This window comes from Apium graveolens, chromosome 6 (genome assembly GCF_009905375.1).
Source record: "Apium graveolens cultivar Ventura chromosome 6, ASM990537v1, whole genome shotgun sequence".
Lineage (NCBI taxonomy): Eukaryota > Viridiplantae > Streptophyta > Magnoliopsida > Apiales > Apiaceae > Apium > Apium graveolens.
Genome location: NC_133652.1, coordinates 1,571,307 through 1,859,664, shown reverse-complemented (window position 1 = coordinate 1,859,664; position 288,358 = coordinate 1,571,307). Strand labels below are relative to the sequence as shown.

Genomic DNA, 288,358 nt, shown 5'->3' with positions numbered 1-288,358 from the left:
AGTCAGGCGGTTTCTATCAAGACCTTGGAAAATCAAATCGGTCAATTAGCCAATGCAGTGCTCAATCGTCAACCTGGCACTCTTCCCAGTGACACGGAAGTACTAGGCAGGAAGGAAGCTAAAGAGCAAGTCAAGGCTATTACCTTAAGGTCTGGAAAAGTAGCTGATGCTGAAAAGGCAAAAGAAGTCGAAGCTGAAGTTAGAGATGAAGAATCTAAGCAAAGGGAGAAAGCGGCGGAACCAAGGAAGACTACTGTTGAACACACTCTGCCTGAGGCTAATACAGGGGAGAAACAACTCTATCCTCCACCACCTTTTCCTAAGAGATTGCAGCAACAAAAGCTGGATAGACAGTTCGGGAAGTTTCTGGAGGTGTTCAAGAAACTTCACATCAATATACCTTTCGCTGAGGCTCTGGAACAAATGCCTAGTTATGCGAAGTTTATGAAGACTATTCTTTCAAGGAAGGTGAAACTGGATGACCTTGAAACCGTTGCTCTCACGGAAGAATGCAGCGCGGTTCTGCAACAAAAGTTACCACCAAAATTGAAAGATCCAGGAAGCTTCACCATTCCTTGCACCATTGGCAATCTAACTTTTGACAAGTGCCTTTGTGATTTGGGAGCAAGCATTAATCTGATGCCGTTGTCGATCTTTAAAAAGCTGGATCTGCCTGATCCAAAACCCACATACATGTCGCTACAATTGGCGGACCGTTCCATTACTTACCCAAGGGGCATAGTTGAGGATGTGCTCGTCAAGGTGGATAAGCTCTTCTTTCCTGCTGATTTTGTTATTCTGGATTTTGAGGAAGATAAGAAGATTCACATAATCTTGGGGAGGCCTTTCTTGGCTACTGGCCGTACCTTGATAGATGTGCAAAAAGGGGAACTTACTATGCGGGTTCAAGATCAGGATGTGACCTTCAACGTATTCAAGGCAATGAAATTCCCTACAGAAGATGAGGAGTGTTTAAAAGTGGATGTGATTGATTCCGCAGTTACTTCGGAACTCGATCACATGCTAATGTCTGATGCATTGGAAAAGGCCTTAGTGGGGGAATTTGACAGTGATGATGAAGATAGCAACGAGCAATTACAATATCTGAACGCTTCTCCCTGGAAGCGAAAGCTGGATATACCATTTGAATCTCTTGGTACTTCTGACCTCAAGAACGCTGAAGGGAAGCTCAAACCATCAATAGAGGAAGCGCCTACCTTAGAGCTCAAACCATTACCTGAACACTTGAGGTATGCCTTTTTAGGTGATTCATCTACGTTACCTGTTATTATTTCAGCTGACCTTTCAGGTAGTGAGGAAGACAAGCTCTTAAGGATTTTGAGAGAATTCAAATCGGCTATAGGATGGACCATAGCAGACATCAAGGGGATAAGTCCTTCATATTGTATGCATAAAATTCTGTTAGAGGAAGGTAGTAAGCCAACTGTGGAACAGCAGCGAAGACTGAACCCGATCATGAAGGAGGTGGTGAAGAAAGAAATTCTGAAATGGTTAGATGCATGCATCATTTATCCTATTTCTGACAGCTCGTGGGTGAGCCCCGTGCAATGTGTACCTAAGAAAGGAGGTATCACTGTGGTCGCAAATAAAAAGAATGAGCTCATCCCTACTCGAACAGTTACAGGATGGAGAGTATGCATGGATTATAGAAAATTGAACTAAGCCACAAGGAAGGATCACTTCCCTCTCCCATTCATTGATCAAATGCTTGACAGATTGGCGGGACATGAGTATTTTTGTCTTCTGGATGGGTATTCCGGGTATAATCAGATTTGTATTGCACCAGAGGATCAGGAAAAGACTACCTTCACTTGTCCATTTGGCACATTTGCTTTTCGAAGAGTTTCGTTTGGGTTATGTGGCGCCCCGGCCACCTTTCAGAGATGTATGATGGCTATATTCTCTGACATGATTGGAAATAACGTCGAAGTGTTCATGGATGACTTCTCCGTCTTTGGACACTCATATGATGAATGTTTGAATAATCTGCGCGCCGTACTCAAAAGATGCGTGGAAACTAATTTGGTGCTTAATTGGGAGAAATGTCATTTTATGGTGCGTGAAGGCATTATCCTTGGGCATAAGGTCTCTAGCAAAGGTCTGGAGGTGGACAAGGCCAAGGTGGGAGTCATTGAAAATCTTCCCCCACCTAATTCGGTGAAAGGAATCCGTAGTTTTCTCGGTCATGCGGGTTTTTATCGGCGATTCATCAAGGACTTTTCAAAGATATCTAAGCCGTTGTGCAATTTACTTGAGAAAGATGTGCCTTTCAAATTTGATGATGAATGTTTGGCAGCATTCGAGACTCTCAAGGAGAGTTTGATCACGGCACCAGTTATTACAGCACCAGATTGGACAGAACCGTTTGAGATGATGTGTGATGCGAGTGACTATGCGGTAGGTGCAGTTCTGGGACAGCGCAAGACAAATCTCTTCCATGTAGTCTACTATGCGAGTAAGACTTTAAATGGGGCCCAATTGAACTACACCACTACTGAGAAGGAGCTTTTGGCTATAGTCTTTGGCTTTGAGAAATTTTGATCTAATCTGCTTGGTACGAAAGTAACAGTATTCACTGATCATGCAGCTATTCGCTATCTGGTTTCTAAGAAGGATTCGAAGCCGAGACTCATTCGTTGGGTGCTTTTACTTCAGGAATTTGAGTTAGAGATCAAAGATAGAAAAGGTACCGAGAATCAAGTAGCTGACCATCTCTCTAGGTTGGAGAATCCCGATTCTACTTCACAAGATAGGACGTTAATCAATGAATCTTTTCCGGATGAGTAGTTATTTGCAATTCAGGAGGAAGAACCATGGTTTGCAGATATTGTAAACTATCTTGTCAGCAATATAATGCCTCCTAATTTGACATCCGCGCAAAAGAAGAAGTTTCTGCATGAGGTGAAGTGGTATATGTGGGATGAACCATATTTGTTTAGACAGGGAGCTGACCAGATCATCAGGAGATGTATCCCGTTCTGTGAGACGGAGGGGATATTACGAGACTGCCATTCCACGGTTTATGGTGGACACTATGGAGGTGAGAAGACGGCAGCTCGTATTCTGCAAGCAGGTTTTTTCTGGCCCACCTTGTTCAAGGATGCTCATCAGTTTGTTTTAAGGTGTGATCGTTGCCAAAGAGTGGGAAATTTGTCAAGGAAGGATGAGATGCCATTAAATGTGATGCTTGAAGTCGAGGTCTTTGATGTATGGGGAATCGATTTCATGGGGCCTTTTATCTCATCTTGCAATAATCAGTACATCTTGCTGGCAGTCGATTATATCTCAAAATGGGTCGAAGTTAAAGCTTTACCGACAAATGATGCAAAGGCGGTGCTAAATTTTCTTCATAAGCAAATTTTCACAAGGTTTGGAACACCTCGGGTAATCATAAGTGATGAAGGATCGCATTTTTGCAACCGTAAGTTCACTTCTATGATGCAGCGTTATAATGTGAATCATCGAGTAGCTACTGCCTATCACCCGCAAACAAATGGTCAAGCGGAAGTGTCTAACAGAGAGATAAAGCGCATTCTAGAAAAGGTTATTTGTCCGTCAAGGAAGGATTGGTCTTTAAAGCTCGATGAAGTTGTTTGGGCTTACAGAACAGCATACAAAACTCCACTTGGGATGTCACCGTTTCAGTTGGTGTACGGTAAGGGATGTCATCTACCGGCGGAGCTTGAGCATAAGGCCTACTGGGCATTGAAGAAATTGAACCTGGATTTAGATGCAGCTGGTAAGAAAAGAATGCTTCAGCTTAATGAACTTGATGAATTTCGACTTCAAGCGTACGAGAATAACAAAATGTATAAGGAAAAGGTGAAGAGGTGGCACGATAGGAAGCTACATCCTAAGTTATTTGTGCCAGGGCAACAAGTTCTGTTATTCAACTCTCGGCTCCGACTTTTTCCTGGGAAGTTGAAATCAAGGTGGTCTGGACCTTTTATTGTCAAAACTGTGTTTCCACACGGAGCGGTGGAAATTTTTGAGAATGATTCGGACCAAGCATTCAAGGTTAACGGTCAGCGGTTGAAGCACTACTATGGGGACATGGCAAACCGAGAGGTGATTAGTGCCATTTTGTTGACTACGTGAGAAAGGTACGGAACGTCAAGCTAATGACGAAAAAGAAGCGCTGCGTGGGAGGCAACCCATGAATTGTTGTTACAGGAACCCTTAGAAGTTAATAACCTATCCAAAAACACAAAAAAATCAGAAAACAGGGGCTGAAATTTTTTTTTTCCAGAGACCCTCTGCGCGCCCGCGCAGCTATGCTGAGCGGCCGCGCAGCTTTCTGCGCGCCCGCGCAGGGGTCGAGTTCCAGAAAATTTTTTACAGTTCAGAAAAAAAAAAAAACAAAAACACAAAAACCCATTACAGCCCATAAACCCACGAATTCTTTTCCCATTTCCCCATGATTTTATCCCTCAACCCCACTCCTAATCTAATTTAACCTACTCCACACCCTATATATACATACACCTATCCTACATATCTCCCACAACTTCCTACACTTAAACCCTCTCATAAACATCAAAAAATCAGTTCTTACACACTTTTATTCACAAATCAATGGCACCCAAGAGAGCACGCACTATTGACAGCAGCAGCACAGTTCCTACTGCTGATTCATCAAGGGGTACTGCTGCAAGGCCTCGGTTAACTGACAGAGCCGCGGAGGAGGAGTACACTAGGCTGTTGGGGAAGCCGATTCTGAAGGAGAGGGGGGTTTTACCATCAGGGAGGGATGGTGAGTTGTTGCCCATGATTGCAGAGAAGGGGTGGATAGCTTTTTGTGAGTCACCCGAAGCAGTACCGATGAGTGTTGTTCGCGAGTTCTACGCGAACGCGAATGCTGAAAAGAATGGGTTTTCTGTAGTTCGTGGGCTGACGGTTGATTATCATCCTGTGGCGATTCGCCGTGTGATTGGACAGCGAGAGAGGAAGCCCGAGGAGGAGAACTGGAATGAAAAGACTGCTGAGGATTTTGACTTGGATTTGATTTGTGCGACTCTCTGTCGACCGGGCACAGTTTGGAACCGCAGTCCAGCCAATAATGAGTATCGTCACTTTCCGGCGATCGCCATGAACAGGTATGCCCGTGCATGGAATGTATTTATATGTGCTAATATTTTGCCTTCTTCACATGCACACGAGGTCACAGTTGAGAGAGCACAGCTGTTGTGGGGAGTTCTGAATGAGGAATACTATGTGGACCTTGGTGAGTTTATCTACCAAGGAATTCTGAAGTTTTTGAGGGGAGCAAAGCATATGAACATCCCTTATGCATCCACGGTTACAAAGCTATGCCGTGCAGTAGGAGTGAACTGGCCGGCTCATGAGCAGTTGCAGTTGCCAGCAACTCCTATAGATTCTGGCACTCTGAATGGGATGCAGGAGTGGACCGGTGGTGAGCCTGAGGAGCATGGGCTGGGTTATCATCTTCCAGGAGGGCGTCCAGCACGAGGTGCTACTATGGCCAGGCCAGGGCGTGGTGAGGCTAGTTCTTCGAGAGCTCAGGAGGGTGCTGGGATGGGTGATGCCCAGTATAAGAGGCTTTCACGGCGGATGGATGCCATGTATGAGACGCAGAGCAGGTTTGCTCAGGAGCTCACCCTTGCGTTAGGGACTGCTTTTCGAGGCCTTGAAGCTGATATCCAGTGGCCAGTTTTTGGTGAGGACTCTGCATATCCGCCGCCTGATACTCCACCCACTGAGGGTGAAGATGATGATGACTCCGAGTAGGTATACCCTGTGTTCCTTTCTACTACCTTCACTGGGGACAGTGAAGATTTTAAGTTTGGGGGTGGTAGTTAAGGAATATTTTGTGTGTGTCATATAGTTGCATATTCATGATAGTTAGTTCATATAGTTGCATAATTTTTGCCATATAGTTTTTTTTATATATAGCTTTATTTGTTTGTCATATCATATAGCTCATGCATATACCATGATCCCTTTTGCAATGATTTATCGACTGAATTGTGATATTGAGGCGAGTGTAGTGATAGCATTAAAGTGATATTAAGCTGTGTAGGTTGATATGCATGCTAGAAGCACTTGTATTGTCACTAAGTCTTAGAGAATGCTTAAGGACTAGATTGTTGTTATGATCTGATTATTTTCGAGGATAATCTATTTATTATGCTTAGAATTTGATAATAGGTTCTTAGTGGTAAAGGCATGAAAAAGAAAAAAAAATGGAGTAAAAATGGAATTTGTTGCTAGTTGTGGCTAGGCGTCAAATGGCTAGTAGCCGGCTCACATGTTATGCGAGTAGTCTAGGGTTGAGCAAGATGGAGCGAAACGCACTTGCTCAGAGAAAAAAAAAATTGCGTAATTGATCAAGAGTGGGCTATTTGGTATTCGAGTTATTAAGTTCTTAGGGGACTTTGTGCCTAGTGACCTAAGGCTTTTAGAGTCTGGGATCCGCTAACCTAACGCTCGTTACATGGATACCATTGTATAAGTCTTTTGTGGACCTCACTCATTGCACGGTCAAATAAGCATTTGAGTTGTAAATAAAAAGCACGATTCCGTAGTAAGCTCCAGAGTTCTTGTAGTTTTGTATATCACTTTGTGCCTAGAATTTTTATTCTTTGTATAATCGTAGGATTGCCTTGAGGATAGTCTAGTCATAGTAATTGGTCTAGTTCCAAAGCATATCTGTTAAGCATTTGCACACACCACGTTTCTGGCGGTATGTCCGTTTGCATGAGTTTCTTGATCTTTAGTGTCTAACTGCATTCGTTGAGACGTGACAATTTGGTTGGTTAATTGTAGTAAGGGGGATCGTTGTATTTTCATATAGATTGCATTCATGCATATTTTTATTTGTTTTTGAGTCTGTGACGCTTGAGGACAAGCATCGATTTAAGTTTGGGGGTGTGATAAGTGGCATTTTATACCACTTAGAACGTCTTAAAATGACTTAAATTGGTGTCTTGAAATCAAGTATTTTGTGTATTTGATGCGTTTTTCTAGTGTTTATGCATTTCAGGGTATTAGTTGCATTTCGGAGGAGGAATCATCAAGAATAAGCCTTGGCATGTGTTCACCATTACGAGAGGAAAAGAACGGGCAGATTACAGCGAAGAAACGGAGCAAACATGGAATTTTTCCAGAAGGGTCCTGCGCGCCCGCGCAGCAGCCTTGCGCGCCCGCGCAGAAATGCTGAGCGGCCGCGCAGGGTCGGGGAAAAAGATATATTATTTTAGACTTCTACTTCTGTTTGGCTTCCAACTTCTATGTAATCTGAGTTTTATGGGACTATTATATAAGTAGATTTGAGACGTTTTTCACAGAGTATTAAGAGGAGATTATGTTTTAGATTGTGTTTTGCAAGAAGCGAAGGAGATAAGGAAGAAGACCGAATTAGCACACAGCAACGAAGAGGAAGCATATATTCTTGTGATTCTTGTTTCGTTGTAACGTTGGATGCTAGTTTTCTTGCTTTGACTTATTTACTCTTGTGACGTACTCTGTTTTAATATAATTAGTTTAGTTATTATTTTCTTGTGTTTGTTATCATGATTTCATATGAACCCATGATGGCGATAAGTTCTATTATGGGCTAATCGTGATCATGGGGTTGCAACGGATTTATTATGGAATTCTTTAGTTAATTGTTTAATACTTTAGTATGTGATGATTGCATGATATCTAGTATTGGTTGTGCGTATTCGTCTTATGTGCGTCGCGAACATATAAGATAGGGTGTTAATCTCTTGTGAAGCGACGGTGGATCTTGAGATTTAGAACTTGCCATGCTAGCATAGGTTCATGTACATTGTGCATGATTAGTGGGTAACTCTAACAGTTTTATTTGCCTTATGTAATCAAAAGGAATAACTTGTGCTTAAATCGTTGTGTTGTCAATTTCTGTAGACATATAGGAACTCAACATATTTGATGACTATTCAACTTCTATCTTAATTGTGGATGTTTGGTAGAATGGTATTAGTACAATGAAAGTTGGCTTTTATCAGTTTTGTGTTATTCGATTAATATCATCACTGTCACATGCTAAAGGTAATAACTATGGCTATAGAAGGAAGTAATAATGAAGTTGTGATCTCATGAGTGTTTTATTATTGATAAATTGAAGTGTTAGTTAAGTGGTTAATTAAGTAGTTAATTATAGTTAATATTTAATCAACAATTTTAAGTGTTATTATCTTAACATTGAGAAGTAATCATACATTGGTGAGTGAGTTTAATTAGACAATAACTTAGTCTGAGTCTCTGAGGGAACGAACTAGAAAGTATTCTATATTACTTGCGAACGCGTATACTTGCGTGAATATTAGTGCGTGATTTCGCCCTAACAATCTTCAACCACTTTGAGCCTATTCTTTAACTGTTCTAAGGTCATGTGTCCTATATTCACCTTACTGAAATCTTTGGATGTGCTTGCTTCTTCTTTGACAAAGTTCTTGGAAGTTGAACCAAACTTTTTGTTGAGTTTCTTTAGATTTTCACTTTTAGAAACATCTGCCTGTTTTAATTGAGGAACCTTCAACGGATGCTCCTTTTCTTCCTTCAACGGATAACTTTCATCATCCGTTGATTCCACATCCGTTGACAGCCCATCAATTAATTCCAGTTTCTTTTTGTTTTTATCCCAGGCAGTCTCACAGAATGATTCAATTCCTTGAACCTTGGAAATTTGAGCACTAACATCCCTAGATGTCTTCCAGGCTTTAATCACCTCTTGCTCTCTCTCTAATTGATTGGAAAGTATTTCTACTTTCTTAACAGATTCAGCTAGTTCATTTTCAACAGATATACAATGAAGCTTAGTTTTCTCTAGGTCAATCAACTTATCTTCTAACACAGCATTTCTATTACTTAAAAACAGATTGTTCTCTTTAATCCTACTATTTTCTTTAGCAAGAGATTTAAGAGACACACACAAATGATACAATTCAGTAGACATGTCATTAAAAGCATCATTGCACTCTTCTTTAGTAAGCTGTGTTAAATCAGTAGTGATTACCTGGTTGCTTGATGAACTAACTTCATTTTCCTCAGAATCAGCCATGAGAGCCAAGTTGACATATTCCACATCTTCATCCTCTTCTTCTCCATCAGCTGCCCATTCTTTTTCTTGAGTAATGAAAGCCCTCTCCTTTTGCTTGAGCAGATCAAAATATTTCTTTTTGTAATCTACTTGGTCAAATTTCTTCTTTTCAGAAGTTGGCTTTCTGCACTCACTTGCAAAGTGTCCACTTATACCACAATTGAAACACTTGAACTTGGATTTGTCCACCATGTTCTTATGAGGTTTAGTGACTCTAGTGTTTTTCCTAAATTTCATCTTTGCAAATCTCCTGGACAGAAATGCAAGATGCTCATCAATACCATCAGAGTCATCTTGGCTGGAGTTGTCTTCATTCTCAGCAACTTGCTCCTTACCCTTGCTTGATTCTGATTTGCTTGTGCCATCTTTGGAGTTTGATGTAGATCTCACAGTTTCTTGTCTGCATTCTTTCTCATTTTCAGCTACCAAGGCAACTGAACCTCCTTTCTTTCTTCCCTTCTCCAATACCTCATCCTGTTCCAGCTCTAGTTCATAAGTCTTCAAGATTCCATATAATCTTTCAAGAGTGAAGTCCTTATAATCTTGAGAGTTTCTCAAGGAGACAGTCATGGGTTTCCATTACTTTGGCAAGGATCTTAAAAATTTAAGATTTGAATCCTTCACCTGGTACACTCTACCATACAGCTTCAGTCCATTCAACAGCTTTTGGAATCTATTGAATGTGTCATTTAAAGATTCATTTTCTTCAAAATGAAAATACTCATACTGTTGAATGAGAAGCTGCATTTTGTTTTCTTTTACTTGTTCTGTACCTTCACACAGTAGCTGAACTGTGTCCCAAACCTCTTTGGCAGTTGTGCAATTTATCACATTATCAAACATATCCTTGTCAAGACCATTAAACAAAATGTTCATAGCCTTCTTATCCTTGTGGACTTCTTCTGTGTCTTCCATTGTCCATTTTGCTCTAGGTTTTGGAATGGATTGACCAACAGCAATTGTGGCCGTAGCAACTGTGGCTACTTTGTGGGGAATGTGAGGACCATTCTCAATGCAGTTTACATAACCTTCATCTTGGGAGAGTAGATGAAGGTGCATTTTCACCTTCCAATGGTGATAACTGTCTTTGTCAAGAACTGGGATTTTTACTCCAATATCCTTCTTACTCATCTTTATTAGTTTCCAAGATCTTTAAACTCTTTGTGTGTCAAGAGCTTGCTCTGATACCAATTGTTATTTCTAGAGGACTAACAATGAGATTTACAGAAGGGGGGGTTGAATGTAAATCTCAAAACTTTTTCAAGTTTTGAGCAGTTTTAAAGGCTTTGTGTTCAAGATAAACAAGTGTATGAATTGCTTTAAGCTAATACAGACAGATATATATTCAAGCACTAATGTAAAGAACACAACAGACCTTAAAAACTTTTCTAGTGGATTTGTTGTTCCACCAGAGATGGTATTTCAGAAAATCTGTGATTCTAGATGTTGATCACAGCTGCATCCTAGTACAAACTAGATAATTTTTCTCTCAAGATTTTTCTAAACAGCACTGGAAAAATTCTTATCTAATTACTAGCTGCTACTTGGTTTATATATCACCAAGTGTACAAGTGAAGACAAATATAAAAATACAATAATAAAATAAGTTCTCCACTTGTTTCTTCTCCATATCACTCAAGTACTTTGTTGACTATTGCCTCTTTGTACTAGAGTAGAACGGCTGCTTTTTCTGATGTTCCTGAAATTAGGCTTCCACATTTCAGTTATCTCTGACAACCCATGTGCCTCTGTCTGCTGTTACAACTACCACTTATTAACTGCTATTTAACAGAACATCCGTTGAAGCCTTCATCCGTTGATGGCTTTATCCGTTGATGTGTTAGCAGTTGAAGCTCTATCCGTTGAAGCTTTGTTTCTCATCCGTTGAAGGTCTTTAAGATATCCGTTGATACCACTTCATTTATACAAAATTACAAGGCATGAAATATTTACAATTGGCCTTCCTATTTGCATATCTTCTAGTAGTCAACATGACTTATATTTTCTCTCAACTTCTAAGAATTATATTTTAAATACAGAGACTGAAATGTGCTACAACACTAGACTTATTTCTAAGTAAAGCTGCACCATCAATGGATAGCCAAAGTGGTCTTATCCGTTGAGGCTGCAAACACTAAACTTCTACTTAAGTGTTTTGTTAAACATATCATCAAACTAATGCACATATATTCCTAACAAATCAGATATCTTTTCTTCCAAGTATTCCATTCTTCACGGAACTCCTTCTTCATGCATATCTCTTCTTATGTTTATCTTGATCTTCTTTCCTTTAATCAGCTACTGTCCTTATCTGATCGTCCTTCAGCACTTAAGTTCTGATATCTAACTTCTGATGATTATCTCCTGATAATATAAGTACTAATATCCTTAAGTCCTGACTTCCAGTATAAGTACTGATCAACGGTTAAGTACTGATTCGTCCTGTTAAGTAAGATCTGAAATCTAAACATAAATTATATTAGCCATGACATTATCAAATATATCTAACATATACTACACAAGAATTCAAGCCACCTCTCCAGTTGATTAATTCTGTAGAAGCATTACATCCAACTTATGCGGGGGCAATAACTCACCCAAAAGAAAGTTCTAGCAAAACTATTTTGGGAAACATCCCAAAATCTCAGCAGCTGTTAATACAAACGGAAGAAGATACCTGTTAGATATATTTGATAATGTCATGGCTAATATAATTTATGTTTAGATTTCAGATCTTACTTAACAGGACAAATCAGTACTTAACTGTTGATCAGTACTTATACTGGAAGTCAGGACTTAAGGATATCAGTACTTATATTATCAGGAGATAATCATCAGAAGTTAGATATCAGAACTTAAGTGCTGAAGGACGATCAGATAAGGACAGTAGCTGATTAAAGGAAAGAAGATCAAGATAAACATAAGAAGAGATATGCATGAAGAAGGAGTTCCGTGAAGAATGAAATACTTGGAAGAAAAGATATCTGATTGATATGTTTTAGGAAGCAGAATTATATTTCATATCAATTAGCGATTATCTTGTAACTGTGTAGTATATAAACACAGACATAGGGTTTACACTATAAGTGTTAATATATTCGAGAAGATTATTCATTGTAACCCTAGCAGCTCTCGTGATATTTGTTCATCACTGAGAGGTAACAGTTCCATACTGTAACAGAGTTTATTGTTTCAATAAAGTTTGTTTTCTGTTACTTAATATATTAAAGTTCGATTTGATTATATTATACACTGTATTCACCCCCCTCTACAGTGTGTGTGACCTAACAAGTGGTATCAGAGCTAATCTGTTAACACACATACAGTTAAAGATCCAAACACAATCATGTCTGACACAGAAACTCCAACTAAGCCTACCAAAACTGAAGAACCTCCAAAGACACAAGTTCAAAGTCGGTATGAGACTATCAGAGTTCCCATACTGAGACCATCTGAATATCCCATATGGAAGGTAAGGATGACCATGTTCCTGGAAGCAACAGATCCAGAATACCTTGATAGAATCAAGTAAGGGCCTCACAAACCAACCAAGCTCGCTGTTGCAGTTGCAGGTGAAGCAGCAAAGACCGTACCAAAGGAGAAGAGTGATTATACTGCTGAAGATATAGCATCAATTGCTAAGGATGCTAAGGTACGACACTTACTGCATAGTGCCATTGATAATGTAATGTCAAACAGGGTAATCAACTGTAAGACTGCTAAGGAGATATGGGATGCTCTGGAAACAAGGTGTCGGGGAACTGACACAATTACGAAGAACCAGAAGACAATACTCACTCAAGAGTATGAACATTTTGACTCAAAGACTAATGAGTCATTGAATGATTTATATGATAGATTTTTCAAACTTTTGAATGATTTGTCATTGGTTGATAAAGAGTATGATCTTGAAGATTCAAACCTTAAATTCCTGTTAGCTCTTCCTGAATGCTAGGATTTGAAGGCAACGACAATAAGAGACAACTACAATCTTGATGAAACAACTCTTGATGAAATCTATGGAATGCTCAAGACTCATGAACTTGAGATGGAACAAAGAAGCAAGAGGAAAGGAGGAAAGTCAAGGACAGTTGCTCTTAAGGCTGAAGAAGAATCCCCCAAAGCAGCTTCCTCAAGGAAAGACAAGGGTAAAGCTCTTTTCATAAAGTCTGAAACTGAGTCATCAAGTTCTGAAAGTGATGATGACTCAGATTCTGAAAGCTTGCCTGAGACTGATGCTGATGAGGAGATGATGAAGCTGTGTGCTCTTATGGTGAAAGGAATCACAAAGATTGTATACAGGAAGTTCAGGAAGGGAAAGAAGTTTTCCAGGAAAAGCATAAGTTCTGATAAGAAGAATTTCAGAAGATCTGAAGGCAGAGGAGGAAAGTCTGACAGAGAAGATTATACCAATATTAAATGCTATAATTGTGGTGAGAAAGGCCACATATCTCCTGATTGCAAGAAGGCAAAGGGTGACAAAGGCAAGGCTCTTGTCACAAAGCAGAAAAGCTGGACAGACACCTCAGACTCTGAAAGTGAGGAGAACTATGCATTGATGGCAAATGTTGATAAAGAAAGTGCTGAGAGCAGTTCTGAAGCTGCTGAAACAAAGGTACCTCAGACTACTTATGCTTTTCATACTGATGATATTAATGAGTTGAGAAGATATCTTAAAACCATGTTTGTTAGTTATAGAGATCAAACTTTAACTTGTGAAAGATTAACTTATGAAAATCTTGCTTTTAAGAAAAGAAATAATTTCTTAGAAAAAGAGTTAGTCATGTTCCATCAAACTCAGAAGGATAGAGATGATGCTTTTTATGTTAGGGATGAAGTGCTAAAAATGAATGAATCTCTAAAAACTGAGTTAGAAAAGGAAAGAGAGATTATCAGGACTTGGACTAACTCTGGAAAAACAACTCAAAATTTGCTAAGTAGTGGAAACTGGAAAGAGGGCTTAGGTTATGGAGAAGATAAGAATGATAAAGGAACTGAAGAAATTAAGTCTGTTGTTAAACAAAAGCCAAAGTTAAAACCTGTTAAGTTTGTAACTGTAAAGTCTGAAAATGAGAAATCAGAAGTTAAAGAGGAATTAACTTCTGACAAACTAAAACAGGAAAAAACAGCTGAAGTGAACATAGGCTTAATGACAAAGAAGCAGCTTAAGCATAAGCTGAAAGATGTTAAGAATGCAAACAAGGTAAAATCACCTAGGAAAAATAGGAATGGAAAGGAAGGTGTGAATAAAAGCAATGATTATAAACCTGTTCCTGATGCTCCTAGGAAAACATGTCATAACTGTGGAAGTTCTAACCATCTGGCTTCTTTTTACAAGAAGAATAAGAATATTATCTCCTTACCTTCAAAATCAGGAGTTAAGAGTCAGTCTGTTAGATACAAACCACAAAATCCTTGTTTTCATTGTGGTAGTTTATGGCATTCCATTTATACTTGTAAGGAATATCATAGTTTGTACTATGATTATTATCAAATAAAACCTTCTTTGAAGAAAGTTTCCATTGTTCCTTCTAGTGTAAATTCTGATTCAAAGTCTGATAGTGTAAGTTCTGATAAGAAAAATGTTAACATAAACTCTGATGCTAAATCCGCTGCAAATGTTAACAAACTTAATAAGGCCAAAGGATCCAAGCAAGTCTGGGTCCTTAAAACTAATAATTACTGGTCTTTGTGATTGCAGGGCAACAGGAAAAATATTCTAGTTCTGGACAGTGGATGTTCAGGACATATGACTGGAAATAAGGCCCTGCTATCAGATTTTGTGGAGAAAGCTGGCCCAAGTGTTTCTTATGGAGATGACAACATTGGAAAAACATTGGGATATGGCAATATCAATCTTCGAAATGTCATAATTAAAGAAGTAGCTCTGGTCTCAGGACTTAAACACAATCTGCTGAGTATAAGTCAAATCTGTGACAGAGGTTATCATGTTGATTTCTTTGAAGAACACTGTGAAATTGTGAGTAAATCTAAAGGCAAAGTTGTTCTGAAAGGATACAGGCGTGGTAACATTTATGAAACTAAGCTTTCAACAAGTACTGATGGTTCTGCAATTTTTCTGATGAGTAGAGCATCAATTGAAGAAAGCTGGAATTGGAACAAGAAACTCTCTCATTTAAATTTCAACAATATAAATGAACTGGTCAAGAAAAATCTGGTGAGAGGACTACCAAAATCAGTATTTGCTCCTGATGGCCTTTGTGATTCCTGTCAGAAAGCCAAACAAAGAAAATCTTCTTTTAAGAGCAAGACTGAATCATCAATTCTTGATCCTTATCATCTAATACATGTTGATCTATTTGGTCCAGTGAATGTCATGTCTATTACAAAGAAGAAATATGCGTTGGTCATAGTGGATGAATTCACCAGATACACATGGGTGTATTTCTTGCACACAAAAAGTGAAACTGCATCTATCTTGATTGATCATGTCAAACATCTGGATAAATTGGTCAAAGATTCTGTGAAAATTTTAAGGAGTGATAATGGCACTGAGTTCAAGAATTTGATAATGGAAGAGTTCTGCAAAAACCATGGAATAAAGCAGGAATTTTCTGCTCCTGGAACTCCACAGCAAAATGGAGTTGTTGAAAGGAAGAATAGAACTCTCATTGAAGCTGCACGTACAATGCTTGAAGAAGCAAAGCTTCCAACCTATTTCTGGGCTGAAGCTGTGCAGACTGCTTGTTTTACTCAAAATGCAACACTTATTAACAAGCATGGAAAAACACCATATGAGATGGTGAAGAAAAAGAAGCCAAATCTGAAATACTTTCATGTATTTGGATGCAAGTGTTTTGTTCTCAAGACTCATCCTGAACAGCTATCCAAGTTTGATCTAAAAGCTGATGAAGGAATCTTTGTTGGATATCCACTTTCCACAAAAGCCTTCATAGTCTATAATTTGAGAACAAAAGTGGTCATAGAATCGATCAATGTCTCTTTTGATGACAAGAAGATTACTGGTCTTAAAGATTTCATTGACCATGATCAGCTGAGATTTGAAAATGAAGACTCAAATTCTGATACTGAAAATCCTGATAGTCTAAGTCCTGATACTGTAAACTCTGTTGGATTAAACTCTGATGTTATTGAAACTGTGGTGACTACGTCAAAGGAAGATGCACCTATGCAGGGGGAGCATACTCAAGATCTTACCACATCTCAAGAAACATCAGAACGTACATCTGGCTCTTCAAGTTCTGATTCGTCAAGTTCTGATAAGCCAAGTTCTTCCAGTGCTGAAAATCTAAATTCTGAAGAATCCAACTCAGAGAGCATAGTTTCAGGGGGAGCATCAGAAAATGAAATTGAAGACAACATGGATCATGGGGGAGCATCTAGTTCTAGAGAAAACCTTCGATCTGCAAGGAAGTGGACAAAATCACATACACCTGATTTGATAATTGGAAATCCTGATGCAGGTGTCAGAACTAGAACAGGTACTTCAAATGAATGTCTTTACAATTCTTTTCTCTCTCAGACTGAGCCAAAGAAAGTGGAAGAAGCTCTTCAAGATGCTGATTGAGTGCAAGCAATGCAGGAAGAGTTGAATGAATTTGAAAGAAACAAAGTCTGGACCCTAGTGCCAAGACCAAAGAATAGATCTGTTGTTGGTACAAAGTGGGTATTCAGAAACAAAACTGACAGTGATGGCATAATTACAAGGAATAAGGCAAGGCTGGTTGCAAAAGGATATTCTCAACAGGAGGGAATTGATTATGATGAAACATTTGCACCAGTTGCTAGGTTAGAAGCCATAAGGATATTTTTGGCTTATGCTGCTCACAAAAAGTTTACTGTCTTTCAAATGGATGTGAAAAGTGCTTTTCTCAATGGAGAATTGGAGGAGGAGGTATATGTTGAACAACCTCCAGGCTTTGTAGATTCCAAACATCCAGATTATATCTACAGGCTTGATAAAGCACTTTATGGACTTAAGCAAGCTCCTAGGGCATGGTATGAGACTTTAGCTCAGTTTCTTCTGGAAAGTGGATTCAACAGAGGAACAATAGACAAAACATTGTTCTACCTCAACCATGGAAATGACTTACTTCTGGTCCAGATTTATGTTGATGATATCATTTTTGGGTCTACAAATGATAGACTTTGCAAGAAGTTTGCCAAACTAATGCAGTTAAAATATCAGATGAGTATGATGGGGGAACTTAGCTATTTTCTGGGCCTTCAAGTTAAGCAGAATGAAGAAGGCACTTTTATTTGTCAAACTAAGTACACCAGAAACTTGCTGAAGAAATTTGGAATGCAAGATTGTTCAAGTGCATCCACTCCCATGGCCACTGCAACAAAACTGGATAAGGATACTGGTAAATCAGTAGATATTGCTGATTACAGAGGTATGATTGGCTCTCTACTCTATCTAACTGCTAGTAGACCTGATATCATGTATGCTACCTGTCTTTGTGCAAGATTCCAAGCAGATCCAAGAGAACCTCACTTAACAGCTGTGAAAAGAATTTTTAAGTATCTTAAAGGAACAGCTGATCTGGGATTGTGGTATCCAAGAGAATCAGATTTTAAACTAATAGGTTACTCAGATGCAAATTTTGCAGGTTGCAAAATTGACAGGAAAAGCACAAGTGGAAGCTGCCAATTCCTTGGAGCCAGATTGGTTTCTTGGTTCAGCAAGAAACAAAAGTCAATTTCCACATCAACTGCAGAAGCAGAGTATATTGCTGCAGGAAGCTGTTGTGCACAAATTCTTTGGATGAAGAATTAGTTACTGGATTATGGGTTAACATATTTCAAAATCCCTATTTACTGTGATAATCAAAGTGCTATTGCTATGACAGGTAATCCAGTTCAACACTCTATGACAAAGCACATCAGCATCAGGTACCACTTCATAAGGGAACATGTGGATGAAGTTACAGTGGAATTGCACTTTGTTCCAACAGATCAACAACTAGCAGATATCTTCACAAAACCACTGTGTGAAGCCACTTTTACAAGATTGGTAAATGAACTTGGAATGATTTCAGGTTCTTTCTCTAAATCTGCTTAGTCTTGTTCTGTATTATCAGACTTTATGATCAGTATTTATAGAATTTAATCTCTTTGTGTATTCTGTGATTAATTGATAAATGTTTTTAAGTACTGACTGTTGTCTGATATATGTTTCTAAACTCTGATAAGTGATATGTCTGTCTAAGTAACCACTCAATCCTATGAGGATAATTGTGTTAGATACTGACCTAGTAGTCTTCAATAGACAAATGATCCCATGTACGAAGTAATTATTTCTGTGGAAATTTTATGACACAAGCAAATTCTGATAATTGAGCTTAGTTGAGTTTACTTTGTTTATCTTATTACTAAGTCACAAATTAGAATAATGCTACTCATCTGTTAAGTTCTGATACTAGTAAAACTGCTGAATGTACTAAGTGCTGATCAACCTCACTTATAAAAAGAAAAATCAAAAGGATCAAAGAATAAAATCAGGTACTCCTTTGAGATCTAGAGTAAAAATGTGGAAGGGAAGACCCAAGTGCATTGCTGGTATTAAGTAAATATGCATTAGAAAAGCAAAATATTTTCTTGGTGACTTTTCACACTATATGATTACTGGAGAAATACTCTGATAATAGCATAAATTCTGATAAGCAATCGTGACTCACTTACACTGAGGAGCCACTGTAAAATAGAATTTAAAAAGATGCATAAAATTAGCACAAATCAGTTGAGGTGGACTCAAGCATGAACTCATTCATCAGTAGGTTTCAGGATAATGACAGCTCTTTAGCAAAATTTTAGTTATGCCTTATTTCTAAGATGTACTGAAGTGAATCAGACTTTACTCTTTGTCTGCTATTTAGCTTGATGCACACACTAATCACTCCATCTGAATGATGAAAATTACTGTGGTGGTCTATGTTGTTTTAGATAAACAGTCATTGTGTCACCTTGCACTAATTCTGAGGACAAGTTCTGGTTGCATATTCTGAAGATTAAGTTGTGAAGAGTATAACTTAGAACTTGTATGAGGATTTACTCAGATAAGCATTTTTTTTTTGAGTTAAGAAATTATCTTCTGATGACTGTTAAGTTCTGAAATAAGTCTAAGTTCTGTTATTACAGTCCAAATTCTTTACTTGACTTATCTGTGGATAAAATTTGATAACAGTCTCGGTTTAAACTAGAATATGTTGAAGTGGAAGATTAATAGTCACTATGGTTAGGGTTAATGGTATTCGTACTTGATCAGTCTACTTTTACTTGTTTCTTGTGCGCATTAAACCATGTTTTCTCCTTCCAATGAATGTTATTCTTTTTCCAAGTCTGGGGAAACGAGGTAGAATTAATTCTACCTGTCAGCATTAAATACTTTTACGTCTCCTGGCATTCTCTTGCCTATATAAGCAGCCACTTCACATCAGCCTTCCCATCAAATTCTTTCTCACAAACTTACCTTCATACTTTTTCTTTCAAAAACACAATGGTCAGATACAACATGTTTTTGAACTACCAAAACTTCAATATGGAGGTAAGCTGTGCTGACTGGCAGCAGGAATGGCACGTCACGGCCATTCCTGAGGAGATATGGGACTCTGTCCCACATGAGGTACTGACCCACCTCCTGTTCTTCTATATGGACTACCATCGCCATCTGGAGCGATTGGAGGAGGAAAGGCTGGAAGCTCTCCGCCAGCAAGAGCGTATCATCCGACTCGCCATTCTGTTTGTCGAGAGTAGGAAGAAGAAATGATTTAATCTCGTCTTCTTCCTGTTTTTCTTCATCATCAGCCTTGCCCTGCTTCTTGAGCTAGGACTAAGGCTGTTGATGTTAGGTTTAGTAGCTTAGGGAAATCTTGTATAAGTACTGATGTAATTTCCATTTCATGAATGTATTCTCTTGATATATTAATAAAATTTGTTTTTATTTCAAGATTTTGTCTCTAAGTTATTTTGTAATGCATTGATAAATCCTGATAATTATTCATATTCTGATGACCATATAAATTCTGTTTTAATTTAAGTTCTGATTTTCCTTTATCAGTACTTACTCATATAATTTATCTTGGTCACTTTCACTTAATTTCTTTTCAGAATATTAATGTTGCAGTGAAAATTAATTAAATCAGTGGGAACGGTTTCAATTTTGAATTAAAACTGTTTCACCTTGATTAATGGAATATCTGGGTAAGTAGAACGGTTTTTCCTTGAAAACAGGCAAGTGGGCAAGTAATGATTACTGTTTTCTCGCGCCCAGTAACTATCCGTTATTACTGCATGTCTGACAGGTGTCCAACGATAACATTTTTTTTCAGAATATAAGTACGACAGAGAGAGGATTTCTTTAATCTTTTATTTCCTTCATATTTTTTTTTCTCTCTACTTGCTTTTACTCTCACTTTCTCTCATCTTCTCACGTTGGTTTTTCAAACAGACATTTTATCAAACACCTAACATGCACTTTTGAATGTCAATTTTTCACATGGCACCTAAGGATTTAATCATTGATGGAGTTAAGTTTGTTCCAAACAACTATGCTGCAATTTTTGATCATGCTGAAGCTCCATCTGAATTGCATTTTGTGCAAGATCTTCTTGCATACAGTGAGATTGGGTATGCATTAACCCAGCCTTCAGTCTTTTCGAGCCAACAAGTTCTGACGTTTTGGCGGACTGGGCACTTTGATGATGGTGGTAAACATGGCACTCCTAGTATTGTTTTCGAAGTGGGTGATTCTTCTTATGCAGTCACTCCTGGTACAATACGCAAGGCTCTACATCTTCCCGAAGGTTGTATTTTTTCAATTCCAGAAGAATCAGCTCTTCAGGAGTTAATGGCAAATTTGGGGTATGAACGGAGTTTGGCAAAACTTGGGCAGTTGAAACGGGCTCATATCATAAGAGAATGGAGCTTCTTCTTCGACTGCATCACCAAAGCTTTTGGAAACAAATGTTCAAATTTTGATGCTATCCCAATTCTGAGTCAGCACATCGGGTATGCTATTATCAATCAAACTCATTTTGATTTCGCAACTGGTATAATTGGTTTTATTGGGGATAGGATGACAGAGGATAGGAATGTTGTCTATTTTGCTAGATTCTGTCAACTTATTTATACTTTTTGTACTGATGAACCTCAATTAGTCAGTTCCTCAACCCCACCTTTTAAAGTTGCAAAATGCTACTTTAATGACCTGGTAAATGCTGACACTAAGAAATCAGTGGTTAGACCATTACAGATTCCTCAGTCTGTAAAATAGATCCTAGTAAATGTTGATCCTGATACTTATAGATCTGTTTACTCTGATGTCCAACCAACAACAAACACCCAAAAACCATCATCCTCAGCACCTACCACTCATTCTACTCAACCTACCCTCAGGACATATCTCAAATCGTATCTCTCCACTTCACAGACTGATCAACCCTCATCCTCAGCACCTACTGTGAAGCCTTCATCCTCCAAGCCAAAGAGGACAAAGACTGTTCCTCAAACACCTCAAAAGAGAAGGAGGGTTACCTTGAGAGATGAATCTGATACTGAGGACCAGGTTCTTTCTTCAGAACCTGTTGTAAGTGAAGCTGAGAAAAAGACTTCTCAGAAGGATTATGGAATTGGGGGATCTAGGCTTCTCAAAAGGCTTAGAAGAATGACAGTTCCTGAAACTCCCAAGGAATCCAAATCAACAAAGAGATACAAGAAACAGAGGGCAAAAAGGCCAGTTTCAGATGATGAAGAGGAAGCAGCTAAGGAAGGGGATCAGGAATCTCTGATCTCACAAGACAAGGAATTTGCTCCAGTCACTTCTTCTCCATCAACTCCATCTAAGGAAGCTGTTTCTGAAAAGGCTACCACACCATCTGTGTCTCCTGTTGATCCAGGCACAAGTGCTGATATTGATGTTCAAAACTTGGTTGTGCCTGAAGTAATTCTCTTAGAAGCTCCAACTATAACTAATCCTTCTACAACACCTATTACTGATGCTGTTCAAACTCCAGAGTTATCAACAACACCTTCTCTGCATCATGATGCTGATGATCAGACTTTAGGTGAGCATCAAGATTTGGCTGTTGATCAGAACTTAGAACCAGATCAGCAATTCGAGGATACTGAAACCTCCATTGCTACTCACACTGTTGTCTTATCAGAAGATACTGATTCTTTAAGTTCTGATGCTGCAAATGCTGGAGATACTGGTGCTGCTGCTCCAACTGCAGATGCTGATGCAGCAGGTCCTTCAGGACATGCTCCTCAACAGACTATTCTAAAGTCTGAACTGGTTAAGAAGTTTGTTACCAGAGAAGCACCAGTACCTTGGAGTGAAACTCCTGCAGGACAGGAGTGGACTAAGGAATGGAACTCAGTTTCATGTGTTCCAACTGAAAAGCATCTTGCTGAGCACTTGACTAAAGCTGATGAAATGTTAAATTCTGATGATTTCAAAACCCAGCTTAGAGTCACTGCATTGAGTACTAAACATCTACAAGGTCTTCACTCAACTACTCATGCAGAGCTACACAAGATTCAGGAAGAATTTATCAAACAGGAACAAGTTTGGAAAATTGATAAGAAAAAGTTCTTCCAACATACCATTGACAGGATTGCTTATATTGAGAAGACTCAAGATAATCAACAAGCTCAGATTGATGATATTCTGACAAATCAAGCTTCTCAGCAGTCACAACTTAATGAAATCCAATCTTCAGTGGAATTGCTTGTCTCTCTTCTATTACCTGCTGATGCCAAAAAGGGGGAGAAAGTAATTAAGTCCAAATGCAAGACTGACAAGACACCAAAAGGTAAGGATGATGGAAAAGATGATCGAGGAAGCTCTGGAATGGGTAGAGGTCATAGTCAAGGTAGATGATTCACATCAAGACAAGCTAGTCACATGACAAGTTCTGATACTGGGAAAAGAATAAGTTCTGCTACTGGTAAAAGGATAAGTTCTGATGAACTTTTAGATCTTGATGAGGAAATGTCAAGACAGTTATTTCTTCAGGAAAATCCAGGATTGGACTTGGAGAGTTTAATGAAAGAAGAAGCCAGGCTTAAATCAGAGAAAGTCACATCTAAATCTGAAGCTTCTGGTAAAAAGCCACTTCCAAAACTCAAAGGCATTGTGATCAAAGAAAGGAAACATATTGAAGCAACATTGGCTAGATCACAACCGCAGATAGATCCAAGATCCAAGGGTAAAGAAAAAGTTGGTGAACCTATCAAGGTTTATGTGCCGCCTGGGGATGAAGAAATTACTGATGAAAAGGATAATCTTGCTCTGACTTCAAGAAAAGTTCTTAAAACAACCTCTGACATAGCTCAAGTTGTTCAGAGTCAAGAAATTATAAGTTCTAATATTCAGAAGAAGCAAGTAACCTCTGACATAGCTCAAGTTAACTTGATATCAGAAGATAGACCAAAGACACTCCTACCAGGATTCACTAAAGCAAAACAGACTCAACCTTTGAAGACTACTGCAAGTGGTTTTGAAGCAAGAGTAGTTACTGGAAAGGAAGCAAGAGATAAAACTGGATTGGGAAGTGCTGATGAAAGGAGAATACATAACACTGCCAATGATCCAACTTCCTTGAGTGAACCAGGTATTGGAGCAACTCCTGAGAGATTGAATCAACTGGAATCTGTACAAATGGTTTACCATACCTACTTGAAAGAATACATCATGTTGTATTTCATGACAGATGGTAGGATTTATCATATAAGACAAAATGCCATTCCATTGAAGTATTTTGAAGAATTGGAGCATGTACTTTTCTTACTTCAAGTGGATGACAGAATAACAGGAACTGCTGCAAACTATTTAAAAGAACAGATTCAGAGACAGAAAAGGCTTTATTCTGTTAAGTCTGACAGCACATACGTTCCAAAGTACAGAGATCACAATGGTGATATAGTGAAATGAAGCCCAACACTGCTAAGATTATAACTACCTTTCTGGGGTACAGGGCTGTTGAATTCAATCTTGAGTCTGATAAAACTTATTTGATCAGACTAGATCAGGATATAAGAAAAGCAAAGATCAATGATCTCAGAGCTGCAATCTTTCAAATTGGTGAAGATACTGCAGAGCTTAAAGATGCCAAAAGGAGAATGATTGATGAACTCAGATATGCTGAGAAATGTTTGTTGAAGAACTATCTCAGAACAACTCCTGACATCAGAGAGATCAGATGATGAAGCCAAGTCGAAGATCTACAACTGCTTAAATTCTGATATTTGTACAGACTGAAGTTGTTATCAGAAGTTGAATATTGGTAAAGCTTTAAGGACTGTAAGTTATAGTTATCTAGTCTAATTCTCATGCATTTGTAAATTATGTTTTTGACATTATCAAATATCTGTTAAACTTGTATATTATGCTAATTTACAAGTTGGGGGAGATTGTTAGATATATTTGATAATGTCATGGCTAATATAATTTATGTTTAGATTTCATATCTTACTTAACAGGACAAATCAATACTTAACTGTTGATCAGTACTTATACTGGAAGTCAGGACTTAAGGATATCAGTACTTATATTATCAGGAGATAATCATCAGAAGTTAGATATCAGAACTTAAGTGCTGAAGGACGATCAGATAAGGACAGTAGCTGATTAAAGGAAAGAAGATCAAGATAAACATAAGAAGAGATATGCATAAAGAAGGAGTTCCGTGAAGAATGGAATACTTGGAAGAAAAGATATCTGATTGATATATTTTAGGAAGCAGAATTATATTCCATATCAATTAGCGATTATCTTGTAACTGTGTAGTATATAAACACAGACATAGGGTTTACACTATAAGTGTTAATATATTCGAGAAGATTATTCATTGTAACCCTAGCAGCTCTCGTGACATTTGTTCATCACTGAGAGGTAACAGTTCCATACTGTAACAGAGTTTATTGTTTCAATAAAGTTTGTTTTCTGTTACTTAATATATTAAAGTTCAATTTGATTGTATTATACACTGTATTCACCCCCCTCTACAGTGTGTGTGACCTAACAATACCATTTGAGTCTTATTTTTCAGGATTTAATTATCTTTATCAATATGGAAGAATAGCCACTGAAAAGGAATTCGTTAGTGAACATTTCTTCACCACAAACAAGAAGAATGTTAGCTACTTCAATTTCTATCCCAATGCTGATCCAGACATGGTCTATGAAGCATACCAATATGGACTATTAGCACAAGTTTATCCTGCTAATAACCTTTTGGAAATTTCTAGGTTCCCCAAGGAATTTAGAAAAGCAGTCAAGACATTTAAAAACAATTGTGTTAAAGGAAAAGAGATCGACCTCTTCATCAAAACCACTAGTACCATTATGTGCTGGGAAAATGAAGAAGAATACGATTGTCCACCCAATCAACCTTTACATTATATTCAGGTTGGCCCTGCCAAGGAAAAGATCTATTCTCCAAGCCAAGCAATGGAACCTACACTGGAGAAGAATGATTTAAGAGCACTGGCTGAAAATAAGTTATTGATTTTAATCAATAAGTTATTTAGTGTTCAAAAGGAAGATAAGCTAAAAGTCAATTTAGCTACAACACATGCCTTAATGACCTCTTATTCCCATAAAGGATTAAGTGAAGATGACTACAATAAAGTGGTCGCTTTCAGAAGGCAATTATTACATAAAGATGCTGTTGGATCGCATCAAGAAATCTTCTGCAAGAAAAAGCTAAAGGAAATAAGCAAATTCGGCATCCATCTCGAATGTCAAATCTGCGATGTCACCACTCCAGACAAAGAATCTGGAAAAAGAATAATGGAGGACCCCTCCACTTCAGCAGAAGACAAAGGACTTTTGCCTAAAGCACGAATACTGCTAAAAGCAAAACCAGGACAGCGTTTTTAAAAATTATCTTTTTGAAAAAGATAAGGAATCTACTTTATGAAAAGCAGATGAAAAGCAGAAGGCATCTAATTTATGAAAAGCAGAAGGCATCTACTTTACGAAAAGCAGAAGGCATCTACTTTATGAAAAGAAGAAGACATCTACTTTATGAAAAGAAGAAGGCATCTACTTTATGGAAAGCAGATAACATCTACTTTATGAATTATTAGAAGGCGACTAGTCTTGTAATAGAACGTTTCCTGACTCTATAAAAGGAGAGCTAAGCCTTAGGAAAGATTATCTTGCAATCTACAATGAAAACTCTTTCTTAATTCCAGAGAGTACTAGTAATGTATTGCGAGTAGTAACCCCAACGAGGTTTTAAGCTATGTATTATGTAAGGATTTGAGAAAATAAATAATATTTGCCTATTTTGACAATACTTATGGAATGTTCCGCGTTTTGGTATCAGAGCCTTGTTGTTTATTTAATTCTTTAGTATCAAGGTTTGATTATATCCTGGAGGGAGTAAGTCATAAGTGAAGTACCGTTTAGGCAGGTGGCCGTTGAGGGAAGCAGGTGCATCCTTGGAGTAATCAATATCAGGATAATTACAAAATTGAATAAATTCTCGGATCATATCTTACAAAGACTCAGGTATGAAAAAATTAGGTATTATATTATTGAACCTTACTGCAAATGCAAATGCTTAGAACTCTGTATTTTTAATAAGTGTTAAATCTTTTTAAATCTTCTCATTCTATGAGTAGCAATAATCATCCGTGGTTAGTAAACATATCTGGTAGTGCCATGATTTCCATGAATAACTATCAATACTTAGAACACCTTTTACAGGTTTCTAGAAAGATTGTCAGTGAAAAAGACAATAGAAACATTAGATCTCTTATCTAGGATCTTGAAGAATTTAAAACTGAACAAGTTCAATTCTATAATAGATATTCTATGCAAATAGAAACAGAGATATCTTCTCTTAAAATAATTCTCAGTTATGATCTTATTAAGAATCCATAAATGAGTTTGTTAACAGAAAAACATCCTGAGGAAACTCAAGATGAAAACAATTTGGAAATCGAGTTTTCAGAAAATGAAAAAGGTTTTCAAGCAAGCTTTTTGATAAAGCATGAAATTCTTTCTAATATCAAAAGAAGCAGACTCGATTTAAGAAAAGAAAAAATATTTAACATTCCTATGTTAAATTGTTTTAAAAGAAAAAACAATATCTTTTATTATATCTCTACCAAAGAAATGCATGTAGATATAAAAGATACTACAGGTTTAGTTTATCTGCCTTTAATCACTAGGGAAGAGATAAGCAAAAATTTGTTGAAAATAGACTCTAAGATAAGATCTACTATCAGCGTAGTTCACTTAGGTGCTATAAAATTTTTGCTTAAAGCAGAATTTCAAGAAGGAATAGATTCTCCTATTAAAATGGCTTTAATAGATAACAGAATTAATGATAGAAGAGATTGTATTTTAGGTGCTGCTAGAGGTAATTTAGCATACCAAAAATTTATGTTTACTGTCTATCCTAAATTTGGTTTTAGTTTAGAAACTAAAAATCTTGATCAGATATTATCTTTCGTGCATGACTTTGAGAGACATAATCTGATGAATGCAGAAGATAAAGTGTTTAGCTTAACTTATGCTGTTGCTTATGCTTTAACCAATAGTCATCATAGCATTGAATATAAGAAAAATGAATATATCGAATTGGACGATGTCTTCTCAGAAATAGGATCTGTAGAAGAAAAGCAATTTTCAGATATCAGTCCTTTAGATAATTCTTGGGCAATTGATATTGCAAAGAATAAGCCAATTCTTGGACAAAAACCTAGAATGAGTTTTAGAGGAAGAACCTTAGAGGTTGGTGAATCCTCTAATACCTCTAATAAAGAATTACTTCATAGCATGTCCCGAAGAGTTGATGACTTATGTCAGAAACTGGATCATCTATAGTCGTTCTAAATACTAATATGCATCCGCATATTTATAAAAAAGGAAAAATTCTAGAGTTTAAGAAATTAAATGAAGGAATAGACCTTGAACCAAGGAAGTACGTCTTCAGTGGTGTTGTAGGAAGTAATAGCCTTAACACTATTGTGTCTTCAACGAATAATCTTAACCAGATTACAGGAAGATGTTTACTAGGAATCTACAACTTACTGTCCTACTTCAGACTAAGCAAATATCCCAGTGAAAAATTTTCAAAATCACCTAGTATCTTCAACAGATATTCTACTTCTTTAAGAGGGGGGAGTAATGTGGAAATAGAAATTCTGAGAGACATAAAAAAGCTCTTAGTAAAACATAACGCTAATATTGAAAAATTAGAAGTTCAGTTGTCACAACTTAGAAACACTAAGTGTGATAATGAAGTTATTGACTGCAAGTTCAATGAAATCATAGAATACCTTAAGAAAATCTTAGGATGAGCATTAAGGAATTACTAGAGGATTTCGATAAAAATATTAAGCCACAAATAGGAGAAATCCTTAGGTTGCTTAAAATTCAGCATGATAACCATGTTACAGATAACCATGAGGCAGCAACAGCAAAGATCATTACTGAATTGAAATCAACAATTCAAGAATGTCCTTGCAACCATGAAATCCTTGAAGCCCTCAAAGAAAGACAGCATAAAGGAAAAGAAATCATCACAACATATGAAGATCCAGAGCACAAATCAAGGATCTGGAAATATAGTTACCCCAACTATAGTGTCGGGAACGAAGAGCTAGGAACTGGAAAAAATCCTGGCAGTCTGACGTGGCCATTCGGTGTTGATAAGAAATCAACATGAATTACATAAAAATAGTAGAAAAATTCTCCTGGGATAACATAGAAGAAGAAGAATTACAGGTTAACGATGACAACTATAAAGTCCTCAAATAAGCAATCGGGTTAATGGAGTTAGAGGATGAATCTAAAGCCAACCAAGAAATAGAAGACAGTAATGAATTAAAATCTTTATTTGGTTTTAATGATTACAACATTCTTAACACAATTGAAAGTTTCAGTTCTGAAGAACAGGAAGACCTTCGAGAAACAGAAGTTGATAGTTCTGAAGATGAGGAAATAGAAAACCTCAGGATGAACACTCATCAAACTTCAGCACCTCCTTCAGCATCTTCTTCACCAAAAAGAGAATCAGGAGAAACATCAGGTACAAAGAAAACTGAAGGAAGCAGAAAAAGGAAAGGTAATTTCTATCCTTTTAATAATTCTGAGGCTAAAGGAAATTCTAATATTTTTGGTAATAATATATTAAATATTGACGGAAAGCCAAACAGAAAAGTGCTCATAGACACTTGGGCAAAATAAATTAGTCTTATTATTCAGACTAACAAAGACGCTTATGATGATCAAAACACAGTTTTATTATTGATCGAACATAAGACTCTAGGTTTCATTAATAATTTTATTAAAAACACCACTTGGGAACCAGTCATGAGTCCCGTTACAGCCTTTGAAAATGTATTAGATGGCATATATACAATGTTCTTAGGAATTAATCAAGCTTCTGATAAACTGCAAGAGTTATTAAGAATAAAAGAAAAGGCAAGAAATAGGATCACTAATATGCAGCTTTGCGATATATGTTTCCTAGATCAATTTTTCTGTGATCATGAAAAATATCTATACCAATTAGATGACCAAGCGGAATATGTGAAGTATGTAAAATACTATCTCCTCAAAATTCCACTGGTTGGATTAAAAGCTTTAGAAAGATTTAATCTAGAAGCTACTGGTCCAGCAGAGTATAGTTTAGCCTATGCTCAAAGAATTGTTAAAGAGGAAATCTCAAAAATTTGCGATTTAACAAAGAAACAAAAGCAGTTGAAATCTTTTAGTAAACAGTGTTGTGAAAAGATTGTCGAATAACCATTTGAGTATGGATGTATGAAAACTTCTTACAAGAAGCACTACAGGAAGAAGTCTTATAAAAATAAGACTACTTACAAGTTTATCAAGAAGAAGAAGCCTTATAAACCAGGTAAGTATTTCAAGAAAAAATCGTCCAAGAAATTTTCTAATAAAAAGAAAAAGTTTTGCCCAAAAGGCAAGAAAAATTGCAGGTGTTGGATCTGTAACGAAGAAGGACATTATGCAAATGAATGCCCTAATAGAAAGAAGAATGACGGCAAGGTCCAAATGCTAGAACAAGTTTATTCGTTAGGATATATTCCTATTGAAGACCCTTATGAAGATACTCAAGAAGTATATTCAATTGAAGAATTGGACCCTGGACCAATAGAATCAGATTCTAATGAATCAACTTCCTCAGAATCCGACTGAAAAAGAAGAGGTGATGACCAACATCACTAATCCAAACTCTATTTATATCTCAGTTAAGTTAAAATTTACAGGATATAAACAGATTGAATTACATTGTTATGTTGATACAGGCTCCAGCCTTTGCATAGCAAGTAAACATGTTATTCCACCAGAAGATTGGATTAACGCAGAAAGACCTATACAAGCAAAAATTGCTAATGGGAGCACCATTACAATCAGCAAGGTATGTAAAGACCTTAATATACTGATAGCAGGTGAAATATTTCATATTCCTACTGTTTACCAACAGGAAGCTGGAATAGATTTTTTAATTGGTAATAATTTTTGCCAATTATATGAACCATTCACTCAGTATACAAAAATGATTATACTAACCCTTTCAGGTCAAGAGGTATATATCAGAAAAATAACAACAGCTCGTAAAGTTGGAGTTCCAGGTTTCCTAGAAATAATGAAAAAGAATTCTAAAACCAAAAAACCTAATGCTATTAATATCAGCACTAATAAAATTTTTCTTTTACAGAGGGGGAAGGATGTTATTAGAAGATTCAAAGAATTAAATGATTGTAAAAATTTAATTCTTGATATAGAAAAAAAGACTATAATCGAAGGATTATTAGACTCTGTCTGCTCAGAAAATCCACTGGATCCTACAAAGACCAAGAAATGGATGAAAGCAACAATCAGGCTCAGAGATCCTAAAACTGTAATCAAGGTTCGACCTATGAAGTATAGCCCACAAGATCGTAAAGAATTTGGCATACAAATTCAAGAGCTTCTGGATATGAAGATCATCATACCCAGTAAATCACCTCATATGTCTCCGGCATTTCTTGTAGAAAATGAAGCTGAGAAGAGAAGAGGGAAGAAAAGAATGGTAGTCAACTATAAAGCAATCAATGAGGCTACAATAGGAGACAGCCATAACCTACCAAATAAGGATGAACTTCTCACCCTTATCCGAGGTAAGAAAATGTTTAGCTCATTAGACTGTAAATCTGGTTTTTGGCAGGTATTGCTAGATGAAGAATCACAGTTATTGACAGCATTTACATGTCCCCAAGGACATTATCAATGGATCGTGCTGCCATTCGGTCTTAAGCAGGCTCCTTCTATTTTTCAAAGACACATGCAAGATGCATTCGGGTCATTTGAATCATTTTGCTGCGTTTATGTTGATGATATCCTTATCTTTAGTGATAATGAACAGGATCATTTAAGGCATTTAGCAGTAGTTCTAAAGAGATGTCAACATCTTGGCATAATTTTATTCAAGAAGAAAGCACAACTTTTTAAAACAAAGATTAATTTCTTAGGGTTAGAAATTGATCAAGGAACGCACTGTCCTCAAGCTCATATTCTGGAACATATTAATAAATTTCTGAACAAACTTGAAGACAAAAAACAATTGCAAAGGTTTTTAGGTATATTAACTTATGCATCTGATTATATTCCAAAACTTGCAGCCATTCGTGCACCTTTGCAGGTTAAGCTCAAGAAAGATATTCCTTGGGAATGGAAAGATTCAGATACTGATTACATTTGTAAGGTAAAAAAGAATCTGAAGGGTTTTCCAAAACTCTATCATCCAGAGCCGAATAACAAGCTTATCATTGAGACAGACGCTTCAGGCGAATACTGGGGAGGAGTTCTCAAAGCAGTTAATTCTGATAAAGAATTAATATGCAGATACGCTTCAGGAAGCTTTAAAGATGCCGAGAAAAATTATCATTCAAATGAAAAAGAATATCTGGCAGTCATTAGAGTCATTAACAAATTTTCTATTTATCTAACTCCGGTCAAATTCTTGGTAAGGACTGATAATAGAAACTTCACTTATTTTCTTCGTATTAAGTTACAGGGAGATAATAAGCAAGGAAGATTAGTAAGATGGCAGCAATGGTTATCTCACTACAGTTTTGATGTAGAGCACATCGAAGGAGTTAAAAACTGCTTAACAGACTTTTTAACAAGAGAATTTCAGAAAGATCAGGTAAACACATTATTATAACGATGTTATGTTTTATACTGTTTTACACTATTTTTCAGGAATCCAAAGCCACTTTTCAGGCTATAAATACAGAGGATTTCAGGGTAAAGAAAGCACCAACAAATCTTTATTCCAAACCTTGAATACATATAAGGCTTCTTTGCCTACATATATCTCTTTCTTTGAGATTACCATAAGCCTGTAGCTATGGACAAACTAGCAATGCAAGAAGCTATTGTTATGAAGAAAATTCAGCTATTACAAGATGAACTTCTTATAATTCGTGCTGAAATGGAATTTTGTAAGAAGGTTTCAACCTTCTGAACAACAAAAGGTTATTTCAGAACCTTCTTCAGTAATGAACAAATCTGAAACTAGCCCGGAGCAAACGGCTACCGGTAAAGGCTCAACAAATCCGTTGACACCTGTGGATTTGGTAAAAATCCAGACTGAGGTTTATACCTCACAACAAATGGTTACTTCATCACCATCTTCAGAATGAACAAAGATGAGTCTATTCCTGAGCAAATGGCTCCAGGTAAAGAAATAACAAATCCGTTAAAGGCTGTTGCTTTGCCAGAAAGCAAGACTGAGGTTCAAACCTCCATAACGTTAGAAAAAACCTCTAATTTAAATTTGAGGCCTAACGGGGGAATTCAAACCCCTACAAAGACTGAAGGTCATACTTCAGCTGTCCCGAACGGATACAAAGGCCCTAAAACCTATTATGTGGTGTTTAATGGTCCTAATACAGGAATATACACTACATGGGAGATAGCTGAGAAAGCTGTAAAAGGATTCTCAGGCATTAAACATAAGAAGTACAAATCCTTTGCTGAAGCAAAAGTTGCAGCAAATATTTATACTACACAAGAATTCAAGCCACCTCTCCAGTTGATTAATTCTGTAGAAGCATTACATTCAACTTATGCGGGGGCAATAACTCACCCAAAAGAAAGTTCTAGCAAAACTATTTTGGGAAACATCCCAAAATCTCAGCAGCTGTTAATACAAACGGAAGAAGATACCATTGAGTCTTATTTTTCAGGATTTAATTATCTTTATCAATATGGAAGAATAGCCACTGAAAAGGAATTCGTTAGTGAACATTTCTTCACCACAGACAAGAAGAATGTTAGCTACTTCAATTTCTATCCCAATGCTGATCCAGACATGGTCTATGAAGCATACCAATATGGACTATTAGAACAAGTTTATCCTGCTAATAACCTTTTGGAAATTTCTAGGTTCCCCAGGGAATTTAGAAAAGCAGTCAAGACATTTAAAAATAATTGTCTTAAAGGAAAAGAGATCGACCTCTTCATCAAAACCACTAGTACCATTATGTGCTGGGAAAATGAAGAAGAATACGATTGTCCACCCAATTAACCTTTACATTATATTCAGGTTGGTCCTGCCAAGGAAAAGATCTATTCTCCAAGCCAAGTAATGGAACCTACACTGGAGAAGAATGATTTAAGAGCACTGGCTGAAAATAAGTTATTGATTTTAATCAATAAGTTATTTAGTATTCAAAAGGAAGATGAGCTAAAAGTCAATTTAGCTACAACACATGCCTTAATGACCTCTTATTCCCATAAAGGATTAAGTGAAGATGACTACAATAAAGTGGTCGCTTTCAGAAGGCAATTATTATATAAAGATGCTGTTGGATCGCATCAAGAAATCTTCTGCAAGAAAAAGCTAAAAGAAATAAGCAAATTCGGCATCCATCTCGAATGTCAAATCTGCGGTGTCACCACTCCAGACAAAGAATCTGGAAAAAGAATAATGGAGGACCCCTCCACTTCAGCAGAAGACAAAGGACTTTTGCCTAAAGCAGGAATACCGCTCAAAGCAAAACCAGGACAACATTTTTAAAGATTATCTTTTTTGAAAAAGATAAGGAATCTACTTTATGAAAAGCAGATGAAAAGCAGAAGGCATCTACTTTATGAAAAGCAGAAGGCATCTACTTTATGAAAAGCAGAAGGCATCTACTTTATGAAAAGCAGAAGGCATCTACTTTATGAAAAGCAGAAGATATCTACTTTATGGAAAGCAGATATCATCTACTTTATCAATTATTAGAAGATGACTAGTCTTGTAATAGAACACTTCCTGACTCTATAAAAGGAGAGCTAAGCCTTAGGAAAGATCATCTTGTAATCTACAATGAAAACTCTTTCTTAATTCCAGAGAGTACTAGTAATGTATTGCGAGTAGTAACCCCAACGGGGTTTTAAGCTATGTATTATATAAGGGTTTGAGAAAATAAATAATATTCGCCTATTTTGACAATACTTCACGGAACACTCCATAAGTATTGTCAAAATAGGCAAATATTATTTATTTTCTCAAACCCTTACATAATACATAGCTTAAAACCCCGTTGGGGTTACTACTCGCAATACATTACTAGTACTCTCTGGAATTAATAAAGAGTTTTCATTATAGATTACAAGATGATCTTTCCTAAGGCTTAGCTCTCCTTTTATAGAGTCAGGAAGCGTTCTATTACAAGACTAGTCGTCTTCTAATAATTCATAAAGTAGATGCTATCTGCTTTCCATAAAGTAGATGCCTTCTGCTTTTCATAAAGTAGATGCCTTCTGCTTTTCATAAAGTAGATGCCTTCTGCTTTTCATAAAGTAGATGCATTCTGCTTTTCATAAAGTAGATGCCTTCAGCTTTTCATAAAGTAGATGTCTTCTGCTTTTCATCTGCTTTTCATAAAGTAGATTCCTTATCTTTTTCAAAAAAGATAATCTTTAAAAACGCTGTCCTGGTTTTCCTTTGAGCAGTATTCCTGCTTTAGGCAAAAGTCCTTTGTCTTCTGCTGAAGTGGAGGGGTCCTCCATTATTCTTTTTCCAGATTCTTTGTCTGGAGTGGTGACACCGCAGATTTGACATTCGAGATGGATGCTGAATTTGCTTATTTCCTTTAGCTTTTTCTTGCAGAAGATTTTTTGATGTGATCCAACAATATCTTTATGTAATAATTGCCTTCTGAAAGCGACCACTTTATTGTAGTCATCTTCACTTAATCCTTTATGGGAATAAGAGGTCATTAAGGCATGTGTTGTAGCTAAATTGACTTTTAGCTTATCTTCCTTTTGAACACTAAATAACTTATTGATTAAAATCAATAACTTATTTTTAGCCAGTGCTCTTAAATCATTCTTTTCCAGTGTAGGTTCCATTGCTTGGCTTGGAGAATAGATCTTTTCCTTGGCAGGACCAACCTGAATATAATGTAAAGGTTGATTGGGTGGACAATCGTATTCTTCTTCATTTTCCCAGCACATAATGGTACTAGTGGTTTTGATGAAGAGGTCGATCTCTTTTCCTTTAAGACAATTGTTTTTAAATGTCTTGACTGCTTTTCTAAATTCCTTGGGGAACCTAGAAATTTCCAAAAGGTTATTAGTAGGATAAACTTGTGCTAATAGTCCATATTGGTATGCTTCATAGACCATGTCTGGATCAACATTGGGATAGAAATTGAAGTAGCTAACATTCTTCTTGTCTGTGGTGAAGAAATGTTCACTAACGAATTCCTTTTCAGTGGCTATTCTTCCATATTGATAAAGATAATTAAATCCTGAAAAATAAGACTCAATGGTATCTTCTTCCATTTGTATTAACAACTACTGAGATTTGGGATGTTTCCCAAAATAGTTTTGCTAGAACTTTCTTTTGGGTGAGTTATTGCCCCCGCATAAGTTGGATGTAATGCTTCTACAGAATTAATCAACTGGAGAGGTGGCTTGAATTCTTGTGTAGTATAAATATTTGCTGCAACTTTTGCTTCAGCAAAGGATTTGTACTTCTTATGTTTGATGCCTGAGAATCCTTTTACAGCTTTCTCAGCTATCTCCCATGTAGTGTATATTCCTGCATTAGGACCATTAAGCACCGCATAATAGGTTTTAGGGCCTTTGTATCCGTTCGGGACAGCTGAAGTATGACCTTCAGTCTTTGTAGGGATTTGAATTCCCCCGTTAGGCCTCAAATTTAAATTAGAGGTTTTTTCTAATGTTATGGAGGTTTGAACCTCAGTCTTGCTTTCTGGCAAATCAACAGCCTTTAACGGATTTGTTATTTCTTTATATGGAGCCGTTTGCTCAGGAATAGACTCATCTTTGTTCATTTCTGAAGATTGTGATGAAGTAAACATTTGTTGTGAGGTATAAACCTCAGTCTGGATTTTTACCAAATCCACAGGTGTCAACGGATTTGTTGAGCCTTTACCGGTAGCCGTTTGCTCCGGGCTAGTTTCAGATTTGTTCATTACTGAAGAAGGTTCTGAAATAACCTTTTGTTGTTCAGAAGGTTGAAACCTTCTTACAAATTCCATTTCAGCACGAATTATAAGAAGTTCATCTTGTAACAACTGAATTTTCTTCATAACAATAGCTTCTTGCATTGCTAGTTTGTCCATAGCTACAGGCTTATGGTAATCTCAAAGAAGAAGATGTATGTAGGCAAAGAAGCCTTATATGTATTCAAGGTTTGGAATAAAGATTTGTTGGTGCTTTCTTTACCCTGAAATCCTCTGTATTTATAGCCTGAAAAGTGGCTTTGGATTCCTGAAAAACAGTGTAAAACAGTATAAAGCATCACATCATTATAATAATGTGTTTACCTGATCTTTCTGAAATTCTCTTGTTAAAAAGTCTGTTAAACAGTTTTTAACTCCTTCAATGTGCTCTACATCAAAACTGTAGCGAGATAACCATTGCTGCCATCTTACTAATCTTTCTTGCTTATTATCTCCCTGTAACTTAATACAAAGAAAATAAGTGAAGTTTCTATTATCAGTCCTTACTAAGAATTTGACCAGAGTTAGATAAATAGAAAATTTGTTAATGACTCTAATGACTGCCAGATATTCTTTTTCATTTGAATGATAATTTTTCTCGGCATCTTTAAAGCTTCCTGAAGCGTATCTGCATATTAATTCTTTATCAGAATTAACTGCTTTGAGAACTCCTCCCCAGTATTTGCCTGAAGCGTCTGTCTCAATGATAAGCTTGTCATCCGACTCTGGATAATAGAGTTTTGGAAAACCCTTCAGATTCTTGGTGGAACCTTCATAGGTCGAACCTTGATTACAATTTTAGGATCTCTGAGCTTGATTGCTGCTTTCATCCATTTCTTGGTATTTGTTGGATCTAGTGGATTTTCTGAGCAGACAGAGTCTAATAATCCTTCGATTATAGTCTTCTTTTCTATATCAAGAATTAAATTTTTACAATCATTTAATTCTTTGAATCTTCTAATAACATTCTTCCCCCTCTGTAAAAGAAAAATTTTATTAGTGCTGATATTAATAGCATCAGGTTTTTTGGTTTTAGAATTCTTTTTCATTGATTCTAGGAAACCTGGAACTCCAACTTTATGAGCTGTTGTTATTTTTCTGATATATACTTCTTGACCTGAAAGGGTTAGTATAATCATTTTTGTATACTGAGTGAATGGTTCATATAATTGGCAGAAATTATTACCAATTAAAAAATCTATTCCAGCTTCCTGTTGGTAAACAGTAGGAATATGAAATATTTCACCTGCTATCAGTATATTAAAGTCTTTACATACCTTGCTGATTGTAATGGTGCTCCCATTAGCAATTTTTGCTTGTATAGGTCTTTCTGTGTTAATCCAATGTTCTGGTGGTATAACATGTTTACTTGCTATGCAAAGGCTGGAGCCTGTATCAACATAACAATGTAATTCAATCTGTTTATATCCTGTAAATTTTAACTTACATGAGATATAAATAGAGTTTGGATTAGTGATGTTGGTCATCACTTCTTCTTCTTCAGTCGGATTCTGAGGAAGTTGATTCATTAGAATCTGATTCTATTGGTCCAGGGTCCAATTCTTCAATTGAATATACATCTTGAGTATCTTCATAAGGGTCTTCAATAGGAATATATCCTAAAGAATAAACTTGTTCTAGCATTTGGACCTTGCTGTCCTTCTTCTTTCTATTAGGGCATTTATTTGCATAATGTCCTTCTTCGTTACAGATCCAACACCTGCAATTTTTCTTGCTTTTTGGGCAAAACTTTTTCTTGTCATTAGAAAATCTCTTGGACGATTTTTTCTTGAAATACTTACATGGTTTATAAGGCTTCTTCTTCTTGATAAACTTGTAAGTAGTCTTATGTTTATAAGACTTCTTCATGTAGTGCTTCTTGTAAGAAGCTTTCCTACATCCATACTCAAATGGTTTTTCGACAATCTTTTCACAACACTTTTTGCTATAAGATTTCAACTGCTTTTGTTTCTTTGTTAAATCACAAATTTTTGAGATTCCTCTTTAACAATTCTTTGAGCATAGGCTAAACTATACTCTGCTGGACCAGTGGCTTCTAGATTAAATCTTTCTAAAGCTTTTAATCCTACCAGTGGAATTTTGAGAAGATAGTATTTTACATACTTCACATATTCCGCTTGGTCATCTAATTGGTATAGATATTTTTCATAATCACAGAAAAATTGATCTAGGAAACATATTTCGCAAAGCTGCATATTAGTGATCCTAGTTCTTGCCTTTTCTTTTATTCTTAATAACTCCTGCAGTTTATCAGAAGCTTGATTAATTCCTAAGAACATTGTATAGATGCCATCTAATACATTTTCAAAGGCTGTAACGGGACTCATGACAGGTTCCCAAGTGGTGTTTTTAATAAAATTATTAATGACACCTAGAGTCTTATGTTCGATCAATAATAAAACTGTATTTTGATCATCATAAGCGTCTTTGTTAGTCTGAATAATAAGACTAATTTCTTTTGCCCAAGTGTCTATGAGCTCTTTTTTAGTTTGGCTTTCCGTCAATATTTAAGATATTATTACCAAAAATATTAGAATTTCCTTTAGCCTCAGAATTATTTAAAGGATAGAAATTACTTTTTCTTTTTCTGCTTCCTTCAGTTTTCTTTGTACCTGATATTTCTCCTGATTCTCTTTTTGGTGAAGAAGATGCTGAAGGAGGTGCTGAAGTTTGATGAGTGTTCATCCTGAGGTTTTCTATTTCCTCATCTTCAGAACTATCAACTTATGTTTCTTGAAGGTCTTCCTGTTCTTCAGAACTGAAACTTTCAATTGTGTTAAGAATGTTGTAATCATTAAAACCAAATAAAGATTTTAATTCATTACTGTCTTCTATTTCTTGGTTGGCTTTAGATTCATCCTCTAACTCCATTAACCTGATTGCTTGTTCGAGGACTTTATAGTTGTCTTCGTTAACCTGTAATTCTTCTTCTTCTATGTTATCCTAGAAGAATTTTTCTACTATTTTTATGTAATTCATGTTGATTTCTTATCAACACCGAATGGCCACGTCAGACTGCCAGGATTTTTTCCAGTTCCTAGCTCTTCGTTCCCGATACTATAGTTGGGGTAACTATATTTCCAGATCCTTGATTTGTGCTCTGGATCTTCATTTGTTGTGATGATTTCTTTTCCTTTATGCTGTCTTTCTTTAAGGGCTTCAAGGATTTCATGGTTGCAAGGACATTCTTGAATTGTTGATTTCAATTCAGTAATGATCTTTGCTGCTGCTGCCTCAATGTTATCTGTAACATGGTTAGCATGCTGAATTTTAAGCAACCTAAGGATTACTCCTATTTGTGGCTTAATATTTTTATCGAAATCCTCTAGTAATTCCTTAATGCTCATCCTAAGATTTTCTTAAGGTATTCTATGATTTCATTGAACTTGCAGTCAATAACTTCATTATCACACTTAGTGTTTCTAAGCTGTGACAACTGAACTTCTAATTTTTCAATATTAGCGTTCTGTTTTACTAAGAGCTTTTTTATGTCTCTCAGAATTTCTATTTCCACATTACTCCCCCCTCTTAAAGAAGTAGAATATATGTTGAGGATACTAGGTGATTTTGAAAATTTTTCACTGGGCTCTTTACTTAGTCCGAAGTAGGACAGTAAGTTGTAGATTCCTAGTAAACATCTTCTTGTAATCTGGTTAAGATTATTCGTTGAAGACACAATAGTGTTAAGGCTATTACTTCCTACAACACAACTGAAGACGTACTTCCTTGGTTCAAGGTCTATTCCTTCATTTAATTTTTTAAACTCTAGAATTTTTCCTTTTTTATAAATATACGAATGCATATTAGTATTTAGAACGACTATAGATGATCCAGTTTCTGACATAAGTCATCAACTCTTCGGGACATGCTATGAAGTAATTCTTTATTAGAGGTATTAGAGGATTCACCAACCTCTAAGGTTCTTCCTCTAAAACTCATTCTAGGTTTTTGTCCAAGAATTGGCTTATTCCTTGCAATATCAATTGCCCAAGAATTATCTAAAGGACTGATATCTGAAAATTGCTTTTCTTCTACAGATCCTATTTCTGAGAATACATCGTCCAATTCGATATATTCATTTTTCTTATAGTCAATGCTATGATGACTATTGGTTAAAGCATAAGCAACAACATAAGTTAAGCTAAATACTTTATCACCTGCATTCATCAGATTATGTCTCTCAAAGTCATGCACGAAAGATAATATTTGATCAAGATTTTTAGTTTCTAAACTAAAACCAAATTTAGGATAGACAGTAAACATGAATTTTTGGTATGCTAAATTACCTCTAGCAGCACCTAAAATACAATCTCTTCTATTATTGATTCTGTTATCTATTAAAGCCATTTTAATAGGAGAATCTATTCCTTCTTGAAATTCTGCTTTAAGCAAAATTTGTATAGCACCTAAGTGAACTACGCTGATAGTAGATCTTATCTTAGAGTCTATTTTCAACAAATTTTTGCTTATCTCTTCCCTAGTGATTAAAGGCAGATAAACTAAACATGTAGTATTTTTTATATCTACATGTATTTCTTTGGTAGAGATATAATAAAAGATATTGTTTTTTCTTTTAAAACAATTTAACATAGGAATGTTAAATATTTTTTCTTTTCTTAAATCGAGTCTACTTCTTTTGATTTTAGAAAGAATTTCTTGCTTTATCAAAAAGCTTGCTTGAAAACCTTTTTCATTTTCTGAAAACTCGATTTCCAAATTGTTTTCATCTTGAGTTTCCTCAGGATGTTTTTCTGTTAACAAACTCATTTATGGATTCTTAATAAGATCATAACTGAGAATTCTTTTAAGAGAAGATATCTCTGTTTCTATTTGCATAGAATATCTATTATAGAATTGAACTTGTTCAGTTTTAAATTCTTCAAGATCCCAGATAAGAGATCTAATGTTTCTATTGTCTTTTTCACTGACAATCTTTCTAGAAACCTGTAAAAGGTGTTCTAAGTATTGATAGTTATTCATGGAAATCATGGCACTACCAGATATGTTTACTAACCACGGATGATTATTGCTACTCATAGAATGAGAAGATTTAAAAAGATTTAACACTTATTAAAAATACAGAGTTCTAAGCATTTGTATTTGCAGTAAGGTTCAATAATATAATACCTAATTTTGACATACCCGAGTCTTTGTAAGATATGATCCGAGAATTTATTCAATTCTGTAATTATCCTGATATTGATTACTCCAAGGATGCACCTGCTTCCCTCAACGGCCACCTGCCTAAATGGTACTTCGCTTATGACTTACTCCCTCTAGGATATAATCAAACCTTGATACTAAAGAATTAAATAAACAACAAGGCTCTGATACCAAAACGCGGAACACTCCATAAGTATTGTCAAAATAGGCAAATATTATTTATTTTCTCAAACCCTTACATAATACTTAGCTTAAAACCCCGTTGGGGTTACTACTCGCAATACATTACTAGTACTCTCTGGAATTAAGAAAGAGTTTTCCTTGTAGATTCCCAGATGATCTTTCCTAAGGCTTAGCTCTCCTTTTATAGAGTCAGGAAGCGTTCTATTACAAGACTAGTCGTCTTCTAATAATTCATAAAGTAGATGCTATCTGCTTTCCATAAAGTAGATGCCTTCTGCTTTTCATAAAGTAGATGCCTTCTACTTTTCATAAAGTAGATGCCTTATGCTTTTCATAAAGTAGATGCCTTCTGCTTTTCATAAAGTATATGTCTTCTGCTTTTCATCTGCTTTTCATAAAGGAGATTCCTGGTATCAGCAAGTCGAACTATCTTGCTCTCAGGACCAGCAGGCTGGTCTCATAAATTTTTATGTGTTGTCGTACACTAGAATATTCTCACCAGGCTACCTATTTCTGATTTTGTAGATTTGCAAAGCACACATGGAACCTTGCTCCAACAAGTCGAACTATCTTGCTCTCAGGACCAACAGGTTGGTCTCATAAATTTTTATGGATGATATAACTGCATCTCAAGCTGACTTTGAATCTATGCTGGAATGAAGGAGCAAGTTCAGCAAGTGACACAATCGTAGTTGTTTATCGTGCAAAGTAGCTAATTGTTTTAAATTATTGATTATGAAGCGGAAAACAAAAGTGTTTTTCCTTTAAGCCACCCTCTTCGCCATCCTTCAGAAAAACTTGACTCATTTGGTAATCATTTAAACTCTCATGATTCGTGTAAACTCTGCCAATGGTGGGCTTTTGTAGAATATAACATACATTACTATTGTAGGAGACGGACTTGCGACTGAGGATTCAACAATTTTTGTCATGGATAGAAGAGAGGGCAGCGGAAAAGAGGGCAGCGGAAAAGAGGGCAGCGAAAGAGAGGGAAGTGGAATAGAGGGCAGCGGAAGAGTGGGCAGCCAAGTTGGAGGCACAGTGGGAGATACAAGAACTGAGGGATATTGAGGCAGAGCAGAAGAGGGCTATTAGTGTCAGTCTATTTTAACATCATCCATGATATAGTACAATACTGGTTTTGATAAGTGTTATCTAATGAATATGCCTTAAAATACATCAAAACAAAAAAAATAAGTAGAAACCGAGATGAATATAGATTCTTAAACTTGTTACAATTGTTCATAGAGCAATCATAGAGCAATTTTTCCAAGGTAAAATACATAGAGAAACTTGTAAAAATATCATTTACTTTCCCTCTCCTTTCTTACTTGTAAAAATATCTATTGCAGTATGAAGTAACGTGGTCCGCTCCTCCTTGTGCTTTTCAGGAAGAGCTATCTTACTTTCATTGTTTTTTTCATAATCCGTGCATTAGAACTCCGAGTTCATGTGATATATAAAATGAACTATTTTTAACCCAGTTTTTTTTCTTTGCTTAAGATTTTTAACATATACTCCCTCTGTTTTTTTTATAAGTCGCTTGACTTTTGTGCACGTATGTTTAGGTACTTTGACCGGATAGTTAAAATTATTATTTTTAAACCACGATAGCAAATCAAGTTAGAACTAACCATGGTTTAAATAGATTAATATGAAAAAAGTAATTCTATTTATAACTTACATCATGTGAAAGATTAAGAAAGATATTATCCAGAACGTCCTTAAAATTTGCTATATGATTATGAGAAATTCTCTCCACCTGATTAACAATCGGGGGCATGAAAGGAACCTGTAACTGGTTTACATTCAAATTGATGGAAAGATTCGGGATCTGTAATATGAAAAAGCTCTGTTAAATATTAAGTTTTGTCAAATTCGTAGTTAATAAAGCTACTACTGAATGTTTAGAAAAGGATGCTAAGCATCATTCTGTTACTTATACTGCTCTGGTCAAGGCTAGAGCACATATTCAACACAAGGCTTCAATTAATCATGCTTTAGTCTTATAAATAGTACTGTAACAAATCATTTCATAACTTCTGGAATACATTTCTTTATATCTTCATTTTCTGTTATGAATATAATACATTTCTTTGTCTATAATTCTAAGAGTAGTCAACAAAAATAATAGTTCAACTGATACGTTTCCAAATTATAAAAGAAACAAAATTTAAAACTTACCAATATTACCCAAGCATTTCCCTCGAGAACCTTCTTTTCAGTTGTTTCCTTTTTCCACTCGGCAATAAAACCAGAAACAACGTTCCTTGGGGTTGCACTGATACGGGGATATTTGGGATTTCTGTCCATGGTCAGTGTCATTGGCCTATGAAACGTGACTGTGGTCCGGATCTTCTTGACCTTCTTAAATGTAGTTGTGCCAGATTTCACAGCCTTGGCTGTTTTCAGTGCCTGAGACTTTGCATCAGACTTCTTAGCAACATCCACACTAGCCGGGTAGATCTTTATCTATTTGGCGTGCATTGTATGAGGCTTCTCTAATAAAAATAAGAGAATAATCTTCAAAGCATGGTTCAACAGTTAATTAAGGTATTTTGTTGGTTGGATTGTTTATTTTGATTGTTAGCCAGTTCTAAAACTGTTCTGAATACAGTCAACAAACCGAGCTCTCTCATGTAAATTGTATAGAACTATGAGAACCAATATTAAATAAGCAATACTCAGAAAAACTAATGAACATATTATCTCATACCACAACACTAGTGATCTTAAAAATTTCCTACTCATTCGCATTGCATTTCCTCTCGAGTCAAGTGGGGAAAACTCTCTATGGAACGTTTTATCACCCAGTTAGATTTAGATGCTTAAAAACATTAGTAACGTAAGCAGTACCGCACAACAAAAGGAATAAACAAAATCTTCTGTATGAAAGCTATGGGTTTGTTATAAGCAGAACATATTTTTCGGACTTCCATTATTGTTTGTATAGAATTATGAGAACCAAAATTAAATAAGCAATACTCAAAAAAGCTAATGAACAGATTATCTCATACCACAACACTATTGATCTTAAAAATTTCCTACTCATTCGCATTGCATGTTTGTTATAAGCAGAACATATTTTCCGGACTTCCATTATTGTGCAAAGTGCAGTTTGTCTCGAACCAATAAATTTTTTTTTTGCTAAATGAACCAATAAATTTAAAGTCTTGTAATGTATTTATGAACCGTTAAAAACCGAACCAAGTTTTTTAAAACTGAAACCAAAACCAACGGTTCAATTGCGGTTGTGATTTTCAATTTTTAAAATCGAAGACATGCGATTTCGGGGCAAAACCGCCCCTAGGGATGGCAACGGGTCGGATTCAGATCGGGTATTGTAAAATTCAAATCCAAATCCAAATATTTTCGGGTTATCCAAATCCAAATCCGTCGGGTTTCGGATCGGTTCGGGTATTTTTCGGGTATCCAAAATTACGAATAATATAATCAAATTTAATATTATTTATACATGCAAATACCATTAATTACATTTATATACTACCTAAAATTAAAAAATATTAACTAATAAGTAGTCAAACATATTATATTGCATATGTTGACATGGAGAGTGAAATCTAATATATGTTATTAATATAATATTTAGGATTCCATCACAAATATTTATTTTTTTGTAAATATATAAAAAGTACATCTAAAATAATAAAAGTTGAGATTGAAATAAAGAGTTAAAATTCACACAATCTTGACATTAATCTACTACTACTCAAATAATACAATAAAAAAATGTAAATTATATGTCTTACATCTAAAATATATATAATATATTATTATTTATATGTCGGGTTTCGGGTTTGGATCAGGTTTGGATTGAGTTTCGGATTTCGGATCGGGTATCGGTTCGGTATCGTTGAAATCCAAATCCAAATCCAAATCCAAAATTTCGGATATGGTATATCCAAAATTTCGGGTTTCGGATCTGGTATCCGTCGAATCGGATTAATTTGCCATCCCTAACCGCCCCGAACCGAACCATGCTCTCCCCTGTCTCAGCTAGTAGTTGAGAGGCGCTTCTAATTTCTCACCGGTCAATTAATTTCCTGCACCTTCCCAAAAACCACCAATTACTTTCTCAACCTTCCCAAAACCCTCTTAAATTCTTGCACCTTCCCCGTTAAAACACCAATCTAAAATGGGATTAGATCTTACTGCACGAAATCAATTTGTTAAATTACTTCCGATTTCATCCGAAGGTATGTTCTTGTTTTTTGATTATGTAAATTATGAATTAGGAATTGTTTAAAGATTCTGAACTAGGTATGTGCATAATTATTATGGCTATGCAGAATTTATTCAGAATTTGGGATTTTGAATTTGAATTGATGAATTCGAATTGATGCATCTTTAATTTGAATTGCTTGTGACTGATATATTATGTATTTTGTTAATCTATATATCATGTAGATCTTAAAAAGGGAAAGCGTGAAGAAAGTGATTGTGAGGGTGTTCTAGATAGTCATTGGGAGTGTGTTGGAGATAATTTTAAATTTTTTATTGATCAAAATGTTAGCAATTAATATTTGTTCTCTTTTCGACATATACCCTATAATCAATTCTTTAAAATTGTTTCTAAGTGTATTTTCTTTTTTCTAGATGAACTATGGTGCTTCTACTTCCGCATCAGCTCGTGTTATATTCAATTTCTGTTGGACAGACGATCGGTTGGAAAAGCTAGTAGAATCTTACCATATGTATTTGACGGGCAACAATTGTTGTAACGCCCTCCAGACCCGGGGTATAAGTCTGGGGGTTACGAGCTAATCACCAAACCTGTACAAGCTTATTAATAAATAACAAAGAAATGAAATTAAACCCCTTTAACACTAACCAGGACCTTTTAGGTTGAAGTATGAAAATAAGAACCACTAACTACTTTTATTACAACCCAACATTTAAAATCTCACAACTCTTTTTATTACAGACCATTGTCTAATTTATTTTTAAACTAAGTCCAGCTTTTATTCAAACACACATACTATCTATCAACACTCCACCTGCTCGGGCAACTCAAAGCTTTCTTCCTGAATTGGGATCAACACCTTGGGTATGAGAGGATCCCGAGGCTTGACCCGCTTCTTTACCACTCGTGTTCTGATGGGTTTCATATTCCTTCTTAACTGAAAATAATAAAGTGAATAACAACAAAAAGGGGTGAGCCAAAATTGCTCAACAAGTCCACAAAATATAAACAGTGTTAAAGCATTATAATTGAATCCGTAACCCAGGTATATCTGCAAAGATATAACCTCATAAGAATCGAAAGAAGGCCTTTACTGGCGAATACAATTGAACTAAACTTGACTCAAATTCGCAGCTATACCCTGCTGATCAGCCAGGATACAGTGCAAATATATATCTCACTATATAGATCCCGTCGGGCACCCAGGCACTACGACCCGTTTCAAGGATCCGGTTATGTCCCGATCCTTAGGATTAAGTAGACTTAATTTCAAAAGTAGTATTATCCAGTCCCTGGAATAGCAACCGGAACAAATCGGTATGCTTTGATATATTCTAATCACCAGAATATATCAATAATTGTGAGTAACAATTGGAATATGAATAATGAATTCAAATGAAAAGAATAATTCAAGAATCTAACTGAAATATGAATAAAGAAATTAAAGGAATACAAGCGTAATAAGAATTTGAAATGAATATTACTATTCTGAAATTAGAATAGGGGAGAAACTTGCCTTCTGCGCGACTTACTGCAATCAAATCACTTTTGTCTATCCCTTACTTGACATGCCTTACTGGCTTAGCTTCTGTTAGCAAAATAGACTAATTAAGTCATCTTGTACTTCAATTTCCATCTTGAATTGACTTCATTTCGTTCCTATTATCTACCCATGCGCTTATAACTGACTCTTATATTACATATAAGCAAGTAAGACTCGATTAACCACATAATACACATAAGCACATAAGCACATAATCATTTTTATAGTTAAAATAATTTTTAGAATCAAAATCGACTCGGTGATTGCTCCGTTGATCACCTTCAGCTTCATTTCCCATTTTTCCGGAATTTTTCGGACTCGTTCCGGCGCGTATTTCGATTGATAATCAAGCAATCAATAAATTCAACTAATTTTGAGAAGAAATTAGGTCTTCATATTATTTTTAATAATAAGAATTCATTTTTCTGAGTAAAATGGCTTTCGTTTCACTCGAATCGGACTAACGGTTGAATTATTATCAATTAAACACTGATAATTCAATTTATTATTTAATATAAATAATTATTATAACCTTTTAAATAATAAAATAATTTTTAAATAATTATTTAAGAAAAATCAAAGTCAAAAATAATTTTTTTATAATTTTTGGAGTTAAAACGAAGAAGTTATGATTTATTGAAAATTATGTGATTAATTATCGAAATAATTAATCACTTTTTTTTAATATTTCATAAATAAATAACTAATAACGAATTAATAAATAATTATTTAATAATTTAAAATAATTAATCCCAAATTATTAGGATTAATCACAATTTATTACAAATATCTACAACTTCTCGTTATTTATTCGATTAGATCGATTATTTATAAATAAATAATCGATATCATTAACTGGTACGATAATTACTGAATAATTGAGTCATTATTCGGACCATATTTCAACGCAACGATCCACTACTCGTATTTCTACGAGTTATTCGCGTTTCTCGCATAATTATCGAAACATTACTGTTATTGTTACACGTATACGCTTTAATTAATTATCTGTATTTAATTATTCATTACGAATAATTATTACGATATTATACGAATAATTATCTATCGTCTGAATATTAATAATCGAACTTATCGTTCAATTACTCGTATAACTACGAGTTATTCGATTTATTCCCTTATTTATCGAATCGTTCCCTGTAATATTCGATAAATTTAATCCTTAATCCTTAATTATTAACTATTAATAAATAAATAGATAAATAATTAAATAAATAATTAAATACTTACTTAAATCACTAAATTCGAATTTATAAATTACGAAAATAATTTAGGAATTATTAATACTATTTTACAGAATTTAAAAACTAATTTTTAATTGATTTTCAGAATTAATAAATCTAATTTCTGTTTTTATAAAATATAATTAAATAATAAAAATTCAGAAACAGAAATCAGAAAAGGGGTTAGGGTTTTATTGGATTGAAACCGGGTTGTTTTTCGGGTTAACAACCGGGTCAGGGATGGCTAACCGGGTCGGGAAGAACACGACCGGTTTCTGGAAAATCTCCAGTTTCCGGCGGTTCCTCGCCGGACTCCGGCGAGCTTAAATCACGAGCTTAACGTGATGTTTCTGCTCCGTTTTCAACGCGAATCTCTTCCAGAACCTTCCTGTAGTTCAGCCCTAGCCTCGATGATCCTCAACACCGCCTACACCATCTTCTCCGGCGAAAAACGTTCAAAATCCGGCGACCTTCAACCCAAGTCCGGCGAGCTTGATTTCCAGGCAATACCAGCACCGTTCGAATCGTTGTTTGATGGGTTTTTGTTCAGAATTTCACGAGGAATACAACTAAACTAATATCATAATCTAATAACCCCTACAACTAGTTCTCTGATCAAATCAAACACAAGTCCGGCCAAAACTCAAAATCACGATTCCGTACATGAAAATTTACGATTAATATATTAAAATAAAGCTATTAACTTCTACAATCAAACCACCATAACCAAAACAATATCAGATTACTCAAAATCACAAAAAATCGAATCAAAAATTCGGCTAAACCCATGAACTCGAACCATACCCTCCTGGGGTTATACCAATCAATTGAATACTCAAAATCATTCCTAAACTCAAGACAAAGCTATACAAATCATCAAAACAATCAAACGATTCCTGAATAAAAAACGCCCAAATCACACATAAACCCTAAAAAATTGAATTGAAAATCGAAGCAATAAAACTCAAAATTGATAACAGAATTAGAAAGTAGAGATCAAGAGCTTTGCAACGACTACTTACATGTCTGATTTGGAGGTCGGAATCACGATGAAATCGTTGGTTGAATCTCAAGAACACCAAACCCTAATTTCTGGAATTTGGGGATTTTGCTGAATTTTCTGATTTTAATTAATTAAATTAATAATAATTAGGGTATTTAGAGCTGAAAAATTAATACTCCTAAATAAAATTAAGGGGCTAATTATACATTTAATAAAAAAATTTGGCCCTAATTTTCATAATTTTTGGGTATTAAAATTTAATTTATAAATATTTTATATATACAATATATATGCCAAAAATTCCCAAAAATTGTGAATAATTCAAAAATACAAAGAAATGGTATAAATAAAAGTCCTATAATTTTATTAAAATAAAAATGTGATTTTTGTGGGGTTTTTAACACCCCATGGGGCCCAGAAAAGTCATTTTTCGTAAAATGAGAAAATTTATAAAATATCTAGATGTTCAGAATATTGCGATTGTAAAAGCCGTTTGATGAAAAATAAGGCCCATTATTTTATTTAAAATACTGGCTTTAAAATCATTGTTTAGGTTGCAAAACGTTTGAAATGAAACCTTTGAATATGATATAAAACATCTGAAAAATACCTTAAAAATACAGAAATGATACGGAATATACGTAACACATAGCAATTAGGGTTTAACAAGTAATCACACATAACTGACATATTAATACATATTTTATTACAAATATGATATAATACAACGTAAATTTCCCGGTCGTTACATTCTCCCCCCCTTAACAGGATTCTGTCCTCAGAATCTTCTATGAAAACAAATGAGGGTATTTCTCTAACATTTCACTCTCAAGTTCCCAGGTTGATTCTTCAACCATAGGATTTCTCCACAACACTCGCACTAAATGTACAGACTTATTTCTCAACACTTTCTCTTGCCGATCTAAAATTCTTACCGGCTGCTCTACAAAAGACAAATCAGGTTGAATATCTATCGGTTCATACTCTATTACATGCCTAGAATCAGGATTATATTGCTTAAGCATTGACACGTGAAACACATTGTGAATATGTTGCATATGAGGCGGTAAAGCTAATTCGTATGCAAGCTTTCCTACTCTCTTCAAAATTTCAAATGGTCCGACATATCGTGTCTTCAATTTACCCTTATTGCTAAATCTGGTCAATCCTTTCCATGGCGATATTTTAAGTAATACATGTTCTCCTTCCTGATAGTCCATATCCTTCCTTGCTTGGTCTGCGTATTTGCGTTGCCTGTTTTGCGCTGCATCGAGTCGTTTCCGAATAAGTTCAATCTTTTCCTTTGTCTGCTGAATTAATTCTGGACCCAAAATTTTTCGTCTCCAACTTCATCCCAGTGTACTGGTGATCTGTATTTTCTCCCATATAGTGCTTCATACGGTGGCATTCCAATGCTGGCGTGATAGCTGTTATTGTAAGAAAATTCCACTAGGGGTAGATGTTCATCCCAACTGCCTTCAAAATCGATCGCACAAACTCGTAGCACGTCTTCAATCGTTTGAATAGTTCTTTCACTTTGCCCATCGGTTTGCGGATGATACGCAGTACTCATGTTTAATTTCGTTCCAAGGCATTCTTGAAATTGTCTCCAAAATCTTGAGTTGAAACGAGGATCTCGATCAGACACGATAGATATTGGGACTCCATGTCGCATCACAATTTCCTTAAGATACATGTGCACTAATTTGTCGAGCGAAAATCTTTCATTAATCGGTAGAAAATGTGCCGACTTCGTAAGTCTGTCAATGATTACCCATATGGCATCATGATTTGCCTTAGTCTTTGGTAGTCCTACCACAAAATCCATCGCTAGATGTTCCCATTTCCATTCTAGAATGTCTAACGGTTGCAATAACCCACTCGGATGTTGATGTTCCGCTTTAACTCGCTGGCATGTGTAGCATTTACTCACCCATTCTGCTATTTCCTTTTTCATGTTCGGCCACCAGAAGTTTTCTTTTAGATCGCGATACATTTTTGTACTTCCTGGATGAATGGAATACTTCGAATTGTGCGCATCTCGCATTATTTCTTCTTTTAATTCTACCACATTAGGGATCCAGATTCTCGACGCAAAGCGTAAAATTCCTTCACTATCTTTCTGAGTTGTGATCTCTTCTCCCGTCAGGTCGTCATCTTGACTCATTACTTCATCTTGACAACGGCGAATCTTTTCTAGCAACTCTGGTTGGAAGGTCATAGTGTAGATAGCTTCTATAGAATCATTGAGAATATGAATTTCAATTTCCAATTTGTCGAATTCCTTGGCCAATTCTTCGCATGAAGTTAACCAATTCAATCTTTCTTTCCTGCTCAACGCATCCGCTACAACATTTGCTTTTCCTGGATGATAATTGATTGTAACATCGTAATCCTTTATCAATTCCAGCCATAGACGTTGTCGCATGTTCAGTTCCTTTTGCGTAAAGATATACTTCAGACTTTTATGATCCGTGTAGATTTCGCATCTTTCACCGTAGAGATAATGTCTCCAAAGTTTCAATGCAAATACAATCGCTGCCAATTCCAAACCATGCGTAGGATATTTCTGTTCATGAGGTTTAAGTTGTCTCGAAGCATATGCGATGACGTTACCGTATTGCATCAATACACATCCTAGCCCGTGATACGAAGCGTCGCTGAAAATAACGAAATTCCCTTGCTCGTCTGGCAATACCAGTACTGGTGCGATCACCAACCGATTCTTCAACTCTTGAAAACTTTCTTCACATTTATCATTCCATCCAAACTTTTCACTTTTTTGAGTTAACTTGGTCAGCGGCGTTGCTATTTTTGAAAAATCTTTGACAAACCTTCGATAATATCCTGCCAATCCCAAGAAACTTCGAACTTCTGCGGGTGTCTTCGGTCTTTCCCAATTCAACACGGCTTCAATCTTTGCTGGATCGACTTGGATGCCTTCTCTACTGATGATATGCCCTAGAAATTGTACTTCCCTTATCCAGAATTCACATTTTGAGAATTTTGCATATAATTGCTCTTTCCTCAGAATTTCCAAAGCTACTCTCAAGTGTTCTGCATGCTCTTCTTCTGTCTTGGAGTAAATCAAAATGTCATCAATGAATATAATCACGAATTGGTCCAAATATTTCTTGAATATCATGTTCATCAAATCCATGAATGCAGCTGGCGCGTTTGTCAGACCGAATGCCATTACAAGAAACTCATAATGTCCATATCTCGTACAAAACGCAGTCTTAGAAATATCTTCAGCTTTAATCTTCAATTGATGATAGCCTGATCGCAAATCTATCTTTGAAAACCATGCAGCTCCTTTTAGCTGGTCGAACAAATCGTCAATTCTCGGTAAAGGATACTTGTTCTTAATAGTGAGTTTATTCAACTCCCGATAGTCGATGCATAATCGCATGCTGTCGTCCTTCTTCTTCACAAATAACACTAGTGCACCCCATGGGGATACACTAGGTCGTATGATGCCTCGGTCTAGAAGATCTTGCAGTTGCGTTGATAATTCTTTCATCTCGACTGGAGCCATTCGATACGGAGCTTTCAAAACTGGTTCTGTGCATGGTGCTAGATCAATCGTGAATTCGATTTCTCGATCTGGCGGTAACCCTGGAAGCTCGTCTGGAAAGACGTCCGGAAACTCACATACAACTGGGATGTCTTCTATTCTAGGACTTCCTTTTTCAGTATCTAACACGTAAGCTATGTACGCCTCACATCCTTGTCGAAGCAATCGTTTGGTCTGCATCACGGTGAGAAATTTCTTTCGCTGTTTTTCGCCTTTGAATATTACCGTTGCATTTTCCGCAGTTCGCAATTTAACTTTCTTATTCGCACAATCTATTTGAGCCTTATGATACGCTAACCAATCCATTCCCAAAATCACATCAAATTCTCCTAGCTTAAAAGGAATTAAGTTTACAGAGAAATGATGTCCAGCTATTTCTACATCACACGCAGGACATACTCGATCTACTGGAACTTGGTCGTCATTCGCTAATTTTATGATTAACGTCTCGCCCAACCATTCAATTTTGCAATGTAACTTATCAAGAAATTCTTCAAAAATAAATGAACGGGTAGCTCCAAAATCAATTAATACTTTGGAATCTACGGAGTTTACCAAAAGCGTACCTGCAATCACACTTGGACTCTGCACTGCTTCTTTCATGGTCATGTTAAAAGTCCTTGCTTTGGGTTGATTCGGCGGTGGTGGCGGAGGTAATGCCAATACTTTTGGAATACTGGCTGCCATTGCTGGTCCTTTACAATTCCTAGCGATATGCCCTTTCTTTCCGCATTGATAGCAAGTGATTTCTGCTGTTTTTCCTGTTGGACATTCGTTAGAGTAGTGCCCTTTCTGCTTGCATTTAAAACATGTCACATCTGCTTTAATACATACGCCGGTATGCTTGCGTCCACAAGTTTTGCAATATGGCACTGGAACCTTAACAATTCCCTGTTGTTTGGAGGTTTGGAAACGATTACCTGCTTTTTGTGTACCCTGTCCTATCCTTTTGAAATTCAAATTTGCCCGGGCTTGAAATCCCGGCTTCCTGCTGAAACGGTCTTGGAAACTTCCCTGTCCTCTGTCTCGTTGAGACCTTTCACTTTCCCCTTCGATGATCAAAGCTTTCTGGACTACAGCAGTATATGTCGTTAATTCAAAGACTGCAACCTGTCCACGTATCCATGGTCGTAATCCCTCTTGAAATCTCTGCACTCATTTCTCTTCAGTGTCAACTTGTTCTGGAACAAACCTAGCCAATTCATTAAATTTGGCTTTATATTCTGTTACAGACATACTTCCCTGCTTCAGCTCTAAAAACTTTATCTGCATCTGATTCTTCACATTGCGAGGAAAATGCTTTTCTAAAAATAACTCTTTAAACCTATCCCAAGCAATAACATCTTTACCCTCTAATGCCTTTTTAGATTCCCACCAATAATTTGCCTCTCCCTTCAACAAGTAACTAGCAAAATCAGTCTTCTGGTCCTCACTTATCTTCACTAGTGCAAATGCTTTCTCTATTTCTTTTAACCAGGTGGTGGCCTTAATAGGATCAGTAGACCCATCAAATTCTGGAGGTTTAACCGACTGAAACTGCTTAAAAGTAACAACAGGTAATATTGGTGGTAATTGAGGCTCAGGACGAGGTGGCTGTTGTAACATTTGTTGTTGTATCTGCTGTTGCTGATGCTGTATCTGCTGCTGCATCATTACCATCTGTTGTTGCATCAGATGGAACATTTGGTTCATGGTCTCATTAGTCTGACCTTCGGAATTGTTGTTCGAGGTTTCAGCCCTAGTCTTTCTTTTTGGTGCCATCTTCTTCTGATAATAAAACAGGTGATATTTATTTGACAATTTAATAAACAATCGACCGTATGTAGTGGAAAACAATTTATCCTGTATTAATAACATGGTTTATTTAAAGAAAACAGTTACTGAATGTAAAAACTGGAAATGTAAACAGTTAAATAAAATGTTTATTCTTTTCTTTTCTGTTTCGTTTTTTTTTTCTGTAAAATAATAAAATGAAAGTAAATGCTGTAAATTGTAAAGACTGAAATTTAAATAAAAGAAACTTGAAAAGTTCAGCTTATATATATGACACCAGCCTCAGGTGTAAATGCTTGATACAAAAAGTCTCGCTCTGCTGGTCATCACTACGGCTACAAGTCACACTATCGCTACAAGTTAAACTACTACTACAAGTTAAACTACTGATACACACATACACACTACTCACTAGGTTATACTATGCTGTCTCTATATACACATGTACTCTGGAGTCACCGTCTCAACTGTCCCTGTCTCAGAACCCAGGCGGAATACGCCTAAGCTCCTCTCTAAGTGCCTGGACCAAAGTCTGTGCCAAGCGAAATATTCGATAGAACTCTGCAAAAGAAGGAGGTCTGTCATGGGTCAACTCATCAAGCTCTCAAGTAGCACTCATCAACACTGACTATAATCGCTGTCTCATGTAATAATCCGGCTGTAGGGCCGCTAACGGTCCTCTGTCCCTCTGATCAAACAGATGCATAATCTCTCGACACTGTGCTCGCCAATACTCCATATCGTCCCTCATAACTCTATACTCATGGTATGGTACCATATGCGGCTGAGCAATCTGACCTACTGACTCCTGTGAAGGAACCCTCAGAATACCTGCACCCTGCTGTGGTAAACCTAACTGTAGATCCACATCATGCTCTCCCATCCCCTCGACTGGAATCATCTGAACTATATCTGGCTCTGGGGCATGCACTGGTATAGGAGGTAATAAAGGTGGTGGTGGTAACTCCTGCTCAATACCCGGTATAAACTGATGCTCAATAGGTAAAGGAACCATCGGCTCGAAGAACTCAAATGGATCAAACATCTCTATGGGGTCATGAACTATCCCCTGAACTGGTGGTACCGGCTCCTGTGGAAATGGTGGTGGAGGTGGTATAGGAGGAAACATATACTCAGATACTGGAGGTATAACTGGTGCTGTTGGCCCAGTGACTGTCCTCTCGGAAGATGCAGAATAACCAGAAGATGCCATCTGATAATATACCAAAGAAAAGAAAAGGTCACTAAACAATCCTAAGATTTATATTTCCCTATTCTAATTTGACCTAAATCCTAATACTATTCTTCCTAATTTGACTATCCCTATCTTATGTGATCTCCCTATCCTATCTTAGTCCTAATGTTCTTGTTTTCAAGGACCAAACCTACAGCTCTGATGCCAAACTGTAACGCCCTCCAGACCCGGGGTATAAGTCCGGGGTTACGAGCTAATCACCAAACATGTACAAGCTTATTAATAAATAACAAAGAAATGAAATTAAACCCCTTTAACACTAATCAAGACCTTTTAGGTTGAAGTATGAAAACAAGAACCACTAACTACTTTTATTACAACCCAACATTTAAAATCTCACAACTCTCTTTATTACAGACCATTGTCTAATTTATTTTTAAACTAAGTTCAGCTTTTATTCAAACACACATACTATCTATCAACACTCCACCTGCTCAGGCAACTCAAAGCTTTCTTCCTGAATTGGGATCAACACCTTGGGTATGAGAGGATCCCGAGGCTTGACCCGCTTCTTTACCACTCGTGTCCTGATGGGTTTCATATTCCTTCTTAACTGAAAACAATAAAGTGAATAACAACAAAAATGGGTGAGCCAAAATTGCTCAACAAGTCCACAAAATATAAACAGTGTTAAAGCATTATAATTGAATCCATAACCCAGGTATATCTGCAAAGATATAACCTCATAAGAATCGAAAGAAGGCCTTTACTGGCGAATACAATTGAACTAAACTGGACTCAAATTCGCAGCTATACCCTGCTGATCAGCCAGGATACAGTGCAGATCTATATCTCACTATATAGATCCCGTCGGGCACCCAGGCACTACGACCCATTTCAAGGATCCGGTTATGTCCCAGTCCTAGGATTAAGTAGACTTAATCCCAAAAGTAGTATTATCCAGTCCCTGGAATAGCAACCGGAACAAATCGGTATGTTTTGATATATTCTAATCACCAGAATATATCAATAATTATGAGTAACAATTGGAATATGAATAATGAATTCAAATGAAAAGAATAATTCAAGAATCTAACTGAAATATGAATAAAGAAATTAAAGGAATACAAGCGTAATAAGAATTTGAAATGAATATTACTATTCTGAAATTAGAATAGGGGAGAAACTTGCCTTCTGCGCGACTTACTGCAATCAAATCACTTTTGTCTATCCCTTACTTGACCTACCTTGCTGGCTTAGCTTCTGTTAGTAAAATAGACTGATTAAGTCATCTTGTACTTCAATTTGCATCTTGAATTGGCTTCATTTCGTTCTTATTATATACCCATGCGCTTATAACTGACTCTTATATTACATATAAGCAAGTAAGACTCGATTAACCAAATAATACACATAAGCACATAATCATTTTTATAGTTTGTTAGATATATTTGATAATGTCATGGCTAATATGTTTTATGTTTAGATTTCAGATCTTATTTGAACAGAACAAATCAGTACTTAACTGATCAGTACTTATACTGGACGTCAGAACTTAAGGGATATCAGTACTTATGTTATCAGGAGATAAGCATCAGGAGATAGATATCAGAACTTAAGTGCTGAAGGACGATCAGATAAGGACAGTAGCTGATTAAAGTTAAGAAGATCAAGATAAACATAAGAAGAGATATGCATGAAGAAGGAATTCCGTAAAGAATGGAATACTTGGAAGGAAAGATATCTGATTGATATATATTAGGAAGCAGAATTATATTCCATATCAATTAGCGATTATCTTGTAACTGTGTAATATATAAACACAGACATAGGGTTTACACTATAAGTGTTATCATTATCGAGAATATTATTTACTGTAACCCTAGCAGCTCTCGTGATATTTTGTTCATCACTGAAAGATAACAGTTCTAGATTGTAACAGAGTTTATTGTTTCAATAAAGTTTGTTTTCTGTTACATAAGTTCTTGAAGTTTGATTTGATTGTAATAAACACTGTATTCACCCCCTCTACAGTGAAAGTGTGACCTAACAAGTGGTATCAGAGCCTTCTGTTAACACACATACAGTTAAAGATCCAAACACAATCATGTCTGACACAGAAACTCCAACTAAGCCTACCAAAACTGAGGAATCATCAAAGACATCAACTCAGAGTCGATATGAGACTATCAGAGTTCCCATATTGAGACCATCTGAATATCCCATATGGAAGGTAAGGATGACCATGTTTCTGGAAGCAACAGATCCAGAATACCTTGATAGAATCAAGGAAGGGCCTCACAAACCTACCAAGCTCGCTGTTGTAGTTGCAGGTGAAGCAGCAAAGACCGTACCAAAGGAAAAGAGTGATTACACTGCTGAAGATATAGCATCTATTGCTAAGGATGCCAAGGTACGACACTTATTGCATAGTGCCATTGATAATGTAATGTCAAACAGGGTAATCAACTGCAAGACTGCTAAGGAGATATGGGATGCACTGGAGACAAGGTGTCAAGGAACTGAAATAGTTAAGAAGAACAGGAAGACAATACTCACTCAAGAGTATGAACACTTTGACTCTAGGACTAATGAGTCATTGACTGATGTATATGATAGATTTGTCAAACTCTTGAATGACTTGTCATTGGTTAATAAGGAGTATGATCTTGAAGATACAAACCTTAAATTCCTGTTAGCTCTTCCTGAATGTTGGGATTTGAAGGCAACAACAATAAGAGACAACTACAATCTTGATGAAACAACTCTTGATGAAATCTATGGAATGCTCAAGACTCATGAACTTGAGATGGAACAAAGAAGCAAGAGGAAAGGAGGAAAGTCAAGGACAGTTGCTCTCAAGGCTGAAGAGGAATCCCCCAAACCACCTTCCTCAAAGAAAGACAAGGGTAAAGCTCTTATCATAAAGTCTGATACTGAGTCATCAGGTTCTGAGAGTGATGATGACTCAAATTCTGAAAGCTTGCCTGAAACTGATGCTGATGAGGAGATGATGAAGCTGTGTGCTCTTATGGTGAAAGGAATCACAAAGATTGCATACAGGAAGTTCAGGAAGGGAAAGAAGTTTTCCAGGAAAGGCATAAGTTCTGATAAGAAGAATTTCAGAAGATCTGAAGGAAGAGGAGGAAAGTCTGACAGAGGAGATTACGCTAATGTTAAATGTTATAATTGTGGTGAAAAAGGCCACATATCTCCTGATTGCAAGAAGACCAAGAGTGACAAAGGCAAAGCTCTTGTCACAAAGCAGAAAAGCTGGACAGACATCTCAGACTCTGAAAGTGAGGAGAACTATGCATTGATGGCAAATGCTGATAAATCAAGTTCTGAGAGCAGTTCTGAAGCTGCTGAAACAAAGGGCAACAGGAAAAATATTTTAGTTCTGGACAGTGGATGTTCAGGACATATGACTGGAAATAAGGCCCTGCTATCAGACTTTATGGAGAAAGCTAGCCCAAGTGTTTCTTATGGAGATGGCAACATTGGAAAAACTTTGGGATATGGCAATATCAATCTTGGGAATGTCATCATTAAAGATGTAGCTCTGGTCTCAGGACTTAAACACAACTTACTGAGTATAAGTCAAATCTGTGACAGAGGTTATCATGTTGATTTCTTTGCAGAACATTGTGAAATAGTTAGTAAATCTAAAGAAAAAATTGTTCTGAAGGGATTCAGGCGTGGTAACATTTATGAAGCTAAGCTTTCAACAAGTTCTGATGGTTCTGCAATCTGTTTAGTGAGTAGAGCCTCAACTGAAGAAAGCTGGAATTGGCACAAGAAACTCTCTCATTTAAACTTCAACAAGATAAATGAACTGATCAAGAAAGATCTTGTGAGAGGACTGCCAAAATCAGTGTTTGTTTCTGATGGTCTTTGTGACTCATGTCAGAAGGCTAAACAAAGAAAATCTTCGTTCAAGAGCAAGACTGAATCATCAATTCTTGAGCCTTATTATCTACTTCATGTTGATCTATTTGGTCCAGTGAATGTCATGTCTATTGCAAAGAAGAAATATGTGTTGGTCATAGTAGACGAGTTCACCAGATACACATGGGTGTATTTCTTGCACACAAAAAGTGAAACTGCATCTATCCTGATTGATCATGTCAAACATCTGGATAAATTGATCAAAGATTCTGTGAAAATTTTGAGGAGTGATAATGGCACTGAATTCAAGAATCTGATAATGGAAGAGTTCTGCAAAAATCATGGAATAAAGCAGGAATTTTCTGCTCCTGGAACTCCACAGCAAAATGGAGTTGTTGAAAGGAAGAATAGAACTCTCATTGAAGCTGCACGAACAATGCTTAAAGAAGCAAAGCTTCCAACCTATTTCTGGGCTGAAGCTGTGCAGACTGCTTGTTTTACTCAAAATGCAACACTCATTAACAAGCATGGAAAAACACCATATGAGATGGTGAAAAACAAGAAGCCAAATCTCAAATACTTTCATGTATTTGGATGTAAGTGTTTTGTTCTCAAGACTCATCCTGAACAGCTATCCAAGTTTGATCTAAAAGCTGATGAAGGAATCTTTGTTGGATATCCACTTTCTACAAAAGCCTTCAGAGTCTATAATTTGAGAACAAAAGTGATCATGGAATCTATCAATGTCTCTTTTGATGACAAGAAGATCACTGGACTTGAAGATTGCATTGATCATGATCAGCTGAGATTTGAAAATGAAGATTCATATTCTGATACCTCAAGTCCTGACAGTCTAAGTCCTGATACTGTAAATTCTGATGGATTAAACTCTGATGTTATTGAAACTGTGGTGACTACGTCAAAGGAAGATGCACCAATGCAGGGGGAGCATACTCAAGATATTATCACATCTCAAGAAGCATCAGAACATACATCTGGCTCTTCAAATTCTGATTCGTCAAGTTCTGATAAGCCAAATACTGACAGTACTGAAAATCTAAATACTGAAGGATCCAACTCAGAGAGCATAGTTTCAGGGGGATCATCAGAAAATGAAACCGAAGACAGCATGAATCATGGGGGAGCATCCAGTTCTAGAGAAAATCTTCCATCTGCAAGGAAGTGGACAAAATCACATACACCTGATTTGATAATTGGAAATCCTGAGGCAGGTGTCAGAACTAGAACAGGTACTTCGAATGAATGTCTTTACAATTCTTTTCTCTCTCAGACTGAGCCAAAGAAAGTGGAAGAAGCTCTTCAAGATGCTGATTGGGTGCAAGCAATGCAGGAAGAGTTGAATGAATTTGAAAGAAATAAAGTCTGGACCTTAGTGCCAAGACCTAAGAATAGATCGGTTGTTGGTACAAAGTGGGTATTCAGAAACAAAACTGACAGTGATGGCATAATTGTAAGGAACAAGGCAAGGCTGGTTGCAAAATGATATTCTCAACAGGAGGGAATTGACTATGATGAAACATTTGCACCAGTTGCTAGGTTAGAAGCCATAAGGATATTCATGGCTTATGCTGCTCACAAAAAGTTTACTGTCTTTCAAATGGATGTGAAAAGTGCTTTTCTCAATGGAGAATTGGAAGAGGAAGTATATGTTGAACAACCTCCAGGCTTTGTAGATTCCAAAACATCCAGATTATGTCTACAGGCTTGATAAAGCACTTTATGGCCTTATGCAAGCTCCTAGAGCATGGTATGAGACTTTAGCTCAGTTTCTTCTGGAAAGTGGATTCAACAGAGGAACTATTGACAAAACACTATTCTATCTCAACCATGGCAAGGACTTACTTTTGATCCAGATTTATGTTGATGATATTATTTTTGGGTCTCCAAATGACAAACTTTGCAAAAAGTTTGCCAAACTAATGCAGTCAAGATATCAGATGAGTATGATGGGAGAACTTAGTTATTTTCTGGGCCTTCAAGTCAAGCAGAGTGAAGAAGGAACTTTTATTTGTCAATCTAAGTACACCAGAAACTTGCTGAAGAAATTTGGAATGCAAGACTGTTCAAGTGCATCCACTCTCATGGCCACTGCAACAAAACTGGATAAGGATACTGGTAATTCAGTAGATATTACTGATTACAGAGGTATGATTGGCTCCCTTCTCTATCTAACTGCTAGTAGACCAGATATCATGTTTGCTACCTGTCTTTGTGCAAGATTTCAAGCAGATCCAAGAGAACCTCACTTAACAGCTGTAAAAAGAATCTTTAAGTATCTTAAAGGAACAGCTGATCTAGGATTATGGTATCCTAGAGAATCAGATTTTAAATTAATGGGTTACTCAGATACAGATTTTGCAGGTTGCAAAATTGACAGGAAAAGCACAAGTGGTAGCTGCCAATTTCTTGGAGGCAGGTTGGTTTCTTGGTATAGCAAGAAACAAAAGTCAATTTCCACATCAACTGCAGAAGCAGAGTATATTGCTGCAGGAAGCTGCTGTGCACAGATTCTTTGGATGAAGAATCAGTTACTGGATTATGGGTTAACATATTTCAAAATCCCTATTTACTGTGATAATCAAAGTGCTATTGCTATGACAGGTAATCCAGTTCAACACTCTATGACAAAGCACATCAGCATCAGGTACCATTTCATCAGGGAACATGTGGATGAAGGTACAGTGGAATTGCATTTTGTTCCCACAGATCAACAAGTAGCAGATATCTTCACAAAACCACTGTGTGAAGCTACCTTTACAAAATTGGTAAATGAACTTGGAATGATTTCAGGTTCTTTCTCTAAATCTGCTTAAACTTGTTCTATGTTATCAGACTTTATGATCAGTATTTACAGAATTAATCTCTTTGTATATTCTGTGCATTAATTGATAAATGTTTTTAAGTACTGACTGTTGTCTGATACATATCTCTTAACTCTAATAAGTGATATATCTGTTTAAGTAATCATTCTATCCCATGAGGATAATTGTGCTAGATACTGACCTACTAGTCTTCAATAAACAAATGATCCCATGAAAGAAGTAATTATTTCTATGGAAATCTTATGACACAAGCAAATTCTGATACTTGAGCTTAGTTTAGTTTACTTTATTCATCTTATTACTAAGTCCCAAATTAGAATAATGCTACTCATCTGTTTAAGTTCTGATTCTAGTAAAACTGCTGAATGTACTAAGTGCTGATAAACCTCACTTATCAAAAGAAGAAGAACAAGAATCAAAGAATAATATCAGGTACTCCTTTGAGATCTAGAGTAAAAATGTGAATGGGACGACCCAAGTGCATAGCTGGTATTAAGTAAATATGCATTAGAAAAGCAAAATATTTTTCTTGGTGACTGTTCACACTCTATGATTACTGGAGAAATACTCTGATAATAGCATAAATTCTGATAAGCAGTCGTGACTCACTTACACTGAGAAGCCACTGTAAAAGAGAATTTCAAAGATGCATAAAATTAGCACAAAAACAGTTGAGGTGGACTCATGCATGAACTCATTTATCAGTAGGTTTCAGGATAATGACAGCTCTTTAGCAAAATTTTAATTATGACTTATTTCTAAGATGTACTGAAGTAGATCAGACTTTACTCTTTATTAGTTATTTAGCTTAATGCACACACAAATCACTCCATATGAATGATGAAATTTTTGTGGTGGTCTATGTTCTTTTAGACAAACAGTCACTGTGTCCCTTTGCACAAATTCTGAGGACACGTTCTAGTTATATGGTCTGATGATTAAGTCCTGAAGACTATAACTCAGAACTTGTATGAAAACTTACTAAGATAGATATTCCTTGTTCGAGTTAAGACATTATGTTCTGATGACTGTTAAGTTCTGGTATAGGTCTAAGTTCTGATTTTTCAGTCTAACCCTTTACTTGACTTATCTGTGAGTAAAATTTGGTAAAAGTCTCAGATTAATTTCGAAATGTTGAAGTGGAAGATTAATAGTCTATGGTTAAAACATAATGGCACTCGTCCTTGAACAGTTCACTCTTGTTACATGTGCACATTCCTTTTCCAATGACTATTATTCTTTTTCAAATCTAGGGAGACGAGGTAGACTTAACTCTATCTGTCAGCATTAAATATCTTCGCGTCTCCTGGCATTCTCTTGCCTATATAATCAGCCACTTCACTTTAGCCCTTTCATCAATTTTTCTCACAATCGTAACTTCATATTCTTTTTCAAAAGCATCATGGTTCGATACAACATGTTTTTGAATTACCAAAATTTTCATATGGAGCTTAGCTGCGCCGACTGGCAGCAGGAGTGGCATGTAACTGCCATTCCTGAAGAGATATGGGGCTCTGTCCCACAGGCGGTGCTGAACCAACTTCTGTTCTTCGAGATGGACTACCAGCTTCATCTTGATCGATTGGAGGCGGAACGGCGGGAAGCTATCCGTCAGCAAGAGCGAATCATTCGACTCGCTATCTTGTTTGTCGAAGATAGGAAGAGGAAGATGACTTAATCTCGTCTTCTTCCTGTTCTTCTTCATCCTCAGCGTTGTCAGGCTTCTTAGCTAGGACTAAGGCTGTTGATGTTAGATTTAGAAGCTTAGGACAAGAATGTAAAAGTTCTGATGTAATTTCAATTTCATCAATGTATTATTTTGATATATTAATGGAATTTGTTTTAAGTCTTATGATCTTGTCTCTGAGAAATTTTGATACGCATTGATAAATCCTGTTAAATATTCTGATGATCGTATAAATTGTGTCTGATTTTAAGTTCTGATAATGTTTTATCAGTACTTACTTAACTGATTGATTTTACTCATTCTCACACACAGTTTTTTTTTCTCTCGGAATATTAATATTGCAGAGTAAAATATTTGAATTAGTGGGCACAGTTTCAATTTTAAATTAAAACTGATTCACCTTGATTAATGGAATCTAGGTAAGTGGAACGGTTTGTTTTTCCTTGAAAAACTACAAGTGGGTGGTAATTATTCCTTATTTACCGTGCCCATTACTTTTTGCTTTCTCTATGTAAAACAGGTGTCAAGGTATTTCCCACTACTTTTAAATGCATGTCTGCCATGTGTCCTTAACGGTTACCTTTTTGTGTATAAGTAAAAGAGAGCAAAGATTGTCAAATCTTTTATTTACCATTATATTTTATCTCTCTCTTTACTTTTAAACTCTCTCATCTCCTGACGATTTTCTTTTCAGAGGCATTTTCTCAAACACATTACAGGTTACCATTTTCTTATCAAAACATAATGGCACCCAAGGACATTCTCTTTGATGGAGCAAAGTTTGTTCCTAATAACTTCTCTGCGATACTACACACTACAGAGGCACCCTCTGAATTTCATTTTATTCAAGACTTTCTCATAAGTTCTGATATTGGGTTTGCTCTAACTGAGCCTACATCAATTTCTGGGGTTCAAGTACTGGAGTTTTGGAGGAGTGGAGTATATGACAATGGTGGTGTTCACGGGTCCCCAAGTTTAATATTTTCATCAGGGGAAAATGAGTATGTTGTGACTCTGTCTACGGTTAGACAGGCATTACAGCTACCTGAGGACTGTGTTTATTCTACTGTTGATGATTCAGTTCTTCAAAATATGATGGTTAGTCTGGGATATGAAGGAACATTGACCAAGCTTGGACAGTTGAAGAGATCCTTCATACGAGGGAATGGAGTTTCTTCTTTGATTGCATTACCAAAGCTTTCGCCAACAAATGTACAAATTTTGATGCAATTCCCATATTCAGCCAACAAATCGGGTATGCACTTCTAAATCACACTGATTTTGATTATGCACGTGCAGTTTTGGGTTCTATTGGGGATAGGATGACAGAAGATCGCAATACTGTATATTTTGCAAGATTTTGTCAGCTTATTTATAATTTTTGTTATAATTCCCCCCAAAATTTTGGTGATCTCATTCCATCTTTTAGAATAGCTAAGAGAGCTTTTACTGATTTATTATCTTCTGATAATAAAAAGGCTGTGTTAAGACCCCTCTTCATACCTTTATCTGTCAAACAAGCCTTAATCACCTATGATCCTAACAAGTACACTGCACTTTATCCTGATGTTCAAACATCAGAACCTGGTTCATCAGCACCTACCATCTCTACTCAGCCACCTCAAACCTCTCAACCATCTCTCAGAACATATCTCAAGTCCTATGTGAAACCTACATCTTCCAAGCCAAAGAGAACAAAGACTGTTTCTCACACACCTCAGAAGAAGAGGAGGATCACCTTGAGAGATGACTCAGATTCTGAGGAACCGATTCTTTCTTCAGAACCTGTGGTCACTGCAGCTGAGAAAAAGATTTCTCAGAAGGATTCTGAACTTGGAGGATCTAAGCTTCTCAAGAGGCTTAGAAAAATGACAATTCCTGACACTTCCAAGGACTCTAAATTACCAAGGACATACAAGAAACAGAGGGCAAAAAGGCCAGTTTCAGATGATGATGAGGAAGCAGCTAAGGAAGGGGATCAGGAATCTCTGATCTCACAAGAAAAAGAATTTGCTCCAGTTACTTCTTCTCCATCCACTCCATCTCAGGAAACTGTATCTGACAAGGCTAATTTCCCATCTGTGTCTCTTGGTCATCAAGGCACAAGTGCTGATAATGTTGATCAACACTTAGTTGTGCCTGGAGTAATTTTATTAGAAGCTCCAACAGCAACAAATCTTTTGCCAACAACTGTTACTGATGCTATTAAAACTCCGGAATTATCTAAGTCACCTTCTCTGAATCTAGACACTGATGATCAGACTTTAGGTGAGCATCAGGATTTGGCTGTTGATCAGAACTTAGCATCAGATCGGCAATTAGAGGATGCTGACACCTCCATTGCTACTCACACTGCTATTATATCAGATGATGCTGATTCTATAAGTTCTGATGCTGCACATGCTGGAGATACTGGTGATGCTGCTCCAACTGCAAATACTGATGCAGCAGGTCCTTCAGGACACATTCCTCTTTCAAAGTCTGAACTAGTACAGAAGTATGTTACAGAGGAACCACCAGTGCCTTGGAGTGAAACTCCTGCAGGACAGGAGTGGACTAAGGAATGGAACTCAGTCTCATGTATTCCATCTGCGTTACATCTTACTGAGCACTTTACTAAAGCTGATGAAATGTTAAATTCTGATGATTTCAAAGCTCAGCTTCGTGTCACTGCATTGAATACTAAAAATCTACAAGGTCTTCATTCAACTACTCATGCCGAAATACACAAAATTCAGGAGAACTTTACCAAACAAGAACAAGTTTGGAAACTTGATAAGAAAAAGTTCTTTCAACCATCTATGGACAGGATTGCTTATATTGAGAAGACTCAAGATCGCCAACAAGCACAGATTGATAAAATTCTGCAAAATCAAGCTTCTCAGCAATCACAACTGACAGAAATCCAATCTTCAGTGGAATTGCTTATCTCTCTTCTACTTCCTGCTGATGCCAAAAAGGGGGAGAAAGTGATTAAGTCCAAATGCAAGGATGACAAGACACTGCAAGGAAAGGATGATGAAAAAGATGACCAAGGAAACTCTGGAATGGGTGGAGGTCATAGTCAAAGTAAAAGATTCTCATCAAGAAATGCTGAAATTGCAAGTCACAGGATAAGTTCTGATACTGGGAAGAGATTAAGTTCTGATACTGGTAAAAGAATAAATTCTGATGAACTTCTAGATCTTGATGAAGAAATGTCAAGACAGTTATTTCTTCAAGAAAATCCAGGAATGGACTTGGGAAGTTTAAAGGAAGAAGAAGCTAGACTTAAATCAGAGAAAGTCACATCTAAATCCGAAGCTTCTGGTAAAAAGTTACTTCCAAAACTGAAAGGTATTGTGATTAAAGAAAAGGCACAAACTGAAGCAACATTTGCTAAATCACAACCAAAGATAGATCCAAGGGTAAAGAAAAGGTTGGTGAACCTGTTAAAGTCTATGTACCTCCTGAAGATGAAGAAATTACTGATGACAAAGATAATCTTGCTCTGACTTCAAGAAAAGTTCTTAAAACAACCTCTGACACAACTCAAGTTGTTCAGAGTCAAGAAATTAAAAGTTCTGATATTCAAAAGAAGCAAGTAACCTCTGACACAGCTCAAGTTAACTTGATATCAGAAGGAAGATCAAATACACTCCTACCAGGATTCACTAAAGCAAAATAAACTCAACCTTTGAAGACTACTGCAAGTCGCTTTGAAGCTAGAGTAGTTACTGGAAAGGAAGCAAGAGATAAAACTGGATTGGGAAGTGCTGATGAAAGAAGAGTACACAACACTACCAATGATCCAACTTCCTTGTGTGAACCAGGAATTGGAGCAACTCCTGAAAGATTGAATCAATTGGAATCTGTACAAATGGTTTACCATACCTACTTGAAGGAACACATCTTGTTGTATTTCATGACAGATGGTAGGGTTTATCATATAAGACAAAATGCCATTCCATTGAAGTATTTTGAAGAATTGGAGCATGTATTATTCTTACTTCAAGTGGATGACAGATTGACAGGGACTGCTGCAAATTATTTGAAAGAACAGATTCAGAGACAGAAAAGACTTTATTCTGTTAAGTCTAACAGCATATATGTTCCAAAGTACAGAAATCACAATGGTGATATTGTTGATATGAAGCCTAATACTGCACAGATCAGAACATATCTTGGTATTAAGGGGCTTGAATTCAATCTAGAGTCTAACAAAGCTTATGTCATAAGACTAGATCGGGAGTTGAGAAGAGCAAAGATTAATGATCTCAGAGCTGCAATATTTCAAACTGGTGAAGATACTGCAGAGCTTAAAGATGTCAAACGGAGAATGATTGATGAACTCAGATATGCTGAGAAATGTTTGTTGAAGAATTATCTCAGAACAACTCCTGACATCAGAGAGATCAGAAAATGATGAAGCCAAGTCAAAGATCTACAACTACTTAAATTCTGATGTGTATACAGACTAAAGTTGTTATCAGAAGTTGAATTGGTAAAAGCTTTAAGGACTGTAAGTTGTAGTTATCTTGTCTATTTCTCATGCATTTGTACTTAATGTTTTTGACATCATCAAATATCTGTTAAACTTGTATATTTTGCTAATTTACAAGTTGGGGGAGATTGTTAGATATATTTGATAATGTCATGGCTAATATGTTTTATGTTTAGATTTCAGATCTTATTTGAACAGAACAAATCAGTACTTAACTGATCAGTACTTATACTGGACGTCAGAACTTAAGGGATATCAGTACTTATGTTATCAGGAGATAAGCATCAGGAGATAGATATCAGAACTTAAGTGCTGAAGGACGATCAGATAAGGACAGTAGCTGATTAAAGTTAAGAAGATCAAGATAAACATAAGAAGAGATATGCATGAAGAAGGAATTCCGTAAAGAATGGAATACTTGGAAGGAAAGATATCTGATTGATATATATTAGGAAGCAGAATTATATTCCATATCAATTAGCGATTATCTTGTAACTGTGTAATATATAAACACAGACATAGGGTTTACACTATAAGTGTTATCATTATCGAAAATATTATTTACTGTAACCCTAGCAGCTCTCGTGATATTTTGTTCATCACTGAGAGATAACAGTTCTAGATTGTAACAGAGTTTATTGTTTCAATAAAGTTTGTTTTCTGTTACATAAGTTCTTGAAGTTTGATTTGATTGTAATAAACATTGTATTCACCCCCTCTACAGTGAAAGTGTGACCTAACATAGTTAAAATAATTTTTAGAATCAAAATCGACTCGCTGATTGCTCCGTTGATCACCTTCAGCTTCATTTCCCATTTTTCCAGAATTTTTCGGACTCGTTCCGGCGCGTATTTCGATTGATAATCAAGCAATCAATAAAGTCAACTAATTTCGAGAAGAAATTAGGTCTTCATATTATTTTTAATAAAAAGAAATCATTTTTCTGAGTAAAATGGCTTTCGTTTCACTCGAATCGGACTAACGGTTGAATTATTATCAATTAAACACTGATAATTCAATTTATTATTTAATATAAATAATTATTATAACCTTTTAAATCCTAAAATAATTTTTAAATAATTATTTAAGAAAAATCAAAGTCAAAAATAAATTTTTATAATTTTTGGAGTTAAAAAGAAGAAGTTATGATTTATTGAAAATTATGTGATTAATTATCGAAATAATTAATCACTTTTTTTTAATATTTCATAAATAAATAACTAATAACGAATTAATAAATAATTATTTAATAATTTAAAATAATTAATTCCAAATTATTAGGATTAATCACAATTTATTACAAATATCTACAACTTCTCGTTATTTATTCGATTAGATCGATTATTTATAAATAAATAATCGATATCATTAACTGGTACGATAATTACTGAATAATTGAGTCATTATTCGAACTATATTTCAACGCAACGATCCACTACTCGTATTTCTACGAGTTATTCGCGTTTCTCGCATAATTATCGAAACATTACTGTTATTGTTACACGTATACGCTTTAATTAATTATCTGTATTTAATTATTCATTACGAATAATTATTACGATATTATACGAATAATTATCTATCGTCTGAATATTAATAATCGAACTTATCGTTCAATTACTCGTATAACTACGAGTTATTCGATTTATTCCCTTATTTATCGAATCGTTCCCTGTAATATTCGATAAATTTAATCCTTAATCCTTAATTATTAACTATTAATAAATAAATAGATAAATGATTAAATAAATAATTAAATACTTACTTAAATCACTAAATTTGAATTTATAAATTACGAAAATAATTTAGGAATTATTAATACAATTTTACATAATTTAAAAACTAATTTTTAATTGATTTTCAGAATTAATAAATCTAATTTCTGTTTTTATAAAATATAATTAAATAATAAAAATTCAGAAACAGAAATCAGAAAAGGGGTTAGGGTTTTATTGGATTGAAACTGGGTTGTTTTCCGAGTTAACAACCGGGTCAGGGATGGCTAACCGGGTCGGGAAGAACACGACCGGTTTCTGGAAAATCTCCAGTTTCCGGCGGTTCCTCGCCGGACTCCGGCGAGCTTAAATCACGAGCTTAACGTGATGTTTCTGCTCCGTTTTCAACGCGAATCTCTTCCAGAACCTTCCTGTAGTTCAGCCCTAGCCTCGATGATCCTCAACACCGCCTACACCATCTTCTCCGGCGAAAAACGTTCAAAATCCGGCGACCTTCAACCCAAGTCCGGCGAGCTTGATTTCCAGGCAATACCAGCACCGTTCGAATCGTTGTTTGATGGGTTTTTGTTCAGAATTTCACGAGGAATACAACTAAACTAATATCATAATCTAATAACCCCTACAACTAGTTCTCCGATCAAATCAAACACAAGTCCGGCCAAAACTCAAAATCACGATTCCGTACATGAAAAATTACGATTAATATATCAAAATAAAGCTATTAACTTCTACAATCAAACCCCCATAACCAAAACAATCTCAGATTACTCAAAATCACAGAAAATCGAATCAAAAATTCGGCTAAACCCATGAACTCGAACCATACCCTCCTGGGGTTATACCAATCAATTGAATACTCAAAATCTTTCCTAAACTCAAGACAAAGCTATACAAATCATCAAAACAATCAAACGATTCCTGAATCAAAAACGCCCAAATCACACATAAACCCTAAAAAATCGAATTGAAAATCGAAGTAATAAAACTCAAAATTGATAACAGAATTAGAAAGTAGAGATCAAGAGCTTTGCAACGACTACTTACATGTCTGATTTGGAGGTCGGAATCACGATGAAATCGTCGGTTGAATCTCAAGAACACCAAACCCTAATTTCTGGAATTTGGGGATTTTGCTGAATTTTCTGATTTTAATTAATTAAATTAATAATAATTAGGGTATTTAGAGCTGAAAAATTAATACTCCTAAATAAAATTAAGGGGCTAATTATACATTTAATAAAAATATGTGGCCCTAATTTTCATAATTTTTGGGTATTAAAATTTAATTTATAAATATTTTATATATACAATATATATGCCAAAAATTCCCAAAAATTGTGATTAATTCAAAAATACAAAGAAATGGTATAAATAAAAGTCCTATAATTTTATAAAAATAAAAATGTGATTTTTGTGGGGTTTTTAACACCCAATGGGGCCCAGAAAAGTCATTTTTCATAAAACGAGAAAATTTATAAAATATCTAGATGTTCAGAATATTGCGATTGTAAAAGCCGTTTGATGAAAAATAAGGCCCATTATTTTATTTAAAATACTGGCTTTAAAATCATTGTTTGGGTTGCAAAACGTTTGAAATGAAACCTTTGAATACGATATAAAACATCTGAAAAATACCTTAAAAAAACAGAAATGATACGGAATACACGTAACACATAGCAATTAGGGTTTAACAAGTAATCACACATAACTGACATATTAATACATATTTTATTACAAATATGATATAATACAACGTAAATTTCCCGGTCGTTACAATTGTGACCCGACACGTAATTCTAGTACTCACAAGCGCTATATGACAAGATTGAAAAATTCCACTAAGGTGAAACACATCGATGACATTGGCCATGAAATGGAAGTCGGTGATTATATTATTTCAAAAAAATTGGATGAATTTGCAGCCATTATTAAATCTAAATTTGAGGTAACATGTTCTGTTAGTTTTCATGTCAAATTAAGTTGCTATTTAATGGTTTTCTGAGTATGAAATTTATTTATATTAATTTCATCATTTCCAGGGAAATTTTTGTGCGGAATATTATGAGTTAAAGCAAATTCTTGGTAAAGAAATGTTCAAGAAACTTAAGAAACTGGTTCAGCGTGAAAGATTTGATGATTATCTTCCACTGGATCAACCATCCAGACGTGTTGCACCTCCAACTGATGATGTACTGGTTAGTAACCTGTTGAAAGTTTGTGTGTGTGTGTATTCTGTATACCGCCCTCTAAATTTTATTGTGTAATTGCTTTTTGGTTTATTTGTAGGATTATTCGTGAAAGGATAAATTTTACTGGACAGACAACAAGCTGCAGCTTCTGGTAACCAGTTTGCACTCATATATGAATAAGATAAAATCTGAACGGCGCCAGCAATGTACTCTTTCTGGTGATCGAAGAGCTTGCTTGACATTCATAAAAAAGTTCATGGATAAGATCGATTCTAAGCAGTTGAGTAAGAAGTTTGACTTAATTTTTGATGATGAAAAAAGCGGGGTAAGTTGTTTTCTTAGTTTTCCTAGTTATCTTTGTGTGAGCTCAACGAATATTAATGGTAATGATACAAATACAGGGACAACGTCGTTCACATTTGAGGATGAGACTTGGTGATAAGTGCACCATATTTGATCAATTGTTAAAAACTAATTATCTTGTGTACAAGGAAGCTGGGACTTCTTCAAGTCGTATTATTCCATCAAGTCATAGTATTTCGTCCGTTGGCAAGACAAGCTTTTCTATGCTAGAGCAAGCAGATCAACTCAAAGATCGAGAAGCCAAACAATTGATTGAAGAGTTATCGAAACTCAATTTGAGCAACACAGACCTTGCAGATGCCATCGATTTGCTCTATAACGATAGTAATAAAAAGAGATATTTTATGGCAGCGCCTACCGATGAACTAAAAAATTGTTGGTGCAGCGGTAGTTGATCAGGCGCGAATAATTGTCATTGCTGCAATGTTTATGAAGACATGTAAGTCACACATGATCGATCATACTTCCTTTCCAGTAATCAGAAACAAAAATATCAACTTTCAGTTGGTTGTCTGTCCAGATTTTATGTTACAATTGGGTGCTGGTAATTGTTACCCTAATATCTCTAGCATGTAACTTTGTATTGTTTGGGGTATCTAAGCCTGATGACTTCCATAAAGTGTATCCGGATCCGATTGCTGACCTGGTTGTAGGAGGGCTTTCGACAGCTCGTGGTGAAAAATGGACAAGACATAGAAAAATAATCACGATTCCAAGATTGCTCGGGTAGGAATTTATATTCTACTTGACATGTTGCTGTTGTACTAAATGTCTTCTTGCATTGTGTATTCTGACTATCTTTATAATTTGTGTAGGAAAGGATGAGACTTGAAGCAGTACAAGAAACCCAGCCAATGCCTTGAGTTTCTTGTACATTACATTGATTCACAGAATCAAATTACAGTTCACAGAGACAAACTCAAGGCATTGGCTGGGTTTCTTGTACTGCTTCAAGTCTCATCCTTTCCTACACAAATTATAAAGATAGTCGGAATACACAATGCAAGAAGACATTTAGTACAACAGCAGCATGTCAAGTAGAATATAAATTCCTACCCGAGCAATCTTGGAATCGTGATTATTTTTCTATGTCTTGTCCATTTTTCACCACGAGCTGTCGAAAGCCCTCCTACAACCAGGTCAGCAATCGGATCCGGATACACTTTATGGAAGTCATCAGGCTTAGATACCCCAAACAATACAAAGTTACATGCTAGAGATATTAGGGTAACAATTACCAGCACCCAATTGCAATATAAAATCTGGACAGACAGCCAACTGAAAGTTGATATTTTTGTTTCTGATTACTGGAAAGGAAGTATGATCGATCATGTGTGACTTACATGTCTTCATAAACGTTGCAGCAATGACAATTATTCGCGCCCGATCAACCACCGCTGCACCAACAATTTTTTTAGTTCATCGGTAGGCGCTGTTAAAAAATATCTCTTTTTATTACTATCGTTATAGAGCAAATCGATGGCATCTGCAAGGTCTGTGTTGCTCAAATTGAGTTTCGACAACTCTTCAATCAATTGTTTGGCTTCTCGATCTTTGAGTTGATCTGCTTGCTCTAGCATAGAAAAGCTTCTCTTGCCAACGGACGAAATACTGTGACTTGACGGAATAATACGACTTGAAGAAGTCCCAGCTTCCTTGTACACAAGATAATTAGTTTTTAACAATTGATCAAATATGGTGCACTTATCACCAAGTCTCATCCTCAAATGTGAACGACGTTGTCCCTTTATTTGTATCATTACCATTAATATTCGTTGAGCTCACACAAAGATAACTAGGAAAACTAAGAAAACAACTTACCCCGCTTTTTTCATCATCAAAAATTAAGTCAAGCTTCTTACTCAACTGCTTAGAATCGATCTTATCCATGAACTTTTTTATGAATGTCAAGCAAGCTCTTCGATCACCAAAAAGAGTACCTTGCTGGCGCCGTTCAGATTCTATCTTATTCATATATGAGTGCAAACTGGTTACCAGAAGCTGCAGCCTGTTGTCTGTCCAGTAAAATTTATCCTTTCACGAATAATCCTACAAAGAAACCAAAAAGCAATTACACAATAAAATTTAGAGGGCGGTATACAAAATACACACACACACAAACTTTCAACAGGTTACTAACCAATACATCATCAGTTGGAGGTGCAACACGTCTGGATGGTTGATCCAGTGGAAGATAATCATCAAATCTTTCACGCTGAACCAGTTTCTTAAGTTTCTTGAACATTTCTTTACCAAGAATTTGCTTTAACTCATAATATTTCGCACAAAAATTTCCCTGGAAATGATGAAATTAATACAAATAAATTTCATATTCAGAAAACCATTAAATAGCAACTTAATTTGACATGAAAACTAACAGAACATGTTACCTCAAATTTAGATTTAATAATGGCTGCAAATTCATCCAATTTTTTTGAAATAATATAATCATCGACTTCCATTTCATGGCCAATGTCATCGATGTGTTTCACCTTAGTAGAATTTTTCAATCTTGTCATACAGCGCTTGTGAGTACTAGAATCACGTACTGGGTCACAATTGTTGCCCGTCAAATACATATGGTAAGATTCTACTAGCTTTTCCAACCGATCGTCTGTCCAACAGAAATTGAATATAACACGAGCTGATGCGGAAGTAGAAGCACCATAGTTCATCTAGAAAAAAGAAAATACACTTAGAAACAATTTTAAAGAATTGATTATAGGGTATATGTCGAAAAGAGAACAAATGTTAATTGCTAACCTTTTGATCAATAAAAAATTTAAAATTATCTCCAACACACTCCCAATGACTATCTAGAACACCCTCACAATCACTTTCTTCACGCTTTCCCTTTTTAAGATCTACATGATATATAGATTAACAAAATACATAATATATCAGTCACAAGCTATTCAAATTAAAGATGCATCAATTCGAATTCATCAATTCGAATTCAAAATCCCAAATTCCGAATAAATTCTGCACATACCTAGTTCAGAATCTTTAAACAATTCCTAATTCATAATTTACATAATCAAAAAACAAGAACATACCTTCGGATGAAATCGGAAGTAATTTAACAAATTGATTTCGTGCAGTAAGATCTAATCCCATTTTAGATTGGTGTTTTAACGGGGAAGGTGGAAGAATTTAAGAGGGTTTTGGGAAGGTTGAGAAATTAATTGGTGGTTTTTGGGAAGGTGCAGGAAATTAATTGACCGGTGAGAAATAAGAAGCGCCTCTCAACTACTAGCTGAGAGAGGGGATAGCACGGTTCGGTTCGGGGCGGTTAGAGACGGCAAATTAATCCGATTCGACGGATACCCGATCTGAAATCCGAAATTTGGATATACCGTATCCGAAATTTTGGATTTGGATTTGGATTTGGATTTGGATTTCAACGATACCGAACCGATACCCGATCCGAAATCCGAAACTCAATCCAAACTCGATCCAAACCCGAAACCCGACATATAAATAATATATTATATATATTTTAGATGTAAGACATATAATTTACATATTTTTATTGTATTATTTGAGTAGTAGTAGATTAATGTCAAGATTGTGTGAATTTTAACTATTTATTTCAATCTCAACTTTTATTATTTTAGATGTACTTTTTATATATTTACAAAAAAAAATATTTGTGATGGAATCCTAAATATTATATTAATAACATATCTTAGATTTCACTCTCCATGTCAACATATGCAATATAATGTGTTTGACTACTTATTAGTTAATATTTTTTAATTTTAGGTATTATATAAATGTAATTAATGGTATTTGCATGTATAAATAATATTAAATTTGATTATATTATTCGTAATTTTGGATACCCGAAAAATATCCGAACCGATCCGAAACCCGACAGGTTTGGATTTGGATAACCCGAAAATATTTGGATTTGGATTTGGATTTTACAATACCCGATCCGAATCCGACCCGTTGTCATCCCTAGGGGCGGTTTTTGCCCCGAAATCGCATGTCTTCGATTTTAAAAATTGAAAATCACAACCGCAATTGAACCGTTGGTTTTGGTTTCGGTTTTAAAAAACTTGGTTCGGTTTTTAACGGTTCATAAATACATTACAAGACTTTAAATTTATTGGTTCATTTAGCAAAAAAAAAATTATTGGTTCGAGACAAACTGCACTTTGCACAATAATGGAAGTCCGGAAAATATGTTCTGCTTATAACAAACATGCAATGCGAATGAGTAGGAAATTTTTAAGATCACTAGTGTTGTGGTATGAGATAATCTGTTCATTAGCTTTTTTTAGTATTGCTTATTTAATTTTGGTTCTCATAATTCTATACAAACAATAATGGAAGTCCGAAAAATATGTTCTGCTTATAACAAACCCATAGCTTTCATACAAAAGATTTTGTTTATTCCTTGTGTTGTGCGGTACTGCTTACGTTACTAATGTTTTTAAGCATCTAAATCTAACTGGGTGATAAAACGTTTCATATAGAGTTTTCCCCACTTAACTCGAGAGGAAATGCAATGCGAATGAGTAGGAAATTTTTAAGATCACTAGTGTTGTGGTATGAGATAATTTGTTCATTAGCTTTTTTTAGTATTGCTTATTTAATTTTGGTTCTCATAGTTCTATACAATTTACATGAGAGAGCTCGGTTTGTTGATTGTATTCAGAACAGTTTTAGAACTGGCTAACAATCAAAATAAACAATCCAACCAACAAAATACCTTAATTAACTGTTGAACCATGCTTTGAAGATTATTCTCTTATTTTTATTAGAGAAGCCTCATACAATGCACGCCAAATAGATAAAGATCTACCCGGCTAGTGTGAATGTTGCTAAGAAGTCTGATGCAAAGTCTCAGGCACTGAAAACAGCCAAGGCTGTGAAATCTGGCACAACTACATTTAAGAAGGTCAAGAAGATCCGGACCACAGTCACGTTTCATAGGTCAATGACACTGACCATGGACAGAAATCCCAAATATCCCCGTATCAGTGCAACCCCAAGGAATGCTGTTTCTGGTTTTATTGCCGAGTGGAAAAAGGAAACAACTAAAAAGAAGGTTCTCGAGGGAAATGCTTGGGTAATATTGGTAAGTTTTAAATTTTGTTTCTTTTGTAATTTGAAAACATATCAGTTGAACTATCATTTCTGTTGACTACTCTTAGAATTATAGACAAAGAAATGTATTATATTCATAACAGAAAATGAAAATAGAAAGAAATGTATTCCAGAAGTTATGAAATGATTTGTTACAGTACTATTTATAAGACTAAAGCATGATTAATTGAAGCCTTGTGTTGAATATGTGCTCCAGCCTTGACCATAGCAGTACAAGTAACAGAATGATGCTTAACATCCTTTTCTAAACATTCAGTAGTAGCTTTATTAACTACGAATTTGACAAAACTTAATATTTGACAGAGCTTTTTCATATTACGGATCCCGAAGCTCCGGGAGCAGCTTTCCATCAATTTGAATGTAAACCAGTTACAGGTTCCTTTCATGCCCCCGATTGTTAATCAGGTAGAGAGAATTTCTCATAATCATAGAGCAAATTTTAAGGACGTTCTGGATAATATCTTTCTTAATCTTTCACATGATGTAAGTTATAAATAGAATTACTTTTTTTTCATATTAATCTATTTAAACCATGGTTAGTTCTAACTTGATTTGCTATCGTGGTTTAAAAATAATAATTTTAACTATCCGGTCAAAGTACCTAAACATACGTGCACAAAAGTCAAGCGACTTATAAAAAAACAGAGGGAGTATATGTTAAAAATCTCATCATGAGGCCTAAGAGAAATTACTCAAGATTCTCAGACAAAAATCCTATGGATATGGTGTATAAGACACCTAGGCCAGATGAGAAGAAGTTGTTGGCTAGGTCAATTACCTTTTACAAAGATCCAGCTGATTCAGCACTCAAAAGAAGATTAGCTAAGATTTACAGAAATGGTAAAGAAATTTGTGTGGTGGCTGGACACCCCATTTTTATGGAAGCTAAGAAGGAAGAGAAAGAAAGAATCAGGCAAGAGAAGAAGCAAGCTGCTCTGGATGCTAAGAAGCTCAAATAGAAGAAGAAGCAAGCTGCTATCTTGGCCAAGCTTCAAGCAGTAAAAACCACAACAGAAATTTCTGCACAACCATCTGTAATTGCTGAACCTCAAGATCAAAAAGTGCAAGATGAACCACAACGGAAAAAGAAGATTCAGATACAAGCTACCCTCCAAAAGAAAATTGGACTTCAGTGATGAGGAAATGGAAGACTACACTCCCAAAAACACTACAACTTCAACTCAGACATCAAAACCCTCAGTGGTATTTGAAGCATTCAAGGTGGTGGATCCAACTAGGAACATACATGGTGAACCCATAATTCTTAAGGATGAGCCAGTAGACTGGGATAGTTTACCAATTTCTGAGGTAAACTTTCCAATACTCAATAAGCCAAAGGAAACAAAGACAAGAGCAATCAAGAAAGTGAAGCCTGTGTCTCTAAGATCCAAGACCCTAACCAAATCTCAACCCACAGTCAACAAGAGAGATCTCATGTACATCTGTGATATTAAGGAGTTTTCAGACTTGAATCTCTACTTGAATGAACTGTAAGAAGTAAGAGGAATTGATGCTTACAGACATCTTCCTGAAAGACTGGTATTTAAATACAAGGGAGGGAGAGAGATGACATGACCACTTCACAAGATTCTTCTAGAAAGCCAGTATGTGCTGATAAAGGTCTACTCATCCTTCAAAAGAACTTTGAATACAATATGACTGTAAGGAGAATGGTTCTAAAGAGGATTGAGGAGCTAAGGAGTATTAGAGCCAAAGATGCACTTCCAAAAATTTTGTCAATTCCCTTCATAGGAAAGAGAGTGCATTTGAGGCCCTATTGGCTGATGGAATTCATGGATGACAAAGGAGTTAGAAGATTTTTCAGATTGGAGGACCAATTGAGTATCTCTAGCAATGAGACTTTATTGGAAATGCAAGAAATGCTAGATCTCTCAGAAGCTGATGAACTTGAATTCCATAGACAACTCCAAAGTCAGATAGAAGAAAACAACATAAGGCTTAGGAAGAAATCCAGACAATCAAGAAAATAAATTTATCTGCTCAGGCCAGAGGAGCACCTTGATAATGATTGTGAGCAACTTCTTTGTATACTTTGCATTGTTCAATTTTCAGTAAATATTGTAGCACCTATCAGTTTTATCTACTATTTTTAATCTATATTTTTAGGATGTTTTGTTATCATCAAGTTTCTCTTAATTTATGGCTACAATTCTAGTAGACATAAATTGGGGGAGATTGTTAGGAATATGTTGTGAACTTGATAATAAATTAAACAAAACATCTTAGTAGATTTAACTTAGTGAATTTTTATAGCACTCGATGGATGATCAATTATAGTCCCGACGGATGATCCAGTACAGTCCCGACGGATGATGATTTGACATCCATCGGGTGAGTAGCTTATGTAATAATAAGTTTTGTAGCATATTTTTGCAGACATCTTTTTGTAGATTCTGTAGTAGCATATGAGTCATGTTGACTACTAGTAGATATGCAGGATAGGTTGATTAATTGTAAATATAAGAGGTCTCGTAATTTTGTATAAGTGAAATGGAGTCAAGTGTCAAGTAGCTACTCGACGGATGATCAACAAAGCTACCCTACAGATGAAGAGCATGTACCCGACGGATGATCAATTCAAATATATGTTGACAGTGACAACACAGTCACATACGTTGGGTGTTTGTAAAAAGAATGTGGCAGCCTGTTTAGCAGGAAATCGAGAACAAAGAAGCATTACCATTTTCATGCAAGGAATGAAGATTTTCAAAGATGCTGGATTAGAGTAATGAAGCAGCATGGTGTTAGACTTGATAGGTTTTGTTTTATTATCCTGTCTTATTACCATGTAAACTTGGTAATATATAAACCAAGTGTAGCAAGTAGAACAAATAACTAAGAAAACACATTTCAGGGGAGAAATAGAAAAAATTGTACTTGTCAAGAATTTCTCCATTGTTTGTTTGTTCACTTGTAAAAGCAGCTGTGAGCTATTCAAGCTTCACAGGGTTCTCTCGATATATATATATATATATATATATATATATATATATATATATATATATATATATATATATATATATATATATATATATATATGGTGGATACATTCAAATCCACCAGAAAATTTTAAAGACTTGTGTTTTTCTTACTTGTGCTTTGATTTATATAATTCTTTCATTTCGCACTTTGCAAATCAAAAACTTATATATTATTGAGTTAGAACAGTTTTAAAAATCTCAAAAAGAAGCCAGAATTACATTCAACCCCCTCTTCTGTAATTCTTGTTTTATTGTTAGGGAATAACAGAGAGTGACCTTGAAATGTTGAAGATCACAGTCCTTGGAGAATGCCCATGAAGGAAGGCCAGATCTAGAACTGGTGCCTGCTTCTCCCCCTAAGTTCATGAGCGCCTCATTTTCACTATCATCTCCAAAGAAATCAGCAGATTCCCCAGTCCCATAATCAACATCATCATCAGCTCTAGGTGGCATAGTTGTGATGACATCCTTAACTCTTTGCATTGACTGGGTGGTGTGCACCAAGTTCAGCATCCTTTCTGCATTTTCATTGCCCTGTCCAGCCAAAATTTGATATACTGGAACAGGATGAGTAAATGTCTCAGCATCCAAAGAGATGGAACTTATAACAGCTTGATTATGCTGAGATAGTTTCTCTATGTCTGCATCATTGGCATTCAGTGACTCACTAGCAATGATGTCCAACCTTATCACTCTTGTACCTGCATTTCTCTCAATTTCTCTCTCTTTTTGCATAAAGGGCTCCCCTTGGCTCCCCACCTTCACACCCTCACCTTCACCATCTAAGGTCCTCTCACTCACTTTTTCCCGTCCTGAAGAAATGGACTGCATTTGTTCACTCTTATTCTCTCCTTTTTCCTGGGAACAACCCAGCCTCTCACTTAGTTCACTCCTTTCCCTCAGTCCTAAGAGTGATTGCACTACCACTAAGTCTTCTGCACTTGTAAGAATTGAAGAAGTTTGAAGTTGTGCAGAGACACCCGACAGATGATGAATATCCATCGGGGTAGTATTATGGCTAACCGACGGATGACTGCTGTTAGGCTTATCCGTCGGGATACAATCACTACTCAACGGATGATGAATATCCATCGAGATAGAAGAAATGAATGAGTTTGGAGTAGAGACTATTGTAGACTCTGTGCAGATTGATGAAAATTTTGGCACAGATGTCTCAATAGATTCCGAAAGAAATGGCAAGTGAGCCAACAAATCATCTAAAAGATGATGCTCACTTGTTTGGATTTTTGGCTTCTCCACAAGAGTTAAAGATGGAGAATTTGGAAGTGATGTATTGATCATGTCAATATCCAGTGAGTGTGTGGACGAATTTGGTGTTTCAGGTCTTCAATTGTCAAGGATTTTGGATGTGACTCCACATTTATTGGAGTCACATCAATCTAACTTTGAGATGGTGCAGTGACTGGGTCTTTAGCTCCAGTTTGCACTGTGTGTGTTCCCTGTGCATCCCCAAGGTTTATTGATCTTTTATTTCTAGCATAAGTTTGTGGTGAACTTGTGTCCGTAGCCCTCTTGACATGTGCTCCTGGTTGGGAGCTTGTTTCAATAGCAACAAAAACTGTGGTGTGGCTAGGTTTGGGTTACACTCTTCTCACCAGCCTTATCCTTAGGGTTTCTTTGACTTTCACCCTGTCCCTCACCTTTCTCACCCATCTTCACACTCCCCTCTTTGGTTTTAGTGGATTTTGTAACTGGTTTCTTTTGAAAGAAACCAGAGGGGAATTTCTTAGACTTGGATTTTGAAATTTATGGTTTAGCAGCTTGGGTAGGCATCTGTTTGGTCATTGACGCAGATGCCATTGCTACATTTGAAGGCAAAGAAATGTGTGAGGTTGGAAGAGTGGAGACAGTAGAAATTACCTCACTTACCTGAGGTTCCTCCATTACTGGAAAATAGAAGAGGGGCACCTCTTTGTGGTGACCTGCTCTATTAAGATCTGCAATTATTCTTTTTTCTTGAACCCAACAATTCAGCTTGTTGGTTGGGTTCTCAATCACAATGTTCTCAATGAGATAGTTAGCAAGCATCATGAAAAATCTAGCATAATAGACACTTTTACATCTCTTATTAAGCTCTCCTAACTTATAACCTAACTCAAACAAGACCAAGTCACTGAAATTCAAGTAATTATCAGTAACTAACATGTAAAGCATGTTAAACATGGAAATGTTAATAGAGTCAAAGTTACTAATTTTACCAAAAAACACTTTAGTTACCACATCACACAGATAACTGCACTCTTTCCTAAGACCCAACATTCTAATTTCACTTAATTTAGAGGTAGTGAGTGCATAGCCCATGGAATTTAGTATATTAACTATATCAGTGTCTGTGTGTGGAGAAGTAACAGTATTATCAGGGATTTTAAAGCATACTTTGACAATATCACTATTTATGCAAAACTGCTTACCTTTAAGAGTAAAAGTGATGGTCTTATCAGTTGAGTTGTATACTGCAGTTGTCCATATCTCCTCTATAACCTCATAGTAGATAGTGGGAGATTCCAACATAGCATAGTTGAGTTTACAGCCTTTCACAAAATCCATCATTTTGTGGTAATTTCCAGACTGTTGAATCTCCTTGTTCACTAGAGCTGTGAAGTTGTTCTTTTCATAGATGAACCCAGTTTGAGACATGATTTTGACGACTGGTGTCATTGTTAGAGATTGAAATTTGCAGAGAGAGTGATTGCTTTTGAGGAATAAAGAAGTTAGAGCAATTGAATATTGAGAATGATAAAATAGTAGAATATAAATGAATTCTGCTTTTATACTATCTCATAAATAAACTGTCAAAAATAATAAAGTAAAATAAAGTGACCAATTAAAATTACCCAAAATAGCCGTTTAAAAATAAATAAACTGTAAAAATTATGTCACTTATCCGTCGTGTCATGCTTACAAACTGTAAGTATACTCGATGGATAATGTTCAGAGTTTTAACGGCTAAGATTGAGACAATTCGACGGATGAGGTTAAATCAGTTATCCGTCGAGTTATAAAATAATCCAGAAAAGTAATTGATTTTTATTAACAAATAATATTTCGACGGATGATCACACTCGATGGATAATGATCACACTCGATGGATAATGAGCATCCGTCGGGATGTAAATTTTGACTTAGCCAAAATTTCATCCAAAGCTGAAAAATCAATTAATTTTCTAGCTGCATTAAAACTTGCAAAAATATCTAAAATAATTCAAGAATTTTTAAGCATACCTAACTCACTTACCAACCTAGAAAAGGTGAATTCATCAAGTGGCTTGGTAAATATATCTGCAAGCTGCTTTTCACTTGGAACAAAATGAAGTTCCACAGTACCATTCATTAAATGCTCCCTAATGAAGTGGTACTTGATGTCTATGTGCTTTGTTCTTGAATGTTGCACTGGATTTTCAGTGATGGCAATTGCACTTGTGTTATCACAAAAAGTGGAAATTTTATCCACTTGTAGACCATAATCCAACAATTGGTTTTTCATTCACAAAATATGTGCACAGCAACTACCAGCAATAATATACTCAACTTCAACTGTAGAAGTAGAAACTGAATTTTGTTTTTTACTGAACCAGGACACAAGCTTGTTTCCTAGAAATTGACAGGTTCCTGTTGTACTTTTTCTGTCTATTTTATAACCTGCGTAATCTGCATCTGAATAACCAGTTAGATCAAAACCAGAATCTCTAGGGTACCAAATGCCAAGTTTTGGTGTTCTCTTGAGATATTTGAAAATTCTCTTAATAGCTACTAAGTGAGATTCTCTAGGATCGGCCTGAAATCTAGCACAAAGACAAGTAGCAAACATTACATATGGCCTACTAGCTGTTAAGTACACAAATGAGCCAACCATGCCCCTATAACTTGAATTTGGGGGTGAGCATCAGTTGATTTGGGCGGTTTGGAGGGTCCAAACCGAACCAAACCAAAATTAGCAGTTTCCCTAAAATCCAATCTGAAACCAAACCGTTATGTGAAAAAACCAAACCAAACCAATCCGTTTATAACGGTTCAGTTCGGTTTGGTTTCGGTTTAAACCGTTTTTCCTGTAAAACAAAATTAAAAATAAAATTAAACTTGAATTTGTAAATAAGAATCGAAATTTTGTATCATATTATAGAATTATATTTTCTATTCTAATCATATTCAAAAATAATATATAAATATAATGATTTTAAAAAATAAAAAGGCAAGAAGACGAAAAAGATGTGACCAATTCTTATGCTTTTATTGAATAAAAATAAAAATAGTTGAAACATAACCCATTACATAAATATTTATATCTTAGAATAAACTATATTATGATTAGTTCTTTTATATATTTTAGTTTACACATATGTTGTACATTATAATTTTATTATTAATTGCACTTTACAAATATATTTATATTAATGTTTTAATTTAAATATTTGGTTCGGTTCGGTTATATCGGTCGGTTTGGAGGTAAAAATCGAAACCAAACCGAAAAAATTCGGTTTTTAAAATGCCAATCCGTAACCGAACCAAACCGTTAGTAAACCGTAAAATTCGGTTTGGTCGGTTTGGATTGGGCGGTTTAGGTCGGTTTGGATAATTTATGCTCAGGCCTTCTTGAAATATCCACAGATTTTCCAGTAGTGTTTAATTCAAGCTTAGTTGCAGTGGCCATGGGAGTTTTTGCAGATGTGCAATCCATTAGATCAAACTTCTTTAAAAGATCATGAATGTATTTGGTTTGACTAATGAATATTCCATTACTCATTTGCTTAACTTATAAACCAAGAAAGTAAGTTAGTTCTCCCATCATGCTCATTTCATACTTACTTTGCATCAATTTGGCAAACTTTTTGCAAACTTTTTCATCTGTAGAGCCAAATATAATATCATCTACATAAATTTGAACAAGTATACTAGAGCCATTAACATTTCTAAAGAATAAAGTTTTATCAACAGTACCTCTTGTGAAGTGATTTTCCAAAAGAAACTTTGATAAAGTGTCATACCAGGCTCTAGGTGCTTGCTTCAGTCCATAAAGTGCTTTCAAAAGATAGTAGACATATTCTGGAAAATTTGGATCTTCAAAACTAGGAGGTTGACTAACATAGACTTCCTCCTCCAGATCTCCATTTAGAAAAGCACTTTTGACATCCATTTGATAGACCTTGAAATTGGCATGGGCTGCATAGGCTAAGAAAATTCTGATGGCTTCAAGTCTTGCAACAGGAGCAAAAGTTTCATCAATGTCTATTCCTTCTTGTTGACAATAGCCCTTAACAACCAATCTAGCTTTGTTGACCACTATGCCATTTTCATCCATCTTGTTTCTGAATACTCACTTGGTGTCAATTGGATTCTTTCCTTTAGGTTTGGGTACCAGCTTCCATACCTTGTTCCTTTCAAATTGGTTTATCTCCTCCTGCATAGCTAAAATCCAATCAGGATCCAACAAAGCTTCTTCTACCTTCTTTGGTTCTTCCTTAGATAGGAAGCTGCTATATAGACATTCTTCTTGAGTTGCTCTTCTTGTTTAAACTCTAGAAGATGCATCACAAATGATGAGCTGAAAAGGTGATCTTTAGTCCATTTTCTTTGTTGAGGTAGATTAGCTCTAGATGAAGAGGCCTCATTGTTGTCTTGATGTGTGACTGAGTTTTGATTATTAGAAACTCCCCCTGAGTTTGTGAATCTTTGATTTGAGAAAGGGGAACTTTCTGTAAGTGATCTATTCTGACTTTCAGCTTCTCTTAATGACCCGGCGGATGATGAACTTTGTGTCCCGACGGATGAAGTTGACTGTCTCCCGACGGATAAGGCAGATTGTCTCCCGACGGATGAAGCATTTTGCAACTCGACAGATGTTGAATTATGTACTTCATTAGTTGTAAACTTTTCTGCATTATCCTTATTCATTATTTCTTGATTACTTTCATCATCATTGTCATCACTAACCATCTCCACATTATCAAACTTGAGGCTTTCATGGAAATCTCCATCTTGAAGTCCTTCAATATTTTTATCATCAAACACAACATGTATTGATTCCATAACAATGTTGGTTCTTAGATTGTAGACCCTATATGCCTTTCCCACAGCATATCCAACAAAAATTCCTTCATCTGCTTTAGCATCAAACTTCCCATATTGATCAGTTTGATTCCTCAAGATATAACATTTGCAGCCAAAGACATGAAGAAAATTTAGAGTTAGTTTCTTGTTCTTGAATAATTGGTAGGGTGTCATACACTTTGCTTGATTAACCAAATAAATATTCTGAGTGTAGCAAGCAGTATTCACAGCTTCAGCCCAAAAATATGTTGGTAACTTTGATTCTTCAAGCATAGTCCTTGCAGCTTCAATAAGAGACATGTTCTTCCTTTCCACTACTCCATTTTGTTGTGGAGTTCTTGCTGCAGAAAACTCATGCATAATCCCATTCTCTTCATAAAATGATCTCATCACAAAATTCTTGAACTCAGTTCCATTGTCACTCCTGATTCTTCTTACTTTAAAATCAGGATGATTGTTGACCTGCCTTATGTGATTGATGATGATTTCAATAGCTTCATCTTTAGACTTTAGGAAATATGTCCAAGAGAAGTTTGAGAAATCATCCACAATTACTAGGCAAAATATTTTCCTTGAGATGGACAACATATTGACTGGTCCAAATAAATCCATGTGTAATAATTGCAAAGGTTCTTCAATTGTTGAATCAAGCTTCTTTCTGAATGATGCTTTGATCTACTTTCCCTTTTGGCAGACATCACACAATCCATCTTTAGAAAACTCCACTTGAGGAATGCCTCTAACCAGTTCTTTCTCGACAAGCTCATTCATGGTCTTGAAGTTTAGATGGGATAACTTCTTGTGCCATAGCCAACTTTCATCTTGACTTGCTTTATTGAGAAGACAAGTGACGGATTCTGTATTAGGTGAGTTGAAGTTAGCTAAATACACATTTCCTTTCCTCACTCCAGTGAGAATCACTTTGTTGCTTCTTTTGTTTGTCACAACACAGACTTCTGAATTAAACTTCTGAATTAAAAGTTACTGAATTGCCTTTATCACAAAGTTGGTTGATACTCAACAAATTGTGCTTGAGACCATCCCACAATATGTCTTTTGAAATCAAGCCATATCCCACAGTATAACCCTTGCTGTATTTTGAAATCAAGCCATATCCCACAGTATAACCCTTGTTGTCATCTCCAAAATTAATACTTGGGCCAGCTCTTTCCTTGAACTCTGTGAGCAGGGTAGAATCTCCAGTCATGTTCCTTGAACAACCATTATCCATGTACGAAAGATTCTTTCTGTTTCCCTGCACACATCAAAACCAAATCAAGTTGATTTTGGTACTCAAGTTTCCTTGGGTCCTGCCTTGTTAGCCTTCTTCTTTGGTTTCTTAGGTTTAATTTAATTTGATTTGGGAATTTCTGATTCATCCTTAGTCATTTGAGTTTGACCTATTGAAACCAGTCATTAAAACAGAATTATCATGCACATTTTGATTAATAGGAAAATACATGTTGTTTGCAAACATGTTATTCCAGTAAGGCATGCTAAATGATATTTGTGGCATACTAAATGCAGCATAATAAGGATTAGGTGCAAATGGCATATTAGCAAATTGTGCATTCATATTCTGAGCAGACATAGCATTCATAGGCGTAGAAGGCATGACATTCATGTTGGGAAAAGAAGAGGGTACAAATATAAGAGTGGGTATGGCAAGTTTGCAATTAACAGACAAATAATTAACACTACCATACATAACACAGATTTTTCTTGAAGCATACTTATCAGGTGTGTAATTGTTATGTTTGTTAATCTCTACTTTCCCATTTCTATTGTTTTTCCTTTTAGTTTCTGTTTTAACCTCAATCTTTTCTAATCTGTCATTCAATTGCTTGATGGACAGATGACCAACATTCACTTTCTTCTCCTTCTTCACTTGACTAGATTCTCCTGAAACAAAGTTTTTGGAAACTGATCCATATTTTTCATTCAACTTGGCAAGCTTGGCTTTGCTCATAGGTTTGCTCACAGCCGACGGATGTGGCTCTTTGTCACTCGACGGATAATCCTTTTCATTATCCGACGGATGATACTCATCATCCATCGAGTCCACATATGTTAGCAATCCTTCAACCAAATTGGATTCCAGCTTCTCCTTACTCTTTTTCCAGGTTGCATCACAAAAGGACTCAATACCTTGAACTTTAGTGATTTGAGCATGGACATCTCTGGATGATTTTTATGCTTTAATCACTTCATGTTCTCGTTCAAGCTGCTTCTTTAAAATCTCTTCTTTCTTCAAGGACTCAGTTAATTCATCCTTAGCAATCTTACATTCAATTCTCAATTTTTCAAATTCAATAAACTGAGACTCTAGCACATTTTTCCTCTCACTTAAAAACAAATTATTTTATTTTATTTTAGCATTTTCCTTAGCGAGGGACTTAAGTGTAATACGCAAGTGATATAATTCTGTAGACATGTCATTCATTGCATCATTACACTCAGCTTTATATAAATATGCTAGGTTAGTGGTGATTACCTGATTACTTGAAGAACTTATTTTTGTTTCATCAGACTTGGCCATCAGGGCTAGATTGACATAGCTCACATCTTCATCTTCATCCAATCCATCAGCTGCCCAGTCATTTTCTTGTGTAATGAAAGCCCTTTCCTTTTCTTTTAACAAGTACAACTTTTTCTATTTCTCCCTTGAAATGTGTTTGATTAGTTATTTGTTCTACTAGCTACACTTGGTTTATATATCACCAAGTTTACATGGTAATAAGACATGATAATAAAACAAAACCTATCAAGTCTAACTCCATGCTACTTCATTACTCTAATCCAGCATCTTTGAAAATCTTCATACCTTGCATGGAAATGGTAATGCTTCTTTGTTCTCAATTTCCTGCTAAATAGGCTGCAACATTCCTTTTACAAACACCCAACGCATGTGACTGTGTTGTTAGTGTCAACAGATATTTGAATTTGATCATCCACCGGGTACATGCTTGTCATCCGTCGGGTAGCTTTGTTGATCATCCGTCGGGTAGCTTTGTTGATCATTTGTCGAGTAGCTATTTGTCACTTGACTCCATTTCACTTATACATAATTACAAGACATCTTATATTTACAATTAATCAGCCTATTCTGTATATCTGCTAGTAATCAACATGACTCATATGCTCCTACCGGATCTATACAAAGTTGTTTACAAAAATGTGCTACAATACTTATTATTACATAAGCTACTCACTCGATGGATATCAAATCATCATCCGTCGGGACTATATTGAAGCATCCGTCGAGTGCTACAAAATTCACTAAGTTAAATCTACTAAGGTATTTTGTTTAATTTATCATCAAGTTCACAACATATTCCCAACATTAGAGAACTCCAGAATGACTTATAGAGAACTCAGGAAAGCTACTAGAGAACTCAGAGATATCGACAAGCCAAATTGAAGACATGAAGATTGAAGATATCAACAATTCATTATTTCACTAGAAAACTCAGAGTTATCGACAAGTCAACATTCATTAGAGAACTATGAGTTATCGATAAGTCAAATTCTACTAGAGAACTCAGAGATATCGATAAGTCAAAATTCACTAGAGAACCCTGAGACATCGACAAGTCAAATCTGACTAGAGAACTCTGAGTTATCAACAAGTCACTAGAGAACTCAGAGATATCGATAAGTCAAAATTCACTAGAGAACTCTGAGACATCGACAAGTCAAATCTGACTGGAGAACTCTGAGTTATCAACAAGTCAACAAGTCACTAGAGAACTCAGAGATATCGATAAATCAAAGTGAAGATATGAAGACTAGAGATCTCGACAAGCCAAATTCTCCTATAGAGAACTCAGAGACCTCTACAAGTCAAATTAACTATAGAGCACTAGAGATCTCGATAAGCCATTATACTTATCGAGATGTCAAGTTCTCTATAGACCAAACTGGAGATCTCGAGGTAAAATCTCAAAGTACAAAATTGCAGACCAGTTCAATATCCAAGATTTACAATCAACAAACAATCCAAACAACTGGATTGACAAGTCTACAAAAAGCAGCTTGAAGGATGCGCAAGATCAATGGTGAAGATTAACTGACAAAGGAAGATCAAAGTAAGCACATGATACTAAGATATGTTAAGCCAGAAATAGAAGATACACTTTTCTTAAAATGGAAATGACAAGTGACAGTTTACTAAAGCTAATAGCATGTCTTATTGTACACTGTGTAAACCAACAGTTAACTAAATTATAAAGTTAACACTGGTCCTTAAGTTAGAGGTAAAAATTTAGAAAAAGAATCTTGTAACACTCTCAAGAAGAAGTTAAGCTCTTTATTAACAAAGATCCTAGAAATTTTGTAGCAAAATATTCTTAATTTTAATATAAAATTAAGTGAGTTTTGAAAGATCTGTGTTCTTCATTATTGCATGTTCAATTTCTACAGTAACACATTTTCACTACAAGGTTCAACTTATTTTGTTCAACCATAAAAAGTTAAAGTAAAGCATTAAAACAGAAAAACACATTCACCCCCCCCCTCTGTATGTTATTCATTTCCTAACACAGTATGAATACCATACTCACAACAACATTTTGTCTCCCCCTTTTTAATTTCTTTGTCTGCTCTCGGACCTTTTCCTGTGTTTTTTTTCATTTATTTATTTGGGCTTAATAAAACCATAGCCCACATAAGTGGACCATGCCCAACAAAGTTCAATATCTCTCTCTGTTTCTTTTATATTATTAGTTAAATTAGCTAAATTTTAGTGATTCTCGTAAGTATAATTAGTAATTTATCGCTGGAATATAGCACATATGGTATTTATACTGATCGTTGAACGATGTACAAAAATACAGTGAAGTCAAATTTAAAGAAAAAACTCGTTGAATGACAGAAAAATATTAATTTAATAATGGAGGGAATTAGGTGTGTTGTGTATAACAGACTGCATGTAAGAGTTTTGTGCGGGGTTGTGTATTTAAAATTCATGTTGGGCTGTGCTTATTTCTAGTTTTTATTTTAAGGGTGTTTCTATATGAACAACCCATGTATATAATATGTAGAGAGAGGTGGATGGGGACGAATGACCCACAATATTACAATAGAATATTAAAGAATTATACAGAGCTTTAGGAGAATTGGCGGTGCTTAGGAAAGTTAAGATGAGAGAGTGGTCTTCTCCTCCATCATATCACTGCCATGTTTGTTTTGTTGTGCGATTGGAAGTGATAATAGTTACAATGGCCAACTTATGGATGTGTATACAGTGTATTTGTATTTCAAACAGATAACTCTAATAATATTTGCTCTCGAACCTTTTCTTTTTTTTCATTTATTTATTTAGGCTTAATAAAACTGTTATTCCCAGTGGACTAACAATGAGATTTACAGAAGAGGGGTTGAATGTAAATCTCAAAACGTTTTCAAGTTTTGAGTAGTTTCTAAGGCTAAGTGTTTTTTAGAACAAGTGTGTGAATTGCTTGAAGCTAATACAGACAGATATATATTCAAACACAAATGTAAAGAATACAAAGAACTTAAAAACTTTTCTGGTGGATTTGTTGTTCCACCAGAGATGTGTTATTTCAGAAAATCTGTGATTCAAAGAATTAAATCACAGCTGCTTCCTAGTACAAACTAGATGATTTTCTCTCTGGATATTTCTAAACAGCTCAGGAAAATTCTTATCTAATTACTAGCTGCTACTTGGTTTATATATCACCAAGTTTATAAGTGAAGACAAGACTGTAAAATACAATTAAAAAGATTCTTCACGTGTTTCTTCTTCATTTCTCTATCCAATGCAATCTGGGATAATCTGTGAATCTTTGAATACTTCCTTGTTTGCATCAGAATGGAAATGCTGCATTTTCTTAATTCCTCCTAGAGGCTTCCACATTCCAGTTTGTCTCTGTCAACCCACGTGCCTCTGTCAGCTTGTGAATTGTCACTATCAACTGCTAATGAACCAAGCATCCGTTGAAGCTTTCATCCGTTGATGCCTTATCCGTTGAGGCTTTATCCGTTGAAGCTTTATCCATTGATGCATTATCAGTTGAAGTCTTTATCCGTTGGAGCACTTATCCGTTAATGTATATTATCTGTTGAAGCATTAGAGACATCCGTTGAAGCTTTGTTTCTTATCCGTTGAAGGTCTTCAATATCCGTAGATACTTCTTCACTTATACAAAATTACAAGGCATGAAATATTTATAATTAGCCCTCCTATTTGCATATCCATTAGTAGTCAACATGACTAATAATTTCCTACAACATCTAAGAATTACAACTTGAATCCAGAGAATGAAATGTGCTACAATACTAAACTTATTGCTAAGTAAAGCTACTCCTTCAACGAATAGCCAAGATGGTCTTATCCGTTGAGGCTACAAACACTAGATTTCTACTTAAGTATTTTGTTTAACTTATCATCAAACTAATACACATATTCCTAACAATCTCCCCCTATTTATGTTTACTAGAACTGTAGGCATAAATTTGGGTTTAGCTTGATGATAACAAAACACTTGACAAATATATAAACTGTAATAAAGCAGAAATTCAAAAGTGCTAAAAAAATGTGTATGCTGAGATGGAATTGAAGAATTACATTGTTTCCAAGGGTGCTCCTTTAGCCTGAGCAGATTAGTTTCTTTTCCTTTGATTCCTTGTTTTCTTTCCTAGCCTCCTGTCATTCTCCTCTATTTAAAGTTGAAGTTGTCTGTAGAATTCAGCTTCATCTTCTTCATTGATGTCTAACTTAGATTGCATATCCTTGAGAGTTTCATTACTGGCAATCTTGAGCTGATCTTCAATTCTGAAAAATCTTCTGACTCCTTTGTTGTCTCTGAACTCCATCAACCAATGAGGTGATTTGTGAATTGTAATTCCTCTTTCTTGAATGAGTAATGTTCTAGGCAAAGCCTTGGGCTCCCTCCAAGCTTTCCTTATGTTGGCAATCTTGTTGAGAATCTCAGTCTTGGCAGTCCTGGTAAAGCCAGAATCCCTTTGTATGGCTGAGTAGTCTCTAATCAAGGTAGAGTAGCCTTCATTCAGAATTCTGTAAAGAGGCCAGGTTCTTTCCCCATCTCCTTTGTATTTGAACACTAGTCTTTCTGGTAGCTGTCTGTAGGCAGCTATTCCCCTTACTTCCTCCAGCTCATCCAGATAGAGTTCAATGTCTGAAAATTCTTTTATGTCACAGATGTGAACATAATCATCCTTAGAGGCTTGAGGCTTTGGCTTAGGCTTCTGTGTGAATTTGATTGAGGCTTTAGAGGGTATTGATTTGATTCTTCTTTTCTGCTTCTTTGATGGTGGAGAAGAGGTTAGGAAGGTGGGCAATTTGATGGTGTCCCAATCAATTGGTTCCTCCTTGGGAATGATTGTTTCACCATGAATGTTCATGAAGAGGTCAGGCACAATGGGTTCAGGAATAAAGGGTAGTGGTTTGGATATTGATTGGGTTTCTTCAGTTTCATCTACCATCTTTCTCTTTGCATTGACCTTCTTTCTGTTCCCTTTTTGCCATTCTTCTCTTCCCTTACTTCTTTCCTCCATATCAGTATCAACCATGTCCCCCATAGCTTCATCTTCACTTTTGTCTTCAATTTCTTTCTGTTCTTCAGCCTGACTTGACTTTAGCTATTTTTCAAGCTTTGCTTGTGCTCTTTTGTCAGCCTTTAGCTATTTGGCTTCTTCCTTCAACCTTCTGGTTTCTTCCCTCTTGGCTATTGAGAATTTGGGATGTCCTTGCATCACACATATGCTCTTTCCCTCTCTGAAGATAATAGCTATGTTCCTCCTTACAGCCACATCCATGGTCTCTTTGAGTTTTGAGATACTTCTACCCAAAAGCTTGTCTTCATCAGCCTTTGGAAGAGGAAAATCCACTTCTTTCAGAGGATTCTTTGTAGAGTCCTTATTGGATCTGTTGTTGGGCTTGAGAACCATAGGTTTCAGATCCTTGGAAGAAGTCTCTCCAACCTTATTCCTCCCTACTGGCTTGAGCTCCATAATAATTGATTCCACTTTTGTGCTATGCTTCACAGATTGTGATTGAGAAGTTGTAGAACCAAATATTTGTTGCATCTTTTCATCAATCTTCTTCCTTTGCTCTTTGACTTGTAATTCAGCTGCTGCTATCTGGATTAGATCAATTCCATCAAGCTTTCCTTTGATTGGAATAATTGGAGAAGTGGTGATGACAGGAACTAGCACTTTAGAAATTTGAACTGTTGTTGATGGCTCTCCTTCCCCTTCCTCTTTATTCTCCCCCTTTTTGTTATCATCAAGGGTAAGGGGCAAGCCTTGTGCATTTGCCAGCTGCATGAGTAGATTTTTTTGAGTTTGTTGATTCTGAAGAATGGTGACCATAGAGTCTTCAATGATCTGAACTCTGGTTTCCAATCTGGCCAGTCTCTTGTCAGCATCAGATTCTTTCCTCAGTCTCCCCAACAAATCTTGCATGGTACCATAAGGTATGACTGAATCCAACTTCTCAGCATTGTAGGATTTTAGATCAACAATATCCTGCTTGAGCTCATCCACACTTAGATTCCGTTTGAAATGCTGCAACTGCAAGAGATGCAGAGATTCCAGATGAGCTTGAAGAATTGCCTTGATACCAGCATCTGTAGTCTCCTGAAGGGCCTTTTAAATTGTCATGACTTGTCTGACTAAAGTGACACCAAACTCTCCTGGTTTTGATGCTTTTGCCCATGCCCATTCAGGAAGATCTGGAATAGAACTTGGGCCTGCTACTCCCCCTAAGTTCATACTCTCATCCAAAGAATCAGAGTCATCATCATTAGAATTTACTCCAAATTCTTCAGATGGCTCACCAGCTTGAGAAGGCAGCTTGTTAACAGCAGCTTTGTCTCTGAGAAGAGATTCTGAAGTGTGTACAATGTTTAATGTCTGTCCAGCCTCCACATTGCCCTGAGCAGCCAATAATTGATAGGCTGAAACAGGATGAGTAAAAGTGTCAGCATCCAAGGAAATGTTATCAATTTCAACTTTGTAATGTTGCTGAAATTGTCTTTCCTTTTCTGCATCATCCACTTTCATTGACTCACTAGCAATGACTGGATCCACCCTTATAGCTTCTGTACCTGCCTTTCTCTCTTTTTCTCTATTTTCTTGCATCAGGGGCTCCCCCTGGCTCACACACCCTCACACCCTCACCCTCACCTTCTAAGGTGGCACTCCCCTTACTCACTTTTGCCATGCTGGAAGAAATAACATGCATATGGTGACTCTCAACCTCTCCTTTTGCCTGGGAGCAACCCAGCCTCTCACTCAAAAGATCACTCCCTTCCCTCAAACCTAAAAGTGATTGTACAGTAGCCATGTCCTCTACAGTTGGAATTGTTTCTGTTATGTGTGTAGAGACCATCAACGGATAGGGAGTATCCGTTGAAGTGGAAACTGATGGTATCAACGGATAACTGCTGTTAAGCTTATCCGTTGAAGAACAACCACTTGTCAACGGATGAGAGATATCCGTTGAAGAAGGAAAAGATGTAGATATAGAAAGTGACATAATTGTTGAATCTGTGTGAATTGATTTTAAGTGAGGTAACACAGATTCTTCAACTACATCTGAAAGAATTGGCTGATGATCCAACAAATCATCTAAAAGATGATGATCATCAGGTTTTGAGTGGGGCTCCTCCCTGAGTTTTAATGAGGGAGAATCAGGAATTGATGTGAATATCATATCTACATCCAGAGAGGGTGATGGAGAGTTTGATGATTGGTGTGTTTCTATTATGAGAGAATGGGGCTGTGACTCCACATTTGCTGGAATCGCATCAAGCTGAATTTGTGAAGGCACAGATACAGGTGGATGTATCTGTGCTGTGTGTGCCCCTTGTGTGGAAACTAGGGTCTTGGCCTTCTTCTTCCTTGAAAAGGCTTTAATTGGTGAATGTGTGGCTTCAGTGTCCCTCCCTCTTTTGGTCTGTGTCCCTGGTTGGGGACTATTTTCAATAGTTGCACCCTTTTGGGAGGATGCAACTAGGGATGTGTTAGACTCCTTTTGAACCACCACAGTCTTTTGAGAGACTGTGGCTTGGCTGGCTTGGGTACCACTCACCTCTCCCACCTTATCCTGGGGGGTTTCTTGATGTTCACCCCTCCCCTCACCACTCACACCCTGTTCACTCCCTTCAGGGTTTATGGTAGTTGTTACAACTGTTGTCTTTTGAGAAACAACAGAGGTAGTTTTCTTTGACTTGAGTTTTGAAACTTTAGTTTTGGTGGCTTTGGTAGGAACCTGTTTGGGCAAAGACACAGATCCCATTGCCACACTTGAAGGCAAAGAAACAATGGGGTTGGAGATAGTAGGAGTTATAGAAGTGTTTACCCCACTTACCTGTGGTGTATTCATGATTGGCAAATATACCAATGGCACCTGTCTGTTGAGGTTCTTTCTCAAAAGGTCTGCAAGGACCCTTTTCTCTTGTGCCCAGCATTTGAGTTTATTATTCTCATTTGATATAACCAATCCTTCAGCAACATGGTTAGCCAATAACATAAAAAATCTAGCATAGCAGATGTTATGTGGTCTATTAGCTTTGTTACCTAATCTGGAACCTAATTCTAGCATGACACAGTTACTAAAATTAAAGTACCTATCAGAAACTAGCATATAAAGCATATTAACAAGAGATGAAGTTATGGCATCAAAATTGCTAATCTTCCCAGAGAAAACCTTAATAAAGGCATCTCCAAGAAAACTCCATTCTTTCCTAAGGCCTTTCCTTCTAATGCTACCTAAACTAGCAGAATCAAAAGCATAGCGTATGGAATCTAACATGGCAGATACATCTTTATCAGTGTGTGGTGTTATGGCATTATTCTCAGGCAACTTAAAGCATGACTGTATATCATCACAGTTAATGCAATAATCCTTACCTTTGAGAGAGAAGGCAATAGTCATATCTGTGGAGTTGAACTCTGCAGTTGTCCAAATCTCCTCAATCACTTCACAGTAGATGGTTGGGGCTTCCAGCATTGCATAGCTCAGTTTGCAGTTTTTGATGAAGTCCATCATCTTGTGATAATCAGAATGGGCTTCATTCTTTTCAACCAAGGCTACGAAATTATTCTTTTCATAAACAAATCCTGTTTGAGACATAATTTTGACTATTAGTGCCATTGTTGTGAGTAAAGGTTGCAGAGAAAAACTTGAGAATTTTGGGAGAGAAGGAGAATAAGAATTGCAAGAAAGCGTAAAGTGAAAATAAGAGTTCAATTGGGCTTTTATACTTTCTTGAATTAAAACGAAAAATAAAATGATTAAATGATACTTTTAAATAAATTACAGCCGTTTAAGAGGAAAGAAAACTGTAGAAATTCTGAAAACTGCCTTTAACACAAATACATACAACAGTGTATATCTGTATCAACGGTTGGGTAAAAGAATCAACGGCTGTGACTCACTTATAGTAACTGATGTGACACTTCAACGGATAAGGTAAATAGTTATCTGTTGATGATCAACACCAATTTAATCCGTTGAAGGATAAAATTACCATAAATGTATTTGTCTTTCAACGGATAATGAACATCCGTTGATAGAACAATTTTGGCTTTCAACGGATAGGGAATATCCGTTGATAGGACAAGTTTTACTTAAAGCCAACTTTGTTCTTGCAGCAAATTCATTTCAGGCTTCAAGACGGATTATATAGACAACATAAATTATGAATAATTAAGCATACCTAGCTCACTTACTAATCTTGTGAATGTTGATTCATCAAGTGGCTTGGTAAATATGTCTGCAATCTGCTTTTCACTTGGAACAAAATGAAGTTCCACTGTACCTTTCATCACATGTTCCCTAATGAAATGGTACTTGATGTCAATGTGCTTGGTTCTTGAGTGCTGCACTGGATTTTCAGTAATGGCAATGGCACTTGTATTGTCACAGAATATTGGAATTTTGTCAACAGTCAAACCATAGTCAAATAGTTGATTCCTCATCCATAGTATCTGTGCACAGCAACTACCAGCAGCAATGTACTCAGCTTCAGCTGTTGATGTAGAAACATAATTTTGCTTCTTGCTGAACCATGACACAAGCTTGTTCCCTAGAAATTGACAGGTGCCAGTTGTGCTTTTCCTGTCTATTTTACAGCCTGCATAATCTGCATCTGAGTAGCCAATTAGATCAAAACCAGACTCTCTAGGGTACCAAATTCCTAGATTTGGAGTCCCTTTGAGATATCTGAAGATTCTTTTAATAGCCACTAAGTGAGATTCTTTAGGGTCAGCTTGAAATATAGCACAAAGACATGTAGAAAACATTATATCAGGTCTACTAGCAGTTAAATATAAAAGTGAGCCAACCATGCCTCTATAACTTGAAATATCCACAGACTTTTCAGCCTTGTTTAATTCAAGCTTGGTGGCAGTGGCCATGGGAGTTTTTGCAGATGAACAGTCCATTAAGTCAAACTTCTTTAAAAGATCATAAATATATTTAGTTTGACTAATGAAAATTCCATCACTAACTTGTTTAACTTGTAAACCAAGAAAATAAGTTAGCTCTCCCATCATGCTCATTTCATATTTACTTTGCATTAACTTAGCAAACTTTTTACAAAGCTTATCATCTGTAGATCCAAATATAATATCATCTACATAAATTTGAACAAGTATTTTAGAGCCATTAACATTTCTAAAGAAGAGAGTTTTGTCAACAGTACCTCTTGTGAAATGATTATCTAGAAGGAATTTTGACAAAGTCTCATACCAGGCTCTAGGTGCTTGCTTTAGTCCATAGAGTGCTTTCAACAGATAATACACATAGTCTGGAAAGTTTGGATCTTCAAATCCTGGAGGTTGGCTTACATAAACTTCCTCCTCCAATTCCCCATTTAGAAATGCACTGTTGACATCCATTTGATAGACTTTGAAATTGGCATGAGATGCATAGGCTAGAAAGATTCGGATGGCCTCAAGTTTGGCAACTGGAGCAAATGTTTCATCAAAATCTATTCCTTCTTGTTAAGAATAGCCTTTAGCAACCAATCTGGCTTTATTCCTTATGACAATGCCATTTTCATCCATCTTGTTTCTGAATACCCATTTTGTGTCAATAGAACTCTTGTTCTTTGGCTTGGGTACCAGCTTTCATACTTTGTTCCTTTCAAATTGGTTTAGCTCCTCTTGCATTGCTAAAATCCAATCCGGATCCAATAGAGCTTCTTCCACTCTCTTAGGTTCCTCCTGTGATAAAAAGCTACTATACAAACATTCATCTTGAGTAGCCCTTCTAGTTTGCACTTTAGATGTAGCATCACCAATGATCAGTTCAAAAGGGTGATTCTTGGTCCATTTTCTTTGAGGTGGTAGATTAGCTCTAGATGAGGTTGCCTCAGTATTGTCATGATGTGAGATAGAATGTTGATTGGTTGAAACTCCCCCTGAGTTGCTGATCCTTTGAAAGGAATTGGGAGCTCTATCAACTGATGAAGTGAATTGATTATTCGTTGACAGACTGTGATCAACGGATGCTTCATTATGAACTTCAACGGATGATGCACTTTGTCTTTCAACGGATGCTGCATTGCTTCTTTCAACGGAAGCTGAATTATGACTTTCAACGGATGCAGCATTCTGTGCACTATCCAAAGGCAGATTTTGAATTCTTCTTGAGATGCCTTCTTCATCATTCTCATCTTCACTATCATTACAATATATCTCAATGTTGTCAAATTTGAGTCCTTCATGATGTCCCTCATCTGTTAGTCCATCAATCTTTTTATCATCAAACACAACATGCACAGATTCCATGACAATGTTGGTTCTTAGATTGTAGACCCTATAAGATTTTCCAGCAGAATAACCAACAAATATTCCTTCATCAGCCTTTGCATCAAACTTCCCTTTGTGATCAGATTGATTCCTTAAGATGTAACATTTGCAACCAAAGACATGCAGAAAGTTTAAAGTTGGTTTTCTTCTCTTGAATAATTGATAGGGAGTCATGCCTTTTGCCTGATTGATTAGAGAAATATTATGAGTGTAACATGCACAGTTAACAGCCTCAGCCCAAAAGTAAGTTGGGAGTTTTGACTCTTCAAGCATTGTCCTTGCAGCCTCAATTAGTGATATGTTCTTCCTTTCCACCACACCATTTTGTTGTAGAGTCCTTGGAGCTGAGAACTCATGCATGATCCCATTTTCTTCACAGAACAACTTCATGGTTGAATTCTTGAACTCAATTCCATTGTCACTCCTAATATTCCTTACTTTGAAATCAGGATGATTGTTGACTTGCTTGATATGATTGATAATGATTTCACTAGCTTCATCCTTTGGTCCAAGAAAATAGACCCATGAAAACTTAGAGAAATCATCAACAATCACTAGGCAATATCTTTTCCTTGAAATTGACAATACATTGACTGGTCCAAAAAGATCCATGTGTAGCAGTTGCAGTGGTTCATCAATTTCAGATTCAAGCTTCTTACTGGATGATACTTTCTTTTGCTTTCCTTTCTGACAAGCATCACACAGTCCATCCCTTGTGAATTCCACTAGAGGCATTCCTCTAACCAAGTCCTTTTTGACTAGATCATTCATTGTCTTGAAATTCAAATGGGACAGCTTCTTGTGCCATAGCCAACTTTCAACTGCACTTGCTTTGCTGAAAAGACAAGTAATGGATTTTGCATCTGTAGAGTTGAAGTCAGCTAAGTACACATTCCCTTTTCTAACTCCAGTTAGAACCACTTTATTGTCCTTTTTACTTGTGACAATACATGCTTCAGAATTGAAGTAAACAGTATTCCCTCTGTCACATAGTTGACTGATGCTCAATAAGTTGTGTTTGAGACCATCAACCAATGCAACTTCATCAATGATGACATTTCCTTTTGAAATCAAGCCATATCCCATAGTGAATCCTTTGTTGTCATCTCCAAAGTTTATGCTAGGGCCAGCTCTCTCCTTAAACTCTGTGAGCAGGGTGAAATCTCCTGTCATGTGTCTTGAACAGCCACTGTCCAAGTACCATAGATTCCTTCTTTGTCCCTGCACACAACAAAATCAATCAAGTTGATTTTGGTACCCAAGTTTCCTTGGGTCCAGCCTTGTTAGTCTTTTTCCTAGACTTCATTCCTCCTGCATCTTTTGACTTAGGTAACTTTGGGTCAACCTTGATCTCAGATGTGGTTGGTTGAAGTGTAGGGTTAGTCACAGAATCATTTAGCACATTTGATTGATAAGGCATAGATTGTGCAAACATGTTATTCCACATAGGCATATTGTATGGCATGCGAGGCATACTAAATGCAGTAAAATAAGGATTATTAATATATGGCATGTTTACAAAATGTGCATGAGGATTCTGATGAGACATAACAGGCATAGCATGCAGATGTGACATAGACATGTTAGGCATGGAGGGATTTGAAGGCATGGGAGCATTTTTAACAGATTTGCAATTATCAGATAGGTGATTAACACTTTTACAATGCACACAGCTTTTTCTAGGAGCATACCTATCAGGTGTGTAATTGTTATGTTTGTTAATCCCTACCTTCCCATTTCTTTTAGATTTTCTTTTAATTTCCTTCTTATCCTCAACCAACTTAAGCCTATTTTTCAGCTGATCCAAAGTCATGTGTCCTATATTCACCTTACTGGCATCTTTGGATGTGCTAGCTCCTTCTTTGACAAAGTTCTTGAGAGTAGAATCATTCTTCTTATTAAGGTTTTTATTTTTAAAATTACTTGCCTGTTTTAATTGATGAGCCTTCAACGGATGCTCCTTTTCTTCCTTCAACGGATAACTTTCATCATCCGTTGATTCCACATCCGTTGACAATCCATCAATTAATTCTAACTCCTTTTTGTTTTTCTTCCAAGCATCCTCACAAAATGATTCAATTCCCTGAACCTTGGCAATTTGAACACTAACATCCCTAGATGTTTTCCAGGCCTTGATTACCTCTTGCTCACTTTCTAACTGTTTAGAAAGAATTTCTACTTTCTTAACAGCTTCTTCTAGTTCACTCTCAACAGTCAAGCATTTAAGTTTAATCTTTTCAAGCTCAATTACCTGATTCTCTAACACAGCATTCCTATCACTTAAAAACACATTATTCTCTTTGATCCTAGTGTTTTCTTTGGCTAGTGATTTAAGGGAAACTCGCAAATGATATAATTCATTGGACATATCATTTATGGCTTCATTGCATTCATGTTTAGAAAGCTGAGAGAGATCAGTAGTAATTACCTGGTTGCTTGATGAACTAGTTTCATTTTCATCAGAATTAGCCATCAGGGCTAGGTTGACATATTCCACATCATCATCTTCATTGACCCCATCTGCTGCCCAATCATCTTGAGTGAGAAAAGCTCTTTCCTTTTGTTTGAGCAAATCAAAATATTTCTTTTTGTAATCAACTTGCTCAAATTTCTTTTTATCAGAAGTTGGCTTCCTACACTCACTTGCAAAGTGTCCACTAATGCCACAGTTGTAACATTTGAACTTTGATTTGTCCACCATGTGTTTGTTTGGCTTAGTGAATTTTGTATTTTTCCTGAACTTCATCTTTGCAAACCTCCTGGACAGAAAGGCCAGATGTTCATCAATATCATCAGATTCATCCTGACTGGAATTGTCTTCATCCTCAGCAACTTGCTCTTTACCCTTGCTTGATTCTGATTTGCTTATGCCAATTTTGAGACTTGGCATTGTCTTTTCCTCATTCCTGGCTTCAACTTTTTCACTGTCAGCTACAAGCGCAACTAATCCTCCTTTTCTCTTTCCCTTTTCCAACAGCTCATCTTGCTCCATCTCAAGTTCATAAGTCTTCAAAATTCCATATAATCTTTCAAGTATGAAGTCCTTATAATCTTGAGAATTTCTTAGAGAAACAGTCATAGGCTTCCATTCCTTTGGTAGAGACCTTAGAAATTTTAAATTGGAGTCCTTGACTTGGTACACTCTCCCATACAGCTTTAATCCATTCAATAGTTTCTGAAATCTGTTGAAGGTATCATTCAATGATTCTCCTTCTTCAAAGTGAAAATATTCATACTGTTGAATGAGAAGCTGCATTTTGTTTTCTCTAACTTGCTCAGTGCCTTCACAGATAAGCTGCACAGTATCCCAAATTTCCTTAGCAGTTTGGTTGTTGATGACATTGTCAAACATATCTTGATCCAGGCCATTAAACAGAATGTTCATGGCTTTCTTGTCCTTGTGGACCTCTTCAATATCTTCAACAGTCCATTCTGCCTTTGGCTTGGGAATAGACTGTCCAACAGCAACTGTAGCAATAGCAGCTGTGGCCACCTTATGTGGGATGTGAGGACCATTTTCAATGCAGTTGATGTAGCTTTCATCTTGAGAGAGAAGATGTAAATGCGTCTTCACTTTCCAGTGATGATAATTATCTCTTTCCAGGATTGGAATCTTTACACCAATATCCTTCTTACTCATGATGTTAGCAGAATAGATCTTTAAACTCTTTGAATGTTAAGAGCTTGCTCTGATACCAATTGTTATTCCCAGTGGACTAACAATGAGATTTACAGAAGGGGGGTTGAATGTAAATCTCAAAACTTTTTCAAGTTTTGAGCAGTTTCTAAGGCTAAGTGTTTTTGAGAACAAATGTGTGAATTGCTTGAAGCTAATACAGACAGATATATATTCAAACACAAATGTAAAGAACACAAAGAACTTAAAAACTTTTCTGGTGGATTTGTTGTTCCACCAGAGATGTGTTATTTCAGAAAATCTGTGATTCAAAGAATTAAATCACAACTGCTTCCTAGTACAAACTAGATGATTTTCTCTCTGGATATTTCTAAACAGCTCAGGAAAATTCTTATCTAATTACTAGCTGCTACTTGGTTTATATATCACCAAGTTTACAAGTGAAGACAAGACTGTAAAATACAAATAAAAAGATTCTTCACATGTTTCTTCTTCATTTCTCTATCCAATGTAATCTGGGATAATCTGTGAATCTTTGAATACTTCCTTGTTTGCATCAGAATGGAAATGCTGCATTTTCTTGATTCCTCCTAGAGGCTTCCACATTCCAGTTTGTCTCTGTCAACCCACGTGCCTCTGTCAGCTTGTGAATTGTCACTATCAACTGCTAATGAACTAAGCATCCGTTGAAGCTTTCATCCATTGATGCCTTATCCGTTGAGGCTTTATCCGTTGAAGCTTTATCCGTTGATGCATTATCAGTTGAAGTCTTTATCCGTTGAAGCACTTATCCGTTGATGGATATTATCCGTTGAAGCATTAGAGACATCCGTTGAAGCTTTGTTTCTTATCCGTTGAATGTTTTCAATATCCGTTGATACTTCTTCACTTATACAAAATTACAAGGCATGAAATATTTACAATTAGCCCTCCTATTTGCATATCCATTAGTAGTCAACATGACTGATAATTTCCTACAACATCTAAGAATTACAACTTGAATCCAGAGAATGAAATGTGCTACAATACTAAACTTATTGCTAAGTAAAGCTACTCCTTCAACGGATAGCCAAGATGGTCTTATCCGTTGAGGCTACAAACACTAGATTTCTACTTAAGTGTTTTGTTTAACTTATCATCAAACTAATACACATATTCCTAACAAAAACCATAGCCCACATAAGTGGACCATGCCCAACAAAGTTCAATATCTCTCTCTGTTCCCTTTATATTATTAGTTAAATTAGCTAAATATTAGTGATTCTCGTAAGTATAATTAGTGATTTATCGCTGGAATATAGCACATATGGTATTTATACTGATCGTTGAATGATGTACAAAAATACAATGAAGTCAAATTTTAAAAAAAAAATCATTGAATGACAGAAAAAAATTAATTTTAAAATAGAGGGAATTATGTGTGTTGTGTATAACAGACTGCATGTAAGAGTTATGTGTGGGGTTGTGTATTTAAAATTCATGTTGGGCTGTGCTTTTTTCTAGTTTTTATTTTAAGGGTGTTTCTATTTGAACAACCCTTGTATATAATATGTAGAGAGAGGTGGATGGGGACGAATGACCCACAACATTATAACATAATATTAAAGAATTATACAGAGCTTTAGGAGAATGGGTGGTGCTTAGGAAAGTTAAGATGAGAGAGTGGTCTTCTCCTCCATTATATCACTGCCATGTTTGTTTTGTTGTGCGATTGGAAGTGATAATAGGTACAATGACCAACTTATGGATGCGTATACAGTGTACTTGTATTTCAAACAGATAACTCTAATGATATTTGCTCTCGGACCTTTTCCTGTATTTTTTTTTCATTTATTTATTTGGGCTTAATAAAACCATAGCCCACATAAGTGGACCATGCCCAACAAAGTTCAATATCTCTCTCTGTTTCTTTTATATTATTAGTTAAATTAGCTAAATTTTATTGATTCTCGTAAGTATAATTAGTGATTTATCGCTGGAATATAGCACATATGGTATTTATACTGATCGTTGAATGATGTACAAAAATACAGTGAAGTCAAATCTAAAAAAAACTCTTATAATGACAGAAAAAATTAATTTTAAAATGGAGGGAATTATGTGTGTTGTGTATAAGAGACTACATGTAAGAGTTATGTAAGGGGTTTTGTATTTAAAATTCATGTTGGGTTGTGTTTGTTTCTAGTTTTTATTTTAAGGGTGTTTCTTTTTTAATAGCCCTATATATAATATGTAGAGAGAGGTGGATGGGGACGAATGACCCACAACATTACAGTAGAATATTAAAGAATTATACAGAGTTTTAGGAGAATTGGCGGTGCTTAGGAAAGTTAAGATGAGAAAGTGGTCTTCTCCTCCATCATATCACCGCCATGTTTGTTTTGTTGTGCGATTGGAAGTGATAATAGGTACAATGGCCAACTTATGGATGCATGTACAGTGTATTTGTATTTCAAACAGATTACTCTAATGATAATTGCAGATTGGATATTTAAATTTAATATATTATCCAATACCCCTATCGAGGATGTATATTTTTGGTAAATACTCACTTGTAAAAAATGTAACTGAATTACTTCTTTGTGAGTTGCGTATTCCATCGGCGACATATGTTAAGACACGAAATTAGCTGTTTTTGTTAATTTTGTTTAAAAATTATTAAAACTGACATACAACATATCTGTAGACATATGTAGATAACGAATTTGAATACGAGATGAGCAGAGGCAGAGCCACGTAGAGACCTTTGGGTGCCTATGCCTCCGTGTGTTTCAAAAAAGTATAAATAATTTTACATAATGCTCGCATATTTGATAATATTAATCTATATAATATTACTTTATGTGCCCCCGAAACGTTAAAAATTTGAGAAGTGCATCATTGCCAAGTGCCCAATTGCCTGCCTCTGCCACCGGATCAGATGAGCCAAATGCGGAACACAATAGGTGTGTACATTAAATATAGGGCAGGTTTGTGTATGGACTTATAAGTTAGTTATAACTTATAAGCCCGTAAGTACTTATCTCGGACTGTTTGTCGATCCAATTTATAAGTCGAATTTACAACTTATAAGTTGAATGTTAGTAATGATGTACTTTTTTTCAATTTATTTTGATTTTTCACTTTTTATTAATTTTAGTTTTTAAATATATGTTTTTAAATGTTAAGTTAATTTAAAAGTCATGAATTAAGATAATAATATTTAAAATTATTTATTTTAATTCATTTAAGTTAAAAAAAATTCTGATTTATAAGTAATTAACCAAACACTTACATAACTTATAAGTATTCATTTACTTATCATTTTTAAGTCACTTATTAATTTTAAGTCATAAGTTAGTTATTTTAAGATTTGTCAAACGGGCACATAAATATTGAAATGCACAAAATTGAGAGATTGAAATGGAACCATGTAGATATCTCATGTTTACACAGTTGCTAAATGTGTCGGTTTTTAATCAATAGGAGTAAATATGAGTAAATTACAAAAGAAGACCTTCCATTTTCTCATCAGTTAAGAACTAAAAGACCAAACCTTTCCTCTGCATCCTGCATCCTGAACCTTTGATTTTCTCTTTGATCATGAATAAAAAACACATAAAATCACCGAAAGATAGAGAAATTAGGATAGAAAAATAAGAGCCTTGGGGTACTACGCGCGTTAGACACTCGTGATCCTCCTTTATATAGATTGATCTGATAATTAATATTTTTTTGTAAAATTTAGATCATGTTATTTGTTGAGATTGTTGTATAATTTTATAGCTCTAAATTTGATTTTGGTGTATGTTAAGTAATCAATCAAGTCTTAAATTTTAAGATAACAGGGAAATATCTCAATTAATATCATATTAAATAACCGATCATTCTAAAAGTCTTTGATGCCAGATTAATGTCTTAGGAGGCCTTATACTCTTCAACGATATGAAGACATATATTGAGTTGGACATTAACCAACCACATTTTGGGGTTTAGTTGAAAACTTGTACAACTTTAATGCACAAATTTTCATAAATTTGACTTGTTTTTATCGGTGGAATTGGTGTGAATGCGGGAGTGTCTATTAAGATTAAACTAATTTCACCAATTAAAACAAGTAAAACTCATGCATTTCACCGATTAAGACAAGTAAAACTTATGCGGGTTTGTGCTTAGCATTCAGGTGCATACTATAGAAAAACCGAAAAATGAAACTTAATCTCTAGAGTAATTTAAAGTCTTGCGGGGCACGAGCAAACATCCCCGAGGAAATATTCCAGTAACTTCAGTGATTAGATCATGGACAGGACAAACTCCAAGGTATAATTAAAATAGCAATTGATCGTTATGATTGTTTAAAAAACTACCCTATTATGTATCAATTGAAAAAAGATCTTAAATTTCACTATTTGGAGAAAAATGGTCCCGGATATCATTTTAGGAAAATATGATCGTAAATGTCATTTCAAAACTTGATATCATTTGTCGTTTATAAACATAAACTAAAAACGTAAGTGTGTATTTCGTTTTCAAATTTTTAACTTTTGAAAAGTCAAAACGCAACCTGAGAACAAGTTTCTACCATCATAAACTTAGTTTCAACTTCCATTTTTCCTTCTTTTTAAATTTTTTTAAAATCAAAACGTAACTCCAAATTATATTTTTAACAATATTTGCCTAAACGCTACCTAGTTTGCGTTTTTGTTATTTTTTATCAACTTTTTACCCAAAATGCTAGATAATCTTGTATTTTTAAGTTTAAAACGCTATTTTACGAGGTGTTTTGTTCGTATTTTGTTCATATATATAAATATTTTAATATTTTTAAAATCTAAATTGGGAATTGGTAAACCCTAAAATATTAAAAAGTGGGCCATAATTTAATATTTTTTTTAACATTTTAGGGTTCAACAGTCCCTTTTAGGTTTTAGAAATATTAAAAAAAATAATAAAATATACACCGATTTAGGATTTAGGGGTTAATCTAGGGTTTTAGGGTTTAGGCCCTAAACCCCAGGAACCAAACTGTAATTATTAATTGTTTTTAATATTTTAGAGTTCACCAATTTTTAATTTGAGTTTTAAAAATATTTAAATATTTATATATATTAATAAAATACGAACAAAACACCACTTACAATAAAATTTTGAGCTTGAAAAAATAATATTATCTAATATTTGGGGTAAAAAAATTAAAAAAAATTAAAACAAGAAGTTCAAAAAACGCTGCCTATCAAAACACTACTTCCAATGCCGTTTTTTTTATCGTAGGGAACCCGTAACCGCTACTCTTCGGGTGCGCACTAGGTAAATACGTGGGTAAATCCAACGGGCTCACACAATAGCTCGCAAACCACGTGAATCAAGGTAAACCGCATTTAAGCGACAGACTCTGACTCAATATGCATAATTATAAATTCTCCTCTCGTGCGATTCGAACCGATGATAATAGTTATCCCCTCATTAATCAATTGAGGCAATTCTTGCGGGCCCAATGCCATTTTGTCTCAATTAAAAAGTAAAAAAAACACAGAAACGGAGCACAAATCTTCGTTTTCCACATATTTTCTAAACGTTGTCCGACACTCCACTTTGGAGTGACACTTGAGGTCATTTTTTCTCAAAAGTGATATTGAGAATCATTCTCCACCAAATAGTGACATTTGGGCCAACACCCGTAACATTTGCTCATGTAAATTTAAAGTAGAAATAACACGAGAAACATAAAAACAAAAGAAAAAGGATCGGCTACCAGCTCTACGGAGATTAGCAGATTACAATTATAGTCTTGTCATAAAAGCCTGGTAAAAAGATAAAATATAAGACCAGCCAGAGAATTCCAAGTAAAAGAACTGATAATTGTCCATTGTACCTACTTTGACACTGACATAGCATGCGAATACTACATGGCAAAAATATACTCCCTCCGTCTCTCCCAACTGTTATCGTTTCTGGGAGAGTATCCGGCACGCATTTTAAAATGAAGAGAAAGTATAGTTCGTTAACTTTTTTTAAAAATCTTATTTTTCTGCATTCTATTTTTATTCAGAAAAAAATTTTTTTAAAAAAGTTATATAACTATACTTTATATTCATCTTAAAATACGTGCCGGACACTCTCCCAGAAACGATAACAATTGTAAGTGACGGAGGGAGTACTTACTTTATAGGAGAGTTTATACATTCACAGAATCACAGTTTTCGATTTGAATAGTAAGGTTAAGAAAAATATTTGTGCCTCGTATTTCTCTCATATAGTGGCGCGATGTTTTACGATACTAATAGCTTAAAATTATGCTGAAAATTGATAATGAAAAATATTAAAAAAGCCAAGGGAAATTATGTTGTTTCTGTTTTCTCCGCAAATCAACTTCTCCGGCAGTTACCAAACACAATTCTTTGGCTAGATAAGTTTGGGAAACTGCATTTCTGAAAAAAACGGTTCCAAAAAGGGCCTTTATAAATTGGATAAGGGAGTCTAAAATAAGTTATGTACATTTTATTCTAAATATAACTGTAAAAAATGTGCATAGAAAAAGAGCATTCTAAATACTCATCCCCTAGTATAAACAACAATCAACCAAACATATTTAAGATATTTAAGCGATGCACTATAAGGTTAAAAAGCTTGCACATCTGAATTGCACTTAAAAACTATTCATTAAAGTGAAGAATTTAACTCACAAGTACATCTGGGCTTGAGCACAATGAATTCTTTTTCTACAATGACCTTCATCCGTTCGAGACAGAAGAGCAGCTATACTTGGCACATGAACAGAAGATATACGACTAGTTCACAACCAATCTCCACCATCTTACAATGAAAATCATTCACCATAAGCTTTTCCCAACCTAAGATACTAACTCTATAGTCTATAGGTATTCCCAACCTAAGATACTAACTCTAAAGTCTGAAGCACTTAGTACACATGAGCCATCCTCAGGAAAATCTTGACAAATACGGATTACAGCCGATCATGCAATAGGGCCTACTCCTGTCCATCCAAACATAGTTTACATAAATAAGTGAAATATGTGCAAGGATGAAAACATCCAAAAGTTCTTAGGGAGCGAGTATGTCAATAAATATATAATGGAAGTAAGGGTTCAATTATTATATCAAATTAAAAGGGGAACTGTAAACAACAAATTAAAGGATACTTGTGCATCCTCCTAGAGACTACATGATAGTAATCTGTAATCCAACTTAACTTGCATTATTCGATTATCTTTTCTATGCACAACCAATGATACTAAGATGCAACAATGACTGAATAAAACATGATTTAAGAAATAACATTAGTGCATAAAAGACAAGGTAAGTAGGGTTATATGGCAATACTTAGTTGGTGTGATAACAAAATACAACAGATTCTGAACAACACAAGTCATTTTGTTGTTCACCCTATTTTCAGGTCTTTAATCCTGTGTCATAATACAAAATATATTTACGCTATTTACTTCAAAACCAATCATGAGCATGTTAAATTTTATACATGTCTAAATATAATAAATTTAATGGAAACATATATACATGTTTATATAAATACGATGCATCGATTCTAAATTTGCATCTCTCTTTAGAAATTAGAACTGATGCTTCATATACTAGTTACATGTATAAATTTAACAAACATTATTGCACAACTTAAAGAAGGAATATAAATTTGTACCTTATCATAATCTGTAACATGAAAATCTACTTCCGGGTCTCCATATATCTGAGTAGGATCTAAATTTAGTAACCGAGCTAATTCCTCTACCATCCTGCACAAGGCGAGAACAAATAAGTAACCATACAAAAAAAGGTAAAAGGTTATATTATGCTAGCTTTCAAAAGTGTTAAGAAGAAAGGCCACTCTTGCGTTTTACTGAATCTGAAACGGCCAACAAAAGAGCAAGCTAATATTAAAAAGAAAAAAGGTTGTAGAACATTCGAAGCTGATAATATAAAAAGTCATACTGAAACTACTCTAATAAGCATGCAAAACAATAGCTGCAATAATTTCACAAAGATAAATGTATAAAATAGATACTAAAGTGAACCCTCAAATAAACAAATATTCTAAAGGAATGCTAATGAGGTGCAGAATTATACTCGCACTTCAGAGCCCTATCATTAAGCATCGAACAACAATATATCATTGTCGAAATCAAACTGACAAGAAATCACATGCCGGGAATGTGACCGGAACAGAACTGAGAGCAGAACAATAGCACAACTTTGAGCGCATGCAGCATTCTAGACCTGGTTAACTATATGGCACATAAAAGTGGAACACTAAAACGCTGACAGGAGCATTTAAAAAAAATTGTTGTTTCAGTATATGAAATTTATCTGAGAAGATGCAATATCATGATTCTTTATAAAGAGACAAACATAGAAAACTGTTCAAGAACAAGTATGTGGATGTGAGCTTGTTTTTCCTTGTGTGCAGGGGTATGCGCAATGCGTGTGAAAATGACACAATGGAAAAACTGGTTAAGAGGTCAATATTAATACAATTTATCTCAGATTAGATGGTAAGGATTAATACCACAAAAATGGCGAACTACAATAAATGAAGCCGAAATAAAGATTTAACAAAATGGAATTCATATGAAAAAGACTGATTACTTTATCACAAAAAAAAAACAAAAGTAGTTTCAAAGATCCATTACCAAACCAAAAATATCATTTTCAAAAATACTACATATATTCAAGATCATTGAGCTAAAAGTAGTAAGTAAGTAAATAAAGAGACGCAGCCACATGAAAGCTAAACTTAATTTTTCTGCGCAGTGCGCGGACGGTTTCACACAAAGAATGAGCACATGGATTGAAATAAATAAATAAATATAGTACATTATATATATTTATACAGGAAAGGTCTTGCAAGCATACCAATAGTTTCACATTAAAGTCCACCTAATTAAGAATTACATGCTTACACTATTTGCATTATAATTCCTACACACATGTCATATTTTCTTTTCTTATTTAAATTAACTCACACGTCCCCTTTTGCCTTCAACAAAACTTGAACCCTTGACCACCCGGAAAGGGAGTGAGCTAGATACCACTAAGGAAATGAATCTAAAATATGCATGGCAAATAGCATTAATGCATCTCAATAAAGCCTATGTAAAATGGCAACTTATCGCAATACATAAGGTTTAAACATAGCATGCCACTTGCTGAAGAAAAAAATATCACGCTATAACTCATCTTTACTGTGTATCTCTGAATTGTTAGTACTATTTGATTCACATTTGATGCGTCTAAAGAATGTATACCGTATTTTCCCCTTCATTTTAGCTTTTCATATAGTGTTATCACTTAAGAAACAAGGCATGATTCACCTTCAAGACGAATGTGGTACAAAAGCCACCTCAACAAGATCTGATATCTTAGGGCAGTAGCGCTTACATTTATGCAATCTTTGGGAAGTCCATTTACAACTTCATAAAGTACAAGTCAAACAAGTTTACTAAATTACTATATCATGTTCACAAGTTTATTTAATATTTTTATATATTCTATACTACTGTACTAAAAAAATTACAGAGGTCCATTAAAATTTTACGACATCATCACAAGTTTAATACATCGAGTCAATGACATAAAAATCAAACATGAAAATCTTCTTGTCAGCAATTGTGATGAAAAAAATGTTATCCAAGAAGTCACCATACATCTTTTCATATTCGACCATGAAAGCTCCGGCCAATGGCTGAGCCAGGAGGTAAACCTCCTACGGGCACCATATATACATATATTATATATATATATATACACCGATTGAATCCGTTTTTTTTTTCTAATTTCGGATATCCAAAATAAATTTGATCCAACATAGAAACCCAGTTAATTTGGATATAGATATTTACTTTTGATTCTTTTTTATGTTAAATTTTAAAAACAATCCATATACATCATCAACTATTACAATATGATTTCCTTTAAAAATATTATGATACATCACACATTGAATAAAGTCTAAGACTGACATAAAAAAAAGTGTGTGTTGTGTCTTGTATGTGACTATTGTCTCTCTGAATTCTTCCTACCAGTCAAGCACATGCTTAACATTTTTAAAATTTATATTAAGATCCGTTAGGTTTTATCCCAGTCAGCTTCTGTTAGAAAAAAATCACCAAAACAAATACTGATGAAAAAAGAGACCAGCCTTGGGGATTTGGGGGCAAGGAGAGAATGTTGCATACCATTGTTGCAAAAAGCCGGGATTTCATATAACCATTCAAATAAAAACAAATTCATTGAGGCATGTGCGTGCCACCCCCACCATGTGCTCCAGCCTCCAAGTCTTTAAGTAAGTCTTCTCACCCGCTTATTTTTTCAAAGAATAAAAATAACCGGGCGAGAAGATGAAGAGCTATATTTATATTATTAAACTGAATCCTAGTAAGATACACAATAATTTATTATAATAAAAACATACTCTGGACCTACCCCTCTCTCCCTTACTACCCTTGGTTGTCAAATTTACAAAGTTTATCAATGATAAGGAAGACAAAGCAAATAGGTATTCATAGAAAAAATATATACATATAAAGCACTTGTTCTTATTTAAAAACGTAATATTATAGATAAATTGTTGAAAAAAGCAAAATAAATTAAAAGAACAATTTTTTTTTGACTCAATAAATTAAAAGAACTATAGGATAAAGTAAACAAAGATAACACTTTATAGTGAAAGAAAGGGTCAAAATTATGGAGAAGCATCATATGAAATTCTAATGATAATGCATGAATATAAACAGATGCTATAACGAGTGTGTACATATTTTGAGAGTTTGCATCAAATTTCAGGAGAAATAAATTAAAAACTTATTTAAAATATATCATTAAAAAAATGTTCATTTTGTTGCGTTTATAAATGTTGGAAACATGTAATGAAATATTAAATGCTCTAAACGACACCTAGATTCTGTTTTGGAAAAAATAGCCTTCAAGAAAAAAAAAGTCCAAAGGGTTGTTAATAGACTCTCGTTGGAATAATTTATAATGACAAAGATTATCCACTGTAGGATGTGTAACCCACTTAAGTTCAACCTCTTTAATGGTATGTATACATTTTCTTGGAAAAAAGCTTTACCATTTTAAATTTATTTAATTTCCATAGTAAATAACATCCAACAAAATTTGTTTCATATTAGTCTCTCTGCCGGATGGATGAAATCTGTTTTCCTAATATTTCACGGTTAAATCCTTCAATAGGCGTGTTCCAAGTATATGTAACGAGAACCCAATACTATGGGTAATGTCAATTTTGTTAATTGACCAGATATTATAACATTAGTAATTTCAGGTTTACATAGTAAGATAATACGTCTAATTCATATAGCTATTCTAGTTAAAGCGTTGCTTGAAGGGGGAGTAGTAGTCAATCTGAATGTTTTAGTTCAGAGTAAAAGATGATAAGAGAAGGGTCAAAAAAGATATACGGATGAAAGTGATGATTTGATATGGGAACCTAGATCTCCCCTTGACCATATATAGTTCTGACTTCTGAGGCAAAAAAATTAAATTTTATCAAAATTTTGTAACTTATAATCACCAATACAAATTCAATTCCGAGTATGATCAAAAGAATCGGATTAATATTGGCATAACAAAATCTCTAGAAGCCAACGGGCAGATATATTGTTAAAACATCGAATAATGACTATATATCCGGTGGACAAAACACCGAGCTGACTCTAGCAAAAAGCAAAAACATGCAAGTAGCAATCAATCCAACACTTCCAAGTAGTTTCATGAAGTAAACATCTACTATATGATGTATTGAGTATACTAGGTAGATTTGAAGATAAATGTATAAAACAGCATAAAGACTAGACATTTAAGAAATCATCAGAACATTTGTTAAGACTAGCGGTAAGTAACACTAACCTCTATTTAGACATAGGCACTAATGGGCAAAAGTAGTCGGTCAAAATTGTGTCATGTTCAATGATCACAATCCCTTAAAACTTTAATATTGGCTCACATAACATATGTTAACTTTCTCCAAATAACATGAGTTTCAAAAATTGTGACATTACCTATATTAAGAACTATTTTGGTATTGCTTCATTGGGCAAAACACAAGAATACAAATATAATAATGATTACCGGAGGCAATCCTACTTAATGTGCTAGCTAATTGTAATGTCTTTATGATACATTTATATCATTTGTTAGTGAACTATTTTCATCATTTACCTGCAAGAAATTACAAACGGGTTAAATATCAAAGTGATCACTCATGTGAAGGTCATATATCACTTAAGTCATCAATCTCAACAGGGTATCATTTGAATTACTAAAGTCATGATAAACATCAAACAGATACCTCTAAATATGTGCTCGAGAATTAAAAATTATTTTTATGAACTTCAACACATTTTTCTTGAATGCTAATGCAACCAAAAGAAAAGTTATGGATTATAGTATTTATGATAATTTATCTAGATTTGATTAAGTCTATATTCTAATTATTTTTTATTTAAATCAAATAAAATAGCTATAAATTTAAAAATAAATAGTAGATAAATTTTTAAAAATCTAAATATATTATCTAAAATACTAGAATACATAACTTTTCATTTGGTTGCCGTAGCATTCAAGATAAATGTATAGAATGGCATAAAACTAATTTTTAATTCTCGAGTACATATTTAGAGTTACATGTTTGATATTTATAATGACTTCCGCGATTTAAATAATACCACGTTGGGATCAGTGACTAAAGTGATATATGGTCGTCACTTCCGTGACCACTTCGCTACTTAATCCGATTACAAACCTATGAATCCTTACTAGAAGTCAACTTTTTTAATGTTCCACCAAATAAAAAACAAAGTTATTCCTGAGGTGAAGACTTAAAAATCTAAAATTTAACACGCACAAACACTTACTTACACACAGACACACACACATATATATATATTACATCTTCCACACAGGAATGAAGCATTTATAAAAGACTTAGCCACTCCGTAGTAGCCCAATCAATCATGTGTAGTGACAAATTGTTATTCAGCTCCCAAAATAAGTATCTTAAGGTATGAGATCCAAATAGATTGCAAATGACAAAAGTACTGTCAACAGGATTAATTGAAATTTCCAAATTTGGAAAAATACATGATTTATAAGAATAAGGGGCACAGTCAGAGAAAACTAAGGCAAAATGTAATTTCGGGTATAACTAATTTAATTATGCTTAGAAGACCTAGAAGATTAACAGGCTAACCTAGTAGTCTCTGCATCCTTCACAGGATCCAAGTTATCATAAAATGTGTCTTCTTTGACATTGCAACTTTCATCTTGTGTGCCCAATAGGTCTGCTGTATTAGAGCTGGAACCACTAGAATTTGCAGAATCCGTTGCATTTATATCCTAGAAAAATGTCAATGTTCATCTTTATTAGGTACTTATAATTTAGCTCAAAACTAAACAGTATGTTACTGAAAGAGGTGCAATAAAAAACCAACAATATCACAATGGATATCAGGTGGCTGACCTCATCATTTTTTTCAATGACTTTCTTTGAAGTAGAGGCTTTAGTAGAAGCAGCAGCACTACTGGAAGAGGTTTCCTTTTGCTCCTGCTTTTTATGTTTATCTTTTTCCTTTGTAGTTTTGACCCCTTTGGTATCTGCCAAAGTAATGGAACTCATTAATTCTGGAGTTTGCATAATGAAAAGCAAAAGCACCTTAGCATCTTTTAAATTACAATGTGCAACCGTAGGCTCTGATGCAATTATAAGCATCATTTTCCAAACAACCATCCAGACTTAACAGAGTACCAAAAGCATCACAAGAAGATACCATAAGATAATTACACCATATATAAATTCCATTACTTTTTACTAAACATGCTTGTCTATTGTGATGTGTGTGCCCAGGTAGCACACAAAGAGCTTCAGATATATTATTTAAGCCAGTAAAAAAGGTTTGCATGCTAGAAATGAAGGGGTGAAGAAAGGAAGGTACCTCCATCTCCATTAACAAATGATACGAGATCATCGACTTCACGAGTATCCTTATCTTGACTAGGGTTTACTCCAGCCAAGAAGTCCTATCATTATAGTAAAGTAATCAACAGTCAAATTTTTAAAAGAACTATGGAATTTTGAATAAATCTCAGTTAATCTTTATCAGATGAAACGTTCAAAGTTCACCTTCAGTTGCTCTACATTCTTCACTAATGACTCTCTCCTGTTAGAGTAGAACTTCTTACGTAGCCTCGTTCGTGTTTCATATTTAGGGCACTCTCGTAAGTTCGACTTTTCGGCCTGCGCAATTGCTTAATCAACATTAGATTAACAAAAGAAAGAAAACACAATATGTTTCACAACTTGATATTAGACAATAAGAATGCTGGTTACAAGAAGAAAACCTTTGAAAGATCCTCAGTTAAATATGGGTTCAGCATACGGCATATCTCTTCAGTAGGTTTATTACAAATCTTTTCGGCCAGTGCATTTTTGGTGTCCTTAGACAGTTTTCCCAGTTGCAGGTGGCTTGAAAGTTTAAGCAACTCCAACAGAATTCTTGCATCCCTTTGGAGGAAGTTTTCATTAAAATTCTTGTGTGCCTATTCAAAAAGAAAACAACTCTAAAATTTAAATTTTTGATGTCCCTCATGCTATTGCAGAGGAAATTCTGCCACAATATATACCAAAGGAATCAATTCTTTTGTATTCACTTGCTTACATAGTTACTGGTCATTGCTTTGAATTCAAAGAGTCACCTGAAACCTTAAATTCTGCACATTTTTCAACCTTTTAAAGATGAACTTTTCATATCCCCCTTCTAATTTTATTTGCTGATGTAAGGAACTAGATTTTTTGTGTTGCATTTTTCATTTTAGTCGTCTTACAGTTGGGAGAAGTACAAAAGATTTTACAGCAGTCTTAGTCAAGAAAAGAAATGGCATACCATTACCAATCATAAATTTCAAGCAATTATATCTAACCTGGAGGGAGTGGCGTCCTGCATGAAATCTGCAGTAATCAATCACTAAACTCAAAGTAGTAGGTTTAATTTTTTCAGGTAGTGTTATAGGATTGTTCTTCGAATATCGAGCTCCTGATTCCATTTCATGACGAATTCTGGGGCATGCTAGTGCAACCTCACATTCCACTTCTTGTACAGAACCGTCAGCAGTTTGAATCCATGCACAGGATTCCATAGTCTAGAATCCACAATAAAATATCATAAGAATAAAACCATATGAATTTAGGGTACAGAGTACAAACTCTATGGCAGCGAAGACAGATTATGTATGCTGCATGAGATCTCATTTGCAACACAAATACTTCAGGAATGTTAGGTACCCCATGGAGCCACATTATATTTTTTAATCAAAAAGTTTCTATTTTAGTAAACATTAAAAAAAAATAGGCAATCACTACACAGTATTATAGTTTTGTAAATTATTTGTATCTATTAGCAACACAAGCAAAACAAATCACTTATTTTGTGTTCTTTTTAACTTAAGAACATATGTGCACGATTTTGTAATTATAAAAAACCAGTCTCAGCTTTTCATTAGAACAAAGAAGTTATAGAAAACTTTTTCTGTTGTACCCCTGATTTTAAATTAAATAAGTAAAATTCAGGGTAATTGATTTGAAAGATTTTCAAAATCACTATTTAACCCTTATAAAAACGAGATTAAATTCTTAAAGTGAGCAATAAATCAAAACCAAAAACAGCCCTGAACTGAGAATATTAAGTAAAAAAATAAAACTCTTTTTTTTTGCTAAATAAAATAAAACTCTTTTACTATTAAGTATTAAGCTTTAAGATTGCCAGTTGTCACTACACGTTGAAAAACATTCAATCACGTAACAACATAGACGGAGGGAGAAATGATACAAAACAGAAGTCACTGATATCAAAGAAAGTCATTCTGTTAATTTCTCAGTAAATTATATAAAGAGGGGAAATACTAAGATAACATATTAAATTGGACAAAATAAGATATTAAATCGGACAAAATAAGAATGCACAGGGATCATAAAACAACACTACCACGGGTTTCTTCACTTCTCTTTCAGCTTTAGACATGGTATTGGCAACAAGGTTGTCTAATAGATTTTGTTCTCTTCACTTTACTATTTAGATGTGACCTGTGTTACAAGAAGATTTAAGTGAGCAAATAAATTTAGATATATGAACAAAAAGTTGTACTGGAGATTGACATAGAGATTACTAAATGAGACAGATAATAGTTGCATTGGTTTTAACTATCTTGAAGCATATGAATAGCAAGAAATTTGATAGACTTGAAAAATGCATATAGACATCATAATCTTTAATGAATTTGACTTTTAAATGCATGTCAAGATAAAAGTTTCATCACTTACAGTGGAAGTTTCAAAATTAAACTCTTAACATGATTGCATAGTAGTAGGTAGTAGGTAGAGAGGAATAAGGCATTTAAGAAAGGTAACAGATGCAGTGAACAAAATTTTCTATTTTATTAGTACTCTCGACACACTTTAAACTATATACTTATATTATAAAATACAACTTTGGTATAAACAATTATAATCTATAACTAAAATTGACAAAACGTTAATGGACTAAATCTTTAGCAGATTGCATTTACCTCAGTGGAGCTACTACCAGTACTACCTCAGTTTCAATTTAAGCTATGTTTAACTTTTTACACATGCATATTCAGGTGTAAAAAAATAAGATTTACAATAAAAATTAATGTCATATATGAGTATTACCTTTTACATCTTATTCTTAACACCTTAAAATAAAATACGTGCAAAAAAGTCAAATGTAAATTAAATTGAAAAAGGGGGAGAAATGTAAGCTACTACTATGAGAACAGAATATATACTATACACACGGGGTCCACAACTGACAGGTATTTTCCACAAGGCTTAGCCTAGCGCATAACCTCTCCTGGCAATCAGAGGCTGAGGATACAAACTTCATAGGAGGCATGTGTGTGTGAGTAATTAAAATTCTGGAATTGAAATTGACTAAGAAAAATATTGCACTTTCACAAAATAGCAAGTTAAATAAGGAAAAAAGAAAGAATTAAACTTGAAGAGCTAAGAAAAAGTTGCGACAAAAAGGACCAATGTTTTAACACACTAATTTGTATATTAATCTTAAGTAATAGAAACAAGAAGCATCAAACACTATATAAGACATAAGAAAAGTGAATGAACATCAAAAGCTAACCTTATTTCAGAACATCAAAACCAACATGATATCTCAATTATCAACATATATTATACACAAATATGCATTCCCTGTGCAATCCAAGTAAACTAATACCAATAAATTTTAAGAATGCATATAAAACATGCAAATCAACCATAAAAACTAGGCGTTTTTATAAGACCTGAGATAAATGACTGGGATATGTATGTGTGGTGAAACCTCTTCCAAAAATACTCTTTTTTCTCTCTCAAATCAAACTACCTTTCTTTATATCAGAATATCAATGGCTGTCTGTATACTAAGAACAAAATTATAGTCACACTATTGCTGCTCATTACAAGCAGCTTGTAAGTGCGTAATTTATTTATTTTATATCTAAAATGCAAAAGAATACATTAATGTCTCCAAGAAACGGGTCCCACCATTTAAAGACACGGGTCCTACCAATTAAAGACACGGGTCCTACCAATTAAACAAGTCCAAGAGTTATGAGATACGTGAAACAGAGGTAGCTTTAGCTGGAAAAAAACTCGGGAAATGTTATTTAAAATGAATAAAAGCGAGGGCCCTCAACTTTCTATTGGAAGTATTATATGATGATGAAACTTTTCTGAAGAGTGGGTCTTATTAGTGCGACGTTTGCCGCCATAAGGAACATTCCTCGTGAATGTATATTGTCCCACTCAGACATTTAACATTTTCAAATAGTAAGAAGCGGTTTCAGAAAGCAACATGTTCAAAAAGCGCATAAACTATGCAAGGCAAAGAACACGTTATTAAAGGTGGGCCAAAATTTGTTTTATAATTTTGTGTATTATTAATTAACAAAAAGTATGAACTAAGAAAAATTAATATATATGCAATCTTAGATAACCCAAATTGCATATTGTCATACACAATATTTCTTTTTCAAAACTTATAAACAAATTTGTAAATAAATCAAAAATACAGTCTGATTTTAAATAAATTAATAATTAGATTTGTAAATAAACTAATAATACATAGTCTGATTTAATTTATCGGTACCAATAAATTAACATAAAAATATGATTAAAACAAAGAAAAAATATATATGAAGAGAACAAAGAGACGAGATCTTTGTTGATATAAAAACAATGATTATAAATTTGGAAGCACAAGGAATAGTTGGCAACGAGTGGGGGAAATTGCGTTAGTATGATCTTCTTTTTCTCCCTAAAACAAATCTACATAATAATTTATTTAAACATATGTACAAATATACATATATACAATATATTTACACAATATCATTAAAACCGAAACATTTAAATTTGTCATTTTGGTTTACGGTCGGTCATTCTATTCAATATAATAACTAAACAAATAACATTATTTAATCAATAAGAACTAACTAGCCAATTAACTTATCTAACTAAAAAAGCATTGCCTTTTTACATCTTTTCAATATAAAACCTCCAAAACACCAATTACACCCGCATCAATTGCAATCTTCGTGAAACACACCGAAAAGCATCAATTTCACCCACATCAATTGCAATCATTAATAACTAAAATTTTTAAGAAAAAAACATGTGCATTCGCAGGTTATAAGCGAGTATATACATAAAAATGGAACATCACCTTGTCGTTGTTACTTGTATAGCCGTCTATTTTATGTAAACTTTATTATAATTTGTCGCTCATCATAAAAAGTTACTAAGTGCTTAAATCAAAGGAAGTGATCTATATTTTCCATCCTTAAGAATGTACCTTAATATCATAAGTTCTAGACGAATAGGACCCACTTGTCATAATTGTTCTTTTGTCTTCCGTTACTTTCCATTTAACTGTAAGCCTTCATTAATTTTCATGCTTTGTGTTAGATACATTAGCTATGAGTTGAACATCGATGAATGAATATATCTGAGACCAAGAATTTCGTCACTTATTAAGGCGAAATTAACTTATTTCTATTATGGGGGGACCGTTAAAAAATATTATTTTCATCGAGGTTTTTCATTTATCATATTTTAATTTATCAATATTCTACCGTATCTGACTGGACTTCATCTCTATATAACATTTTACGTCACCTTTTAAATTTTTGGCTTTTTAACCTTTTAGCAGACCTACCTCAAATTTACGCATTCAGTAATTTTCTCTCATAATAAACATTATTTTTAACAAAGTAAAAATCTAATAAAACCGGCCTCTTTATGATATACTTGTAACCTTTCAGTTTTTAAATTTATATGGGCCTAACTTTAATTAAAACAAATAGTAAGTTTATCCCATCATCATGGGCAATATTTCTTGTAAAGTTGTACTCCCTCCGTCCCGGTAGGTTCTTAACATTTGAAATGAAAAGTTCGACACGTATTTTAAGGCTCTTATCTAGTATAGTCCAATAACTAATTTTTAAGATTTTCTTTTTTCTGAATAAAAATTTGAACATTGAATTTTTATTCAAACAAAAAAAGTTTTAAAATAATTTATGTAACTAGAGTAAATAAGAGCCTTAAAATGCGTGTCGAACACTCTATTTTAAATGTTAAGAATTCATTGGGACGGAGCCACGGAGGGAGTAATTACAAATCTTGAGAATAGGATTCCCCGGTTACACAATTGTATTTCTAAAAGTTACTAGGACATATGTCTAACTTTATTATCTTAAAGATAAAAGCATATGTATATTAAAAAAATTGAGAAACTTAAAAAAATGCATATTCGTTTAGACATCATAATCAATAATACATATGACTTTTAAATGCGTCAAGAAAAAAGTTTCATCATTTTCAATGGAAATTTCAGAATTAAATTCCTTACATGATTGCATAGTGATGCTAAACAAATAATTAGATATTAGTTTGTATTTATTTTATATTATTAGTTAGAAATAGATTTAATTGTTATTAAAAATACAGTTTTATATATATAAGTATTAGTATATTACGGTAAAGAATAACAAAAAGATTTATTTTCTCCATTAGGAAGATTTTACTTGGTGTTTAAGTTTCAGGAGTTTATATAAAAAATTGTAATCTTATATATTGAATAGAGATAAATATTATAATTTGAATATGCGGATTTTTGTGTATTTTTATTGATTCTCTGCGGAGATAAGCCATTTATCCCTTGTTTAACCCTTTACCCAATCAAGTAGTATCAGAGAGTGTCCGTGTATCAGAGCCTTTGTTCCTCCACCCAAACACCAACCGCACCACTAACCAACTACCATATCCAACCATTCCATTACCAAAATTAACCTACAAACGCATGAAAAATCACTGCCCAGCCATCTTGTCTTTCAGGAATTTAATCAAACACATCACGGAAGCCATCATAAACTGTCCTAGCAACTGCCAGCCACAAGAAACTGCTCCCAGAAGCCACCAGAAGTTGCTCCAGTAGCCACCAGAAGAGCAGAAACAAAACCCTAGAACTTGCAAAACAATAATAAATTTTCCAGAACCTATAAATCGGGTGTTTTTTTGATAATAATTCATGTTGACGAAGTAAACAACATTCTTGATACGTATATTGAGAATAACAATTCAAAATTAAGAAATTTGGAAGTTACATTTGAAGGTTTGAGTTTGCAAATGCAAGATGTGCAAGCAACACTCGAATTAATTATAGGTAAACTTGGTCTGCAACATAATTCTCCACCATAAAGACCTCCATCTCCTCCTCAAAATCAACCTAATGGTGAAAAGAACGTGAAACTTTATGTTGATGGAGAAAAAGTACCAATACCGCCAAATTACCCAACATTATGACCTATTACCCAACAACATTATGAGGATATTGCGCCTAAAATTGAAGTTGTGAGCAAGAAAACAAACATCATCATAGTGGAGCACTTTGATTTTGTAGGCATCAACAACATATTCAACAACATATTGAGCACGACTACCACAAAAAACTCTTATTCTTCGCGTCTTGTTCCCTGCGATCTTGCTATGGAGTTAGAATTGGATGTCTTCAAGTGCTATGACAAGTCATCCCTTTGTTCGTTGAATCTCAAGTATTCTAAAACTCGTGGACAAGTAATTTTCAACGGCGAGGAGAATGAAGCGGAACAAAAAACTAGAATACTAGTTTGTATGCATTTAATATTGTTAGTTAGAAATAGATTTAATTGTTATTTAAAATATAGTTATGTCATATATATATATAAGTAGAAATATTCTAGATTATGATTCAGAATAAAAAAGGATTTGCTTCCTTTATTAGGAGGATCTTACTTGGTGATTAAGTTATAGAAGTTTATATAAACAATTGTAATCTTATTTATTGAATAGAGTTGAATATTATGATTTGAATCTGCGGAATTTTGTGTGTTTTAGTTAATCCTCTGCGGAGATAGGCCATATATTCCCTTGTCCCACCCTTGTCACGCATCACATGTTAAGATGCAAGGCATTTAAAAAATGTAGCACATGCAATGAATAAATTTACAATTTTATAATTACTCTCCATACACTAACATACACGGTGTCCACAGTTATTTTCTACAAGGCTTAGCCTAGCGCATAACCTATCCTCTTGGAGGTTGAGGATCTAAACTTTATCAGAGGTATATGTGTGTGGGTACTTAAATTATAGAATTGACATTGACTAAGAAATTTTTTTGCTACTATACGAACTTCATTGTGCACTTTCAAAAGACAGCAAGTTTAAAAACGAAAAGAGTAAGAATAAATTTGAAGAGCTGGGAAAAAATTGCAACAAAAAGGACCATTTTTTTACTCACTACTTTGTATATTAATCTTAAGTAGTTGAAACTAGAACCATCAAACATCATATTAGACATAAGAAAGAGCGAATGCACAACAAAAGCTAACCTTACTTCAAATAAAACATCAACACGCAACATTATATCTCAACTATCAACCTATCTTCTATACAAATATGCATTCCATGTGCAACCCAAGTAAACTAATACCAGTAAATTTTAAGAAGACATATAGAACATGCAAATCAACCATATAAATTAGGTTTTTTATTAATCCTGAGATAAATAATTGGAATATGTATTTTTGGAACCTCTTCCAATAAACTCTTGTTTCTCTCTCTTTGATTAAACTACCTTTCTTCATATAAGAATATTAATTAATGTGTAGTGTGTATATACAAAAGTACAAAAGTATAATCACACTATTGCTGCTTGTATATAAACTTATTACATTCTGAGAAAGAGTATATAACTGCATAATTTATCTATTTTTTTATATCAAAAATTGCAATAAAAATAAAATAAAAGAGTTTTCAAGTAATGGTTCCTACCAATTAAACAAGTCTAAGAGTTATGAGATATGTCAAACAGAGGTAGATTTGGCCGGGAATAATTATTTAAAATGATTAAAAAATAAGGGCCTCAACTATTTTATTGGAAGTATGACGATATTTGTCGCACTCAGACATGTTAACTTTTTTCAAAGAGTAAAAAGCGGTTCCAAAATGTGACACATTCGAAAAGCGCAGAAACTATGAAAGGCAAAAGCTGACGTTGCTAAAAGAGGGTCAAAATTAGATCTATAATTTTTGTATTATTAACAATGAATTATGAATATGAACCAAGAAAACTTAATATATATGCAATTTTAGTTAACCTAAATTACCTAGTGACGTACACAGTATTTCTCTTTAAAATTTATAAACGAATTTGTAAATCAACCAAAAATACATAGTCTGATTTTAATTAAATTGACAATCAAATCTGTGAATAAACCAAAATAACAGAGGTTTTAATTTACCTGTGCCAATTAATTTACCTGGAAAGTGGAAACTATGATTAAAACATGCAAACAAAAATGTTTATGAAGAAAAACAAAGGCATGAAATCTTGTTGATATAAAAACAATGATTACAAATTTTTGAAGCACAAGGACTAGTTAGTAGTGGTGGGAATTGTTTTAGTATGCTCTTGCTTTTCTCCCTAAAACAAATCTACATAATAATTTATTTAAACTTATGTAAAAATAAACAGATTTATAATATTTCTATACTATATTATTTTCGGATTATATGAGAAACTAAGAATATATCTTAATGACATATGATTGCTGATGAGTCATAACTGCTGTTGATATTTAACAATATTATAGCCGAAATTTTATAATTTTGTTGGTTTGATTTTTGATCGATCATTCTATTCAATAAAATAACTAAATAAATAAAAATATTTTAATCAATAACAACAAACCAGCCAACTAACTTTTCTAACTAAAAACAATACTTCTTAAATATTTTTAATGTAAAACCTCCAAAAAAACACCAATTACACCCGCAGGCAGCATCAAATCAATCAATAATGAAATATATATAAAAAAAATCGTGAAAACACAAAAAAACATCAGTTGAAATCATGAATGACTAAAAGATTTTAGAAAAAACCCCAGTATAAGCTACCAAGGTCTACACTGAATCACAACCTGTATAGAACGAAGGAAATACACTTACAGCTTTAATGAGTCATGCCCCCATCAATTTGCCATCCCACCAATTCTGTGACATCGAGACTACATACACGCGCAGGAACGGATATACCAATATTTGCCGATAAGATTTCCAAGTGATGGGCTGATGGCATGCAAAACTGAGAATGAAGCATGCATTACACCATCTATGGGGCTATGGTTTTCAATTGCAAACTACAGCAATGGAGCATCCATGAGACCGTCCATTTGAGCATTGGTTTCCAATTGCAAACTACACCAACGAAGATGAAGATGCCAGTTCCGGAAAAGAATTTAACAGAGCATGAGAGCATGATATCACTTAGTACAGGGAGGGGTAGGTGGACCATTATAGATAGCCAGATAGGTCAGTTTCTTTGTTGAACATGCATCTCGCCTTCATTGTAACAAAAAAACAAAAGAATATTTAATATAAATAATAATCTTAGTACCATCATATACATAGAAAAACAAAAGTAAGAACTAAAAACGATGACAATGAAAATGCACTATAAAGTATCAACCAGAAAACTAAACTTGCATGCCAACAGATATATCACAAGGATATTTCGGTTCAGGTCATTTTGAATTGACTGCTAGATAGATTACTGACAATCTGAAAACGTAGATACTAGTATAAAACATTGATCTTATTTATCACTAATTCTTGGTACTAGCTTATACCCTTCGCCATGCACTGGTAACTCGTAGTATTCTTTCTTATTAATTTTTATATTCTAATATTTGTTTATAATCTGCATCTGTTTTTAGATTTATATTTCGTCAAACATTGCAATAATAAACACTTAACAACTTACAAACAGAGCTCCTCTATCGCGAATTTCCTTTCTATCACCATCTCAAATTCTAGAATCAGAACGTTATATCGAGTTCCGTAAATTAACAACTCAGTCACTTCTAAAACTTAACAATAGGTGTGTACACAAATAGGCTTCTAATTTCGATAATTGTACTTGCTTAAAGTCCTGAAAAATATTTATTCAGCTAAATACTTGACCAATATGAGCATTGAAAGGGCAGAATAGTCATGATAAAGTATGAAATAAAATTAGGTTAAATCATCAAAATAAGTGAAATTAAAGAGAATACATACAGATATTTTGTATCTATTGGAGATGTGGGAGATAAGCTGGCTTGAGTTAGTTGTGTGGGGCCCATATTTTGCTGCCGGAGCTATGTCCCTCCGGCGGAGGTACCGATCAATCTTGTTTTCCGGTACAGTTATCACTTATGATTCATGTCAAATTCTATTTAGTTTAAGAAAATTATCAAATATACTAGTTTTTTTGGAAAAGAATGTATTTTACTATCCTTTAAAAATATAAAAATATGGTTTATAATCAATATCAATTAAATGGTATCTCACATTTTTTTAAAAAAATATATTAAAAAATTGATATTTTTAAAAAAATTGTAATCAATTGAATAAACATCACCTCCTCTATTTCACTTTCAGAAATTACAGTTTTAATGTATTAAAGTTAATTTTGAACATTAATGAAGTGGGTTATAATTGTATTATTGAATAAGAATGAGTAATTAAATAACTACTGCAAAACAAAAGAAAATAAAGTAGTTATGAAAATTTTTAATTTTCATAATTGCTGAATGATTAATTTTTAACTGAATTAATCAGAAATAATCAAAAAATTTAATAAAAAATCTCACTAAACCTTCATCTCGGGTAGCCCCCGAATTTTTTTCAAATAAAACTCAATCTTTAAATCTAAAAATTTCAAAAGAATTTACCAAAAATACTAACCTTTCTAAGTTTTTTTGCGATTTTACTATCTTCTGTTTTTTTTTGCAAAAATACCGAATAAACCAAAATCAACCAAAATCAACTAGATATGCAACTGGTTGAATAAAGTTTTTTTGGTTGATTTGAGATTACATGTAGTTGCAGAAACTCGTCAAAGGTTGCATGCAGTTGATTCCTGTTGGCAAAAAACCGTATTTTTCAAAAAAAATTGAAAAATAATATTTTTGCAAATTAAAAAATATTTTTGCAATTTTTTTAAAAATTTTCAGTATTTTTGCAAAAAATATTTTTAGACTTGGGTATTTTTCAAAAAAGCCCAAATTTCAATATAGAAAATTACTATTTACATATTATTAACCCTGAGTATGGTGCCTGATCAACAGGATAATCCAAGAGATATTTCATCAAACTTTCAACTATCCGAAAGCCTGAATTTTTAATTTTTTTTGGGTAAAAAAAATTTATTAAGAAAAATAGAAGAAGACAGCCTAAATGGGGCATGCCCCAGTCAAGAGAAAGCACACAAACACTACACAGATAATTATAAAACTCCAACATATTACCAGGAGATAACACACTAAACTACATAATAAGAAGTGCTTTGGCTACTAGCTTCTTAAAACTACATGAAGAAAATTATTTCTCTTTAAACATCTGTTCAACTCGAAGAACACTCCTGGCTGCTGCGGAATCTGTCTGATAATGCACTCACTGTGTGATTGCGTTCCCGCTAGAAGCACCATTAAGGGTAACTCTACCTTGAGAATAGTCCATCCAAATTTTAGAAAAATGGAACAGTCTGCGATCTAACATATCAGATATATAGGTACAAGCACTGAATAAATGGCTAACTGATTCATCCTCAATCTTTCATAACACGCGCCAAGTCTGTACGCATTCCAAAATTGGCCATCCTGACCTTAATGAGAAGTATGTTCTGCATAGCTAACCAAGTTATGAAAGAGAATTTCGATATCATAGAAGAATGCCACACTAAAGAGAACCAAGGCTGTAAAATCCCTCGAGACCTGACAGAATCCCAAATAACACCAAACCAAACATTCTCAGCTTGAAGGTCATTCCAAGTCATATAGTCATGGCTATGCACCTAAGTTGTAAAATATTTGATCTCGAAGCTCCATCATGTCATCATGATTCGAAGTAGGAAGGCACCATTGACCTGCATAAAAGAGCTCACAGTAGCAAGCTGTCAGATTCTGAAATGGAAACTATGCTGGAATGAATTATCTCTATTTCAAAGTTCCTAAATCTATCTCTAATGAATTAACAGAATATTATTAATACAACTTTTTGAAAATACAAAGAATTCAATGGATTCAAATTGTAATTTAAGAAAATCTGGAGGTCTGGACAACTGAGGTCCAACATGCATGCAAGTATCCGAGAAATGGACAAAACTAGGATGTCAGAGCTACCTTTGGATCTTAAATTTGTGTCGAAGTTGATGTACCACTTGAAACTATTTTGTTGGCTCTCAAAGAGGAACTTAAGCGGCATAATATGGCTGCTCCTCTCCTTGTATTTTTTCTAGCTAAAAAAGCACATTTTTTGCCCTTTCCGAGAATGTCAAAATTGTCCACCTTCTCCTTGCCTACTCTTTCCACTGTTGCAACCTTGGATGATGCCTTTCAATTTTGCAGGTCTCTTCATTGACTGTCATAATTTGAAAAAAAAAATCTAGAGTGAATTTTGAGAAAAACAACAGGGAAGAAGAAGTGAAGAACTGTGTATGCCTGTCCAACCCAATTTTTCAAATATATACTTTCTTCGAGTTCCCTACGTCTTCCTTGATCCATTAAGATAATCCTCATAACTTTTAAGTAAGCCGTTATAAGCACAAAACATATAAATACATACAAGTTAAATAATTTTATAAATTTGACATAAATATGAAGCAATAAAGCTTACCATAACAACTCATACAACAGTCGTTGATGTGAATTTTGATATTCTATTCCTGCAAAAAGATACTCTGCATCATATTTACTGTAAATATTTTACATACAATTAAAATTGTGTTTTTTATATTTACATATGTGTGTGTGTGAGTGTGTAGAATTAATGGATGAACCTTTAAACAAGGTGATAAATAGGGAAGAACCTAAAAGCCTCCCGCTCATATTAAGACATGTAACAAGCAAGAAACGAAGATCACATTCTGACATGCAAGCATGATTAAATTTAAAATTGATGACACAACACCTTCAATGTTACAATATTATGTAATACGTACAGGTTAACTGTACTAATATAATATAGTAGTACTTAAAAAGCAAGAATAACTATATAGCCTTGCGGGAGAAACTAATAATTTGATTGATCTAATTAAAGTATCAGATAAAGTTGAAAGATTGTTCCATTATTAGGATTATGCAAAATGATCTTAAACGATATATGTATGTCTGCACACTGATAATAACTTCAACAAAACATATACATGTTTCTGATGCTTCAGTTCAAAGTCTGTAGCTATCTCTTGAAAGGTAGTCACTTGGACCAAGTTAGCTTAGCTGTTCTTGTAAACATTATTAAACCTTAGAAAGGTTAACAACCGTACCTTGTCATTGACATTTCTGTAACTGGACCAAGTCCGCTTTTGTGACACCAAGGATTTTAGCTTCAGTTTTATTGAGTGACCGAGCAAATTCCTTTACTTCCACTGCACAAGGCAAGAACAAATAAAGAACCATAAAAAAAAGGAAGGTAACAAGTATAGATGTTTGTTGAGATGAATACAGTAATCTAACATAATTTTCAGTGCATATATTATTCTAGTATTGGAACTTATTTGACACACTAAAGCTGAACAACAGAACATCACTAGGATTATTTCCAAATGATATTTGTTTGGGAATTTCGGTATCTCACAATTTATCTGAGAAGATGCAATATATTGATTCTATTTAAAAACTAAACCAAGAAAACTCTTACAAGAACAAGTTTCTGGATATGAGCTTGTTTTTCCTTCTCTGCAGGCATCTGCGCAATGCGCGTGAAAATTATATAATCTAGACTATTTAAGGAAAGCGGGAAGTGACTAAGAAGTAGCCACAACTGCGTGAAGGCTAGACTTAACTTTTCTGCACAGTGCGCGTAAAGTTTCATACATTTAATTAAAGCAGTTTTTATGGGTGCACAAGGCTTCAAGGTAACATAATAAACATAGTATGATAGTACATTATACATATTAATCCGGCACAGTTCTTGCAAGCATGGTAATAACTTCACATAAAAATCCAGTAAAATAGGATTTCATGCTTAGAAGCTTTGTATCAAAATTTGTACCCACCTACAAAATCAGTAATTTATTATACTGAACTTACTCACACATCCGATTTCTCCCCATCCATATACCATATACAGTTCAGGAGAGAAAAGATTGATTTTATCGACATGTTAGAAATAATTTACAAATATTCAAGTTCGCATCACAATCAAATGAATAAGACCGGGTTTACTACTTCCCTAAGTGCCACCGGCCTATTTAATAATTAGAATATTGTATAAAGACTAAACACCAGGCGGTACTAATATCTGTCTATGCCACAAAGCAAACACGTGATTAGCAATCAATCCAACACTTCCGTGTAATTTCATGATATTATCATATACTTTATGATATCTCGTCAAATAAGATAGACTTAAAGATAAATGAATGAAACAGCCTAAGATGACCTTTGAGAGAGCATCAAAAGTTCAAAACTTACTGAAACCAAGTACCAATACCCTTTCAAAACAAAGGCATCAATGTGCAAAGAGCAGTTGATCGAACTGCGTCATGTTAATTTATTACAATTATCTCGCCAAAAAATCCTTTAATATCGTGACTCACATTATTAATATAAACTTCTATAAATATTATTTTCAAGAATGAGTTCGCATAATAACAAAATCATAATGTCCTTAGCTATGCTAATTAAAGCAAGAGATGAGACAAAGCAACAAGGGTTTGATAATTATAAATAGAGGCGAGAGGCTCCTTATTAAAAATTTGCATTTCAGGTTGCAAATAAGAGTGTTCTTTATTGGGAAATCACACACACATTTGCAAACTGTTTTTAACTTTTACTTGCAAGCAAAATCTGTTTTCAAACCTTATCATCCTTTGAGAAAGTAAATATGTCAAACAATCCACCAAAATATGTTATACCTAAAGAGCAATACTAAAAGAAGTTTTCTCTTTCGCATTTCCTCTGTTACGGTTCTTCTTTTTCTTTTTTGAAGTTTGAACCCCCTTGCTGTCTGCCAAAGTAATGGAAAAAAATTAATTTAGATGTTTGCATTCTAAAAATCAAAAGAGCCTCGCCTCCTTTAAACTACAATGTGCAACCATAGGTTGCGACGCAAAATAAAGTAAGCGAGGCAGTACAACGCACACATACAACAAATAAGAGAGCGAGAAGATGAAGGTACCTTCATCTCCTCCATTGATAAAAGAAATGAGGTCATCAATTGAACGATCTTCCTTCTTTACAGCCCCCATTTCTGCCTCCGCTTTCTATCAAGGACGAACATCAACGAATAACAATTAAGATGTGGTACACTATATTCTTAGAAGATGTATTTAAGTTGTAAATAATTCCAATGACGATAAACATATAAAAGATGATGGAAAGTTTTACCTTTAGGTTCTCTACCGCATCAAGCTCTTTCTTTTGTTTTGCCACCAATTTTTTTGTAAGCCTAATACGTAAATTATCCTTTGGATTCACCTGAAGATTCAGATCTTCTCCCTGTATCAGTTAACAAAGTCAACATAAGAAAGAAGGTGAGAAACATGTCACCTGTGAAAAGACACTGAACATGGTGGCTGCAAGAAAATTACCTCTGCACTCTTCTCGCATAATGTAAAAAATTCTCTTCTTACTTCTGGGGAACTATTCTCAATGTTCCGAGCAAGAGCACGGCAGATCATCTGTAATAGCTCTTCCAGTTGTAGAAATGTTGCAGCATGAACCAACTCGCAAAGAATGTCGGTATCCTTTTTGAGAAATTCATCCATAAACAATTTGCACTCCTGTTAAAGAACAAACAGACATTAATTATAAATTTGTGGTATCTGTTGTATGTAAAATAATTCTACAAACGTAATGTTGTCACAAATCCCATCACATAAACCTCAGTTTGCTGGTTTTACTAAATCAGAAATGATTTGTCGATTATTAGTGGTTAAGACTGCAACCTAAAATGAATCTTAAACTTCACTTGTCAACTTAATGAAGATTAAACCTATCACAGACTCCAAAATCATTAGCTTCTATATGAAAAGGAGTAAACGATATCTCTCTATTTATTTATCAAATTGGGAGAAGAAATTCAAGATTTCCTATGATAAGATTTGGGAGTGAAACCTAATCAAGATTTTTTTTTTATCGTAGGGAACCCGCAGCCGCTACCCTTCGGCTGCGCACTGGGTAAATACAACGGGCTCACGCAATCCTGCAAACCACGTGAACCAAGATAAACCGCACTTAAGCGACAGACTCTGGTTCAGGAGGCATAATCATAAATTCTCCTCCCGTGGGGTTCGCACATGTGACCAAGAGGATAATTATCCCCTTTAACCAACTGAGCCAACCCTTGCGGGCAACTAATTAAGATCTCTGTTAACAGAATCGAGAAAAGAATATTAATTATGAATTAATTTGCGCAAAACAGAACAAATTCTACGTAATAATTATTAATTACATCTATTTCCTTAAGATCAAAATAAGCATTAGTCAATCCAGGAAGCACATACTAACAACACAAACAAGCAAACATGCATCTAACTAACCTTGTCAGAGTGACCAGTTGCCTGATGAAACCGAAAGTAATCAAATATCAATTCCAACGTCTGTGCTTTAACATTTGCATCCAGATAAATGGGGCTGCTCTTCGTAGCCCCAACTCCACATTTCAAGTTTTCGCATATCAGGGGAGACTGCAAGCCAAGCTCATATTCTAATTCTACCATCTCCCCAGCAGCAGTTTGAAACCATAGAGAGCGTTTCCTAGTCTAAAACATTAAAAACCATCCCAATAAATTAACTCATTAGGTAATACAACAACATTATACTAAATAATCAATAAAACCTAAATTGTCAGCTAATCAACTTAAACAATGCAAGACAGGCAGTAGAATATAAAAGGTATGCAACTTAAAAATCTGAGGCAGTAGAATGTAAAAGGTACACGACACGACACGATAGTCACCCTTAAATATATTGTACGATACAAGTAGCTCAATTATTAAAAAAATATCTACAACTGCATTCACTTTTTAAACCCTGGTGTAATGCTTGAGCATTGTAAACATACATAAACTACTAATCACAATTTTTTTTTAAACTAGTTGAACATACCGCAAAATACGAGTCGAACTCTTAACATCCCTTACTTGAACTACTGATCATACTTTTGAGTGTGTATAAAAACAAAATGATAGAACTTACAGAGTATAGTCATAGTTTGAGAGATTAAAAGCCCTCTTTTCATTGCGAGATTATCATATCAACATTAATATAATTACTAGATTATTTTTCTTTCGATCATTTATTTGCTTATTGCCCTGAGGCCCACTTTATTTTGCTACTCGCTAGAGCCTGCAAAGCGGGTTAAGCGATACTGACCCAACCCGCATAGTCCAGTATCTTGTGTGAGTCTGTCACTCGGCCCATCTACGTTTTAATTTTGATCTTGCTAAAAATCATCATTTTAATAAAAATTAAATTAGTGAACATAAATAAATTTGGAATAATTTACTTCATACAGTGGATAAAAGTTTCGAATGTACAATTAGAATTTAATAAAAATAACCCAAAATTCATTAGAGAAAAATGGATCTGAGAATGATCTCAGTAACTCGCCTTACCTAAGGTTATAAACTTCTCCCATACAAATTTAATGGCATTTTTGTAATTACTAGTAACTCATCCTGAAATTACAAATTTGCCTTCTTATATTTATACTATCATGTAACTCGTGCGATACACGCATTGCTTCCACTCGAATGAATTTTAATAATATATTTTATTTTAAAATTATTTATATTGTAACATATTTTTTCAATAGTTGGAAAAATTGAAGAATACAATTATTTATAATAATATATGTCTGAATATAATATAATATAATATGTCGTGACTGAAAATAAATAGTATAATATAAAATATTGTTGAAGATAGAGAATATACAAATGAAGAAGATTAAACCTTAAATATAATATGTTGTTGTGGGGGATTTGAATCTAAACCCAGAGTTTAGATACTAATATAATAAATAATAATTTATTATTGCATCTAAGTTCTCATTTATCTGAACTATGATCTAACAGTTGTTATTTACCGTACCAAACAACTGACCAACAACCAAATAGAAGGTGTTCTGCTTATAATAATATAGTAAATTGAAGAATACAATTATTTATAATAATATATGTCTGAAAATAAATAATATAATATAAAATATTGTTGAATATAGGGAATATATAAATGACGAATATTAAAGCTTAAATATAATATGCTAATGAATCTTGAACTCTATCAGATAAGTTTAGATATTAATATAATAAATAATAATTTATTACATCTAACGTTTCTCATTGAAATATGATTTAACGGTTGTCATCTATCGTATCAAACAACTGACCAACAATCAAATAGAGGGTGTTGTGATTATAATAACATAGTATAGACGAGAAAATGTTATAATATCATATAGTACCCCAGTTCATCTTTACTTACGTGATTCTCAATTCACTAAATCTACGGTACCTCATATTTCTTCGATTCTTCTTCGACTTTTGACATGATTTTCCTGAGATTTCTCGCCATACTTGATAACCTGTATTATACATCCAACAAAAGCACTTTAAATTATCACAACTATCTAGTTCATATAAACATGTAAGAACAAACTTTTTATTATGCTATCAAATTTCAAAAATGACCATATTATATCAAAACTTCTGTATAGTACAATGCATGATGCATGTGATATTGTAGAACTCCTGCTAAATTTATAAAACTCTGACCTACCATCAATCATCACATAATAATCAGATAATAGTTACATAAACTAACAACAAAAATTAAGGTTGTAGCAAATAAAGAATTGTAACCTGGTATTCGTTGTACTAGTACAAACACAAATGCAGCAAGATAATGTCCGGGAGCAATTGAAATGATACAGAGCAGTTGAAATTGGGTTGAAATGTATGAATATTGAGATTGTTTGTAGATATGATATCTAAAAAATGTAGGAAATATATCATATGATAATATTAAGATTTAATGATTATCAAGATACTTCAAATATTGGGCGGGTATTTCTTTTTAAATGATTTATTATTAAAATCTATACTTGATACTTAAAAGTATTTAGATAAAATGTAGTATAAATTAAAAAAAATAATTGATACTGAGGTGGGCTCCATCAACATTATATTAAAAGGATTTAATTCGGGATTGTGAAATATTATTTTGAAAAATAACATTTCAATAGTACGATAAATGATAAGATTCAATAAGTACAGGAATATTTTAGAAAATTGAGTGTTTTCTTGTTTCTAATAATATAATGAATAATGTGTTCTGTCAAAATATTCATATTTGGACTTGAAATATCCTACATACCTAAAAGTGCGTAGTTTCGTGCAAAATATTCACAAAATGCACATCTGAAAGAGGAGGCGTATTCACATTATCAAAAGTTAACAAAGAACATGCATGCATGTTCATATTTGTTTTTTTGCGAATACGCACTTGTTAGATATTGAATACGCAAAAAAGTAACACATAAAATTCTTGTCGGTAAAACACACAAGACACAATATCAAAAACTCACTTAATTGTATAATTAAGTTTGTCGTGCTACCAGTTTGTATTCTTGAAAATAAGAACTCAGTTTCTATCTTGAGAGAATACAAAAAAAAAAATTGATCTGTTTGTTACTACTAAACTAAGGACCCGTGTAGACTATCAAAACGGGTTTATAAATCTTGCACTAAAATGTACTAAAGCAATTTCTAAATCAACCTTGTCTATTTTCTTTTCTGGTGTTAGCAAATCTGTGCAGAATCTTGCAGGTCTGTGACCATTCTTTGTTCAGTGAATCTTGACCCTTGATCTTGTATTCTTCAAGTTGCTTTTATAGATTTTTCAATTCAGTAAATAGATTGTTTGTTGACTGATAATCTTGAATTTTGAACTTTTATGTATTTTGAAGTTGAGATAGTATGTCGAGATCTCCTTTTGTTCTGTACAGAAGTGACATATCGATAAGTATAATGACTTATCGATATCCCAAGTTCTCGACATATGTAAATGACTTGTCGAGGTCTCTAGTTCTCGACATGTAGAATAACTTGTCGACATCTCCGAGATCTCTACATACACATTTTGACTTGTCGATATCTCTGAGATCTATATATGAGGTATTGACTAGTCGATATCTCCAGTTCTCTACATATTCATTTGACTTGTCGATATCTGAGATCTCTACATGCAGGAAATGATTTATCGATATCTCTTGGGACTTCTCTACAAATTATTTTGGAGTTCTCGACTGACTTCTCGATATACCTTGATCTGTGACTTGTCGATATCCTGACTTAAATTTTTTTTCATAGAACAACATTATTCAAATCCAAACTTCTACATCTTTTTCTGAGACATGATCAGGACTTGATCTTAGTTTATTTCTTAGCTTGAAACTGTTCACAGAAAAATCCCCCAATCTAATCTTCTAAATATTTTTACAGACTCAAGGAATACAATTACAGAATACAACTATTGATTATCAAACAACTTAATCTTAGAGCTGTCAATATGACTTAGTATTATTATTATACAGGCATATCTTGCACAACAGCACTCCTACGATGCATATTATTTATGTACTAAAAATAGTCACGCATTTATCCTTTGTAAAATTTTGAAAAGTTGAATAAACGTCTATGCGTATTTTGTTGATATTTTGGGTGGGACTACATGCATTTGGATATTTTGGGTAATTGAATTTCAAAAGTGAGATATTTTGATCATTTTTTTCTAATTAATACTTAAAAGCATCTAGATAAAATGTAGAATAAATTTTTAAAAAATAATTGATAATTAGTAGGGCTCCATCTACATAATATAAAAAGAAACTAAGTCGGGACAATAAAATATTTTTAATAAAATTTCATTATGCTGGATTTATTCTTTTTGAACCATTGAATCATGATGTATGTTGTGTATTAATAATCTTATGTATCTAGTTTTGTCCCATAAAAAGAATTTTGAAGAAGTCACGAAAACAATAATTTAAAAAGTCATCATTTGTTAAATTTGACCCATATTTTTTGAATGATTGGTTTCTTATAGACAAATTTGAACGATGATAAAACAGTTATTTGATAAATAACTTTTATGTTTCTGAACAAAAGTTTAATAATCTAATTAAAATAATTAATAAGAAAGACTAATCAAAATTATTTAAAAGTTTCAATTGAACTATGAATAACACAAACATCCGTAATAAAAAAACAAAATTAAAAACTTTTATTATTATTAAATTATGAATAATTTTATAATTCAAATATCTAAAATATAAAAAAAAAATACCGTCATCTATAATGTACACCCGCATGTAAATTGAATAATGCATGAGTTACCTAACCATTCAGATAAATTTTGGAGAGGCAATCGTCCAGAAAAAGTTTAGTTTTTGTTCATGAAAATTTTGGATTACAAAATTACAAACAAATAATTAGAATCAACAAAACAGTTCATATGCCCTCGTTCACAGGTAAGCTAATGACCGGGAGCAATTGAAATGATGCAAAATAGTTGAAATGCCAGAGGATAGTAAAATTTGGGTTAAAATATATAAAAAATGAGACTGTTTATAGTGATATGAAAAATATGTAGTAAATATATCATAATAAGATAAATAATAAGGTTTTTTTTGTTTTTTTTGCCAAAATGAATAATAAGATTGTGTGATTATAAAGTGAAAGGAATATATCCTAAGTTCAATCATGTATTAGGATTTAGGAATAACTTTTTATGTAATCTGTTTTGATTTCATTGATATTAATAAAAGACTTATTTTGTTCTTATTACGGGCTCTATCTATTTAAGTGTTTAAATAAGATATACCATAGTTTAGAGTAAAGTTTTTATGGATTATGATGAGATCATAATAGTGAGACCTAAAAGATGTTAACTCTAAACTTAAATAGTTCCTGGTCATAGGATTACTAACTGGTAATTAATAATCCGCAAAGATCGGTACATACTATGTTTGCTTTATTATGAAGGATGTCTGTTCTTATAGACATTTGTGTGGTGACACTATAACTAGTATGTAGGTGCTTATTATAGAATAAGTTCACTGAACATGACTCGCACAGCTGAACAACTGATGGAGTTCACTCACGTGTCAGCAGTTGTTCACATAGTGATAGTTGTACAAGTATCCTTCGACTTGAGGTCATCATAGTCATCTTGTGTACACTGAACTATGCTTTGGTTTAGTTCTTAGTCTCCAGGGATAATTATTAGGGCTCTACTGGGTATAGAAATTTGTACACGAAGATAGTGTATGATCAATAAAGGATCTACCACTTCCAGTGAAGGAAGCGAATGTTCAAGGCTGATCCACTTATGCTAGTTCAGGAATCTCTGGCCAGAGTGAATGAAATTAGAAAGGAGTTTCTAATTTGCATAGAACTACGCATAGTAAATGGTAAGCAAGTGATTGAATTAGATAGGCTTGACACGAGATTCATGCCTTGTATTTAATCGGGACATTGTAGGGTAGAAGGAGTTTATTATACGGTAACTATTCACTGAATAGGTTCTTGTTATTCTAAGCAGTGAATTCATATTATCCGGATAGTCGCGATATGCTGAGAAGTATCCCTCACGATGTAGAATAAATGTGATTAATTAATTAATCATATTTAATAAATTAGAGAATTTATATAAATAATGATAAAATAGTTTTATTATTATTTATTTCTACTACCGGCTTAATATTGAACCTACAGGGTCACACCATAAAAAGAGAATAATTTAATGGTGGAGGAATTAATTAATAATGGCTAATAATTATTTATTTGTGAAATAAATAATTAATTGGCAAATTTAATAATTGATTAAATGAGATTTAATTGATTATAAATTAATTAAGAAAAGTTCTTAATATTATTAATTAAGGATTTAATTTTTGGAAATTAAATCAAGAGAGAGAATTATTTCTAAAGTGTTTAGAAAAAGGATTAATAATTAAAAGGTGTTTTAATTATTAATGAGAATAATAAATGGGATAATAATAATAATATTTATGGGAAAATTTCAGCTGAAAATTTTGCCTATAAATATACTATTATAGACCCTATATTTGATAAAAACCCTAAAACCCAAAAAGTTTGGGAAAAACCAATTCTCTCCACCTCCTTCCTCCTCTTTAACATCGTTTTCTTGGTGGAAACCGGTGGAGTGCTTCACACTTGAGGAACAACTGCTAAGTATCTCTGATCGTTGTCTCCGAATTATTTTAAAGGTTAGATTCGATCCCTACGTTTTTACCACGATTTATATGCTTTTATTTGGATTTTGTATGTGTAAAAGTGTTTTGCCATGCTCCGCTGCGATTAAAAATCCATCAATGGTATCAGAGCATAGGTTGTATGCATATAGATCTGTGGTAAAAATTTCAGAATTTTATGTGCTTGTATGAATTAATTATGATTTTTACAAGTTATATCATGGATTAATTTTTTCTGATGAGAAATCGTTTCTCAGAATAATTTTGAATGTTGATCTGGGTTCTACAAGTGTTGTAGATCGTCTGGGTATTTTTTTCATAATTTTATGATGCATAGATTTTTTATTATGAATTTTTGAAGTTCTTGTAATTAAATTCGTAATTAAATAAATCAAATATATATATATGAATTGTAAGTATGTATATAAAATATATCTGCTGTGTTGCTTGTCTGTTGATTGCACGGAAGAAGACTCAGAAGCAGGTACGGCTGCACGACGTTCGAGAAGAAAAGACGGCGACTGCTGCAAAAGAAAAAAAAATAAAATAAAATAAAGGTTGTCGCGCATTCCGGGAATGCGTTACACCCTGTGGTGCATTCACGGAATGTGTTACACCTTTTAATTGGTTAAAAGGGTTGTAACGCATCACCGGAATGCGTTATAGGGCTTGTAACGCGTTCCTGTAATGCGCTACAGCCCGACTGTCCAGATTAAAATTGATTTTCTGGGAGTTTCGTAACTCCGTTTTAGGCGAGCAATATACCGTTGGATTCGTTTTTCTGAGACGGATCTAATGGAGTGATCAATTTTAGTTTATATAAAAGTTTTGAATTATTTATATTTCCGAAAGTATTTTAAAGCTGTTTTTAACTGTTTTTAATTGCTTTTAAATGCTTCATGTGATACATAGAGATGTATAATGCTTAGACTAATGTGCTAGATGATATAACATGCCTACCTTGATGTTTATTCATGTTTATATATGTGATATATGCTTAGTTTATCATGCGATGATAGATTTAGGTGAACTTAAATGAACATAAGGCGCTTGTTAGACAACTTATTATAGTGAAATTGTTTCATAACCTTAATAATAATATTATGAATACAATCATGAGATTCTTGTGTTTATGAAACACGTAATTGAATATGAATTTTCGATATGAGAGAAAGGATGATTCTGTCAATAACAGATTTCTATCTGTAAGAAAGGGTTATTAAGTGACGCCTCTTGACAATGCTCCACCCGATCTAGGAATCATCTGATTATTGATTATTGATTTGAAATATTTAATTTAAAAGGAAGAATCTCTTTATAATATGATTATGATTGTAACGTAATATAATCCCTCTAAAATTAAATAATATCAAGTAGTAATTGGCCAATGACACAACGGGCTTGTGTCGGTCATAGCCTTCTAATATGATAGAAAAGTAGTTCTTATTTTTGAATCATTATCGTTTCGTGCCACAGCCGAGGGATTTGATTTCGAAATAAGAAATACTTGTCTATTACATAGATATGTGTACATTGAATAAGAATCTAAAGGTCGTTACGTGCCACAGCCGTGGGCCTTTGGGGACTGATTCAATTGTACGGAATGTTGGGTTAGACTTGACTTAGAATATTGAGTTTGTCGTGCCACATCCGTGACTCAATTATTCAAGAGGCTAAAGTTTGATTAGGGAATAACATTAGATGTAATTGACAAGAGTTGTCTGCCTATTGAACATTACATGGTGTTTCGTGCTACAGCCGGGGTTGTGTAATGGAATGTAGGATCCCTATTCCCACTAGCATTATGAATGCTTAATTTTTCACGTAGGGGGTTGAATAAATTAGATAAACTAGTGGGAGCCACTTATGAATAAAGACCCGATTCATATAGTGTTTTTGAAATGAAATCGAATATTTGCTAAGTGTTGTTATGTGTTTATCATTTACAGATTTACTTTGTACGTTATGTCTTCTGCACTATCACTCAGGAGCATACTAGATGCTCACAAATTGACTGGTCCTAATTATGCTGACTGGCTTCGAAACTTGAGAATTGTTCTCAGGATTGAGAAGCTGGAATACGTGATTGACTCACCTAAGCCTACTGAACCTGCTAGTGATGCACATGATGATGAACTTGTTGTGTATCGTAAGTGGATAGATGATGCAAATGTTGCTCAATGCATCATGCTAGCTTCCATGAACATTGAGCTACAGAAGCAACATGAGCATATGGATGCTCACACTATCCTAAAGCATCTACAAGAGTTGTATGATGTGGCGGGGAGGACAGCTCGATATGAGATATCGAAGGAGTTGTTCGGTTGTAGGATGTCTGAGGGATCATCTATGAATGACCATGTACTTAAGATGATCAATTTGATTGAACGTCTTGGACAACTTAGTTTTGCCATGGATGGGGAGCTGAGCCAAGACTTGGTCTTGTAATCGCTTCCGAGTTCGTTCTCGCAGTTTGTTGTGAACTTTCACATGAATAAGTTGGATGTCAGCCTGCCTGAACTCCACAACATGTTGAAGACTGCGGAATCGAATTTTCCCCCTAAGAAGAGTTCTGTTCTTCTAATTGGTGAAGGTTCCAATCCTAAGAAAAGGAAGAGGAACTCTTCCAAGAAGAAGAAAGTAGGTGAGAAAACGCCGGTTCCACCAAAAGCTGAAGACCCCAAGAGCAAAGTTGTTTGCTTTCACTGTAACAAGGTGGGGCACTGGAAGAGGAACTGCAAGGTTTACCTTGCAGAATTGAAGAAGAAGAAGAAGGGTAGTGAGACTACCGCTTCTGATTCAGGTATGTTCATGATAGAAGTGAATATGTCATTAAATCAAATTTCTACTTGGGTATTAGATACCGCCTATGGTTCTCATATCTGCAATTTATTGCAGGGACTAAGGAGAAGTAGGACTCTTGAGGAAGAGGAGGTGATTCTACTGATGGGAAATGGAGCAAGAGTTGTTGCTGAAGATGTAGAATCATTTCATTTACATATGCCTACGGGCAAGACTATTTTTTTAAATAAGTGTTATTTTGTTCCCTCGATTGTGAGGAATATTATTCCCATGTAAGACTTGGCTGGATTTTCATTTATTATTGAGAATAATGAATGTTCTATTCTTAGAGATAATATTCTTTATGGACGTGGTACTTTAAATAATGGTCTGTATAAATGTGACATAATTTACTTCAGATTGAACAAACTAATAAAAGAAAAGGGATGATGAAAATCTCACTTGAATAGTGGCATTGCAGTCTCCATTTAGTGGACATGGAGAGAGGACTGCAAATTTGCTAGGAATGGTACACACAGATGTATGTGGACCAATGTCTACACAAGCCATGGGTGGATTTTCATACTTCATTACTTTCATAGATGATAGATCTAGATTCAGATATGTGTTTGATGAAACACAAGTCTGAGGCCTTTGAAAAGTTCAAAGAATAAAAGTATGAAGTGGAGAAACAAACCAAACATAGTATTATAATTCTTCGATTAGATCGAGGAGGTGAATACTTGAATGGAGAGTTTCTGGATTATCTCAAAGTAAATTATATAGTCTCCCAGTGGACTCCTCCAGATTAGTATCTGAAAGGAGAAATTGAACTTTGTTAGACATAGTTCGGTCCATGATGAGCTATGCAAATCTTCCAGTATTCCTATGGGGTTATGCATTGGAAACCTCAGCATATTTACTGAACATGGTGCCTTCCAAATCTGTTCCTCAAACTCCGTATGAGACATGGTAAGAAAGGAAACCGAGTCTTAAACACGTTAAGATTTGGGGATGTCCAGCTTATGTCAAGTAAGTTGACCCAGATAAGCTGGAATATCGATTCGTAAAATGTAGTTTTGTGGGATATCCTAAAGAAACTTTAGGGTATTACTTTTACACCGATCATCGGGTGTTTGTCTCCAGACATGCTACCTTCTTGGAAAAGGAGTTTATCCTTGAAGGAAACAGTGGGAGCAAAATTGAACTTGATGAAGTTCAAGAAGCACAAACTACTACGGATCAAGTGGAAACACCTGTTCTGACTAAACAACCTTTTGTGGAACAGCCCATTCATAGATCAGGGAGAGTGTCTCGCCAACCTGAGAGGTAATATGGCCTTGTCATTGAGAATGACAATGAGTTGTCGATCATTGATGATGACGACCCTGTGACCTATAATGAGGCTATGAGTAGTGTTGGCTCAGAGAAATGGCAAAGTGCCATAAAATCCTGAATGGAATCTATGTATACTGTATACAAAAGATAGATTATAGCAGATGACCAGGTGGAGACCTTTAAGGCCAGGCTTTTGGCAAAAGGATTCAAACAAAGGCAATGGATTGACTTTGATGAAACTTTTTACCTATAGCCCTGTTAAAATCAGTTCGGATTTTGTTTGCGATTGCTGCTTACTACGACTATGAGATCTGGCATATAGCCAGATGGTTTTCTTTCCAAGGGAAATGAAAGCCTAGTGTGTAAGCTACTGCGAACCATATGTGGTTTAAAGCAAGCTTCTCGAAAGATGGAACATTCGTTTTGATGAGACAATCAAAGAGTTTGATTTTATCAAAAACATAGATGAACCATGCGTCTACAAAAGGGTTAGTGGGAGCGCGGTAACATTTCTTGTATTGTATTGAATTAGAGTTGATACACATAACAACATAGCAGACCCACTCACAAAGCTACTTTATGAAAGTCACTTTGATCGTCATAAAGACAAGATGGGTATTAGATACCAGAGTGATTGGCTTTAGTACAAGTGGGAGATTGAAAGGAATATGTCCTAAGTCCAATCATGTATTAGGATTTAGGAATAACTTTTTATGTAATCTGTTTTGATTTCATTGATATTAATAAAAGACTTGTTTTGTTTTTATTACGGGCTTTATCTATTTAAGTGTTTAAAAAAGATATACCATAGTTTAGAGTAAAGCTTTTATGGATTATGATGAGATCATAATAGTGAGACCTAAAAGATGTTAACTCTAAACTTAAATAGTTCCTGGTCATAGGATTACTAACTGGTAATTAATAATCCGCAAAGATCGGTACATACTATGCTTGCTTTATTATGAAGGATGTCTGTTCTCATAGACATTTGTGTGGTGACACTATAGCTAGTATGTAGGTGCTGAAAGGAATATGTCCTAAGTCCAATCATGTATTAGGATTTAGGAATAACTTTTATGTAATCTATTTTGATTTCATTGATATTAATAAAAGACTTGTTTTGTTTTTATTACGGGCTCTATCTATTTAAGTGTTTAAATAAGATATACCATAGTTTAGAGTAAAGCTTTTTATGGATTATGATGAGATCATAACAGTGAGACCTAAAAAGATGATAACTCTAAACTTAAATAGTTCCTGCTCATAGGATTACTAACTGGTAATTAATAATCCACAAAGATCGGTACATACTATGCTTGCTTCATTATGAAGGATGTCTGTTCTCATAGACATTTGTGTGGTGACACTATAACTAGTATGTAGGTGCTTATTATGGAATAAGTTCACTGAACATGACTCGCACAGCTGAATAACTGATGGAGTTCACTCACGTGTCAGCAGTTGTTCACATAGTGATAGTTGTACAAGTATCCTTAGACTTGAGGTCATCATAGTCATCTTGTGTACACTGAACTATGCTTTGGTTTAGTTCTTAGTCTCCAGGGACAGTTATTAGGGCTCTTCTGGGTATAGGAATTTGTACACGAAGATAGTGTATGATCGATAAAGGATCTACCCCTTTCAGTGAAGGAAGCGAATGTTCAAGGCTGATCCACTTATGCTAGTTCAGGAATCTCTGGCCAGAGTAAATGAAATTAGAAAGGAGTTTCTAATTTGCATAGAACTACGCCTAGTAAATGGTAAGCAAAGTGATTGAATTAGATAGGCTTGACACGAGATCCATGCCTTGTATTTAATCGGGACATTGTAGGGTAGAAGGAGTTTATTGTACGGTAACTATTCACTAAATAGGTTCTTGTTATTCTAAGCAGTGAATTCATATTATCCGGATAGTCGCGATATGCTGAGAAGTATCCATCACGATGTAGAAAAAATGTGATTAATTAATTAATCATATTTAATAAATTAGAGAATTTATATAAATAATGATAAAATAGTTTTATTATTATTTATTTCTACTACCGGCTTAATATTGAACCTACAGGGTCACACCATAAAAAGAGAATGATTTAATGGTGGAGGAATTAATTAATAATGGCCAATAATTATTTATTTGTGAAATAAATAATTAATTGGCAAATTTAATAATTGATTAAATGAGATTTAATTGATTGTAAATTAATTAAGAAAAGTTCTTAATATTATTAATTAAGGATTTAATTTTTGGAAATTAAATCAAGAGAGAGAATTATTTCTAAAGTGTTTAGAAAAAGGATTAATAATTAAAAGGTGTTTTAATTATTAATGAGAATAATAAATGGGATAATAATAATATTATTTATGAGAAAATTTCAGCTGGAAATTTTGCCTATAAATACACTATTATAGACCCTATTTTATTCTAACCCACATCGAACCCGCAAACCCAAAAAGTTTGGAAAACCCAATTCTCTCCACCTCCTTCCTCCTCCTTAACATCGTTTTCTTGGTGGATACCGGTGGAGTGCTTCACACTTGAGGAGCAACTGCTAAGGATCTCTGATCGTTGTCTCCGAATTATTTTAAAAAGTTAGATTCGATCCCTCGAATTTTTATTCATGATCTGTATGCTTTTATTTGGATTGTGTATGTGTAAAAGTGTTTTGCCATGCCCCCACTACGTTAAAAATCCAACAATGATATCAGAGCATAGGTTGTATGCATATAGATCTGTGGTAAAAATTTCAGAATTTTATGTGCTTGTATGAATTAATTATGATTTTTACAAGTTATATCATGGATTAATTTTGTCTGATGAGAAATCGTTTTTCATAATAATTTTGAATGTTGATCTGGATTTTACAAGTGTTGTAGATCGTCTGGGTATTTTTTTCATAATTTTATGATGTATAGATTTTTTATTATGAATTTTTGAAGTTCTTGTAATTAAATTCGTAATTTAATAAGTATAAATATATGTATATATATATATATGTTTGTATATATCTGTACTGTTATCTGTGTTGTATGCTGTTGTTGCACGGAGAAAGAGGAGAACAGGCGGCGACACGGGTATCGAGAAAAGGCGGATGCTGCAGAAAAACAAAAAAAAATAGGGGTGTAACGCATTCGGGGAATGTGTTACACACCTGTGGCGCATTCACGGAATGCGTTACACCCTTTAATGGCTGAAAAGGGGTGTAACGCATCACCGGAATGCGTTACAGGTACTGTAACGCGTTCCTGTAATGCGTTACAGCCCTTCTGTTGATTTTAAAATTGATTTTCTGGGAGTTTCGTAACTCCGTTTTAGGCGTGCAATATACCGTTGGATTCGTTTTTCCGAGACGGATCTAATGGAGTGATCAATTTTAGTTTATATAAAAGTTTTGAACTGTTTATATTTCCATGAAGTGTTTTAAAGCTGTTTTTAACTGTTTTAACTGCTTTTAAATGCTTCATGTGATACATAGAGATGTATAATGCTTAGACTAATGTGTTAGATGATGTAACATGCCTACCTTGATGTTTATTCATGTTGATATATGTGATATATGCTTAGTTTATCATGCGATGATAGATTTAGGTGAACTTAAATGAACATAAGGCGCTTGTTAGACAACCTTGTATAGTGAAATAATTTCATAACCTTAATAACAATATTATGAATACAATCATGAGATTCTTGTGTTTGTGAAACACGTAATTGAATATGAATTTTCGATATGAGAGAAAGGATGATTCTGTCAACAACAGATTTCTATCTGTAAGAAAGGGTTATTAAGTGACGCCTCTTGACAATGCTCCACCCGATCTGGGAATCATCTGATTATTGATTATTGATTTGAAATATTTAATTTAAAAGGAAGAATCTCTTTATAATATGATTATGATTGTAACGTAATATAATCCCTCTAAAATTAAATAATATCAAGTAGTAATTGGCCAATGACACAACGGGCTTGTGTCGGTCATAGCCTTCCAACATGATAGAAAAGTAGTTCTTATTTTTGAATCATTGTCGGTTCGTGCTACAGCCGAGGGCTTTGATTTCGAAATAAGAAATACTTGTCTATTACATAGAGATGTGTACATTGAATAAGAATCTAAAGGTCGGTACGTGCTACAGTCGTGGGCCTTTGGGGACTTATTCAACTGTACGGAATGTTGGGTTAGACTTGACTTAGAATATTGAGTTTGTCGTGCTACAGCCGAGACTCAATTATTCAAGAGGCTAAAGTATGATTAGGGAATAACATGAGATGTAATTGACAAGAGTTGTCTACCTATTGAACATTACATGGCAGTTTGTGCTACAGCCGGGGTCGTGTAACGGAATGTAGGATCCCTATTCCCACTAGCATTATGAATGCTTAATTTTTCACGTAGGGGGTTGAATAAATTAGATAAACTAGTGGGAGCCACTTATGAATAAAGACCCGATTCATATAGTGTTTTTGAAATGAAATCGAATATTTGCTAAGTGTTGTTATGTGTTTATCATTTACAGATTTACTTTGTACGTTATGTCTTCTGCACTATCACTCAGGAGCATACTAGATGCTCACAAATTGACTGGTCCTAATTATGCTGACTGGCTTCGAAACTTGAGAATTGTTCTCAGGATTGAGAAGCTGGAATACGTGATTGACTCACCTAAGCCTACTGAACATGCTAGTGATGCACATAATGATGAACATGTTGTGTATCGTAAGTGGATAGATGATGCAAATGTTGCTCAATGCATCATGCTAGCTTCCATGAACATTGAGCTACAGAAGCAACATGAGCATATGGATGCTCACACTATCCTAAAGCATCTACAAGAGTTGTATGATGTGGCGGGGAGGACAGCTCGATATGAGATATCGAAGGAGTTGTTCGGATGTAGGATGTCTGAGGGATCATCTATGAATGACCATGTACTTAAGATGATCAATTTGATTGAACGTCTTGGACAACTTGGTTTTGCCATGGATGGGGAGCTGAGCCAAGACTTGGTCTTGTAATCGCTTCCGAGTTCGTTCTCGCAGTTTGTTGTGAACTTTCACATGAATAAGTTGGATGTCAGCCTGCCTGAACTCCACAACATGTTGAAGACTGCGGAATCGAATTTTCCCCCTAAGAAGAGTTCTGTTCTTCTAATTGGTGAAGGTTCCAATCCTAAGAAAAGGAAGAGGAACTCTTCCAAGAAGAAGAAAGTAGGTGAGAAAATGCCGGTTCCACCAAAAGCTGAAGACCCCAAGAGCAAAGTTGTTTGCTTTCACTGTAACAAGGTGGGGCACTGGAAGAGGAACTGCAAGGTTTACCTTGCAGAATTGAAGAAGAAGAAGAAGGGTAGTGAGACTACCGCTTCTGATTCAGGTATGTTCATGATAGAAGTGAATATGTCATTAAATCAAATTTCTACTTGGGTATTAGATACCGCCTATGGTTCTCATATCTGCAATTTGTTGCAGGGACTAAGGAGAAGTAAGACTCTTGAGGAAGAGGAGGTGATTCTACTGATGGGAAATGGAGCAAGAGTTGTTGCTGAAGATGTAGAATCATTTCATTTACATATGCCTACGGGCAAGACTATTTTTTTAAATAAGTGTTATTTTGTTCCCTCGATTGTGAGGAATATTATTCCCATGTAAGACTTGGCTGGATTTTCATTTATTATTGAGAATAATGAATGTTCTATTCTTAGAGATAATATTCTTTATGGACGTGGTACTTTAAATAATGGTCTGTATAAATGTGACATAATTTACTTCAGATTGAGACTAAGGTTAGAGCCTACTTCAATTCTTGTTCGAAGGCTAAAGAGTTCTACAGTAAGCAATCTGTTAATCAAACATCTGGAATAGGTTATGATTACAATGTTGCTATTGGAGAATTAGGCATAAACTCACCTCCTCGTGTCTGTGCTAAAGGGAGGGAAGTACCACATGTGCTTAAGGGTGTTGATGAACCCCTCTATAAACCATCAATTGTTGAACCATTTGATGCGACCTCTTCTGTTATTCAAGAAGAAATGCGTGCTGAAGATCTTGTTAATGAGAAGGTTGTTTCCAAGTCGAGTGTGTCGAAAGTTCCAGTCAAAGTTGTGAAAGTAACTGAGACTAACTCAGACACACATGAGTTGGAAAACAAAAATGCCATGACTACCATGCATAAATTGCCTGCTGTTAATCACTCTCATAAAGCATGTGGTGTTTCTAATTGTATGTCTTGTGCTTTTAATATGATGTATGCTTATTTTAATGGTAAGCATGTTTCTAATGTTAAGACTACTCCTCTTCAGCATGTGAATAACAAGAAGCATGATAGGTCTAAGACTGCTAGTCCTTCTAAGGCTAGAAAGGATACATTTGTGCCTAAGCCTAAACAGAAATTTGTTAAGGCTATTTATAAGGTCAAATGTTCAGTCAGTGAGAAAGTTGAGACCATTAAAATTAAAAATGTTATTTTGCCTGACAAAGGACAATTCTACAAGTATGCCGGGCCCAACCAAGTTTGGGTTCCGAAGAAGGTCTAATCCATTTGTAGTGCAGGGCATTAAACAGGTATAACCGGTAGTGTGGATTCTTGACAGTGGATCATCAAGACATATGACCGGAGATAGAGCCCTGCTATCAAATGTGGATTGAGAAAGCTGGCCCCCTGGTTACCTTTGGAGATAACAGCAAAGGTTTATCTGAGGGATATGGCTGTTTGCAAGCTGGATATGTTATCAGGGAAATTTTGTATATTGTGCTAGGTTATTATCAGGAAGCAGTATCTAACATATAGCACCAGTGACGAGACTTGAGAATATTACGACATATCAAGCACCTGCTGCACATTACACTTGGAATTGAATTCTAGTAAGATGTGTACAAGTGTACTCCTGGTTGGTGAGTCAAAAGAGGAAGTCAATGCACCACAGTTCATGGACTTTGCAGGCTGCAGATCTATTGGACTATGCAATCTCTTCTTCACAATCTCACTTCAGGTTGGTATGAACTAGTGTACTACTCAAGCAATCGTCAAGAACATGGTATGGCACTCTAACTGAAGTTATTGTTTAATATGAACTAGTAGAGTCGTCATATTTTTAACTCTCTTATCTTTAGGCACAATCATATTTTTTAATATGTGCAGTGATATATTTTTTATGCAACATAACAATTAGTATCTAAAGTACTTGACAAGTATCGGTCAATGATATGTTGTTAACATTATGTTGTAGATATTTGTAAGCTTTTGATATGAATGAGAATTACTTAGACTTTACCCTAAGTGATCAATGTTTTATCAAAAACTCATTCATATTGAAAAACAAAATCAAACTTCTTTCTACATTAGTGATTTCTTATTTCATGTAAAATCTTTTGAAATCACTATTGTAAATCATTTTCTCTCTATTACCATATGTTATGTGTTACAGGTTCAGTCTCCAATGACTTTCTTTCATTGACAGTCATGAGGTTAAAAACCCACAAAGTCTATCCCAGACTGTAAAGACAAACACAGAAACAGTTGCAGCCAACACTCTCTTACCACTAAATGTAGTATGAATGAGCGTGAGGGAGATAGTGCCTTAGTGCACCACATAAGGAAGGTTCTGTAGTCAACCCAGTAGCTCTGTCTCCTACATAGATGAGTAGTATTAAAACCGAGACAACTGCTAGCCCCCATACATCTTCTCAAAAAGATGTAATGGCTGAAAAGGCACATAAACAGTTACTAGATTCATTCTCTCAACAGGGTGCGTCTATTGAATTTTGCCTGTCGGCCAAGGCATCCGATGTAGTGTCACCACTTCAAACATAAACAATTCTTGATGTACAAGGAGAGGTTACACACACAAAGGATGAGTTGACGGAAATAAGAGTTTCGACCATTTTAAGGTCAGATTCGATTGTTCAAGGTTCGTTAGTGGACCAATTGCCTTTACAGGTGTTAGGAGAGGATACTGATCCAAAAGCCATATGTAAGTGGTCAGTGTCTACCTCCCCAGGCTTAAATTCCCTGGATGCATCTGCGGATAGTGGATCTGACATAGGCGCAGATCGACAACTTGTTGACAATGATTCAGATATTACCTGATGAGTCACAAGGAAATGTCTTCACAGACATTAGAAGGGAACTTTGATCTTTATGCTAAATTCTTTGGATCATTGTTTACCTTCCCAGAATTCAAATCTGGAACCCTAAAAGGGAAACTAGCAACTTGTAGATTATGACTCAGATTCATCTGACGAGTTTAACAAGGATGGGGATTTGTGAACTCCCATTGCACCACCTGTGACCTCCTTAAGGATGGCTAAGGTGATTTTCCTTGCAGGTACAGCTGGATTATGGAGCTATGAGAGAAGAGTGATACACTTGTGAGAATGAGTGTAAACACGAGTGGAGAGAAGAGTGAAACACATGTGAGGTACACTAAACAGAATCACACACTCACAGTGAGGAAGAAAGAGAAACTTCTTGTTATTTCTTTTCCAACCAAGTGAAATATGAGAACTCCTTCAGACGACGACATACATTCCTTCTTTAAGGGGGAGATAAAAGCTTAAGTAATAGTTTGGAGGATTCCTCAACTAAGGGGGAGAAATAGCAGGGAGGAAGAAAAAGATCCTACATGTACACTACATCACACCATTGTTGTTTGTAACTACGGATCCTATTGTACGGGAGAGGTGGTAAACACAAGGTGATTTTCTAGTAAGGGAAGAAGCTGTTAGGGGAGTACCATTGGTTTTTATCTGCGGATCCTATTGTACGGGAGAGGTGGTAAACGAAGGTGATCTTCTTTAATCAGTTGATTCTCAAAGGGGGAGAAGCAAGAGAGATATGTGCTTCTTAACAGGAAATGTGGTTGTACAAATGAAGATGAAACTACTTGAAGATATGTTCAGTCTAGAGGAACATCTACTTGGAATCTGGAAAATGTTTAATGTCTTCCAGAAACTTTTCTACTATTTACTTTGCATTTTAGTTTATATCTTTTTCTTATTTGTTAGTTGAGTTATCCTCTAGGTATTTGTGTGTTATTATTTAACAAACAAATAGGGGGAGATTGTAAGTCATATGTCATAGCCTATTTATATATTCGAGGATTCAACTCAACTCAAATAAGAATGTAATAAGTAAATAGTGGATCTAACGTCAGAGAGATCTCGCAAAATAATATCTGTCAAAGGATTCAGAAACAAGGTTCATCTACAGACTTGAGGAATTAATTCACTAGAAGAAGTTCAAGAAATTGATCATGCCTCAGTGATATAAATCAAGATCGTGAATTTAATCAAGTGACAGAGATCTCGTCAGAGTATCAATTAATTACAAGGATTTAGTCTGAAGAAAATCAAGAGTATCAAAGTCAAGACATGAAGAAACGTCACGGAAGTTAGTCACTCATGAACCAGACAGTACATCGAGTGTCAACATTGAAGTGGTGGAATTGATTCATAATTGACAGTGATTTTCAGAAGATTTTCAGAAGAATGGTTGCTGCTCAAGGTTAGTATTAATTCTCTATTAATTAATTAAGTCATATAATTTAATTAAGAAAATAAATTATATCTGCAAAGATTAATTTATTGATTAATTGAATTAATTGATTAATTAATTCAGAATTAATATTAAGGATTTTCAGAATTTAAATTGGATTAAAATTCATTTAAATTCAGCAAGACAAATCTGATTGTACTAATATGACAATCGGTATGACAATCAATAGTCATACCGAAAGTCATGCTAGTACAAATAATAGTCTCACCGAAAGTTACACTGGGTGGAGGATTGTCTTGCTAGTTCATTCTGATTGTCTTGCTAGTTCTAACAATAGTCTTGCCGAAAGTTCTACTGGAAATGGATAGTCCTACCGAAAGTCTTGCTAGTTCAAAAGGATTGTCATACCAGCTATTTTATATTCGGTGGATTGTTTAAAAAGCAGCAGAAGCAGAACACATTCAATCATCCAATACACAAGTCAAAAAAAACAAGAACACAGCAGCCGCAACAAATATTTCATTTTCATCTGCATACTTCAAGATTAAATTTCTAGTTTGTAAAGTTAAATCCAATCAACTAGAAATCATTCTCTTGTTCTTGTGTAACAATCTAGCGGATCAAAATCCCTAGAACTTAATCTCAAACCGCGTTTAGCATTTGATTCTAATTATTGCAAAAATAGAAAAAGTTCATGTCGAATTTATTCTAAATTTGTGATAATTAATTTGAGATTAATTCCTTGTAATCGATACAGTTGTTATAACACCTTTCAAGTTTAATAATATTTTTATTTAACTTGAATTTTGTTTCACATTTTTTATTCCGCATTTAATTCGATTATTCGGTACTGTTTGTATTCAACCCCCCCTTCTACAAACACATTGGGACCTAACAACCCCGGGCCGACATTTTGTGCGAAGTTAAAGGTAAGCCATTTTATTATCCTTCGAAACCTTTACTTGTGCCTCCTGAGAACAGGGCCCGGGACAAGCATTGTGGCTATCACGAAGATCATGGTCATACCACGGAAAACTGCTTCTCTCTCAAAATATTCATAGAAGATCAGATCAAGAGGGGAAACATGAGCCAGTATCTTCAAAGGAGGTTGAACGACAAAGACATGGCCCCGGGAAGAGGAAAAAATATGGTAAATTTTGTCTTTGGAGGCACGAATTCTCCGCCCCGGAGCCCGGACCTGGATAATGATGTGATGATGATCCAGCCTTTGGAGGATGAACCAATCTACTTCTCTTACTCTGATTATGAGGGACTCAATCCGGATCACAACTTAGCCCTGATGGTGACACTAGATATCGCGAATAATGAGGTAAAACAAATTTTAGCTGACAATGGTTCCTCTGCTAATATTATATTCGAGCACACACTGAACATGATGGAGCTCGGGCACCTCCGAATGGACCCCTGCCTTGAAGATCCCTTGCATGGATTTGGAAACACAATGATTCCAATCCGGGGTGTCATTTATTTGCCGATTACCTTTGGGACTGCACCCCAGCAGGTTTCTCACGTAATGAAGTTCTATGTGATAAGCGCAACCTCATCGTACAACATGATCTTTGGAAGGCCTAGAATCACCAAACTCAGAGCAATCCCCTCAACTATTCACTTAAAGCTCAAATTCCCGACCCCGGGAGGCACTGGAGAGCTAAGAGGAGATAGAGAAATGGCAAGGAAGTGCTATGGCCAAGCTTTGGTCATGGCAGAAATAGAACCTGAGAACAGAAAAAGGTTGATGACCCTACCCAAGGGGCAAAATAGAAAGAAGCATCGTGAACACCTCAGTAAAAGGGTAAGACTAGATGTGAATATGATTGAGGACTCCGGGTACAACATAACCAATGCATACGCCCGGATACAGAAATATATGAAAACTAAGGCAATATTTCCAAGGCCGGGAAATCAAAGTTATAACTAATCAACCACTTCGGAAAATCATTCACAAGCCAGATGCCTCCGGGAGATTGGTCAATTGAGAAATTGAATTGAGCCAATTCAACATCAAATTTGTTCCAAGGACGACCATAAAAGCCCAGGCGTTGGCCGAATTTGTCATGGAATGCACCTTCCCCGAAGTCCCAGAGATACCAGCAATTCAATCCGAAGAAGAAAAGGAGATTATCATTGGTAATTCATGGACATTATATGTTGATGGCTCGGCGACAGCCGAGAAGTCCGGGGCTGGCTTGATCCTTTTCAGCCCAGATGGATTCACAATTCAGCAAGCCATAACCTTCACTTTCAAAGCGACCAACAACCAAGCTGAATATGAAGCTCTCCTCTACGGACTCAGGTTAGCCAAATCCCTTGGAGTAAAATGTTTTATCATTTATAATGATTCCCGAATTCTGGTAAGACAGACCAATGGTGAATATATTGCGAGGGATCCCAAGCTGGCTCAGTATTAGGAAATGGTGAGGGTTATCCTGGAAACCATCCCGTACTCAACCATCTTGCAAATAAATAGAGAAGAAAACTCCAAAGCAGACGAGCTATCCCAGCTCGTCCAGAATACTTCAGACTTAAGCAGTTCAGTCTACTTCGAATAGCTCGACGCACCCAGCACCGAACGACCCGAAGTCTTATGCATCAGTAGCCCGGATAACTGGATGACTCCCTACATACCTTACCTAAAAGATGGAACCCTACCAGAGGATCAGAATAAGGCACACTACCTCAAGTACAAGGCTGCCCGATTCTTTATGGAAGAAAATCAGCTATACAGGCGAAACTTCTCTGCACCCACTCCCAAATATGTTGACCCGGATGAGGCAGAATATTGTCTCCGGGAGGTACATGAAGGAATCTGCGGAGATCACCTAGCTGCCAAGGCACTAGCCTACAAATCATCATACAAGGCTACTATTGGCCCACTATCCATGCAGATGCAGTTGCCTATGTGAAGAAGTCCAGCAAGTGCCAAAAGTTTAGAAATATGCCGAAGCAAAGTTCGAGCCTCCCGAGGTCAGTTCTATCCCCTGTCTCATTCGCTGTTTGGGGAATCGACATCATAGGTCCTTTCCCCCGGGCGAAAGGAGATTTGCGTTACGTGTTGGTGGCAATTGATTATATGACTAAATGGGCAGAGGCCAAAGCCATGAGAACCATCAACCAGCAAGATTACATCAAATTCATGGATTCAATTGTAATGAGATTCGGGATTCCAATGGTCCTAATTTCGGATAACGGGCCACAATTCGTGGGTTCGGATTTTGAAGCCTACTTGAAAGAGCTCGGGATAAAATATAAGAAAGCATCCGTAGCTCATCCACAGGGAAACGGACAAGAAGAGGTCACCAACAGGACCATACTCCGTGGTTTGGATAAGAGGTTGGAAGAGTCTAAGAAGAACTGGCCAGATGAGCTCTCGAAAGTCTTATGGTCTTACAGAACCACCCCCCGGACTGGAACTGGTGAAACTCCATTTAAACTCGCCTACAGAACCGAGACCCGACTTCCGGTGGAAACCGGATCCCCGTCCCACAGAGTGGTCAACTTTGATGAGGTCTCAAATATTGAAGGCCTCAGAACCAACCTCGAACTCTTGGATGACGTAAGAGACCGGGCTGTAGAGAAAATGGAAAGCTACAAGGAAAAGACAAAGCTTTATTTTGTAAAGAAGGACAGGTTAAGAGAATACATGGTGGGAGATCTAGTACTCCGGAACACCGAGGCCTCAGACCCAAGAAACCAAGGAAAACTGCAGCCGAACTGGGAAGACCCCTATATAATCAAGGAAGTGCTCCGGCCAGGAACTTACAAACTGAACTACCTCAGCGGGACCGAGGTCCCTAACTCCTGGCACGGAGCCCGGCTAAGGAAGTTCTACCAGTAAGAGAAAGGTGCACATTCTGGGAACGTTTCTACATTTATACTGTGATATCTTGATGTAAACGCTATCTTCATTCACCCCAGAATGTAATTTTTGCTTTCAATTTAAATGAAAAACTCTACTTTAAGCGTTTCATAGCTTGAATCAATTTCATTATATTTATTCTTTATTGCCATCATATTACTTAGAAAAATTTCTTTAAGTTAGAAATTTACCCCATCCCGGGGTCTGCAAAAACACAGCCCATGTGTACTTAGAAAAATTTCTATAAGTTAGAAATTTACCCCATCCCGGGTCTACAAAAAACACAGCCCATGTGTACTTAGAAATTTTTTTATAAGTTAGAAATTTACCCCATCCCAGGATCTGCAAAAACACAGCCCATGTGTACTTGAAAAAATTTCTATAAGTTAGAAATTTACCCCATCCCGGGTATGCAAAAACACGGCCCACGTGTACTTAGAACAATTTCTATAAGTTAGAAATTTACCCCATCCCGGGGTCTGCAAAAACACAGCCCATGTGTACTTAGAAAAATTTCTATAAGTTAGAATTTTAAATTTCTAAGTTAGAAATTCTCATGTGCAAATCAAAAAGACAAGTGAAAAGAAAGGAGAAAAGCACAATTACGTTAAACTACCCTGAGGAAACACACCCCGGGGGGAAAATGGAAATCACTTCAATTACAGACAAGATTCAAATAGCCAAAGGCTAAGTTTAGACTACTTAAAAACAAGAAATGGAAATTACATGCAAAAAATGACAAAGTCTTCATTCTTCTACTGCCGACTCGACGGGAGGGGAAAGAGGTTGCTCCGGGTCATCTTCTGGAATCGGAGGCTGCTAGGCGAGAGGGGACTCGGGGAGAGGAGGGGCACTGTTGGATGCTTCGACTCCGGACTCCCTTGCCAGGATGGCTTCAGCTTCCATCTCCATCCGGGTCTCCTCCTCGATGTACCTCTCAAGAAAGACATCTATTGTACCCTGAGGATTTTTGCCAAGATACTTGGAAGCGACCCTTCAGCAAATCTGGATCTTCTCCAGCGCCTTGTCGTTTAAGTCCTTAAAGTACGCAGGAGTACCCCGGAACCCAGCCAGGACTTCTTCGGGAGTGGGCCGGGCTGCGAGATCATCCTTCAGCTTTTTATTCTCCGCCCTCATTTCCCAAAGAGAAGCCTCAGTGCGGTCCTGCCTCTCCCAGATCTCATCCAGAATCTTTTTATGAGCTGTGACCTCCTTTGCACTAGCTTCCTTCAATGCCTTGAGCTCCCAAGACAGGTTATCGGCCTCAGTCTTGTGAACTTTGGTGACATCAGCCTTCGCCTTCAAGCTTTGGGTTATGCAAACCAATCCAGCAACCCGGGAGTTAGCCTGAAATAATTACATATTAGGTTTAGACGATACAAATACAGAAAAAAGACAAGTACTAAATAAAAGTATAACAGGGAAGTAACTTACTACAGTCATCTCCTCCTGGAGTCCGACCAGGAAGTCATCAAGGGGTTCCTTCCTGTACTCCTTCCTTTCAGCAGTGCTGACATAGTTTTCAAAGAGCTCTCTCCGGCGAGTCTCCGGAGTGAAGCTGGCCAGCAAGGCCTTCAGAGTCTTCGGGGTGTCCGAGTCCAGTCCAGTAGCAACCTTCTTGGAAACCTGGCCCTCAGAACCCTCTCATTCCCTTTTCCCGGAACCTACAGGGGCACCCTTCTTCTTTCGAGGCGCCGGGACTCTCGTCGTCTCCCTCTGCTACACGTCCTCAGCCCGAGTTCGTTGATAACAATGGTGGACCTCCCCGGCCGAGTCGGTGCAGCCTTCTGGGCTGCATCTTCGCCCTCACCAACCTTCTTCTTCACGACATCCCCACTTGTCAGGCCTCCAATCCTTCGGCACTTGGAAGCCAAATCTTTGAGTTGTGTAGACATGTTCGGAGAGTAGGGATGAGCTTCGGAATACCTGAGAATGAAACAACAAAATATCAGCCCCGGATACAAACAAATAATAAAAAGTTAAAGCATGAAGATAAAGCCAAGGCAAGAGACTTACAGCCGGTAGCATGCATATTTTCATTGTTATTAAATGTATCCCGGGTCCACTACGTCCCGAGTGCCTCACAGAAGGCATAAACCATCGCGAGAGGTACTTGCCCGAGCCGCTGGACCGGAAATTTATCTGTTTTAATTTCAAGTTTATGGAGCGGCATGAACTCCAGAGCCCCACCCAGACAAAAATAAACTCCCTCCCGGTGCCAGCCCTTAAGTGAGGTCAACATGCTAGCCGGGAGTACCATCTTATCGGACGGATACCCAAAATCCTCAATCCGGAATAAAAACTCGTATATTGGTCGGGCTGCTGATCTCTTGATTTTAAAGATGTGGTGGAAAAGTCTGAATCTGGGAAGGTAGCTTTTGGCATGGAAACAGGCCAAGAACCAACTTATCCACTTCACTGAATTCGGGGATAATTGGGTGAAGGGAATCCCGTACACGTCCCAGCATAGAGACTTGGTAAACTGGTGAAGTCCGAGGCGCATGCCCCGGAGATGTTCTAAGGGAATCCCTACATAACCCTCCGCCGGTCTGTGGTAAACCCTCTCGTGCTCCTCGGGCCATCTCCACTCATACTTGTCATCAAGATTAAAAGCAAACCTAAGGGCGCTATCCGCCTCGGCGTCAGTATACCTATCTTGAATTTCCTTGTGAACAACCCCACATTCGTATCGTGTCCCCGGGGCGGTAAAAAATTTTCTATCCATGTGAGCCTCGTCATAGGGCTCCCTACCGTCTAACCCGTCTGGACCCCCATACTACTCGGACAAATCTCTATAGTAAAATCCCAAAGGCTTGGGGTTTACTCGGCACTGTACGAAATATTGGTCTACGTCTTCCCAAGACCCATCCGGATTAGACAAGGTACCCCCGAGGCCTAGGACTAAAGTCTGAGCAAGAACTTTCTGAGGTTGTTCAACCCGGGGAGGCATTTCTAGAGAGTTACTACTGGAAGAGGAAGATGAAGGGTAGGCTGACAACAGTTCACCTAAGCCACTGGGTCGCTCGGGATATCGGGTTCTAAGGGTAGCAGTATTTTTAAAGTGGCTATCTGGCATATACTGTATATATTTACATATAAACGCACCCCGGAGTCCTTGCCAAACCCGAACCCAACAACAAAAATAAAACAAAAACAAAAGAGTTTTACAACAGATCGTGTACAAATCTAAACCCAAAAACAAGATCCACAACATATACAACCAAAAACACATATCAAGAACATACCCTGGACTCTTCACATTTTTACGCTACAAAAACCCACTTTTACCGCATGCGAATCATACAAAAACCAACGTCTATATGCGCTTATAACACAAAACCACCACAAAAACCATAAAAAACCCATAAAACTACACAGATTCAAGTTCAAAATAACAGAATAGTTAAAAAAAATGGAGAATAACGAAGCAAGAACTCGCACGAAATGATGGCATGCATGGCACGAAACAGATCAAAAACGAAAGAAAACAAGAGACAAGCAAGAAGAATGGAGAACTTACAAATGAGCAGGAGAAAAGTGAAGGCCTCAAATCGTAGAAAAGCTCCTAAAAAACTTCAAATCCTCAGTCCCTCTTTCGACTTCGTTATAGCGTAAAAGAAAAAAGAAAGAAATAAGGGAGGTATTTATAGGAGGAAAAGAGACAAGAGTGAGATGAACGGTTTTGGGTTAAAAAATTAACCCCCACCTCACGTGGCAACCTCCAATTCGCTCCCATAAATTAACTGCACATCAGTTATTACCACGCCTGTCAAGGTAATCATGAAGGGGCACGACTTTTCAGGAGAAAAATGGGGAGAATTAAAATTTGTACAATCAAAAGACACGTATATAAACGCACGTATCTTTGAGCCCGGCTAGAATCCCAACAGTCTTCTGACATTCTGGATTTTCAGCACCAGCTTTTCAGAGTCCGGTCAAATCAAATGCCAGATTGCTCTTATCCACCAAATCTTATCCCAAATTCAAATTTCAAATCATATGACTAACCAAGTCAACCCCGGAGTCTTATTCCCATTAGACCCCGGGGTTAGGGGCAACAAATCAAATAAAACCCCCAAATTTTTTTTAAGTACTTCAAGGACTCCCACATTGGACTCAAATCATATGACTAACCAAGTCAACCCCGGAGTCTTGTTCCTATTAGACCCCGGGGTTAGTGAGCAACAAATCAAAGAAAACCCCCAAATTTTTTCTTAAGGCGTCGCCGCACAATAATAACTAATCTACTCCCCCATCTGGGTAAACCTGCATAAGGGAGTTGGGGGCAAATGATAGTCTATATTAGTGCAGGCCCGATAACGGAGGCCCATGACCTAATAATAAAAGCCCAGGAAGCACTCAACATTAACCCTGGAGAGCCCAGGACACGTGGCAACATCACCACCGTCCAAGTACCCCGGATCCAGAACATTCCTACGGTCCGGATTCTATAGTACACCGGCTCATCCTGAGCGTCCACACGTCCTACAGTCCAAAAGACACACCTACGGTCCAGATCAAAAGGTACAAACCCCTAAACCCTAGTGGGAGGCCTATAAAAAGCAGGACAAAAGGAAGGTTAGAGGTTACGCTCTCTCTCTCGTATACACACATATACACACACCACAATAAACTCGTATAATTCTTGTTTTGCCCCTTTCACCTCCAAAACCATTTCTCATTCTCGCGCCGGAGGTGCCGCGGGTCTGGTTCTGTTTTGTAGGTCCCCACCCTACAGCTATACCGCTCGCCGCCGTTATTCCTGTCCAAACGGAGTGTGAATCCGGAGCGAGGACAGGACGCCGGGGTCAAAGGGGATTATCACACTGCATATTTAATGGTGGGCGAAACTGTACGTATCATTGTCTGATCTAGAGAAGAAGATTCAAAATCCATGTATGCACAACAGATACAAATTTGTTCTGAGAAGAAAATGTTACTGCATTGCCATCTACCATGAACTGGAAAGAGAAAGGTGCAGTTACACCTATTAAGGGTTGAGGCCAATGTAGTAATGCTCCTTTTATATTTCAACATTTAAAATTATTAAACAATGCTGAAAATTTTCTAACAATTCTACTTGTAATATACCTAGTTTGTTGCAGGGCATCTTCTGCGTTGACTGCCATGGAAGGAGTTATTTAACTTAAAGATGGAAACATCCCACTATCAAAGCAAGAATTGTTGGTATCGTGGGCAATGCATTTGAGTTCATCCAACGTGATCGCGGCTTTCAACTGAAAAAATTATTCATACAGCGGAACAATAGCACTTGCATTGCCAATAAAGACGCAGACCAGGCAGCCACGATAAGTGGCCAAGAACAAGAAGACATTTTGGCAAAGATTACATAAGGATACAAAGTGGCGTAGCTTCAGGACCTATCTCCTACGTGGCATTGCAAAGAGCTTCATTATTCAACTGCTTATACATAATTTGCGTGACTAAAATAGGCTGATACTATCTTCCACTAGCCGAACTTACACTTGTTTTTTACTTTTGAGAATGAAGACATAAAATGTAAGAATTTGGTTATTTTTACTTCTGATCAAGAACACTTGCTCTTTTTTTGCCAACAATCTAAACAGATAATTAAAAAAAAATGAACAGCAAACATGTTGTTCACTTGACTCTCATCTTGGCAAAATCATTCAATGTATACAAGAAATAATAATAGAAAATCATTTTTAGACAAAATTGCTAATCCTTAACACTTAACAGGGTATGCAGGCTGTTGCTACTCTAGAACAGGATATGCAGGCTGCAGCTAGTCCTTTGGACATCCTCTAGTTTTTTCCTTAAATTATTCAGGGTAATATTTCAGCTTCCTTGCAATACCTGAGCTTAATTGTTGCACTGTTAATATGGATTCCCATACAGTCACAACATTCTCTTCTACTTCGGTCCTGAAAAGTGTATACATATTACAAAGAGATTTCAATGTTCAAATATCTTAGCAAAAGTCAAGAACTCGAAAAAAATTATTTCACCTCATAATCCCTTCTCCTCAGTGTTAAGACTCGGATTTCAGAGATATGATCTGCAGGATGATTGCCACTAGATACACAAGCAGGTAATCTACGTGCTGAACTTCTGATGTAGACCGTTTCAAGATGATCCCTCACAGTTTCTTCTATAGAATGGAAGAAGAAAACATGTGGAGCTTCACAAGAATTGTGTGATACACGTCGAGTTTTAAAAATATAGGGCCATGGTATTCTGCTCCAAGGATAAAAAGTCTCCAAGGGAACCTGCAGGATGCTTGGAGGCATAATTGTCTCATAAATATGGATAGAGTATCCCCAAGCAATGGAAAAAGTCCAGTTTTTATGCTTTTGATAACAAATGGTTTGTTGTAATAGCCTTGATTCATCAGCTTTTGCTGCTTTCATGAGATGGTTTACTGATTGGATACGATCCATGGAAGGAAATATAGGCTCTACTGCATCAAGATGGTGAAGTGAAACAAGAAGAGATTGTGGATGAGCTGATAGTAAACCAGATATGTCTTGATGTAAATCAATCTGCAAACATTGACAGATTATCACTCAGAAACGTAGATGCTGATGTTAAAAGTAGATTAAAATAATGGCTAAAATTGTTTACCTGGTGAAATCCTTTTTCCAGAGTTAGTGAAACTCCAAGATCAGCAATACAAGAATGCATAATTTGATCACTTCCATACAAAGTTGGATATCTTTTAAGACACAAATCTAAGTTCTTGGCAACAGCCTTAGCCAAAGGATAACTCAAAGCATAACCAGCACCTCCAAAAGCCATGTTAAACGAAAGCCAAATGTTGGGGCCAACAGACTCAGAAGGCATCCCAACATAAAAATACTCCCTGTGATCATACTTACTCAAAACTTCTGCAACATTATTGACAAAAAGTATAGTATCATCATCAGCAAATAGATACCATCTCACATCATCTCCATTTTCTGCATTAAATGTTTCCTCGACCACACGTGCTACACGGATGACATGCTGCATTTTGTGCATGTTAAATGCATTGTACCTCCCAGTTTCCTCTGAAATCCGATAAGGTGGCATAGAAGATGGCCATGGAAGGTGCTCGTCTGGAGCTCTATCGAGAAAGATGAAGCCACGAGTTGCATTAGGTTTCCACCATGATTCAATGTAGGGTTTTCTACGTCTCCATGACTTTGACGAACTTGCAATGCCTATAATTAAATGGCTAATGTCGGTGTTAAGATATGAAGAAGATCTGATGTATCTAGACAATGATTTCGGCTTAGTGTAGGAAACATCAGTGCTAAAGAAGAAAATATATATTATAACATAGAGAAATAATCCTAAAATTGTTATTAACTTAACTATCCGTGACAAGAACTTATTGTTAGACGATAGCATTGTATTTTCTTAGATATACATACATTAACTCCAGTTGAGCAATGCACTGAATAGTGTCAGTATGAAGAGATAAAGTGAAAAAAAAACTTGCTTTTTCCCTGACTCACTCTTCATGTGAATTTGAAGTCTATTTCATATCTTTAACAGTCTAATTACATGCATGTCTATGCAAGGGAGGAAATTAAGGATCGTATGCATTTCACATGTGCTTAAAGCTTGAAGTGTTGAACATGACCGGACATGCACAAAACTTTGCAGTTCTATGGTGATTAACCAGATTAGCGTGAATCTATATCATGGAACGGGTTCCCAAGGTGTAATTAGTTTCGGCTTTTCAAAAATCCTCTTTATTAATTAATTGATTCCTTGTGAACTAAGGAATAATGGTCAAAACTAGCATGTATTGCACCAGCTTTGAAACTGCTTTACTAGCAACATCAGCTTCCATTTTAAAGATCCAAATTGTACTATACATATTCTGTATTTGAACGAAATGGTATGTAGCATCACGTTATCATAGAGAAATAGGCTTCTATAAGGGTTGTAGGAATGTAATTACTATTTGATCATAGACACATAAGTTTCTTGCCTTTCCGTGGATAATCTGAGTATGTTTAGTAAATTTTAGATGGTGCGCTATAAACTGATGTCTGGTAGAATTTGAATTATACATGTGAAAAAAATATAGCGTCTCTAAGTTCATATTATTGTACGAATAATGTGTAAGTCAGTTTTATCTCAACAGGCATATTGATGAGATAATTATCTCTAAGAATATATAAGGAAGCAACTTAATTCATGCAATGCTCTTGAGGTTAGGAGCTTTGGTTTCTTTCGCTGCAGCCCGTTCTTCGAATGAGGCATGAAACCTTGAGATGCATGAGCAATGGATGGCTCGTTATGGACACAGTAATACCGATTGGAAATTCAATAAAGAGAACTTGAAATACATTGATTCATTCAACCAAGGCAATAACAAAACATAAAAATTACGAGTGAATGAATTTGTTGTCATCCTTACAAATGAAGAATTTAAGACCTCAGGAAATATATTGTAGCTAGAGTCATCTAACTATGTTTGCATAAAATTGATGGCACTTAAAGAGTAGTGCAGTTAAAGGTGTGGCTGGGCAACTTCTTCTTTGCTTTCCTTGCTCTTCAATATATTTATCTATACATGCCTTTATATCAACTTTCTTGTGTAATTTGGTAATCTTACTGCAGATACCATCCTTAGATCCATTAATTCAAAATAGAAATTTTACATTATAGACCATATTAAAAATTGTTACAGAATTTTGTATAAATCCAAAACCTAAACACTATAAATATGTGTAGCTCCTCCTTTGGCCATCCCATGTCTTAGTTAATTCCTTGCAAAACTAGGTCAAAGTGTCATCTTCCATAGACCAGATCTTGAATGTTTTATTATTCGTAAACATCCCCTCAGAGTCGCAACATTCTCAGTCCTGAAAACCTTGGTAAATTTTAGAGATAATAGGCACTTATGTAATCTCACCTCATAACCCCTCACTGGTGCTGAGACTTGGATGTAAGAACTTGGTTATTGTTACCTAGTCTGCTCTATTTTTTCAATTCAAAATTAAAAAAAAAAAACAAAAGCACTACATGTTGTTTGCTTGCTTGCCCTCCCATCTCAAATGAATACAAATGCTAAGACTAAACAAGGTACTTCAGCTACTCATCTGAACATCCCTTAGTTAATTCGGTTCTATATTCAGGGTAATATTCCTACTTCGCTGCAAGACTTGAGCTTGAGTGTTGCACTATATATATCCATTCCCATACAGTCACAACATTCTCTTCTACTTCGGTCCTGAAAAGTGTAAACTTCTAGAATTTAGAAGTAGAATACTTAGTAAAAACAAGAATTTGACTTGAATTATCTCACCACATCTGAAAAGTGTAATCTTTAAGAATTTTAAAGTAGAATACTTGGTATAAACAAGAATTTGACTTGAAATATCTCACCACATTATCCCTCCTCATCGGTGCTAAGACTCGAATTTCTGAGATATGACCTCTTGATGAACAAGCAGGTAATCCACGTGCTGAACTTCGAATGTAGACTGTTTCAAGATGATTCCCTGCAGTTTCTTCTATAGAATTAAAGAAAAAAACATGCGCAGCTTCACAAGAAGTGTTTGATACACGTCGAGTTTGGAACATATAGATTGGCCATAGCATTCGGCTGATGGGAGAAAATGTCTCCAACGGAACCTGCAGGATGCTTGGAGGTATAATTGCCTCGTAAATTTGAATGGAGTAGCCCCAAGATATAGAGAAAGTCCATTTTTTGTGCATTTCATAACAAATGGTTTGCTGTAGTAGCCTTGATTCATCTGCTTTTGCTGCTTTCATGAGATGGTTTACTGATTCGATACGATTCATGGAAGGAAATATAGAGTCTACTGCATCAAGATGGTGAAGTGAGAGAGTAAGAGATTGTGGATGAGCTGAAAGTAATCCAAATATGTCACGATGCAAATCAATCTGCAACCATCACCAGATTATCACTTAGAAAAGTAGACTGATGCAAAAAGTAGATCATAATAATGGCTGAAATTGTTTACCTGGTGAAATCCTTTTTCTAAGGTTAGTGAAACTCCAAGATCAGCAATACAAGAATGCATAATTTGATCACTTCCATACATAGTTGGATATCTTTTAAGACACAAATCTAAATTCTTGGCAACTAACCTAGCCAAAGGATAACTCAAAGCATAACCAGCTCCTCCAAATGCCATATTAAACGAAAACAAAGCATTGGAGTCAATGCACTCTGAAGGCATCCCAACATAAAAATACTTATTATGGTCATACTTTCTCAAAACCTTTGCAATGTTATTGACAAAAAGTATAGTATCATCATCAGCAATAACATACCATCTCACATCATCTTTATTCTCTGCATTATATAATTCCTCGATCACACGTGTTATACGGATTACATGTCGTACTTTGTGCATGTTAAATGCATTGTACCTCGAAGTGTCCTCTGAAATCCGATATGGTGGCATAGAAGATGGCCATGGAAGGTGCTTATCGGGAGCTCTGTCGAGGAAGATGAAGCCACGAGTCACATTTGGTATCCACCATGACTTGATGTACGGTTTTCTACTTCTCAATGACTTTGACGAACTTGCGATGCCAATAACTAAATGGCTAATGTTGGTATCAAGGTATGGGGATAATTTAGTGTATCTAGACAACGGTTTTTGCCTAGTCCAGCAGGAATCATTTTTAAAGAAGATGTAAATCATAATGTAGAGAAATAATCCTGAAATAACTATTAATTTAAATAGCCATGCCAATAATTTATTGTTAGACAATGACATTGTAAGTTTTTGGATACACGTTAGCTTTGTTCAAGCACAGCTTTGCTTAGTGTAAGTTTGAAGAAATAAAAGGGAAGGCTTGCTTGTTGCCTGACTTGACAGTTCATGTGAATGTCAAGTTGCTTTTGTATTTTTAACTATTTGGTTACATGCATATCCATGCCAAGGATGAAACTAAGATTGGTGCATGTTACATGTGTTCTTAAGCCTGCACATAGCCTCTAAAAAAACTAATGCAGTTATAGTGCACAGACACTTGGTACATACTGAATAGATCGGCTTAATGCAGTTTCCAAGGTGTAATATCGGCTTTTCAGCAGTCCTAAATGTTTACTGATCCATGCTCTGTGACAAAGTAATAAAACTTAAAACCAGCTCATAGTGTACCACTGCTTTCAAATTACTAAATTACCCAGATGCTGTAATTCTGCAAAGTTAAACTAGTCTGTATGCCTGCAAATAGCGAGAGTCCATTGCTGATGTTGGCTGGCGGAGAATGTGAAACAATCTATGAATAATTTCGTCTGCAAATGACAGTTGAGTTTCGTTAGTGTGAAGAACAGAGCAACAAATAATAAAAGTAACAAAAACAAGAACGTAAACACTTAATAATAAAACAGAAGGATATCATAAATTCGAGTCCATTGCAAACTATTCAGATAGGTGGTGGAATTAAATCCATGCATAGATAAAAGGAATTTCACCTGAAAATTTGTTGCTTCAACAAATTGGTATGACAGCCTGATTCTAATTCTAGTGTTTGAATTTCGGTTCGGGGAGAAAAATGTCTGGGATGTCTGGTGATAAGACCTGGGTGCAAGACTGCTCCTTCGACGTCGCGCCTGAATCCTTCGTGGCGGTTGCGGTGTAGTTGTCGTGGAGTTTCGGAAAAACAACACCACAAGGGGGATTTGGGTCCCGCGGCGCCTCAGGTGTGAGAGTAAGAACTTGTTTTGGGAAGATGAAGATAGATAGGAATGTAAGGTGGTTGTGTGTTTATGTGAGTGTAAGAGAGTGATCAACCCCAAAACCTCTCCTCCTTGGGCTATTTATAGCCCCAAGGTAGGGTTTTGGGGTTTGTACCTTTAAATCGTAGTCGTTGGTTCTGGGAGCGGAGGACACCTGCCTGGGGTGAATGCCTTATACGTGTCGGGATAGAAATGGTTGAGAAATGTTCTAAGTATCCTCTGACATGTGCCCTGATTCTTCTCATGATTGATTAGTGACAGTTGTCTCTGTTACGCGTTTGGACATGTGACTCACATGCCGGGGCTTCGAAGGATTGGGACACTGGGTATCACTAGTTTGGACTAGTAGTATGCGAGACTGGATGGAGTCAGGAGTCCGGACCCAGTTTTTCTAGGAGCCATATGTACTATCATGTGCCCCCCACTCTCTTATGCAGATTTTTTGGATAGGGGAGTAAGGTTATAGTGTTTGATAGTTGGACATAGAGTAGATTGCCTTTAGTGAAAAATTTGAGCTTTGTTTGCCCCCAGTCCGGGTTGTGTTGAGCTTGACCAATCAAGACTAAGGTAGATTGTCTTTAGGAGAATTTTGAGCTTTCCTTTCCCCCCAGTCCGGGTTTTGTTGAGCTTGGCCAATCCGGACTAAGGTAGATTATCTTTAGGAGATTTTGAGCTTTGCTTGCCCCAGTCAGGGTTGTGTTGAGCTTGGCAAATCCGAATTAAGGTAGATTGTCTTTAGGAGAATTTGAGCTTTGCTTGCCCCCAGGTAGATTGTCTTTAGGAGAATTTGAGCTTTGCTTGCCCACAGTCCGGGTTGTGTTGAGCTTGGCCAATCCGGACTAAGGTAGATTGTCTTTAGGATAATTTGAACTTTGCTTGCCCCCCAGTCCGAGTTGTGTTGAGCTTGTCCAATCCGGACGAAGGTAGATGTTGAGTGACATTTATGACACTTTATTACGCTCCGCAAAACTTTGAATTGGTGTAATTGCACTCAAGTTATTGGTGTTTTAATGTGTTTTCTTGTGTTTTTGCATTACAGCCATTAATCTGAGAATCAGGTGAATTAACATTGATTTGATGCTAATATGGTGTTAGGATGGTGTCTAAGGAATAAAGCTCGCGAAGACCGGCTCAAATCTGCAAGAAAAAGTAGAAGTCAAAAGTTTTGGCAGAAGCCCAGCGCGCGGCCGCGCCCGAACTTCAGAGAGTAAGCGCGCCCGCACTAATCAAGCGCGCGGCCGCGCCAGGTCGGGTTTCAAGAATCCTGTTTTGAATAGAAGACTGATTTCTGGACTTCTCTGCTGATCAGGGCTGCTATATTGTTAGGTCCCGAATTATCGTAGAAGGGGGGTTGAATACGATAATCACTAAATTACAAATTCTTTCGAATCTTTAGCGAATATAGATTTAGTGCTCGGTTAGTGCTTTCGTGTTATTGAGATGAATATTGTTTGGAACGATAAAAACAAGGAACACAAGATATTCGGGAAAATATATATTCGTATATAAATCCTCGAGGGTGTTGTTATACTCCGGTAAATAAATTAATCGGCTATAATCTAAGAACAACAAAGTTCCTAGCTTCTACAAAGATTTACAAATCAAATCCTATACAATGATCTAGCTTTTGTTTGTCTAAGGATTCAATTACCGGGTAACGATTATAAAGCCCCTATGAATATACAAGAATTAAATCGGGCATTATAACATTACTCCGGTGAGAAGTTAAACGGATAAACTATGTGCCCAGAGCTTCTCTGTATTCTTTTTGTTTCTTGTTTTCATCTTCTCTCGTGAGAGAGAAGATGAACAAAACTCAGAACTTCTTGATTCTACTTCAAAGTGTAGACTTATATCAATTCCGATTCTTTGTATTTGCCTTGTCTTCATTCTTCCTGATTTCTTGTGTAGACGTAGTATTATTAACCTGTCCTGTTCTAGTGTTGTTATCGTGTTGAGTTATCACGTAATTGTTCATATAGTTACGTAGTCTCACCAACATATATAAATAACTTTAGGTCATTTTTAATGATATATCAAGCCAGAGACATATCAAGGAGAGCTGTAAGAAGACCGTGTTAGCACGATTCAACGAAGACGAAGAAGATCTTATTTTTACTTGTGAATCTTTGTTCTAAGTTGTAACTTGGATGCTAGTTTTCTTATTTGTGAACCTTACTCTTGTTTTGTACTTGTTTTTGTTATTTAAGTATAAAGACTACGTTTATTATATCATGCTTTCATCAGAACCTACATTGATGATGAGTCTGATTATGGGCTAATCGTTATCGTGGGGTTCTAGCGGATTTATTTATGGATTTCTTTAGTTAATTTGTTTCGACGCCTTAGTGTGTGGTGATTATATGATAACCTAGTATTTGTTGTGCGTATTCATCTTATGTGCGTCGTGAACTTATAAGTTAGTGTGTTAATTCTTAATGAAGCGAAAATGAATTTAAGGATTTAGAACTTGCCGTGCTAGCATAGGTTCATGTATTTTTTATGCATGATTTTTGGGTAATTTTAACCATCTTACTTGCCTATGTAATCAAGATAGATAACTTGTGCTTAATCCGTTATGTTGTCAAATTCTATAGACATATAGGGTCTCAATATAATTAGTGTCTATTCAGCTTCTATCTCTTTTGTGGATGTCTGGTAGTATGGTACTCGTGCAACGAAAGTTGGCGTTTATTAGTTTCGTGTTATCTGATTAGTGTCATCACCATTACATGCTAAGGTTAAGAACAATAAGGCTATTGTATGAAGTATTTAATGAAGTTAGAATCCCATGTTTGTCATATATATTAGTTCAGTCAATCTTATTCCCTTAGTTACAATTGTTAGTTTAGTTTCTAGTTTTAATCAACCTCAATTTGTTATCGTCTTAGCATTGAACAATAACCATACATTGTTGTTTGAGTGCATAAGTTAATTAATTAACCAAGCCAGTCTCTGTGGGAACGAATTTGATTTATATCTTATACTACTTGCGAACTCGTATACTTGTGTGTAATATTAACGCGTGTTTAGCGACTACCAGTAAATTGTCTTTAGGAGAATTTGAGCTTTGCTTTCCCCTAAGTCTGGGTTGTGTTGAGCTTGGTCAATCCGAACTAAAGTAGATTGTCTTTAGGAGAATTTGATATTTCCTTGCCCCCTAGTCCGGGTTGTGTTGAGGTAAGTGAGTCCGGATTGGAAGTTGAAGCGATCTTGGGGTCCCCCCCCCAATGATTTGAATTTTTACTGTTGTCTTTTTTCAAAAGACGTGCAGTAATAATTGTTGTGTGTTTAATAACTATTGTATATATATAATCATATATATATATATAATTTTTATTGATAAAGGGTCCAGATTGTGCCACGTGGTATGGCTGTATACATCCCCGCTCCATCTATACAAACCCCCTCAACCTCTCCTTTCTTCTTCTTATTCTTCTCCAGGATTTTTACTCTCTAATAACTTACCTCTCTTTTGTCTTTTCTGCGGCTTATTTCTTGTGGTGCTTTTAGAGGATTCGAGAGAGAAGGATTCTTGTTCCATTACGATTGATGTTCTTCTCATTTGTAAGTCTTCGTCGTGTTCCTCTGTTTCCTTCTCCGCAACTGCTTACTTCTTGTCCAGTTGATTTCTAAAGTTTTGCTGAGTTCGTTTATTTCTATGTGTTCTTGGTTTTGTTTATCTATATATATGTGTGCTTTTGATATTTTTTGGTGTTTGATTCTGTTGTTGGGATATTTCTGTGTTAGGGTTTTGTACTTGAGTCCGGACTGGCGGTATTAGTCCGGACTCATATGGTGTAGGTTTAGCTGTATATGTTTGTTCGGTTCTCCCTTGGTATTTGATTTTGGGGTATGGGGATTAGTTCATGTCCGAGGTAATACCTCCCCGGACAAGTGGTATATAGCTAATAAAATTGAATGTAGGGTAGTCCGGACCATTATAAGTTATAAGATAAGGAATTGTTAGGGATTTAGACTAACCAATCTCATTGCTTTTAGGATTATGGTCCGGACTAAATCTCGTGCCAAGGTATACTTCTCCTGCTACCCCGGATCTTCCGATTCTGACTCTGAATCTAACTCTGACCAGATAAAAATGGGGAAGAAAGGATCGACTTCGGAGTTCAGCGTCCTTAAAAAGTTGAAAGTTGCACAGATATCTCCGAGGAAAGTCCCCTGCACCCCGGAGGGATATTGGATAGATGTCCCGAATTATTTCATTACTAAGAGTGAGGAGATTGAGGATAGTTGGTACTATATGAGTCTTAGTTCCGGATATGCTAGGCAGCCGGTAGTGGTCTTGGTAGGTATGACGAAGCTGAGTTTGGCCAGAAATTTGATGGGATGATTGTTGTTAAGGAGACATATCTCCTTAAGGATAAGTATGCAGCTTTGGATCATGCTGATCAGGATTTCTCGATCCGGGCTGCTTTCCAGTTGGATGACCAGATCAAGTGGTGGTGGTCGGTACCCGGGGAGAAGATCTATCACCGTCCGGTGGATGGGTTTGTTCCTCTTTGGATGGAGCACTTGAGGCCCGGGTGAAATCCCCGCTGGCATTTATTTTTGAAACATTTTTGCAAGTATGTTTATAGGTTATCCCCGATGCAGATTACTCCTAATGGTATCAAATGAATTTCATGGTTTATAGTTTGCTGCAACAACTTCAATGTGCAGCCTACCTTCCGGCTGTGGTATCGTATCTTCACCATAGTCAAATCGAGTCATCCGCCTCTTTATGAGATACGTTTCCGGGCTTCGGAGTGTGGCTATGGGTCCGGATTCAGACCTGTCATTCAAAAATCCTCACTTAAGTATTGGAGTGGGGAGATGATCATGCTTAAGGGGTTGGACCTGTTTTATTTGCCATACATAGCCATCGAGGGTGTTCAGACCCGGTTTAAGCGGGCCGAGTTAAGGGGGAAGCCTTGAACTCGTTTTCAACTTCTGTGAGTGTCTGGGGTTTCAGCTTACCCGCGATACTTTTATGAATCACAAAATGATGAATAGAATTGGTTGTAAGTGTTTTTCATCTTGTTCCCGGATGTTATGTTCCTTTATTGTACAACCCGGATTTATGTGCTTTTACTTCCCCGGACTAATGTCTTTTTCTTTGTTCTTTTCCTTTTATTTTTCAGGTCTTCCATATTACAGCCCAAAAATGTCTGCTTCAACATATTACGACGCTCTCCTCGGGTTGAAAAGTGCTTTTAAGCTGAAGAAAAAGGATTTTGTTGGTGGCTCCGGATCTCAACCCCACCCGGATGAGGGGCCCCAAAGTAACGATGTCTCGAAACCGGACTCGGCTGACGAGAATCGTGGTGCGAACCAAGCTGTTGATGTTGAAGCTAGGGATGAGTTTGAAAATCTGGACAAAATAGAGCCATTGGATGAGGTTCCAGAGGTTGAGCTGGGGAGGAAGAATAAGCGTCTCCGGACCCAAGGCACCAAGCCTCCCCGGGGTGGTAGGCCACAAGCTACTCCGACTGTTGATTCCGCCCGAGATAAGGGCAAATGCCTGGAGACGGAGGTTTCCGGGAGGAGTAGTACGGGGTTGGAGGAAGGCTTGTGCGGCCGAGCTTTCGTCCGAAATAGAGTGGAGTGCGATGAACCATGTCGGGTTCGATTCTGTAATGAAAGATTGCACCCGGCTCTGGGGAAAGGTATAATCATATTTTTGTTATTTTCTTGCCTTGGTTTTTTCTTAGATCTGTTTGACTTTATTGTATCTTGGATCTTCTATGGACGGGGAGGTAGCTATCACATACTCTGAGCTGAAGCACCTCCGGGAGCTTCTTTCTGACACGAATAAAGAGCTCGAGGACCTTAAGACTGCTCCTTCTGCGAAGGATACCACTATATCTGGGTTGAACCAGAATCTGAGTGATGTGATAATCCGGGATGAAGTGGCTGAGAAAGAGTCCGGGGAGTTGAAGTCTGATCTTGTGGAGCTTTGAAGGCAGCTTGCATCCATGAAGCCGGAGTCTGAGGTTATAGAGGCCTACAAGAAATATGATGAGTATGATAGGGCTATAGCTGGCGCTGGTGCCTCGGAGATTGCCCATTGTTGGGTTGTTGTAGAAAGGCACATTAAAACTGACCAGGAGGCTGATTTTGGGAGCTTCTGTGAGGAGTTTATCAAGTCGAAGCAGAACACTGAAGCAGGGCTTGGTGAGCCGGAACCGTTTGATGGTCCGTGCCCGAGCTTTCTTCCTGAAAGCGCTCTGGATGCTTAACTTTATTTTGGTAACTCTGAAAAGTGTGTAATTGACTTTGGTTTCTTTATGTAGTCTTTAATACTCTGGTTGTACTTTAGTCCAGACGAGCTTTGTCCGGGTTGTTGCTTTAATTTACTTTCATTACTTTTCTTCTGCTTTCGCTTTGATTAATATTTGCAAGTATTATCATGCCTTAGAAAATGCTTTGAGTGAATAGTTATTGCTTTTGCCTTATAAAAATTGAAAAAACATTTAAGTACAAATTTTTCTTCTAGTCCGGGTTTAATAATGTTTCCAGACTATGGTTGTTTTTGCCTTAGAAAGAATATTTTTAAGTTAAAATAATGTGCTAGTCCGGGTCCAAGTATGATCCCGGACTGAGTTTGCTTTTTATTTAAAAAAATATTTCTAAGTAAAAATAATACGCTAGTCCGGGTTCAGGCGTGGCCCCGGACTGAGATTGTTTTTTCCTTAGAAAAATGTTTCTAAGTAAAAATAATATGGTAGTCCAGGTTCAAGCGTGTCCCCGGACTGAGATTATTTTTTATCCTTAAAAAAAAAATTCTAAGTAAAAATAATATGCTGGTCCAGGTTGAAGCATGTCCTCGGACTGAGGTTGCTTTTTCCATAGAAAAATAATTCTAAGTAAAAATAATATGCTAGTCCGGGTTCATGCGTTTCCCCGAATTGAGGTTTCTTTTTCTTAAGAAAAATAATTCTAAGTAAAAATAAAATGCTAGTCCGGGTCCAAGCGTGTCCCCGGACCGAGGTTGCCTTTTTCCTTAGAAAAATCATTCTACATAAAAATAAAATGCTAGTCCTGGTTCAAGCATGTCCCAGGACTGATGTTGCTTTTTCCTTAGAAAACTATTTCCAGGTAAAAATAATAATCTAGTCCAGGTTCAAGTATGGCCCTGAACCGTGATTGCTTGTTTCCTTTGAAAATATTCCTAAGTAACAAATGATGTGCTAGTCCGGGTTCAGGTATGACCCTGGACCGTGATTGCTTGTTCAAAAATTGCTAAATATAATCAGAAATGCTTTTCATTGATTTCAAATTTGCTTCATACAAGATTTTGAGTAATAACATGGTTGTTTGCCATAGGCTACAAGTTTTTGGTTATTGTTGTTGTTGTATTTTTTTTGCTACTGGTAATACTTTCTTAGCCTGAGTCCATGCCAGATGTTGGGAACTTCGGAGTCATCCATATTCATTAACTTGTAAATTCTCGGTCTTAGGACTTATTTCACCTTGTATGGTCCTTCCCATTTGGGCATTAGCTTGTCAGTGTTTTTAGGATCTGAGGCTTCTGTGTCTCAAAGCCAAGTCTCCAACTTGAAAGTTTTTGACCCTGGACTTCTTGTTGAAGTGTTCTTTTGTTTTTTCCTTGTATTTCTCCATCCTTGTTACATCTTGGTCTCAGATTTCGTCAATTAGCTTCATATTTGTTCTGAGTCCCTCTTCGTTGGCTATTTCATCGAAGTTTATTGCTCTGTCAGAAGGGGATCCCACCTCGATTGGCAACATTGCCTCTGTACCATATGCTAGCTTGAAAGGAGTTTCTCATGTGCTTGTTCGGGGGCTTGTCCTATAGGACCACAATACACTTGGCAATTCTTCTGGCCATTTGCTATTGCTTTTTCTAAGTCTTTTCTCAATGCCTCGGAGCGGGATTCTGTTTGTGACTTCTACTTGACCGTTCCCTTGGGGATATGCTACTGATGACTTTTTGTGCTTGATCCCGTGCTCCTGGAGGTAGGATTCAAATTCTGATTCAACGAAATGTGGCCCATTGTCTGATACTAGGACTTTTGGGATCCTAAACCTCATCAAAATATTATCCATAAACTTTATGCAGTCTTGCTGTTTGATTGTCCTCATTGCTTTTGCTTCCACCCATTTAGGCTCCGTTTGGTATTGCTGTTGCATACAATTACAGTAGCGTTTTGCCTGAAAAGCTATCAGAAAGGTGTTTGATAAATTCTAAAAGCTATTTTCTGGAAAAGCGCTTTTGGTCTAAAAGCTACTGTTAGCAAAAGCATGTCCCCCCATGCTTTTGGAAAAAACTGTTTTCAGCTTTTGCAGGAAGTAGTTTTCAGTTTCACCATCAAACCTTCTCAAAAATATTATATTTATGTATTATATCTCAAAATATGCATAAATTAAAAAAATAACAAACAATCATCTAATTTTCCTGACATCACTTTTTTCAGCAGCACTTTTTCTCACAGCACAGCAGTTTTCAACAACACTCCCAAACGGAGCCTTAATCATGCAGTCAATTGAAACCAACAAGTATTTGAGATCTCCTCTTGCCCGGGGAAATGGTCCCATGATGTCTATACCCTAAACAACAAAGGGGATTGGAGACGGGACTGGGGAGGGTAGGACTGGGCTTATTCAGGACACATTGTTGAAGAGTTGACATTCCTTACATTTTTTCCCGAACTCTATTGCATCCTGATGAATGGTTGACCAATAGTAGCCTTGTCTTATGATCTTATGAGCCAAGACTTTTGCAGACATATGATCTCCGCATATCCCTTCATGGACTTCCATTAAACAATAATTAGCTTCTGTCGGGCCGACGCATTTCAGGATATGGGAGGATAAGGTCCGGCGGTATAGTAGTCCTTCTTCAAGAAAGAACTTGGTTGCTTTGGCTTTTAATTTTTGAGACTTTCCTTTTTCTTCTGGGAGCTCCCCTTTTTCCAAGTAATTGATAAATGGAGTCATCCAGTTCTGGTTATTATCGATCTCCAATACTTCTTCTGTTTCAATATATGGCTTTTGTAACTCTTCTAAGTAAACTGAGCAGTCCAGATCTGACAAGTTCTGGACTAGCTTGGATAGGGTATCAGCCTCTTCGTTCTCTTCTCGACATATTTGCAAGACTTGGTGTGTTGGGATTGATGTTAATTAGCTTTGAACCAGAGCTTGATACTTTTCCAGAACTGGGTCTTTCGCTATATATTCTCTATTTTTTTGTTTGACCACAATCTGGGAGTCGTTGTAGATGTTTAAGTCCTGGACCCTAAGAGTCCTGGAGAGCTTCAATCATGCAATCAGTGCCTCATACTCCACCTAGTTGTTTGTTGTCGGGAAGCCGAAGGATATAATTGTTTGTATTTTGAAACCATCAGGGCTCTTTAGGATGAGTCTGGCTCCCGACCTTTCACTTGTTGATGATCCCTCGACTTTCAGTGTCCGAGATCTTGGGTTTGTAGCTTGATTGCTCTCCGGGTCTACGGTTATAGGTTGTGGTTCTGACTCCGGAAAGTTGCATTCGATTATAAAGTCAGCGAGTGTTTGAGCTTTGATGGTTGTCATGGGAACGAAATTTAGATTAAACTGACTTAACTCCACAGCCTAATTAACAAGTCTTCTCGAGACATCTGGTTTATGAATTATTTTCCTTATTGGCTGGTTTGTGACTACCCTGATCTTTCTTCATTGAAAGTAGTGTCTGAGTTTTCTTGATGTTGTGACCAAGTGAAGGAAAACTTTTCCAAGCTTGGGTACCTAGTCTCCGCATCCTTGAGTACTTGGATTACATAGTAAACTGGTTGCTTTATCCGTTTTCTTCCCATATCAAGGTTGCCCCAACTGCCGAGGCTCCGGCTGATAAGTAGAGTTATAGCGGTTCTCCAGGTTGTGCCTTAGTTAGGTTTGGTGGCAGAGAGAGATAATTATTTATTTCTTCAAATGATTTCTAGAACTTCGGACTCCAGTTAACTTATTTCTTGTTGTTGTCTCCTTTGATTAGATTAAAGAAGGGTAAGCACCTTTTTGCTAACTTTGAGACAAATTTTCTAAGTGCTGCTAGTGATCCCACTAGCTTCTGCACATCCCTCTGAGTCTGGGGAACCATCATTTCTTGGTTGCCTTTATTTTCTCCGGATTGGCTTCAATCCCTCGGTTTCTAATCATGAACCTTGATAATTTTCCTGCTCCAATTCCGAAGGTACATTTCTCCGGATTCAGCTTGAGTTCATGTTTCCTTAGGTTATCAAAGCATTCTCTCAGATATTCAATATATCCTGGGATTGTTGTTGACTTTGCAATCATATCATCAATGTAGGATTCCAAGTTTCTTCCAATCTGGGACTTGAATATCTTGTTCATTGTTCTTTGGTAGGTTATCCTGCGTTCGTCAACCTGAATGGTAACATTACATAAGCGTAGACAGCTCTGTGAGTTATGAATGTTGTCTTTGGTATGTCCTTCGGGTTCATCTTGATCTGGTTGTACCCGAAGAAGGCGTCCATGAAACTTAGCATGATGTGTCCGGATGTGGCATCTATCAGCTGATCAATATTGGGCAGGGGGTAAGGGGCCTTTGGGCATGCATCATTCAGGTCTGTGTAGTCGACACATATTCTTAACTTTTCACTTGACTTCTTCACCATGACCACATTTGCCAATCACTCCGGGTACTTGATTTCATGTATGATCCCTACTTTGAGCAGCTTTTCTACTTCTTCGTTTATTTCCCTTTGCCTCTCCGGGGCAAAGTTCCTCATTTTTTGCTTGATCGGCTTTCTGTTTGGATTGACATCCAAGCTGTGCATTGCTATGGACTCGTGCAACCCGCGCATGTCTCTTGGGCTCCAGGAAAACAAATCTCTGTACTTCCGGAGTAATGTTACCTGTTCTTCTCTAATGGTTGCTGCAAGTCCGGACCCGATTTTCACCCTCTTGGTAGGACTGCTTTTATCAATCGGAATTTCTTCTGTATCTACTGCGACCTCAATTTTTGTTTGGTCCTGGGTCGAGACCATTTGGTGGATCCGTGCTTCAACATTCTTGTTCAAGTAAGTATTAGCATGTGATGATTCTCCTTTTTTGATTGCTTGCATGGTAGGATTGTCCTTGTCTAGGACCAGATTTGCTTTAGTAACTACCATAAATTGGCTGCTTCCCATTTCTTCCGAACTTGGTTTGGTTGCTTCTGGATCCATGTTGAATTCAATGACTTGCATTTCCTTACCGGTTTCTTCTCTTGAGCGAGGGCGGTGCTTCTTGACACTTCCTTGCTGCCGAAAGATATTAACACCTCTGGGAATGATTGGATGGAGAGTACCTCTTCCCCTGAGTCCGGGCTCCGTGATGGGGAGTGAAAGCCTCATAGGACCATATTCACCATGTTCTTCCCTTTCTTTTATCCTTCCCCTCTTTGGTTGCTGTCCAGGGCTAAGTACTTGTTCAGGTTCCCTTTCTTGACTTGCTCCTTGATGAAGTACTTGAGTGATCGACAATTTTCTGTCTTGTATCCATGTGTTTCGTGATAGTCGCACAGCCTATTGTAAGGTCTGCTCTCTGGAGGAGTCTGCATTGGCTTTGGATCATTTATTTCCTTCAATATTTCCTCTCGGGTCCTGTTTAGTGGAGTCCATTCTGGATCCTTCTTTGGCTCCCGGGGCTGCTTGGCTGGTCCCGGGTCACTCTTGGACTCTATCTTAGGACCAAGTCTTTGGAATATAAGAGTAGTCTATCTTTCCTGATTCTACTTATTTTGCTTGAATTTTTTGTCCTGATGGTAACCCCCTTTTGGTCGGTCATCGTAGTTCTTGCTCCTAAATCTCCCACTCCAGGTCATCTTCATGGCTTGGAGCACATCAGTTTCTTTGATGAATCTGGTGGCCTTAGAGTAAGCTGTCGTCAAACTCTGGGGCTCCTTGTTGATCAGTTCTACAATGTACCTTTCATTATGTTCCGGGCCTAAGTTCCTCCTGAAGATGCTAAGAGCCTCTCGCTCGTCCAAGTTTGAGATCTTGTTATTTGCTTCCTGGAAACGTCTCATATAGGATGAGAGATATTCGTTGTCATATTGTCGGATGGTTTCCAGGTGACACATGTGCAGCAGTTGACTGAACATGACTCGCACAGTTGAACAACTGATGGAGTTCACTCACGTGTCAGCAGTTGTTCACATAGTGATAGTTATACAAGTATCCTTAGACTTGAGGTCATCATAGTCATCTTGTGTACACTGAACTATGCTTTGGTTTAGTTCTTAGTCTCCAGGGACAATTATTAGGGCTCTACTGGGTATAGGAATTTGTACACGAAGATAGTGTATGATCAATAAAGGATCTACCCCTTCCAGTGAAGGAAGCGAATGTTCAAGGCTGATCCACTTATGCTAGTTCAGGAATCTCTGGCCAGAGTGAATGAAATTAGAAAGGAGTTTCTAATTTGCATAGAACTACGCATAGTAAATGGTAAGCAAGTGATTGAATTAGATAGGCTTGATACGAGATCCATGCCTTGTATTTAATCGGGACATTGTAGGGTAGAAGGAGTTTATTGTACGGTAACTATTCACTGAATAGGTTCTTGTTATTCTAAGCAGTGAATTCATATTATCCGGATAGTCGCGATATGCTGAGAAGTATCCCTCACGATGTAGAATAAATGTGATTAATTAATTAATCATATTTAATAAATTGGAGAATTTATATAAATAATGATAAAATAGTTTTATTATTATTTATTTCTACTACCGGTTTAATATTGAACCTACAGGGTCACACCATAAAAAGAGAATGATTTAATGGTGGAGGAATTAATTAATAATGGCTAATAATTATTTATTTGTGAAATAAATAATTAATTGAAAAATTTAATAATTGATTAAATGAGATTTAATTGATTATAAATTAATTAAGAAAAGTTCTTAATATTATTAATTAAGGATTTAATTTTTGGAAATTAAATCAAGAGAGAGAATTATTTCTAAAGTGTTTAGAAAAAAAATTAATAATTAAAAGGTGTTTTAATTATTAATGAGAATAATAAATGGGATAATAATAATATTATTTATGGAAAAATTTCAGCTGGAAATTTTGCCTATAAATACACTATTATAGACCCTATTTTATTCTAACCCACATCGAACCCGAAAACCCAAAAAGTTTGGAAAACCCAATTCTCTCCACCTCCTTCCTCCTCCTTAACATCGTTTTCTTGGTGGATACCGGTGGAGTGCTTCACACTTGAGGAGCAACTGCTAAGGATCTCTGATCGTTGTCTCCAAATTATTTTAAAGGTTAGATTCGATCCCTACGTTTTTATCACGATTTATATGCTTTTATTTGGATTTTGTATGTGTAAAAATATTTTGCCATGCCCCGCTGCGATTAAAAATCCATCATAAAGATACTTTAAAAATTGGGCGAGTATTTCTTTTTAAATGATTTATTATTAAATCGATACTGGATACTTAAAAGTATTTTGATAAGTTTCAAAAAAAAATGTTTAGATAAAATGTAGCATAAATTAAAAAAAAATGATACTGAGGTGGGCTCCATCAACATTATATAAAAAAGATTTAATTCGGGATTATGAAATATTATTTCGAAAAATAACATCTCAATTGCATGATAATGATAAGATTCAACTATTATCACAATATTTTAGAAAATTGAGCGTATTTTTTCCGAATAATTTATTTTTGAAATCTATAATGAATAGGGTGTCGTATCAAAATAGCCACATTTGTGCTTGAAATAACTTAAATACCTAAAGGTGTGTAGTTTCGTCCAAAATATCGACAAACTATGCATTTGAGAGATGTGTATTTAATTTTTTTTGAAGTTAACGGAAAACATGTATACTATACATCCATGTTCATTTTTGGGTTTTTGTGAAAACGCATCCCTACTTTTATATCAAAAATAAAACACTCACATGTAAAATGTCATCCTTTGTAATAATTTTAAAAAGTTGAATATGCATATTTTCAATGTGTATTTTGTGAGTATTTTGAACAGGATGACTACACATTTAGATGTTTGGGCATTTGAACCCGAGAATGAGTTATTTTGCTCATTATATCTAAAGAATACTTAAAAACATTTAAATGAAATGTAGAATAAATTTTAAAAAATAATTGATAACGAGGTGCTTCATCCACATAAGAAACAAAGTATAAATAATGAAAAATTATTTATAAAATTTCATCGTGTAATATTTTTTTTCTGGATCATTGAATCCTGATGTGCGTTGTTTGTTAATAATCTCATGTATTTGGTCTTGTTCTATAAAAAGAATTTTTAAAAAGTCACAAAACAAAAATAATTTAGAAAATCATTTGTTAAGTTTAATCCATACTTTCTGAATGATTGATTTTCTATATGATTGACAAATTTGAACGATGATAAAAAGGTTGATTGACAAACAACTTTTATGTTTCTAAAAGGCTATTTATAAATTAATAAAATAATTAATGAAAAATTATTTATAAGTTTCAGCTAACAATAAATAACACAAATACCTGTAATAAAAAACTAAATATATAATTTTATTTTATTGAATTTTTTTATTATTAAAATATCTAAGAATTAAATTTTAAGATAGGTAATGAAAATAAGAATTTAACAATTAATCTTCATATGTTACGTTTATTTAATTTAGTTACACATTTATGATAAATATATTAAATAAATTTCGAATGAACTAATTTTTTTTAAATAAAGAATACCTACTATCATCCATAAAGTACACCCTTTTGTAAATTAAATAATGCATGAGTTATTTAACCATTCAGATAGATTTTGGGAAAGCACGCATAGAAAAGGTTTGGTTTTGTAGAGGAAAATTTTGGATTATAAAATTATAAACAAATATTTTGAATAAACAAAGCAGTTCAGATCCCTTTGTTCACTTGTTAACATATGGTCCTTGACAACTTAATATTTTTAAAGAAAATACATTTTACTAACATCCTCGAGGCACTAATACATATATAGAGAGAGAGTTGGATTTATGGAGACCCAATATATATATAGGGTCTTACTCCATTGAGAACTTTTTTTTGGTGAGATATGAGATCTAATCTCAACCACAAAAATTTAAATATATTTTTAATCTAGACCATTCATTTTAAATTTTATCATCTTCCCCAACTATCATCTCTTACATCTTCTTCTTTCTACTTACCACCCACCATTACCTCCAACCACCGACAACCACCATTTTCGGCCACCGCCACCACCTCCAGCGATCACCATAAAATCACCACCGGCAAATATAAAATCACCACCGTCAAATCAAAGATCACCACCGGACTACAAAAAATCACCACCGAAACTATAAAATCACCACCGCCAAACTTAAAATTACCATCGGAAAACTAAAAATCACCACAAAAAATAAAAATAACCACCACAACTACCCCACTGCAACTCTATCCAGCCATGCTCTGACCACCAGAATAAAAAAATTTCACTAAATCAAACTATCACCACCACCACACCACAATCAGACATGTCTGTCATATACGATTAATCATTGCAATCAACCAGAAAATCACCGAATATCAAACTGAATCACCAAGAATCCTCATATTTGAACAGTAAATCAGCAAATCGCCTCCATTTAGAGCTCGATCAGAGCTTTAATGGCGTCTCGATCGCTACAGGATTTCTACACATCAATCTCTTTCATCCTAAGCATCGTCAACGATTTAATTGGAGTATACCGTTTTGATTTGAAGAAACGTGTTGATGATGGCGGAGGCGATATAGATGTGTTGCTAGAGTTGAAGGTGGTGTAATGGTGATCGATGGCAGGGGCGGAGGGAGGGAGGGGGGAAAGAGAAGATCGTAGATCCAGTGCTTTTTCCGGCGACGGTGGTGGCCGGTAGTTGGTGGCGGAGACCGGTGGGGGCTGGTGAGGTAGGGGTGGGTGAAGAGAGTGTATTGGATGAGAGAGATTAAAGATAAAAAATAAAGTATAAAATATAAAATGGGTGGTTGAGATTTAATGTAGGGATACAAATTCTATGGTTGAGATTAGATCTCAGTTCTCATTTTAATTGGGGTTCTCATTTGAGCAACTCCCTATATATATATATATGAAGACCATGGAGACCTATCTCATGACTATTAGATCTTGCTTTTATCTTGTGGCTGAGATTAATAAGGAATATAACGACAGTTTTAAATTTTTTGTTAGTTATCAAGGCAACTGGATCACACAAATATGCATATTTGTGAAACAATCCTGAACCAAATATCCCGTACTCATTTATAACAACGGGCAGTTTGGCAGTTACAAAATTAAAAAATTATGTACCCACCCTTATTTAGTGATTCTTTACTAAGAAAAATAGAGACTGCAATACTCTGAGATTTTACCTGTTATGATTAATCATGTTTGACGATTTAAATTTGAAAGCGCACAACCATAAACCTATGGAGAAAAGTAATGCACGATATTCTAGGGTGCTGCATGAACGTGTATCGTAGAAGCAGTTGTTTCTTCTTATTTTTTTAATTATCTTTGACGATTTGAATTTGAGAGTGCAGAATAGTCTAGCTATTGAGAGTTGGAGTCTGGCCAGTCTTCACTTTACTCTTGTAAGTCTAGTAAAATCAGTTCTTCAATCAATAACTCTAACTAGTGCAGCACCTTCTCATCAATCAATTCTAAAGGACAATTAAAGCTACGCAAAACTTCAACTTTTCATTCGTAACCACCTTAGTCAACATATCTGCAGGATTCTTTGAACCAAGGATTTTCTTCAAGGACAAAGTACCATTGCTTATCAACTCTCTTGTAAAGTGATATCTCAGCTGAATATGCTTCGTCCTAGCATGAAACACGGGATTCTTCGCAAGATGAATAACACTCTGACTATCGCTATACAAGGCACTGTCCGCTTGTTTCTTGCCCAACTCCTCAAGAAAATTCTTCAACCAAATCATCTTCTTACTATCTTCAAAGATAGCCATATATTCTGCTTCTGTGTTTGAAAGAGCAACACTCTTTTGAAGTCGAGACATCCAACTAACTGCGGTGCCACCCACAAAATATAACCCATTGTACTTTTTCTTGTATCCAAACATCCACCCATATCTGCATCAGAGAACCCTTCCAGGATAACATCTTTTTTTACTGAAATATAGTGCAACCTTGGATGTGGCTTTTAAGTAGCGTAACAACCACTTGACTGCTTCCCAATATTCTCTTCCTGGATTAGACATAAATCTGCTAACAACTCCCACTGAATGAGCAATGTCTGGCCTTGTACACACCATATCATACATTAAACTGCCAACTGCAGATGCATAAGGAACTTTAGCCATATATTTCCTGCCTTTATCTCTTTTAGGTGATTGCTTCTTTGTGAGATTAAATTGACTCGCCAACGGTGTACTTCTAGTCTTCGCATCCTGGACACTGAATTTCTGCAACAATTTCTCAACATACCTTTCTTGAGATAATTTTAAAGTACCTTCAAATCTATCCCTTATAACGCTCCTACCAAGTATCTGTTTTATTGCACCCATATCCTTCATCTCAAACTCCTCAGACATCTGTCTCTTTAACTTGTTGATTTCCCTCATGTTTGATCCTGCTATCAACATGTCATCAACATAAAACAATAATATGATATAAGATGATTCAAATTGTTTAAAGTAACAACAATGATCCATAGCACTCCTCGTGTATCCATTCTTTATCATAAAGCTGATAAACTTCAAGTACCATTGTCTTGGTGCTTGTTTTAAATCATACAAGCTTTTTATAAGCTTGCAAACAAGGTTTTCTTTCCCAGCTACCTGAAATCCCTCTGGCTGAACCATGTAGATGTCTTACTCAAGATCGCCATGTAAGAACGCGGTCTTAACATCTAGTTGCTCTAGATGTAACTCCTCTGCAGCCACAATACTTAGCACAATTCTAACTGTAGTCATCTTAACAACGGGAGAAAATATATCGGCGTAGTCAATACCCTTTTTCTGTTGATAACCTTTGACTACTAACTTTGCTTTGTATCTTGCTGCCATCATGTTCTTCTTTGATCCTGAACACCCATTTATTTTGTAAAACCTTATTTCCTACTGGTAACTCTGTTAGAGACCAAGTCTCATTCTTCTTAAGTGAACTCATCTCCTCATCCATGGTTGATTTCCACTGAACTGAATCATCCACTTGTACTGCCTCTGAATAACATTAAGGCTCCTCATCCTCGGTCAATAACATATAATATGCTGAAGGAGAATATCTTTGTGGTGACCTCACACTTCTACTATATTTTTTTACCTCGGTCTGTGGAGTTACTGAAACCCTGTCATCAACATTCTCTGAACTCCCACTATTTCCTGCAAGATCTGTTTCTGTAATATCTTCAAGCACTGTTTCCTTTTTCTCAAGTTGTTCCTTTGTAAACTCAGAATCGACTACAATTTTATCCTTATACACTACATTTTCATTAAAAGTAACATCTTTACTTCTAACGACCTTTGTTAGGTAATGAATTACACACGAAGGGAGGTGAATGTGTTTTAGTGTTTTTATGCTTTTCTTGAACTGTTTTGGTTTTGAACAAAGTAAATCAAATCTTGTAGTAAAATGTGTTATAACAGAACTTAAACATGCAGCTATGAATAACACAAATCTTTCAAAACTCACTTAATTATATATTAAAATTAAGATTGTTTTGCTACAAAATTTCTAGATTCTTTATTGATAAAGAGCTTAGCTTCTACTTGAGAGAAAATACAAGAATTCCTGATCTTATTGTTACAAACTAACAAAGGACCAGTGTTAACTTTATATTCTAGTTAAATATTGGTTTACACAGTGTACAATAAGAGATGCTATTCACTTTAGTAAACTGTCACCAATCATTTCCATTTTAGGAAAAGTATATCTTCCATTTATGGCTTAGCATATCTTTGCATACTGTGTTAACTTTAATCTTCCTTTGTCAGTTAATCTTCACCATTGATCTTGCACACTCTTCAAGCTGCTTTTTGTAGACACAAAATCCAACTGGTTGGATTGTTTGTTGATTGTTAATCTTGGACATTGAACTGATCTGCAATTTGTGCTTTGAGATTTTACCTCGAGATCTCCAGTTAGGCATATAGAGATCTTGACATCTCGATAAGCATATTGGCTTACCGAGATCTCTAATACTCCATAGTTGATTTGACTTGTAGAGGTCTCTGAGACTCTGAGTTCTCCATAAGAGAATTTGGCTTATTGAGATCTCTAATCTTCATATCTTCACTTTGACTTATCGATATCTCTGAGTTCTCTAGTGACTTATTGACTTGTCGATAACTCAGAGTTCTCTAGTCAAATTTGACTTGTCGATAACTCAGAGTTCTCTAGTGAATTTTGGCTTGTCGATATCTCTGAGTTCTCTAGTGAAATTTGACGTATCGATAACTCAGAGTTCTCTAATGAATTTTGACTTGTCGATAACTCCGAGTTCTCTGGTGAAGAAATGACTTGTCGATATCTCTTCGAGTTCTCTAGTAGCTTTCCTGACTTCTCGATAAGTCATTTGGAATTCTCGAATGACTTCTCTATAACACTAAATCTGTGACTTGTAGAGATCTTGACTTAGAACATTTTTCCCAAAACAGATCTATTCAACTCCAAGCTTCTTCATAATTCTTCTGATGCATGATCTTCTTGATCTTCTTCCGGATATAATTCTTAGGCTTGATACTATTTAAAGAAAAAGACTTCAGTCAGCTCCTTTGACATTTTTACAGACTTTAAATATTACAAGTACAAAATGTAAACTAAGATTACAATACAACTTACTTAGGGTTGTCAATTTGACTTAGTCTTGTTAAAATACAGGCATGTCTTGCACAACAACCTTCTTAGTCAGTTCATCCCAAAATCTATAACCTATATCATCTGAGCCATAACCAATGAAGATACACTTCTTTGCTTTCGGATCAAGCTTGTCCCTGTCGGAATCTTTAACACGCACATAAGAAACACGACCAAAAACTCGCAAGTGTGAAAGATTTACCACTTTTTCCTGCCACTCTTCTTCAGGAATCTTGAACCCCAAAGGACTTGAAGGTCCTCTATTTATGAGATACGCCGGTGTGCTAACTGTTGGGTTTCGAGCACATAAACAGAACGAAAACAATTTTTAAAAAACGTGAAAAATCAGAACTTTCGAAACCCATCGCAGGATCCATGCGAAAAATAGATATTTAATTCATTGATCAGATTGTTTACATTAAGAAGATTTACAAATTGGTTGACTAATGGAGATTCAAAACTTGTTCAATCACCACGCATCCCGCTCTCGCGATCTACGCTCTATCGGTATCCACACGAATGCTTGAACGCGAGGATTGAATGTGTACTAGCACAAAATCGTTTCTTCTTGCTCTCTCCATCTTCTCTCTTGGTGGCCAGGGTTTTAGTAAAAGTCTTGCACCCAAAATCAGTCACACACGAGATATTATATAGAGAGTAGAAAAAGAATTACAACTCTTAACTAATTAGGAGTTATTATTAATTCAAAATTCCTATTTGTATAATAATTAAGTTACACTTAATTATTTAACAAATTAATTTCATAATTAATATTAGTAAATTTTAAATATCAGTATTTATCTAATTAATTAAGTCATACTTAATAAATTATTCGAATTACTTTAATATAATTTAAATCCAATTTAAATTAAATAATCTTTCAAGCATTCTTTGTGTGTGACCCTATAGGTTATTATTATGTTGGCAACGAATTTTAAATCTAATTTAAAATCGTAAATAATGAGCGACATCTAGTAATACATCATTATTACCCAAGTAATAATAATTCAATCGGTGATCGATTTATCCTTCCGTAAATAATGTACAATGTAATATAATCTCTTTAACCAAATATTATAGATTAAACTAGAGGCATGTAATGTGTCATCCTCATCAATGTTTAATCCAGGTTCCCTTGATCAATGAGTAGACTATCATATTAAATCAACATCTGAGCGTGGCCACGCAATTCATAGTCTAGCTCACACAAGAGGCCAATAATATCACTCCTGAAATATGAGGGTTAAATCCCATCTAGATCATTCATATTTCTCATACAGTTCATAATATACCCAATGTCCACTTTTATCATTACACGATCAATGATAACTTTTAATGGAATCAATGTATATTAATTCTCATATAGAAATATAATGATTTCAGGTCTAAGGACCATTACATCATTATCACTGTGAGAATTACTTATGACACAACAAACATGTAGAATCTCAAATCGGGTCTATCCAGCACCATGTACATATAAATATGCTTGTGTTTTTTACTTTAGTATCACTATACCTATGATCAATGAGATGTGATCATCATTCAACAAACACACCAGACTTAATGCATTATTATTGTCCCTTAATAATAATAATAATACTTGACTGGGGACCTTTAGGAATATTGATACTATTCTCATAATCTCATTTCTAAGTCACGTACTTAGAGATATAGAATTGCAGATCATATTCCAAGGACATTTATTAATCTAACATTTATATTGCAGTAAATTAAGAATTAATAAACTATAAAGGGAATAATCGATAGAACATAAACATTAATAATCCTAAGGTCTTAATTTAAAACATCATAGTGTTGTATCTAGGGTACAAACACAAACACTAACACTAACTGCATCTGCCCAAAACATCTTTGGCAACCCTGCATATAATCTCATACTCTTGGCCCTCTCATTCAAGGTTCTATTCATGCGCTCTGCAATACAATTCTGTTGTGGTGTCTCTGGAATAGTTTTAATCATTCTAATCCCAAATTCCGCGCAATAATTTCTAAACTCATCACTGCTGTATTCACCACCATTATCTGACATCAAACTCTTCACCTTCAAACCGGTCTGATTTTCAACTTCAGTCTTCCATTTCTTGAAAATAGAAAACACATCTCATTTATTCTTCAAAAAATAAACACATACCTTTCTAGCGAGATCATCAATGAAAGTGATAGTATCGAGATCCTCCCAATGACGTAACTGTTGTTGGACCATATACATCTGTATGAACTAACTCTAACTTCTTAGCCTTGGGGGTCCACCCTGATTTTGCAAAAGTAACACGTTTCTGCTTTCCAAGAACACATGACTCACATAATCCAACTTCCACATTCTTCAACTCTGGAATCTTCCCCTTCGAAGTTAACAACTTCATACCTTTTTCACTCATATGACCAAGCCTTTGGTGCCACAAAGTTGAAGACTCAATCTCATCAGCAACTGCATTTGCTTTATAGCTAGATTGTTCAACAATGTATAAAGTCTCCTTTTTCTCTCCACGAGCAATAACTAGATTCCCCTTTATAACCTTCTAATGTCCGTCTCCGAAAGTAACTTGATACCCTTCCTCATCTAACCCAAAGATAACAACATATTCTTTAGTCCAAGAATATACCTTACATCTTTCAACGTCCAGCTAGTTCCCAAAGAGGTTCTGAGATTAATATGTCCAATGCCCGCAATATCCAAAGTCTCATCATCAGCAAAACGAACTTTACCAAAATTTCCAACTCTGAAATTTAACATTAAATCCTTGCAAGGAGTAGTATGGAACGATGCACCAGAATTCATAACCCATGATTCAACCGAACATTCAACACAACAAATCAAAACATAGTCATCCACCACTCCTTCAACCACGTTAGCTGAATTATCCTCTTTACTCTTTCCTTTAGGAGCCGCGGGAGCCGTGCACTGATTCCTGAAGTGACCCTTCTTCTGACAATTCCAACAAACAATATCCTTGCGATATTTGGATTGTCCTCTCTTCTGTGACTTCGATCTGCTACGCCCCTTATTCTACCCTTTTTCGAACTTTCTGCCTCCACTCTCAGCACTCAACAAGGAACCTGACGACTCTCCTGAGTTTCTCCTACGAATATCTTCTCCAAGAATCGAATCTCGAACTTCATCAAAAGTCATCTTACCGCTCCCAGATGAATTACTTATAGCAGTGACAAATCCCGACCAATTATCTGGTAATGAGGATGCCAACAACAAGGCCTGTATTTCATCATCGAATTTAATATCCCCCGATGGCAATCTTTCTAAGATATAATTAAATTCGTTCACATGATCAGCAACACAATCTCCTTCATTCAATCTCGTGGCTACTAACAAGCGAATCAAATACACCTTATTTGAAGCAGACGGCTTCTCATACATATTTGACAAAGCCTTGATCAAACCATAAGTTGTCGTTTCCTTACTGATATTTTAAGCAACGTTCTTCACCAAAGTCAACCTGACAACCCCTAGAGCCTGCCTGTCCATTAGCTTCCAGTCTTCCTCCTTCATTGAAGTTGGTTTCTTCTCTTCCAGCGGTTCGTATAGTTTTTTCTGATACAAATAATCCTCAATTTGCATCTTCCAAAAACCATAATCTTTGTCATCAAATTTGTCGATCTTTACCTTCCCGTCTTCTGCCATCGCTCCCACTCTCCTGAAAACCTAGGCTTTGATACCGGTTGTTGAGTATATAACAACGAAATCAAAACCCAAAGCGAATAAACAAGAATAAGAAAATAAACGACAATCACACAAGAAAAAGATTTGCGTGGTTCGGAAATTCCTACTCCACAAGCCGCACAAATTTTGTGTTGATCTCTCACAATTTGTTGTGTTATGATTTTACAATTACATTAGTATTTATAAGAGAAGAAACTATGCCTAAATCAAAATTATATTCCAAATCTGAAACGTAGACTAATCCATAAACTAATCTGAATCAGAATAGTCTATTTTCATGGGCTTAATTAATAGACTCCGCAAACCCAACAAGAAGTACTACATGACTGTATATAATAGAAACAATATTTTTTTCTTATCTTTTTCATGTTTTTGAATGTCGATGAAAAATTGAAGTTATTATGTGTTTGTTATATACACACGAGGTGATGACCCTGATGCTTATTCACGTAGGTTAATGGACATTTATATTCTTTAAATGTCTATAATTACGTATAATAATAAAATAAATCTAAACCATTGGATCATATTAAAATGGATGGTCATGATTTGGTCTCCAAGACTCCAACCAAATTATGGTCTCAATAGAATTTTATTATATATATATTACTTTGCATTTTTCTTCAATTTTGTCCTTGTAATAATTTATTAAGAAATATAATTTTTTACTTATTTTATTTTAATTTATATTTTATAAGTGCTAATGCATGGCCATTTTCAACTATAATGAACTTGTCTTAATTTGATTATGGTTTGAATTTTAATTAGCTATGAATATAAAATAACACATGTAAGTTAACACATTACTAATTTATTTTCAATCACTTTATGAATATAAAACGTAACAAAAAAACTGTTTACTTTAAATTATGTATTAGTAGATCGAAATACTCTCACTTTTTACATTTTGGATTTTAGTTTAACATAAAAAACGTATTTATCAGTTCTTGCTTGATTTGCAAGTATTTCATTGTTCTTGTATAATACTATAACACCGCAATATTATACGAAGAATATTTGGAATTTTAGTTCATTTTATAAGTTGAATTATTAATAATAGGTGCACCAATAAATCTTGATCTTTTAAAAGTCTGTTATGAATTACCAAAATTGACTACATTTGAAACATTGTACTTTGTCTTATTCAAGAATTGACTTGATTCATAAAAATAGTTTATAATTTTACCTGGGTTTAGGAATGTCCAACTATGAGGCCCAACCGCGAAGGCCCAAGGCTCGTCCATAATCGTAGGACTTCACAGATAGTGCATCTCCCTGCGCAAGGATAACACTCCGCTACAGCTATCTCCCTTGATTTACGAACGCAGGTATAACTACGGTTCACCCCAAATGTCGGACGCGTCCCTGTCCCCCGAATGAGGATAACCCACCAGATAGCAGGACAGGTGATCCCAAGCTCTTGGGTGCAAAGTACAGGATGACTCCAAAGTTCTCCAACGAGGACACCCGTTGAATACAAGAATAGAGTTCCCAAAGCACACACCAATGTTAACCCCACATCCCCAACGAGGACACCCGTTGAATACAGGAGGAGACCTTCAATCATCAGTCATACCCCTGGAGGCCTTCAAGCTTTTCACGGACATCCCCCTCCTTGACCGTCTCAAGAAGGGAATTCTTCAAAGAGTACCTGCAACAAATACGTTAGTGAAAATAATCTCTATTGCTCCTTTCCAGGCATGCTTTGTCCTGAGGTCACCATTGAGAGTGTATTGACCACGCATAGGACGCGTCTTAAGACATCAGACGCGTCATGACCCTCATGAAACTTATACTTGTTCTTCCAACAACTACTTTCCTCGGCATCCAACATATCAGGACACATACTTTCTCTCTGAGCGCGTCACACAACCTTTATGGCCAGATAAACATAACTGTCAAATGTTTCCACCACATTGGACGCGTCCAAAACTCCAGGGCGCGTCCTACTTTAGACATGTACTCTCAAGCTTTATCACAAAACCTTCATTTGTAAACACTTCTTCAATGGTGGACGCGTCCTCACCTTTTACAACGCAACACCGAGTTTGACCGTAATTAGCCCGCGTTTGACCCGCATCAATCCAGTGCCAAATTTTGGGTATAACAGGTATCAACACTAATTATTGAAATTTTGATGCGTATGTTATCGAACGTGAGAATATAAAATACTAGTGATATTATTCTACGGTAGACAGCGGTTCGAAGTTGGGGACTCAAAATAACCAAATTATCTTACAATGACTAGGTTTGTACGATAAGGTTGATAATCATGTCATAAGCAGGGAAGATAAAGTTTGTAACATATTACTGCCACATTGAGAAAATTTATGAGTTTAGTTCAGTTTTAAGTCAAGGTAATAATATTAAACGCACCATCAAATCATGAATATTTGAGATATCGTGATGTACTTATGTATTACGTATTATCGAAGTTGATCATGATTTTTGGAATACCGTGGAATATTTGTGTATTACGTATTACCCAAGTTGACCATATTTGATCAATTATATTTCGTCTTATTTCAAATTAAAAATTAAATTCATATGAACTATAATGTGGATTTATTTAATAATAAAACATATCAATTATTTTTAAACTATAACAATGCATACAAATTATGTATTTTAAATATTTTTTAATATATACTGTTTTTATAAGATATAGCAACGAGTGGGAAAGGAACAAATTTTTTTTGATCAAAACGAGTCAAGTTGGAACGAGACAAATAAGAAAACACCAATTATGTCCAGTTTCGATCCCGGTCTTCTTTCTAAAAAATTATTCATCGTATACTTGTTTAACCGATATTCTCCAAAAGAACGGTATAAATAATATTTTTTTAACATCTAAATGATAAGGGCAAATATTTTGTAAAATCAATTTATTCAAATTAGCCACCTTGGCTTCCAAATCCTAATTGATTATAGATAAGAATAAATCACAAAACATTCTAAAAAATAAGAAATAAACTTAACTCTCAAAGGAAACACACATGAAAAAGAAAAAGAAAAAGAAAAATAAGAAAAAGCGTGTTTAGGGATTAGAAAGGATTATCCAGAATAAAACCAAGAAAAATCGAAAATAAATAAAAAGTGAAATGAAATTCAAGAAACAAAGAGCGGCAGCAACAACAATAACAACAACAATACAAGCTTCTATTGATTTCTTTAACTCTTTAATTACAATCTCATTTTCACTCTCACTGTTCTTACAATTATGCCCCACTTAGTAAGCACCCCTTTTCTTGATTTTATTTTAATTACTTACACTTGTTTGTGTGTATATATATGTGTGTCTCATTTCTTGTAATTTGTGAAGTGATTGTAATTTGTTAATTGAGTGGTGTGTGTGTTTGTGGGGTTTGATTTTATGTGTTCTTGGATTTGGGTTTTTTGTTTTGTTTTGTTAGTGATTAGGCTTGTTTGTAAATGAGTGTTTGTTGTAATAAATCTCGAAAAATCTCAGGGTGAGCGAGAATCGAATATAAGCCTACTATTTGATAAGAGATAAGGCCTTATTAGTTATCTGGGGTTTTTGTTTTGTATGATTTGATTGTAATTAAGGGTGTTGGTGACATTTTTACATTGCGGTGCTTAGCTTGATTTTGGGGTATTTTTAGTTTTTGATTCTGGGTATTGTTAGTTTTGTGTTTGTGTTTAATGGGTATTTTTTGTTTTGTTAAGACGTGTTTTGTGAATTAAGTTGTGACGTGTTTTGTTAATAGTGATATTTTTTGTGCATTTTAGACTATGAAGTCTTATATATGGATTCAAACTTCGGATGGTACTGTACAAGAAGTAGAGCAAGGAATTGCGATGTTATGCCCTTATATAGCTCATGAAATGAGCGCGGGGCTTGGATCCTCGAAAACCAATCCCATTTCTTTGTCGTCTAGAGTTAAGCCTAATTCTTTGAGTTTAATTTTTGATTACTGCCGGTTTCATGGACTACCGGGACGCTCTAACAAGGTTAGCCTCATTTTTTACTTTTTCTTGTTTTCGGTATTTATCTTGTTTTCTTGCTTTCGAGTGTGTTGTGAAAAGCTTATATGTATGTTCATATAGATAAAGACTTTGTTTCCCGTAAAATGTAGCATAGATAACATATTGGACTCTAATTTGTTCAATCTCTAAATTGCTAAAAATGATTTTAATGACTAATGAGTAGGGAATCAAGTTTATTATGTTGTATTCAGTTGCAACAAATGGAATAGGGAGGATAGGGGTGTAAACTTGATTATAATTATAAATATGTTTGTAGATATTAATGCATGATAGTGATTACTTCCTCCATTCTACTTGACATATATAAATCAGATTTCTAACTCACCAGTCTACATTTGAATGCTCAAATCTCATCGTAAAAATTTGGTATTCTTGCAAAGTTTTTTTTGTAGTGGTACTAACTACCCTCTCAAAATTTTCACTCGCACTTAATAAAATTCTCTTCCACCTGTAATATTCTTTTTTTACATTCTATTTTATTATATTACCATCTTGCCCAGTTGATTCCCAACTGAAAACCACCTTGCAGTAATACAGCTAAGGAACTTGGGTTTACTTTTGTGACAGAAATATATATGCAGTAGTATCTGACAAATAAATTCCAAATTTATATCAATATTTTTTTGTCCTTTGGATAGGAGCGCAAGACTTTTGATGAGAACTTTCTCAGGAAGGACACATCGAGTCTTTGTGAGTTGGTTAATGCTGCACACTACTTGCAGTTGAGACCATTGTATGAAAAAACCTGTTCAGCTATTGCCCGGAAAATTGAGGATGAATCTCCAGAGGAGATACGCCGTTTATTTAATTTTCCTGATGATCTTACAGAGGTATTTTTGTATTTCAGCCAACATGTTAGTCTATACACCAAATTACTTACTGTACTGATTCAACTGACTCAGGCTGAAAAGTTGGAGCCTTGGAAGAACGCGCCTGATGATTCACGGATTCGGCTTTTGAACAGACTGTATGCCAAAAAGAAAAAAGAACTCGAAGAGGTGGAGAATGTGAAGGTGAGATTTCTAGCAGTTCCCATATAATTACCATTACAATTTTGAACCTGAAATTTGTTGATTTCGTACTATTATTGATTTGTTAAATTCATCATTAATAGAAAGTAGAGGCCGAAGTAGAGGTTCAGGAGCATAAAGATGACCGTTCAGTGGATGACCTCGTCTCTTTTATAAATGGAGGACATGGAGGTAACTTCACTTTTTTTACTCTCCTTTCTCTGCATACCTTATACCTAGAACTTATTACGTACTTTCACATTATCAATCAACTTTGCAAATTGCAACTTCTGCCGCTTTTTCTTGTTCACAAGAGGAGGATGCCATTACCATTAGGAGAATTCTAGTCCTTGTGAATTTTATTCTTTCATGCAAGAGGCTGAACAAAAGTATTGGTCAGTAAGATTTTTATGAAGCTAAATGATGGCTAGGGGATTCTTATATATTCCAAAGAGAATCCAATTTGTAGAAAATAAGTACTCTAAAAATATCACTGTGACTTAAATATTGATTAGTACGAGGTCAACACCTTTAAGCACGAGAGTCAATTTACCTTTCTAGGGTGACTTGCATGTTGTTAGCAGGGAGTTACACCCTAGGAGTGTGACGGAGTTCCACATTTTATGGCAGAAAAACACCAGTCCACTTGATATTATGAGTGGTTTTGTTGTGAAGACTTTAATTTATTTACAGAATAATCCTTTTGACCCCATTATTTTGAGGTAGTGAACAGTTAGGTTGGAATGGTTTTGTTTTTATGTAAAAGAATTTACTAATTGTAATCCTACTGGTTTTTACTCCAGAAAACAGTTCGAATGGTTTCCATTTTATGTGTAGGGGTTTTGCTAATTTTAATCCTAGTGTTCGTTACTCCCAGAAATGTTCTGTTTTACTTTTCCATACAAATTTGGTCACTATATTATTAAAGTAGTACAGTTTTGTAACTTGCTCCAAATTTTGTAGGCATTGTTAAATGTTAAGTAATGTATTCGTGGAATCAGTATCTCATCAAAAGTAAATACCGCATCCTTAAAAAACATTTAAATTACTGGGACATTTGAAGTAACATATGGTGTGAGAGTGGGATAACTTGAACTACAAACAAACGTTAGCTTGATTAAAATATGTTGACAGCCTAGTACTTCAAATCTGGTGAATCTATGATGGACTTTTGTCTAATCATCTCATGGTCTATTTATAGTTTGTAATACATTTTGCAAAATGTCATGGCATTGCTTTATACCTTGTAGTCAAGCTTTTTAGCTTGTCTCAAAAACGTACATTTTGAAGAGTTAAGTCTCAATTTCTTTTGTTTTCCCGCATCTAAACTTTAAAAAGAATTTTTTTTTACTACTATCTTTAGCAGATACGAAGGGAGTCCGAACTTCGAAGAAAAAGAAGAAGATCCGTAATAGAAAGGAGGGACAGAAGAATGCTCTTTCCGGTTGTGGTTCTTCAAACGAAGCTTCCCATTTTAAAGATGTCCTTGAAAACCATGATAAGGTCTACCAGCACCTTTTACATTGTGTCTTGTCGTTCTTACTATTTTTTCCAATAGAATGTCGCAGATTTGCACTTGGGCCAAATTCCAGGTCCACTAAATCAGATATCTTTACATTTTTCAGGATTCAATTTCAAATGCTTCTGAGGCATCATACCATAGTGTTCAGAGTACTGGTGATTTGTCATCCCCTCTCCATGATACATTAAACTTACTGAACATGCAAGATGACAGCTTTAATTTTGAGGAGGATGAGTTTGATGATGATGATATAGATCCTGCTTGGAAGGAAATGATTGATAGGTTCGGTTCGCCTCTTAATCTTTTAACTTCTTCAAACTCGCAGTTAGCTATACCATAGATGCATGAAATTTCATTGTACTTAGTTTTCTCCGGCTGCATCATTATATTCTCCTTTGTAAGGGGTAGTCATATTGCCTCAGGTAAGAATTTTAGGTATTTGTACAGTGTGTATCACGATAACTTTGCATTTAGGGCTACATTTGAGCGGCAGTGTAATTCATAAATCTTATTCCAGTGTGGTATCTGTGTCATATGTTTGTGTTGTTTTAATTAAATTTAAGATTGTAAACCCAAACCATGAGATGTGTTATAGGCCTAGGAGTAACATACTTTAAGGACTGACCTCGTATATAACTGCATTTTTAAAATTTAAAATGATATTTATTTCTGCTATTTCTATATGTTCTTTTGTATGTTGGTCATCTTGATTCAGGAAAGTTGAAAACTGACACTTGCCTGCCTCTTTTTTTTTTCACCTCTCATTCTTTCTTTGTTCTCTCTTTGCACAGGGAAGTAGAGGATTTTGCGCGGATAATAAATTTAAGTTTGCCCGACAGAAAGCAGGAGATTTATTCGAGCCTGGAAAATAGACTAGCTACAGTTCCAATAGAAGGAAATGGATCTAGAACGGAAGGTGGTAATATGTTCTCTTCTTTTCTTAGTTGGTGATCACTATTTAGTGAATATCTAGACTGTTCTGATATTTTTAATTTAAAAAACGAAAATGAGATTGCTCTGTACCCTTTCCAGTAAAAGCTAATTATGTACAATTTTCTTTTCTCCAAGTTCCTGTTGATGCATATCATTGAAGTAACAAGCATCAACGTAGTCATTGTCACTTATTTGTGCTTGAGCTCCCCCACCCCACCCCCACCCCCACCCCCACCCCCACCCCCACTCACACTCACACCAACACCCACATAAATACATGCCTTTTATATCTGTAATATGCGTTGGTAGACAAATGTATTTGATCTACGTTTAATGCAATATAGGGTATAGACCTGAAATTGGGTTTTGTTCGTCAGATCTAGAAATGAACATGACAAATTGGGTAGTAAATTACGTTCTCATCTCCAGAATTTTCCCAAGTCTAATTAATTGTTTACAACTGTATTGGCTTCTCTTTTATATTTGTTGTAATTTTTTCTTTCAATCTGATCTTGCGTTTTATGGCCCTTGCCATCGTATGATGTTTGCATCGACATATATGATGTCAGCAAGTCTTCTTAGCAATTTCAGAAGTACTATAATGTATGTATTATTATATTTTTGGTCAGTTTTTTTATAGAAAAATTACAATTTCATTTCATTTTTTAGCTGAATGTATGTATCTCATTTGCTGTAAGAGTTTTCGATCTTTGTTCTCTAGGTCATCATGCCAAGTGTTTATTAATATACTAACACAAAAAAGACTCCGGAAATTCTACTATTCCAAACCAAGTCTGCTAACTCTGCTTTTGTTCACAAACCAATGTTTGCAGATGGAAATTGAGCGGTCTGTATACGTCACTGCTGCTTTGGAGTGGTTCTGGACAAATGCTTCCGACTGTAAAGAGTTGTTGGCGGTGTTGTAAACTAGTAATGTAGTTTCTTTAAATTTATTTTTTCTTTTCTCTACATTTGACAACACAGTTATGTCATACAACGATCAATCTACCGTGTTTGTCAGTTTCTTGAAAGTAGTTGGGAATTTTGTTCTTGGTCAGTTTCTCGGAATTTGTGGGGAATTTGAACCCAACATTCCGTGGGTTAAAAATTGAGGGAACAATCAAATGGAAGAGTTTGAGTTGAATAAACTCTAGTTAGAACCAAAATTGCCATTTTAATCCTCATGCGCTATTCTTTCCCCTTCTTTTTCCTGTCATAAAATAGGTGAAAGAAACTACAGTGGTTTTTGTTAGCAGTGCATGTGGTGGCTGTGTTTGGTCAGAAGAATTGAATGTGGGCTGGTGTTAGATTGAATTATTAGACCACATGATTGACTTTTAAGCAAAACACGGGTAAGCTCATTTTATGTTCTCAAATGATACTATACTGTGTCATATTTTAGAAAGCTTCACCTATCTACCCTCATTACCCTTGCCTGATTTATTCACATTTACAACTTTAGTCTCTAGGAGATGAGAGTTGGTCACGGGCAATCGATTGGTAGGAGTATACCGTACTCTCCTATATATGCACACTGAAAACCCTACTATGTCGCAACAATAACAATCTTTTGCCCTTGACCAGCTCCCTTAGTTTTATTTTCTAAACCTTTTGTTTTGTACTCCAAATGTTGAATTTTCTTACATAGTTGAGCTGTTAGTGCTAATCCATATTACTAATAGCTGAGAAAACATTGTCATTGATGCAAGCTTAGAAAACATTGTCAATAACTAGCCGTTGATAGCTGATAAGATACGCGGCCTCAGGTTGTGTTCCTGAAGTGGCAATTTGTGTTGGAACCTGGTCCTGGAGCTGAAGACAACAAAATTAATATACTTTAAATGAGTCAACGTACAGGTGTCAAGTAAAAGAAATTTAAAATTAAATGGGCTGTATAAAACAGTTGAGGGTTTGTTGGTGGAAGATATATCCATTTTCTAACCACCTGATTTCTATATATTTTTAGAAGATATATATGAAGTCTTGGGCTAATTTATTGTAGCAGTAATAGAAGAACTAGTAGTAGGAGTATTTTTTTTTATCAGCACATATTAGTTACTAACTCTGATAAAAATGTGCTGTTTTTATTGGTGGAATTGATGTGAATGCAGAGGGCTATTAACATTTATTATTCAATCAACAATAAGAAAAGCCCATTTATATGGGAATTAGTGACTATTATGTGCCGAAAATCCTTTTTTTTATTTTGTGTTTAAAATACGAGCATTCCGAGACTATTTTCTATAATTTGGTGCTGGAGATAATAAGTATACTTTCTCCATCCCGTTTATATCGGTCACATTTCTGTTTTCGTCTGTCCCTAAAGTATTGATTATATTTCCTTATCAAAATAAATTACTTTTTGAGAATTTTTTTTTCCTCATTATACATGTCGATAGTCGGTAGTATTATCTTCTAATAAATTTAGAGAAATTATCAAAAATACTCATTATAGTGTTTTTTTACGATTTTACTATTTTCTGATTTTTTTTTTCAAAAATACGAAATCAACCAAAATCAAACATATGCATCTAGTTGAATAGAGTTTTTTGCTTGCATTTGAATTTGCATGTAATTGCAGAAACTCGTCGAATATTGCATCAGTTGATTTCCGTTGCAAAAAAATCGTATTGTTGCAAAAAATAAATAAATTGAAAATAGTATATATTTTTTTTCAAATAAAAAACTATTTTTGCAATTTTTTTTAAAAACAACATTATTTTGGCAAAAAAAATTTTAGACATAGGGGTATTTTTCAAAAAAGCCCATAAATTTATAACTATTCAAAATATTGTAAAATTATAGAAAAGAATTGTATTATTTCAATTTAGAAAAAAGAAAAGGTAAAGGAAAGTAGCTTGTGGAGTAGATAAGAGTACGAAGAAGACAGTGCACATGAATAAATAATTAATAAATCACAACATGTGGTGCTTAAAGACAGTTACATGGATCACCGAACTTTACCTACATTAATTTCATTTTTAGGACCTCCGTTTGTAAGAATAAAATTAAATTAACATTTTAAAAAATCTCAAACTTGCCGGTAATTTGTAATGTAAATTCGCCAGATAGTTCACATTAGATATTTAAATACTTGCCGTAAAACAATAGGTACGTTGCTAGTAAGCAATAATCTATAAATAGGATAAAGAAAACTAAGTTCAACTGCATATTGCCGTCTTAATTTTACACCTGCAAATTACTTTTTATATTACAAATTTAATACCGTTACTTTATGTCGATCTAAAATTTTAAGACATTAGATCTCAAGATATCAGGAAATACTCACTCGAAAACTCATTATGAATTGAAAGTGAATTAGGGGTGGAGCTGACAATTTGGTATACGACACGATAAAACGACATGATATAAATGGATATGCGTTCTGCTTTTTAGTACGCGAACAAGAAAGTACACGACACGAAAGAACACGAAATTTAAACGGATACGGATATGTGTTTACCCTTGGATACACGACACGACACGAAAGTACACGAAATGATAATTTTTTTAATGATTTTTTTAATATTTATATATTCGTTTATATAAATATACATATTACTCTAATATTATATATATATACATAAAATTCATGTATATTTATAAAAATATATCAAAAAATATACCATTATATGTAAATATATATATTTTTAATATATATGTAAAATTATATCCAACTATATAATATTTTATTTATTTATTTATTTTATACACGAAATATACACGAAACGATGAGTTACGAATATGTATTTAATCTTAAGTACACAAATGTTAAACGAGTCGGATATGTGTTTGCCCTTCACTACATGAAACACGAAAGTATACGAACGACACGAATTGTCAGCTCTAATTACGGGACATTAATTTGTCTTCATGCCACAATAAATTTTGAGAATATTGGAGAAGGGAGTCGAACCATTCTCGCGTTAGATACCAGTCAAGAAAACAGTCGTTCTAAAACATGAAAACGTTAGAGAAAACTCTTTTTAAGATCTTATATTAGAATTCAAACCCTCTTTATGTCTTAGAATATTTTCGAATTTCAAGTTTCCAAATAATTTTAATCAAGTTTAGTCCCCTTACTATGAAAAAACCAAAAAATTGAGGGTAATAATATTTCTAACGAACATGTGGGTAATTAATTAGCCTCCAAATGAACTGCAAAATACAGCTAGCTGAGATTTTTTATTCAATGAAGGAACCATCTTTTCTACATTTAGGTGAAGGACATTTCACAGTTATAAATTGCACATGTTGCCTTTTTCCTTCTTTTTTTTCCCTTCTTTGATTTTTCTCTTTTGCTTTCAATAGCAAGATAAGGTTGATAATGACCCTACTTCAATTCTGTTTCTATTTTTGTTGTGTGAAAATTGCTATTATTTTAAAGAATATTCTAACATAGTGTCAGTATAATATTGGCTTTTTTATTTCCAACATTTCTGATTTTTGATAATAACTACTTTTGCCTATTTCTTAAAAAAAAATTCTTGGGCTTGTGTATCCGTTCTGACGAATCTCTGAATAAATGAAAATTGATGATAAATAAATCAACTTTGACAATTTCTGTAATTATTATTGCTGTTATTATTTATCTCAATATATATTGATTGTTATTAAAAAAATAATACATGTTTATAATTAATTCTGATAACATTAATCACATTTATTTGAATTACAAGTTTAACTTGTTTATTGTTTAAGAGTAATAGATGTTGGACCTATTAAACATGCAGCAGTAAATATTAAGTGCAGTTATATGCACAAACAAAATTACTCCATTATTTCAAATTAATAGTTCCTTTAATTTTTAATACGTATTTTGAGGTGAAAATAAATATAAAAAATAAAAGGGAATTTTTTCAAAAATACTCAAATTGCAAAAATTATTTTTAAAAATACCTTACGACTATATATACAACATAAAATGCAATATTTGTAAAAGTTCGAGTATCCTCCTTGAAGCCAACTTTGATGGTATTTTTGTAAAAAAGTTCAAAAACATGAATATTTTTTCAATCTTTTTAGTGATATTTATTTTTTTCAAACTTTTTTTTTTTAAAATAATTACAACTTTATGAGATATAATTTATGTTTTTCAGTATTTTTTTTAATTTACCAAACTCTCAAAAACTCACAAAAAACAAGGGTAAATTAGTCGTTTTACCCAAACCGTCCAATATTCCCAACTAAATTCAACAATCCAGCTGAGGGTCAAAGCCGTAACTTCACTCCCCAACCCACCACATTTAAAACCCACCTCCTTCCCTCCCTCTATACATACACCTATACACACAATTCAATTCAGTTACAATCAATTCAACAATGTCACTCCCAAAGCCACCGCCGTTAACCACCGCCGGAAAGTCCTTCCCCGCCGTGACCTCCTGCGACATCTCCTCCGTCTCTCACAACTCCATCGCCGCTGACTTGGACGGCACGCTTCTCATCTCCTCTTCCGCCTTCCCTTACTACATGCTCGTCGCTATCGAAGCCGGTAGTTTGCTACGCGGCTTCATATTGCTTCTTCTCTTTCCTGTTATCGCAATTGCGTATGTGTTTGTTTCCGAGGCATTGGCTATTCAGATGCTGATTTTTATTTCTTTCGCGGGCCTGAAGGTCCGCGATATTGAGCTGGCGGCACGCGCGGTGTTGCCGAGGTTTTACGCGAGCGATGTGAGGAGAGAGAGCTATGAGGTGTTTGAGAAGTGCGGGAGGAGAGTGGTGGTGACGGCGAACCCGACGGTGATGGTGGAGACGTTTTGTAAGGAGTATTTGGGAGCGGAGAAGGTGCTGGGGACGGAGATTGAGGTGAATTTGAAGACGAAGAAGGCGACTGGTTTTGTTAGGAAGCCGGGAGTGTTGGTTGGGGAATGGAAGAAGATTGCGGTTGTTAAGGAGTTCGGTGATGAGGTTCCGGATATCGGAATTGGTGATCGTGAGTCTGATCATGATTTTATGTCCGTTTGCAAGGTATTATAATTTTTTATACTGATTTAGTGTTGTTTTATGGTTTTTTTAGATGTTATGCTAATCGGAATGGGAATTATTATGGTTCGTGTCTGCGTATATTTTATCCTTCCGCCTGATAAAAAAATTGAACATGTTTGATTAATTTTGATTTTACAATTCGTGGAATTGGAATTTTTAGTTATGTTATGTATAGGCGTACGTACATCTTATCCTTCGAATTAAATATGTTTGATTAATTTTGATGATATGCTAAGTGGAATTGGACGTTTTAGTTATGTTACGTGTGTCTGCGTATGTTTTATCCTCCCTTCAATATAGCTGATCTGTGAATTGAACATGTTTGATTAACTTCTAGCTTAATTGGAATTAGAATGGTTAGTTATGCATCTTGTCTGCAAACGCTTTATATTTGAATATGATTGATTTTTTTGCTGGTATGTTAATTCGAGTTAGAATTGTTAATTATGCTATGTGTCTGTGTGCATCTTATAATCTTCAATATGCCTGAGCTATTAGTTGAATATGCTTAATTTGGTTTAACTGAATACATACATATTTCTGCAAGATGTGCCAGCTGATTTTTAGGGCTAGTCTTGCAAAAAGTCGTGTACTAATTGGTTGAGACTTGAGAGAGAGAGAGAGTTGTGTTTGTGTGTGTGTGGGTAAGAGAGAGAGATAGAGAGAGAGAGTTGTGTTTGTGAGAGACAGAGAGAGAGAGTTGTGAGAACTGAGATATGCTTTTTATTACTGTATTTCTCACATATGCTCGTGACAACTGAGATATTACTGTATTTTTTATTGCAAAGTAGCAGTAGTGAGAAAATTGCAATATGTTTTTGATACGCAGAAGTTATTCCATTTTGGTGTTGATGTGCAACATTAGCAGCTTAAAATTTTATAGTTCTCTTGCTGTTGAATTGTTATATTATTAGAATGATGCCTAATCTAGGACATACAATATTGAAGACCAAATTTCACAATCTCTAAGGAACTTAGTATATACCAGCCTTGATACATGTGGTACGCAATTTCTAAATCGTGTTATCTTGGAACTTATTTCTGAATTCAAGTTTTTCTTTCCAACACCCTTGTCAAGATGTGTTTATAGTACAATTACAGAAGTTTAACCAACTTAAATGAAGCAATTATATCTAGGTTGTTAGAGTATCTCTCTTTCTGTCATTTTCTTCCCATTTCCATAAAACAAGACAGCAATAAATGTTAGAAGATGCTGAAAGCCTGAGTGAGTTTCACATCTTTTTCTAGATGTCTGAGATGGCAAAAGCTTTCAATGCTTACAACTGGCAGGCTTTTTAATCTGCTGTATTGATCACAATGTTAAGGACTTAAGGCACATGGCACCTTCTTTAGATCAGGGGTCCCCTGCCTTGCATTTGTTTCATCACAACTACCTCCCTGTTGTAGTAATAAGTGGTTGAATTATGCCTCATTTCTGGGCTCATTTGTGTTTATTATGGATTGGATGGTATTTATTACACTGAGTGACTGTTGATGTGCTTGTGATTTTACTGTGTTTAATGATTGTGAATCATGACAGGAGGGCTACATGGTGCACCGGAGCAAATCTTCAACACCCCTTCCCCGTGATCGTCTGAAGAGTCGTTTGATCTTCCATGATGGTCGCTTAGTTCAACCCCCGACTCCGTTTAATGCCCTGATCACCTTCATGTGGCTGCCATTTGGATTCGTTCTGTCCCTCATGCGTGTCTACATCAATCTCCCCCTTCCGGAAAGAATTGTACGTTACACATATGCAATGCTCGGAATCAAACTAGTTATTCGTGGCACCCCGCCTCCTGCCCCTGGACCGAATTCTCGTGGGAACCTCTATGTGTGTAATCACCGCACAGCTCTTGATCCGATCATCATTGCAATTGCACTTAAACGTAAAGTCTCCTGTGTTACATACAGTGTCAGTCGCCTTTCAAGGCTGCTATCGCCAATCCCAGCTGTTGCTCTGACTCGTGACCGTGAAGCTGATGCAGCCATGATCAAGGCACTACTTGAAAAGGGTGATCTAGTGGTGTGCCCAGAGGGAACTACATGTCGCGAGCCTTTCCTGTTACGTTTCAGTGCCTTGTTTGCAGAATTAAGCGATAGGATTGTGCCAGTCGCAATGAACCTCAAGCAAAACATGTTCCATGGTACCTGTGTCCGAGGAGTAAAATTCTGGGACCCTTACTTTTACTTCATGAACCCAAGACCAACCTACGAACTTACATTCCTCGAGCGATTGCCTGAGGAAATGACATGCAAGGCTGGCGGGAAATCTTCAATCGAGGTAGCTAATCATGTTCAGAAGGTTTTGGCTGGAGCACTCGGGTTCGAGTGCACTCAATTGACTAGGAAGGACAAATATTTGCTGCTTGGTGGAAATGATGGCAAGGTGGAGTCAATGTACAACAAGAAGTGAGATGATTTTGTGATGCAATAGCATCTTTTATTTGGCCATTTGGGGATTCAAACTTTATTAATTAATTGTCTACTGCTAGCAGTTAGGGGTTATCTGATATGATATCCCCCTTTCCTCGTACTATTCAAGGTCTCTGAAAGTTTGATCATATTGTTCTGGTATATTAAAGCTACAACTTCATCATCTAGTGTATACTGATATTTTTCATAAACCAGACTGGCAATTGCTTTCATCAGTCCAGAATTATGGTGTTGATTATAATGTCCTGTTTCTCGCAAGTTTTGGTTATGGGCAAATCTAGAGCTAGACTAGAAAGTATGTTGATTTCGTAATCAAGTTTCTGTGTTCTTGTTTGACAAAAACAACTTATTCTTCTAGGTATTCTGAATTAACACAAGAGAGTGTTTGAAAACTTGTATTTCATTTCAAATGAAATCCAAATTCTCAAACAACTTATTTAATCAAATCCAGAATTTTAGATGAAATCCAGTTTCTCAAACGGGCCACAAGATTAATAAATCTTGTTCGTGGAGGGATCTAATGCACCAGTAATTGATCAATTCAGCTTGTGTATCTCAGGGTATCATGCTTTATCGGCCAGTCATCAGTTTAAAAATAATGCAAAAGAAAACGACAAATTTGCGACAAATTATAATTTAAAAACTGCAAAAAAAAAGAAGCAACAAAACCATCTTACAATAAGTTTCAAGCAAGAACTAAAAAAGCTCAAAGAATAATACTAAACAGTGCCCAAATTAAAAAAATCGTAATATAACACCAACACGGAATAAGAGATAAGGTCTTATCGTAGTCAATCCCAAACACCATCGTAGTCAATCCCAAACACTAGGTGTTTGGGATTGACTACGATAAGATGTGTATATGCATGCATATTCGTACTCAGGGCAGTCTTCTTGATTCTCCTAGTGATTCAAAAGCACGTCTCCGTGTCGCTGAAACTGATTGCTGGCTGTATTACATAGACGAGCCTTGACAAAATTATGACAAGAAATAAGAGACAACCATGATTTACAAACCGACTTCATTCGCAAAAGATCCTTCAACGGAAGCCTTAAGAATATGTTGTAAACGACTGATTGTTCAAACAGTGAGATCATGTCGTTTGTTGATCGAGGGTTAGGGTTAGTTGCCATGGATTTCAATAAATTTTAGGTATCTGTTTCAGAAAATATTATTCATGTTTAGAATTAGAGTAGAGGTATTTATAAAAATCTAATTTATAATCGGGTTTGTAATAAAAAGCCCAAGATACAGTGTGGGCCGGCAATTTAGAAGAATTTTGGAGTTTTGAAGGTCAAGGCCCTGTAATTTTATTTTATTTTATTTGTTAATTAATATTCTTGTAAAAATTCTGGCAAAAAAATAAAATAAAATACTCATGTAAAAAAAACACGCGACTATTATATTGTTCGTACTGAAGAAGAGTTCAACCATTACACCGAACACTTTGGTGACTAATTTTTTTTTTTTTTTTGAAAATAATTAAGGCGTAGGGGTTTTAATAGCCCAGGTGGTGTTATTCATTTTGCTCCACATAGATATTAATCCTCTTTTTATATAGATATTTAATTTTGATTTTTGTAATCCTCAGTCAAGCAATCCTTTGTGAGAAAACTAAATTTGAGGGTGTCCTTAGGATAAATTACCTCAGATTAGCACATTTTATATTATAATATTTTAAAAGCAAATTTGTAAATATAAATACGACTCCCCTATATTTATAAAAATACTCCAATACTACATTTGTTTTAATTTAACGTCAGACATGTTTACCTACGTTAAAAGAAACAAATATAGTATGAGGATATTTTTGTAAATAATGGGTTGTTTTGTATTTATAGATTTATCTTTAAAATTTTATATTATAAAATATCTTAATCGCATATAATTTGCATGAGAACATCTTGAGATATAGTTTTCTCATATAAATTGTAAAAAATAAGATTTACTTAAAAATTTGAAATAAATGCAGTATAATAAACACAAAACCCCGTATACTACACTTATTTTCTTTTAATCTCTTCCTGACTTAAAAAAAAATAAGTATAGTATAAGGATATTTTTATAAATAAGGGGGTTTATTTTTGTATTTACAGATTTACCAAAAATTTGACATTATAAAATGTCTTAACCGCATACTCACTCTTTCCCATTTAATTCTATACATTACTTTTCAACATGCTTTTCAATTCTCCTTTAAAACATACCTCCATTATTTTTTTAAACTTTTTTTTTCTGAATAAAAGTTGTATTTTAAATTTTTATTCAGAATTTTCTTTTTAACAAAAATATTATAAAACTATAATTTATAAAAATCTCGAAATACACGCAAATAAGTAAACGTATAGAACCGGTGGGACGGAGGTAGTATAATTTTACTTGCAAAAATTTGAAACAAACAGTGTAATAAACACAGACAAAAGAAGTTAAGTGGCAATATAAACGGGGCTTATCTTTAGCTCTGCTCCACACTCGCCGGAAACTATGGCTATCGGCGCCGTCGTTTCTAACCGGAGTTTCGGTTCCTTCATTTCATGTATATTTTTGCTGCATTTTTTAAATTATGTATTAATATTATTTTTTTTAATGATTTTCGAGCTGTGCTGTAGTTATTGATTTTTTGTTGTTTTGTTTTTGTGCTTTAACAGATAAATGCAATTTGTCAGAAAATAATATATGATCACGGGCAGGTGGATCCAAGAATTATATTCGTGGGGCACCAATCATATTTTGTTAATATACTCTTATAATTTTTTAATTTTCATGAGGCATTTCAATATATTTTTTAAAGTTTTAATGATAAAAAATGGTACTCCCTCCGTCCCGTTCGATTTTATACTTTTACTATTTGCACGTATTTCGAGACTTCTATAAAGTATAGTTTGATAATGTTTTTTTCAATTTTTTTTTTCTGAATAAAATTTTAAACATGAAACTTTTATTCAGAAAAAAAAAAATTAAAAAATATTGTGGAGTTATGTTTTAAATGAGTATTGAAAAGTATGCCGAAAAGTAACATATAGAATTTAATGTTAAAGAGAGAATAATTTTTTTTTAAAAAGGAACAGGTGTCCTGCGGTACCACTTACTAGATACTCTCTGGGGGAGAGTACTTTATGAAATAAGTTATCGTGAGAACCCGTTAACTTCGTATGAGGTTGAGAGAGGTGACGAGTTGGTTATTGAGCGCGGAACAGGGGCGAACTTAAGATAAAGCAACAGAAAATTTTAGGTAGAGATTTTTTTTTTCAAATCTCAAGTTTTAGTTAAAAATGAGTGGAATTTATTTTTACATCCCCGACTACGATCAGAATACCGATGATATTTCATTTTAGTCCCGGCTGTTTTAAAGTTCTACGGATTTGAGTGGGTAAGATGTTAAAATTGCATACTGAATTACAAGTACAAGGTTGCGCATGCCACTGCTAATATTGCTTGGACAGTGCACCTCAAGTGTGCCCAGTTTATATGGTACAAAAGAAAAAGATACTGTTATCTCTAAGTAAAATTTGCACTGTTTTAGGTTAATATGAACTTGAACTCTCTTTGTGTCATTTATAGTAACCACACCTAGGGCTGTTCATGAACCGAGCTGTTCGCGAACAAGCTCGAGCTCGGCTTGTTAAGAGCTCGTTAGGCTCGGCTCGTTAACGAACTCGAGCTCGAACAGACAAATGTGTTTGTTAAGCTAAACGAGCTCGAGCCGAGTTTTGACATAAACGGAGAGGGGTTAGATTCACTTGCATCGCCAGATGGCTCAAGTGAAGCCATTTTAGCGGAGACTGTGCAGGAAACTAAACCATGGTGGGAGCTGCCAAAGCGCTGGGTTATAGTACTGCTTTAAGCGCTGGGTTATGTTCCAGGTCAATAAGAGCATAGCTAGTTTGATTCAGTCATCTTTCTTCTGGGGATATCTTCTCACTCACGTGGTAGATGAAGACTCGAACATGATCTTATACTCTTTAACAACACTCAACTATTTGTTTTAAATACCGGCTGAAGACGACTAATGCCATGTTTGTTTACAAAAAATAAAATCTGAGGAACTAAAAACGCTCAGTTTACTTTAAGTATTTTCTGTAATAATCCCATTGACTGGTTTTTGTTTTGAGAGATTATTTAATCCTACCTCTCAGTGTATATACCCTCCATTGAAATGAGCTAAAAAGTAATAATCTTTAGTATATTATATAAGTTAAGGATTAATGTGTGCAAGGAGAAGGCCTTAATTGATTCATATATTGTATTTAACACAAATATGGCCTAATTAGCAGTTATTATCTTCTCTTCATGCCATATGTTCTTGGCCAAATGTCTCAGAAATATGTAGGCTGCCCTTAAGGATGCAATTCTCTTTGTTTTAGCTTCACCTTATTCTCCTTAATATTCACTTGATGTATCTACAACTAATCAGTTCAACTTACTTATGAAACAGTTTGCACTTTCTGGTTAATTATCAACAACAGCTTGTTACCTGTTCTTTTTTCATCACATCAAACCCTACTAATCACCTTTCTTCTTATTTATGCGTTACTTACAAATGTACTTTGCAATCACTATGCTATTCCTAAAATTAGAAAAATCATGGCAAAACCTAAGAATTATGTACTCTTTAAATGCCTTTAATTATTTGTTAATTTGAGTTTTAGTTCTATGCCATCTTTTACTGAGCTTCTATTTCTCTGCAAACTAGATTGCTGGAGGCATATGGGCAGATAAAGTTGAGGGCAAACTAGTCTTAGGTTTTGGAGTTGTTTGGTGATCAATTGCAACAATTATGACACCAAGTGCTGCAAAAATCGGACTTCATTTCTTACCGGTCATGCGTGCCTTCACGGGGATTGGTGAGGTTGGCTCTTCTTGTACTTCAGTCTGCACTGTACTTCTCTTCATGGTTCATCTGACTGAATTGTAATAAATTACATGATTAGAACAGTATGAAAGACTAACATTTTGTTTGCCAGTTTCAAAGGAAAATCTTCAAAATATACTGTAGTGTGATTATAGCTGACATTAGCTTTCAGTGCAGTCTACAGTGGAAATATTTATCAGATAAGAAACATTTGGCCTAGTTATATGCCTCTAAGATCTAATAAGATCAATATTAAAATATTTATGATACAACAAATCTAAAAGATGAACTTAAATACTGTTCGTAATTAACAGTGATTACATCTCAGGTGTTGAACTTCAACTTGACTGAATTTGGGTTCTTTGTGTACTACCATGGTTAACTATGGCGGTATTTGCAAATATAGGAGGTTGGATTGCGGACACAATTGTTGTCTCGATTACAGCTGTTCGGAAGGCAAGAATAGTTCTGGATCGTACATTCGTTTGTATAAGTGAATAGCGCGATTTTTCTAATGCCGGCGTCTGTTATATTTATCAGAAGTGTTACTAAAGACAGTTGATTTTACTTCTTTTTCTTTTTCCTTAGGTAACAATCTTTATCCTTACCTGCTGCAGATATGAATGCTGATCCAGTTTTGATATGAATGTTGCAAAACAGGATTTCGGACCATTAGAGTTGTTGATCATAGTTTTTCCTTTCTATATTTTGTGACTTCCGTAAGAATACTACCTTGAGATGCTATTAGTCCTTTATTTTTACTATGAATTCTTGCGCTACATTACATATACAAAAGCAAATGATTCGAAACCATTCTACATGGAAAACCCCAAGGAAGGGGAATGTTAGAATATAAGATCCTGAAACATTCGCTAACACCTTGAGGTTTTAGAGTAACTGGTTTCTTGACATGATATCAGAGCTGAGGCTGTCAGAGGACTCATGTTCGATCCTTGCCCCCAAAAGTGGGCTCTGAAAGATGTATTAATTTCTATCTTGATAGGGTTTGGATGCGTTCTCCCAGTCTGGACTCACTCCTATCACCAAGACATTGGGCCGCGCTATGCTGTGAGTACATGTTGTCCTTCCTCATCAGGTTTTAGAATGGTCAAGAAATGATTTATAATGTTCCAGCTTTCTGGTTGCTATGCTATATTTGATTCTTATATTTAATTGGCTTTGGGGAAGGTTTCCTTTTTGTATAGTCGATTAGTTTTCTGATTCTGAATACTTATAGGGAGTATTGTTAGGGCTATCAAACACTGGAGGTGTTCTTGCAGGGATCTTTGGTACTGCTGCAACCGGATACATACTCCAAAAGGTAAACTAGAGTTTATCGTTGCATCTTTTAAAACGTTATACAACGGGAATCAGATTTTCGTATCTTGAACATAATGCAGGTTCCTGGGATGATGTATTTAAAGTCTCCGTTATGCAATACATCATCGGGACACTAGTGTGGAACTTGTTTTCAACCGCAGAGAAAATACTAGACTAATTCTTACAAAATAAAAATGCAGCTTATATAGATCAAATGGCGAAAAGTGAGATGGCAAGTTGAGATAAGGTTACTAGTTTCTTGAGGGTAAAGATCAATTTGGACTAAACATGGTAAAGAGGCGACCGTTTTATAGTTCTCTCATCATTTCTCGGACAACTAAGTTTCTACTCACGGTTGGATAACTCGAGTGATAATAAGTTTATCCTCTGTCATCCCAAAAATACTCATTTGTAAGATTATAAGGCATATTTGTAAAAAAAAAAAGGTTTCTACTCCATAAATTATAGGGTTGGCTTACCTTGCCCTTTCAGTTTGTAATCAAAAGAAAGTGGTTATAGTTTCTGGTTAGTTCTTGACTATAATCTCATCCACTGCTCACAGTGATACCTTTTAGTTCACATATTTCCACATTACAAAGCCATTTGATGTTAGAAAATTACCATCTTCATGTTCTGTTTTATTCAGTTTCGTTAAATGTGTTTGTGATGGCTTGTATAATTGAGATCGCAGAGGTCATGCTTGTAAGCTTGGTTCACCTCTAACCAGTGTTACAGATTTCCGAAATCGGAATTATTCGGTTGAGATACCGATTTGCGATTTATCCAAAATTGGTCAAATCAGATATATATTTTTGACTGATTTTTGAGCAATTTATCGGCGATTTTTGAAAAATCGGCCGATTTCTACAACAGAGCCTCTACCCCAGTGCCGGTCTATACTGTCACAGCACAAGAAACCATTTTGTTTAGGAATCAAAACAAAATTGGTTTCTAGTTTCAATACAGTGACGTATATAATATTTAACAGAGAAAACCGAGCCTTTAGCTATAGAAACTCGGACTCTTAAATTACATGATGACTCCAGAATTAACAAGTGCAGAATCAAAATGGCATTAAGTTGAATTTAACCAAGGTAGAGACTCTTACTAAATGACATGAGCTTGAATTAGAATAATTTATCGAGTCGAATCTAATGCCTGGGCACTGGGCAGTCTCTAGTTAAACTTGTAAATGGTAAATAGTATAAATTTATGATGAAATGGTAAGGATAAGAGCTAAACAATGATATTTGAAAGTTGTGACCAAATACATGATGCAACAGCAAAAGAAATATAAAATGTGTATGAACACAAGAAATGATACAGTATAGATATTTAACCATTACAAAGATGGGCAGGAACATTTCACCATTTACCGCATTACAGGCTTACAGCTCCAGTTCCAGCAGTTCAACACCGACCCTGGCAACTTCATCATTAACTTGTGCTATTCAAGAATGTTCTCAATGCTATGGCTACGAAAAAATTACCAGTTGTAGAATGTTCATTTCGTCTCAATTGCATTGTAAAACTCAGATTACATGTATAGAACATCATGTAGCTTTGCACAATAATTAGTTTCTGTATAAGTATTTGGAAAGAGGAAACTTCATGCTCCTTGCCACCTATCATTCATTTTAGAAGACTATAAGAACCAGTGGGAAAAAAGATTGCTATTGATACTTGTATGCAAGAAAGTATTAACGAAAACTGAGGAAATTTGAAAGATTACCTTTAGAACCATGTTCTCGTCCACTGTACATCTGTACCGAGTTGAACCTTCCAAGGGGCAGCTGCTGCCTTTGCTTATGAAGTTTGCACTGCAGAGACTGGATAGTTGCAAAAGTACATCAGACATCAACCCCCCATCCCCGGCTCCACCTCCTAACCCTCCATGGTCTAGTTCTTCTTCCTCAGCGGAATAGTCTGCAACCGATGTGATGCATTGAAATATAGCCAATAGCCTTTCTAAAGGAAAGGTTCCAGGCCCTTTCATGAGCAACTCCTGTTCTGCAATATCTTTCTGCTCCATAGATTTCTCGGAGGCCCTGACAAGGTATATTGCACACTAATCAGAGGTAGTAATATAATCTGTAAATAGAAGGTTATCAGTTTATCCTAGTAAAAGTTAGCTAGGCTACATATTACAAGCAGATGAAAGGAGAAGTAAAATAACTTAAACTGGAAACTTGTAGAGCTTGGTAATTCGAGAACAGCTTTAAAAATAACTTAAGCAAGGAATATGCATATTTGTTTTGCACTGCAATAACATTATGCTAGATTGAAAAGTAGAACAACAATGGGGTACACAAACAAACAATTAAAACAAAAGACACTAACTTCCTTTTCCGTTTCCTAGTAGCAGCGCCTCCGGTCGAATCAAACAGCGAAGCATCAAGAGTAGCTGGATTTCTAGAAGCTAGGAAAGCAGAAATAAGAAGGTACTTTGCACAGACAGACATATGAAAGTCTATCTCTTCTAAGACATCAGACACTCCCAATTTATTTCCGCTGAGTTTCCACTTTACCATTTCCTTGTTGGCTCTGTTTTCACTGCATACAGAGGGAACCCTGAATATCTCATTCAGAGAAGGCGCTATATGTGGCTGAAGATGACTAAATAATCGCCTTTTAGTTTCTTCATTGGGCACAATTGTCTGATCTTCTAAAGGTTCACAGTATATTTTAAATAAATGAGAAAAAGCTGTAGATATCTCATCAAGACGCCTTGTTACACGAGAAAAAGGCTTCAGAACCACACTGTTTAACAAGAAACAAAAAAAATGTCATTTATTAGAATCATAAAAAAAAATTAGTAAACAAAATACTTCCATGCGCTTACTCAAGAAATGATGCATAAAGCTTTGGGTTCGACTGATTTCTCAAGAAGATCTGACGAAGATCTTCCTCTGTATAATCAGGAAAATACAAAGGAATCGGCTCTGTATAACCAGTATCCGAGTGGTAAGTATCAGGTGAGGCACTACTGATAAAAATCAGACCCAATTCAGGCATCTTCAGGAGATCATAAAGCTTGAACAGAAAAGGCAATATGCTTAAACTCTTGTCCCAATCTCGAACAAGCTCTAAATTATCAATTATCAAGTAAACCATACTCCCTTTTACCCATTTTAAAGACTTCTTTAAGCTTAATTTCTCCGTCTTCTCCTTCAAACCATTAATTACATAGCCAAGAGCATCTTGCAAATAATTAACAAAATCAGACGGTTTCTCACACCTCTTTGCACTCGAATAACCATTCCCTTCATTCTTACTATGCAGAAGAAGCTGATTAATTATACTCTCAAACAATATCCGCGGATTGTAACAACTCCTACAACTGACATAAACAAACGGACGCTTAAAGTGCCTAAACATCTGCAACACAGTAGTTGTCTTTCCAGTTGAAACACCTCCATACAAGAATAATGGAAGCATTCGACTATTCAAAGGACCTAAAAGGCGTATTAATTCAAGAATCACTCCACGCCTCCCAGGAAGACTAGCAAACAAATCATCCGCATTAAATATTTCACCTCCAAACACGAGATCGCGTAAAGTAAGAGAATGAGGAGTACTACAACATTTCGTTAATTTAGCATCAGCATTGCTCAAACTAGGAGACGAAGTGGATAATCGAGTAGTTCTTCTAGTAGTTTGCGGAGTTTTGTCTTTACTCATTTCTTCGCAATTAGAATTGAAATTGCACAATTTCTGATCAAAATTAAGTAATTAATTTAGGGTTAAATCATCAAAAGGATTGTATTACTGTATTATATGCATAACATTTGCGAGGTATTTAGAATTATCAAAAAGGCATAATCATACAAAATGATATACGAACATTATAATCTGTGTGTGCGCGCGCATACGCGTAGAGATACACATTTAACAAATTTGTGCCGATTCACGAGAGAGAGAGGGAGGGGGAGAGAGAGAGAGAGAGAGAGAGAGGAGAGAGAGGGGAGAGAGAGAGAGAGAGAGAGAAAGAAAGAGAGGGGAGAGAGAGAGAGAGGGGGGAGAGAGAGAGAGAGAGAGAGGAGAGAGAGGGGAGAGAAAGAGAGGGGAGAGAGAGAGAGAGAGAGAGAGAGAGAGAACCTGGTTGAGAACTTCAATTGGCTTTGGGATACAAATAAATAGATCAAGTTGCTGAAATGGTACAAGTGAAAGAGAGGAATTTGAAATTGTTGAACCCTAGTTTTGCAGTATGAGATGATAGATAGATATTAGATAGATTGAGAGAGAGAGAGAGAAGGGCCGGGCGAGGGAGAATACAATTGTTTTCCCGCCCAAACCAGTACTGCGTTCTATTTTACTCAAAAATAATTCCCTCTTATTTTTCTTGTTTTTATACTGACTTTTTTCTTGTATTTTTAACTAATTTATTGATAGTTAGGTTAAAAGAAATAGTAAAGTAAATACTCAATAAGTTTAAAATGTATTCAATAAATTTGGTATTATATGGTAAGGTGTTACTTCTTAATTATTCATAATGTTATTCGAGAAAAAATATTACTAAAGTTAATTTTAGAAAATTATCTAAAGTGATTATAATTTATATATAAAAGCTTGAATAATATTTTTATAATAAATGAATTAAATCCTTACATTTACAAAAAATAACCTTAATTTCTATTAAAAAACTGATTTAATTATCTAACGGTAACCTGCTTGCGCAGACTTGTGATTCCTTTTTCCAGTATTTTGCGTAATATAAAAAGAGAGGCTTGTGATTCCTTTTTCCAGGATTTTTATTTTTCCAACTATAATATTATTAAAACATTTTAACTTACCTAAATTTATTTTCAATCAATAAACCAACTATGTTTTCATATACCAAAATCATACTCCCTCCGTTCAACTGAGATGTTTACGTTACTGTTCGGACATTTCAAGACTTCTATAAAGTATGGTTTCATAATAGTTTTTCAAAAAAAAAAGATTTTGAATAAAAATTTAAACATTAAACTTTTATTCAAAAAAAAATTAAAAGAAAAATTATGAAACTATACTTTAAACGAGTATTGAAAAACGTGCCGAAAGTAACGTAAACATCCACGAAGGGAGTACTAGTCAATTCTCTGTAAAACAGCCAGAACCCTGGTCACCATGGTGGCAAATGGCTTCCCAAGAAATTCGAAGTCACCAAGCTGCTCATGTAGTTTTGTCAGGCCCCCTATACAACAGTGGTCAACCAATGCGCATCAGAAAAAAAAAAACAAGCACACACATAGGCGCGTCTCAAACATGCATTTAAGGACAATAAAAGACGACTACTTGTATTAGCATTACAATTCATCTCCAGTCCCCGTACGAAGCATTTAGTTACTATTCAATACAGTACTGATACAGTGAAAGTTTTAATCCAATATACAATGTTGGTATTGACAACTTCTGCAAATATTGCAAAACCCAAAACCATAGTTATTGCCGATTACCAAGCAAATACAAACAAGTAGTTTCTTTCGACTTCACACGAAATGGATGTCAGGTTTGCTTGACATATCCTAGAAACCAAAACCTTGTACATCTCATTTGTCCAGCTCTTTGTCTTTGTTTTTATCTTTTTCGTCATCATCTTAACGCTGGGCTGTGGTGCTGCTTCTGATAACTGAGCCACTTCGTTGCCCGCCCACTATCACATCTTTTAATCGGGACAAGGGGCCCAGCATCTTGCTCATCTTCTGCAGCATTGCAAAGAAAAGAGTTGAGTTACTAGATAGCCAGTCATTCGCTAGTATAACTAGGGTGACAGCTGAGACAAGAAAAATAGACTATGTACACCTAAGAATTTAATACCTCTGCATTTTGATTACTGTAATACTGTTGCATGACAGAATTAACTAATTAATATATAAATAACTAATTAACTAAAATATAAAATTAGTTATATAAATAATTATAAAGCATCCCGTGCATTGCACGGGTATAAAGCTAGTAAAATTAACCGTACATAAGAAGCTGAACTCCCTCACAATCAAAAACAAGTTTCTCTTTAACAGAAAACAAGTTTCCTATTCTTCACTTGGAAGAATTTCTAGATAAATAATGGCATGCCATTCTTTCCCTAAAAGTGGGACACTTGGACCTCAGGACAGGTTATCAAAAGGTGAGAATGAAGGAGAGGGACACTGGGAGAACTGCCAGTTCGGGGCACTATGAATTTAGGCAATTTACTGTGATGCCATTAGGCCTCAGAAATGCTCCTACAATTTACAACCTGTAGAATGTTAACTAACTAAAGTTTTTGGAAGGTATCTCAGGAAAGTTTTGCTGGTATTCTCTGATGATATCTGAATTATGATTATTCAAGGTCTGGGAAAAAACATTTGAAAATTTAAGAAAAGGATTTGAAAACACCTCTGCTATTTCTCCCCCATATCTATCTGTATCTCTCTCCAATTTCCTCTATAACCTCGTATCTCAATCCTATACAACTAATGCTTACATATAATTAGCTTGTGATTCCTAGCATAAAGTCACATTAATACCTATCATTCGAATTTCAATATTATAATCAAATAGCAATATAGTCCGGCAAACGGAGTTAAGTTGTCTCTTATTTCTAAAATCACCAACACCAAAGTCCAAAACCATACCTCATCACCATACGGCCACTTGTGTTGCAACACCTGCCATCTCTGACCAATTATTACAAGTCCCATAACAGCTGCAGCAATGAAAATAGACCAGACAGCATTTGCTTCTTTTGCTTGAGCATATAAAGAAAGAGCTCTCCTCTTCCACCAAGCTTCACAGGGAAGGTCAGAACCATCATCTTTCTCTTCATCCATGTGCTTTGCTGATTGAGGAATATTTAGATCCAATCCTTCTTCAGATGAAGTAAATGGTTCAGCAAATGTTTTTTTCTCCTCAGCTAGGGTAGATCTGCCAATAGTGGGTTCACCATGGACAGACGTAAATTTATCAGTACTGTAGAAACTCTGTTCTTTATCCACTAAAGTTAATCCATCGCGGGCCATGCCTTCTTCAAATTCTGTACCACTCACATACAGACTTTTACCTTTCTCATCAACAAGCTTCATTCCAGGAAATTCATCCGACATACTCAAAGCTTTGGCATCCCAATTTTCTCCATCTTTGGTATTCGATATACCTCCTTCCTCTGCAACAAAATCAGGGGCATCATTATAAACCTGGTCAGCCTGTACATCGGGAATTTCAACCTTTTCTGGGACCAAAGGTAGGTTCTCATGATGACTTGGTGGAAAGACGAAGTGACGTGACATAAACATAGCTTCAGAAGCACCCTCTTTATCATCACCAACAGGGTGTCCATGGTCATCATCCTTCAACTTAACTTGCTCTGCACCAGGAGAGGCAGCATATGCTGATGCACTAAGAGATACAACTTCCCACTCATTCCCTTGTGCAGGAACTTCTCGGTTTTCCTCGTTATCTGCCATGCAGCAAAGTGTACAGTACGGACTTTGCCTGACTAACAGATAAAGAGAGAATACAGTTAGACCCCTTTGAAAACAAGTACACAACTAGTATTGAATATCTTAGGGGATACCATTGGAGGGAAACTACTTTTTGAGCCCCTATATTTTAGGTAACTATTAGTTTAATATATTTTAGGGGTCTGAAATAGGGAACCCCATTGGGGTTGCTCTAAGAGGAACAACCTCAGAATACCAGTCCCGATTTTAATACTTGGCACCAAACATGACTACAAAGACATAACGAAGTACAAGTTTAAACCTTGAGATGCTTATTAAAAGAATGTATAAATATATCATAGGAAAGGTTTAATGATTTCTCAAAACATTCAAAGTTGCCTCCTTACATAACTCCAAAGTTGGCCGTGGCTTAGAAAATAAAAAAAACAACTAAACTGAAAAGAACTAAAGACTTTTAAATGTGAAACTGAAACGAGAATAACAGTACAAGGAAGTAGGAACAATCTAATTGATAATAATAACTCTTTGGAAGTTTTACTTAGTAGAACTTCGAGCACATGTTCCAACTAACTTCAGAATAATCGCATTAGATTTCAGTTAACTCCATACTATGCGCAAACACTAATTTTCTGGTCAGGAGAAAAAGTCTCTAGAAGTGAAAAACATATCAAAACACAGATAAATTGCGATAAACCACCAACAGGAAAAAACAATCATGCATTAGTTCAACTCGTTAAATTCAACAATTAATTATCTCAATTTTTACAATAGATCAATTGTGATAAACTGCCAAGAGACAAAAATAATCATACATTAGTTCAACTCATAAATTCAAAAATTAATTATCGCACTATTTACACTAGTCAAATGTGAGAAACCACCAACAGACAAAAACAAACATACATTAGTTCAACTCGATAAATTCAACAACTTATCATTGCAATTTTTACACTAACAGCTTCAGCTCTCCCATTCGATCAGTAACAACACTAACTATCGCAAATTCCGCAAAACTAGTTTATAACCTTACAATTCATATAAATATAAGTAACAAGATCAATTCAACTACAAATTATCACAATTCAGCTTCACCTCTCCCATACGATCATTAATAACCTTACAATTCACACAAATATAACTAACAAAATCAATTCAACTACTAATTATCGCAATTTTTACACTAACAGCTTCAAATCTCCCATTCGATCATTAACATAAAGCAACTATCTCAAATTACGCAAAACTACTTCAAAATAACCTTACACTTCACACAAATATAACTAACAAAATCAATTCCACTACAACTTACACCTCCAATCACACCAAATCTTCATCTAAACAATAAAATTAATCTCGTAACCAGTAAAATCACAACAAACAATCAAAAATCAAACAAAAACAAAAATCAACCAAACTCATCACAACTAATCAAATTAAATCGATTAAAAGCAAATATAACACGATCAGATCTATTTATAAAGCAAAAATGATGAGTTAATTTAAAAAAATATAACATGATAAGATGTAGATTACTTACAGAAATGATTGAAGAAAATGAAAGTGCCTCGGGAAATGTAACGAAGAAAAAGGAGTATTATAATGAAGTGTATATGTATGTATAGATTTTGGAGGGGAGAGGATACCGGTGACCGGGAGTGTAGGTAGTGTTTTGCGGGTTGTGGAGTGTTTTTGACCGGCTGTTAGAGGTTAATTACGTCGGTTAGTGGAGATGGAGGGAGTAATTACCGGTGATTTGTGTTGCGTGCAATCAGAGATTTGAATCTGGTCATTATTTTATACGCCAATTTTACACACAATATCTATAACGACTTTTTTTTTAAATACTGCTTGATTATTTGTTCTTCGAAATTTCCGAAATTTTCGGGATGAGCGAGGATCGAATCAGGACCTGGGACGATAGATAATAAACTCATAATCACTTGAGATATCCATCGGTGACATTGAAATAAATCAGTTAAATTACTGATTTATAATTTATTAAGCAATTTTTAGAAAATTGAATGATTTATCAATAATTTATTGATTGATCAAATATTTTTGTCTAATTTTTCAGTAATTTTTTAAAACTCAACCGATTTTAATGACCATCGTTTTAAGCAATTATATTACTAATTATTACTTATGTTTTCGATCTATTTTGAAAGAAATTACCAAAAAATGCATATCCTGTGACTTGCTGCAAGGAACAGATAGTATGCAGATTGTATGATTTGCTCTATTTTTTTCTAACTTTTCCGCTCAGTATTAAATAGAGAAAAACGCCCCTAAGTACGTACTTAGGAGAGTTATGTGAGTACGCCAAATGTTTTTAATCAAACTCTGTAATTACAATAATACCCCTTGCATTTACATTAAAAATCCATTTAAACTCGCCTAAATTAGGTGAGTACGTACTTGGGAGAATTAAGCTCTATTAAATATGCTTCCTAAAACTGTGTTTACAAATGTTCTGATGCAACACAAATAATATTTACTCAACATAAACTCCCAATCTTAACATAAACCTAGCAAATACATCAATGTTGAAAGCAAATTAGCAAAAATGGTCCCTGCTTGTAAGCTACCAGTATTTATGTTTACCTTACTTGTGTTCTTCTCCCAAATGTGATTCTGCTCCGACTCCCAAAAGTAGTTCTCGACAACCTTCAGTACATCCATAATATCAGGACCTTAAGACACAAAAAGATTCTGTAACATATTTCGACTGTATTTGCTTACATCCAGAGTTCCATTGCAAAACTGATCAACATGCCTTGGCAACTTTGTAAGAGCTCGCGTTGCCACCCTAAAGAATGTTATCCAGGAGCCTCAATAGGTCTAATGAACCTTAAATCTAGGTATTTACCATATACCTTGTGTTACCAATGAATCGGTTAGCTTTCCCTCGATGTACCCTTTCCAACCGCGGTGGCTTATCCACAGATGGATTTATTACGATTTATGATTTTTAGATGTTAAACTGGGGATGCTGTTGGAACACTGGAGAAAGAAAAGCTGAAAGCATATAAAAAATGCACCTTTTTATCAGCTGATCCTACTTAAGTGAGAAGTTAAAGTGATCAGCTTCTCAACATAACATTTCTAATATATATAGTTATAAAGAGTATGTTGGTGTGTGCAGACATGTCAAGTGCATATACTGATTAATCCAAGTATCCAACAATGTTCCACGTAATCAAATTACCACAGATGTGGTTGTGGGAGAAAAAACTTTCTTTATTAATATAAGTATGTGCACATTAGTCATTGCTAAAAGATAGCGGAGAGATAAATATAATTAGTTAGACAGTAAAGATGATGTCTTATCCGAGTAAGCCACTAACTGCTCTGCACATTACCAAAACAACATGCCTTGATTCTTCTAATATAAGTTGGTCTACTCATGGGTGTTGGTCAATTATAACTCATCTTTCTCCTCTTCGTCATTCTTGGCCGAATTGGTATAGTCAACCCTGTCTTCATCCCCGTAATGTTTTTGAAAAACATCATCAAACGGCGGATCACCAGGTCTTCGAAAAACCTGATCTCCTATTTTAACCTCATATGCATCCGGTTGACTTAATACGAAATCTTTCAACTGGGTAAGGAACAACAAAATTGTGTCACTACAGCAGATATTTAGTTAAAGCAGTTATACACGAGAACTAGCTTGACAAAAAAATCTGTACTTGAATAAGCAAACCTTACCTCAAAAGAGTCCTGTCCTTTCTCCAATGTGAACATGATCGTGCTCAAATCAACTCCCATAAACTTTACATCAACGGTCCCAGTTTTTGCAAGTTTAGTCCATTGCATTGCAATCTCAGATACCATATCCTTCAGATGTAGTAGAAGGTTTAATCAATTATCGAATTCATTTACTTTTGGAACCAAATACACACACACAATTACCCTATAGACATAAACAATTTTTTAGACCACCTACCAGTGTCATTCGATCTAATTAATAGATGTGTCTCCGGTAGAGATAAAATATATCAGGCTTCAACTTGTAAATTGTAATTGCAGCTCTTTTGAACAGAATGATAGTAAAATACTCAGATTTTATATTATCGAAACCTATGATACATTTAGCAGTACTTGTGAAATCTGACAAATTGTGTGATTGCCTAAACATAAGATCACCACCAAATATGTAGAAATTAGGGTTTAACAAAACAATAAATTAACATTGATAATCCTTAGACATAACAATTCTCATTTCTCATATAGCTCAAGCCATTTTACACTCTTAAGCAGTTTAGAAAGGATCTCTCATTTTTAAACACAATCATCCGATTTTTTTTAGTTTACCACATGTCTAAACCCACTTGGGCACCTCGACTAATGCTAGTACAGAATCACCTGTTGCCCTAGGAGTTGCAAATTGCAATATCACGACAAAACTAAAATAACTTAAATACAACACTAATACATGGTTAAAGAAATCGGCCGATTTTTCAAAAATCGCCAATAAATCGGTCAAAAATATCGTAAATTGGTAACTCAACCGAATAGTTTCGATTTCCAAAATTTGTAAATAGATTAACAAAATTTTACAGTTTATACATTCATCTTTATCAAAAAAATATAAACATAACGACCTAATAAAAATTGGCACGTTTACGAACACTAACCCAAAACCCAGAATATTTAAATATTAAAACAATAACATTAACATAATCTCGAAAAAAAGGTCGAGGCTAGAAACATACCGGTTTTCTGCGCTGGCCCAACCGGAGTTTAACGAACCCAAAAGCCGGACCGGTTTGGTACTTCATCATCTCCGTTTGCATCTTCGCAAAATCGGTTTGTTGGGAGAAATCAATGTCCGGCAAATCCGAGTCAGGCGAGGATTTCTTTTTGCCCCATTCTTTCCAGGCCTCATCTTCTTCGTTGTCAACGACGTCGTCTAGATCGTCCGTGATGTGAACGCGCTTCTTGCCCGCGTCTACGGATTGAAGAAGGATTGTTGTTTGGATGATCACAAGGAGAAGAAGAAAGAGTGTGGAGGTGTGTTTGTTGTTCATCGTTTGGCTTGCTGTTAGTGTTCGTTACCTGTTTTTTGGGATAAATATTTCAATAATAATGGGGAATTAAAGATTTTTATTTTTGATAAAACACTAGGGTTTTCTTTTTTTAGAAAAATAAGAATTTTTTAACTTACTTTTTATAAATTACATTTTTTTAATTTTCTTTACAAAGATATACTTTTTTCATTATTTTTACAAAAATATAGTTTTGAAACTCGATTCAACCAAATACAATGTCGGATGCAAGTACCTGTGATCTCATATGCAAGCAAAACAAGTTTTTTGTTATTTTTAGAATATATAAAAAATTTCATACCGTATTAAAGCAAATATTTTTAATAGATAGTAAAATTTTAAATAAACTTAGAATTTTTGCTAATTTCCCAAATATATATTATATTTTTTGTAATATAATTTTTTGACTTGTCTCAATTATATTGAAATTAAATCAAATAAACTATGATTGCAATTACTATATAAGTTTATATTACAATTATAAATTAAATTAGATATATTTTGTAATCGAATAGATTTGTATAGTTTTTTTTAATTAATGTAATTATATTTATTTATGGGATAAAAAGAAGTTTATACAAGTTTGCAAAAGTTTAATAATTATATTTAGGGAATTGCTCAAATGGGATCTCATACTATTGTGAGAATTGAGATTCAATCTCAGCCACACATTTTTATTCCTAAATTCAATCACAACCACACAATTAATATTTTTAATTATATTCTTTATATTTCATCTCTCTCATTTACCTGCACCCCACCCTCTATACCCACCCACACCCACACCCACACCCACAAGCCCCTGTCAACGCCTCATCGCCACTGAGCCATCGTCGCCTTGCTGCCGTCACGCCGTTATCGGGAAATAACAGATTTGTTCATTCTTATTTCTCTCTCCCCTTTCCCCATCTCTCTCCTTCTCTCTCCACATCCCTTCTCACTAGACTTCACCTCCCACCTCCGACGTCACCGTGAAACATCATTCCCCCGCCCCCGACACAGCTTTGCCATAGCCATTTGATGTCACCGTTACTCCCCACTAGCTCTCAAATCTTGAATTTCGATTTAATTTTTTCCGACGAAATTATGATGGACCGAACTCAGATCTGGTGTGTGGTAGTGATGAACACGATGTGATGTTATTGTGGTGGTGAAAATTGTAGGCGGTGGTTAGATTGTTTAATAATGTGTTTTTTGTGTGGATTGGTAGTGATTAGTGATGATTAACGATGATGTTGCAGTGGTTATGTTGATATAGAGGTCGAAATTGGTGACCATGACCGGATCTGATGGAAATAGATAATAGCTTAATCTGGTGATTTTTAATTGGTGGAAGTGATTTTTCGTTTTCTGGTGGTGATTTTTCATTTTCCGGTGATAATTTTTGTTTTGACGGAAGTGATTTGATATTTGTCGGTGGTGATTTTCTGAAAGTCGTCGGTGATTGTGGTGGTGATTTTTGATTTGACGGTGGTGATTTTTAATTTGACGGTGGTGATTTTCTGGTGGTCGTCGAAGGTGGTGGTGGTCGCTGGTGGTGGTGGTAGTGGCCAGAAATGGTGGTTGTTGGTTGTTGGAGGTGGTGGTGGATGGTAAGTAGAAAGAAGATGATGGAAGAGATGATGTTTGGAGAAGATGATGAGATTTAAAATGAATGGTCTAGATTAAAAATAGATTTAAATTTTTATGGTTGAGATTATATCTCATATCTCACCAAAAAAAGGTTCTCAATGGAGTAAGACCCATTATATTTATTTATGTATTTTTTATATTTATTATTGTATGTGTTAATGTGTGTGTAATTTGTGTTAAGTTTGAAAAAATTAACTATAAAGGTTACGTAACTAAAATAAACTATAGCTTAAACTTAAAATTGGCCTCCAAGTTGAAAAAAAAATAGTTTGTTTTTTTAGCCCAATCTCTTCTAACTTATCGGACCAATAAAAAGCAAACTAAAAATTGGGCCCAAAAAATCAATTAACTAAAACTTGTAATCGAAGGTTTTATTTAGAGCTGCAAACATACAAAGTTGATCGGAGTTTTGTCCGAGCCGGGTTTAATTTATTTTTAAAATGAGCCGAGCCGAACCGAGTTTAATAACCGAGCGGAAGGTGATGTTCAAGCTCGGCTCGTTTATAAACGAGTCGAGCGCGAGCCGAACACGGGTTTGTTCACGAACAGCCGAACTCGAGCCGAGTCGAGTTGTCCACTAATATCTAGAATTTGTTTTTCAATCGAATAACCTTAAATTATAATTTATAATTTTACAAGTTGTATCGAGATAAACTACTAGTTTTGCCTTAAAATTATATATGCACACTCACACTTTACAATTATTTCTTAATCTAGCTATATCATTTTATTTTTCAAGACGATTTTTAAAAATATATTCAATTTTATTTTAAATTATTGAGACATTCGTAACTTTATAAATCATACATTACTTTTTAAAATGACGATGTCAAATTTTATTATGTTTTGTTGTTTTACTTAAATTTGGTTTATGTAAATTACAAGTTATTTAATGATATTTATGAAATATGAATAATTGGAGATGAATGTATCATGATATCAATTTGATAGTTTACTTACGAAAAAACTAAGTGTTAAATTTAGAAAAATAAAGAAAATCTCTAAAATAATTAAATTATTAATAAATGATGAAAAAATGTACCACTAAAAATATTTAAGTGATTAGTAATAATTTATTATTTATAATATATATAAACTTTATCCGAGCTGAATTGAGTTACCGAGTTCGAGCCAAGTCCGAGCCGAGCCTGACTAAACAAGCTTATTCGCGTCACTTTTATTGTTATCATTTCAGTCGAAATAAATGGCCAGTTAACCGTCGTAAATGGTCAGTTTTGTTGTAGTGCATAGATGTACATGGCAGTAAATGGATACGTTCAAACCTAGAGTCCAACAGCCAAAAAACTGATTACGAGTTTGATCAACTGGTTACGAGTTTCAACAATGTCCGACGTCCCGCCTGATGTTATGCGGCATCACTTCTTCGATTTTAGTGCATTTCGAAAACCTTTTGTGCCCTAATTGACTCTCCATATTTTATCAATTACCAGCTTAATCAATCTCTTATATCCAAATTTAACTTCCACCAAATTATTAATAAACATAAGTATGTGACAACACGTGTCAAATCTACTCTATCGACTTTGACTCCTGTCACACGAGTCAAATCTACTCTATTGACTTTGACTCCTATAGACACACTTTAGTGAGGCCACTTGCCACTGAAATACTGGGCTCATGGTGCATTGCATTGGTTGGTGACTTTGAGAAGAGAAGTAGAGGCTTCTCTTCTGACACTGTGGGATTATTATTAAGGTCAGGTTGATGTAGATACACGTGTCATGTCGTATCGTATGATCTTGCAACCGAAAAATATGGTCTGATTCAGCTGCCCGAGTTTGTGGATTGGAAATCATTGATGAAAGTTGGTGAATTAGGAGGGAGGCGTTGTCTTTATTGCAGTCGAAGGTTTAATATTAATTCTTAGTATTTGTTCGTTCCTGACCGAGCAAACACTATGTTCTCAACATAGATAGACTAAAATCTTAAGGTTTAATTTTACTCGGACAATCTTTTTAATGGAGTGTGTATGTGGCAGTTCCACATCATTCTGTACATATTTTATGTACACAATTCTGTGCACCTAGCATTAGTCGTGGATTAAATAGTCGCCAAACATTTCACATTATATAATGGGACTTTTAGTGTTCATTTGCAATGTACTCTGGAATCTAGATCGACTTACATTATTTTTAAATGTCGTAGAGTTATAAAAGTTGATCTTGAGATTTATAACTTCAGTATTCATTTGCAATGTACTCTTGAATACAGAGATAATTCCAACTTTCCACCAAGATTTGCTACCTTGAATCTCCCTACTTCAATCTTAATTCACTGATCTCTTGGTTTCCCCTTTAAGTTCCCTCTGCACTCTGTTAATTTCATGGTTTCTGATGATGTCTCAACAGAATGGATTAATGCAACAAGAATGATTCAACAAGACTTATCTTGATGTTTTGCTAGTCTACAGATAAGGATTAGGGTTTTTATGCATATCTTGTTTACCTGGATAAATATCTTTTAAACTTATCTCAAACAAACCCTATCTTATAAACCAAGTTTGAATTATTCAAAATCTATCTTTTACTTGGTTTATCTATTTCAAACTACTAACAGATTAGCCTTCAAGATTAATTCAAATATTTTCAAACAAACTTGTTTTCAAATCTTATATATCCTATCCTTTGTTTGAAAATAAATCTGTTAGAACTTTGCCTAAAAATACAACTCACTATTTCAGATTTGTGGCTAATGCTTTCACGTCAATCTTTAATCATCTGAAAACACCTTCTTGTTTTTTATACCCGAGATATACATCCAGTTAAACAAGAAGCCTAGTTTGAGTTGTAATCTTTCATATTTTATTCTTGTACCTGAAAGGTGTATTATATCACTTGTCCCGGGTTGTGGGAGTTTGATTACAAGAGGAAGTCCAAGTATTTGTGTGCTAGGTAGCTGTGTGCTAGGGGAAAGGTTTCTTTCAAGTGGGTCAAGTTTGTAATCAAGGAAAGTTTGTAAGTACTTTATTTTAAGTGGATATAATACATTCTCTATGCTAGTTGGCATATGGACTTGGATGTAGGCCATAGACTATGTGTAGGGGCCGAACCAAATGAAAACTTCTGGTGTTTTTACTTATTAAGTTTTCAGCATTCTGCATTTTGATTACTGTTATTTTCATTCTGCAGTTAATTGAAACTGTCTCATTCATTATCTCATTTGTAAAGGGACTGTCCCATTTGCATAAGAGACTGTCCCATTTGCCTTGACAGTTAGAATATAATATTATCTATCGAGCCATTGAATTTCAATTGGTATCAGAGCAAGTGCATTTAATTCTCTTTTTAGTGTTTATTTTGCTAGCGATCCATGGCTCAACCGGAAAGGTATTCAAACAATTATCCACCACTGCTTCATGGTGCTGAAAACTACAATGACTGGAAGTTCCGGATGAAAATATTTCTCCAGCGTGATGCATTCGAATGGGATGTTGTAGAAAATGGTTTTACAACTCCTATGAAAGATGGGAAGCCAAAATCCCTCAAGGATCTCTCTCCTGAAGAAGTGAATGCAATGAACTCCAATGCTAAAGCTATGAACTCACTTCTCAATGGCATGGTAGCTACATAATTAAGAAAAGTATCAACATGTACTACTGCCAAACAGATCTGGGATACGATCAAAGTCAGCCACGAAGGCACGTCTAAGGTACGTGAAGTAAAATTAAGTATGCTCATGACTGACTATGAAGGTTTCAGGTTGGAAAGAGATGAAAGCGTGCGAGATGCTCAAGGGAAATTCCTGACATTGATGAACTCTATCTCACTTCTGGAAAGGATCATTCAATTTAGGCTTGTCGAGATCTCTAGTCTTCACATCTTCACTTTGACTTATCGATAACTTTTAGTTCTCTAGTGGCTTCTTGACTTGTTGATATCTTAGAGTTCTCTAGTCAAATTTAACTTGTCGATATCTCAGAGTTCTCTAGTGAATTTTAACTTATCGATATCTCTGAGTTCTCTAGTGAATTTTGACTTATCGATATCTCTGAGTTCTCTAGTGGAACTTGACTTATCGATAACTCAGAGTTCTCTAATGAATGTTGACTTGTCGATAACTCTGAGTTCTCTAGTGAATAAATGACTTTTCGATATCTCCAATCTTCATGTCTTCAATCTGGCTTGTCGATATCTCTGAGTTTTCTTTAAGCTTTATGAGTTCTCTATAAACTATTCTGGAGTTCTCGAATGACTTCTCTATAACATTAAATCTGTGACTTGTAGAGATCTTGACTTAGAGTATTTTTCCTAAAACAGATTTATTCAACTCCAAGCTTCTTCATAATTCTCATGAGGCATGATCTTCTTGATATTCTTCCAGATATAATTCTTAGGCTTGACACTGTTTATAGAAAAAGACTCCAGTATGCTCTTTTGACATTTTTACAAACTTTAAGTGTTACAAGTACAAAATACAAATTAAGATAACAATACAACTTACTTAGGGTTGACAAAATGTCTTAATCTTGTTAAAGTACAAACATGTCTTTTACAACAATCATATATACTAATTATGTTGGGTTCCGAGGCATAAAACGCAGCGGATAAACGTAAATAAAACAAAAAAAATTCGAAATCCAAAAACAGGATCCATGTATAATTGTGGGCAGATTATGGAGATAACGAATCATACATTTCAAGAGCTTAACTTTCACGAACTCAACGGAGATCCTAGCTATCACGCTTTGTGTCTACCTCTCGGAGAAACACCTCTATGGTATCCACACGAGCACCTCTAAGAACGTTTCACGAACTTGACTATGAAATGGATGTACTAGCCTCCTTCTTGACGATCTGAATTGCCTCTGCCTCTCTTTGTTGCTAGGGTTTTCTCCAAAAACTTACAAGCCTCTTTAACCTATCATTATGTATTTATAATGGCTGATTAAAAAGGCCCATAACAGCAAAGCCCAACCCTAGTAGGTATTGGATTAAATAATAAAAATTAATTTCTATTATTTAATTAATAACTAAGTCATACTTAATTATTATGGGCAAAAACATTCCTTTTAATTCGAATTTATATTATCTCAATTAAGTCTTACTTAATTATAATAAAATTCGAATAATCATCAATTAATTTAAATCCATAATTTAAATTAACTATTCCATTAAGTGCTCTATTTGTACGACCCTATAGGCTATTATTTAATTGACAATAATTTTATTTTCTAATAAAATTATAAACAATGAGCGGTATCCAGTAATACATCATTGTTACCCAATTAAACAATAATTAAATCGTGATTAGATAAAACCTTTCGTGATTAATGTTTTTCGTGTAATATAATCCCTTTAACCATACATATTATAGATTAAACTCGAGGCATGTATTTAGTCATCCTCTTCAACATTTAATCCGGATTTACTTGATCCATGAGTAGATTATCAAGACAAATCATTATTTGAGCATGACTATGCTTTTATAATCTCACTCAATCAAGAGGCCAATAATATCTCTCCTAATTATAGGAGGATTAAATCCTTTATCTATCATTCATATTTCTCATAGGACTCATGATATACCCGATGTCCACTTTTATCATCACCCGATCAAAAGTAACTTTTAATATAGTCAAAGTATATTAATCCTCGTATAGAAATATAATGATTTCAAGTCAAAGGATCGTTACACCATTATCACTGTGAGTCTTTCTTATGACTTTATTAAACATGAAAAATCTCACTCTGGGTCTGTCCAGTACCATGTACTCTCACATGTACCTATATATTGACTTTAGTATTCCCATACTTATAACCAATGAGATGTGGTTATCTTGTCAAACAACATACTAGTCTATCTATGTATTATTATTGTTCTATATAATAATATTCGACTAGGGACCTTTAAAAATATGATATATTATATAATCTCAAGTTCAAGTCATGTACTTAAACTATACAATGTGTATCATTATTCTAAGGACATTTATTATGCTAACAAAATATCGCAGTAATTAAGGTCATAATAAATACATTTATTGAATGATCAACTGACATAAAGATTTAAAAGAATAATGTATTGCCTCTAGGGCACCTACACTAACAAATTATTCAGGCTAAAACAAAATTATCTTATTAATCCAGACTTTAAAAAAATTAAGATTAAACTAAAAATAATTAGTTTGATTTGATCAGTGTATTAGGCATCAGACTAAAATAAAATAATGTAAACCACTGATCCAAGATAAATCAAATTTATATTAGACTAAGTAAAATTCGTATCGTATTTATGTGAACTAAAAAATCAAATCTTAATTAAAACCTATATATTATTTTTTAAAAAAAATACACATAAAATTATCAATAAAACTATATTGTTCAATCGGTAATATTGTCTTTTTCAAATATATTTTATAGAGCTATATTTAATCGATTAAGTAATCACCATGCTAAAATAATATTTTTTAGGGAATTTGACAAATATACCAACTTTTGGATATTTATTTGCAACTCTACTATCTTACTTAAAATCTTGCAAATTTACTATCTTTTTAAACATACAAACAATTAAATTGCAAACATACCATCTTCATCTTCCCATTCCTTTTTTTAACTTCTATTCCCTCTATCTCTTACTCTCCTCTGCCTCTCTCCTTCTCCCTATCCACACACAAATCATATATGTCTCCATCTTCTAACAAAGCAGCCGAATCCACACACTCGAAGATGACCAAATCAAACCAACCGGAAAAACACACAAACGCCGGCGAACCTCCGGCCGGAAAGCGTCAGCGCCGGCCGAGCGTCCGATTCGGCGAGATCGGCGGCTAGGGGTGAGCAAAACCAAACCGAAACCGAAAAACCGAACCGTATAATTTCGGTTTGGTTTGGTTTGAATTTTTTCAAAAATTTCGGTTAATTCGTTTTTTCGATTTTAACCGAAATAATATTGGTTCGGTTCGGTTAATCTAAAAATTAATTCGGTTTAACCGAAATAACCGAAATCTAAATATATATATTTTTTAATTATATTATATATATATATAATATAATATAGTAAATATGAACAAAAAAACAAAATGTGTGTATCTTCAATTGGTGAATGTATGTCTCTTCAATTTTTTACATATATAATATAATATGTATTCTTTTAAAATTTCGAATTATTTTTTGTTTTCATTTTAAATTATTTTGACAAGATTTCAAATATTTTGGTTTTTAGAAACCGAACCGAATTAACCGAAATAATTCGTTCGGTTTTCGGTTCGATTTGTGCATAAGTTTGGTTCGGTTCGATTATGAAAAATTATCACTTCAATTTTCGGTTAATTCGGTCCGGTTCGGTTTCTGACCGAACCGACCGAATGCTCAGCCCTATCGGCGGCTATGTATCGTCTGATTCGAATCGAAAAGTCATCAATAATAATCAAAACAGTGGAAAACAAATCAAAAACAAGGATTATAAGAATGTGAAAAACTCGGAGATTAATGCAATTGAAACCCTAGGTGGAGAGAAAGAGGGGAGATCGGAGACTGTGAAGTCGAAAAAGAGTTTAGTTGTGAATGCGAAGCGAATTAGGTCTAATTTGATGAATGTGGATGGTCTAATTTGAAAAAGAGTTTAGTTACAAACTACAGTATATATGATTTGTTGATTTTGGGGTTGTTTTTAGTTGATTTCATGGTTGCTTTTGTGATATTAGTATTGGCCCGCAGGGGCATTCATTTTTCACCATTTGCAACTACCAGGACAACTTATTTTGCAACTAAATATAATTTTTAACGGATTTTTTCAAATTTGCATTTGTGGTTGCCTATATGGTTACTAGGAGTTGCAGATATGGTTACAAATTCAACCTCCGTATTTTTGCAAATATTTTTTGAAAGATAGTATTTTTGCAATTTATTTTAAAAAATGACAGTATTTTTACAAAAAGTTTGTAAAATTTGGGTATATATGAAAAAAGCCCTATTTTTTAAGGTCCTAACACAACGGAGACCTTATATTTTTATCCTCAATAAAATAATAATTTCGTTATAATAATATTTCCCCTACCAATGCTATTATTAGACTAAGTAAAATTCGTATCGTTTTAATGTGAACTAAAAAATCAAATCTTAATTAAAACATAAATATTTTTTTTAAAAAAAATACACATAAAATTATCAATAAAACTATATTGTTCAATCAGTAATATTGTCTTTTTCAAATATTTTTTATAGAGCTATAGTTAATCGATTAAGTAATCAACATGCTACAATAATATTTTTTAAGGTTCCAACATAATGGAGACAATATATTTTTACCCTCAATAAAATAATAATTTCGTTATAATAATATTTCCCCTACCAATGCTATCACTTTAAATAAATTTAAATGTTCTAAAATTTTTTGAACATATTCGCCTACTAATATAATTATCATGAAATCATATCATTTAAAGTTTTAAATGATCAAAATTAAGAATTAAATTCAAAATATTTTTTTAAAAAAATTATATAATATTAAAAAAAATCTTGAAATCCGTGGATCGTACGGGTTTTAAGCTAATTTTAGATAATATTTATTTTATACAATAATTTTAGCTAATGATTATAGCTACTCCGATGCTCTAATAAGCGCTATTCATCCTCTATATAAATACCCTTATTCTGATGTTCTAACCTAGGGTTAGGGTGCAATAATCATCTCTACCGAGTTTCAACAATGTACTACGACGTTCCAGCCGAGATAATCACCGATATCTTCTCACATTTACCGGTAAAATCACTTCTCCGATTCAGATGCGTTTCAAAAAGGCTTTGTTCTCTAATCGACTCCCCTTATTTTATCAAATATCACCTTAATCAATCTCTTATATCAAAACCTAACTCCCACCAAACTATTATAAGTGTATGCAACTATAAAATCTACTCCATTAATGAGCTTGATCCTTATCGACACACTTTACTCAATCAATTTTGTCATGAAATAGTAGGCTCTTGTAACGGATTATTATGTTTGTTATTAGGTCAGAAAATCTATTTGTTTAATCCGTCGACTCGAGAACGGAAATTGTTACCTGGTCTTCGGCCTGATCGTGCATGCCGTCCTGAAGTTTACGGTTTCGGGTATGATTGTGTTAATGATGATTACAAGGTGATTAGTATTCGACAACATCTCAAGAAGCCGGAACGTGAATTTATGGTTTACAGTTTAAAGTCGAATTTGTGGAGAAGGATCGAGGATTTTCCGTATGTTTTTTCTAGTGTTAGGGGTCCGATTGGCTGTGTAAGAGATCAGAGTGTTTTAGTTAATGGTGCATTGCATTGGTTAGTGACTCTGAGAAGTGAATCAGAAGATACACGGGTCGTGTCGTTTGATCTTGCAACCGAAGAGTATGGTCTGATTCAGCTGCCCGAGTTTCTAGATTGGAAATTAAAATCATTGATGAAAGTTGGTGAGTTAGGAGGGAGGCTTTGTCTTTATTGTGAACTTCGTCGCCTGGATTATAATCTCGACGTATGGGTGATGAATTCTTATGGTGTAAAGGATTCATGGACTAGGCTACTGATTTCTGCCGTAATTCCTCAATTGAAGTTCACCAAATTTAATGCGTATTTACTTGATGACAGACGAGTACTTTTCATGCTAGGGAGAAGACTTTGTTGGTTTGATCCAAAATTGATAAGGATGACTTGTTTGAGGGCACTGGCAGATCCAGAGCCTTCCCGCTTGTATTTGTGTCTAGGAAGCCTTGTTAAGCTCGGTGGTGGAGCAACAACAGAGGCGTCAATGGACTAAACAGCAAAAAAGAATCAGGAAACTTCTCGTAGAGGAGGTACTGCCAGTTTATATATGTGTTCGTAGTTTTGATGATTATATTTGGTGTTAACAACTTCGGTGCCTGCAGACTTGTTTTTTCACTTGCACCTGGTACATTGCTTTGCTCCCATTATATACAGCTTTCAATAGAATAAATTGCTTTTTTGTTATATTCGATTGTGGGAACTGTACGTTATGATACCATAGTGAGGGCATGAATCGTCTTAATTATATTAATCTGACATGAAATGTTCCTCTTAAACCTTCAAACCTGTTGGAATGAAGTTGAGTTTTGTGGTTTAGGCTAAGATGGAAGGCAACATAGCAAGGGACTGTTAGGGGGTCGGGAAGTACTCAATTCAAAAATAAACTAGCCATTAAATAGGCTTATAATCGAGAGTTGAGACACTACTAACTAATGGCTGGAACATTAACAATCAATAACCATGAGCGTGTTCACCAACCCTTGAACGATAAAAGAACACAGGTACAATCCGAGCACCTAAGACGTATATGCCTCTCTTACGAATGGTATCATCTTCACTTGCGTAGAGAGAGAATTCCACCTTCCCACCGAGATTTTGAGCCTGGAATCTCCCTACTTCAATCTCTATCCACTGATTTCTTGGTTTCCCCATTAAGTTCTCTCTGCTCTCTTGACTGGTTCCGTCTGGTGCATCAAGTATTAGCTTCGCTGTACGTTCCATTTCCATGTCTTCTTTTAGCTTCACCACAAAATGAACCTCGTATATCCATCCTGGTATTAACAAATTTTCCTCAAACTCTCCGGCTATATGAAGCCAATACTCGTCCATCACTTCAGCGATTACTATACTGTAAAATCAAAGAAATTACCATAATCTTATGTTAAAGCTATCCGTCTAACACCTTAAAATCTTAGAAGAACTCGTAACTCAACATGTTAATATAGTTAAACGCATAATATTAATATTCAATACACCTGTTGTGATCTATATGAAACTTGAAATAAGAAATCTTACCCTTCTCCCTGGTTATCATTAAACCACCATGAAGGAATTCTAGCACGAAAGAATTTAAAGTCAAATTGATGATCAGTTCCAAAGGCAAAACCAGACATTCAATTTAAGTTGTGTGCTAACCTATCGTACTCATCAGCAGAAGTCCAGTTCCAATTATTTGGGTTATCCCCATTATCTATGTGCAGCATATTAACAGGCACCTGGGCACCATACATCTGAAAAAAAAAATGTCATATACCATGCTACAGTTTATACAAGATTCGGAGTTTTGTATTCTGGATAGGGGAGGGTCTAATAAGGGACACAGAGGAACACGAAAAACTTGATTATGGAGGAACGTATAAGTATGTTTTGTGCAAGTACCTCATCTATGATGGGTTGTAGCTCCAGACAAACACATTCGACAACTTTCCTAGTTAGCTCTGCTTCGATCCTGTAGGGGTTCAGTTTAATTATATGAGCCATGACAAATCTCTATTAAGTACAAAATAAAGTATTAAGTATTAAGTAGAAGTTAATTTACCCGCGTGCATGTTCGAACAGATCTAATCCGTATAGATTACAAGCTGCTCCCAGAGCATGTCTCCATTTCCTGACAGAGTCGTCCCCATAACGTAGCTGGTGTTTCTGAAAAGCTACTTTAAAGGCCCCTGTCTGATGACGAACAGTCGATGAATCGACGTTGTAAAATACAGGGAGAACTTCCACCAGTCCTTGCGCTCTCATTTCCATTATCTCTAAAAGCTCGTCAAGACACCATTTGGAGTCCCCATAATTTTCCGAGAAAATTATGACACAGATCTTGGACTCATGTATTGCGTTCAGTAGTTCTGCTGAGATCTCTTCACCCCTTCGTAGGCCATCATTGTCCATGAAAGTTTTGACACCCTCATGTTCTAGGCCGCTGTATATATGACTGGTGATGTTGTTTCGTGTATCTTTACCTCTGAAGCTCAAGAAGACCCAATAAGGAGTGTTAGGTGGATGACCAGTTGCCATTAGATAACAAAAGAAAGAAGTCGATAACTTGTAATTAACTCGTAATATGAATGGATTATGGATGCTCAGCATGCCTGATCCAGCCATTTATATATACTAAATCCAGCACAGCTGTGCATTGTTAAAAAATGAGTGATGCGAGAAAAAAATTGGTCAAAGAGAATGGAAAGGAAAGAGCAAGAGTTCTGAAGCTTCCATGATGCTAGCGTCGTGACCAGTACTAGTTAAATAATCCCAGTGGCCAGTACTAGTTAAATAAGCTGAAGAAGACGAGCTGGTGTGACGATCAAATATAAGATAGTACTAATTTAGATTAATTAGTGTTTTCATTGGCCAACTAATAAATGTAGTACCTACTATAAAAACTAATCTAGTTCAGACAACAACCATGAACACAGTCTAGACATTTTCCAACTAGTTGCATTGCATGTGTTGATGTTAATCGCGAGGACGACTTCATCAAATCCTCGAGTTAATTATATTGACCCCGGCATGGCTACTTGCAGCAATTATAACTACAATGTATTTAGCAACTGGGAATTTTTTATTATCTGATATAGCTTACTTCTATAGATGAGTAGTTCACAAACGAACATTTATGGCCTTGAATTAAGGGGCCGCCCTGAGATTTAAGAGGCCCTAGTCGAAATCAGTTCAAGGCCTTTCGTACATAATGGCTACATTTTATACATTTATGAATAAGGGATTTGAAAGCCTAGTAGAGAGAAAGTTGCAGATGATTGGGAGATCAGCGGAGGATTTAGAAATTAGCCTCTAATCAGCATTTAACATGAACAAATTATTATATTGTGAACTTGTGATTGCAAAACTGTACATTAGCAGGAAATTTTATTTTCAGAGTCAATAAAACGTTTCTGTAGATTTTGTTCTGGGTGCACCGAGCTTGTTCAGAGCAAGGAAAGAAGGAAAACTCAAAGATGAGTTAGTTGTACCAAGTCATATTGCTGAATCTTTTTTTATAAATACTAGCATATAACATGTGTATCTTTTTTATTAAATACTGATTTCTTGCTATTATAATTACAAAACTATTTTATAAAGCTGGGAATCGTCCAACTTTAACCATTTTTGTGTTTTTACAACCCGAGCTCTGATAGCCTGAGCTCTGATACCATGTTAAGGAACCAATTACTCTAAAAACTCAAAGTATTAGAGAATGATCATTTCCAGGATCTTATATTATTCTAGAACGGAAAGAAAAGAGCAAGAGCAGTGAAGCTTCCATGATGGAGCACTATTTCGTGATCAGTACTAGTTAAATAAGCCGCAGAAGACAAGCCGGTGTGATGATCAAATATAAGATAGTACTAATTTAGATTAATTAGTGTTTTCATTGGCCAACTAATAAATGCAGTACCTACTATAAAAACTAATCTAGTTCAGACAACAACCATGACCGCAGTCCACACACAGTTTCTAACTAGTTATAATGCGTGTGTTGCTGCTAATAGCGAGGACTTATTCAAATCCTCGAGTTATTTATATTGACCCCGACATGACTACTTGTGTCAAATACAATTATAATTTATTTAGCAACTAGGATTTTTTATTACATGATACTCCCTCCGTCCCTCCCAAATGTTTACATTTGGGTGGGGCGCGGAGTTTAAGAAAAATGATAAAGTAATGGAGAAAAGTTGAAAAAATGAGTAAAGTAGTTGGACCGATTAATATTATATATATAAAGTGGTTATAGTGGAGGAAAATAGTGGATGTAGTTAATTTAAAAACTATAAAAACTTTACTATTTTTGGAAAGTTTTGAAATGTAAACAATTGGATGGGACATCCCAAAAAGGAAAGTGTAAACAAATGGGAGGGACAGAGGGAGTATATGTTTACTTCTATAGATGAGTAGTTTACAGACGAACATCTATTGTCCTTGAAGTTAGGGGCGGTTCTCAGATTTAAGAGACCTTAGTCGAAATCAGTTTAGAGGAGCCTTTCGAACATTTATGCATTAGGGATTTGAAAAATGCAGGTCCTTAAGTGTTGGGGGCCATGTTCGCAAGACTCTTTCGTCTAATGCTAGGACCACCATGCTTGAAGTACTACAGTTTGGTTTATTGGCTATAACCAGCTGAAAGCCTAAGTAGAGAGAAAGTTGCAGAGGACAGGGAGATCAGCGGAGGATTTAGAAATTACCGTCTAACCAGCATTGAGCTTTGAGTTTTAATTTGAATCTATTTTTAATTTTTTTCAAAAGAATTAAATTTCGATTTAAAATTTAAACTCTGGTTGGATTTGTTAACAACCCTCCCCTCCACGTTTTAAAATCTTCCCGTTCTCTTTAAAGAGGTTTTCAACAATGTCCGACGTTCCACCAGAAATAATTAACATCGTCTTCTCACACTTACCTGTAAAATCACTTCTCCGATTCAGGTCCGTTTCTAAATCATACCGTGTCCTAATTGATTCCCCGAGTTTCATCAAAGCTCACCTCAATCGATCTCTCAACTCCAACTCTAACCAAACTAGTTGTTATGGTGTAAAGGAATCCAGGAGTAAGCTACTGAGCGTTTCACAGCCTGATGCTCATATTATTAGCCGAGTTGTGGCTGTGCAGGCTGTTGCTTATTCATTGGATGGTCGAAGAGTGCTTTAAGATTTGCTGGTATGTTCTTAGAAGGAGAAGGGGAAAAAGTATTGAGATTCCTGGACTTCCAAACATTGTTAAACTCAGCGGTACTGCGAAAACAGACGTTCACGTGATAAATATATATTAGACATTGACGGATCTAGTCAGGGACACGCGTATCCTCAAAAACAATATTTGACGTTTTTTCACAATTAAAATTTCTGGATCCGCCCATGTCTACAGGAAACTGAATCGAACACTTGTTTAGTTATAAACACCTCATACTTTCATAATCACTTTCATAATCACTTGGTTGCTGATCAATTGCATCATTTTGTTGCTTATAGGGCTGATTTTCTTTCGAAGGGATTCAAGCTGGTGCTCTAATCAGGTGGATGAGACATAACTACAAATGTACTCCCTCTGTCCCCTAGGAAGTATACCGGGGGACGGGAGCAGAAACGCATTTTAATACTTCTTTATAACATATTTGCATAAATTATTTTAATTTCTTTTTTCTGAATAAAAATTTGATATTTGAAGTTTAATACATAAAAAGAAAATTTTAAAAATAAATTATAGAAGTATGTTTTTTATTCACCTTAAAATGAATGTTGAACATTGAAAAAACCCGATATATAATTGGATGAGAGTGAGTTGTTGCGAGCACCTGGCTGCACTTGAATATCAGAGATCTAAACTGTTTATCATGAGGATATCAAACTTAACGATACCGATGACAACCTTTTGTGTAGGTCATTGTAATTTTCTCCGGACTTCAAAGCGTCATTGTTTTATTTTCAAATCTTTGTAATGACATGTGTTTGATCAAGTTTTCCGGCAGCCTAGGTATTGAAATTTTATACTGAAATTATGTGAATTGTTGACACTTAAGACAGGTTCGAGACTCACTCTGGTCCCTTATAGTAATACTTCCTCCGTCCCCCTCCCAATTATTTTAGTTTTAAAAAAGCGTTTGACACACATTTTAAATTAATAGAAAATATAGTTCTATAACTTTTTTGAAAAAATTCTTTTTTTTTGAATAAAATTTTAAACATTTTATTTTTTTTCATAAAAAAAAATAAAAAAAAAAGTTAACTAGAACTGATTAACAGCCCTGAAAGAAAATAACAATTAACTAGAACCGATGGAATAATAAACTAGCAATCAAAGGAAGATCAAACAAAATTTCATATGTGCATCCTGACATCCACAATTCATCCTCGTACTCTTAGATCATAAATAGCCAATACTAATATACTGAATACTGAATACTGAATACTGAAATTACAAATTAAGTAATTATGAATTGTTGCACTAAACTGTATAGCTTCAACAATTTTTTGCTTGCGTTGTTGAACAAAATAATATTACTGAAATTAAATATAAAATTTGTTGTTACAAATTACAATTAATATACAATAAAATATCCTAAATCACGAAAAATAATTATTTTATATTTTGACGCACAACTCCAAAGACCTCTATTTTAGTTCTTATCTACGAGAAAATATTTTATTTAAATAATGATAATAATTTATAAATCAATATTAATTAAATTGTCAATCTCCTAATTATACCGGTTAATTTTGAAGTTGGTCACCAAAGTGTTGAGAAGAAGTTACAGTCTTAGCTTCTATCATGAAATAATGAATAAGAAATGTAAAAAAATATGTATTCATCTGAAAATACAGGCTGTGAAGTTTGTTTAGAAAGCTAACTAACTCTAACTAACTATGACAACTAAGCAATTATAGCTGGAAAATTAAAAATAAATATATTTCAATATCCCCCCTCAAGCTAGACTTCATGGTGGATCAAATTGAAGGCCTAGCTTGGCACTTAAGAATTTATGATGAGCTGCATCCAGTGGCTTGGTGAGAATGTCGGCCAACTGCATAAAAGTGTTGATGTGAGTGATATTGATGAATTGAGACGCCACATATTCCCTGATGAAATGACAATCAATCTTAAGATGCTTTGTGCGCTCTTGAAAAATCTGGTTCTCTGCAATGTGTTGTGCTGAAGTGTTATCACAGTAAAGATTTATAGGTTTAGGAACTTGAATTTTCAAATCTTGTAAAAGCCCTTCAAGCCAAATGATTTCAGAAGTGGCATAGCTCATACTTCTGTACTCAGCTTCTGTACTGCTTTTAGAAACAGTTTTCTGTTTCTTTGTTTTCCCAGAAATAAGGGATGATCCTAAGAAAATTGCATATCCTGACAGAGATTTTGCTGAAAAAGAACAAGTGCCCCAATCTGCATCTGAATATGCAGTCAAATGCAAGGGAGAATTTGCCTTGTAAAAAAGTCCAGTATTCAAAGTTCCTTTCAAATATTTCAGAACATGAAGAGCAGCATCATAATGAGGTTGTGCTGGATCTTGAAGAAATTGAGAAAGTTGTTGCACGGCATATGATATGTCGGGTCTTGTAAGATTGAGATAAAGCAATTTACCAATGATCCTTCTATAGATTTCTGGATCAGGTAATTTTGGCACATCTTTGGTGCTCAAATTCAAACCTTTGGACAAAGGAAAAGATGATGTTGTACAATCTGTCAAATGTGTTTCTGCCAACAAGTCTAAAATGTACTTTCTTTGATTGAGCTGAATACCTTCTTCAGTTCTTAAAACTTCTATGCCAAGAAAATATTTTAGATCACCAAGATCTTTTATAGTAAACTTCTGATGAAGCAAAGCTTTGATATCATTTATCTCCTTAATATCATTTTCTGTTACCAGTAAATCATCAACATATACCACAATTGCGGTAAAAGAATTGGCATTCTGCTTAATAAACAAAGAATAATCTTGAGAAGATTGCACATAATTCTGACTAATAAGATAAGCAGACAATTCTTTATTCCATTCTCTGGAAGCCTGTCTTAAACCATATATATTTATTTTTGATTTTCCAGCTGTAATTGCTTAGTTGTCATAGTTAGTTAGAGTTAGTTAGCTTTCTCTTTCTTACTTCATGTTGTATATAAACAAACTTCACAGCCTGTATTTTCAGATGAATACATATTTTTTTACATTTCTTATTCATTACTTCATGATAGAAGCTAAGACTGTAACTTCTTCTCATGGTATCAGAGCTTGTTCAGCTCGATCATAACACAATTTCAATCTCGATCTCAATCTCAATCAATTTTGATCTATTTCATCTCGATTTATTTTCTTGACATCGATTTCTTGTTCTGGCAATGGCGGAATCGTCAATTGCGAACGAAATCTTAACTAATTCACAGAATCAGGCTGTGAATTACAATGATCCTTACTACCTATCTTCTGGTGACAATCCTCGCCAGCAATTAGGAACGATGTTGCTTTCTGGTGATAATTTCATCAATTGGAGTCGTAGTGTTAAGATGGCGCTTGGAGCCAAAAACAAACTCGGTTTCATTGATGGATCTTTACACAAACCAGTTGAGGACTCTGTTGATTACAACAAGTGGATTCGCAATGATTATATGGTGATGTCGTGGTTGACTTCATCTATGGAGCCGGTAATTTCTGATAGCTTCATTTTTGCAACATCTGCTCATGATCTTTGGACTGATGTGGCTGATCGGTTTGGTAAGTCGAATGCTCCATTACTCTATGAATTACATACGACTTTGATAAAGATTCAGCAAGATAATATGAGCATTGCTGAATATTTTGGTAAGATGAAATCTGTTTGGGATAAATTGCAAGTTCTTGAAGGAAATCTTGTTTGTACTTGTTCTGCAATGACTAAATGCACTTGTAATCTCATGAAAAAGGTCATGGATGCTCTAGAAACTAAGAAATTGATTCAATTTATCTGTGGCTTAAACAAACAATATGATTCTGTTAAGACGAATCTCTTGAGTATGGAACCTTTGCCAAGTGTTCTTAAGGCGTATCATATTTTACAACAGATTGAGAAACAGAATAGCCTTAATCTCACAAATTCTAAAACTGAGGTTAGTGCTTTATTCAGTCAACGATCTGGTCAATCTGGTTATTCCAATCAAGGAAATTATGGTAGAGGTCAAGGACAGTCTAATTTCAAGAAATATCTCAAGAGATCCAAGTTTGATTTGATTTGTGATCATTGCAAGAGGAAGGGACATACTGCTGATCAATGTTTCAAGTTGGTAGGGTATCCAGAGTGGTATAATACAATGAAGAGTAAAATTAACAATCCGAGAATGGCTGCTAATGCGATTTCTGAATCTGTTGATACTCCAAGAGCATCTGGTGAGAATGCTTCTTTTGATAGTAAGATGGTATCAGCTGTTTATCAAAAGGTGCTTAAGATGATGCAACAACAGCAGATGTCTCCTCTGTCAGAAAATTTTCAGTCTTCTCAGTCCTCTGTGAATTTTGCAGGTATTGTATCTGCATTTCAGGTTATCTCTAATGCATCTCATAATTCTAATGCTTCATGGATTATAGACACAGGAGCTAGTGATCATATGGCTTATAATGAATCATTATTTTCTCAAATTTATGATGCTAAAATTCCTATCAAAATTTGTTTACCTGATGGCAATATTAAGAGTGTGACAAAAGTAGGAGATGTCATATTAACTCTTAATATTACTCTGAAACATATTCTATATGTTCCAGATTTCAAACATAACCTTTTATCTGTTGGAAAACTTCTTGAACACAATTCTTTAGTAGCTCAATTTGACAAAGACACATGCTTGATATATATAAAGTTGGTCATTAATCGAAAAACGTAAAGTGTGCTTGATATGTATAAAGTTGGTCATTAATCGAAAACGGTATCACAAAGTCAGTAAAGTCGGCGATAAGGTATATTTAAAATAATCCCTCCAAAATTTAGTCAATAAATTCAGCTAAAATATTTAAGATTTAGAGTCGTTATATAACCCATATGACTAAATATAATTGTTATTTTGCCCGATAGATTCTCACATCGAATAATTTTAACCTAACAGTATTTTTCGTCATTAAAAATTTAAGAAATTAACGAAATATACCGATAATGATTTCAGATCAGTTAAGTTAATATATATATACGATTTTAATCTTTAACATCCGTGCTCCAAAACTTTTAAATCTAATCAGGGCTCATTTCATAAATCTGAACCGAATTTTCTGAGTAATTATAAAATTTATGAATCGGTAATAATCTGAACAGTAATAAATAAGATTGTTTGATAGAATTATTTAAATTTCTGAATAATAACATTAACCTATTTGTGGTTGAGTGGTTGATAATGTTCAATAATTCTTTTTATTGAAAGTTGTTTAAATTAAAAAATATATATAATTAATATATTTTTTTGAAAAGCTAAATATTTATCATTTTGTAATAATTAGGCAACTTTAAAAATTAGACCGTAAATAAGTAAAATCACTAATAATCTTAACACAATACAACATATTAAAAACAAAAATATTTTTTTAAATATATCTATATATATATGTTTTTTTGCAATAGAAAACCCTTTTTATATATAGAACTGTAAAGAACTTTGAATCTATTATAAAATTTCATCAAATTTATTGCTAACGTAGAATAATAATTATATATTTAAATATAATAAAAAAGTTTAACAATTTAAATTTGAAAAAAAAATAATTTTAAATTTGATTCTATTGTGAAATAATTTTGGATGACTTTGATTTTATTGTGATTTTACTACAAAATCATTTTAAACAATTTCATCAAATTACAATAATTTTTAAATAAAAAAATTGCGCAATTTATCATTAATTTGGTAATTAAAATTTATAACTATATATGATGAAAAATGAAATAAATTATATATTTATATTCTTTAAATAATAGTTCATCTATATATAAAAAGTACTTCATGTATTGACATCCCCATATATATATAAGTTTCAAAGAAAGTTTACGTATTTTTCCAATTTAATTCAAATAATTAAGAAGTAATTTAAATTAAACTTTTATTTTCTAAATATAAAACATGAAATTTAAAAATTTACAAACTTTTTTAGTCACAAAACAGATTCCACTACATGTGTTTGCATACTACTAGGAGGACAAGAAGATTGTTTTTTAATAAAAGATGAATAATATTAAATAAAATGATAAAATATAAAATTGCTACATGAGAATTGAAAGAACCAAAGTGACATAAATATAACTGGGTTTTATATCAAAGTAACCACTGAACTCGTTAAAATATATCAAGTATCTACTCAATCTCCACGGCGACTCATTTCAACCACTAAAATACTAGTATATATCACTCCGTTAGATTTTTTAAAAATTTTAAACTGGAATGTTATACTGGCCAGTAACGTGTATTTTCTTGATTAGTTGGCACCTTACAACTAATACATTTGATTGAACCGCAAACGTGACCTTGTATATATCATACCTATATCTTTTATAATTATTATAGTTAATGAGCAAACTTGAGTGCCTCTCTCTCATCTGACTTTTTCCTGTCAGAAATTCTATTTTTTTATTTTTTAGTGTCCTTGATAACGTGTTAAATGTTTAGTTCTAATTTTATTTTCATTTGTTTATCTCAATATATGTTACTGATTACAAAATTTTGACTAGTATACACTAGTATTTTAATGGAATGATATATACTAGTATTTGTTCTAATGAACTGATATATACTAGTATTTTAGTGTTTTAAATGATTCGCCGTGAAAATTGAGTAACTAGTTGATACATTTTAACGAGTTGGATGGGCAACTTGATATAAAATCCAAATATAATTTGACTTGTTCAGTGAAAATTTAGAAACTCACTCGTCCAACACTTGTTTAGAGGAAATTCAATAATATTTGAATCAAACAATCTGGACAGAGCAAAAAAAATGGTTGAGTTCATGATCATTCATTTAACTATTAACAAAAGGGGCCTTATCGCAGAAAGAAATCCTTAAAATATAAATCCGATTCGGTGATTTTAATATATTAAAACCCCGTAACCCTACATTTTACTGTAGGATTTACTTTACTCTTTCGCTTGGTACCTCTAGAGAACAATGAAGACTGAATCAGTGAAGTGTCTCTGAGTGCAGTTCTCAATTCTTTAAGTGTACCTACCAAGCTTCAACAATGTCCGACGTTCTTCCGGATTTAATCACCGTCATCTTCACACACTTACCGGTGAAATCACTTCTCCGTTTCAGGTGCGTATCGAAATCATTTTGCGGTCTAATTGACTCCCCTAATTTCATCAAATCTCACCTTAATCAATCTCTCATTTCCAACTCTCACCAAACTCTCATGACTGTAAGTCCCTTAAACGGTAAAATCTACTCCACTGAGTTTGATTCGCTTGATAAGCCCTCTTTACCGAGTCAACGCGGTTATCAATTTTACGGTTCGTGTAACGGTCTACTATGTTTATCGAGTGGTGTTGCTAGCGTGTACTTTTATGTAGGTTCACCAGTTTGTATTGATATAACTTTATATAATCCATGGACACGGGAATGTCGGAACTTACCTACTTACGGTTTTGATGGTTCTGGAGGTTATTTTAGTGTTTGTGACAAAGTACTTCACTGTTTCGGGTATGATTGTGTTAATGATGATTATAAAGTGGTACAGATTATGCAATGTGATGATGACGGTGGTCATGATGACTTTGTGATTTGTAGTTTGAAATCGAATTCGTGGAGAAGAATTATGAATTTTCCGTATTATATTTGTGGTAATGCTGATAATGTGTTTGTTAACGGTGCGTTGCATTGAGTAGTGACTTTAAAACGTCAAACAGAGGATGTTGTGTCTGACTCTAATGTGGATGTGTGAATTGTCTCATTTGATCTAGCAACGGAAGAGTATCGGTTTGTTCCCCAGCCCGGGATATCTGTTAGGAACCTTTTGATGCATGTTGGCGATCTAGGAGGGAGGCTTTGTCTTCATGGTATTTCTAAAGGGAATTTTATGGCCTTATGGGTGATGGATCGGTATGGGGTAAAGGAATCATGGACTAAGCTACTTTCTGTTGTGCAATCTGTTCATATTCGCAAAATTAACTATTTAAAAGCTATTGCGTATTCAAAGGATGGTCAAAGAGTGCTTTTTCAGCAAGGAGGTTGTAAGTTTTTCTGGTATGACCTTAAACCGAAACGGAAACGTGTAAAGCGTGTCAGAATTCGTGCATTTCCATGTCAAGTGAGTGTGTATACGGGAAGCGTCAAGTGAGTGTGTATACGGGAAGCCTTGTTAAGCTCGATGATGTTGCACTGCTGCAAGAAGTGTGACGGAAGAAATTGGGAAACTCTTCAAAGGAGGTACCACTGGTTTATGTTTACTTTTTCTACTAGGGGTCATTTGTTAAATCTGAACAATATTTTCTGAACGGTTAAAATTGTGAATGAATGTTAAATCTGAATGTTGAATAGTTGATATTGTTTGATAACTATATTTTCAAGTTGTCTGAACTATGATATTTACTTATTTTATTTATAAAATATTATTTATGTTTTTTAGGATATATTAAAAATGGCTACATGATGTAAACAAAATATATTTTTAATAAAATTTGTACATATATCTTATAAAGTAATAAAATTACTTTTGAAAAATAAATTAATAATTTAAAAAGTTCCCGAACAAAAATGTAATACATATACTACAATACTTTCAGTTAATTAAATAATGTAAAGTAAATAAATAATTGTATATGAAAATCTAAATTCAAAAAACAATGTTTTATTTGAAATCTAAATAATGATAATAAATGTAATATGTATGTGTACATAAAAAAGCCAGGATAATGGTAAGTTGCAAAATGAATAAAAGGTCATGCGTACCATCCAGATAGAATTTGCAACGACATGCGTCCAGACAAATTGGTTTCGTTCAAATTTTAAAAATAACACTCAAACGATCTGAACAGTTTCATCCAATCCCGATTCTCTCCTTCAGCCGTTATCAAATGACCCTTAGTGTTTTATGTGGGTTAATTATGCAACATACGATTACACCTATAGGAAGTTGAAAATTGTTGAAAATTGACTTGCTTATAAATACTTATTGTCACTTCAATTTGGATCAATTACATCGTTTTTTTCTCCCAGGAAAGATTTTTTTCCATAAAATTCAAGATAGCGCTTCAATTAAATGGATATGATATAAGTATGCACGTGTTTGAAGATTGACGCCAACACATGTAGCATCTTTAAGTACTCATGTCTCAGTTGCACAAAACAGTGTCATCTTAAATTTTACTTATAGTCCATTTGTAATTATAATAGACATCTATGTAGTTACAATTTTAAAAACTCTTAGTATTTCAATATCTATCTATACTATATTATAATAAACGAAGCATTAAAAGTTTGGTAGTCGGTCGGTCAGTATTGGCTGAAATTACTTAATTACCCCTCCTTAATCAATTATTCTAATTATAATTATTAATTAAAGCATCGTATATATTGCATACAGATTCATTGAATCACGCATACAATGTCTTAATATACAGATATTTAAAAAGATACCTCAACAAAAGTAACCAAAAAAACAGAAGTACTTGGCCTTTATTGTTTAATTTTTTTTATTTACACCTAAAATAGGGTATGAATATTTTGTTCAAAGTCTAATTATTTTGAATTAAAAAGTTGTTTTGTTGAATCGGTCAAAAAAATCAAAACTAAAATTACAAAATAATTCGTTGGTTGGTATAATGACCCCGACTAAAAAGAAAATTGTATATACTATTCGTTCGGACTTAAACAAAAATATACTATTGATCCGGGTTAAAATAAAATAAAATACTAGAAATAGTTAGTTAAATTTGTTATATCGGATTAAAAAAAATAAAAAATAACTACTGACGTGGTTAAAAAATTATATTATTGAACCAGGCTAAAATAAAATTAAAATTGAAAAATAATTCGTTGGTTGATATAAGGACATCGGGGTAAAATAAAATAATATATAGTAATCACGCGGACTAAAACAAATTAAAATTCAATCCGGGCTAAAATAAAATTAAAAACAAATTAAATAAAATTACTTAAATTTGGTTGATAGAACGATCTTATATAATTACATGGTTTTTTAATATTTGTACTCTTTTACTAACATAAAACTATAATAATTTGTTTGTTTATATAATAGCGTCGTAGTAAAAGAATATAATATAAACTGTTCATCCTAACTAAAAAAAGATTTATACAATCAATATAAGATAAAACAAAATTACAATAAAAGAATTAGATCACCTAAAACAAAAATAATATATATTTTTATCGGGGTAAAAATAAAATAACAAGCTACGAACAAAATTCATATCTTATAAATTATAATTCAAACTAAACTTAGAAAATGTATGTATACTATTAAAAACAATCCGTGCATCGGGTTCTAAGCTAGTAATTATAAAGTAAAAGCCCGGGTATATTAGCAATTAGATCTAAGTCTAGTAATAGGTGGTCTATAGATTTTCCTGCTAGTGTTTAACCTGCCTATAATGCTTATCAACTCTGTAACTTTGTTTGGTCTTGTTTTAATGATATATCCTTTCAAAAAAAAAACCTTGTATAATATATAAATTATTATTATTTTACCTTTCAGATTTAAGTTATAAGATTTTACTTATTGTCTTTGACAATCAAATGCCCGTCTTTGTGAAAATGGAGGGTAAAGTATTTTTTACACCCTTCGTTTCGAATTAGTAGTCTTATTTGGCTTTTGATGGTTAATTGACCCATTTTTGACCAAAAATCAAATATATGCAATATATTTTTAAAACTTAAGAAACTGAACAAATACATTTTAATGTTGATTATATATATGGGTAGCACTCCAATTACCCTCTTAGAATCGTGAAGAACCATTATTTAAAAAATATAAAATATATAATTTATTTTATTTTTCATCATACATAGTTAAAAATTTTAATTATCAAGTTAAAAATCGAAGTTACACAATTTTTTATTTAAAAAATCATTGAAAAAGTTTAAATTGGTTCTATAGTAGAATCACACTTATTAAAAATTATTCCACTGTAGAATCAAATTTAAAATCAAGTAATTTTATCAATTTTTATTATATTTATATTCTAGATTAGCATCGAAATTTATATTTTTAAAAATAAAAATTTACAATTTATGATGAGATTCTATGATAAAAACAATGACTTTTCACGGTTCTCCATATAAGATGGTTCTCCACGGAATAAAGGTATATATATATAGAGAGAGTCTTACTCCAATACAAACTAAATTAAAATACAAATTACAAACTCTACCCCACCCAATTTAATATACTCTCTCACACACAACTCCACCTAATTCCCTCCATTTTTAATTTAATTTTTTCCGTCAATTGGTAAACTTTTTTTAAAATCTAACTTCACTGTATTTTTCTGCATCCTCCAACAATCGGTATAAATACCATATTTGATATATTTCGACGATAAATCACTAATTATGCCTACGAGAATCATTAAAGTCTGCTGGTTACTAGAATAGTACTGATTTCAGCTTACTGATTCGGGTAAGATTAAATACTGATTTGTCGTCAGAATATAGCATATATGCTATGCAAATTGATGAGTGAGAGATGGAGAAAAATACGGTAAAATTAATTTTAAAAAATAGTTAACCGACTAACGGGAAAAGTCAAATTAAAAACGAAGGGAAAATATATACATGCACATGGAGTAGAGAGAAAGAGATTAAATATGTGACTGTTATTTAGTTTTTAGTTTGTATTATAATTTTGGTTTGTATTTGAGCACTTGCCTCTCTCTCTCTCTCTATATATATATATATATATATTACGGTAATGTAATTATTAACTTTTTCATTTATATTATTATGTAAATTGTAAATAAGAATTTGGTCAATTTGACTAGAGAAAGGTCAAACCGGACTAGTGTCCGAAACAAAGGGAGTGTTATTTGTGCTTAGCATGTGTACATGAGCTAACCCTTTGTTATTTGCGTAAATAGTTTTGGTACCTCAACGGCCATGAATGATATTAGAGAATCTCCGATGCTAATAGTTATAATGGTTGGATAAAAAAATTGAAAATGAGAAATAGTTAAAATTTTACATAAGGAGAATGGTAGGAGAATGGTGGGAACGCCAATGAGTTTAGCTATAATAACAAATATAGCCAATACAGTAAATCATGATTGTCTATATCCTTTTGTTAAGGGGAGTGATGCATTGGAGTGCTATTTTTTAACATGTTATCTATAATATGTGTCAGGTAAATATGATAGCTATAAGGTCTCTCTACCACCGAAGAGCGAAGATGCTCTTAATAATAATTTACATGACATGAGGTAATTATGATAAATACTTAACACTCGTCGCCTTGAAGCACAATTTGGTTTTGGTGGTTTATATAAGCATGGAAGCCAAAGAGATCATCTGCGAGGAGAGTTGCATTGCATTGTAGTACCAGTCATTCTACCTGTGGATGACATAAATAGCGTATTTATTTTCACATTTGATGCACAATAATCTGCCTACCCTTGAATATTTATATATGCTATTGACTTATTATTGGAAATACATGCATTATGAGGATATTCAACTTACGAAATCCACAAAACGTTATTTCTGTAGGGTTTGGGTGTGCTGCTAGCTTTGTTGAAGCAATGGAAGAAGAAATTCCGTAAATGATTCTGCTATCAACAGTCATCTTGTATCTGACCTTTTTTTCTACTCCCCCCCTGAGATTATGAACTAATGCATGTAATGTTTTAATCCCAGATTCTAAACTTAAGCTTGTAACTTATAACTAGATTCTAGACTAATGCATGTAATGGAATGTTTTAATCTTCTGGTGGACAGAGCTCCGAGTCACCAACTTTCAGATTGTTGGACCTCCGAGGAATCATGGAGGATTGCACATTTAATTAAACCCAAACTGATACATAAAAAAAAATCTGCTGTTAAACGATGCACAGGGCTAATTGAGCACCCAACAATCGAAAATTTATGGGACGGAGGAGGAGTACTTAAATCACAATTCGAAAGATTTTTTTCTGTTAGCTGAGAAACTCCGATTACAGAAGAAGCTAGATTTTATCACCATTCCTTTAAGGGGTCGTTTGGTTCGCCACATTTTGGAATCTGGTTTTGAGTCATTCCAACCCCATAGCTGACGTTTAGTTCAGAAAAATAGAATTTCATACTCATTCCTTAAACCTCTAAGGTATGGATGGGTTTTTCATACATGGAGGAGTTGGGTCTGAGAGAGGGGTATGGGTATAAACTTTTATTTTGCTATTTTAATTTTTATTTAAGCAATTAAATATAAATGTTTAGTACTAAAAAAAAATCTATAACCCTAAAATATATTAAAATAATAATAAAATTAATATATTTAATAAAATTAAAATTATTGACTTAATATATTTTAAATTAAAAATATTTATTACAACAATCAACCAAACACCTGATATAAGATATGGTACCGGATCCCCATACCAATTTAACCCGATTCTTGATTTCAATCCGATACCACGTCTTGAACCAAACGACCCCTAACCTGTATAATCCTAATGCCAAATTTCAAGATAATTATGTGGTCAATGATAATAACCTGTGAATCTGTAAATATAAATGCTGCTTGCAAAAGAACAAATTCTACTGTTTGAATCTTTGAATGACATGGGTGTCATTTTGTATATAATTTCTTTCAATCTCTAGGTCTTTATCGGATTTGTTGAACATCATATCCTGAAATGATAAGTGTAGAAATTTTCTTAGTTATTATAGTGTTGCCGAATTTAAATAGCGACAAATTTTCTGGTTTCTTGTAAATAATTGTGGTGTGTAGTGAGCTTCATACTGATATTTAACACAATGCCGTTCCACAAACGAAACTTAGCGATAAGTATCGGCTTATCGATGCCTTTCCAGCCATGAAATTTGAGTGCGATTTTCTTTTCTAATTTTGTTTGAACTTTTAGTGTAACAGAACTGCTGTGGGTAGCTCAACTGGTTGATATCAGGATTACAGAGACCTACCCCGTCCTGTGTTCTAGTCCGATTTCAAGCTGGTTGATAGAGACTTAAGCTCTGTTTGGGATTATTGTTAAAAATTGTTGTGTTGTTACTGGTTTGATTGTGAAATCAGCATCTGTTTCCCCAAAAAGCTGAAAAGCATCTTTTTCTAAAAGTCCGGGGGACTTACTTTATCTAACAGTAGCTTTTAGACCAAAAACACTTTTCCGAAAAACGGCTTTTGAATTTTACCAAACAGTTTTTAAACTGATTTTCAGCGAAAAGCTGCTGTCAGCAACATCGATACCAAACACACCCTTACTCACCACCCCGTATTCTAGTCCAGTTTCAAGTAGATGCTCAAATTTAAGTAAGGATGATTGTCGTGAAATGCTATATGAGTCCTACTAGAATTAGGTCCTGGGACCACATGGTTTATTTATTAATTTACAAATTTCATATTTTAATAAAAATTAAATATTAATATATTTATTAAAAAACTTAAAAATATAAGTCTTTTTTCTATAACTGTCCAGTCATTTTAAATTACGTGTAATTAAAGTCGAACGACTTGAATAATAGATGAGATAAATGTTTATTATTTATGGGAGTCCCCAAAATATTTGTGCTACGCATGAAAGGAAAAACAATACCTCTACAATATTCAGTAATCACTATTATTCACTGATCACTGTGACAACAACTATAAAAAATATGTATTAATTCGAGCCTCGTTTTTTAATACTAACGATCAAATCATGTATGCGGTTAATTTTTTGAATGAATAAATAATGATTTCATTTCAAATAAGTAATGATTTTACAGGAGAGATTCTGAAATTTTACTCGTTTAGTTGTCAATTCTATCACTGTAACACTTGTTATCATAGCTTTCACATTTTATTTAAACTCATCTGTCTCGATCCTTATACTATTTGTGATCCCACATTGGTTTATAATTACCTTGCATATAAGTTAACTATGAAGGTCAAATGAACATATTAATACAAAAAGGTGTACCGGAAATTAGATGTGCATCATGAGAAAAATAAAATTGACATAACGATTGAGATGTAGAGCAAAACTATTAATTTATTATATTATGCGAGACATGTTTTTATGTAATAAAATTAAGTCACTTTGACAATTTCAAGATTTAGTTGACTTGTAATTTTATATATTTTGTAATGATGTTTATCGAGTCTGTAAAATTGTTAAGTAGGCTAAACTGGAGTATTTTTTTTAATAAACAGCCAACAATCTGGGAATAAATGTCTGAAAAAAAGATCGAACCTAATCGTGTTTTAGAATGAAGATAAAATGCTTGGTGAAAAATAATGTTGTGGGTTGAAAAATGTTCTAAGTAAAATGTCAAAACGTTACGGATGAAGTTATATCGGGAAGTCTATCGAGAAGTCAGATAAATTTGTAGAGAAGTCATTATACTTGTAGAGATGTCACTCTACTTGTAGATAAATTATTATACTTGTAGAGATGTCACTTTAATTGTAGAGAAGTCATAAATATATGTAGACAAGTGGAGATATCGACAAGTCAAAATTAGTATATGTAGAGAAGTGGAGATATCGACAAGTCAAAACATATATAGAGAAGTGAAGATATCGATAAGTCAAAACTATATATATAGAATTAGAGATATCGACAAGTCAAACTGCATATAGAGAATTGAAAACATCAACAAGTCATACTACATATAGAGAACTAGAGATATTGACAAGTCATAACTCTTGTAAAGGAGTGGAGAATTCGATAAGTCATTCTACATGTCGATATGAGACATCTCTATACAGTAATTAAATCTCGATAACAGCTCAAATTAAAGAATGCTATCAACCTAAAGATTCAAGATTATCAGTTAACAAACCGTTTCATCACTGAAATATAAAGTCTACATATGCAGTTTGAGGAGTGCAAGATCAAGGGTAAAGATGAACTTGATAAAGGAGGGTCACATACCTAAAAGAATATAAGGAGATTTGTTGCACTTAAAATGGATATAGAGAAAAAAAAACTTTAGAAAATATGTTAGTTCATTTTAGTGCAAGTTCTGTAAATTGTGCATGTTAATCTATAAAAAATGTCACTGGTCCTTAATTCAGAAGTAACAAAACATATTTAGAAATCTTATATTCTTTCAAAAGAAGTAGTTGAGTTTTTATTATTCAAGAACACGAATTTGTAGCACAGATAATTTAATTTTAATATAAATCAAGTGAGTTTTAATAATTATATTTATGTCTTTACAGTTATTTGATTACCACTACAACTACTTAGTCTGTTAAGTTCAAGTAGTCAAACACTGTTGTCTTGATCATTTTGAAAACACTTAGACGTAGTTTTTAAGTAAGAAAAATCAAAAAAACACATTCACCCCCTGTGCACTTCATACCTAACATATTACAATATCTCCAATATTAAAATGTTAAACGGCTGGTTGTTAATATTAAGTAAAAGTTTAGATTTAAGAGATTTGATATATAATTGAACATTTATATATCAATTTGATTATGGAAAATTATACCTACAATTTTTTGTGATTGAAAAATTATAGTATACTAAAAAAATTATATTTTTTAATTAGAGAATACAAGGTTTAGGTGCAATAACTTTTACCTATTTTCTAAAAATATGACATAAAGCGGACACTTGGGCTAGATGTAGAGATGCACAAAAAATCTGGGCCCGAAAATCTTGCCCGGTCAAAACCCGGCCCTTTCCCGGCCCGCGCTTAGGGCCTCGACGGCCTCTATATTTTTAGGCAAAGCCCGGCCCCGCCCGGTTAAAAGCCTGAGTTTCGGCCCGAGCCGATATTTTGGCCCGGCCCGATTGAAAGTCCGAAAAAACCCAGTTAAAATCTGATTATTCTAATATATTTTCTTATATATTTATGAATTTACATTTAATATAAATATAAATAATGCTTTAAACACATATATATTTACATATTCGTGATTAATAATATTATTTATATATTTTATTGCAGAATTAATGAAAAAAGATATAACAAGTACACTATATATATTTAGATAATATTGATAAAACATATTATTATCTAAACATATTTATTTTTAGTGGAACTTAAATGTTTTCAATGAAGTAATGTTTTCATAAAATATTTTATGCAAATTAATACATTTTTATGATGATCTATTTGCTAACATATGTAATTTTCAAAATCTCTAATAAAACTCGATCCGATTTAAATTAGGAAAAACTCCGGCCCGATCCGATCCAGCCCGAAAAAAGTCTGGTAAAGCCCGCCTCGAGGGCCCAACCGGGGGCTTTGACATTTCCGAAAAACCCGGCTCAGTCAAAGTCAAAACCCGAAAAACCAGGTCCGGTCAAAACTCGGGCTTTTTAAGGTCCGGTCAAAAACCGGCCCGATGGGTCTTTTGTGCATCTCTAACTAGATGTCACCAAAATTATTTAATTAATCATTTTCTAACAGTGAAGATGCTCTTAGACGTTTTAAAATACTCCCTATCAAACATGAAATTCCTGAATATTAACAGTACTCTAATACACCTTACTACTATAGAGCACAAATACTCTCTCTGTTCAATTTAATTATCTCTCAATTGTATAGTCTATATATACTAAAAACAGTAAAGTTTATACTCATTCCATCTCATTTTATTTGTTACATTTGACTTTGACCCAGTTAAATTGACTAAAATTTGACCGAAATTTATTAATATTTAATAATTAAATAAAATAAAAAATCACATTACCGGAAAGTAGATTTAATCTACTTTAATATATAATTTGTAGTTTTTAAAATAATATAAAAGTATTGATTATTTTTTATCAAAAATTGCTCAATTTGACTTCTATAAAAGGAAACGTGACAACTAAAATGGGATGAAGGGAGTAATACGTAAATTAACTACTATGCACTCACATTTACTATTTTCTTTCACTGCACCTACACCTATTTTATATATTAAATATTAATCGAAGATATCATTTTACCCAATTTTTTTTACTTTATTCACTAAATTACTTTTTTTTGTTATTATTTTTTGTGTCACATCTCATATGTATACAAATAAGTGGGACATAGGGTGTACTTTGCAACATATTTACGCAGTCTATCAACAAATTCTTAGAAGTTGTTACTACATATTCCATATGTTTATTTTTAATAGTTCGACACTCATTTTTAAGTATTTTGACCGCATAATTAAAATAATAATTTTTAAAATTAATTTTTTCCTAAATAAAAAAATATAACTTAAACCTTTATAAATTTTTTTTTGAAAAATGATATTTTTTACTATGCGATCAATACATTTTGAGATGTGCAGAAAAGTCAAGAAACAATTAAAATGAAATAGAGGGAATTGAAAATATTCTCAAATGACTCTCACTCATCAAACTCTATTAGGAAAGTAAATTAAATATATATTATATTGGGATATTTATTTTCCTATTAGCCCATGTTACACAAAAATTTCTATAATTTACAAGAGAATAATTTCCGAGAAAATTGTCAATAATATATTGACAATTCTGCATTTAAGAAGGATCTTGAAAACAATTTTTGGGCTCTAAAATCTCTTTTCTAACCATAAATATCGCGCAATAAATATGTAGATAATAAAACTTTAACATGGATGTATGAGTATCTTAAAAAAAAGTTATTTATTTATACGAAATATAATACATTCAAACATTAAATCCATTATTCTGAAAGTATCAAAATATTTTTATAGCATAGCAAGGTTAGGGATTTTCAAAATGAATCATAAATACTTTTTAAATAACACATATTACATTTTACTGCTTGGATTTATTTTAATACATACAAATCCATTATATTTAGCGGTGACCAAACAAACAATAACAATTATAACAACAATTTTCCTTTAAGGAATTATAATGTTTCTTTGAAATGTGGAGAATTACTCTTTTACCCAAATTTGCCTTTGAACAAACACAGCCATGAGTTGCAACATGCAGGACTGAGGATAAAGGGTTGTATCTTTGTTGACCCAACTTGGAGATATAATCCAATTTGGTTCTTTGCACCTTAAAAAGTTAAATGTTACTCCCTCTGTCCCAACCATTTCTTTATACTTTCCTTTTTGGGATGTCCCATTCAATTATTTATATTTCAAAATTTACCCAAAATAGTTAATGGGTCCCACCACTTTCCCACTTTTTATCCCTTTTCACACTACTTTTACTCCACTATCTCCCTTTTATATATTAAAAATCAATGGGTCCCACCACTTCACTCACTTTTATTCTTTTTTCCCTGCTTTATATATATTTTTTAGCCTCCGTGCCCAAACCAAACGTAAAGAATTGGTCGGGACCGAGTGAGTACACTATATAGTGTCGCAAAGACAATTTAATACTCCCTCCGTCCCACTCGATTATTTACATACTTTTATCTCGTGCTTGGTACACACTGTAAGACTACTATAAAATATAATTCTATAATTTTTTTTTAGAATTTTTTTTTTCTGTATAAAATTTTACATATTATGTTTTTATTTAAAAGAAAAAAATATTTAAAATTATTTAGGGAACCATATTTTACAGTAGCCTTAAAATGCGTGTCAATCCGCCGTGCCCTAACGTAAACAACCCATCGGGATTGAGGGAGTACTATGTCTCATTCCAATGTACCAATTGTTTTTTGACAAGACACTTCCAACCTAATAAAGTGTTGGTACAGTAGCAGCAGTGTCCTTTTTGCGGCAAGTCACGATGTTTAACTTCCGGGCATGCGTGTATGATAAATTATCAAAAAAGAAAAAAATATTGTTTTAATGCACCATGAGTTGTATATTTTATAACTTTTAGTCTAGAAAAATATCCCCAAGTACCTACTTATGTGAGTTATATGGGTACGTGATATATTTCTAATGATAAATTCTAATTTTTTAATGAAATTATGTAATTATAAAAATATGTCATATATTCACATTAAAAATATTTTTGTACTCACCTAAATAAGATGAGTACGTAATGAAATTTTAAAATTTCATAAAAGCATCGGTTTTAATAAGGTTTTTTTTTATTTCAGTTTTATGCATATTTATATTGTTATTTCTCCCGTAACTTGTGAGTAATTTGTAACGTGAGAAACGGAGGGAGTATCATATTTGTAAGTCGTTATTTAGCAAAAAAAAAAACTTGTAAGTCGTAACTAACGGTCGAAAAAATAATGTTACTACTCGTGCAACTCATTAGCGGGAAATGAAGAAACAATAGTTTTTCAAAATATTTTATTATTAAAAAATCTTCTTTATTATTTACCCTTTTTCGTATTTTAGAAGTTTTATAATTATCTTATTACGCACTAAATTGATTACCAACATTTGTTACGAATCGGATCATGCATCTGAAATTCCATTCAATATATTTATTATATTTTATATAAATCAATACACTTTTTTATATTCTCAATAGAGGTATAAACGAATCAAACCATTCGTAAACTACTCGAACTCGATTTGTAAAATATCCGAGTTCAGCTCAGTAATAATTGAGTCGAGCTCAAATTCCAGTTTTTCAAATTATTTACCGAGTTCAGCACAGTAATAATTGAGTTGAGCTCAAATTCCAGTTTTTCAAATTATTTACCGAGTCGAACCCAAACTTTAAATAACCTATCATATATCAAGTTTTTGTTAATATTTGGTAAAATCATTCGAGTTTTCGAGTCGAACTCGAACCTATCGATTTTTTACGAATCGAACTTAGAGCTTAAAATTAAATGCTCGATCGAATTCAAGCTTGAACCCGAATTTTTTTAATCGAATTTGAGCCGGAAATGGCAGTATTCGCCAGCTCAATTACATCCTTAATTCCGGACCGAAAAGAATACACTTTTTAGTCATTGTTCTGAAAATCCATGATTCAACCGATTAATCCTCAGTAAAGTACTTAACCGATTCAAATTTTGAAATCCGACTAATCCTTACAAATTTTCCTTTATTGGAGTATATATAATTATTTATTAAAATTAAAATACTATATTAATTTAAATATGAATAATTATGGAAATTATATTATATTAAATATATATTTGTTAATAAATAACTAATATAATTATAATAATATATTAAATATAATTTAATATTATAATACATCCGATTTTTACTCCGATTAATCCCCGATTTTCAATTAATCCTAAATTGACAACTTGACCGATCTTCCTCGATTTCTGATTTTTATAACACTGATTTTTACATTTGTTTGAATAAGAAAATACTATTTCAATTATCTTTTTATAGCAACAATATCCGCCATACACCATAACATGACGCGGGACCCATTAAATATCATATCTTTTCAATATTGTCCAAAGCCATCGACGTTCCCTCTGGCTATTTAAATGTGCCAGTCTTTGTTGTAAAACTCACCTTCATTTCAGTTTCTCAAGCTTCATCAATGGCGGCCATAACCAAGATTTTCAAGAAAAACAACTCTATAATACAACCCAGCTGGTACTATTGTAATTCTAGTATTGGCAGAAGCAAGCTTTTCTCAACAGAGCCATTGGTGGACTCCTTCACTCAAAGAATCAGAGATCTGCCTAAAGATCTTCCAAGCACTAAGATTAGAAGAGAAGTTTCACAGGTACTTCATTCTCTAACTTATGATTTGATATTCATTTATGTGATATGTACGCATAGTCTAATTCCCACCGGTGGTCTGGCTAATAGCGAGCAAGACTTGCCTAGGCCCTGACCCCAAAAATTTCCATGATATATGCATATTAGGGATTCATAAGTTGATTTCGACTAAGACCCCTCGAATTTCAGGACCGGTCCTACTAATTCCGTTCGAGAACCCTATTACAACAAGAACCGTAAAAATTCTCGTTCATTCATTGATTTCATCTATATGATATGTATGTATAGTCAAGAGTTCCTTTCCATTTTTTTACGTAAACGAGCCACCGGGATGGTATAAATCATTTCCTTAAACATATGATCTATCGTACATAATCTTCCATCTTAAGTTCATATCTCATTGGTTCTTTCTAAACCAATCAATTTGAGTACAGTTCACAAGTGAAATGTCCATGAATTGTGTGTATTATGTTATGTCAAGGAGGTCATATTTTTTTTTAAAGTAGATATATTTATCTCCTTTTTCGGGTTTCTTGTAGAAAAGGAACAATATATCACTTTTAATGCAATATTTAGAGATACAAAATTTTTTCCTTAATAAATAAGAATATTGTATTCGATTTTAATAAATTATACTCCCTCCGTCCCTAAAAACGTTTCCTATTTGTGTTGAATACATTTGTCAATGCACATTTTTTATTGTTAATATGTTTAATTTCGTATTAGTATTAAATATAAAAATTTAACTATATTAAAGTATTCATAAATACGAAATTAAACAAGATCACTCATGACTATATTTGATTTTATAGATTAGACGTAAATTAATAATCAATCGTTTACCATAAACAGTGTAACAAGTCAAAATGAGAAATGTAATATGAGACGGAAGGAGTAGTCCTACAAATATAAATTATACAATTGAGGTTAAATATCTAGATTCTTGACGAAGGAGGGGACAAGGGAATGGTCCGAGTCACATCACATGTGACAAGTAACAATCATATATTTTACGTATATGTTATTGATTGGATTATTAGTTATCCTCGAGTTAAGGAGACCTAGAGATTAGGCAATTACGTGAAAGTAAAAAAAAATTATTGAATAAACTGCGGAAGGCAGGAAGTTTACATAATTTGCTTCTAAAGAATGGAGAGTTTACATAATTTAGAATTAACAGGAAAAGATCACGTGTGGTTGTTGTGTACTACTCCCCCGGTCCGTATGGGGCCTATCGGGACTGGAACTCGACACGTATTTTAACACTACTTTAAAATATGATTTTATTTTTTATTTTAATTATTTTTTTTTCTTTTAAATAAAAAATTTGATGTTTACCGTTTAATTTAATTTAGTAGAAGAGAATTTTAAATATAAATTATAAAGATATACTTTACATTCATTTTAGAATGTGTGTCAAATATTTACTCCTCTGTCCTCTTAGAAAGTATATATTGGGGGACGGGAAGCCGGCACGCATTTTAACGCTCATTTATAACATACTTATATAAATTATTTTAATTTATTTTTTCTTCTGAATAAAAACTTGATATTTGAAGTTTAATACAGAAAAAAATTTGAAAATAAATTATGGAAGTGTGTTTTTTTATTCACCTTAAAATGTGTGTCGAACATTAATAAAAAACTGTATACAATTAAATGGGACAGAAGAAGTATGTGTCAAATATCAAAAGGAAAATTGTATAAAATGAATGAGACAGACGAAGTTATTTTCCCGTAAATACTTTTGTTTAGTGGTTTCATTTTGTCTGTTTTAATTATTGATTTTTTCTTATGATGATGAGAATTGAACTTTAGGAGCACTTTTATCATTACGAGCAGACTAGTACTAGCAGCCTCTTTGATTAAATGGCTTAACAGTAGTGTGTGTTGCTTGACCAAATATCTTGGAAAATTTATTCTTCTGGGACCTTCTATATTCTCCCGGAAACTTCTGAATGGTACTTTCTCTGTCCCATTGAATTCTATACGTTACTTTTCGGCACGCTTTTCAATGCTCATTTAAAATATAATTCCACAATATTTTTTTTTAAAAAAAAATTTCTGAAAAAAAGTTTCATGTTTAAACTTTTATTCAAAAAAAAATTTTTTGAAAAAAACATTACGGAACTATATTTTATAGAGACCTCGAAATACGTGCAAATAGTAAACGTATAGAAATCAACGAGACAGAGGGAGTATTTGTCTTGCTCCCTTTAACCGAATCGAGAATTCCCTTTTTTTATATAATACAATAACTGTGCGAGTGTATTTAGCTTGCAAAAAACCAATTTTAGGCTCTGTTATAAAAATCAGCTGATTTTTCAAAAATCGTCGATAAATCGTTCAAAAATCGGTCATAAATATTAGTCCGATTTGACAGATTTCCGATAAATGGTCGATAAATTATCCGATTTTTTAAAATCACCCGATAAATCGCAAATCGATACCTTAACCGAATAATCCCGATTTCCGAAATCTGTAACACTGATTTTATGTTGAAAAGTATTTAAATAAATTGATTGTTTTTATTATTACAAAATCGAGAATTCAAATCTCAAGAAAAATGAACACGGTACTAGAATCAATGCTGACTCGTAAGGTCATCCAATCAAGTCTTGTTAAAAAATTTGAACTGGAAGCAGGATCAGCCTCTTCTTACTCGAACTTTAACTGCTGGACTTAATAAAACTATTGTAAATTAATTCTCGTAATTTAAATGGGATTGCTGGCCGTGAGCATGAACTCGGGAGACATCCCAAGTGTAGTATACGAGTATTTTTGTAAATAAAGGGGGTCATATTTATATCACAAATTTGCCCTTAAAATATTACGGTATAAAATGTAGTAATCTCATGTAATTTGTTCGAGAACACCCTGATGCCCGATTTTCTCAAAATACTCCCTCTGTCCCCCTCAATTCTTTACATTGAGAGACGGGGCTCGGCATGCACTTTAATGCTCTTATTAAATGTAGTTGCATAATTTTTTTTAAAAAAAATTTCTTCAAAATAAAAATATAATGTTTAAACTTTTATAAAAAAAAGAAAATTCTAAAAATAAATTACAGAGATATATTTTATAATTGCCTTAAAATACGTGTCGAGCATGTGAAAAAAACTGTAAAGAAATGAGAGAGACGTATGGAGTACTATTTATCTATATCTATAGTCTTGAAAATATTTGGGGATGGATGTCACTATTGCTAATTGCCCCAAAATGAGTGTCTCTTGACTTCTCCGTAGAGACATATATATTTTTTTGCTAAATAAAATATTTAATAGAACTGAAAGAATTATTTTTTTGTTATAACTTACTTTTAAAGATTTTAACAAGGTCTATAATTTTACCTTTTTTTAAAAAAATGAATATCAATTTATTTCCCAATTCCCACCTTGTCTTTGACAAGGTTCTTAAGACTTATTCCGGGTAAGAGAGCGGGAGAAATACTATTGTATCAAGATATCATTGGTTATTCAGCCTGTTTAAGATTTAAAGAGAAATTGGTTATATGTTAAGATTTAGACTTAATAACCTTTCGGCCAGTCCCAAAACTTGCCAAAAGTACGAAGTCATACCTTTTAACGCCTGTAGGATTAGGTATCGTTCATTTTAGTCCTTTTCGGCCATAAAATGACATATCAGCCAATATCGCCCATACATTTTTACCCTTTGATATTGACCGATATGTTATTTTATCGCCGAAATGGGCTAAAAGAAACGATACATAATACTACAGGGGTTAAAAGGTATGAATTCATACTTTTGGGACTGATAGCGATAACGGCCCAAAGGTCGTTAAGCCTAAGATTTACTATGATGTTGAAGTGTCACTTAAATTAGGCTTTGGCCATTTGGTATCAACTTGATCGCATGTTTTTTTGATGTAAACAAAAATGTTGATAGCAAAATATTAAACATTTTGTTTTGAATCTTCGAAGTTTGAACTCTTGTTATCGAATGAAAGGGGCATCAGCTAGTATAGTATAATGTCACAAGATTATTTGTTTTGTTTCTCATTTACATTAATTTTAAAATAACAGAGCTTAAAAATGATGTGAGTCAGTTGATGTTCTGCATTACAAGCATAACTGATGATTTTTATTTTCAATCAATTTCAGCTTATTGGGAAAACACCTCTTGTCTATCTCAATAAAGTTACTGAAGGATGTGGAGCTTATATCGCGGTGAAACAAGAGATGATGCAACCAACCTCAAGCATCAAAGACAGGTATTCTTCTCGTAAATGTACCTGTTTAGTCCCGTCTTTCTCAACTAAGGATGATGCCATACTATGTAAGATTGTTCTTTGTTGTTGCAGACCGGCTTTTGCCATGATTAACGATGCTGAGAAGAAGAATCTAATTACACCGGGGAAGGTAAATAAGATATGTTAGTAGTACTATTTTACTCTGCTTGATGTTAAAACTGTGGTCTAAAATTTAACAACATTGTGTTTTATTGTAGACTGTATTAATCGAACCCACGTCAGGAAATATGGGGATCAGTATGGCCTTTATGGCTGCTATGAAAGGTTACAAGATGGTCTTGACAATGCCCTCGTACACAAGTTTAGAGAGAAGGGTGTGTATGAAAGCTTTTGGAGCTGATCTAATCCTCACTGACCCAGCCAAGGGAATGGGAGGAACTGTTAAAAAAGCGTATGATCTTTTGGAGAATACACCAGATGGTTTCATGCTTCAGCAGTTTTCAAATCCTGCCAATACCCAGGTCTAAATCAATTCAATCTTCTAATTTCGATGCACAGAAGTGCATACTTTTAAGTTTTATCTAATGTAATTTAATTGCCTTCAAATAACAGATTCATTTTGAGACTACCGGTCCAGAGATATGGGAGGATACTAATGGGAACGTTGACATTTTTGTGATGGGAATTGGAAGTGGAGGCACGGTCACGGGGGTGGGACAATATCTTAAGTCTCAGAACCCTAATGTAAAGGTGATGACTCTGAAATCTCCTAGTGGATCTCCTACTTTGATGTTCATTGTTTTTAAAGAGTTTTGGTTGCTATCTTCTAGACTCTCTTTTGTTTACCTGATGCCGATCTACAATTTATCTCGACTTATAGTATAGATACTGAAAATGGCATATGTTTGTCTCATCTAGATTTACGGGGTTGAGCCTACTGAAAGCAATGTACTAAATGGTGGCAAGCCAGGTAACATATAATGGTGGTATATATATAGTTAACTATAATTCTTACTACTCACTCACACATAGGGAATTAGGGATCCATGAGATGATAATTTTCAAGTGTTGCAGATAGTTGGTTGCCTTTTTCCCTTTTCTATCTCCCTCTTTATTTATATGTTTATAAATCTAGTTAAACTGCTTCATATGTAGGTCCTCATTGGATTACTGGTAACGGGGTTGGATTCAAACCTGATATACTCGACATGGATTTGATGGACGAAGTGCTCATGGTACAATAAGTTCTTTGCAGAGCTGGTTGTTTGACACACATAATTACGTAAAGTAGTAGCACTGAACATACTCTTGTGTCGTAGGTTTCTAGTCAAGATGCTGTTGATATGGCAAGGAAATTGGCACTCAAAGAGGGGTTGATGGTAATGTTTTAACTCTAAAGATTTATCAAGCTTTAGTATCTCTTGCCTTTATATAACACTTCATCACCTCCAAGTTTCATTATAACTTAGCAATGTGTTGTAATTCTGATTCTCTTTAGGTTGGTATATCATCTGGAGCTAACACAGTTGCGGCACTTGATCTTGCCAAGAGGCCAGAGAACAAGGGAAAGCTTATTGTGGTATGAAAGACATAAAAATTAAGTTCCGTTTGTTCCAAGTTATGACATGAAAGAATCTCTGCATTCAGTTAATTCATCGTCTGTTTTAAACATTGCAGACAATCCATCCTAGTTTCGGGGAACGTTACTTGTCATCTGTTCTGTTTCAAGAGATCAGGCAAGAGGCTGAGAACATGCAGCCTGTTTCAGTTGATTAAACAGTACATGTCTTCTATATCACATATCTGATCCGGAAGTTTTCTGCTGCTATCTGGCAGTCATGCTCTCGGAAGAAAATTGCTGTCTTTCTATGGTCTTCCATGTCATCAAAGTTCGTGATCATTGAAAATGTATCAATCAGCAGTTCTTAGTTCTTGTAGGATGAAACTTCTGTTTCTGTTTGAACATTTTCTTGTTTTTGCATTAATTCATGTACTTGAATTTGCAAGCTACAATAATCTCTTAATGAATCGAAATTTTATTACCTGTTTCTTCTGTTCTTGCTCTGCATATTTTATACTATTTAACAATGTTTCAACAGATCTTTTTACTCTGCACTCTGTCTGACCTTGGATATTTCACAACATAGTTATGTAACTACTCCCAGTTTCACAGCAGTGTCATTCGAGATGATACATGTGATTCTGAGAATTTTTGATAAATTCCCGAAACCGAACCAGAAATCAATATCCAGCTCACAAAATACAAAATTCCTTTCATGTGACATGACGTAACTTGAAAAAACGAGGTTGAGAATGAATTTTTTTTACTCATACTTAGTACTAAAATTTAAATTAAAAGGAAGAAGCAGACACCAGTTTATTTACTTATCCAATGCTTACTACAGTTGTGTGAATGTGTGGGAGGGGGAGGAGTTAACTAGTTAAATATTTAATCATAACAAAATTATCACAAACCGACCTTAGCTCAGTTGGTAGAGCGGAGGACTGTAGTTGTTGAAACAGAAATCCTTAGGTCGCTGGTTCGAATCCGGCAGGTCGGATTTTTTTTTTTTTTTTTTTTTTGGTTTTTTTTTTGGTCTAAGGTATGAATAACTGTTCAAAGTCTTTTATAACTAAACTACTATCATTTCTGTTTTAATGGTTAACTAAACTACCCGAAAAATTATCAGTTAACATTTTTGTTTGGTACATTTTTTGTTTTTTTTTATTTTGGTCTAAGGCATGAATAACTGTTCAAAGTCTTTTATAACTAAACTACTATTATTTCTGTTTTAATGGTTAACTAAACTGCCCGAAAAATTATCAGTTAACATTTTTGTTTGGTACATTTTTTGTTTTTTTATTTTGGTCTAACGCATGAATAAATGTTCAAAGTCTTTTATAACTAAACTACTATCATTTCTGTTTTAATGGTTAACTAAACTGCCCGAAAAATTATCAGTTAACATTTTTGTTTGGTAAAATTATCCATGTTAACGACTATATGGTCTTTCACAAAAAAAAATAAGATGGAGAAGAAACCCGGTGCGGGTTATTATTTTCATTTACTTATTAATATTTTTTAGACGAATAAAAAAGAATAGGACTAAATTGTACGTGTCACCCTCTTATTAAAAGAATTTTTCTTTCATTTTCTGGCGCGGGTTTTTATTTTCATTTACTTGTTTATATTTTTTAGACGAATAAAAAGAATAGGACTAAATTGTATGTGTCACCCTCTTATTAAAAGAATTTTTCTTTCATTTTCTAGTTATTTATTAAACTCTACCAATTTTTTATGTTCATACTTTTTCAATTTTTTTTTGCTAAAACTGGTCATTTATAATTTTTTTCTCTTTAATATTATATTATTAAAAACAATCAAGTTACAAATATGCGGAGTGAACGGACAACAAGCTGTGCCGCGAGAACATGTGGAATTGCAAAACTTAATCATAGAAACATGTATTCAGCGGACCATGTTGTCGTTACATTCTTATTCATGACCTTTTATACTTTTTTCAAAACTTAAACTTTATCGGACGCCAAAAATTCAAATATATCAAAAATATACGAAATAAAATAGTGGTGATCATGTTTGGTAACTTTTACTTCAGCGGTCTTAGTTGTCGTGTGATCAACTATAATAGACACACCATTAACAAATCATTAAGCGAGAAAACTCTTATAAGATCAATACAAGTATGTTTTTCAACTTTTCAGTAATATATCAAAAGGGATAAGAAAGTACACATGTGCCTCTTTTTTGGTGGAATCCCTGTTCTCCAAAAAATATCATACAACACATCTGTGACCATGTCATAACGATACTTAATAACCTGGTCATTTTTACAGTGAAAAGCATGTCTTCCAAATATGTACATGCGAGATAAACATAAAGGGCAGTGTTCATCTTGAGATCATAAGTCTATAGCACAAAATCATCTTATACTCAATTGACGTCATATGTTGTCTTATACATGAGTCGCCAGTAGAAAAGTCAAACAAAGTATGTAGGTTTTTTATTTTTCTTAATTTATTTCAAGTCATTTTTTACTTATATTACCATATGTTCATATTTCAATATTTCAAATAATACATATTTACATTGATTTTTTAAAATATGTATAATATGTAACGCCCCCAAATCTGGGGTTAGAGAATTTGGTCGTCACACTGAAATCTCAATCCAAAATAACGAGTTTAATAATAAACAATCATTACCAGTTGAAACATAAAATTTTCGACCCCAAACTAAACCGAGATCTTTTTAGGTTACAGTTCTAAAAATAAGATTTTCAAATTTTATAAATATTTTTTCTTTCTCTTGACCCTCTTTTTCAACAATTTTCAGACTCAAAACTTAACCCACTAAAATAACTTCAAAAATAAGTATATTAGATGCAATAACACAACCAATATATATATAACAACTTTATACAATAATACCCACCCTAATTCCTTGAACCATGAATCAACCATCTTAATAATTGCATTCTTCTCTTTTCTTTCCAACAACGCGGTTAAACCTCGCAAGTTATTCCTCACTGGAATGTTAAATTTAAAACAGATAAGTATGAGCGAAAAAAATACTCATCAAGTATATAATCTCATAACAAACAATTAAAATAATAGAACATGTAACTCAATATGAACTAACAAAAAGAATCTGAATCGTAAAGCATGTATCAACAAACTGATTGAAATTCAAAAACCGAATTAACCATTTTAACCTTTCGGAATAGATTATCAATAAATTAGATTATAGCCATCAAGATGTTGTGTTGCCACCATTGATCAGTTGTGAATCAACACCAATATGCATATCCAAAATAGTATGTCGTAATATATATACACGTTGCATCGGTGCCACAGTCTCTTACGCAACCATGCAATCTAGAAAATAAGAATTCAGTATAATTGAAATTCTTATTCAACAACAAACACATAAACTATATTCTCATTAATCATGAATAACAAAAAAAATAACTTTCATATCAAACAGTGTATCTCACTGTCCAATAAACAACAAAAGAATCATTATTTTAGAAACAGTCTATATATTCGGATTCTAGCAGAATAATTACTAGAAGTGTATCTCAGTATGTATCATAAAAAGTTGTATTGAAACAAGAGTGCAATTCAATTATAACAACTCGTATATTTGTAATTATTAATGTGTAAGTATTGAATAATTAAATAAATAAAATAAGTTATGGTTCTGTCAGCTGAGTTTTGTATTGAATAATGGTTGTATGTGTTCCTTGGTATTCGAAGTATTGTTTGTGCGATTAATTGTCGAGTCGTATTGGATATTTTTATTTTTAAAAGTGATTTTATTGAGAATTTATTTTCATAAATATTGAAATTTCCTCTAAAATTATTTTTGTTGTTTATAATTTATTTAATTATTTTTAGGAATTTATAGAATTTAGAAATCAATATTCCACTGATTATTAATCCCTGGATGATTTTCTGATTGTATTTTTAGCGTAAATTCAGTATTAAATTCCGGAATATTTTAAATATTATAAAATTCATATTTTATTAAGTTTGGAATATTTCGAGAATTTTAAGAACGAGGTTTTGTGAGAAGCCCATAATTCTAGGTTTTCAATCCACCTGGGAAGCACTAAAATGTACCAAGATTTGAAGCATAACTTTTGGTGGCCAGGAATGAAAAAGGAAATAGCAGATTGGGTTAGTAAATGTCACATTTGCCAAACAATAAAGGCAGAACATCAAAGACCAAGTGGATTGTTACAACCTTTGGAGATTTCACAGTGGAAATGAGAAGAAATTGCAATGGATTTTGTAGTAGGACTACCAAAGACGAATTCGAACCATGACGCTATTTGGGTTATTATTGATAGATTGACGAAGTCTGCACATTTCATCCCAATCAATGAGAAGTACTCTTTGGATAAACTAGTCAAGCTGTATTTGGATGAAATTGTGACCAAGCATGGAGTCCCTGTTTCAATTGTGTCTGATCGGGATCTGAGGTTTAACTCGAGGTTTTGGACAAAATTTCAGGAATGTTTGGGCACCAAGCTAAAGATGAGTACCTCTTACCATCCCCAAACAGATGGTCAAAGTGAAAGGACAATTCAGACAATATAAGATATGTTGAGAGTGTGTGCTTTGGATTTTAAAGGAAACTGGGATGATCACCTGCCGTTAATTGAGTTTTCCTATAATAATAGTTATCATGCCAACATAGGAATGCTACCTTACGAAGCCTTGTATGGACGCAAGTGTAGGTCCCCACTTTATTGGGATGAAGTGGGAGAAAGGAAGTTGTTAGGTCCTGAGTTAGTCCAGCAAACCAAGGACGCAGTTGTATTGATTCGAAAAAGGTTGGAAGCAGCTTAGAATAGACAGAGAAAGAATGCGGACTTGCATCGAAAGGACATGGATATAGAAATAGGATCATTGGTATTGTTGAAAGTGTCACCTTGGAAAGGGTTGGTTAGATTTGGACAGAAAGGCAAGCTGAGTCCCAGGTATATCGGACCGTTTGAGGTATTGAGAAAGGTGGGTAAAGTTGCCTATGAGTTGGCGCTGCCGCCGCAACTGCAACATATCCACAATGTGTTCCACGTATCTATCTTGAAGCGCTATATCCCTGATTCCAACCAAGTCATTGAGTATGAACCAATCGAACTTTAGTCAGATTTGTCCTACGTGGAACGGCCGATCCAGATCCTATACCGCAAAGAGCGAGTCCTTAAAAATAAGTCTATTCCTATAGTTAAATTACTTTGGAGAAATCCTCGAGTAGAAGAATCTACTTGGGATTTAGAGTCAGATATGTTTGACAAATATCCTCACTTGTTTAATTAGTTAAGATTCTGAGGACAGAATCTTTTTAAGGGGGAAGGTTATAACGACTCGTATATTTGTAATTATTAATGTGTAAGTATTGAATAATTAAATAAATAAAATAAGTTATGGTTCTATCAGCTGAGTGTTGTATTGGATAATGTTTGTATGTGTTACGTGGTATTCGAAGTATTGTTTGTGCGATTAATTGTCGAGTTGTATTGGATATTTTTATTTTTAAAAGTGATTTAATTGAGAATTTATTTTCATAAATATTGGAATTTCCTCTAAAAAATTTGTTTTTGCTTTATAATTTATTTAACTATTTTTAGGAATTTATAAAATTTAGAAATCAATATTTCACTGATTATTTATCTCTGGATGATTTTCTGATTGTATTTTAGCGTAAATTCAGTATTAAAATCCAGATATTTCAAAAATTATGAAATTCATATTTTATTAAGTTTGGAATATTTCAAGAATTTTAATATTATTTTGGAAATTTTTCTGCTTTTATTCACCCGCACTTTTGTTCGTTAAATTGTAAAATGCGGGTCGGTTGCGCGTTCCAAAAATGATTTAAAATTTTTTAAATTTTTATATTATTTATTTTAAATTATTCCGAGATTTTTAAAACTATTTTCGTGAATTGTCGGATTATTTTTACCCGTAAATTATTCGTTATATTGATACATTTCGGTGCGAATTCAGATTTTCCGGAGTAATTAAATCAGATAAGTACTATTTTTTTTCTTTCCTTCTTATCTCCTTCATGTGCAATCTCTCTCTCTCACCTCGTGCGTCTCCCTCGCAGTCTCTCTCTCGGGAATCTCTCTCTCTCTCTCTCACTCTCTCTCTCATTTTCTCTTATCTCTCCACTCTCTCTTTTCCTCTCCCTCCCCGTTCCCCTGTTCTTTTCTCCCGTTCAAATTGTCGCCGCCTCTTTATTTTTTTCCGGTGAGGTTCTGGTTGTGTGTGCTTGTGACACGTGCTTACATATATGTGTATATACTAGTGTATATATGTGTGTGTGTGTATTGGTGTGTGTACTGTGTTGTGTGTGTTATGTGTGTGTGGTGGTGCCGCCGTATAGCCGCCCTGTGTTTCTTGCTTACCCCAGTCTGTCATGTTCTGTATTTGATTCGCGATGTTTGTGCGCGTGTTTACACGCGTTGGTTTTTGGAAAATTTTTATTGATTTAATTATTTTATTTTCTGCAGAAAAATGATTTAATTAAATTCATGAAATAAATAATTACTTGAAATGGAAATTATTATCAATTAATCGGTAAAATCCGCGTAGGACGCCCGATATAAACGGGAACCAACGAATTTTACCGCCATCAGCGGTGGACGGTGATGAATATTTCTGAGTCCTACAAATAAAAACATAAAATATTAATAATAATAATTAATAATTCGAATTAGATCGGTGATTGGGAATATAATTTATGAATTATTGTTGTGATTTAGCGTCGATTATGTTTCGACGGGTAGGCCGATAAATAGAGGAAACGCTGCCTGATTTTCGAGAAAATTAATTCCGGAAATACGGGAACGTACCCTGTAATTATCTGAAACGTCGAACGAATATATATAAGTACTTTATACGAAATCTGATTGCGTATCGTGGTGAAATATTTTGTTAAAAAAATACCCAATAACCCTAATTTTTAAAAAAATGACGGGTATACGTATTTTGTGAAAATGAATACCGAACCGACTTTCTAGGACGTGAACTCTAATTGATATGTGTATTACAATAATGCGTATGTTACGAGTCGGGTTTTGTTAACGTACGGGTAGATTGTTAGCGAGGATATGTCAAGCATATTCGGTCGTCTAATTTAGGGTATTTCGGTTCTCTAGGTTCCAGTCGAAATCCCGAGCATTCCGGTTGGTGCAATGCCATCCAGTAATAGTTGTTAAAAGCGTATTGAGGCAAGTACCCCTAACCATATCTTTTATGGTTCAGTAATATATGAATAAATTTTGATTAAAATTTTGTACTAGAACATAACGTTTTAAGTTACGTATGCCCTGTGTTTCAAAATGTTCTGTTAGCTTATGTTTTGGGGAGAAAGTAACTTCTGAAAATGTCTATCTCTAAATTGTGAATAAATTGAAAAGGTTTCAGGAAAGTGTGTTGCGATATAACTATTTTGAAAAGAGATAGGTATAAGTGGTTTGGAAACTGGATAAAATAGATCAAATAACTGGAAGAGTGTGCGCAAGGGCCCGTAACGGCCAGGAAGATGGCGTAAGAGGCTAAGTTGGTTGCGCACCCTATTTAAACCACTTAGTCCAGCGTGACAGAGACCTAGCTAGTCTTTGAGTTCCAGAACAAATTTTATGGGATGGCAGATGGAGTCGTCCGATGATGATAGCCTGATCAGTTGTCTCATTATTGATCATCCAATATACATATATTTGAGCGAGATTTCGTGGTTCCCGTAACGGAACAAATAATTTTGGGTCCCCGTAGCGGGACAAATGGTTTTGTGGTTCCTGTAATGGAACAAATGATTTGGAAATGAAAATAGCATGCTAAAATTGGACTCTGGTATTTGCACAACACACGACTGATGCTATGATTTTACAAAGCAAAATAGTTATTGATATTGTTGCGTAAAATACTGATATGCAAGTGTGCACAATCGCAAATAAGTAATATAGTAGTAAATACCAGATATCGATCCTCAAGGACTGTCTATTTGTATTAATCGCTAGTAATATCTAACAATTCAGTTATCGAACACAAGAATTGATTTTGGGATTTTTCTAGTTAAACTAATTAATATCTAATTTAACTAACAAATAATATACTAGCAAAGAGAGTTGGATGTTCAAATACGAGAAGTCGAGTCAAGATAATTACTTCCCCCTAATATGTTCATGTTGGTAATAAAGCAGTGTAATACTACAGCAAGATCACGGCTCATTAGCTAGAATTCAATGGTCATAGGTTCCTCTCGAAATCACTACGATATAATTCCTATAAAATAAACTAACATATGTCTATGCCAATTTACTCTTCAGAATTTATTTAAGCACCAATTCACAAAGTTATGCATGGTCACAATATATGTCTATACCGTAACAATATTATAATCAAAAGATATAAGCATGCACCATTCAAGTATTTTGTCTATTAACTATAACCTTCTCAGTATTATAATTAATTTGTTAACCTACTAGAGTTGATCAGACAATAGCAAGTATAGATCATGATATCCACTTGAATGAATAAACTGTAAACCGCATATAGTAATTCTTATCAAAATACCAACAATCTCATACTAGGGTTCCATAAAAATCCTAACTCATATAAATTTAGTTCATAATAAAAGTATCAAAATAATCCCAAGATAACCAACACATGTTCATAAGAAGAGATATAAAAAGATAAGAGAAAATAAAGCCAATTGAATGTCTCCAATGGCTGAATTCTTCTCCGTTGATGGCTTCTTCTCCTCCTCCCTTGTACGGCTCTTTGTCTCTTGCCTCCTCCCTATTTGGTCTGGTCTAATCTAATAATATATCTAATAAAAGTCTTTTTTTTATGAATTAATACAAACACAAAGAGATTTCCCAATTAGAATTGAATTCCAAGAAAAGAATTTCGTGGTTGACTTCTGGGCTCTGATTCTGGGCTGATTCGGCTGGATTATAAATTCAAGATCAATTCTAAATTGAAAATCTTCTCATAAGCTTTCCATGGGATGTTGAATCATCAGAATCGGACTTCTAGAACTCCAGATATGGCCCAAACAGTGTAGACTGCGCAGCTGGCCCATAAAATTCGATTTTTAATCAATTTAAACTCCAATTCTGATTTTGTAAACTCCAAGCTTTCCTTTATTATATCTCCTTGATACCTACAATAAAATATTAATATTTATTAAATAAAAATCCAAATCAATGCAAAATAACCAAAATATAGGGACAATATTAAGATAAAATACACGCTCATCAGATATCCAGTTTATACCCGTTTTACTTATTTTTATAAATGAGTTATGATTGTTGTTCCTATAACTATTTATCATAAACTTTTTTACTTGTTATTCATATAGTGGTACTGCTGAGCGATTGATCGCTCAAACTTGCAAATGTTTTGTATATTCATATATTGCAGATGCATAGGAGACCCTTATGTCATAGGCAGGGCCAGATTCCAGTTCCTCCGGTATCGAGCTCCTTTGAGATTGTTGTGTCAGACCAGGTGTGGTTTGTGAGTTGCTCTAGAAAGTTAGATGTGTCAGGTCATTTTTAAATAAGTTGGTTTGTATTAATTGTGTAATCTAAATCATACTTGAACCTGGAAAAGATCTTGTGAAGGGGTTGTGTTTATATTAAAATAAGAATGAGTTAGTTGTATTATAATTGTGATTTGATGTGTTAGTGACGTCAACTCCTGACCCGGGGTTGAGGTCGTCACACCAATTGTCAAAATATCGAAGTCAATGGTAAAAATACTTGTATTTGGTCCTTATAAGTCATGCACACTCGAACTAACTTAATTTTCATATTTATGCCTCATAACATCACTAGCTTGTATTCCAATGATTCTTTGATATGTCGCTCATGCGGTTGTTACAAACTTGATTTACAACATAGTCCAACTTTACTCTTGATTTCAACCTCCTGTCTTGATCGTCTCGAACGACCCACATCTATAATTAGAAGATAATATTTTAATAGACTACACGATAATTACTCAACGAGACACTCGTCTTAAAACTCACCGAGTCCACTCATACGATAACCCACACATAATAAATTAATTATACACAAGAATCTTGACCCACATTGGCACGTAACTCAAATAGAATGTAAGCACATAATTCACATATCACATAACTTGTTTCATCAAACGGTTCGGTTCTGTGTGTTTAAAACTGAAATCAGGTCAAAATACGACTTAAAGAAAAGATCGGCCCGTTAAAAAGTTTGGAAAATATTCACCCCTTGTTTATAAAAGAACTTTGAGTTTAAAACTATTTTTAAAAGACTCGGGGTATTTTTTCGTTCCAACGAAACTTATTTCGTTCCAACGGAATTTATTTCGTTTAAATTGGATAAACATGTTAATTGTGATCGAATTGTTACAAATAATTTGACTATTAAATTAATTTTCAAATTATATAATTCGATGAAAATTACTAAGCGAAGATAATAGTTTAAACCTAAAATAAATACTTTATTACGAGATTTTTTTTTCAAAATAACATATTTGTACAACGGACTTAACCTGGGGTTACAACCCCTCAAAATCATTCTCAAACAATACCATCCAACTATATTATAATAAAATTAATATCTTTAAAGCAAACGACAATTTATATTCACGCATATAATCTCGCCGGAAACGAAGAACACGACCACGGAAACCAAAATTCTGGACCAACAATGACTCTTTCAACAACTTATAAGAATTTTGAAATTAACATATATATACCCCCAACATGCTATAAAATACCTAAATACAAAAGCATAATCTCGAAAATCTTACACCAATATAAATTCTGGTCACCCCAAGAGGTTTTCTGATATCCAAAAAATATTCCCAAAAAAATCCGAAATCAATACTTATACATAAGTACACGTCGAATCACCGCATGAGATGCTCAAAATCATCAAACTCCTTTTTTCTAGTCTGAAGATTAACTAAAATGAAAGATCCTTCTAGAAATTTTATTTCTCAAAAGTTTGCAATACTTATATGTATATGTAGATTTCAAAAAGTTGATCATTTATACAAGTAGCTGATGAAATTTGGATAAACAGGTTGCGAGTTATGAATTTTTAAAGGTAAGAATTATATAGATATACACGGGAGGAAGAGAGTAGAAAGATAGAAGGGTGGCGAATCCCTTCTCGTGCTACCCATATTTTCCATTCATTTCCCATACTACTTATGTTACTATTTAACTTTCCAATCTACCCATCTTTTCATTCTCTATCCTATGGTTCACCTCCTTTTTAAGTTCTTTTTTTATTTGTATAATTTTATTCGACCAGCTAGTGTAACTCATTTCACATTTTTATTTTTTTATTTGTAAATTGCATAATTTTAAATTTCTCTAAAATTAAAATATATAATATATTAGAATAAAAATATGTGTCCATATTTAAAAATTTAAATTACATAATATTTTTAAAATGCATCCCATAAACATTAAACCAAAATACATTATATAGAAAATAAAATACATCACAAAATAAATTAAAATACGATCATTTATATACATCAAATAACAATGACGATATTGAGGGCATCGGGAACTACGTCTTGTATGCTCTTCTTGTCCGCATTGTCCACAAACTATCACTTTTTCGAGGGTTGTCTATTTCTGTCAAAATACGTGAGCTTCGTCCCATTTATCCACGCTTATTTTTTTCCTTCTTTGCGGCTTCATCGACAATAAGAACCCTGTACATCTCCTTTAATTATTTGAATCAGATCCCATTGCAACTAATAACTTCCCATTGTATTTTTTTTAAAAGGTGTCGTCGATGCTGTTAACAGTTCGGGCATGCTGCCATCCGTCAATCATTGGCTTGAATACCCACTAAACACGTTTGCACACATATATATTGGGTTTTGTAATATCAACTTCAACATCACTTACAGCAACTGTGCCTGGATTAAAATGCAATAAAGCACTAAGAAACGTAGAAAGTTTATTATAAAAAGTCATTCAATCACCGTAAAACATCTGATATTGTCTTTTGCTTTTCGTTCCACGCTTTCTTATAAGTAACATTATAGTTGTACATGGATGCGATTTGACCCATGATGTTATTGACTTTCGGACATCGACACTAGGTGACCTGCTTCACATAAACATAGAACAGGTATTAATAATGTAATATAAAGTTAACACAAATCTAAGTATAAAAAGTTAATTATTATACTTATTTGTTGTTTAATTACATTCGCAATCATCCTAGATGTGAGCTGCTTGTCATCTGTTTGAAGTATCTTCAAAACACAGTTATGTTTATTTGGTAGTTTAGTGATAACGAAAAGACCTGATCGCTTTAATTTCATGACCCGAATTCTCAATGGACAATCTTCCACAACAAATTTTGGATCGTATCCCGTTGTATTACTTTTTATAACATGCTAATTCCTAGAGTTTTTTTATGTGACTTGCTTTTATAACATTTACTGCATTTTTCTTAGCTGCAAAATTTTGACCTTTAAAAAAATCATTATCAAGTGGATTAACGTTTGAACAGTTACCCGATGAGATCTAATTTCTTCAGTTACAAATTACGGAGCAGTTAAAATATGTTCATTATCATTGTCGGTACTATGATCTGAATCATCTTCCTCCTCATTGTCTATTTCATCGCCATCAGGTTCATCTGTTTTCGACTTATAATGATTGTCTTGATCATCATCAACACCACTTAAATTTTATATTGCACTTGATCTTGCGATTTCATCAAGAAGGAAAGAGTTATCCATCTGTTTGAACAAACAATTAACAATTATTAGTGATAAGCACATTAAACTTACAAAAAGAGAAATTTAAAAAGGTAACTGATAAGTTTGAGTCATTTTACAATTTCGGTGAAAGCTATTATGGAGTGATTTCATACAAGAAATAATAATTTGAAGTGACAACACACTCAAAAGCTAAAAATAATTTATTTAAAAAGTTAAAATTGATAGCACACTGAAAAGTTTAAGTTAACACCTCACTTGAAAAGTTAGATTTAACAATTCACTACAAGTTGCTGTAATTATGATAATTTAATATTAAAAAAATTATATGTAATTTTTTTAATTACAAATAAAATTATATTAAAATATTTTTAATTTACTTCAATGATAATATATTGTTGATAATTTAATTAGGTGAATTTTAATTAAAAAATTAATTAAGTTTTTTTAATATAAAATAATAAATTAAAAGAATAAAATTTAGTAGAAGAAAAATTAAAAGAAGCAAAGATAATACAAAAAATTGTTAATTAGAAAGGAGTGCAAGACCCGCATAACAACATAATAATTTTCAAGGTTTGTATTTATTTGAATAAAAAAATGAATAAAAATACGCTGTGAACATGTAGCGGAGGAGGGAGAATAGGAAAGATGGGTAGATTGGGAGGTTGAATGAAAACGTGGGTTGTTTGGAAAAACAAAAAATAAAAGTGGGTAGTACATGAAGAGGATTCGAAGGATGGCAGAGCAGCTCACTAAATGAAGGGGGTTGAACAATCACATAAAACTAGCATAATAACCCGTGCGAGGCACAAGTTATTTTCTAGAGTTTTTTTATGCATCATGTAATTATAATGTTTACAAAGCAACTCCAACAATATCCTTATATAGGTTCTTGAGTCAAATTTTGAAGAAATGGAGATAAAATTTCTCTCCAACAAACTCCATGTCCCACTCTACAATATTGGGAGCTTGTTAGATATATTTGAGATGTCATGTCTAATATGTTTCATGTTTAGTTTTCAGATCTTGACTAACAGGAAATATCAGGACTTACTGAAATCAGGACTTACTGGAAGTCATAACATAATATCAGGACTTAAGGTCATATCAGAACTTAAGTACGGGAGGACTTACAGTTAAGGAAGGAAGCTGATTTGCGGTAGAAGATCGAGACTAAAACAAAGGTAGATATGCATGGAAAGAGTTAGAGGACTGAAAGACTTGTAGAACATATCTGATTGATATATTTTAGGAGACAGAATTATATTCCATATCAATTAGAATATATCTTATAACTGTGTAGTATTTAAACACAGCTTAGGGTTTACACTATATGTGTTATCATTATCGAGAAGATTATACATTGTAACCTAGCAGCTCTTAGTGATATTTGTTCATCACTGAGAGAGAACAACAGTTCTTATTGTAACAGAGTTAATTCAATATACTTGATCTTTGTTACATACTTGTGTTAAATCGATTTGATTGTGTAAAATACTGTATTCAACCCCCTTCTACAGTGTTGTGTGACCTAATGAGTGGTATCAGAGCTATTCTGTTAACACACATACAGTAAAGATCCAAACAATCATGTCTGAAGAAACACAAACTCCAACCAAGCCCACCAAAACTCAAGAAACTCAAAACACCCAAACTCATAGTCGATATGAGACTATTAGGGTTCCCATACTGAGACCTTCTGAGTATCCCATATGGAAAGTGAAGATGACTATGTTTCTGGAAGCTACAGATCCAGAATACCTTGACAGAATTAATGAAGGACCACATATGCCTACCAAGCTCTCTGTTGTAGTTGTTGATCAACCAGAAAAGACCATACCCAAGGAGAAAAGTGAGTATACAGCTGAAGATATCTCATCTATTTCCAAGGATGCA

The 288,358-nt window shown here is 34.7% G+C and overlaps 11 protein-coding genes, 3 long non-coding RNA genes and 1 other non-coding gene across 21 annotated transcripts; 7 read left to right on the top strand and 8 right to left on the bottom strand.

The window, feature by feature from the left end:
- Positions 1-111,855: 111,855 nt before the first annotated feature.
- Positions 111,856-130,145, bottom strand: LOC141663777 (SKP1-like protein 21). 3 transcript variants are annotated; one of them, XM_074469593.1, is made up of 11 exons: positions 130,003-130,145; positions 128,893-129,285; positions 121,312-121,409; positions 120,251-120,469; positions 119,672-119,869; positions 119,454-119,567; positions 119,266-119,350; positions 118,794-118,927; positions 118,524-118,669; positions 112,959-113,052; positions 111,856-112,280 (listed from the first exon to the last, which is right to left on the bottom strand). In XM_074469593.1, the coding sequence occupies exons 3-11, from the start codon at positions 121,345-121,347 to the stop codon at positions 112,275-112,277; spliced, it is 1,032 nt and encodes a 343-aa protein (XP_074325694.1). In that variant the 5' UTR covers positions 121,348-121,409; positions 128,893-129,285; positions 130,003-130,145; the 3' UTR covers positions 111,856-112,274. The 3 variants fall into 3 exon arrangements, with proteins under 3 accessions (XP_074325694.1, XP_074325695.1, XP_074325696.1); XM_074469594.1 differs by having other exon boundaries at positions 111,857-112,280; positions 121,315-121,409; XM_074469595.1 differs by lacking the exons at positions 121,312-121,409; positions 128,893-129,285; positions 130,003-130,145 and adding an exon at positions 119,989-120,040 and having other exon boundaries at positions 111,857-112,280; positions 120,251-120,337.
- A 985-nt stretch (positions 130,146-131,130) lies between these two features.
- On the bottom strand, positions 131,131-132,963 carry LOC141668793 (uncharacterized). Its single transcript, XR_012553212.1, has 4 exons — positions 132,764-132,963; positions 132,601-132,649; positions 132,108-132,345; positions 131,131-131,851 (listed from the first exon to the last, which is right to left on the bottom strand). It is a non-coding gene; the product is annotated as an uncharacterized LOC141668793 (long non-coding RNA).
- Positions 132,964-134,983: 2,020 nt separating this feature from the next.
- Positions 134,984-138,506, bottom strand: LOC141663799 (SKP1-like protein 21). The gene is made up of 5 exons (XM_074469620.1): positions 138,447-138,506; positions 136,469-136,690; positions 135,518-135,709; positions 135,315-135,425; positions 134,984-135,190 (listed from the first exon to the last, which is right to left on the bottom strand). Exons 1-5 carry the CDS (start codon positions 138,504-138,506, stop codon positions 134,984-134,986), a joined length of 792 nt encoding a protein of 263 aa, XP_074325721.1.
- A 30,798-nt stretch (positions 138,507-169,304) lies between these two features.
- On the bottom strand, positions 169,305-171,414 carry LOC141668787 (uncharacterized). Its single transcript, XM_074475804.1, has 3 exons — positions 170,656-171,414; positions 170,054-170,575; positions 169,305-169,898 (listed from the first exon to the last, which is right to left on the bottom strand). Exons 1-3 carry the CDS (start codon positions 171,343-171,345, stop codon positions 169,800-169,802), a joined length of 1,311 nt encoding a protein of 436 aa, XP_074331905.1. The 5' UTR covers positions 171,346-171,414; the 3' UTR covers positions 169,305-169,799.
- A 27,557-nt stretch (positions 171,415-198,971) lies between these two features.
- On the top strand, positions 198,972-204,401 carry LOC141668727 (SKP1-like protein 21). Of its 3 annotated transcripts, none has more exons than XM_074475717.1 (9): positions 198,972-199,129; positions 199,648-199,869; positions 200,544-200,735; positions 200,808-200,918; positions 201,020-201,107; positions 202,279-202,418; positions 202,541-202,719; positions 203,229-203,356; positions 204,204-204,401. In XM_074475717.1, the coding sequence occupies exons 1-9, from the start codon at positions 199,118-199,120 to the stop codon at positions 204,212-204,214; spliced, it is 1,083 nt and encodes a 360-aa protein (XP_074331818.1). In that variant the 5' UTR covers positions 198,972-199,117; the 3' UTR covers positions 204,215-204,401. The 3 variants fall into 3 exon arrangements, with proteins under 3 accessions (XP_074331818.1, XP_074331821.1, XP_074331820.1); XM_074475720.1 differs by having other exon boundaries at positions 198,973-199,129; positions 202,282-202,418; XM_074475719.1 differs by having other exon boundaries at positions 198,973-199,129; positions 203,229-203,353.
- A 4,240-nt stretch (positions 204,402-208,641) lies between these two features.
- On the top strand, positions 208,642-212,035 carry LOC141664044 (putative glycerol-3-phosphate acyltransferase 8). Its single transcript, XM_074469905.1, has 2 exons — positions 208,642-209,340; positions 210,899-212,035. Exons 1-2 carry the CDS (start codon positions 208,693-208,695, stop codon positions 211,772-211,774), a joined length of 1,524 nt encoding a protein of 507 aa, XP_074326006.1. The 5' UTR covers positions 208,642-208,692; the 3' UTR covers positions 211,775-212,035.
- Positions 212,036-217,186: 5,151 nt separating this feature from the next.
- LOC141663902 (uncharacterized) lies at positions 217,187-218,369 on the top strand. The gene is made up of 3 exons (XR_012551718.1): positions 217,187-217,715; positions 217,885-217,968; positions 218,048-218,369. It is a non-coding gene; the product is annotated as an uncharacterized LOC141663902 (long non-coding RNA).
- Positions 218,370-219,197: 828 nt separating this feature from the next.
- Positions 219,198-222,257, bottom strand: LOC141667277 (origin of replication complex subunit 5). Its single transcript, XM_074473702.1, has 5 exons — positions 222,066-222,257; positions 220,810-221,681; positions 220,308-220,727; positions 219,700-220,015; positions 219,198-219,592 (listed from the first exon to the last, which is right to left on the bottom strand). The coding sequence occupies exons 2-5, from the start codon at positions 221,646-221,648 to the stop codon at positions 219,542-219,544; spliced, it is 1,626 nt and encodes a 541-aa protein (XP_074329803.1). The 5' UTR covers positions 221,649-221,681; positions 222,066-222,257; the 3' UTR covers positions 219,198-219,541.
- A 943-nt stretch (positions 222,258-223,200) lies between these two features.
- On the bottom strand, positions 223,201-227,080 carry LOC141666703 (ATG8-interacting protein 2-like). Of its 2 annotated transcripts, none has more exons than XM_074472855.1 (3): positions 226,929-227,080; positions 224,567-225,426; positions 223,201-223,651 (listed from the first exon to the last, which is right to left on the bottom strand). In XM_074472855.1, the coding sequence occupies exons 2-3, from the start codon at positions 225,392-225,394 to the stop codon at positions 223,547-223,549; spliced, it is 933 nt and encodes a 310-aa protein (XP_074328956.1). In that variant the 5' UTR covers positions 225,395-225,426; positions 226,929-227,080; the 3' UTR covers positions 223,201-223,546. The 2 variants fall into 2 exon arrangements, with proteins under 2 accessions (XP_074328956.1, XP_074328957.1); XM_074472856.1 differs by having other exon boundaries at positions 224,567-225,422; positions 226,929-227,009.
- Positions 227,081-228,607: 1,527 nt separating this feature from the next.
- Positions 228,608-230,461, bottom strand: LOC141668954 (uncharacterized). Its single transcript, XM_074476021.1, has 3 exons — positions 230,107-230,461; positions 229,100-229,228; positions 228,608-228,989 (listed from the first exon to the last, which is right to left on the bottom strand). The coding sequence occupies exons 1-3, from the start codon at positions 230,419-230,421 to the stop codon at positions 228,810-228,812; spliced, it is 624 nt and encodes a 207-aa protein (XP_074332122.1). The 5' UTR covers positions 230,422-230,461; the 3' UTR covers positions 228,608-228,809.
- A 10,258-nt stretch (positions 230,462-240,719) lies between these two features.
- LOC141664226 (F-box protein CPR1-like) lies at positions 240,720-246,912 on the top strand. Its single transcript, XM_074470136.1, has 2 exons — positions 240,720-241,855; positions 246,785-246,912. The coding sequence occupies exon 1, from the start codon at positions 240,742-240,744 to the stop codon at positions 241,816-241,818; it is 1,077 nt and encodes a 358-aa protein (XP_074326237.1). The 5' UTR covers positions 240,720-240,741; the 3' UTR covers positions 241,819-241,855; positions 246,785-246,912.
- LOC141664225 (protein PHLOEM PROTEIN 2-LIKE A8-like) lies at positions 242,029-243,924 on the bottom strand. Its single transcript, XM_074470135.1, has 5 exons — positions 243,364-243,924; positions 243,204-243,273; positions 242,961-243,055; positions 242,841-242,879; positions 242,029-242,673 (listed from the first exon to the last, which is right to left on the bottom strand). The coding sequence occupies exons 1-5, from the start codon at positions 243,909-243,911 to the stop codon at positions 242,277-242,279; spliced, it is 1,149 nt and encodes a 382-aa protein (XP_074326236.1). The 5' UTR covers positions 243,912-243,924; the 3' UTR covers positions 242,029-242,276.
- A 7,214-nt stretch (positions 246,913-254,126) lies between the features above and the next one.
- LOC141663836 (uncharacterized) lies at positions 254,127-259,439 on the top strand. 2 transcript variants are annotated; one of them, XR_012551681.1, is made up of 3 exons: positions 254,127-254,675; positions 258,969-259,097; positions 259,197-259,439. It is a non-coding gene; the product is annotated as an uncharacterized LOC141663836 (long non-coding RNA). The 2 variants fall into 2 exon arrangements; XR_012551680.1 differs by lacking the exon at positions 259,197-259,439 and having other exon boundaries at positions 258,969-259,195.
- Positions 259,440-267,730: 8,291 nt separating this feature from the next.
- LOC141666455 (bifunctional L-3-cyanoalanine synthase/cysteine synthase 1, mitochondrial) lies at positions 267,731-274,224 on the top strand. The gene is made up of 10 exons (XM_074472473.1): positions 267,731-267,970; positions 272,088-272,197; positions 272,288-272,345; positions 272,434-272,697; positions 272,789-272,926; positions 273,095-273,146; positions 273,332-273,411; positions 273,496-273,555; positions 273,675-273,755; positions 273,854-274,224. The coding sequence occupies exons 1-10, from the start codon at positions 267,782-267,784 to the stop codon at positions 273,950-273,952; spliced, it is 1,131 nt and encodes a 376-aa protein (XP_074328574.1). The 5' UTR covers positions 267,731-267,781; the 3' UTR covers positions 273,953-274,224.
- Positions 274,225-274,650: 426 nt separating this feature from the next.
- Positions 274,651-274,737, top strand: TRNAY-GUA (transfer RNA tyrosine (anticodon GUA)). The gene is given in 2 exon segments: positions 274,651-274,687; positions 274,702-274,737. It is a non-coding gene; the product is annotated as a tRNA-Tyr (tRNA).
- Positions 274,738-288,358: the final 13,621 nt, after the last annotated feature.

Bases quoted from the DNA above. Each gene is read 5' to 3' on its own strand.
- LOC141664225 (XM_074470135.1), bottom strand. From the start codon at position 243,911: ATGCTGAGCATCCATAATCCATTCATATTACGAGTTAATTACAAGTTA. The intron at 243,274-243,363 runs GTAAATTAACTT...GAACCCCTACAG, and splicing joins CTGTTCGAACATGCACGCGG to GATCGAAGCAGAGCTAACTA. The intron at 242,880-242,960 runs GTTAGCACACAA...CTTTCGTGCTAG, and splicing joins TCTGCTGATGAGTACGATAG to AATTCCTTCATGGTGGTTTA.
- LOC141668727 (XM_074475717.1), top strand. The intron at 201,108-202,278 runs GTAACTTCACTT...TACTATCTTTAG, and splicing joins TATAAATGGAGGACATGGAG to CAGATACGAAGGGAGTCCGA. The intron at 202,720-203,228 runs GTTCGGTTCGCC...CTCTTTGCACAG, and splicing joins TGGAAGGAAATGATTGATAG to GGAAGTAGAGGATTTTGCGC.
- LOC141663777 (XM_074469593.1), bottom strand. From the start codon at position 121,347: ATGTCTAAAGCTGAAAGAGAAGTGAAGAAACCCGTG. The intron at 119,568-119,671 runs GTTTTCTTCTTG...GCAATTGCGCAG, and splicing joins TAACTGAGGATCTTTCAAAG to GCCGAAAAGTCGAACTTACG. The intron at 118,670-118,793 runs GTCAGCCACCTG...ACATTTTTCTAG, and splicing joins TCATTGAAAAAAATGATGAG to GATATAAATGCAACGGATTC.
- LOC141668787 (XM_074475804.1), bottom strand. From the start codon at position 171,345: ATGATTTACATCTTCTTTAAAAATGATTCCTGCTGGACTAGGCAAAAA. The intron at 170,576-170,655 runs GTAAACAATTTC...TGATGGTTGCAG, and splicing joins TAGAAAAAGGATTTCACCAG to ATTGATTTGCATCGTGACAT. The intron at 169,899-170,053 runs GTGAGATATTTC...TACACTTTTCAG, and splicing joins CGATGAGGAGGGATAATGTG to GACCGAAGTAGAAGAGAATG.
- LOC141667277 (XM_074473702.1), bottom strand. From the start codon at position 221,648: ATGAGTAAAGACAAAACTCCGCAAACTACTAGAAGAACTACTCGATTA. The intron at 220,016-220,307 runs GTTAGTGTCTTT...ATACCTTGTCAG, and splicing joins ACTAGGAAACGGAAAAGGAA to GGCCTCCGAGAAATCTATGG. The intron at 219,593-219,699 runs GTAATCTTTCAA...AATGAATGATAG, and splicing joins ACGAGAACATGGTTCTAAAG to GTGGCAAGGAGCATGAAGTT.
- LOC141668954 (XM_074476021.1), bottom strand. From the start codon at position 230,421: ATGAACAACAAACACACCTCCACACTCTTTCTTCTTCTCCTTGTGATC. The intron at 229,229-230,106 runs GTATGTTTCTAG...CTACATCTGAAG, and splicing joins TGGGCCAGCGCAGAAAACCG to GATATGGTATCTGAGATTGC. The intron at 228,990-229,099 runs GTAAGGTTTGCT...TTCCTTACCCAG, and splicing joins AAGGACAGGACTCTTTTGAG to TTGAAAGATTTCGTATTAAG.
- LOC141664044 (XM_074469905.1), top strand. From the start codon at position 208,693: ATGTCACTCCCAAAGCCACCGCCGTTAACCACCGCCGGAAAGTCCTTC. The intron at 209,341-210,898 runs GTATTATAATTT...GAATCATGACAG, and splicing joins ATTTTATGTCCGTTTGCAAG to GAGGGCTACATGGTGCACCG.
- LOC141666455 (XM_074472473.1), top strand. From the start codon at position 267,782: ATGGCGGCCATAACCAAGATTTTCAAGAAAAACAACTCTATAATACAA. The intron at 272,698-272,788 runs GTCTAAATCAAT...TTCAAATAACAG, and splicing joins CAAATCCTGCCAATACCCAG to ATTCATTTTGAGACTACCGG. The intron at 273,412-273,495 runs GTACAATAAGTT...CTTGTGTCGTAG, and splicing joins TGATGGACGAAGTGCTCATG to GTTTCTAGTCAAGATGCTGT.
- LOC141666703 (XM_074472855.1), bottom strand. From the start codon at position 225,394: ATGGCAGATAACGAGGAAAACCGAGAAGTTCCTGCACAAGGGAATGAG. The intron at 223,652-224,566 runs GTATGGTTTTGG...GCAATGCTGCAG, and splicing joins AGTGGCCGTATGGTGATGAG to AAGATGAGCAAGATGCTGGG.
- LOC141663799 (XM_074469620.1), bottom strand. From the start codon at position 138,506: ATGGCGAGAAATCTCAGGAAAATCATGTCAAAAGTCGAAGAAGAATCG. The intron at 135,426-135,517 runs GTAATTTTCTTG...TAACTGATACAG, and splicing joins TATGCGAGAAGAGTGCAGAG to GGAGAAGATCTGAATCTTCA. The intron at 135,191-135,314 runs GTAAAACTTTCC...CGTCCTTGATAG, and splicing joins ATGCGGTAGAGAACCTAAAG to AAAGCGGAGGCAGAAATGGG.
- LOC141664226 (XM_074470136.1), top strand. From the start codon at position 240,742: ATGTACTACGACGTTCCAGCCGAGATAATCACCGATATCTTCTCACAT.